A 288,358-nucleotide genomic window follows, 5' to 3' on the forward strand; every position below is an offset into this window, starting at 1 on the left:
CCTTGGGCTCTGGTTCCACACCCACTGCCCCAACACTCAGAGGAAGCCTATTAACCAGGTGCTCTAACATGCCCAGTATCACAGAATCACAGGATCACAGAGGAAGCATGATTGCCAGATCAGACACACCCAGGAGCTCAGGAGCTCTGTCTGACACAATTAGGAACATCAGGAGCCTGGTCACATAAGGACTTCAGTATCTCAGAGGCAGTTTGACTCCCAGGAGCTCTGACACATTCAGGATCCCAGGATCCCAAAAACACCTAGACTCTAAGCAGTTCTGACACAACCATGATCATAAAAAGGACAGGCTCCAGTCAGAGACAGCAAGAACAGTTAGCACTAGAGATAACCAGATGACAAGAGGCAAGCACAAGGACATAAGTGTCTTAGTCAGGGTTTCTATTCTTGCACAAAACATCATGACCATTCTGCAAGTTGGGGAGGAAAATATTTATTCAGTTTACACTTTCACATTGCTGTTCATCACTGAAGGAAGTCAGGACTGGACCTCAAGAAGGTCAGGAAGCAGGAGCTGATGCAGAGGCTGTGGAGGGATATTACTTGGCTTGCTCAGCCTGCTTTCTTATAGAACCCAGGTCTACCAGCCCAGTGATGGTGCCACCCACAATGGGCTGGGCCCTCCCCCCTTGATCACTAGTTGAGAAAATGCCTTACAGCTGGATCTCATGGAGGCATTTCCTCAACAGGCATTTCTCTGTGATAACTCCAGCTTGTGTCAAGCTGACACAAAACCAGCCAGTACGATTGACCCCTTGTCAAATTGACACAAACACACCATTATTAAGCCTCAATTCTTACTTTTTTATTCATCCCCAAGATCTAAACAACCTTAAGAGTCCCACAGTCTTTACAAAATCTTACATATTAAAATTTCAATCCCTTTAAAATATCCAATCTCTTAAAATTCAAAGACTTTTTTCAATTCAAAGTCTCTTAACTGTGGGCTCCACTAAAATGCTTTCTTCCTTCAAGATCGAAAAATATCAGGGCACAGTCACGATCAAAAACAAAATCAAACTCTAACCATCCAATGTCTGGGATCCACTCACAAACTTCTGGGCTCCTCCAAGGACTTGGGTCACTTCTCCAGCTGTGCCCTTTGTAGCATGCACATTGTCATCTAGGCTCCAGCTGCCTGTTCTCCACTGCTGCTGCTGTTCTTGGTGGTCATCTCATGACACTGGCATCTCCAAAACACTGCTGTCTTCCGCTGCAACTAAGATTCACCAATAGCCTCTCATAGGTTCTCTTCATGGTGCCAAGACTCAACTCCTTTGCATGACCCCTTCAGTCCTGGGGCATTCAGTGCAACTGAGACTGCACCTTCACCAATGGTCTTCTATGGACTCTCACAGTGCTGAGCCTCAGCTGTTCTTCATGTCTCCATCATTTCTTTAAAACCAGTACCACCTGGGCAACTTACATTACCAAGCCCAGCCACAGCATGAGGTACAACCTTGGCTATCTCTAGAACACAGCCTTTTTGTGCTCTCATAAGACACTTCCCAGAAGATTTCACCTCAGTGATGCTGGTCTCTTCTTAATCACCACTAATGTTTTAGCTCCAGCTGACCAGCATCAATAATCCCAGGAATGCAAAGGTTTTGCTTTAGTAGTTCTGGTATCTTGTTAATCACAGCTGATTCTTAAGCTCCAGCTAACCAAAACCACAGAATCTTCACAATCAAAACAGCAACAACCCTGATAAGAGTCTTTAATCTTCCCTCTGAAGTTTCACAAGCCAGGCCTCCATCTTCTGCACTGTTCTCAACATTATCCTCCAAGCTCCTACAAACATCCCACAGAGCTCTTTACATCCCAATAGCTCCTCTAGCTCAAAGTTCCAAAGTCCTTCCACAGTTCTCCTAAACACATGGTCAGGTTGTCACAGGAATACCCCCACTATGCTGTTACAAATTTGTCTTAGTCAGGGTTTCTATTCCTGCACAAAACATCATAACCAAGAAGCAAGTTGTAGAGAAAAGGGTTTACACTTCCACATTGCTGTTCATTACCAAAGGAAGTCAGGACTGGAACTCAAGCAGGTCAGGAAGCAATAGCTGATGCAGAGGCTATGGAGAGATGTCACTCCTAGAATAACATGGAGTACATAGAGGCTTGCTTCTCCTGGCTTGCTCAGCTTGTTTTCTTATCAAACCCAAGACTACCAGCCTTGATCACTAGTTGACAAAATACCTTTCAGCTGGATCTCATGGAGGCATTTCCTTAACTGAGGCTTCTTTCTCACACCTGAAAAGCAAGAGTTAGATTTAAAATTGTATCTCATGGTGATAGATGGCTTTATGACAGACATGAATAACTCCCTTAAAGAAACACAGAAGAATACAAACAAACAGGCGAAGGAATTGAACAAAACCATCCAGGATTTAAAAATGGAAATAGAAACAATAAAGAAGTCAGAAAGGGAGACAGCCCTAGAGATAGAAAACCTAGGAAAGAGCTCAGAAATCATATATGCGAGCATCACCAACAGAATACAAGAGAAAAAAGAGAGAATAACAGGGGCAAAAGGTACCATAGAAAACACTGACACAATAGTCAAAGAAAATGCAAATTGCAAAAAGGTCCAGACACAAAACATCAAAGAAATCCAGGACACAATGAGAAGACTACATGGAGTTAGGGAGTGGCCGAGTCATTGAGCTGCTTCAGTAGGGCATATTAAAAATAAGGCTGAGCATGTGTGTCTTTCTCTTGGGAATCCAGAACATGGGGACCGGTATTGATGAGTGCTCATGCACCACCAGGGAGATTTGAGTTGTTTAATGTTTGACTACATCATAATATAGTATCATTAATAGTGTCAAGGATTGGTGCTTGCTCATGGGATTGGTCACTAGGTGAGATGGTTAGTGCTCTGTCCCCATCCCTACAAGAATGTAGACAAGAATAATTTTTTATTAAATGTTTTATTTAAGTAACTTCCATATGTTGCCCCCCCATCCTCCCTACCATAGTTCCTCACTATAAGAGAATGTTCCCCTTACCCCACACCCCACATTCCCCTTCTCTGGGACCTCAAATCTCTCAAGGATTATGTGTATCTACTCCCACCTAGGTCAGACCAGACATTCCTCTGCTATATATGTGCTGGAGGGGCCTAGAACCTGCCTGTGTCCTGCCTGTGTGTGCTGCCTGGTTGGTGGCTCAGTATTTGGAGCTCCCAGGGGTTCAGTTAGTTGAGACTGCTGCTCTTCCTATGGGATCACCCTCTCCTTCACTTCCTTTAATCTTTCCCCTAATTCAGTCCAACTGGATGTAAGTATCTGCCTCTATCACAGTCAGCTGCTGGTAGGGTCTCTCTGAGTACAGCCTTACTAGGTTCCTGTCTATAAGCACATCATAACATCAGTAATAGTGTCAGGCCTTGGTGTCCCCCAACCCACCATGAGATGAATCCAAAGATGGAACAGTCACTGTACAGCCTTTCCTTCAGTCTCTTCTCCATTTCGCCCATGCAGTTCTTTTACATAGAAATAATTTTGGATCAGAAATTTTTACTGTGGGTTGGTAAAGACATCCCTCTATTTGGAGCCCTATCTACTAGAGATGGACTCTTCAAGTTCCCCCACTGTTAGACATTTTGGCTAAGGTCACCCCAGTGAATCCTGGGAGTCTCTCACATTCCAGGGACATGTCTCTGGGACATGCTAGAGAGTCCCCCCACATTGCACCCCCCAAAGCTGAATATTATCATTCATTCTCCTAGCCCTCTGGGCTTCTTTCCCGACTCCCATACCTGATCCTGTTTCCCCTTTCTCCTCCCCATTCTCTCTCCCACTCTGGTCCCCCCCTTCTGCCTTCTGTGATTATTTTGTTCCTCTTTTAGGTGGAATTAAAACATCCTCACTTGGGCCTTACTTCTTGTTCAACTTTTTACAGTCTGTGTTGTATCCTGGGTATTCTGTACTTTTTGGCTACTTTGTTTATTTTAGATACAAGGGACAAAGGAAGAGTTCAGACTGAACATGGCTGGTAGAGTAATCCAGACCATGAGACAAGAGATGGAAGAGGTGGGAGTGGGGAGCAAGAGAAGAGCTGCTGACTGAGAGGAGGCCAAAACCAAGCCATCAAAAGAACAAAATGGCTGGATTATATAGGATAAGGCTAGGGGTAAAGAAGCCCAGCCACTGGGAGGAAAAGTTTTAGGATAGGCACTGAGGTGAAAAGTGCTAGGAGGAGCCACAAGTAGAGAGGGATGCTGGGAGAGGTGGCCAGCATCCACTATGATACTTTAATCCATACCTGTTAGCCAGTCCCAGGTTTCGAGATCTAACATTCCGGCCTTTTGTTGGTGATAAAGGGTGGTATAATTTCTTTTATGCTACTTCCTGCTAAAACTGAGATATTGTTTCCATGGCCCAGGAATTCTGGAATGTTGGACCAAACAGGAAAAGAAGATTGTGCAGGTTCTGTGGGACCACCTGTGAAGTATAGGCTGCTTTGGAGCCATCTGGGAAGTAGGTTCTAAGGAATATTGTATCTGGCCTATTGCAGGCAGTTTTAGAACAGTCTACATTTAGGTTAAAGAAAATTTTTTATCTTGAATATACATTTGAAACTTCCAGGCCCATGGTTCTGGTAGTTGAGAAAAGGGAAAGAGTCCAAAAATCAGAGGAAGGGGGATCACTCTGAGAGTTAAGCAGCAGGAGAAAAGCTTAGGTTGTTGTTTTACAGGAGAACATATCTAGAGTCCCCTTGACTTGTGACAGATGGATCAAAATATCATGACTTCCTGAAACTTACTACAATGTTTTAAGTTACAGAAAAGATAATTTTAGATATTTTAGCGTTACCACTGTATTACATTAAACTGTATTGAAATCCATATTGCAGAGACCAATGCTTGTTAACTGATTTTCTGCAATAAGAGTTTCATTGTAGTTTAATAACAGTAGTAATTCTAATATGACTAAAACTTTTATCATTTTATACACTTAAAATTTCCATTTGATTTCCATAACAAGATCCAGGTCAGAATCCTGAGTCTTCCAGCCTCAAGATTTAGATCACAGATGTCAGTGGGCCCTGGATGAGAGGCTGAGCTTCTTCCAACCTCTACACTGGGATCACACTAACCATGAGCAGGGAAGAGCCAAGCAACAAAACAACTCTGGAAGAGTTCCCCAGTAGCAGAAAATTAGAAGGAAAGACTAACAAGAAGCTGTGGCTCTTTCCTAACTGTGACAGGTTCTTAAGAAGTTGCTCAAGTGAAGTGCTTTCCCACCTGAGTCCATGAAGACAGAGCCAGGCTGCCACCATCAGGACTAAGGGCCTGCCCCCCAGACAGCTGAAGAGCCTCAGAAGTGCTCTCCCACCTGAACCCACAGGTGAGTTCTCACTTACTATCAGGGAGAGACCACCAGGAACTCTCAGGGCACAAGCAGCCTGGTCCTGATGAGAACAGCCTGTTCCAGCCAGCAGAGAGCAAAACACCCAGGAGCAATCAATCTCCCTCCTGAGCCCACAGGTCCAAAGACCCATAGGAGAGACAAGCTTCAGTCAGAGACAACAAGATCACTGAACATCACAGATAACAAGATAGCAAGCGGCAAGCATAAGAACCTAAGCAATGGAAGTCAAGACAACCTGGTAACATTAGAACGCAGTTCTCCCACCACAGCAAGTAGTGGATAGCCCAACACACCAGAAACAATATGGACTTAAAATCATACTTCATGATGAAGATAAAAGTCCTCAAGAAGCAAATAAATGTATCCCTTAAAGAATTACAGAAAACCAGGTGAACAAACAGATTTAAACAGGAAGCCCTTAAAAAGGAAACACAAAAAACATTTAAAGAGCTACAGGAAAATACAACCAAACAGGTGAAAGAATTGAAAACAGAAATAGAAACAATAAAGAAATCACAAAAGGAGACAACCCTAGAGAGAGAAAACCTAGAAAATAGATCAGAAGTCATAGATGCAAGCATCACCAACAGAATACAAGAGATAGAAGAGAGCATCTCAGGGGCAGAAGATAACATAGAAAACATTGACACATCAGTCAGAGAAAATGCCAAAGTCAAAAAGCTCCTAACTCAACATATCCCTGATATCCAGAACTGAATGAAAAGAAAAAACTGAAGAATTATTGGTGTGAAAGAGAGCAAAGACACCCACCTAAAAGGCCCACTACATATCTTCAACAAAATCATAGAATAAAATTTACTAAAGAAAGAAATGACCATGAACATATAAAAAGCCTACAGAACTGTAAATAGATTGTACTAGGAAAACAAAAAACAAAAAACCTCCTTCTGACACATACTAGCCAAAATGCTCAATTCAAAGAAAGAATACTGAAAGCAGTAAGGGAAAAAGGACAAGTAGCAGATAAAGGCAAACCAATTAGAAATACACAAGACTTCTCAACTATGAAAGCTAGAATATCCTGGTCAAATGTCATACAAACACTAAGAGAACACAAACGCCAGTTCAGGTTATTATATACAGCAAAACTCTCAATTACCATGGATGAATAAACCAAAATATTCCAGGATAAAACCAAATTTACACAATATCTATCCAAAAATTCAGCCCTACAAAGGCTAACAGATGAAAAACTGCAACACAAACAGGGAAACTACACCATAGAAAATGCAAGAAAATAATCTACTTGTAACAAAACCAAAAAGAAAAAAGAAAAAAAGAAAAACACAAACATAATTCTATCTCTAACAACAAAAATAACAGGAAACAACAATCACTATTCCTTGATATCTCTTAACATCAATAGACTCAATTCCCCAATAAAGAGACATAGGCTATCAGACTGAATATGTAAACAGGATCCAGCATGTTGCTGCATTCAGGAAACTCATCTCAGCAACAAAGACAGGCACTACCTCAGAGTAAAAGATTGAGGAAAAACTTTGCAAGCAAATGGTCCCAAGAAACAAGCTGAAGTAGCCATCATATCTATTAAAATAGATTTTCAACCAAAAGTCATCAAAAAAGATAAGGAAAAACACTTTTTACTCATCAAAGGAAAAATCTATAGATGAATTTTCAATCCTGAACATCTATGCTTGAAATACAAGAGCACCCACATTCATAAAAGAGACTCTGCTAAACTCAGAGCATGTACCACACACAATAATAGTGGGAGACTTCAACACCCCACTTTCATCAATGGATAGACCATGGATGCAGAAACTGAACAGAGACACAGTAACTAACAGAAGTTATGAAGCAAAAGGATATAACAAACATCTATAGAATATTTTATCCTAAAACAATAGAATATACCTTCTTCTCAGCACCTCATGGCACCTTCTTCAAAATTGACCATATAGTCGGTCACAAAACAGGCTTCAACAGATACAAGAAGATCAAAATAATCCTATGAAATCTATTAGATCACAATAGACTAAGGCTGATATTCAATAACAACAAAACAACAACAACAACAACAAAAAGCCCACATACACATAGAAGGTACTCAATGATAGCTTGGTCAAGGAAGAAATAAAGAAAAAAATAAAATTTTTTTAGAATTTAACGAAAATGAAAAGACATTATAACCAAACTTATGGGATACAACAAAAGCAGTGCTAAGAGGAAACCTCATAGGTCTCAGCACCTCCACAAAGAAACTGGAGAGAGCATACACTAACAACCTGACAGCACAGCCTAAAGCTCTAGAACAAAAAGAAGCAGATACACAGAAGAGGAGTAGAAGGCAGGAAATAATCAAACTCAGAGCTGAAGTCAACCAAATAGAAACAAAAAGAACTATACAAAGAATCAACAAAAACAAGAGCTGGTTCTTTGAGAATATCAACAAGATTGATCAACACTTAGCCAGACTAACCAGAGGGAACACACATAGAGAGTATCCAAATTGACAAAATAAGAAATGAAAGAGGAGACATAACAACAGAAATTGATGAAATTCAGGAAATCTTCAAATTCTACTACAAAAGCCTGTACTCAACAAAACTAGAAAATCTGGAGGAAATGGACAACTTTCTAGACAGATACCAGGTACCAAAGTTAAATCAGGATCAGATAAACCATCTAAACAGTTCCATAACCCCTAAATAAATGGAAGTAATCATCAAAAGCCTCCCAACCAAAAAAAGCTCAGGACCAGGTGGTTTCATGCAGAATTTTATTATATTTTCATAGAATACTAATACCAATACTCTCCAAACTATTCCACAAAATAGAAACAGAAAGAACCCTACCAAAATCATTCTTCAGAAGCCACAATTACTCTCATACTCAAACCACTCAAAGACCCTACAAAGAAAGAGAACTTCAGATCAATTTCCCTCACGAACATCGATGAAAAAATACTGAATAAATTTTGCAATAAATTGCAAACCAAATCCAAGAATACATCAAAGTGATCATTCATCATGATCAAGTAGACTCCATCCCACTGATACAGGGATGGTTCAATATACAAAAATTCATCAATGTGATTTACTGTATAAACAAATTTAAAGAACAAAATTATACGATCCTCTCACTAGATGCTGAGAAAGCTTTTGACATAATTTAACACCTCTTCATATTAAAAGTCTTGGAATAATCATAAATTCAGTGTCCATACAAAAACATAGTAAAAGCAATATACAGCAAATCAGTAGCCAATATCAACTATACTGTGAGAAAATTGAAACAACCCAAATAAAATCAGGGACTAGACAAGGCTGCCTACTCTCCTGCTACATATAGTACTGAAATTCACAGCCAGAGCAATTAAACAGTAAAAGTAATCCAAAGAGATACAAATTGGAAAGGAAGAACTCAAAATATCACTATTTTCAGATGATATGATAGTATATTTAAGTGATCCCCCAAAAATCCACCTGAGAACTCCTACAGCTGATAAACAACTTCAGCAAAGTGGCTGGATATAAAATTAACTCAATCAAATCAGTAGCTTTCCTGTACTCAAAGGATAAACAGGCTGAGAAGGAAATTAGGGAAATGACACCCTTCACAGTAGTCAAAAATAATATGAAATACTTTGGTGTGACACTTACCAAGCAAGTGAAAAATATGTATGTCAAGAACATCAAGTTTCGGAAGAAGGAAAAACAGGTACACCGAAATTAATAGAAGAGAAATTGGGGAAGAGCTTAGAATACATAGGCACAGTGGAAAATTTCCTGAACAGAACACCAATGGCTTAAGCTCCAAGACCAAGAATTGACAAATGGAGTGCTTGCTTCGGCAGCACATATACTAAAATTGGAATGATACAGAGAAGATTAGCATGGCCCCTGTGCAAGGATGACATGCAAATTCGTGAAGCATTCCATATTTTTGAAATGGGCTGTGGAGCAAACCTGGACCATCCAAGGACTCATTGACTTCATCAAAAAGTTTCTTAAACTGGTGGCCTCAGAACAGTTGTTTATTTATGTGAATCAATCCTTTGCCCCTTGTGAATCAATCCTTGCCCACACTGTGTCTCACTGTGTAGATCTGCCTAGCCTGGAACTCACAGAGATCGGTGTGCCCGTCTACCTCTTGAGTGCTGAGACTGTAGAGATAGGCCACCTTAGCTCTACTTCCAGAGTCAGAAAGGAGACTGGAATTCTATGTGTACCTCAGGGTCTCGGGATGACTGAAGTTACTTACTTGTGGGATTGGCAGTGTGTTGATTCCATGATAAAAACCAATTTACTGAAGGGTTTGTATTTTGAAGTAATTTAGTTTAATTTAATTTATTCAGTGGACCTTCTCTGTTTGGGATGTAGAATGTTTACACTTATCTGTAACAAAGGGCACTGTCTGAAGTTGTCCAGTAGAGGGCAGCCAACTGGCAAGAAGGCTTAACAGTTTTGACATCTTTGCCAGGTGGTTGAATTTCTAGTTAATGTGTGATCCGGAAGGCAGCTGTGCCGACAGACACACTGGCTGGGTTAGGGATGGGCAGTTTAACATTAATCATGCAGGGAAACCGTTTTACAAACGTGAGCAATGTCAGCTCTTTCCAGTCCTGTCATTTAAGGTTCTTGAGCTTCGTCCTGGGCATTGTGATCCACACCTGTAACCTCAGTGCTCAGGAGACCTGAGCGTGAGCACTGGACCGGGAGTCCAAACTAGACGGGACTGCAGAAGAACTTATCCCAGAGAGCTTCTAGAGCCGCTGCTGTGTCAGAGGAGCAGACTTGGGAGACCAAGCAACACCAAGTTTCCCATTTTATCCCAGTCCTCACTTCTCATCTCTGTATTTTTAGTTTGTAGTTTGGCAGGCCTAGGGATCATTTCCTAGGCTCTGCTGGGCTGCATCTCCAAACTTCATAATGTTTTCTAAGTGGAAAGCATTCAGAGCTAATGGTTGGAAAATAGTGTCCAGCCTTATGTGTATTTTATGCCATCATGAAAAAGTGCATCTGTCACTGGTGACGTTAGCCTGGTCATTGCTTAAGCTGACATTTAACCTTTTTTTTTTTTTTTTTTTTTTTTTTTTTTAACTATAGAAAGCACTTTCTTTATTGGTCATAGTAAACGGGTTGATAGCTTTATTTCTAAAACCCGGATTCCATTGAATTCATGAGAACATAACCTTTTTCTTACATATTTCATGTCAAGCTTGTTTGTGAGACTGTGTCTCACTGTGTAGATCTGCCTAGCCTGGAACTCACAGAGATCGGTGTGCCCGTCTACCTCTTGAGTGCAGAGACTGTAGAGATAGGCCACCTTAGCTTGCTCCATGGGAGCCTTAAAGATTTCCATCCAGAAGCACACGTGGCAGTGCACCCTTACCTAGCATTGGGGAAGTGTGGCCTAGAGAGTAAGACTGTCTCAAAAACGTGAAATTAACTCTTCTTCCGTTCTCTGAAAAAAGGCATTCCAATAAATGGCATGTCTAAAGAAGATTACAGGGTTTGAAGCATGTAAGGATTCCAAGTGTTTATTTTCAAAGGTGATGATAGAAATGTATTTTTTTATCAAAAGAATAACCTTAGAGACCTTAACTACCCTTGTTTTTGTTCTGCTTTTGAGATTGGCTGTGTCACTCAGGCTGACCTGCCTCAGGCTCCTGTGTGCCAGACTCAGGTTGTGCACCACTGCACCTGGCTCGTTTTAACTCTTAAAAGCCCTAGAGTGTGCTTTAGAGTAGTCCTCAGCCACGTGGGCCATGGGAGAAGCTGTGGAACCACACAGTACAGTGCTGGTCACGTCTTCTGCCCAGGAATGTGAATTTTGGCCATCCCCTCTCCCAGCACCCCTTGCAGTGAGTTCATACAGGTAAAAGTTAACAGAGTACTGTGGACAGTGAGTTATGCACAGTACAGACGTAGGAAAACACCTTACATCTTGAAAGCTGGGACGTATTGATTTATGAACAATGTCAGTTGGAAAGGGAAAGATCTGTTCGAGCTTTGCCTAGTAAGAGGTACCTGGAAGAACATAATGGTAGATATTTAACAGGAGAAATCTGTTGGATTTATTGTTGGCTGGTATTCATTCAAGATGATGGGATGCTTATTACCTCTATGAATTAAAAATAAACTTGAATGTAAATTTGTAACATTTTTATCAGAACAATGTATTACCACATAAAGTCAAAAGTTAATTAAACAAACAAATAAAAAAAAAAGAATTGACAAATGGAACCTTATAAAATTTCAAAGCTTTTGCAAGGCTAAAGACACTGTCAAAAAGACAAAATGGCAGCCAAAAGACTGAAAAAAAAAATCTTACTAATCCTACATCTAAAATAGGGCTAATATCCAATATATACAAAGAACTAAAGAAGTTAGACTCTAGAGAACTAAATAATCCTATTAAAAACTGGGTACAGAGCTAAACAATTCTCAACTGAGAAATACTGAATGGCTGAGAAGCACCTAAAGAAATGCTCAACATCTCTAGTCATCAGGGAAATACAAATCAAAAAAAAAAAAAAAAACCCTGAGATTCCACCTCATGCCAGTAGGAATGTCTAAGATCAAAAACTCAGATGACAACAGATGCTGGCAAGGATGTGGATAAAGAGGAACACTCCACTGTTGGTGGGATTGCCAGTTGGTACAACTACTCTGAAAATCAGTCTAGTGGTTCCTCAGTAAATTAGACTTATTATTACCTGAGGACCCAGCTATACCACTCCTTGGAATATACCCAAACAACACTTCATAAGCTCCACCATGCTCATAATAGCCTTATTTATAATATCCAGAATCTGGAAAGAACCCAGATGTCCTTCAGCAGAGGAATGGATACAGAAATTGCAGTATATTTACATAGTGGAATACCACTCTGCTATTAGAAACAATGACTTTACAAAATTCCTAGGCAAATGGGAGGAACTAGAAGCTATCATCCTGAGTGAGGTAACCAAGTCACAAAAGAACACACATGGTAGGCACTCACTGATAAGCCGATACTAGCATCAAAAAGCTCTGAATACCCAAGAAACTATTCACAGATCTTATGAAACTCAAAAAGAAGGAAGGGCAGAATGTGGATGCCTCAGTCCTTCTTAGAAGTGTGAACAAAACACTCACAGGAGAAAATACAGTAACAAATGAAGGAGCATGGATTGAAGAAAAGATTTCACCTGGGGATTCACCCATATGCAGCCACCAAACCCAAGCACTATTTATTGCTGATGCCAAGAAGTACTTACATACAGGAGCCAGATATGGATGCCTCCTCAGAGGCTCTGCCAGAGTCATACAGATACATTTGAGGATGCTTGCAGCTAACCATCTGACTGAACACATTGGTCCCCAATAATGGAGCTAGGAAGGACTGAAGGAGCTGAAAGGGTTTGCAGTCCCTTGGGAAGAACAACATTATCAACCCACCAAACCTTCCACAACTCCCAGGGACTAAAACACCAATGAATGAGCACACATGAAGAGACCCATGGCCCCAACTGCATGTGTTGCAGAGGATAGCCTTGTCTCATATTAATGGGAGTAGAGACCTTTAGTCCAATGAAGGTATGTTTCCCCAGTGTAAGGGAATGTCAAGGTGATGAGGTAGAGAGGATGTTTGGGAGGGGTGAACTTCATGGAAACAAATAGAGGGGAAAGAGGGCCTCAAATGATACAAGAAGATTGAAATACTTTCTTGCATCCTATCAGATCACCATGTACTAAGGCTGCTCTTCAATAACAACAAAATCAACAAAAATCCCACATACATATGGAAGCTGAATAATCCTCTACTCAAGGATAACTTGGTCAAAAAGAAAGAAAGAAAGAAAAGAAAGAAAGAAAGAAAGAAAGAAAGAAAGAAAGAAAGAAAGAAAGAAAGAAATTGAGGATTTTTTTTAGAAGTTGATTTATGCCCTAAAGTTTGGGGGAAACAGTGGTCCATACGTCACTCAGAAACATTTAAACAAAACTGTTTGAGGGTATATCTGTTACAAATAATGGATTTGTGGAAACAAAAATATGAAATGAAGTGCAAGAGAGCAACAGAAAGATGATGCCTGGAATAAGCTACATCTGCACCTAGGCGAGTTAAGTGCGAGGGATCTTTGAGCCAAGCAAATACTAAAGAAAAAAAGACCATCTCAAGAGAGACAGTATCTTGCTGAAGCACAAATTTATAAGCCACTTTTCCAAAACAAACAAAACAAGACAAAACTCAAATCTTGGCTTCTCACTTGGGTGTCTAGGTGAATAGAAACAGAAGGGAAGTCTGACTTTCTGCATTTCTTTGGTTTGTGTGTCTCAACCCAGAATTTGCTCTTTTCCAAAATGAACAAAACAACACAGGGGTTACTGAAGATTTATCTCAGTTTTTAGAGTGTCTTCCTAGCATGAGCAAAGCCTTGAGTGTTTTCTCCAATACATGCCTGTATTCTCCACAGGAGGGAAATGGAGACTGATGAAACAGAAGGTCAAGATCACTTTAAGATTACCCTGGAATACACAAGACCCTGTCTTTAAAAAAAAAAGCAAATTCATAAACAAAAAAGGATTGAAACAAAATAAAAATATCTTTACAGGCCGAACAACATCCAGATGAGGACAATTGCCCATCATGGTGAGGCTGCAAGTTCGAAGACAGCCATTGGAGAGAGAAACAGAAACAAAGACAGACAGACAGACAGACAGACACACACACACACACACACACACACACACACACACACACACACACAGCAAGAGAGAGAGAAAGACAGAGAGACAGAGACAAAGAGAGAGACTGAGACAGAAAGACAGAGATAGATTAAAATATTCTTTTCTCTGATTCACCAGAAAGTGGTAGAAAGCAGCCAGTGCCAGGGAAGTGGCCAGACAAGAAAGCACCCCTAGAGTAAGAGTGGGATCCCATGGGACCATTCCATCTGTTCTCACTATCTAGGGTTAATTTGTTGGGACCCTGACCAGCATGGCTTTAAGTATGCACTTCCCCTTACCGCTGGCCGCAATATTTTATATACTTAAAGCTAAGTCTAATGTCAGTGACCTGAAGATGACCTGGGCAAGGAGAAGTATCACAGACCTCTTTATCAATTTTTTGGGTTTTGTTTTGTTTTCTGCCAAGTATGGCCACATGAAATAAAGGTCCCTTCTCTGTTTCTTATTTCTTTTTTTTTTTAAAGATTTTATTTTACTTATACGAGTACATTGTAGCTGTCCTCAGACACACCAGAAGAGGGGATCATATTTTATTATAGATGTTGTGAGCCACCATGTGGTTGCTGGGAATTGAACTCAGGACCTCTGGAAGAGCAGTCAGTGCTCTTAACCACTGAGCAATCTCTCCAGCCCCCTCTGTTTCTTATTTCATTGCATGTCTCTTAATAGATATGTTAGGAATTTTTTTTTTTTTGGGAGGTCTTCTGGAGCCCAGGTTTTTGCGTCCACCCATATCTCTCATTCTGCCAATAACTTTTACAGTGATACACTGAAAGTATAGTCTGTCTACAAATTGCTGGTAAAGTAAATTGTGGACTGACATTTTTAGCCTTTGGTCATGAGCTGTCATGACTGCTTAAGGCAATGTTTCCCAAACTGGTCTCCTGGGTGCTTGTTGAAATTGATGGTTCCTAAACAGGTGTGATGGTATATAACCTCAGATTTTGTATACTAAGACAGATGGATCATTTTAAGTTAGAGGACATTCTGATGTACGTAATGAATTCCAGGATATCCAAGGCTACAGAGTGAGGCACTGTCCCACACACACTAAGATTACTGGTTCTTATGACCTATCCCTATAATTCAGTAATATGGGAATACAGCTCAAGGATCTTTACCATTACCACTACCACTGTTACTTTGAGTTAGGAGTTTGTTGTCCTTTGGTTTACACACCCCCACACAGACAAATAAGTAAATAAAATAATCACATGGTTAACAATAAACATTAACTATTACATAGTATCTAAATCTAGCACAGGCTTCTATGGAACTTATTGTGTACCAGGTTGTTCTCAAAGTCAAGGTAGTTCTTCTGCTGTAGTCTTTCAAATGCTAGGATTACAAGCATGTAGAGCTTAAAGCAAGATTGCTTATTCATAAGAGGAACACTCCTCCACTGTTGATGGAGTTGTAAGCTGGTACAAGCACTCTGGAAATCAGTCTGGTGGTTCCTCAGAAAATTGGACATAGTCCTACCTGAATGAAGACCCAGTTATTCCACTTCTGGGCTTATACCCCAGAGATGCTCCAACATACAATAAGGATACATGCACCACATTGTTCTTAGCAACCCTATTTATAATAGCCAGAAGCTGGAAAGAACCCAGATGTCCTTCAGTAGATGAATGGATACATAAATTGTGGTATATTTACACAATGGAGTACTACTCAGATATTAGAAACAATGACATTATGAAATTCCTAGGAAAATGGATGTATCTAGGGAATATCATCCTGAGTGAGGTAAAACAGTCACAAAAGAACAGACATAATATGCAGTCACTGATAATTGTATACTAGCTCCAGAAAGCTCTGAATACCCCAGAAACAACTCACTGGCCACATGAAGCTTTAAAAAAAAAAGGCCAAAAAGTGAAAGCCTCGGACCTTCTTAGAAAAAAATAAGTGTATAGCACCCTCCCAGAGTGTGGCACACCTGGACCTTAAGCCATTAATAATTCAAGAGCTAAGAATATAGCCGTGTAGCAATTTTTGGTATTCAAAAATCATTATGTTTAATCTATACACACCAAGAAAACTCTATTTCCATGTTGCATTCTGTTCTACATATACTTTATGCTTATGATAACTAGTAAGATTTTAATGCATACTATCAAACCTCTAAAAGATTCAAATACTGACAAAAATATATTCATATAGTTTTATGCCAAAATTCTTTAAAAAATTTGTACATGTAGCTCTCTTTTTAAAATAAAGTTGTAAGAAAAAAGAAAAAAAAGATTGCTTCTTCAAGCCCCTTTGCTGTTTGAAGGCTATACGGCATGTTCTAAACAAGGGGATGTGACTAGAAGAGATTTGTTTTATTTCTGGGTATACATTTTAAATGCTAGGATGCAACTTGTCATGTTTCTTTGTTCTTGCTAGTATAGTTATTGAAACCTCTGTTCAGATCCAATTACTAGTTTTTTCAGGGAATACATTGTGATTAGAACTCCTTGGGCTCAGCATACATGTATGCGAGTAAAGAACATTACCATTTCAAGTAAAATATTTTGGAAATGTTTTGGCATAATCCAATTTATCCTGATTGATAAAATCTTTAACTTCTGCATGTTTCTAGGTTTCAAAGGAATACAGCAGTATTACAAATACCATTCTGTAAGTGAACATGATAAGAACAAAAAGAGTTTTTCCTAAGAAATTGAAAGTTTAAAGTACCAAACTTAATTTGGAATGGTAGTATACACCTATAATCTCCATGTAGGAGAATTGGTGTATATTTGAGGCCAGCTTAGGATATTAAGCAGGACAGCTCAGACCCTCAAAGGGTCTCAAGGGAGGGAGTGAGGATTGAAAATAAAAAGACAATTTAGACAACACTATAACATGACTCCAGCCAGTTCTGAGGCTGAAGCAAGTTTATTTTTTTCAGTCTGATTTTTTGTCATTCTAGGTTCATACAAAGAAATAGTCAGTCCTAAGGTATAAACAAAGTAGCTAAGGAATAAACAAAGCATAAGCAAAAATAGTCAAGGGTGAAGCAAGGCAATAAACAAAGTCCTATGATATTCAGGGACTTGACAAAATGATTAAGATCTTGAACCTACTTTCTTATCCTAGCCCAGCGTCAAATTCTTGCCAATATCCTTAAAGAGGCACCAAGGACTCTCCACATCTCCCTTTTTTATTTCATAAACAAGACTGCACCTGTCTTAGGTTGTTCTGAGAAGTATGCTTTCCTTACCCATCATCAAATATGCATTATCAAAACCAATGAATTTCTATCTTAGGTTGTAAGACTCTGTGTAGAACTCACTTGTTATTGACTGCCAGCCTCTTAAATTAATGACTCTGTCTGAAGATCTATTTTTAGTTTCAAGCCATGCTCTTGTTTACACAGTGCAGCCTATACCACAGGGAGATGGCAAAATGTGTGGAGTTTTCCCGAAGATCACAGTTGTAGGATAAGCCATTTCAGGTTCTCTCAAACTTGGCACAGAGATGCTGAGTTTGGAGTTGGCCCAGCTGAATTTTGGTCTTGTTTTTGTCCACTATTTCCTCACTGTGATGTTTGGAAATAGTAATATATATCCTGTGATGTTTAAGACATGTGATTTGCTTTTTGATTTTGACTTTATAGGGGATTACAATTAAATGATTGAATGAATCTCAGAAAAGACTTTAAATTCTGAACTTTTAACACTGTTTTGACTGTTACAGACTATGGGGACTCTTGAAGTTGAACTAAATGTATTTTGCATTATGTTATGTTTAACTTTGACCCCCACAGACTCATGTGTTTTAATAAGCCTATGAGGGCCAAGGAGTAGCAGATAGTGGTTTGAATATGCTTGTCCCATAGGGAGTAGCACTGTTAGGAGGTGTGACCTTGTTGGAGGAAGTGTTTCACTGTTAAGGTGGGCTTTGAGACCCTCCTATTGGCCACATTGAAGCCAGTCTTCTCTTGTTTGCTTTCAGAACAAAATGTAGAACTCTCGAATCCTCCAGCAATATGCCTGCATAGATTCTCCTGTGCTTCTCGCCATGAAGATAATAGACTAAACCTCAGATCCAGTAAGCCAACCCCAATTAAATGCTGCCCTTTATAAAAGTTGCCTTGGTCATAGGGTCTCTTCACAGCAATCAAAACCCTAATGGAGATTTTGTTTTGGTTTTGTTTATTTTATGAATAATAGATATGTTGTCATTTAGGAGATGATTTACAAGTAATTATGGTCTTGGCTAGGGAGGAAACAAAACGGAGTGTAGACTCAGGTATTTCTCCTTTCTTTACTTTTCTCTATCATTCTCTCTATCTTATATAAAGGCAAGGGGGTTATGAATGGGGAGAATATAGAAATATAATAAGAATAGTAGACAAATGGGGTGGATTACTTAATCTACTCTTAAACCAAAAATATTTTATAGCCATAACTTTACATTGTTAAAAATCTTTATAGTTTGATTCAAAACTGAGATTATATTTTATTACACTGATACAGAATTTTATATATTGACATACTGAGAAGGTTATTTTTGACACATTGGTATAGGTTATTGTATATTTATACAAATTTAAGGTTATTTGATACAGGTATTATATATATTAATGTTTATCTGAAGTTTTGTACTTATACAACTCTGAAAGAAGCAATATCAAGTTCTAGTCCTCTTAAAAGCTTCTATTACAAATTAATAGGGATGATAAAAATACAAGTTATAAACAAATTAATACTCAGATAGTCAAACTAATAGTCATATTAGATACTGGTTTAGTTAGTTACAATAAAATGTTTTCAAGATTTTTCGGATAGAAAATAGCTAAGAATAAAGAATTTTGACAATTTGCATATACTGTAGATAGATATTTGGTCTTTGAAAACCTCAAAGATCCATAAGAAATAGTGTTTAAAATTATTACATCATTAAAGAATCTTTCAAATAAGACACAGTTCTATTCCTGATAGTACTCCCCTATCTCCTTTAAAATAAGATGGTAAGTATCAATAACCTCCATATGAAGTTGCTTCAGTTGTGTCAAAGAAAATGCCTATGCTTCAACTACAGAAAAATTTGTCCAAACAGATACATGGTAGTCAGCTGGCAAGATCTGCCAAGACAGGGTAAGCAAGTAATTTATAATTTGTTTCACAAAAAGTTCACCATCTGACCAGAAGGCTCATGATGGGTCAACTAATATTATAGAAACAATTATGGAGTCTGTCTAGGCATTCAGCTGTCTCTATCATTTCTATAATTTTGGAATCTATATTTCTGTACTTCCTGCATATTCAGGTAATATTTTTTCCCTTTTCAGGTCTATGTTGGGGTTGAAAACTAGATAAATATAGTCTCACAATTAAGTTGAAGTTGTTTAATATTTAGAGAGCTGTTTTAGGACTAAAGAAAAAAAGTTAATAATAAAAGTTGGAATAAGAGAATAGATGGTAGAATACTTTATCTAAATTGCCAAAAATCAATTTACTGGGCATGAATATAATAACTCTTACCTAACAATTTTCACAATTTTTTAATAATTATTATTATTGTGTTTAAGTTATTTTTAAAATAAAAAGAGCCATCTATTGGGCTTATAAGGGTAATGCACAAATCATTATGACCAAGAAGAATATTGGGGAGAAAAGGGTTTATTCAGCTTACACCGTTCATATTGCTGTTCATTGCCAAAGGAAGTCAGGACTGGAACTCAAGCAGGTCAGGAAGCAGGAGTTAATGCAAAGGCTATGGAGGGATGTTACTTACTGGCTTGCTTCTCCTGGCTTGCTCAGCCTGCTTTTTCATAGAACCCAAATCTACCAGCTCAGGGATGGCACCACACACAGTGGGCTGGGCCCTCCCCACCCCCCTTTGATCTAGTTGAAAAAAATGCCTTACGTCTGGATCTTATGGAGACATTATCTCAATTGAAGGTCCTTTCTCTGTGATAACTCAACCTGTGTAAAGTTGACACAAAACCAGCCAGGACAAAATATATTTTGAATCTGAATATCATCTCAGGGAGCATGGGACTGGGAGGTCGAAGCAGGCCTAACTTCAACAGATATGTCCTTTTGGTAGAAATCTCCTTTGATGGCTATAAAGTGTCGTTTCTCATCTCTTTTGATTAATTTTGGTTGAAAGTCTATTTTATTAGATATTAGAATGGCAACTCTAGCTTGCTTCTTCGGTCCATTTGCTTGGAAAACTTTTTTTTCTAGCCCTTTATTTGAGGTAGTGTTTGTCTTTATTGCTGAGCTGTGCTTCTGGTATACAGTAGGACAATGAATCCTCTTTACATATCCGTTCTGTTCATCTATGTTTTTTATTGAAGGATTTAGTCCATTGATGTTGAAAGATATTAATGATCAGTGATTTTTAATTCCTGTTATTTTAATATTGGTTTTGTTAGTGTGTGTTTCTCTATTTTGTTTTATTTATATCACATAGAGTTATTCATTTCCTGTGTTATCTTGGGTGTAGTTATCTTCCTTGGCTTGAAGTTTTCTTTCTAGTATTTTCTGTAGAGTTGGATTTGTGGATAGATATTGTTTACATTTAGTTTTGTCTTAAGCTATCTTGCCGTCTCCATCTACTGTGATTGAGAGTTTGCTGGATATATTACTCTAGATTGGGATCTGTGGTTTCTTTAATGGGTGCAAGATATCTGTAGATATCATTTAGAATCTATGTTTAAAAGTTGGGTATAATTCTGATTGGTCTGCCTTTATTTGTTACCTTGCCTTTTCCCCTTGCAGCTTTTAATATTATCTGTCATGTAGATTTAGTGTTTTGTATTGTGTTTGAGTATTGTGTGGCAGGAGAGTTTTCTTTTCTGGTACAGTCTAACTGGTGTTCAATAAGCTTGTGTAGTTTTGAGAGCATCTCTTTCTTTAGGATGGGACATGCTATTCTATGATTTTGTTGAAAACATTTTCTGGTTCTTGGAGCTGTGTTTCTTCAATTTTTTCTATTCTAATTTTTTAGGTTAAGTCTTTTCATGCTATCCCAGATTTCCTGGATATATTGTGTCAGGAATTTTTTAGATTTAACATTTTCTTTGACTGATGCATTCATTTCTTCTACACCTAAGATTCTTTTTTTTCTCTTGTATTCTGTTGGTGATAAAAAGCAGGAACAACAACATCTGTTGTTCCTGTTTTCTTCTCTAGGTTTTTCATCTCCAAGATTTCCTCAGTTTGTGTTTTCTATATTCCTTCTAATTTCATTTTCAGGTCTTGAACAGTTTTATTTCTTTCTTTCACTTGTTTGAATTTTCCTGTATTTCTTTAAGGAATTTATTCATTTCATTTTTAAGGTACTTTTTCATCTTTATAAGACTGAATTTAAGGTCATTTGCTTGTGATTCTCTGTTTTAGGATATCCAGGGCTTGCAGTAATAGGACGGCTGTTCCTGTTTTAGCTGGTATTGGGAGAGGGAGGGGCTAACCTTGATGATCTGGTGTTTTGTAGCCTCTGGTGGGTATTCTTGGGTTTTACAATGAGTGTTAGGGTACTGTGCAAGTTTCCTAGCAGTTGGATGTGCCTGTGGTGAAACAGCAGCACAAGGTTTGGGGGCAGGGCTTGGTGGATACATAGGCAGAGAGGTGGCCAGAGAATAAAGGTCTGGGGATATTATGACAATCAGGCCAACTGGACACATTCTTATGGGCACTTCTAGCTCTTGTACTTTGGCTTCTGTTAAATTATTCCCCCCACCCTACTCCTACCATAGGATTTAACTAGGTGATCATGGATGGCTATGTAGACCAGGCTGGCCTAATGCAGAGGCAGAGAAACTTCCTGTCTCTGCCTCTGTCTCCTGAGAACGGGAGGTATGCACTACCATGCTCAGGCCTGCCAAACTAGTCTTTTTAATGATTATTTTATTATTTTTATTTTTCAAGACTGTGTTTCTCTGTGTAGCCCTGGCTGTCCTGGAACTTGCTCTGTAGATCAGGCTGGCCTTGAACTCAAAATTCTGCCTGTCTCTACCTTTCAAGTGCTGGGATTAAAGGGTTGTACCACCACCACCTGGCGGCCAAGTGATTATTTTACCATGGAGTTTCTAGAGTCACTGTTCCTGTCCATTTCAACATTAACAGAAAACTTAGTTTCCCCCTTTAATTTCAAGTAAATAAAGCAATGATCATATGTACAGGTGATTTCAGAAGATATGAGGGCATCAGATATCTTGGAACTGGAGTTATATAGATTTTGAGAAGCCTGTTGTAGGCACTAAGACTTGAACTCAAGTCTTTTACAAGATTAACTACTAAGTCATTTCTCCAGCCGCTTTAAAGCTGTATACATATATTAAAATGTATATGTATAATATTAAATATAACATTTCTGTATAATTATTTATTTATGGAGTTCACTGACTAGTGGCACAGGCAGAAACATCCCATTTTGTTGTTATTGTTACATAATCTGTTAAATATTTTAAAATAGGAAAATGAATGCTCTAGTTAAGTAAAAGGGAAGAACTGGCCTATACTGTTTTCGTGAATGATGACTTCAGAAGAGAAATGACTAGAAATACCTAGCTAGAAAACTATCATATAACCCATCCATATCACTTTGGGCCATATATTAAAGTGATAATCAGAAAGATATTTGCACATCCATGTCTATTGCTGTTATATTCACAGTTTCAAGGAATTAAAATCAGCCTAGATATCCATCAACAGATGAATAGATAACAAAGTACATATATATCATTTTTATATGACATACATATGTATGTATGTGATTTTATCCAACCATAAAGAAAGATAAATTTATGAAATTTAGAAATTTTGAAAATGGATGGATCTGGACAATATTTTTAAAGACAAACATTATAGATTCAGACTTAGTCAAAGACTACATATTCCTTTTCACAGGTAGGATAGGGCCTAGCTTTTGATGTGTGTGTATATGTATGTATGTACATGTGTGTTCATATGTTCATGCAAGGTTATGAGTATAATTTTATGTCACAAACTAGAAAGGAAACCATGACATGGAGAAAAGATTTTAAAGAGTCAGGGAAGGACAATAGAGCACATGTGACATGAAAGCAGAAAGAGTGATGGGTCTTAAGGGGTGGGGGTTGGGTCCTAGAAAGGCAAAGATATTGAAAAAAGAGTAGAATAGTAACATATATTTTGTTTGAAAATGCATCAATGAAACATAATATTTTGTGTGCATTAAATGTCTTTGATGTGCAAGTCTGTAAACCTAAGCTGGATCTCTGGAATCCATGTAAAGGATAGAACCAGCTCCCCAAAAGTTGTTTTCTCACTTCTAAATGAATACCATGTCATGAACACTAGAACATACACACAGCATTTGTGTAAGAAAGTAAGAAAAAGGAAACAAAATCTACTTAGGCCACAGAGTGTGTTCACGTCCAGCCTGGCCAACTTGGTGAGGCTGCTTTCTAGACAGTAGAGTGTGGAGATATACACTGGAAGTAGTTGGGTGGTGGAGCACTGACTGTACCTCACTCAGCCCTCAGTATCACACACACACACAAGTAAACAACAAAGCACCGACTGTCAGAACACAGTCCAAGAATGGTGTTATAGAGAATTCTGAGTGCTTGTGAGAGAATTCCAAGAAATCGAGACTTGTGATCTGTTTCTTATAAATGAAATTGTTCTTAAAATGTGTTCTCATGCTCCTCTGAGGTGTAGTGGATAGGAGTGAGTTTAATAGAACATTTTAACGTGAAATTTTGTCAGGTATAGTACATGCCAGAAATTGTGGGGTTGCCTGAGGTTCAAGACCAGTTTGATTTACATAGTATTATAGTCCAGGAGCCACCTCACAAACTACACAAATAAAGATTTCAGTCAGACAGGAATAGTTTATTGAGCCTTCACCCCAGGACTGATTGATCAGGGTCATAAACCAGACTCGGAAGCTGGCTGCAATCATGAGCCAGGAACCTACAGAGCTTTTAAGCTTTTAATCCACAAATATCTGTGCCAAGTTATTTTACCAATAAGTATTTAGGAATAGGGCACTTCTTTAGCAACATGTCTTTGTTGTACATTTATCCGGATCCCATTGGTTGGAGTATTCAGCTGTGGCAGAGGCTTTCCTTGTTTCACACTCATGTCTTAGCTTGCCAACCAGGATGCCAGTTACCCACACACATGTCTCTTTCTGCCAAGTAGGATGTCAGTTCCCTGGGAGGTATTGGGAACTTAAACTTTATTCAATCTGTACAGGTTCCATTTTGAGTAGTCAAAATGAAGTCTTATTCCAAATAGCTTTTTATATTGGTGTAAGCCTCTCTCTTATGTAGGGGGTCTATCCCAGGGACAGCTTATAAGAGCAGAAACCATAAAAGGTCATACACAGGTGCAAGAAGTGGTGTCTGGTGATTGGTTCCAGTCCAAGCTTACTATGGCCAACTATACAGAGCAGTTCTAACCTACTTATACTGTGGCTGGTTTCCAAGAACACCAAAGTAAAGAATATGCAATCAACTCAGGCATGAGAAAATTTCCTTATATTAGTAACAGCATAAAATGGGTGGCTAGACACAGGCCTTAACACATAGCAGCTTCAGAATCGCAGTGGCTACACAGTAAAACCCAGTCTCAAAACAATAAAAGAAACAAAAATAAATTTCACTATACAGCTCTTAGGCTTATGTTTTAGACATTCTCTTTTGAGATGCTGACTCTTTTTGTGAAATATTTTTTGGAGTTCTGGGAATGGAACTCAGTTTAGGAAAGTGTACTACTACTAGTGGAACTCATCAACCAGCATTTACTTCTTAGTCTCTATAAATATATTTACTCCCTTTTGGCAAGCAATCTCAAACTAGCCTGAACCTTGAATTACCAGAAAACAGCTTCCAGTCTCAGTCTTATCTGTCAGCTGGCAGCTATATCTTCTTCCTTTATCGAAATAACATTGCACTCAACCTTACAGATTAATTTAAAAATAACTTCTAGGGAAGTGATAAGCTTTCATTTACCCAGATGTCTCGGTACTTATCCAGTACTTACCAATGCATTGTCTTGTAATTTATTAGTTTGTAGCTTAGCAGGCCTCTAAGACCTTAAGGGCAGAACTAGGCGCTCCTAAACTTTCTACGGGGACCTAAAATTAGAGGATGACACACAAAGTATAATATTTGTTGAGTAACATTTTTGGAGTGAGGGTGGCCAGGGGGAAATCTCTGAAAGGTGGGAGCTAAAAGGGACAGAGGGTCACAGGGTAATATAGTGATGCAGATTCTTCCATACGTGATTTTTTAAAAATAGTGCCTCGGACTTTCTGAAACTCACTGTGAAGTGGAGGTTGGCCTAGAACTCTTACTCACACTGCCTTGTTGTCCACATCCCGCCCCTCAACTGGGATACAAGCTTCTCTTCCATAAACTGGCCCAGAAAAGAGGCTACTGAGCGTTGAGAGGAAGTCGGATTCCGTGCCCCAGGATCCTGCAAGAGCAGCGTGCGGTCTCTTGTTTCTCGCGGGCAGCCTCGCGTTGCAACTTCAGCCACAGACACCAATTCTACCTTCTAGCCTCCTCCGTGGCCCCGCCCCGCCCAGCCCCGCCCCGGAAGTGACTTGAAACTCGTCCGGAACCTCCGGGCCCAGCGGCTGCAGCGTCACCAGACGAGTCGAAGCGGTCCCGGCAGAGCAGCCGCTGCCACCGCCAACGAACCGGGTGCCGCGCGGGGTCCAGCAGCGCCGGGCAGCCGGGGCGGGGGTGGGGGGCCCAGCGGTCGGGCCGAGGGCGAGGCGACGCGGACAAGGCTGAGCTCGCATCGGGCCGGGGGCCGGGGGGCGGGCCGGGGGCGGCCCCGGGCTAATGGAGGCTCCGGAGCGGACTGGCGGCGGGGAGCCCCCCGAGCCTGGCGGGCGGCCGGTACTGGGCCCGCGGGCCTTCGTCCCGCAGAAGGAGATCGTGTACAACAAGCTTCTGCCCTACGCCGAGCGGCTGGACGCCGAGTCTGACTTGCAGCTGGCGCAGATCAAGAGCAACCTGGGCCGGGCTGTGCAGCTCCAGGAGCTGTGGCCCGGCGGCCTCTTCTGGTCACGGAAACTCTCCACGTAAGTGGGCTGAAGCTGTCGGTGGGCCGAGCTCTTTGTCTGCGCTGCCGCTGCTCAACTTGTCCTGTCCTGGCGGTGCTGGCCTGGTGCAGGGTTCCAGGGGCGCGGCCGAGCCACCCACCCCCGGGGGCACCCAGTTTCCTCTTTGCTTTCTGTGGGACCTCTGGGCCCTGCAGGTCGTCTCTCACGATCAGCGTTCAGGTCCTTTATCTTCACCTGCCAGGCTCTGTGGGAGCCACAGGCTTCCCTACGCATAGGGACAAGAGGCTCTCATTGGTTCTCCCTGGGTTCTGCGCTTGGAACTGCGGGATTGAGAGGTCTGGTCTTTGGGGAAGCAAGTCCTGTCCTCACTTCTGTGCTTCCTCTGTTTTTTTTTTTTTCTTCCTCGTGGATCCACGCCTTTTCACTTCTCTCTGTAGGAAGGAGAACGTAGGGACAGTAAGAGGTTGTATGTTTTGTGTTTTTCTATGTTACTATGAGTTTTGGGGAACTGGAGTGCTGTTCTGGCTACCTGGATTTAATTGAAATGATTCATTTCAAATAGGCAGTCAGCGCATTCTCGGATTGAGTAGACGTTGATGTTGAGAATGTTGTCTTAGAATTCTAGGCCAGTGTATGTTCCTGTTGTGACATTTCCTCGGTCAAGACTTCGCTGATTCTAAGGCAAATAGTGAAGAGCGCTGTTAGGTTGTCCCTGGGCTTTGTTGGCCGGACTGTGTGGTTTTGAGTTGGTTAGATGAATATTAATGACATTAACATCAACTTTAGGAATTCTTTTGCTTTCTGTACACACTACCCGCAAATTACCGTGTCAGTGGAATTAGGACTGGGAAAAAGTAATGCTGGAGCAAAACGTTTGAAGCGGTCATTTGCTCTATGTGCACCTTTACTTTGGCAAAACTTTTTATATAAGATTTTTGCAATTTTGTTTGGTACGTTACATATAATTTGGTTAGACTGTTTCTGCATATAGTTACCAATGCCTGATTGCACAGGGCATGTCATTGTGTTTACCAGAATCTGCCGAGTGAATTGGGTGATGACTCAGGGTTTTATAATGCAATAGTCAGCTGTATCTCTCTACGGGATAATTCTTATGTGCTAATTGTTGGGGACCCTCTGACAAGTTTTTTGTACTTTCCAATACAAAGGGTGAAAAATAGCTCTTTTAGTTACGAGGTACAAAACTAAAGCGCTTAATTTGTCTTTCTTAGAGTGACCATAAAATGTCAAGATTATCAGCTCTTTTGACTGGATTATAAAGAAAATTTTGGTAGTAAGGATCCATAAACGTAGAGATCAATGCAATCAAAGAAAATCCACGTTTAAAAGGGTTAAAATTGAGATGCTTCTTTGTGTGTTCTCCTTAGGAGTTTGTGTAACTGGGCACAGTAAAAATAAAGTTTGTTAGTCACTTTGATAGACTTGCCAAAGAATATTGTTTTCAGGGACTATTTCAGGGAATTTCTTTGGTGTACAGTATGTGTGTGTCAATGTGTAAAGACACCCAGCTTGGATTTATGAGCATAGTTAAATGTTTGTTTTTCTGTTTCTGGTTAATGAGTTTGGTTAAGTTAGCACTAGGCTCTGTTGTTTTGGCTAAAGTAAAAAGTATTACCAAGAAATATAGTGGAGATACCATGCTTGGTTTGTAGAGCAGTATTGCTGTTTACATAGCTTAATGGTGGTGACTTCCATTTTATGTAAATAAACTCTATTTTTGCTCTGATATTATATTATTTTAACGTTTGTTAAATATTAAAAAGTGGGCTTCATATAAAGGAGTTATGGACACCCCCCATAAGGTTTTAGATAGGCAATGCTGGTCTGGAACTATATGTAGAATGACCCCACCCATTTGCCCCTCCAGATGATGGAATTACCAGCATGAAACACCATGGCTTGTTTACTTTTATTTTTGAGACAAGAGCTCTAGTAGCCCCAGACCTATTTCAGACTTGCTGGTATTAACTCCTGACCTCTCCCTTCACTTCCCAGATGCCAGCCAGCAATTAATCATTCAAAAATAGCAAGTTTTCCTTTTATTTGTTTACTGGTTCTTTGTGCCAGAACCTCATTTTTGGTTCTCAGTTTTTTTAAATGCAAACCTTTTTGCCTTGCACATTTTCAGTAAATTGTTTTTCACTTTATTATTATTGTGTATGTGTAGAGGTAGTCAGAGGACAACGCAAAGGAATAGTTCTCTCCTTCTGCTCTTTCACTGTGGCTTCCAAGGATCAAAGTCAGGTCTTTAGGGTTGCTTGCCAAATGGCTTTTGCCTGAGGAGCCAGCTTGCTGACTCCGAGCATTTTCATTATGGAAGATATGAAACTTAGAGAGGAGAACAGTAACATAATGAACATCACTTATCAGCAGTTATCAACCCGTACTGAGTTGTAAAATTGATTGATTTTACTTCTGAGTTCTTCCTCTGACTGCATTACTTTGTCTAAGGTTTTCTGTAGTCAGACCTCATGGACAGAACACTTTTAAAGACTGATCTAGTGTGTGTGTTGCTACATGTGCATTTGTGCCATTACATGCTCGAATAAGTAGGATAAGTAAAGATTTACCAATAGATTTTAGTGCTTGATGTCAGGTTATCAGACTGGGTAGCAAATATCTCACCAGTCTGAAAAAGGTTTATTAATGCTTTTAGAGATTAGACTCAGTTCAGGGGTAATATGCATGGCATGGAATAATTTCTGTTTTAAAAATGAAGACACTGAGACAGATAGGTCAGCACAATATAGTAGAAGTAGCATCTGATCTTTTCCCAATACTTTTCTTTTTTTGTTCTTTTAAAGGCTTAGGAAGTATCTTTGGTTTGTGAGACATCAGTGAAAGACTTCTGCATGTTTCAACATGCTGTTTCTCTCTCTCTCTCTCTCTCTCTCTCTCTCTCTCTCTCTCTCTCTCTCTCTCTTTTAGTATAGAATAGAGTTTATTCAGGTCATGGGAGAGTTAAGAGGGAGGCAGAGAGAGAGAGTGAGAGAGAGAGAGAGAGAGAGAGAGAGAGAGAGAGAGAGAGAGAGAGAGAGAGAGAGAGAGAGGCCGGCCATGAGCACGTGGGAGAGAGGGGGGAAGGGAAAGGGAAGAGGAGGGGTAGAGGTGGGAGAGCAAGGCTGCAAGAGCACAAGGGCAAGAGAGGCCAAGAGCGCTGTTTCTCTTAATGTCCCTTTTATTGTTGTTGTTCAGGACACACTAGTAAAGGAGTACCTATCAAAATACTTGATGACAAACTATTATTTCTAAATGTAGCCATATATATATATATGTATGTATGTATTTAACACCTGTATTGAGGCATCAAGAACGGCAGTCAGTCAACCATAGACATAAACAGTGCCATTGGATGGCCTGAAGCCTAGATGTCACTTGTGACAGACATAACTGTTTTGCTGCAGGATTGTAGAATATCATTGTATCTGAAATGTACACCCACTTCTGGGTGCCCCCCCCATAGTGCTAGTTCTGAGACTCTGGGGCTCACACACACTAAGTAAGTACCTCCACCCTGAGGTACATGCTGAGTAGTAGTCTTTCTTCCACAGTCTGAGGCACACTACCCAATTGTGAATAAATAAACAAATGATGAATAACTATTGATAGGTACTTTGCAATGAACTCAACTTAAGAAACCATTTTCCTAATTGTCAACTTTCTGTTAAGTGAGATTCATTTGTAGTGACTTTCCTTCTCTTTTTAATAAAAAAAAATTTACTATGTTTTCTTCACTGAAACTTATAGAAAGCCAGTTAATGCCTTATTTTGCACAAACAGCAGTAGCAACCAAAGCCCCTTTATGGTTTAGCACTCACTGGAATGTTAAAGAAGCACATAGCAAGTGAATTCCCTTTTGGAGACTTGGCTTGGCTATTTCCATGTTTGGTCTATATCCAGCCCTTTTCTTTATGTCCCCTTCTTACGCTTTTCTGTGCATATCTTTTCCTCTTCTACTTTGAGGTTTATTTTTACCCCTGCAGCCCTCTACTCCCAACATTCAGGAGAGGTACTCAATACTAGAATAAGTGTTTGCTCTTCGTAACCTAAAGCATTAGTAAAGCTAAGAGATTCTTAGTGTTGTGTTCAAAATTTAAAAAGTGAATGATAGTTTAGATCCGTTTAATACTGTGTTCAAAAGAAAGTATATCTTTAGCCAAAGAATTTGAAGGAATGAACAGTCTAGTCACCAAAAGGGTTATTGTCTCATAACCCCAGAGGTATTGAGGAGCATTAGTCAGCAGAGTATGTTGGTGGCATGAAGGAGTTAACCCTTTTTACTGTAAACAAGATTTGTCCTAACTGCTTCATGGTCTCCCCTTGTTGACCATCCAAAGGAATGAATATGTTAGCAATCTGGGCTGCTTTCAATAGGTGTTAAGTGGTTTTTGTTTTGTCAAGAATGAAGTGTAGAGGTTTTCTACAGCAAGACATTTTAGAAACATAAATATAAGTACATATTTTCCTTATTTCTCCACTTGAATGGACTTGATGTTTTTTGGAAGATCTTTTTTAAAAAAATAATTTATTTTTATTTTATATGCATTGGTGATTTTTCCTACATATTTGTCTGTATGAGGATGTCAAATGTCCTTGAACTGGAGTTACAAACATTTGTGAGCTGCAATGTGGTTCTGGGAATTGAGCTGAAAAAGTAGCCAGTGGTCTTAACTTCTGAGCTACCTCTCTAGCCCTATCTTGGAAGATTCTTAAAGAGTGAATGGATTGATTTACTTTTGCAGTGAGTAAATGGGGCCTAACCTTGAGCATGGTAGGCAAGTATTACTGAGTTGCACCTCCAAACCTCTGAAAGAGCTTTGTATAGTTTGTGTTCTGAAGGCAAGTTGAATACTTGCAGAGGTGCCAGCAAACAGAATGACAGCTTGTTGTTAGCATGTAGCAGATGAAGTTCCCAGTCTATGTAAGCAAGGAAAAGTTGCCATGTGAAAGAAGCTGGGTAGGTACTTTTTTTGATACAGAATCTCAAGTTTTATTCCTTTATTAGCCATCCTCCTGCCTCAGTCTCCTGAGGGTTTTGTGTGCCTTTGGCTCTGTTATTAATCCATATCTTCAACCAAAGAACTATTTTAAGGCTTTTTACTTAAAGGTAATCTTTTATATTTATTTTTTTACATTTCTCTATTCCCGACCCCCTTGCGTATTTTGAGATGAAGGTAACCCCCCCTCCCCAGAAGCTGGAGGTCAGAGGTCTATTTTCAGCTCCTGTTTGTGAGCTTCAGGCTTGGTATCCCAGCTCCTTTATCTACTGAGCTATCTATCTCCCTGGCCTACTCTTTTTTTTTTTTTTTTGAAATGGGGGCTAGTTGGAACCTTTATTTACATATTCATTACATCTAATTTCCAAATAATAGGATGAAAAGACGAGAAAATAATCATTAAGACACATTCATTAGTGATTATAGATGGAGTGTTCATGACTTAATTTTGTATAGGTGTTTACTGGATTATGGTACATTTGGTGGCAGCTAATGGGTTTTTGGTGGTGGTCCTGTTTAAGATAGGGTCTATGTAGCTCAGGCTCTCCTTGAACTTGCTATGTGCTCAGGCTAAATCTCTCCTTTAGCCTGATCTCTGGGAACTCCCACTGGCCTGTATAGTAGAGGCAGTCCTTAACTTTTGATCCTTTTGGTCTGTTTCCCTATGGTGGACCCCACTGTGTTCCTTTGCTATCCTACTGCTTTATTTTCCCTCTGTGGGTTTAAACCTAGAACCTCATGCATGTTAGGCAAGTGTCCTTCCCCAGCCTTTCTTAAACTTCCTAAAAAGATTCATTTTATGTATATGAATGTTTACCTGTAGGAATGAGTTCCTGGTAACCACAAAAAGTGTTAGCTCTCCTAGAACTGTAGTTATTGGCAGCTGTGAATCACCATGTGGGTGCTGGGAACTGAACCTGGGTCCTTTGCAAAAGCAGCTAGTGCACTGGGCCATCTCTCCAGACTTCTTTTTACTTGCATTTTGAGCCAACATCTCACAGAACTGCTAGACTTTCTTTGTACTTATTCTATAGTTCTGCCTAGCCTTGAATTTGAATTCTTCCTCAGCTCTCAGGTTTACAGGTCTATAAAGGCCCTGCTTCAGAAATCTGTTTCATATGACTCAGTTTAGTGTTCATTGCTCATCACCTCCCAGTGAGTTTGGGAGTTGTGGTTTGAATATGTTTGGCCCATAGGGAGTGGTATTATTAGGAGGTATGTCCTTGTTGGAGGAAGTATGTCACTTTGGGGGTGGGCTTTGAAGCTCTGCCCTGTGTGGAAGAGTAAGTCTTCTCCTGTTTGTCTTTGGAACAAGATGTAGAACTCTCAGTTCAGCTCCTCAAATGCCATGCCTTCCTGCATACTGCCATACTTCCTGGTATGAAGATAATGGACCCACCCTCAGAATCAGTAAGCTCCAAATAAATGTTGTCCTTTGTAAGAGTTGGCTTGGTCATGGTGTCATTTATAAACAGGAGTTAATCCTTTATTTAGATGTGACTTAAATTTGATCAGATCCATCAGTTATTTGATAAACCTGAAATTAAACCAAGTTCTTGTGGTTTTTCTCCTGGTATTGTTGCCTATCATGGCTGCTCTGGTTGGAGGTTTGTTTGAGCACAGCCTAGGCTAACATCTATAAATAAGTAAGGAAATAAATACAAATAAAAAAATAAGAGACAGGTGTGTTGGCATTAAAGCCTAGCACTTGAAGGCAGAGGCAAGTAGATCTCTCTAAGTTTGAAGCTAGTCTGTTCTACCTGAGTTTTAGGCCAGCCAAGGCTCTATAAGATCCTGTCTCAAAAACCAGCAACAACAAAAAACACACACACACAAAAGAAAACACAAAATATCCAGACAGTGAAACAAGAGACTGAGGAAGTGGTTCAGTAGTCGAGAGTGGTTCCCAGCACCCCCATCAGATGGATCACAACCATCTCACAACCATCTGTAACTCTGGTTCCAAGGGATTCCATGTCCTCTTCTGAATCCCCTTCTCCCTTCTCTCCCTCTCCCAATTTGTGTCTTTTGTTGTTGAATGAATGTCCTCCCTACCCCCAACTTTTAGTGAACAGCAGCATTGGACTTTGGAGCTAAAAGGAATCTTAGAGACTCTAGGGTTTATAAACTCATTTTAAATGAAAATATTGTGATACTGTGCTGGCCTATATGTGGGACTTTCTCTACCCACTTAGGAAACGAGGCACAGTACTCTTCTGTGAGGTGGTCTTGGGGGGTTGCGGGATGATTTCCCCATGCAGTTGGGAGAGCTGACTTTAGGGTCATGAGATTAAGAGAGGTAGTTCTGCCCCCTCATTGACTGTAACACACAGGAGAGTGGGCCCTATACCTCATCTGAGCAGCATAGTAGAGGGTGTGAGCATGGGAGAGCTCTCTGAAGCCCTCCTAGGCTGCATCACTTGGGAGAGTGGGCCCCATTTCTTGACTAGGCAGCCCAGTAGAGCTGGCTCTGGAAATGTGGGTGCAGGTGACCTGGCTCTAAGGGCATGAGAACAGGAGAGCTGTCCCTGCCTCCTGCTGATGTCCTGGCCTGGGTTGCCTAGCCAGAGCAGTGCTAGTGTATTTGCCCTGGTGGTACAGATAAGGGAGATCCAGCAGTCTTGAGTAGCTCAGCTACCACCCAGGCCCACATCCAGTACTCTGAATTGGCCCACCCAGAAATCTTTATCATCTTCGAATGGTTGAGGTGTAGAAAGGGCAGAATCTTCATGGCGCAGGATAATAATAGGATAACTGAGAGGAGTCTTGATTAGGATCCAGTATTGATGGTGTCACAGAAGCCAGTCTCTAACTAGACCAATGACTCATAGCAATGAACATTTGCTAGTGAAGATATGTGGACACACTGACACACTACAGCGTCCATGATGAGATGTTTTCTGTGCTTTGTGTTTGTTGTAGTTGTGTGCATGTTTTATTTTCATGGGGAGGTTGCAGGGGGGAAGGGTGGCCATAAGGAGACAGGATTATTGGGGGAAGGGTGGCTATAAGGGGACAGGGATGATTGGGACTGAGGTGCATGATTTGAAACACCCAAAGAATCAATTAAGACGGTTAAAAAAAAAAAAGGAAAGGAAAGGAAAGAAAGTAAGAAATTAGGCATGGTGGCACATACCTTTAATCTCAGCACTTGGGAAACAAAGGGAGGAGAATCTTTGAGTTCAGGGTTCAGTCAGATCTGCACAGAGAAACCATATTTCCAAAGGAAGGAAGAGAAAAAGAGAAAGAAATTAAGTAGAAAGAAGTTCTCTGGGTATGGTGGTTTAGGTAGTTTGAGAACTTGGAGGCCAGCCATGGCTATTGAATTGAGGAATTATGTTAATTAGGAATTCACCAAACAAGCAAACATTGGCTATAAGGTTTGGCTCTGGGGCCAGGACTGCTACAGTACATGGAACATGAAGGATTTCTTCCGGGATGCTGCTGTGCATATCAGCCTACAGTGTCTGCTGAATCCTCTTAGTGGTGAGGGAGCCTCAAATCTTTCCCTTCAGCATGGGTGTGGTGTTTTTCTGTGGTGGGGCGAGTGCTGTCTTGGAATCCTGTAGACAGTGATAACTGACAGGCACTCATCAGTCCCCAGCTGACAGCCTCTTGCTACTGGCATGACACTATGACTTTTTCTATTCTCAGCTCATATCGTCAGCAATTACTGATCGAGCTGCAAGAACACAAGAGTCTTAGAATATGGTATTAGTGGTTAAGTGAGTGGCACAGACGTTGTGTTGCACACTATAAAGGTCTTACTGTGCCAGCAGCCAGCAAAGTGCTCTTTAGTCTCTATTTCCCTTAATTCTCCTAAACATCCTTAGGACTATGGGTGAATTTTTTTGTTTCATTTTGCTCCTGAAAGAATGAGGTTTACTCTGGTTGTTTGGGATGCTGCTGTAAATTCCATAAATGAGGTGACTTTAGAGCAAATATTTCTTTCTTCCTGTTCTGGAGGTTGAAGTCCAAGGTCTTGGTGATGTCATGGAGTCCTTGCCTCATCACCCAGCTACCTGCTGCCTATGTCTTCACCAGTTGGGAAGAACAGAAACCAGCTCGAATTCTAATAAGGACACTGATTTCATTATGAAGGCTTTATCGTTAAGAAAAATAACTTCCCCAAAGTCTTACCTCAGAGTACATTGGTGTTTAGGATTAGGATTTCAGTGCATGTGTTGAGAGTGAGGGTACAAGCAAACATTACTTTAGGTGTAGGGGATTTTGTGTTGTTGCTGTGTATGTGAGAACGTATATGAAGGTATATTGACCTCTGTTTATGCGTGTGGAGGCCGTAGGTTGATTTTGGTATCTTCTGTTGTTTGTCCACTTTATTTTCTAAGTGCATCTTGAGCTCACCTAGACTGTCTGATGAGTGAGTGGATTCCCAAAGTTCTGTGTCTACCTCTTCCTAGTAACAAGGAATAGCTGAGTCTGCCAAGCCTAGTGCACACAAAAAGGTGTGTGTGTGTGTGTGTGTGTGTGTGTGTGTGAATTCGTGTATAGGTGCACAGAGGTCAGAGGAGGATGCCTACGAGTTTTATTACTTATTACTGTCGTCTTTTCTCTTTGTTTGCTTGTTTATTTACACTCCAGATTTTATTCCCCTCCCAGTCCATCCTCCGACTGTTCCACATCTGCTTTCTTAAAGGTCTCTCACTGACCCTGGAGCTAGGCTGGCAGCCAGTGAGCCACAGAGACCCTCTAGTTGTCCTCCTTTAACTGTGTCCCCACTCTTCAGTGGCAACTTAATATTTGGTCATGCCCTATTTTTTGTTTTGTTTTGTTGTGTGTGTTTTGTTTTGTTTTAATGTGGATGCTAGAGATTTGAATTCGGCCCAAACTTGCTTTATTTTATTTTGGGGGCAGGATCTCATGATATAATCCAGGCTGAAGTTACAGAAACTGCCTCAGCCTCCTAAGGGCTAAGATTATAGGTGCATAGCACCATGTCTGGCTAGTTACAGAAACTCTGACAGCCAAATTTCCTGAAGACCACAGAGATCCTTTTATTATTAACTATATGTCTATGGAAAAGAAAGAAGGCTTCCTGACTGCAAGTGTATCTCAGAAGGCTCATGGCTAGTCTTAAGGTAGGATTTAATTAAGTAAAGAGGATTCCAGAAAATGTCTTTTAATTTGGGGGATTTTAATGTGGGGAAATAGAGATGCATGGGTAAATGGGCCATATAAATTTTAAAATTTATACTCCGGAGCATCAAACTGAAATGGTTAACTTTTGATGCAGTATGCCTCAAGGCTGTTTGTTATTTATTCTTAAGTTTCCATCGCCTGGTGCATTCCTAGCACATAAATAACATCCAATAAAACATTTCAAGAAGTTTTTTCCTGTAGTTTTTTTAGAGTGCTTAGAACGCACAAAAGTTTTAGTTCTTGCTCCAGAACAAAGTAAAACAGGCCATCACAGTACACGTCTACAGTCCCAGCACTCAGGAAGATGCTTCCTTTATCCATAGTTCAAGAGAGAAATAACGAGAAAAGAATAGTAGCATTAAGGCCAGTTTTGCTGCGTATTATTTTGGAAGCTGTCTTATTTTGGAACCAGTTTGTTTAATGTGACCAAATTTTATTGTTAGTTTGAGGACTTTTTTTTTGGGTGGGGGGTTCCAGTCTTACTATGTAGCCCAGGCTAGCTTTGATCTCAAATGCTCTTGTCTCATATTTCCAAGTGCTAGGACCGCTGAGTTTATAAGCTTATGCTACCATGCCCGGTCTCTGTATTATTTAGGAGCTATTGCTAGATTTGCTTGTTTTTGAGGCAGTCTTAATTTTATCCCAGATTGGGCTCAGAAGTCACTATGCAGTCAAGTAGAACTCAATTGCATGGCAGTTCTTTTGCCCTAAGCTCTGAATTGCTGGAATTGCAGATGTAAACTATCACCTGGTAAGATTTCACATATAAAAATCAAAAAGTTCAGTGTGTGTGTCTCAAAGAGCAAGTTGGGAGAAGGTGAAAGATCAAAAGGACAAGTTAGAAAGAATTTTCCCTTCTTCCATTTGGGTCTTAGAGGACTTCAGATCTCCAGGCTTAGTAGCAAGTGACCTTACCTGATGACCCATCTCGATAGCCTGGTTATAAATAGTTTTATGTTTTGAAATAACATTGTCCTTCCCCCTTCAAATTAATTCATGGTTTAATGATTGTATAAACTGTAAGCCTGGACATTTTCAGGAGCAAATCAGGGAATAATATGATTTAGAGGAGTCCTTGGAGTCAGAATGTGTCCAACATTTCTTTATAGGTGATAATAATTAAAACGTTATAGCCCTAGTAGTTGGGTTTGGGAATATAGTTTATTTGGAGAATTGCTTGCCTGATACATTGGAAACCTTGACTCAGTCCCTAACCCCCATATGGTCATGGTGAACTTATCTGTAATTCTGGCATTGGATGTAGGAGGATCAGAAGTGCAACCTTATCCTTGGCTTCTTAATGAATTGGAAGCCTCTCTGGGCTATAGCTTCTCTGATTCGTGGTTTTATTTTACACGTGTTGTATACTTTTTTTTTAACTTTAAATTTCCATGTAATGTAAGTGACCTTTGATGACGTCGTTGTTTTATTAACTAATTACTGTTCTTGGTGTACTAGTTTTTTTCTGAGATTAAAAATCTAAAAGTATTTAGCATACTGTGAGGCTGTGAGGAGCAATTGTCTTGCCTTTTTTACTGTGGGAGGATGGAACATGACGCCTTGTCATTTGTATGTTCTGTTCAAAAGTTTAATCGTGACTAAGATTTTCAAGTATTTTGAGATATCTGATAATTATTTTTAGTCCTACTGAAAACTCAATGTGAAGGAGGATGGATGATCCTTAAGGAAAATTTCAAGTCAAATTTTTGAGCTTAAATATACAGAAATCAAATTGATTATTTTTTTAAGAAAATGATGGTTGTTAGTCTTTACTTCCATTTTTAGAATCCAATTTCTTGTTTTTTTTTTTTTTTAAGATTTATTTATTTTATACTTATGAGTACACTGTAGCTGTTGTCAGAAATACCAGAAGAGGGCATAAGATCTCATTACATATGGTTGTGAGCAACCATGTGGGTACTTGAAATTGAATCAGGACCTTTGGAAGAACAGTCAGTGCTCTTAACCGCTGAGCCATCTTTCCAGCCCTCCTGTTTGTTTTTTAAAGATTTATTTTTAATTAAGTGTGTTCATGTCATTTATGCATGCCTACCTATGTGCACATGCACACAGGTACTGCTTACAAAGAGGGCACAGGACTCCCTTGGAGCCAGAGTAAGAGGTGGTTGTGAGCTGCTGACATGCGTGCAGTGCTCTGCCAAATTACTTTGACTGCTGAGTCACTTCTCCAGCCCCAACAGGCTTTATTAAGATTTAGTACTCCCAATATTTTTGATAAACTTGAATGTAAAATGCTGCTTAAAAATAAACATTGTGAACAGTTTCATGATCCTTTCACTACTTTTCTTCCCTAAAGATTAACCTGTACTACGGAGTTTCTTTTCTCATTTCATCCGTGTCTCGTTTTGTTGCTCAGTTTATTTTAGCTTTTGAGATTTGGGATGGTTTCATGTGGACCAGTTTGGCCTCAAAATCCCTATTTAGACCAGAATGGCATTGAATTTTTATTCTTCTAGCCTCCACCTCCATGTGCTGGATTTTTGGTAAGTGCTGTCACATCCAGCTTTATCTTATGCTGGGGTGTAACCCAAGCCTCAAGTATGCTATGCAAGCCCTCCACCAACTGAGCCCTACTATAGCACTTTGAACACCATAGATTAAAGTCATTTATTCTTTAAAATGAAATCATAATAGGCATTCTTGGCTGTTTGGTGATTCTTTGTATTTTGGACAAGGTTTTCTACAGCTCATAAATGAAAAGAAGAAAGAAAAGGACATGACTGTTTCTAGGTATGGTCGAGGAGAATAGATATAAGAAAGACATAGCCAGAGGCAGGGACATCTGGGAGAGTCCAGGGTAGTCATGACCCTGAACCTGAACCAAATATTGTAGTTTGGAGGTTACAGGTACAAAAAGGAGCAGGTAACCAAAATGTGTGGATTATATTGGGAAGAGCCTATGGGAGAATGGCAGGCCAGAACTCTCCCTGTGTTGGAGTTCAGAGTAGAGGCTGGGGTGTGCCAGCCACTCTGTAACAGGTAGGGGGCTAAGGGATGTTGAAAGAACCTGGAAGCCAGATCCATTTTGATTATGATAAGTGGACTTCTCAGCTGCTTGTCTGGGTTTGAACTTAACATCTCACAGGCTGGCCTCCAACTTGCTGTGTACCTGAGGATGACTTTAAATTCCTGATCATTTTTACTCTACTTCTTAAGTGCTAGAGCTACACAGTGTGTTCCCACACCTAGTGTGCTTTAACTACTTTTGCTTAACATAATGTGCGATGCATGTACATTTTGGTACTTGTGTTTGTTGGTACATGTATTCATTGTATGCACACTTGTGGAATTTCTGGGTCTGTGCTTAATTTGCTGGATAGGGATAAGCAAGTTTTCCTAGTGTGTTTGTGTAATAGTGTTTTCTGTTACTCGAACAGGTAAATGAGCTGAATCAACATATAAGGAACATTTATTTGAGTTCATAGTTTTCTGGGTTCCAGTCCCTGGCTAGGTAGACCCATTGCTTCTAGGCCATTGCTGGTAATAGGTAGAACGGGGAAACCTGAGGCCTAGCAAACTATCTACCAGCAAATGCAGCTGACAGTTTACTGGGTAGGGAAGGAATATATCGCCTCCTATGATGTTGCTTAATGGCTAAAACTTGACTTAGCACATCCTTCAGCTTGAAAGTCTTCACTATATCCCAGTAGTGCCAAGCTGGAGACTTGAACCTTTGAAACATGCAGGCCTTTAGGAGACACTGCATCTTCATCAGCATCATGTGAAAAGTCTGATCTAGGTTGTTACCCAAATTTTATGTTCTTTATGTTTTCCTTCTTTTTCTTAAGTTGGATATATTTTACTTACATTTCCCTTTCCCACATTCTCCTCCATATCCTCTATCCTATCACCCCTCCCCCTGCTTCTATGAGGGTGTTCACTCACTAACCCATACACTCCTGCTTCCCTACCCTGACACTCCCCTACACTGCAGCATCAAGCCTTGGCAAGACTAAGGACTTCTCCCATTGATGTCCAACAAGGCCAGCCTCTGCTACATATGCAGCTGGAGCCATGGGTCCATCCATGTGTACTCTTTGGATAGTGGTTTAATCACTGGGAACTCTGGTTGGTGGGTATTGTTGTTCTTATGGGGTTGCAAACCCCTTCCACTCCTTCAATTCTTCCTCTAACTCCTCCATTAAGGGCCCTGTTCTTAATTCTATGGTAGGTTGTAAGCATCTGCATTTGTATTTATTATATTCTGGCAGAGCCTTTCAGGAGACAGCTATATCAGGCTCCTGTCAGCATCTACTTGGTAGTCATCTGAATGGTCTCTTTTGAAAGGTGCCCGTAGTGGTGAGTTTAGCTACACTGCTTTGTACTACTAACTGGTCGCACCTTCCAGCCACCTGCCCAGGAACTCTTTAGATCCATGAATGAAAGACACACACACTTTAGCTAATTTTTGAAATGCCTTAGCTAGCTCAAACAAAGACTGGGCAGTTCTAATCCTCTGCCTGACTATATAGATTTCCCTCCGGTACTCCTGACTCAACATTCTACAAATCCATGATCTATCTTTGCTGCCCTGTTCCTTCTGGGTGGCCCCCTAAATTTTATTGCTCAAGATGCTTCTGTGTAGCCTTTTTGGGAGCCACCATTCTTCCCACCTACATTTCAGATGATTGTCCTCCTGCAGCTCTAAATCTGATCTGTCTCCCTAAGAATCATGGGGATTCTTTCTCTCCTTTCCTCCTCTCTTTTGAGTCTTGGCCCGAGCAAATCCCCCACCAAGTCTCCCTTTGCCCATTGGCCCATTGGCCCATTGGCCACTGGTACCTTGATCAAAAACCAATTGGGGAAAGGGACCTTCAGCGGTTGGACATGCAGATTTTAGAATCAGTTCCCAACAGGTACCTGCCCTTTGAACTTTTAAAGAGTGTCTTTATCTTAACAATTTGCAGTGTTTGGGGGTGGGGGAGGGAAGGAGAGAGGGAGAATGAGAATTGAATATTTTTTCTTTGTCAAATATGTATTCCAAGTATTAAGTTTGACTTTTTATTTTTAGTGATACTATAATATTAATGGTAGGATTTCTTAAGCACCATGTACTTTTTTGTTTGTTTCCTTTAGATAGGGCCTTTTAGTCTGGAACAGAGAGCCAGGCTGACTGCCAGCTGTCTGCCTCCAGTGCTGGGATTACAGGGGTCATTATTGTACCTATTTTATATATTGGTCATTATATACCAAGTTTAGAATCCAAACGAATTCTGGGATTGAATTCTCTCCTTTTCCTAAACAAGCACTTTACTAACTTACATTTACCTTATCTAAAAACCAATTCAGTTTTTTTTTTTTTTTTTTCTTTTTGATGGTCAGTGCCTTTTATATTCTTCAGTTTTACCTACCACTCTAATGATGGCATGGTCCTGGGAGAATAGAGCCTGAAAATGAGGCACACTAAAGTCTGATGCAGTAGTCAGCTATTCAGAGCATCAGACAGTTTATATTCTGAGGCTATTTTGAAGGTTGAACAAGGTCATATGAGCAAAGGTCACATGTTTAGGCTACATAAAGTCAAGGACAACTTGTACTTTGAAACATCATTTAAATAATAATGATGAAGTAAATCCACTCTACTTGGGAGGGGCTTAGAAGCACATCCCAAGAACTACTTATATTATGGAGAGACTGAAGTTTCAAGTCTCTCATTTTGTTTTCTTGGAGTTTTCTGACAAGTTCTCAGAATTTTCTCCAAATATAGGTTGTTTTTTTTTCATGTAGTATTAAAACTTAAATTTCATGTCTTTATTCTGTGTGTGCTGCTGTAAAAGTAGTGGGCTTTTTTTTTTTTTTTTTTTTTTTAAGGATAATGTGCTTTCGTTTTTAGTAGTGTGAGGATGACTATAGGTTTCACTCCTAAGAGGAAGAGTCTTCAGGAATCTGGAGACTTGTTTAGCACATTGTTGGCTTTTCAGGTCTTTCACATTTTCTTGTTGAAATAAAGTCCAACAAACCTAGAACTTGGGCTTCTCCTTATGTGTGTCATCATGCCTGATCTCAAAGTCTTTATTGTCATGTATCCACTTGCCTGACCAAACTATATGATTAAGAAACATTTACAGTAATTACAGGCAATGTCAAAAAAAAAGAAAGAAAGAAAAGAAAGAAATCTCAGTTCCAACCATACATTCTGACTGAACAAAGGTGGGGAAAACAATGGCATTGTACCTAGAAATATAAAGAATACATTTAAGATAGCTTAAACAAAATAAAAGGGATATGCTCATTCTTTTTATTTTTATTTTTTATTTTATTTCATTTTTTGAGATAGGGTCTTACTACGTACATTTTCTTGGCTATTCTGGAACTCACTATGTAAAACAGCTTGGCCAAAAGGAAATGTATGATAATTAGGCTTAAGTTTAATTTTATTTTAGACAATGGGAGTAATAATCCCTTCCCCCTCCAAGACAAGGACTTCTCAGTGCCTCTTTGGCTGTCCTGAAACTCATTCTGTAGACCATGCTGGTCTTGAACTTGGAGATCTGCCTGCCTCTGGCTTCTAAGTACTGAGATTAAAGGTGGCTTACCAGTGTTTTGCCTTCTCTCTTTTTTAAAATGTATTAAGTCTACCAATGATCCTCATCGTGGTTTACATATCTAGTAATTTGTTGTAAATAAATTTTGAGTTAGTTACTTCTTACTCCTTAAATATACACTTTTAATCTGGGCCCTGGGGCAGAGGTAGGTTGTGTTAATCTTACCAGGTGAGAATCAGACCACTACTCCAATTTTGATCTAAATTTGAAGCAAGTTTTAATTAAATACTAGCCAGGATGATGAACTCTGTCTATTCTGGGGTTCTCAGAAAATGACCATGAGAGTGGTCCAGGGCAAGAAGTTAGACGTCACCAACTTGCATGGTTCTGGCTCTAGAGTTGGATTATGGTTCTCACTTCTCTAGACACAAGCATATTTTATTAAAATTTTTCTCTATCTCTGGTGTCAGTCAGGCTACCTTACTCTGTAACAGGGAAAGGGGAGCAAAGCAGAACAGCTTTTTAAAAAGTCTGTTAAAAAAAGTTAATTTAAAAATCACAACATGGGATAACGTGGGATGATATGCATGCCTATGCATAGATAATCTTGAAGGAATCATTTGCAGTGACTCCATCTTTTGATATAAGCAGCCTATGGTTTGCTGCCATCTTACTGTTGCCCCCTCCCCCATCAGGATGGAGGCAGCCATCTTTACTAAGGTTGGAGAGAATGAATATCATGTGACTTCACCACCTGCTTGGTTAGACCACATGTTATAGCCTGATTTAGCTATTTTGTGGGTTCTTCTTTTTTTCCCACCCTTTATCCTTCATGTTCTACACCTGTCACTAGATAAGAGAGAAAGGATAGAAGGCAGAGAGAGAAAGACGTCCTTGAATCTGTTTTTTTTTTTTTTTTTTTTTTTCTTCCTTGCTTCTTCTTTGTGCCTGACTACTAACAAATGACAACCACTCTTTCCCACCTCTCTGGGCCCTAGCATTTATACAGCCTCTGAAAAGTTCCCGGAATTCCAAATGTCACATAATCACAGACACTGTTTGCAGCTGGCAAAACCATGTCCTCTAGTCAGCTGCTGTGGTCAGTCTATAGCAGCCCCCAAAATGAAAACATATTCTTATAATATTGTTGTGTTTTTAAAGAAACCAAAATTTCAAAATTCTCACTATAACCTGGTATAAACCAATGAAAGAGACAACAACATGTCTACAGGATAATTTTGGACTAAGGTGGATTTTTGTATGTATGATAATTCTTGTCCTGAAAAGGCTTATGAAAGAGAATTTAAAAACAATGCCTGATTAATAATGTACTAAAATTGCACCTTTATGTGTTCATTTATAAGAATATACCTTGTACCGGCAACCAAACTTTGTAATTTAAGAGTCACCCAGGTTACTATTGGCTTTAAAAATATGAAGAAGTCATGGAGAACAACTGAAGTATGCCACTGTGTGGCAGGGCTGGAGTTCTCGATAAGAGAATCCAGTTTCAATGGTCATGAGCCATGCTGGCCAGGAGCTTATAAAGGCAAACCCTCAAAGCTTTGTGTCTTCTGCCTTCATCCTGTTGGGACAAGCACATATCCTGTTGTTCTTTCTGCTTGTTTACATGTACGTTGGGTCAACCAAACTTGTTTGGGAAATGGAAATGTGGTTTGTTAATCCCAGAGCTAGGAGGAGAAAGAAGACCACCGATCCAAATCATTATGGCCAAATTAATTAAAGCAATCAATTAATTAAAATAGGTTTATTATTTGTGTACATGGGCTGCCTTCCAACCCCAAGGTGGGGTTTGGGAGGTAAACATTGGATGTGAGTGGGTTTCCAAATGGGGGAATTGGTGGGGTGGGATATGGAGGGATAGGTAGAGTTACAGGAATAGAATATAAGCAAAACAAGCACTTGAAACAAACTCATAGTTGTAAGGTGGTCATAATAAGGTAGCATAACAATCCCTTAGAAACAAGACTAAGGTTGCCAGATGGTTATAAACAAATTTTTTTAAAACAATGACACGATTGCCATTTCTGGAATAGATAGTACCAGAACCATTTGTAGTTAAGGTTTCAGCTGGGGTATAGCCCAATCCTTGAGAAACAGAGACTTGATCAGAAGTAGGAATGAACCTCAATTGTTTTTGCTGTAAGATGGCTTTGAAGCCTAAGATGAAGGCAGTTTGGTTCCTTAGTTATCTTACATGAACAGGAACAGGAACAGCAGCTACCAGCATTTCAGGGAGTATCTGTTCTTGATCAAGGGGCTTTTAGGTGAGACCCTGCCTAAAGAGAGAGCAAGAGACAAGAACATTCTTTATTACTCTCAAGCTTGGTTATTGCCAAAGCTTTTTCTAAGTCAAAAATTGACTATGTATACTTTTGAGATAAACTCTGTCCGCTTATTTTTATTTAGTTTTTTGGAGAGTGAGTGTCACTATGCAGCCTTGACTGCTCTGGAACTCACTGTGCAAATCATACTGGCTATGAACTCTTGATATTACCTGTCCTTTTACTGCTGGGATTATGGGGGCAACACAAACGGTAGGTATTGGAGGTACAGCTTAGTGGTAGAATGCATCAGGGATGCGGTTACTTCCAATGCTGGGGATGTGGTTTGATGAGACAACAGTGTTCTAATTTGGCTTTATTATTAAATACTTGATAATATGTTGATTAAAGTACAGAATAATTATTTTGTATAAATATAAAATACTTAGTAGTATTTAAAATTAAGGTCCATCACATTCATGCTTGGCTTCTTTTTCTTTTCTTTTTTCTTTCTTTTTAAAGATGTGCATTATAAATTTACTTTCTTAACATTTCACAGACCGGAGTTCTTTTTGAAGGCTCTCATGTAATCCAAACTGGCCTTGAATTCTTGATCCTCCTTTATCACTTCCCAGTGCTGGTATTGTCAACATTCACTACCATGCCCAGCTGGTTGCCCCTGTTATAATATGTTACAGGAGTTCCTTTATAAATTTTTACACTTATTTGATTTCCTTTTTTAATAGGTTAAGCAATGGATTTTATCGTGTGTGTGTGTGTGTGTGTGTGTGTGTGTGTGTGTGTAAAATGTCTTTTTCCATTTATTATACCATGGAACATCAGCTTAGTATGACATCGTAGTAAGGAAGGAACATGAGTGACTAGATTAATTTTTAACAACATTGGTTTCTTTTTGCAGTTATATCCGACTTTATGGGAGAAAATTTAGCAAAGAAGATCATGTTCTTTTTATTAAGTTATTGTATGAGCTGGTATCAATTCCAAAACTAGAAATCAGCATGATGCAGGGATTTGCCCGTCTCTTGATCACCTTATTAAAGTAAGTCTATTTTCTGTTATTCCTGGAAAGATTTTGTGTTTTAAGCTTTAATGAATGAGAATCAGTTTTGAGAAAAGAGAACAGTTTTTCAAAGTTTAAGTGTATGTTTTGATTTAAAACTTTTATTTTCTCTGTGAAGCTTTTAGTTGTACACGCTCAACTATAGGTGGTTAGGTTTTTAATATATGCTAATTGTTTGCCCCGTGGGATATAAACTATTCTTGTACCCAGCAAAGGTGCATGTGGTGTACCAAAACAGGAAACTTCAGAGACAGAGAGATAAACGTATTCACTGCTCTAGCAAAGGACCCAGAATCTACATGCCAACTCACAATTACCCGTAATTCCATTTCTAGAATATTTCTTGCTTTCTTCTATCTTTGAGAGTACTAGTTGTGCATATTTTGCACACACACAGGCAAAACACTCACACAGAAAATAAATCTTCAAAAACAGTGTCAAAGTATGAGATTCCTCTACAGTAATGGTGGCACAAGTTTAAATGCTCTCTTTAATAGGCACTGCTTGATGTTGAGGAGCACCAAGTTCTTCCTCATTCTACCAGTGAGTGGCTTTGGGCAGAGACAGGCAAAACAGACCCCGATTACCTGTCCTCTTTGTATAGTATACTCAATAATCATGTGCCTGTATACATGATTGCATGTATTTCTTTTCTTTTTTTAATTAGGAAAAAGGAACTTCTTTCAAGAGATGATTTAGAGTTACCTTGGAGACCACTTTATGACATAGTAGAAAGAATTTTATATTCCAAGACAGAGCACCTGAGATTAAACTCATTTCCTAAGTAAGTATTAAAGTACTTCTTTGAGGTCTGGTCACCTGTGCTTTTAGGGGATTGAATGCAATGGGGAAAAATGGGCTAAAATAAGGAAATGTTTTTTTCTTGTTTTGTTTTTTATTTTTTATTTTTTTTCTGAGACATGTTATCTTTGCACAACCCTGGCTATTCTGGAACCCACTATGTGTATAGACCAGGTTGCTCTTAAACTCACTACCTTTGCCTCCCTACCATTAAAGGTGTGCACTGCGGTGCCCAGTACAAATTCATAGTTTAATGTGCTTATTTCTATGTAACTTGACTTTGCCCTTTTGAAGCTATTTGAATCTGTATTTTTTTTCTCAAAAGCATTTTTACTGACACATCTCTGATAGTCACTCTCACCATCCTCCGATGATTCTTTTGTTATTAGATGCAGTGGTTATCTGCCAATCTTCTTTTTTCCTTCTTAAAAAGTTACTTATTTTCATGTGTGCATGTTTGTATGTGATTGTGTAAGTTCATTTGCACTACATGTGTTTAGCAGACTTAGGAGGCCAGAAAAGGACATTGAGTCTTGGAATTAGAGATGCAGGTGATTGTAAGCCACCATGTGGGCTCTAGGAATTGAACCTGGCTCATCTGTAAGAGGTGCAAGTGCTCTTAACCACTGAGCCATCTTTCCACAAACCAATCCCCACACTCCAATTTGCCATTTTATGTATTTTAATTCATTAAGTAAAGTAAATGTGTTAAGTAAGGAGCCTTACATCTTTCACAGGGCACTCACTATACACAATTAGAGAAATGGTGGGTCCTTCCACCCCCACTACAGAACAAACAACATTTGTGAATGGTCCTCTTCTGGGTTTTCACATGCCTGGACAAAGTTTCAGCATTACTAATTAACTACATTTAAGATATAAACTATTCAAATACCAGTCCTTGGTTTTTAGTCATTTCCTAGTAACTTTTAAAACTACAGCTGTCTTGCTGATTATTAGCTCCTCCCATGTACATCATGATTATTGAAGACCTACTTTTTTAAAACTTATATATTTATTTTGAATGTGCAAAGTATAACGTGATCATTTGTCCCTGTGTTGTTAGGCAGTCGTTGCAGACTTGATTGTTAAGTATCATCTTCATGGACAGGGTTTTGTCTACTGTGATCATTTTTCCTCCAACCTTTTAGTATCCTTGCTCTTTGCAAATTTGGCTTAAGATGTTTTAAAATATGTAATTAAAGTTTACCTTTTATAAATTAAATTTTTGTTGTTGTTTTTTAAGATAGGGTTCCTTTTTGTAGCCTTGGCTATCCTGGAACTACTTCTGTAGACTGGGCTGGTCTTCAACTCAGAGATCTGCCTGCCTCTGCCTGTCTGCTGGGATCAGAGGTGTACAGCACAACCTGGCTGAAAAGTTAATGCTTAAAGGCAAGCTTTTATTAGGTAGCTAAATTTCAGATTCTTGATAGCCCAGACTAGCCTTAGTATTGTAATTATGGTGCCTCTGCTTCCAAGTACCGGGATTGTTGGCATAAACAACTCACTAATTCTTTAAGTTTTATTAACTGTTTTCAGTTACAACTCAGAGTATTGTACTTTTTTACTGGTTTCCTGAAGAACATTGTTTTTTATGTGTTGGCATTAACTTTTCTCTTTCATAAGTTAAAATTTAAACATTGGTATGTTTCCTTTCACTGTCTTAGACATGTTGATACTGCCTAAGTCCAAGGCCTAGGTCAACAGTCTGAACTTCTTGCGTGTGCCTGCAAATAGCAGATTTGTTTAAGCTTTTTAGATTGTGAATTTAGTGGTGAAGAATAAAATTATGTAAATGGAAGAGTGAGAAGTGATTACAGGCAGCTGTGAACTTAGGCCTTAGTTGGATTTTGGGCAAGTGGCATGTGTAGTAATGAAGCATTTTTTCCTTGAGGTTTCTTACAGTAAAGAAAATTCCAGCCTTAGACAAACTAAATGAAATGCATGAAAGTGAGTGGTGCTGTGTAAAATAGACTTTTTAAGAATTCTTGCTAAGGGCTGGAAATTTGGCTCAGTGGTTAAGAGCACTGTCTGTTCTTCTAGAGGACCTGGGTTCAATTCCAAGCACCCACTTAGCAGTTAACAAATGTCTATAGCTCCAGCTCCAGGGAATTTGACACCCTCACACAGACATATATGCAGGTAAAACACCAATGCACATTAAAAAAAAATCTTGTAAAACAAAACTAACTGACACATAAAAACAAGCGGTATGGGTACCAACACAGTACCTGGATAGCTAAGGAGCTATCCAAACCAAAAAAAGGATGAGAGTGTAATTTCTTGTTGAATGTGTGCTTAGCACTTGCAAGGCCCCTGGCTCAGTCTCTAGCACTAAACACCATATTCATTCTCTATAGTCAATGACAAAAATAAATACAAACAGTACTTCCGGGCAGACCACCTGGTCAGCAGGTAAAGGTGCTTGGTCCGCGGCCATATATATGTCTGAATGACTGAACGGACGACACAGAAAACAGAATTACTATAAAATAGTTTCAAACAGGCAGATGTTATTACAACAAAATTACCTTAAGCGAGGCATGGGGGTACACACCTTTAATCCCAGTATTCTAGACACAGAGTCTGGCAGGTCTCTGTAAATTCAAGGCCAGTCTGGACTACAAAAGTGAGATCAGGACAGCCAAGGCTACACAGAGAAATCCTGTGTCAAAAACCCAACAAAACAAAATCAGACCTACTTAAAATAAGTTTCTTCAGATTGTAAAAAGAAAAGATCAAATATTTTATGCAAAAAAATATAAAGGCAGGGAAGATGGCACAGTACTTAAGATTGATCACTGGCTGCTCCAAAGACCTGAATGTGCTTCCACATGGCAGCTGCAATGTCTTGGAACTGGCTCTGGGGATCTGACACCCTCTGCTGGCCTCTTTGGGTACTGTGCACACATGTACTGCAGACCAAACACTCATCAAATAAATATATAAAACCAAGCATAATGGTGCACTCTTAATCACAGTACTCAAGAGGCTGAGGCTGGTGGATCTCTGTGCATTAGTGGCTAGCCTGGTCAACATAATGAGTTAGTTTCACGAAAGTTGAACTATATAGTGAGAATCTCTCTCAAGAAACAAAAATAGAATAAAAATAAAGAAATAAAGACACAAGAAAAGGAAACTTGGCATTGAAATATGTACTGGGGCTTAGGATAAACAATAGCACGACAGATGTATCACATGGAGGCAAGAGAGGGACTGCTGAGAAGAAACGATGTGAAGCCACAGGGAATGTGTACAGTGGGCTTTTGGGAAGAGTATCTGTAAAAGTGAGATCTAGAATTCAGTGCTCAAAGAATAATACATAGCTATGTGTGGTAGGTATATAATACATAGCAACTCTCTGTTAAATGAAGGCCAGTCTGGTTTACATGAGTTCTAGGCAGCTAAGGCTACCTATAAAGCCTGCCTCAACAACAGCAAAAAAGAAAAGTTATCCTTGTCTAGTGTTGTCTTTTCAAGATAAGGTTTCAGATTCACTCCAGAACCAAGACTAGCCTTGAGCTCTAGATAATTTGCCCCCATTTCTCTAGTGCTGGTCTGTGTTGCTGTGTTTCATGCCATGTTGTAGAAGAATGGCAGCAACATGAAATTGTGTGCCCAGGTGTCTGAGAATTGCTGAAGGCTGAACCTAGGCCTTGTGCCTGCTGCATCCTCAGCCTGGCATGGTTCTGTGTCTTTACTAACTGCCAGTTTAATGCTTTGGTTGTAAAACTATTGATCTGAGCAAGATTGTTCATGCATCTAACTCCAACATCAAGAGGCTTTAGCAAAAGGTTTGCTTTGAGTTTGAGACCAGCTTGGGTTACATAGTAAGTAGAAAGCTATCCAGGGATACAAAACAAAAACCTGTCTTTACAAACAACAACACATTGTTTTAAGACTTTCAGATGTTCCACTGGATATTCAGATTCAAGAAGAAACCAGTTGCTTTAAATATATTTCTCAGTGCGGGAATTATAGAAGTGTGCCACCGTACCTAGCTTCATACTTTTGTTGTTGTTGTTGTTGCTGCTGCTGTTTTGGGATAGTTCACAAATTATAGGATATTTTATGTACCTAGGTTTTGGCCACTAAAGGTTGTTTACATTCTCCTCAGTCACCCTTTAAAAGTGCCCCATGGTGTACTAGAGGGATGCCTTAGCATCATGCTCTTTGCAGAGAACCTAAGTTTGGTTCACCAGTTCCCAGCATCCTCTTGGGCTACTCACAGTGACCTACTTACTGTAACTCCATCTCCAGGAAGATTAGATGTGTCTGCCCTCTATAGGCACTCGCCCTTAAATGTATGTGCCCATCTCCATACCCACATATGCACATAATTTAAAGCTAATAAAAATAAATCTTTTTTAAAATTCATTTAAAATACCCTTTGAGATTGGGGTTTATTCTGGTAGAGCACATGCTTAGCATATGTGAAATAATTTGCCCTGCCAACACTTAAACACACATATACCCAACTATACCTACCTTCCAGCCCATTCTATTTTCCATATGTGCCTCAAACTCACAGTATTTTACCTGCCTCTGTTTCGAACCAAAATTGAAGGCATATGCCACCACTCCAGAAGTCTTTTGCTTTGATTAGTCAAGCCTTATTTCCTCTTTTTTTTTTTTTTTTTTTAATTCTGTAAGAACAGGTCTTTCTAGTGCATGAGGCTTTCCCTGTGTCAGGTGTTCTTTTCACTTAATGAAACCTTCCATTTTCCCCAATAAAGTAATTTGAGTTATTTTTGTGGACGTTTATAAGGTGTTTTGTTTTGTTTTACATATTTCTATTTGTACTAGGTTTTTCTCTTCTAAAATTTTTCTAACTGAAATTGGTGTTCTTAGAAAATCTAACTATGGTGATCTGATATAATGCATAATCCCATGAATTCTATCAGATCACCATGAACTAAGGCTGGTCTTCAATAATAACAAAGACAACAAAAGCCCCACATATACATGGAAGCTAACCAGTGCTCTACTCAATGATAGCTTAATCAAGGAAGAAATAAAGAAAGAAATCAAAAACTTTTTAGAATTTAATGAAAATGAAGACACAACATACCCAAACTTAGTTGATACAGTGAAATTCAGTGCTAACAGAAAAACTCATAGCACTGAGCGCTTCCAAAAAAAAACTGGAGAGAGCATACACTAGCAGCATGACAGCACACCTGAAAGCTCTAGAACAAAAAGCAGCAGCTACACCCAAGAGGAGTAAACGGCAGGAAATAATCAAACTCAGAGCTGAAATCAACCAAATAGAAACAAAAAGAACTATACAAAGAATCATCAAAATCAAGAGCTGGGTTTTTTTGTTTGTTTGTTTGTTTTGTTTTTTTTGAGAAAAATCAACAAGATTGATAAACCCTTAGCCAGACTAATGAGAGAACTCACAGAGTATCCAAATTGACAAAATCAGAAATAAAAGGGGAGATATAACAACAGAAACTTAGGAAATTCAGGAAATCATTAGATCCTACTACAAAAGCCTATACTCAATAAAACTAGAAAATCTAGAGGAAATGGACAACTTTCTAAACAGATACCAGGTACCAGAGTTAAATCAAAATCAGATAAACCGTCTAACCAACTCCATAACCCCTAAAGAAATAGAAACAGTCATCAAAAACCTCCCAACCAAAGAAAGCCCAGAATTCTATCAGATATTCATAGAAGACCTAATACCAATACTCTCCAAACTATTTCAAAAAATAGAAAAAGGGGGAATACTACCCAACTCATTCTTCAAAGCCAATTTTACCCTCATTCCTAAATCACAAAAAATAAAATAAAATAAAACTCTACAAAGAAAGAGAACTTTAGACCAATTACCCTCATGAACACTGATGCAAAAATACTCAATAAAATCTTACAAACCGAATCCAAGAACACATCAAAATGATCATTCACCATGATCAAGTAGGCTTCATCCCAGGGATGCAAAGATGGTTCAGTATACAAAAATCCATCAGTGTCATCCACTATATAAACAAACTCAACAAAAAAATCAAATGATTATCTCTCTAAATTCTGAGAAAGCATTTGACAAAATTCAACACCCATTCAAGTTAAAAGTCTAGGAAAGGACAGCAATTCAAAGCCCATATTTAAAGATAGTAAAAGCAGTATACAGCAAACCAGTAGCCAACATCAAACTAAATTGTGAGAAACTTGAAGCAATCCCACTAAAAGCAGGGTCTAGAGAAGGCTGCCCACTCTCTCTTTGCCTATTCAATATAGTACTTGAAGTACTAGCCAGAGCAGTTAAGACAACAAAAAGAGGTCAAAGGGATACAAACTGGGAAGGAAGAAGTCAAAATGTCACTATCTGTAGATGATATGATAGCATATTTAAGTGACCCATAACATTTCATCAGGGAACTTTTGCAGCTGATAAACAACTTCAGCAAAGTGGCTGGATATAAAATTAACTCAAATAAATCATTAGCCTTCCTCTACTCAAAGGACAAACAGGCTGAGAAAGAAATTAGAGAATCTACACCCTTCACAATAGTCACAAATAATATACAGTACCTTGGTGTGACCCTAACCAAGCAAGTGAAGAATCTGTACAACCAGAACTTCAAGTCTCTGAAGAAGGAAATGGAAGAAGACCTCAGAAGATGGAAAGATCTGCCATGCTCATGGATTGGAAAGGTCAACATTGTAAAAATGGCCATCATGCCTAAGGCAATCTATAAATTCAGTACAATCCCCATCAAAATTCTAACCATTTCTTCATTAGTTAGAAAGAGAAAATTGCAACTTCATTTTAAATAATAAAAAACCCAGGATAGCAAAAATCATTCTCAACAATAAAAAAACATCCAGGGGAATCACCATCCCTGACCTCAAGCTGTATTACAGATCAATTGTGATTAAAAACTGCCTATTATAGGTAGAGAGACAGGCAGGTAGACCAATGGAATAGAATCCAAGACCCAGAAATAAACCCAGACACCTATGTTCTCTTGATCTTTGACAAAGGAGCTAAAAACTTTCAATGGTAAAATGACAGCCTCTTCAACAAGTGGTGCTGGTTCAGCTGGCAGTCAGCATGCAGAAGAATGCAATTTGATCCTTTCTTAACTCCTTGTACAAAGCTCAAGTCCAAGTGGATCAAAGATCTGCACATAAAACCAGGTATACTGAAACTATTAAAATAGTAAGTGGGGAAGAGCTTAGAACACATCGGCACAGGGGAAATTTTTCTGAACAGAACAGGCTTGTGCTCTAAGATCAAGAATCAAGAAATGGGACTCATAAAACTGCAGAGCTTCTGTAAGGCCAAGGACACTGACAAAAGGACAAAACGGCAACCAACAGATTGGACAAGGATCTTTACCAATCTTAAGTCTGATAGAGATCTAGTATCAAATATATACAAAGAACTCAAGGAGTTAGACTCTAGAGAATCAAATAATCCTATTTAAAAATGGGGTACAGAGCTAAACAAAGATTTTTCAACTGAGGAATATCCAATGGCTAAGAAACACTTGAAGAAATGCTCGACATCCCTAGTCATCAGGGAAATGAAAATCAAAACAACCCTGATATTTCACCTCACACTAGTCAGAATGCCTAGAACAAAAGCTCAGGTGACAGGAGATGCTGGCGAAGATGTGGAGAAAGAGGAACACTTCTCCACTGTTGGTGGGGTGTTAAGCTGGTACAACCACTCTGGAAATCAGTCTGGAAGTTTCTCAGAAAATTGGACATTGTACTACCTAAGGACCCAGCTATACCACTCCTGGGCATATACGCAAAAGTAGCTCCAACATGTAACAAAGACACATGCTGAACCATGTTCACAGCAACCTTATTTATAATAGCCAGAAGCTAGAAAGACCCCAGATGTCCTTCAACAGAGGAATGGATACAGAAATTGTGGTACATTTACACATTGAACTACTACTCAGCTATTAAATACGAGTTCCTGAAATTCCTAGGCAAATGGATGGAACTTGACATTATTAACCTGAGTGATGTATCCCAGTCATAAAAGAACACTCATGGTATGTATTCACTTATAAGCGGATACTAGCCCCAAAAGCTTGGAATACCCAAGAAACATCCACAGAACTTATGAAGCACAAAAGGAAGAAAGACCAGAATGTGGATGCCTCAATCTTTCTTTTTGATGGGGAGGGACTAGGGCTTGCTGTGTAGCCTAGGCGCCTCTAGCTCCCAACAGTCCTGCCACCACACCTAGCGTGTTACTTAGTTTTTGATTACCTGTATATTTCTATCCCTTTCCCATTTGTGTTTGTTACCAATTGAGTCCAGGGCCTTGACTTGCTAGGCAAGTGTTGTACCATTGAGATCTATCGTAGCCTGGCCTTCTCTATTGATTCAACAAACGGTCATTTGGGTTTTTTGTTTTGTTTTGTTTTGTTTTGTTTTTTGAAACAGGTCTTATTGCAAACATTTAAAAACAAACAGAAACAAAAACAAAAATCATGCTTCCGTCTTTCCAGGAGCTTTTCCTAGGCTCCGAGATCAATCGCCACTAGTCTCACTCAACTCCAGCAAGGGCCAACTGGCCGTTTTTCTCAGAAGCTGCATTGTCGTCTCGCTTCGCTAAGCTGTCAACAACTGCCCAGCGGATGGAAACACTAGACAGTTTTAATATTTTAAAACTAGCAAGCTAACTCAATGGCTAGTTGAAGAATTTCCTTCCTTAATCTTATCAACTAGCTCCCTTCATCCTCCTTGGCCCCCACTCACAGCAGAGACAACAAACTCTAGTGGCCCCAAAACCCTATGTCTGTAGCTTCCTCCTTGCTCCAAAGCCTGGTCTGAATCCTTTTTCTTTGTTCCCCTTCTCTTCCTCCTGGAACCCAGATGTCCCACCTTTTTTTCTTTGCCCAGTAATTGGCTTCTGCCTCCTTTATTGACACAATCAAGAACCTGTGGCACGCTCCTCGACCAGCGAGGAAAGACGACCACCACCAGAGGATTCTTCTCAGATCACGCTTTATTGTAGGAGCCTCTTGGTTGAAGGGGAGAGCAGGAAGCGAGTGGCCCCAAACTACCCTAGCTGTCCGCTTATATAGGGAGAAGCGCATACGGGCTTGCCATGATTGGTTGTCACCATCTGCTGACACCAGAGGCCTCGGGATTGGCCGGAGATAGGTTATGTACTGCCCATGAGCAGGATGCAGCGCCTTAGCTGACAAGAGCATTACTATATATGGAGTTGTTTACCTCAAACCTTGAGGGAGCCAGCACCATCTTGTAAGGGCATCCGCATTCGGCTCCCCACAAGAACCAATTAGTAAATCAACATCTCCCCTACAGATCCTGTTATATATAGCCCAGTCTGGCCTCAAATAGTTCACCTAAGCCTCAAAACTGCTTCCCTGGGGCTGGAATTGCATGTGTCACAGGTTTACAAAGGGCAATTTAAGATCACATAATACTTTTATTCTTACCTTTACCCCTTTACTACATAGAAATAACATATTTGGCACTCTGGGGTTTTTTGTTACTCATTAATGATCTGGACCCAAAATTTAAGATAATAAATACAATGAAGAAAATAATTTCCCCAATGACCTGTCACTAAGTCATTTTCACCAGTTGTTTTATCTGTAAACACCAATTTGCAGTGATTTCTAAAATAGCATTTGAGTAACATTGTGAGGAACAACAGTTCATAAGCTGGAGAGATGGCCCAGCAGGTAAAAGAACATGTTTGTTCAGAGGATACAAGTTAGGCTTTTAGCACCTGTGTCAGGCAACTGACAAGCCTGCAAATCCAGCTCTAGGGTGTCTGCTGCCCTCTTCAGGCCTCCATTAGTATCCCCTCCCCTGCCCCACACACACGGAGTTAGAATAATTAAATTTGTTCAAGTTTTGAAGTAATCATGCTAAATTTACATGAGAGGAAGGATGATTAGAATAATATTTATTTTAGAAAAATGCTTTAATTTTAATGAAGAATTAGTACTAACGTTGCCTCCATGATAATGATGCTGTCCTTTATTTATAATTGATAAAATAATCTTAATGGCTATAAAAATAACTTTTAACAGAACAGTTTTAGATTTTGCAAAATGGGTGATGGAAAATTTGATGAGTTTGTTTAGACTTAGCAAGAGATAAAAATGATTTCTACATGAAGAAATTGGTACCTCTTTAGGGGTAAAAAGAATACTATTTAGGAGTTTAAGGCAGGGAAAGAAGTAATATATTATTATTATTGTTTCCCAATTCATATATAAAAAAATCAAATAGAATTAGTCTGGCAGATAGTTGACTCTATGAATACTTCTGGGCTTATTTTTATCTTGAATATGTCATGTGTTTTGGGGATTTATAAGTAAATCTTGGGCATGACTCAGTGGTTAAGTGTCTTCTTCCAAAGGACATGGATTTGATTCCTAGGGCCTACATGGTGACTCTAAACCATCTATTTGTAACTTCAGCCTTTGACTTCCATGGTCACCAGGCATGCAGTGATGTACATGCAGATAAAAAACTCATACACATAAGATAAATGATTCTTTAAATTTTATTTAAAAATGAGAGAAAAGCTAATCTTATCTTTAAAAAGAACTAGGAGAGTCAGGCCTGTTACAACCTCGTGACTTTGAAGTTCACATTTTAGTAACTGGGAGCAGAAATGGTTGACTCTTCTTGTCCTGTCTTGGGAAAATCAGAGAACATTTGTGCCATCATGAGAAAATTGAAGTGTAGAGAAAAATTCACATGAGGCTCAAACTGGAACAAGAGCTTAAGAATTCACTTTTTGAACAGAATAGTAAGGTGATGAAAAGAAATTTTTCATCTGAGTGTTATATCCTGAATTAAGTATGAATTAAGAGTTGTTAATATTTGCTGTGATGCCTAATAAATAATTCTGAGCTACCCAACAGCTTTCAATATATTAGCTCAGTTAATTTTAAAATAGCTTTATGAGAGGGTGGACATTATTTGTAATATTATGCTCCTAGGAACAGTGTACTTGGGTTTCAAATTCAGATTTGTCTGACTCTGGTTCAAACTGAAGCACTGTGTACTCCTTCTTTTGTAAATGAACTACCATTTCTGAGAGAAAATGGGATGTGAGAAACTTCATCTAAAGCTTAGTTACTTTGCAGATAGATCACTTTTAAAACATTAGCAGTCTGAGTTACCAGTTTAGTACTATAAATTTCCAACAGTTGGAACTTAAGTAGTGACTATTCACTCCCTCTAAAAATTAATAGCATCTAGTCTTAACCTTTTATTTTATTTTTAAACAGAAGCATTGTTCCCTTCATCTTGAGAGATTACAAGAATCACAAAAGGTCACTAAAGAGATATCACAGGTTAGAGAGATTGTACCCTTTTCTGAATAAAGAACATAATTCATGGTGCAGGCCTTATGTGGAAGATCCATTAGAATTGACTTTTATGTGAATGAAATCACACTCTAAAACCCTTGAGTTGTTAACAAGTTGCAGGAATATCATTAACTCCCTGTGCTTACTTCCAGAATAAAGACAACACTTAGCTGTGCAGTCTTTAATGACTTACTTTTTGGAACAGTTTCTAATGTTAGAATGGGTTCTTTCTTGGTGTAGTGCCATTACTTAGGAGAAATAGCAGGATCTCTGCAACATTTAAATCTGAAATCAAATTTTGCTACCAAACTAGTAAAAATAGAAAGTTAATGTGAGCACAGACATTAGGAAGTCAAGGGATTATGTATCTTTTCTTTTCCTTAGAAAGACAGTTCATGTTTCAGAATTCATCTTTAAAGTCTGAAGTTAAATTAACCAGATGGCTTTCTACAAGTTGATTCTATAATTTGTTATTAGCTGGCTCTTCAATTCAAACTGAAAGAAGATCCAAGATCTGTGCTATTTGTTCCTCTGATAAAAGTATTTATTGAATGTTGTAAGCACACAGAAATAATTTAACTGTCCCTGCAGATTTGAGTAGCCTTATTAGAAGCACATTAGATATCCTGACTAATAAATACAGCCATGGGCTTCAGGAAGTTTCAAATGTAGAGAAAAGTTTATGCCCAGTAAACTTAGTTGTCTTCCCTCCCCACTTTGGTGTGTGTGAAAATCACCTCGTGAGTTACTTGTTGACCCTCACCCTCCAGTTTGAAAATGAAAGATAATGTCTAAGGTAGTTAGTAATGAGGCTGCAGTTTCCTTTCTAGGTTGATATTACATAATATATTATGTGTTTGTCTGAGTTTATTTCTTGGAATTTCCTTATAGTTTAGTTCTTAAGCTATTAGAGAAATTGTACAGATCTCTGGACTTGAAGAATTTTAAAAGGTTTAATGATAAAATTTATGAGACCTTAATATCCCTGTCCTGCCCTTGAATTTTGAACATTTTTGTGTTTCTGTTTGAATTTTCATACAGTAAGTAGTCACAGACTCATTTTAAGCTTCACTTCACGATACCCCTTTGTTTTGCTGCATCTGACCAGTTTTGACTCTGTTGATATCTTAAATATTCTATTTTGGTCATGTATTTAAACCTGTAGAGAGCCGTTTGTGCTGCACCCAAACATGGCGCCGGCTTCCCTCAAATCCTGTTGTTGCACGCCTATTTCTGCCGGCGGGACATGGGGCGCGCGACATAAACCAGTATCCATAGCCTTTTTATTAAAGTTCATCTGAGTTCTTATTTTGTTCAACTAACTTTTTGAGTAGCTGTTTAAACCCAACTGCTGTTGGTTTTGGAATTGTTACTAGCAGTCAGGTACCTTGGAGTGTTAACGATAAGTTAAAGATAACCACCTTGATTAGTTGATTATTAAGACTTCTGCCACTGCTGGTAGAAAGACGCGCACCGTATTTCATTATATCACAAGTTCAGATTTTGATTCAAAAGCACTATAATAAAAATTATTCTTTAGAATTTTCAGCCATTGGCCTTACTTTGCATATGTTTAATATGGCATTGTTACCTACTTTATAAAAATTGAAAGGGGTTTATCTTTTTTACAGTATAGTGTTTTATTTTGTCTTATTTATCATCCACATACAAAGAACAAAATGAGGTTTCGGGGAAAAAAGCAGACTAAGAAGTCTAGGTAGATAATCCTTGTAATTCTGTATATAGCATAGAAGACTTAGTGATTACATGTAAACAGATAATATGAACCTGGGTGTTTATCTTTGAGGTACAGGTTGCAGAAATAACTATGTTCTTTAAGTACCCCAATGTAATTTATCAAATGGCTTTTTCTCCTCTAGTTCTATAGAAAATGTTCTCAAAACACTGGTGAAAAGCTGCAGACCGTAAGTAGCACTCAATTTATAAAGCCTCTTATTTTACCTGTAGGTCTTCCCCCATCATTTAGTGTACTTTGAAGAGGAAATTAAAGGTATAAATAGTTTCTGATATTGTAGTGTTAGTCACTGAGCACAACAGCAAAAATTCCCAGTAGTGAATTTTTACTTCAGTAAAAAATTTACTTAAAAAAATGTTAATTCATTAGTATTGTCTGTATGTGTGGGTGCCTGTATATGTGTGGGAGGGGACATCTACACCAGGGTACATGTGTAGAAGGCAGAGGATGGAGTTTTAATTGGTTTTACTTTGCTAAGAACTGACTCAGAAATATTGGGAAGAAGAATTTGATATATAAGGTTCTTGAAGGTAGAACATAATTCACTGGTGGTAGTTCTGTTTTAATTTGCAATTTGCTACATTAGTACCTGACAGAAAATGTATGGTGAACTTAATAGAAGTATTTTTAGCTATGTAATTTTTTTTCATTTAAATTAATAAAGTGTGCTTTTAAGTTAACAAAAGTTTTTGAAAGTATGATAAGTTAATAATATTCTGTATAGGTCAAACCTGTAAGTTGATTCCTTTGGGAAGCAACCGGAATTTTCAGATACAGTACTTTCTACCTCATATTGACTGATTGAGGTTGAAACAGGGTCTCAAGTTGCCATGTTGACTTTGAACTCCTGCCTCCACCTTGCAGTGCTAGAATTATAGGTATGCAAACCCCTAGCTTTATACCTTTCCAGATGCATTTAGCAGTTTTTACATGTGGTGTCTTTAAATCATTTACCTTCATTGTGTGTGTGTGTGTGTGTGTGTGTGTGTGTGTGTGTTAAGTCACAGGGATGCTCCTGGCTTTTTTACAGAATTGTAGAATATCATAGCCTTAGAACAGGTCTTCTTATTCCCTTCAGGTATAAAGAAGTACCTGTGGTCCCATGAGGACCCATGGACTCATCCCGGAAATTCCTGAGCTGATGCTTCTTTCTTATTTTTACTTATTATTTATTATTATTTTATAATTTTATATGATTATATGATCAAAAATATAAATATGTTACTTATTTATTATTATATTATTTATTCTCTTACTTGAGTTTAATTAAGAATTTTTCAGTTGCTCAATTTTGTAGGCAACTTTAATTACTGTTTTCTCAACCTGAAAGCATGTTCTGAATGTCTGGTAGATTTAAAAAAAGTTTACTTTCTTCTAAGTGTGTGTGGGAGGTTATTTATTGTATCTTTGTAAAAGTATGCTATTATTATGGAAATCTTGACATTTCTAGTGTGATATCTTATGAAATATATTTTCTTCTCTCATGAAGCTCATTATCTTTTGTTGTTGGGGAACAAACCCAGGTTGTAGGTGTACTGGGCAAGTGGTGCTAATTATCTAGGCCTTTTCACTTTTGTCAATCATATATAAGTATTATAGGACTTTTAATTCAATAGTCAGATACATGGAAATCTTTTTTTTTTATTAGATATTTTCCAACAGATGCAACAGGAGAAATGTTAGAAGAATGGCGACCTTTAATGTGTCCTTTTGATGTAACAATGCAAAAGGCTATCAGTTATTTTGAAATATTTCTTCCTACCTCCCTTCCTCCAGAACTGCATCATAAAGGTTTTAAGTAAGTGTGCATATTTGATGCTCTAAGATACAGTAAGACATATAGCAATACCAATAACTAGCAAGAAGCTAAAATGTGCCACTCGTTGATTCTTTTTTATTATGATTCAAGTGTGAAGGCTGAAAGTGCTGAGCAGATTATTGTAAAGAGAGCAATGCTTATATGACAAGTCCAATAAAGTGAAGGTTTTAAGATATCAGAAGAGAAAAGAAATAGAACAACTATAATGGGAAAATGTCAGAAAAGGAGAAAGGCAAACAATATAAGGGAGAAAGTTGTTACAGTTGTTAAGAGTGGACAGTGTAACAATGTAACCATGTAACAATTCAGTAAATGAGATAACATCTAATAGCACAAATGAATAAGAAAGGGAACACTCAGACAAAAAAGTATTTCTTTGTTCCAATAAGTTTGAAACTTTCAGTATTATTTTTTCTAGGCTGTATAGTTACCAGTAAGAATAGTAGATTTAGAAGCACAAAGACTACTTGGCTTTGAACCAAGTAATTCTGTAAGCACTTGCTATTTATAACAACATCTTTCTTCTTCAGACTTTGGTTTGATGAATTAATTGGCCTCTGGGTTTCAGTGCAAAATCTCCCACAATGGGAGGGGGTAAGTATCTGTTTTTTCCCCCTCTTTAATTTTAAATTTGGAGATGAATGTATAGATCGCTTAATAACTAACTCCTGTTTTTTTAGAATTTCTAATAGTAACATTACAGTTAATTCCTTTTTAAAAAAGGTTTTTATAAGTGTTTATGCATGCATAGGTGTGCACACCTGTGGGTCTGTCTGTTGGTGGGCACTGGTGCCTAAAGAGGCCAGAAGCATCACATCCCCTAGAGCTGGAGCAATGCATGTGTTTTGTTTTTGAAGTGCTTGTGTATTGAGGGTGGGGTGCAGGTGTCAGGTGCTTATTTCAAACTCTGCCCAACCACCAAAGACCATGTTCTTTTGGTTTAGCACCAGACTGGGTAGGGCCTGGCTTTCCCAGCTCCACAAAGTACTTACCCTGAGCCTTGGAAATGATGATCTCTAAAACACCTCCACCTAGGGGCACTTCCTGGTGGCTACATGTGTCCAGCCTTTCTTGCTCAATCTATAGGAAAACCGTGATGGTTTCAGAAACATCAGGAGGCATAAAAGAATTGAACTGGGCACTTGAAGCTTTGAGGATACTCAAAGGATATTCTAGCCCTTGTCACAGGTAGAGCAGCAGTGGGGCTTTTTGGTACAGGTATTTTTTTAGTCCTCTACTAGCACATTGTGGGCTCCTAACCATGAAGCCATCTCTCTAGGTCCAGTTAATTTATTTTATGTTACTATTTTCTAACAAGTAGACAAGCATGCATTATAAAGTATATGATTGCTGTTTGTTTTAGTTCTATTCATTATAGTTGTTATTGGACATTTAATGGAGATATATAAATATTCCTTTCAACTTTCATTGTGCATAATGCTTTGTGATTTTCCCCCCTTTAAGGAGTATTTTGGTTACAATTGATTTTGATGGATGGCGTGAACCAGATTTTAAATTTTCAAGTCTTAACAGTCATAAACTATATTTATATATATATATAACTATATTTATATATATATATATAAGGAACTGGGTATGATTGCACTCAAGCATAATCCCAGCATTTGGGAGTCTGAGGCAGGAATATCATTAAGTTCAGGACCATTTTAGCATATAGAATCATCTCAAGAAAATAAAAATAAGGACATAACTAACATTTTAAAACAACAACATCAGCTTAACATTATTTTGTTTTTTGTTTACTTTCAGCAATTAGTAAATCTCTTTGCTCGATTGGCCACAGATAATATAGGATACATAGATTGGGACCCATATGTACCAAAGGTAATTAGAACATTTGAATATGTGTGTATCATAGTCCTGATAACTAACATTATTTGGAAAAGGGGATTTTTTTTTTTAACTCTAATGTCAAATGTTATGCATTGGAGGACATGAAGTATAATTTTGAGAGTAATTAATTTAGAAAGTAGTAAGTGAATTATTAGGACTGTCATGAGTTCATTCCCTCCAAAGAGTTTTCTGTATTAAATTTGATTGCGTTCTAGACTGTTACCCATTCCCCCGTCCCTTAGTAATTAAAGCTAGAATATCTCAAGAGGTGTTTCATTTCAACTGTATCAGAAATCTCTTGGAAAGTCTTCCAGGAGGTGGAAATTGGCATTAGAACAACAAAGGCCCTTGACTGTCTTTGCTTTTGTTCTTCTCCACTGAAGGAACAGAAGTAGCCCCTCCCCCTCATTTGGGACTCTGTCAATAATGATAGCTTTAAAGTATAAATTTCATTTCATTAAAATACGGTTATTACATGCTGCCTGATGTTCAAAGACTCAGGGAGGACTTCAAGTCAGCCTTAAGGTTTGAAAGGTCTGCCAGCTGCTTGTTAGAGCTGCTGCTGTCCAGCATCTTTGTTATAGAATGAGAACACAAGAAAGTTCTGTGTGTATTCAGAAAGTAAAAGAAGGGAAAGGCTCATGCTTAGTTGCACAAGCTTCATTTTTTTCCTTTATGTTTAACTATATCATTGTTTGAGTATATGGACTTAGCTGCTTCATACATGTTGCCTCTGACCTCATATAATAAATCAGTTATATCTACTTTCTAAAGAATAAGGCAAATTACTAGACGCTGATACTTTTGCTTAGAATTACATGGGGGGGCGGTAATGAAGGTGTGTTTAAAGAGTAATACTTAACACTCACTTAGCTATTTAAGGACTTACTGTGATACTGGTGAACCTTTTTATTCCTGTATTTATTTTGTTTTGCTTTAAAAGATATTTACAAGAATTCTGAGAAGCCTGAACCTCCCAGTGGGAAGCAGTCAAGTGTTAGTTCCAAAATTTTTAACAAATGCTTACGATATAGGACATGCTGTAATATGGATCACCGCAATGATGGTTTGTAGTTTATTATGCGTTTTATAAAATACACTTAAATTTTCTTTAACCTTTAGATCCAAGCCCACGTTAATAGCTTGGTTGGTCACTTGATTTTTAAATAGTTTTTCTTCTTCTCTTCTTTACTCTCTCTACCCTTCCCTCAGTTTACCTCTCTCCTTTCTTTCTTTGCTCCTTTCCTCCGTCCCTTTCTCTCCCTTGTCCTTCCCTCTTATTTCCTGTCTTCCCTTCCCTTTTACCTACGTTTTTGCTGGGGATTGAACCTAGGGCCTTGTATATGACAAAATTCAGCTATTTTCTGATGTTCTGTATCCATATCTCAGATCTGTAACAATCCATTACTTGTTAATTTCCATATGGCTTTCAGTGTCATTTTTGAAATATAAATACACTATCAGAGCAGCTTTCTATTAAAATTATAGGATTTATTTTAATATTTCTTACCTCTTTGAATTATCAGTCTATATTTGATGTTTTTGTGGAAAAGACAGTGTTCATACAGAATTAGAGTGAGGTTTGGAACTCCCACTGTTAAATAGAACTTTAGTCTTGTATTCAAGGAGAAAAAAGAATTTTAATGTATATTGTGGAGGTTTCACTGAATTGGGCAATGTCAAACTTGAGTTAATTTTTTCCCACACACATCTTAGCAGCCGCTTCTTTTTGTAATATGAAAGTATAATTTTTTTAAAAAAAAGACAATTATGCTAATTATTCTATCAGAAGTTTGAAAATCATGATACTGAGTTGTTGTGGAATCATTTTGGTTTCTTGAGTAGTTTGGCCTCTTCTGGTTTCTATATTGAGAAACATAGACATAGGCTTCATGTATGCCTACATTTGAGTGGGAAGACGCGTTAATAATACCAGCTTTTTTCTTTATTTTAGATTTGAGGGGAAGGTTAAGCAAGGGTCTAGGTATATAGCCTTGATTAACATATGACTTAATATGTAGATCAGCCTGGCCTCTTAACTTGCAGAGATTTTTTTTGCCTCTGCCTGGGATTGTTAAGTATGAGCCAGTATACCCTTTCTTAATATAATTTGACATTTTGTCTTCCTCGCTGTTGCTAAAAGATCATTTTGAGTTAAACTGAAGGGTATGAGCCCATGTTATATATATAGCCCTTTAGATGAATGCTAATTTTTCCCTTTATCTTTTTTCTTTAATTGTTTTAATAATAGATTAATAAATAAAAATTTTTGAATGTTTTTTGAATTAAAAATGTACCTCATGAACTGTATGTGTGTTGTGTAAATCTTTTTGTTTCATACAGTTGAGCAACTTACCTAATGATTCATTTTAAGGAATGCTTTGTATGGCTTGTGTTGTCATCCTTGTTTTTCTGCCTGTGTTTGTTTTTTTTTAATTGTGTGTTTGTACATGGATCTTCTCTACCCCATGGGCCGGTCAGAGAACAGCATGGGGGAGTCTGTTCTCTCCTAGCACTGGTCCAGGGTCAAACACTGTCAGGCTTGAGGCTGTTGTTTTCCCCAGCTCCTATTTACTGTTCTTGATTACACCAAGATAGCAGTCTTTATGTTAAATTATAGTATCCTTGTTTTTACTTAAGAACAATGAAGTCTACTGTTTTTTTCAACTTTATTTAGAATTAATTATTTTTGTGTTTATTGGAATGTTTTTAAACTGATTTGTGCAAAGATAACTAGGGAGATACATTTTGACTGTGGTTTTACAGGTACAACTGTTACTAAAAAGGGGCTCCACATTAGACCTTTCTATCTAGGATTTGACTTATTGATCAGTTTATATATAGTACTTTATATATATATACATACTAATTTTTTTCTCTTTCTCTTCTCTTTTTGGGGGGTGTTCTCTGGACAGGGTGGACCAAGTAAATTAGTACAAAAACATTTAGCTGGATTGTTTAACAGCATCACATCTTTTTATCATCCTTCAAATAATGGGCGTTGGCTGGTAAGTATGCTCAGTTTGTGTTGTAGTATTTAAAGACTTAAAGATGGCATTATATTTAACAGTTGTTTATCTTAGAACTGTAATATTTCTTGTCTGTCATAAAAGCTTTAGCTGTGTGTAAGTGGTTAGACTCAGATTTTTGTTTTTGACAGATATATATACATACATTGACCTCATCATCAAAGAGCCTTGTGTCTTTGCCTCCTGAACACTGTTGTTAGTGTGTGCTACCACACCTGGCTAGAATCTACTTTAAAATGTGAATTTAAGGCAGGGCAGGGAGGCATATGACTGTAGTCTTAGCTCCCATGAGACTGGCAGGAAGATCACAGAGCCAGGCTATGCTACATAGTGTGACTGTCTAAAGGAAAACAAAATTTAAATCCTTGAATTTAGAAGTCACTCTTTGTTAGTTGGTATAGTATGCTGCTCTGTGTCGTAAGAATATAAAGTTCGGTGTTTCTTTTTTCTTGTGTAAGAGAAACTGTAAATGTCTGTGTAGGAAAGTTGAATCTGAATAGAACCTATAGGAAAGTTGAACCTGTTGTTTCTGTGTTCCCAGAACAAGTTAATGAAACTCCTTCAGCGGTTGCCAAACAGTGTTGTTAGGAGACTACATCGTGAAAGATTCAAGAAGCCCTCCTGGTTAACTCCTGTGCCTGAAAGCCATAAGCTTACAGATGAAGATGTTACAGACTTTGTACAATGCATTATTCAGCCTGTCCTCTTGGCTATGTTTAGCAAAACTGGTAGCCTAGAAGCAGCCCAGGCTCTGCAGAACCTTGCACTCATGAGACCGGAGTTAGTAATACCCCCAGTGCTTGAAAGGTAAGCTCAGCTTTGTAACTCCATGTCCAGGGGATTTGATGCTCTTTTCTGGCACCGTGGTTACCAGGCACACAGGTGCTACACAAGGATAACATTTGAACAAAACACCTGTACACATAAAATTAAAATAATTAAATCTAAAATAATTAAATGACACTGCTGTTATTTTTTACCTTTCTGTGTAAATCAGTGATTACATATTTCTTCCGTACTAAGTTGATTTTCAGAGGGAAATAATTGAAATTCTGAGTATGGATCCTAGGTGTCTACTTTAAAAGCTAGGTGCTTGTAAACACAGCTCTGGAAAGGTAAGGACAGGAAGATCCCAGGTACTTGTTGGCTGGCTAGTACAGCCTATCAGTGACTTCAAGTTTCATTGAGATCCCGTCTCAGAAAAATAAGGTAGGGAGATGTGACTGAGTTGGTAGAGTCCAAAGCTGTGTGGGTTCACCGCATATAAAACCTAGCATGGCAGAGTGGTGTTCCAGGCTTGTAATTCCAATACTTGAAGACAAGATGATGAAAGGATCAGAAACTCGAAGGTTATCCTTAGCCAGTGCTACGGGAGACCCTATCTCCAAAAAGAAAAGACTCAACGATATTTGTTTGTAACAGGACTGAGTAGAATATTTTGTACCTTGTCTTCCTTCGTTCAGTGTGCTGTGGATTAAGTTGGCTGAAACAGTGAAAGTCTAAGTTTATGCTTTTTCACTGAAGTTTGTTTGGAGACAAAATCAGATAGAGATGCAATTATATCTATATTGGTTTTTTGTGTGTATAAATCTATTCATGTTAGTAGGAAATCTCCACTCAGCATTCTGCTCTCTATAGTTCTGCAGGTCAAAATGCAGTTTATGAACTTAGTATGTTTAACATTGAAACTGTACTCTGTTTTAAACTATAGAACATACCCTGCTTTAGAGACATTGACAGAACCTCACCAGCTCACAGCTACTTTAAATTGTGTAATTGGAGTAGCCCGAAGTTTGGTATCAGGCAGCAAATGGTTTCCTGAAGGCCCAACACACATGCTACCTCTGTTGATGAGAGCATTACCTGGGGTAGATCCAAACGACTTTAGTAAATGCATGGTAAGTATATTGATGATTATGTTTTGTAGCTGTTACTGTTTTAGTAAATATCTGTTTAGTTAGATATCTTTAGATAGCATAGTATTACATTTGGAAATGCTTCAGCTGAGATTTGTACACAATTGATTTATATAATAACTTTCTTTGTAATTTTCCTTGATGTTTTAAAACTCATTATATATTTGCAGGTTTTCTTAGACATAGTAAAAGTTTCAGGGGGCTGGAAAGATGGCTCAGAGGTTAAGAGTTAAGATTGCTCTTCCAGAGGTCCTGAGTTCAATTCCCAGCAACCATCTGTAATGGTATCTGAAACCCTCCTCTGGTCTGTCTGAAGATAGCTAAAGTGTAGTCATATATATAAAATAAATAAATCTTTTTTTAAAAAGTTTTAGGATGTCATCTCTTGCCCTTTTCTTTATCTGTATGAGTAACCAAGGAAGTGTGGTAAAAAGTTATACATTATAGAAGCTGGATGTAGTGTCAGAAGCCCATAGTCCAAGCACTTGGGAGACTGAGTAAGCTTTGAGACTAGTTTGGACTACATAGTGAGACTGTGTCTCAGAATAACAAAATCTCCTTCCCCCGTGAATAACAATGGAGAAATTGCAGGATATAAAATTCCAGCCTCTACTTCTACAATTTTTTTCTAACTTGCTGCTTTTTTTTTTTTACCCCCTTTTTTCCTGTTCTCTGACAGGTTACCATTTTCCTTAATGTTATATTTTCAGGTGGAAGGAAAAGTAAATTTTTAATGACAGAAGATTGGAGAACTATGTATTTACACTTAATATATAATGGGAATACATTTTACTATAACAGTTATTAAAGGGACATCTAGCTAATTGTTAGGAACCCTAAATGTTTAATTTTAGAGTCAGGTGTAGTAGCTAATTCCCATGATCACAGCAATTTGGGGGCTGAGCTAGGAAGGCCACTGTGAGTTCGAGTTCATACTTGGCTGCATATGAGTTTCAGGTTTGTGTGAGTTAGTTTTGCCTCCACCCCCCCACCCCCCCACCCCCCCGCCGCCGCCAAGTTATTCTGAATGAAAAATATCCAGAAAGATCACTGGGTGTCTTAATCAGGGTTTCTATTCCTGCACCAACATCATAACCAAGAAGCAAGTTGGGGAGGAAAGGGTTTATTCAGCTTACACTTCCACATCACCGTTTATCACCAAAGGAAGTCAGGACTGGAACTCAAGCAGCTCAGGAAGCAGGAGCTGATGCAGAGGCCATGGAGGGATGTCACTTCCTGGCTTGCTCAACCTGCTTTCTTATAGAACCCAGGTCTACCAGCCCAGGGATGGCACCACCCACAATGGGCTGGGCCCTCCTCCCTTGATCACTAGTTGAGAAAATGCCTTACAGCTGGATTTCATGGAGGCATTTCCTCAACTGAGACTCCTTTCTCTGTGATAACTCCAGCTTGTGTCAAATTGACACAAAACCAGCCAGTACACTGGGATTTCTTTTAAGGTAATTTGAATATTTGTACTTAGCTTTTGGAATAACTTGTGTTGAAATAGAATTACATAATTAAAGTTAAAAATCCTTTGTCTCTTCCCATAGATCACATTCCAATTTATAGGAACGTTTTCTACTCTGGTGCCTTTAGTGGACTGTTCATCTGTACTGCAAGAAAGAAATGACCTCACAGAAGTAAGGATGCTTTCTGGCTATAGAAGGCTTAACTGAAATGTAATATCTCCTTGTATGCACAGTAATCTTTCACTCTTTTAAAAAACAAAACAACACACAGTTTAGGATAGGTTCCATTAAGTACAATTACTAAAAGGACAGGGACGCTGCTGCCGTATATACACTGTCAGTCACAGTGCCTGGACAGCTGAGAATGGAGGTCATGAGTTAGTTCAAGGCAAGCTTGTATCACTTATCAGGGCTCAAAAATTGAATAATAAAAATCATAAAAGTGTTTGCATATTATGCATAAGGATCTAGGGTCAGTCCCCATCACAATTAAGCAACTTGGTTTTTATAAAAACTGCAATTGTTATTCTGTGGCTGGAGCTACCTGTGTGCCTAGGAGCCATGTCATCTCTGGTGGTGAGACAGCCATAGCATCCAGCCTAGGAAGTACAGGAAGCACAGACCTTTTCTCTGAATAGCTGCGAGTATACTTCAGTTTGTTGTCATTGTTTGCAAAATTTGTTCAGCATTGGTGCTACTGCCTTGTGTTTCCATTCATCATTGCCTGCCTAAATAACCTTTTCCAGGAGCAGTGGAATTTAATACAGAGGGTTTTCTTTGTTTCTGTGGTTCTTATGGAACTCTTAAGAAAGATAGAGTAGGGAAGTTTTACCAAAAGGGAACCATTTAAATCTCTTGCTACAAATCAGAAATGTCTAGTAATCTTAGAAATTACAGACATAGACGATGTACTGGGAACAATGAGATACCTCAGCCAGAAAAGGTACTTACTGAGCAAGCCTAGTGATGTAAAATAGATCCCTAGAATTCATGTGAAGATGGAAGGGAAGAAGTGACTCTATAAAGTTGTCCTCTGATTCCACATGTATGTCAAATGTACATGCATGTTCACTTGTGCACACACACACACTCGTTGAATACTACTGAAACTAAAGTTAGAGACTGTAACTACACAAAACCAACATACCAAGTAAATATGGGAGGGTAAAGAAGGGCCTAATTTCTAGATGTTTCAAGCTGGAGGCTTGTAAGCCTAAGATTTACATAGTGTCTCAACAGTGATACCTTTAAACCAAGTAATTCTTTGTTATGGAAGGTTTTCCTTCCATTGGGCAATATTTAATGGTGGACTTTTTCTGCTGTCCTAGACACTAGTAGCAAAAGTCTTTCTCTACCCTCCATTGTGAAAGCAGTATTTTGAGGTTGTCAAATGTTTTCTTTTTTGTGGCATGTGTTACTTGTATCATCTGGATATGAAGTAGTACAATGTGTTCTTTACAGCTTTAGAAGCATTTTGAAAACTGGAGTTGAAAACAAAGTTGTTTGCCTTGATTCAAATAAAGTAAAGGCTCTGACTTGATATGTGGCTCTGGTGTTTATGACAGTATCCAAGGCAAAAAACTTGCATCAGACTTGCTTATTAGGTTATAATTTAATTATATTACTTCGGAGGGGGGATTAATCATATTTGTGATTTTTTTTTCCTACATTACAATATTACAGATTGAAAAAGAACTTTGTTCTGCAACAGCTGAGTTTGAGGATTTTGTGTTACAGTTTATGGACAGGTAAGTTGATAACCCAGATAGATCTGGGGTGGGAGCTTGAAATAGTTTCTTTCAGGGCTGTAACCTTTTATTTAGATTTTACCCAAAGCTGAAGTTGGTACTGTGAAGTAAAAATGACAGTCTATTTATAAGTTATGAAAAGATTGAATAGATGTATCTTTGAGTAGTAATAACAATATTATTTACCTGACTGTTACCAGGTTTTTGTTCCTAAACTTTACTTTGTTTGGATTATTCAGATGCTTCGGACTAATAGAAAGTAGCACATTGGAGCAAACAAGGGAAGAGACAGAAACAGAGAAAATGACTCATTTGGAGAGTTTGGTTGAATTAGGCTTGTCTTCTACATTTAGTACAATCCTCACACAGTGTTCCAAAGACATATTTATGGTAAGAGAGCACTACTACAAAAAGGAACTCCAGTCTTTTTATTTAACTGATGCTTTTGCATTGAGTACCAGCCGTTTCATCCTTCATCCTCAACTGAAGGTTTAAAAAAACCTGTTGGTCCTCATTGCAGAGTGTCTGCAGATAATATTTGCAGAAATCATTGTATGTGTAAAGGTATAAAAAGAGTCTATTAATTGTCATGCATCCCTTTTCTACAGATTATGTTTAAAGTAAGCTTCTTAATGATACATACTTGGCATTTTCAAGCTTTGCTTTGGCAATTTTTCAATTTAAAACTGAAGTGTAATGCATTAGCTCTAATGTTTCTAGGCGTAAGGGAATTGTGCTAGCTGAATAATAATTGCATTAGATAAGCTTCAACAGGTGTTAGTTATTGTTGACTTAACTTAAGGGTCAAAGCTGAAGGAAGATTCCCACCTCCCCTTTAAGTACTCAATTTATACAGGAGTATCACCTCACCTGATATTGCCCATATTTTTAAAATTTGAAATTTAATTAAGAAAATTTTTAGAAAAATTTGCATCACATAATAGAAATTAAATTCTTAGCAGGATAATTTTATGAATTAGGAGTGATATCCTAAGGCATAAGCATCCATTCACCTGACAGATTCTCATTCTTCTAGGTATATGGTCTTTTTTCTTTAAAATCATTTTTATTGGGTATTCTTTGTATTTACATTTTAAATGTTAACCCCTTTCCCCGACTCTCCTCTCACCCCTCCTCCTCCCCTTACTTCTATGCTCCCACTCCCAACCACCCACTCCTACCTCAGTATGTTGGCATTCCCTACACTGGGAAAATGAGCCTTCACTGGACCAAAGGCCTCTCCTCCCGTTGATGCCGGACAATGCCATCCTTTCCTACATATGCAACTGGAACCATGGGTCTCTCCATTTGTACTCATTGTTTGGTGTTTTAGTTCCTGGTAGCTCTGAGGGGGTGGGTTGGTTGGTTGATGTTGTTCTTCCCGTGGGGTTGCAAACCCTGTCATCTTCTTCAATCCTTTCTCTAGCTCATCCTTAGGGGTCCCTGTGCTAAGTCTGAAGGTTAACTGCAAGCATCCTTATCTGTATCAGTATGGCTCTGGCAGAGCCTCTGAGGAAGTATCCATACCAAGCTTCTGCCAGTTAGCACGTCTTGACATCAGCAATAGTAACTAGATTTTGTGGCTGCATATCAGATGGATGCCCAGGTGAGGCAGTCTCTGGATCTTCAATCCCTGCTTCTCTCTTTGTCCCTGTATTTCCATCTGTGAGTATTTTGTTCTCCCTTCTAAGAAGGACTGAGGCATCTACATTCTGATCTTCCTTCTTTTTGAGCTTTATAAGATCTGTGAATGTTTCTTGGGTATTCAGAGTTTTTTGGGCTAGTATCCACTTATCAGTGAGTGCATACCATGTTGTGTTCTTTTGTGACTCAACGGGATGATAGCTTCAAGTTCCATCCACTTGCCTAGGAATTTCATAAAATCATTGTTTTTAGTAGCTGAGTAGTACTCCATAATGTAAATGTGCTGCATTTTCTGTATCTATTCCTCTGTTGAAAGACATCTGCGTTCTTTCCAGCTTCTGACTATTATAAATAAAGCTGCTAGGAACATGGTGAAGAATGGGGACTATCTTTTGGATATATTCCTAGGAGTGGTATAGCTGGGTCCTTAGATAGTACTCTGTCCAATTTTCTGAGGAACCTCCAGACTGATTTCCATTTTTCACTTCTACCAACAGTGGAGGAGTGTTCCTATTTCTCTACATCCTCATCTGATTTTTGACCTTAGCTAATTTGACTGGTGTGAGGAGGAATCTCAGGGTTGTTTTGATTTGAATTTACCTGATAACTAGTGATGTTGAACATTTCCCTAGGTGCTTCTCGGCTATTTGATAGTCCACAGTTAAGAATTCTTTGTTTAGCTTTGTATCCCATATTTTAATAGGATTATTTGATTCTCTAGAGTCTAACTTCTTGAGCTCTTTGTATATATTGGATACTAGCCCTTTACCAGATGTAAGATTGTTAAAGATCCTTTTCCAATCTGTTGGCTGCCATTTTGTGTTCTTGACAGTGTCCTTAGCCTTACAGAAAAATTGCAATTTCATGAGGTCCCATTTGTTGATTCTTGATCTTAGACCATAAGCCTATATTCTGTTAAGGAATGTTCCCCTGTGCCTATGTGTTCTGAGCTCTTCCACATTTTCTTTTCTCTTAGTTTCAGTGTACCTGGTTTTATGTGGAGATCTTTGATCCACTTGGACTTGAATTTTGTACAAGGAGATAAGAAAGGATCGATTTGCATTCTTCTACATGCTTACTGCCAGTTGAACCAACACTATCGAAGATGCTGTCTTTTTTTTTTTTTTTTTCATTGAATGTTTTTAGCTCCTTTGTCAAAGATCAAGTGACCATAAGTGTGTGAGTTCATTTCTGGGTCTTCAATTCTATTCCATTGATTTACCTGCCTGTCTCTATACCAATACCATGCAGTTTTTATCATGATTGATCTATAACACAGCTTGAGGTGAGGGATGGTGATTTCCCTTAGAAGTTCTTTTATTGTTGAGAATAGATTTTGCTATTCTGGATTTTTTGCTATTCCAAATGAACTTGAGAATTGTTTTTTCTAACTCTATGAAGAATAGAGTTGAAATTTTTATAAGGATTGCATTGAATCTGTAGATTGCTTTTAGCAAGATGGCCATTTTTACTATATTAGTGCTGCCAATCCATGAGCATGAGAGATCTTTCCATCTTCTGAGGTCTTCTTCAGTTTGTTTCTTCAGAGACTTGGAGTTCTTGTCATACAGATCTTTCCTTGCTTGGTTAGGGTCATACCAAGATATTTTATATTATTTGTGACTGTTGTGAAGGGTGTTGATTCTCTAATTTTTTTTTCTCAGCCTGTTTATTCTTTATGTAGAGGGAAGCTACTGATTTTTTTGAGTTACTTTTATATCTAGCCATTTTCCTAAAGTTGTTATTAGATTATTCTTTGAGTCACTCAGATTTATGAGTTTTCCTATTAGCACTGCCTTCATTGTATCCCATAAGTTTGCATATGTTGTGTCCTTATTTTAGTTAAATTCTAAAGTCTTTAATTTCTTCTCTGTTTCTTTCTTGACCAAGTTATCATTGAATAGAGCATTGTTCAGCTTTCATGTGTTGTGGGCTTTTTGGTTTTTTGTTGTTATTGAAAACCAGCCCTAGTCTATGGTGATCTGATAGGATTTATTGGATTATTTCACTCTCCTTGTATTTATTGAGGCCTGTTTCATGATTATATGGTCAGTTTTGGAGAAGGTACTGTGAGGCGCTGAGAAGAAGGTATATTCTTTTGTTTTAGGATGAAATATTCTATAAATGTCTGTTAAATCCATATGGTTCATAACTTCTGTTAGTTTCACTGTATCTCTATTCAGTTTCTGCTTCCATGATCTGTCCATTAATGAGAGTAGGGTGTTGAAGACTCCCACTATTATTGTGTGTGGTGCATTATATGCTTTGAGCTTTAATAAAGTTTCTTTTCTGAATGAAAAAAGGTGCCTTTGCATATTGATCATAGATGTTCAGGGTTGAGAGTTCATCTTGGTAGATTTTTCCTTTGACAAGTAAAAAGTGCCCTTATCTTTTCTGATAACTTTTGGTTGAAAATCTACTTTAGTCGATATTAGGATGGCTACTCCAGCTTGTTTCTTGGGACTATTTCATTGGGAAAAAAAAATTCCCATCCTTTTATTATGAGGTAGTGTCTGTCTTTGTAACTGAAGTGTGTTTCCTGTAAACAAACAAAATGCTAGGTCCTGTATCATATCCTATGTCTTTTTATTGGGAAATTGAGTCCATTGATGTTAAGAGTTATTAAGGAATAGTGATTGTTGTTTCCTGTTATTTTTGTTGTTAGAGGTAGAATTATGTTTGTGTAGGTATCTTCAGGGTTTGTTGCAAGAAAATTACTTTCTTGCTTTTACTAGGATGCAGTTCCCTTCCTTGAGTTACAGTTTTTCATCTATTATCCTTTGTAGGGCTGGATTTGTAGACAGATATTGTGTAATTTGGTTTTTGTCCTGGAATATCTTGGTTTCTCCATCTATGGTAATTGAGAGTTTTGCCGGGTATAATACCTGGGTTGGCATTTGTGTTTTCTTAGGGTTTGTATGACGTCTGTCCAGGATCTCCTAGCTTTCATAATTTCTGTTGAGAAGTCTGTTGTAATTTTGATAGGTCTGCCTTTTTATGTTACTTGACCTTTTTTTCTTACTACTTTTAATAATCTTGGTTTGTTTTGAACATTTGGTGTTTTGACTATTATGTGTTGGTAGGAATTTTTCTGGTCCAATTTATTTAGAATTCTCTAGGCTTCTTGTATATTCATGGGCATCTTTTTCTTTAGGTTAGGGAAGTTTTCTTCTATAATTTTGTTGAAGATATTTACTGGACCTTTAATTGGGAGTCTTTGCTCTATTCTACACCTGTTATCCTTAGGTTTGGTCTTCTCATTGTGTTCTGGATTTCTTGGATGCTTTGTGTTAGGAGCTTTTTGATATTTGCATTTTCTGTGACTATTATGTCAATGTTTTCTGATCTCTTTCGGGTTGTGTCTTTTTATGATTTCCTTTTTGTTTCTATTTCCATTTTGATCCTGGATGGTTTTGTTCATTTCCTTTACCTGTTTGCTTGTGTTTTCCTGTAGCTCTTTGAGTTTTGTGTTTCCTCTTTTAAGGGCTTGTACTTGTTTACTTGTGTTTTCCTGTATTTCTTTAAGGGATTTATTCATATATTTCTAGACACTCTCTATCATCATCATGAAGTATGATTTTAAGTCTAAATCTTGTTTTTCTGGTGTATTGGGGTATCCAGTAAGTGCTATGATGGGAAAGTTGGGTTTGAATGATGCCAAGCTGTCTTGGTTTTGTCGCTTAGGTTCTTGGTCTTGACTCCTGCCAACTTGTTATCTTTGATGATATTGTCTCTGATTGGAGTTTGTCCTGCCTGTGAGCCTGTGGTCTTAGGATTGAGTGTGCTCTCTGAGGGCAAGCAGTGGGATGTCCCTAGCTCTGGGCACCAATTATATATGATCTTTAAAATTACTGTTTCTATTTGTTTCCTTCCTTTTTTCAAGTTTAATCAACACATAATATGTTCACCCTATTAAAATCTCAGCTGTACTACACCCATGTGTAATAGTTACTAAGAATATATGAGCATAGTCAGATATAGTAATACATACCGATTGTCCCAGCATTTGTTTTGCTTTTCGAGACCTGGTCTCACTATGTAGCTCTGGCTATCTTGGAGCCCACTGTGTAGACCAGGCTGCCCCTAGAACTTAACCTACCTACCTCTGCATCTCCGATCCTGGGATTAAAGGAAGGAGCTTCTACCCCGGCTCTTAATTTATCATTTGAGAGGAGGGGGCAGGAAATACATGAATTCATGTTCATCCTTGAGCCAACCAGGCTGCATGAGGCTGTCTCATACACACAAAAACAAAAAACAAATCAAAGCACAAAACCTCAGGAACAAAAAAGACTACAAAGAATCCAAAGAAGTGAACATAACCCATTTCTTAGCAGACAAGCCTTGTTTCTAACTTTTGGTGTTTGTTAATTCATGCCTTCATGTAGATTAAGATTTTGTGACATTGTTGTAAAATTCAGTAGACTGATTCAAGTCTCTTTAGGTTTTTTTGGTTTGGTTTGGTTTGGTTTTGTGATAAGGTCTTGGATCTGTAACCAGGCTGGCCATAAACTTGCTTTGTATCCCCAGGATGCAGTGATCCTCTTGGCTCAGTTTCCCACTCCCTGGGATTATAGATGTAAACTGCCATACTTAGCATACTTCAGTTCTTTAAAGTAGATACAGCAATTTATTGTTGATACTTGTCAGAATGACAAAGTTTAAGAAATATCCAAATATTTTTCTGTTCTCTTGTATTAGTCATTAAAGGTGATTAAATTGCATTTGGCTTCCATTTACTGTAATAGTAGATAGCATTTGTATTTCAAATCAACTCCTGTTCTCCAAATGGATTTTGTTTTTGTTTTTTTGTTTTTTTTTTTTTTACATATTACTTTTTTATTTTTTTTTAATAGTCAAAGTCTTCTTGTTTTGTGAATATATGTATATTTTTTGTTTTCTTTATTTCTTGGACTTCATACAGTCTGTGAGTTGTTTCTGGGGGAGTGCAAGCCTCTGGGGTTAGCATCCCACTAATCAGTGACTGCATATTATGTCTGTTCTTTTGTGACTGGGTTATCTCACTCAGGATGATCTTCTCTAGATGCAGCCATTTTCTTAAGAATTTGGTTAAGTCATTGTTTCTGGTGGCTGAGTAGTATTCCTTTGTGTATATGTACCACAATTTTTGTATCCATTCGTCTTCTGAAGGACATCTGGGTTCCTTCCAGCTTCTGGCTATTATAAATAGAGCCGCTATGAACATTGTGGTGCATATATCTTTGTTGTGTATTAAAGTATCTCTGGGGTATATGCCCAGAAGTGGAATAGCTGGGTCTTCAGGTAGTACTATATCCAATTTTCTGAGGTATCGCCAGACAGATTTCCAGAGTAGTTGTATTAGCTTGCAACCCCACCAACAGTGGAGAAGTGTTCCTATTTCTCCGCAGCCTCGCCAGCATCTGCTGTCATCTGAGTTTTGGATCTTGGCCAATCTGACTGGTGTGAGGTGGAATCTTAGGGTTGTTTTGATTTGCATTTCCCTGATGGCTAAGGATGTCGAGCACTTCCTCAGATGTTTTTCGGCCATTCGGTGTTCCTCAACTGAAAATGATTTGTTTAGCTCTGTACCCCATTTTTTAATAGGGTTATTTGATTCTCTGGTGTCTAGCTTTTTGAGTTCCTTGTACACCTTGGATATTAGGCCTCTATCTGATGTGGTGTTGGTAAAGATCTTTTCCCATTCTGTTGGTTGCCGTTTTGTTTTCTTGACGATGTCCTTAGCGTTACAGAAACTTTGCAATCTCATTAAGTCCCATTTGTTAATCTTTGACCTTAGAGCTTGAGCCATTGGTGTTTTGTTCAGGAAATTTTCTCCTGTGCCTGTGTTCTAAGGTTTTCACTACTTTCTCATCTAATAGTTCCAGTGTATCTGATTTAATGTGGAGATCTTTAATCCACTTACACTTGAGCTTTGTACAAGGAGATAAGAATGGGTCTATTTTCATTCTTTTGCATGTTGAGTGCCAGTTGGACCAGCACCATTTGTTGAATAGGCTGTCCTTTTTCCATTGAATGTTTACTGCTCCTTTGTCAAAAATCAGGTGACCATATACATGAGGGCTCATTTCTGGATCTTCTATTCTATTCCATTGATCCACTTGCCTATTTCTGTACCAGTACCATGCAGTTTTCACCACAATTGCCTTGTAATATAGCTTGAGGTCAGGGATAGTGATTCCCGCAGATGTTTTTTTGTTGTTGAGGATGGATTTCGCTATTCTAGGTCTTTTGTTATTCCATATGAAATTGCACATTGATCTTTCCAATTCAATGAAGAACTGGGTTGGAATTTTCATGGGGATTGCATTGAATCTGTAGATTGCTTTTGGTAGGATGGCCATTTTTAAGATGTTGATCTTTCCAATCCATGAGCATGGGAGATCTTTCCATTTTCTGAGATCCTCCTCAATTTCTTTCTTTAGAGGTTTGAAGTTCTTGTCATACAGGTCCTTCACTTCCTTAGTTAGAGTCACACCAAGGTATTTCATAGTTTTTGTAACTATTGTGAAGGGTACCTTTTCCCTAATTTCTTTCTCCACATGTTTGTCCTTTTTAGTATAGGAAGGCTACTGATTTGTTTGAGTTAATTTTGTATCCGGCCACTTTGCTGAACTTGTTTATCAGCTGTAGGAGTTCTCTGGTGGAATTTTTGGGGTCACTCAAGTACACTATCATGTCATCGGCAAAGAGTGATGTTTTTATCTCTTCCTTTCCGATTTGTATCCCCTTGATCTCCTTTTGCTGTCTAATTGCTCCAGCCAAGACTTCCAGTACTATGTTGAGTAGGTAGGGGAAGAGTGGGCAGCCTTGTCGAGTCCCTGATTTTAGTGGGATTGCTTCAAGTTTCTCGCCATTAAGTTTGATGTTGGCTGTTGGTTTGCTGTATATTGCTTTTATTATGTTTAAATATGGGCCTTGGATTCCTGTTCTTTCCAGGACTTTTAACATGAAGGGGTGTTGGATTTTGTCGAATGCTTTCTCAGCGTCTAGTGAGATGACCATGTGATTTTGGTCTTTAAGTTTGTTTATATGGTGGATTACATTGATGGATTTCCTTATGTTAAACCATCCCTGCATCCCAGGGATGAAGCCTACTTGGTCATGATGAATGATGGTTTTGATGTGTTCTTGGGTTCGGTTTGCAAGGATTTTGTTGAGTATTTTTGCATCAATGTTCATAAGTGAGATTGGTCTGAAGTTCTCTTTCCTTGTAGGGTCTTTGTGTGGCTTAGGTACGAGGGTTATTATAGCCTCAAAAAATGAGTTGGGTAATATTCCATCTGATTCTATCTTTTGGAATAGTTTGGCGAATATTGGTGTTATATCCCCAATAAATGTCTGATAAAATTCTGCACTGAACCCATCTGGACCTGGGCTTTTTTTGGTTGGGAGGCTTTTGATGACTTCTTCTATTTCTTTAGGTGTTATAGGGTTATTTAGATGGTTTACTTGGTCCTGGTTAAACTTTGGGACCTTGTATCTGTCTAGGAATTTGTCCATTTCCTCCAGATTTTCCAATTTTGTGGAGTATAAGTTTTTGTAGTAGGATCTGATGATTTCTTGAATTTCCTTAGTTTCAGTTGTTATGTCACCACTTTCCTTTCTGATTTTGTTAATTTGGATACTCTCTCTTTGCCCTTTAGTTAGTCTGGCTAGGGGTTTATCAATCTTGTTGATTTTCTCAAAGAACCAACTCTTTGTTTTGTTGATTTTTTCAATGGTTTTTTTTTGTTTCTATTTGGTCTATTTCTGCCCTAATTTTGATTATTTCTTGCCGTCTACTCTTTTTGGGTATATCTGCTTCCTTTTATTCTAGGGCTTTTAGCTGTGCTGTCAGGTTGCTGATGTGAGCTCTCTCCAGTTTCTTCTTGGAAGCACTTAGGGCAATGAGTTTTCCTCTCAATACTGCTTTCATTGCATCCCATAGGTTAGGGTATGTTGTGTTATCATTTTCGTTGAATTCTAGAAAGTCCTTAATTTCTTTCTTTATTTCTTCTTTGACCCTGCTATCCTTTAACAGAGCGTTGTTTAGTTTCCATGTGTATGTGGGCATTTTGTTGTCTTTGTTGTTGTTAAAGACCAGCCGTAGACCATGGTGATCTGAGAGGATGCATGGGAGTATTTCAATCTTCTTATATCGATGAAGGCTCGTTTTGTGTCCAATTATGTGGTCAATTTTCGAGAAGGTGCCATGGCGTGAGAAGAAGGTGTATTCTTTTACTTTAGGATAGTATGTTCTGTATATATCTATTAATTCTAGTTGGTTCAAAGTCTCTGCTAGTTTTGCAGTGTCCTTGTTCAGTTTCTGTTTCCCTGATCTGTCCATTGGTGAGAGTGGGGTGTTAAAGTCTCCCACTATTATTGTGTGGGGTGAAATGTATTTTTTGAGCTTTAGTAGAGTTTCTTTTATGAATGTGGGTGATTTTTTATTTGGAGCATATATGTTAAGGATTGAGAGTTCCTCCTGACAGATTTCCCCGGTAATGAGTAAAAAGTGTCCTTCTTTATCTTTTTTGATAACTTTTGGTTGGAAATTTACTTTATTCGATATTAGAATAGCCACTCCAGCTTGCTTCTTGGAGCTGTTTGCTTGGAAGTTTTTTTCCCACCCTTTTACTCTGAGATAGTGTCTGTCTCTGTCTCTGAGATGAGTTTTCTGTATGCAGCAAAAGGCTGGATTTTGTTTATGTATCCAGTCTGATAGTCTATGTCTCTTTATTGGGGAGTTGAGACCATTTATGTTAATAGATATCAAGGAATAATTGTTTCTGTTTCCTGCCATTTTTGCTTTTTTGGGTTGAGTTGTGTCTGTGTTTTTTTCTTCTTTTAGTTTTCTTGTTTAGGAGTTTTCTTGTTTTTACTAGGCTGTATTTTCCTTCCTTGTATTGGGTTTTCCACCTATAATTCGTTGTAGTGCTGGGTTTGTGGTCAGATATTGTGTGAATTTTGATTTGTCTTGAAATATCTTTGTCTCTCCATCGATGGTGATTGATAGTTTTGCTGGGTATAGCAGCTTGGGCTGGCACTTGTGCTCTCTTAAGGAGTGCATGATGTCTGTCCAGGCTCTTCTAGCTTTCATAGTCTCTGTTGAGAAATCGGGTGTGAGTCTGATTGGTCTGCCTTTATATGTTACCTGACCTTTTTCCCTTACTGCTTTTAGTATTCTTTCTTTACTTTGGGCACTTGATGTTTTTACTATTATGTGTCGGGAGGTATTTCTTTTCAGGTCCAACCTATTTGGAGTTCTGAAGGCTTCTTTTATGCTCGTGGTCATCTCATTCTTGAGGGTAGGGAAGTTTTCTTCTATGATTTTGTTGAAGATATTTACTGTGCCTCTTAGTTGATACTCTTCTCCCTCTTCTATTCCTATTATCCTTAGGTTCGGTCTTCTCATTGTGTCTTGTATTTCCTGGACATTTTGGGTTAGGAGCTTTTTGTTTTTTGCATCTTGTCTGGCTGTTTTGTCTATGTTTGCAATGTTGTCTTCTGCCCCCGAGATTCTCTCCTCGATCTCTTGTAATCTGTTGGAAATGCTTGCTTCTGTGACTCCTGATTTCTTTTTTTGGTGTTCTGACTCTAGGGTTATCTCTTTTAGCGCTTTCTTTATTGTGTCAATTTCTGTTTTAATTTCCCTCTTCCATTCCTTTATTTCTTTGGTTCTGTTTTCGTCTCGTTCTTTGAGTTCTTTGAGTGTTTTTCTTGTTTCTTCTTTAAAAGCTTCTGAATCTTTTTGCTTTTCCTCCCTTTCTTGTTTAAGTAACTCTATCAGCGTCTTGAGGCATGATTTCAGGTCTGTGTCTTCTTTCTCTGGAGTGTTTGGAATTCCGATGTTTGCTACTATCGGAGAGCTGGGTTCTGGTGTTGCTAGATTGTCTTGGTTTCCTTGGGATATACTCTTTCTCTTTCCTCTTGCCATTTTGTTGTCAGTGATATGTTCTTGCCTTTCCCTTGTATCTGGTCTGTGTCCCTGGTACACTTTCCGTGTGCCCTCCGCAGAGATCTGTCTACTCCCCGGCAGCCCAGGTTCCGGGTGGCAGCTGGGCCAGGCTCCGCTCTGCGTCCTGAAGTCGTCTCCGGGTGGGAACAGAAGTTCCTAAGATCTGTTCCCGGTCACAGTTGCTCAGCCTGTACAAGCCGCCTTTCCGGCTGGCTGTTGGGCCAGGCTCTGCTCTGTGTCCTGAAGTCGTCTCTGGGTGGGAACAGAAGTTCCTAAGATCTGTTCCCGGTCACTGTATCGGGGAGGACAGGGCAGGTCAGGGCAGGGGGTGCCCTTTCCGTGTGCACTCCGCAGAGATCCCTCTGCTCCCCCGCAGCCTAGGTCTCCCACTCACCAGTTGCTCAGCCTGTTCGAGCCGCCTTTCCGGCTGGCTGTTGGGCCAGGCTCTGCTCTGTGTCCTGAAGTCGTCTCCGGGTGGGAACAGAAGTTCCTAAGATCTGTTCCAGGTCACAGTTGCTCAGCCTGTACGAGCCGCCTTTCCGGCTGGCAGTTGGGCCAGGCTCTGCTCCATGGATTTTGTTTTTAACCTTTCCTCCCTTACCTCCTTACCTCCCTCCTTCTCTCCCACTCTTCTGTGTATATGGCTGATGTGCATGTGGAGACCGTATTTGGCAGTCTGTTTTTTTCTTTCTACTATGCAAGTTTTGAGGCTCAAACTCAAGTAAAGGTGACAGTTAACTCTACCTGTTCAGCTCTTTTGTCAGCCCCTCAAGTGTTTTAAGTTATCATCCACAGAAACTGTGTTTTAGACCTAAATGTAACCAGTGGTTAAAATTTTACTTCTTAGTTACTGTTGGAATAGTATTATTTTCTTTAATGTTCCACAAGATGGTTAATTTCTAAAGAATTATACTGATTGAGTGCTTTATTTCTCTGTATCAACAGGTGGCCCTTCAGAAGGTCTTTAACTTTTCTGTTTCACATATATTTGAAACAAGAGTTGCAGGTCGCATGGTGGCAGACATGTGCCGAGCTGCTGTAAAGGTAAGTTTTGTTGTATTTTGCTTTTTGTTTAGATACTGTATCTTGCTTTAGCCTAGGTTGGCCTCAAATATTTTTCCTTTCCAACCTCCTTCGGTTATGGGTGTGTGGGTATTTCATAAGTACTTGTTACTAAGACACATTGCTCTTGCCATTGGAAATAGTGCTGCTTCATGTTTTATGACTGTTAAGTATTTACATTAAATAAATGACACCTTATTAATAATAATGCATTTTCAGTGTTGCCCAGAAGAATCCCTGAAGCTCTTTGTTCCCCACTGCTATGGTGTTATAACTCAGCTTACAATGAGTAAGTCATGAGAAGTAAAACCTCATTATGTCTGTGTAATTTTCAAGTAATTTTTTTTTTGTTCCTAGAGCACTAATAATATCAGTAGATCCTTTAGTCTACATAGCATTTATATTTATCTTGTTTGTTTGTTTGTTTGTTTATCTTTTGTGAGAGGATCTCCATGTGGCCTTAGCTATCCTGGAACTCACAGAGATCCACCTGCCTCTGTCTCTCAAGTACTGACATTAAAGTTGTACCCATCCCTATGTCCCCCTTCTACATGCACACAAACTATGTCATCCAGGTTAGTAAGTAACTTTGTTATGCCATATTGAATTAATATTTTCATGAAACAGTAGCTATCAGGAGCTACTTTAAAATGTGAGTCTTTTTATGAGATGTCAGTTGGCAGAAGTCTTGGTTAGTTTGTTGATTTTCTTTTTCTTTCTCTCCTTCCTTTTTTCTTCCTTTCCTTTCTCTTCTTTCTTTCTTCCTCCTACCCCCCTCCCGCAACAGGGATTCTCTGTGTAGCCCTGACTAGTCTATAATATTCTTTGTAGACTAGTCTGACCTTGAACTCAGAGATCTGCCTGTCTGTGTCTCCTAAATGCTGGTGTTAAAAGTGTGTGCCATCACAGCCTAGTGACTTGCTGAAAAATAAGTTTTTCACTTCTTCACCTTTATAAAGATTTAAGTCTCCCTGAAAGATTTTCTGAACTATTAGGAATATAAAATAGAAATACTTTGCTATAATGTATCCGTTGGGCTCCTGAATCGTCCCTGATGCTACTTTACCGTTGTAGATGATGATGTACTGAATGAAGAAGAGCTGGACAAGGAGTTGCTGTGGAACCTTCAGCTTCTGTCTGAGGTATTGGAAGAAAGCACTTGCTTGTCTCTAGAGTTTAGTCTTTTTTTTTTCATTTGTTTGTTTTGTCAGACTGATATAAAGCATATGAAAAGTAAGACATTGGGGATTTAATATTGTTGTTTTGATGGGACAAGGTCCCATTATATTTAAATATGTAGGAGCTCATGGTAATCTTTCTTTCTTGCCCTCCTGAGTGTTGGGTTTGCAGGTACACACCATCAAGCCAGGCTTTAGCTTCAGGAACATGGAATATTTAAAAGTCTGTCAAAAAAGATGGAGATGTTTCCAGTCCACTTTTCTGTTAAAGATTAATAACTTATCATTTGGGAGTTTACCAGATTTGGAATTTTACATTTTATGTTTTGCTTTTTGTGGAGGAAGGATTGTCACTTTGTGGCCCAGGCTAGCCTCCTACTCACCAAGATGTACCTGATTCTGCCTCTAGAGTGCTGAGTCTGAAGGTATGCACCACCACGCCCAACGCTTGAGAAGTCTTTTACAGAATTTTACCATTCAAACTTGAATTTTCCTTATGAGATAGTTTAGAAATTTAAATACATATATTTTTGTTCCTTTAAAGAAATGCTGATTTCTTTTGAAAGGGATGTTACTTTGGCATATGAAAGCATAAAATTAGAAAATGTATTTTGATTTTTAAAAAAATAATTGCTAAAGTATAGTTTAAAATTACACTTCTAACATGATCTTAAAATGAGTTAAAGCCTTTTACAGAAACATTGTTTATAAGCTACTATAGTGTCAAGTATTGAATGAACCTTGAACTGATTATTAATTCTAGGCTTAAAACCAAATGCCTTCAAGTCTTTTTCCTGTCCTTTCAGATTACTCGTGTGGATGGGAAGAAGTTACTTCTGTATAGGGAGCAGCTTGTAAAAATTCTCGAGCGAACCTTACACCTGACCTGTAAGCAGGGCTACACACTGTCTTGCACGCTTCTGCATCATCTCCTTCGTTCTACTACACTGATCTACCCCACAGAGTACTGCAGTGTTCCGGGTGGCTTTAACAAGCCGCCTTCTGAATACTTCCCTATCAAGGCAAGAATTTTCAATTATTTAGGATTAAAGAATATATTGTGTTCTTAAGTGATTGAGAGATGTTTTTCATTGATGTGTCTAGAAATGTTCAGTCTTTAAAAAAATTTTTTTTGTTTATTACTTGTGGGTGTTTATGTCTGAACCATTGAGGTGCGTGGTGCCCACAAAGGCTATAAAAGGGCATTGGATCTGAAACTGGAGTTCGAGAAGGTCTGAGGCACTACATAGGTGATGGAATACAAACCCCTATACCCTAGGAAAGCATTCAGTTCTCTTAACTGATGAACTATCTCTCTAGCCCCAATTCTTTGTTTTAAAGTACATTGGTTAAAGCTGTTACTGGGATGTTGTGACCTTGTGGTTTTTAACTTGTCATAGAGCTAAAACTTTACCCTTCCTTCCTGCTATATAGCTTAGGTTGGCCTTGAAGTTGTGACCTTCCTTTGTCTGCTACTCCTGAGCTGTGACAGCTAGTGCCCGGTAGTTTCCTACCTTTCTGCAGTAGCTGTGCAGTATCTAACTTCAAGAGTTACACATAGTTTTAGTCCTGAACTAGCTGGCTTCATATCAACTTGCTTTCTCTCCTACAGTAAATGCTTATTAAGTGGCTTTTAGGGAGACATTTAGGAGTGATAAAAATGAATTTTTATGAGTCTCTTTTACACATATTGGCTCATTATTTCTATGTCTGCCTTTAAACTTTAGAAGTATTGTATATACATGTTTTTCTCCAACCTAACAACTTAACAAAAAGCTTCTCTTTTCTAGGACTGGGGTAAGCCTGGAGATTTGTGGAATCTGGGAATCCAGTGGCATGTTCCTTCTTCAGAGGAAGTCTCTTTTGCCTTCTATTTGTTAGACTCCTTTCTTCAGCCTGAGCTTATCAAACTCCAGTGTTGTGGAGATGGAGAACTTGAAATGTCTAGGTTAGTTTTCTTCTTTTATCAGTTAGTATCTTTCAAACCTCAGTGCCTGCACCAACCTTTGTTATGTAATGCATGTATTTCCTTTTTACCCCCTAAATCTCCTGCATGTTTATACCATGTGCATGTCTACTGGCTGCAGAAATCACTGAAGACTTTAGATTTCCTGGAACTTGGAGTTGCTGGTTGTGAGTCACCGTGTGGTTGCTGGGATCTGAACCCAGGTCTTCTGCAAGAGAGAGAAATACACTTAACCTCTAAGCCCTGTGTAGCCCCATGATACATAAACATATCCAGTGTTTGTTTTAAAAATGTGCATTAAACATATTGAGGAAAACATAGAATACTATATAACAAAAACCTGTTGTTTTGGGTGTGTGGTTTAGTTTGGGTTTTTGAAGACCTTGCACTTCTGATTCTTTTGCCTCCACTTTTCAAGTGCCAGCATAAACATGTCCTGTCATGCCTAGGTTGTGCAAGGTTGGGGGTCAAACCCAGGAACTCATGCATGCTAGACAGACATTGTGCTAATAATTCTGGCCCTATCTAAACATGTTAGGCTTTTGGTATTGTTTGTTTAAATTTTCTCTTACTGTTTTTATTTTATTTTGAGACAGGTTCTCAACATATAGACCAGGAACTCAAGAGATCTGTCTCTGTTTCCTAAGTGCTAGGGGTTAACCTATACCCACCACACTGAGTACACCTAAATAGAAAAGCTAACCCCACATTACCCTCCCAGTTTTTTTGACAGAAATACTTTTCTAGTTAGCAGTTTCTCTTGCTTGTATTAGAAAGTGTAGGTAAGGTGTATCCCTTTCAAAGGAAATACCTTTATCATTGATAAATTCATTGACTCTTTTTAGTAGTTCTCATCATTAACATTGAGGTTTTTTTAACTGAGATTTTCTTTATTTTTCAAAGGAATTTAACAAGAAATAGTTTATTTTTAATTCTTTGGGCCTTTATACTTTAAATTTTTAAAGGTCCCAGAAATAATAATAAGAAATTTAGTGTTTGATTAAATGTCAGAAATCTTTTTTTTTTTTATTGGATAGTCTCTGCATTTACATTTCAGATGTTATCTCTTTCCTGTAATGGCATCCCCCCTCCCCCTCTCATTGCCTCATGAAGGTGCTCCGTCTCCCAACCACCCTCTCCAACTTCAGCACCTTGACATTTCCCTACACTGGGAAAACGAGCCTTCACTGGACCAATGCCTCTCCTCCCATTGATGCCAAACAATGTTATCCTCTGCTGCATGTGCACCTGTTGCCGTGGGTCTCCATGCAGACTCATTGGCTGGTGTTTTAGTCCCTGGGAGCTGTGGTGGGTTTGGTTAGTTGATCATTTTGTTCTTCCCATGGGGTTGCAGACTTTCAGCTTCTTCAGTCCTTTCTCTTGCGCCTTCATTGGCGTTCCCATGTTCAGTCTGATGGTTACCTGCAAGCATCCTTCTCTGTATCAGTATGGCTCTGACAGAGCCGCCAGAAATCTTTAATAGACAAAATTTGGAGGAAGAAGTTTCATTGACTAACACTGACTTATACAATATACTAAACTGCTTTTTGGAAGCACATATGTAACTAGATTTTTTTTTCTTTTTTCTTTTTTTCTAATTCCATTATAGCTAGACACCTCCCACCCCTTTTTTTTTCTTTTTTCTCTAATTCCATGTTTAAGAGTTGAAATAAAGTAGACATTTTCTATTGTTACTTCTTGTTAGTGGTAGATATTTTTGTATTTAGTTAATTAAACTATCCTCAAAGTGCAGTTATTATTTGGGATTATTTCTTTAAAGCCTGACTAAGTATAAGTAGGCCTAGTATTAGCAATAAATATGTTTGTGTTGTAATAGTAAGTGATAAACTTGATAAAATGCACTAGGTATCTTCTAAAATATGACTATTTTTTGTATTGTCTAGAGATGATATTCTACAGAGTCTGACTATAGTGCACAACTGCTTGATTGGTTCAGGGAACCTTCTCCCTCCATTGAAAGGAGAGCCAGTTACTAACTTGTAAGTAAAAACAAAACAAAACCCAAAAAACTACATGTCTTACTCTTTTGACATTTGACTGTATTTGAAGTTTACCTACTTCATGGGCTACTGCTTTTATTCTTGATGTTGTTTCTGAATTATTTAATCTTTCATATTCATAGTTTTAGGGCAGAAAAAATACCTAAGGTATAAATAATATAGGTCTGCGACATTGTTATAGGTTTTTAATCCAGATTTTTCATATGTTTGCAAGATAGAATATATTTATATGTTAGTAAGTTTTAAAACAACAGTTAGGAAGTATTAATTTAAGATAAATACTCTTCTTCTTAAAAAAGCAAGCAAACAAACAAAACAAACCCTATTCTGTCAGCAGTCAGCATCGAGTAAGAATCCTGCAGCCCAAACTACTCCTATAGAAGAATGTTTTACTAACAGTTCCTTCAGTGTTGCTCTTTGGTACATCATGTAGAATATTTAACCCATTGCTGGTGCTGCCTTCTGGGCTGTGCGAAGTGGAGGAGCCATGAAGTGAGCACCACTTAGCATGAAGGTTGTTGTGAAATTTCTCCCAGCATCTATTTTATTGCTGAGAAAGCTAATGAAAATCACATTAAAAAAAAAGTAGATAGTATAAAAAATTGGGGGTTGGAGAGATTATTTGCTGTTTTTTTCTTTTGTTTTTTAATAAAACCATAAAAAGCTTTGCTGGAAGAGTGTGTTGGGGCATGATCATACTTTGAATGCTCATTTGGGGTTATACTTTCCAAACCTATTGCCTATTAATTTAATTTAAGATCATTTTTTATCATAGAACTTTAGAATATTAAGTTTAGAAGTAGTAGTGTAATTTTAGGAGGCAAAATCTGCTTTAAGCTTGTTTAAGATCTTGGTGAGTCTTTGAAAATAGATTTTTCACTCATCTATTTTATAGTTGGATACAAGAACAATTTTACCAATGTTCATTTTTGTTAAGAAAGACTAATTTTCAAATATATTTAAATGAGAGCCCTTTGAATGTTTTTTCTCCAGTGATTTTAACCCTGTGCCATCTTGTAAAAACAGTCCTTGTATATAGCACATGCTCACCAAATTGGGTGAGTCAGTAGAGCTCTACCGAAAGTGACAAGGAAGCACTGTGGCCATTTGATGTAGTAATCTGTCTGAGAGCTCCACCATGTGTCAGGATGGTTGGGATGCAGTGGCGGGTGGCCCGGTGAGGAGGTGCCTTGCAGCTCTGCCGTGTGTGCTGTCGTAGTGAACTGAGAAGTCTTCATCTTTCTGGGCTTTTCTGTTTGATTTATTGGTTGGGGTTTTATTTGTTTGTTGTTTGTTGTTTGTTTGAGGTTAAGGTCCCTCTGTAGACTTGGCTAAGCCCGAAACGCACACATCAGGGCTTCTACCCAAGCCTTCAACATACTGAGATCACAGGTGTGAGCCACCAGGCCTTGGCTGTATCTTCTCTTTTGAAGTAGACTTTCATCGTGACTAAAGTTTCTTATAAACCAGATTAGGTGGCTCACATATGTACTGGAGTGGGTGAGGTAGGAGAATTGTAAGTTTGAGGCCAGCTGGGCTGCAAAGGAAGATTTTGTTTCAACCTTTCACCTCTCAAGAAAAAATTCTGTATCTGTTTATTAGCATGCCAATTTGACTTTTATATGAGATGCCTTTTCCTTAAAAAATGAGTATATTAATAAATGCCATATAATACAGCACTGTTTAAGCTCTAAAATCTACTCATGAGGTTTTTCATTAGAAATATAATTTAGACTGAAAAGTTTTATGCTTTAGATTTTCTTACATTTAGCCGACCTTGGCAGCTCATGCTTGTAATTGTAGGAGGCTGAGGCAGAAGGTTGGAAAATTTGAGACTGGCGATAGTGAGACTGTCTCAAAAAGAACAGTGGGGGTGGGTGGAGGCAGAAACCTTCATTTTTGGATAAAAATTTAATACAAAATGTAGTGAAGACATATAAAACACATTAAATATAAGTAAATTTTAAAATCAAAGAACAATTTATGTGTTAAAACACAGGTTCTGTATCTCTGTAGAATAATAACTACATTATCTAGAGTTGAAACAAGTCATCATCTCTTTGATTTAAATTGCCAAGAAGGAACTTTTTTTTTTTTTACTTTGTTTCATTATTTTATATGTATAGGCAACACATCTCCATGGAACTGGAGTTATAGATTCCCTATAACTTTGAGCCATCAAGTATGTGGATGCTGGGAATCAAACCCAGGTTCTCTGGAAAAGCAACCAGTGCTCTTATCTATTAAGTGGAAATTTAAAAGAGACAGAGAGAGAGGAAACAAACAAAAACTTTCCATTGGCTTTTAAGTAATTAACAAAATATTTTCAGCAATAATTTGTTTTGTCTTTATGCAGAAGTGTGGAGTACATCTTTGTGCTTTTATTTCCTATTTGCCCTATTTTCACTTTTATTGCAGAAACAAATGAATCTGAAACTAATAAAATAGCATTTAAAATATCTAAAATGCTTATTCTCAGTAAAATAGTTGTTTAAAAAATCATCTAAATTGAGCTAAAAAAAAAAACATTAAATAGTGGCTACCTCCTGTGACACCCCAAGTGTGAAGAATGAATAGAGTGTAGTTCACAAAGACTGTCAGCAGACTGAAGCTGAGAGAGGAAAAGAATACTGAATCAGGCTCTTAGTCTGAAGGCAGTGAAGGGAAACCTAGACATGGAGAGAACAGGGTGGCATTATAGTGGTGTGTGTATTAGTGTAAAGCCTCAGGTGTTAAAGTACCACATCAATTTGGGGAACTATTAGCAACTCAAAAAATATTTTTCAGTGTATATTTAAATTCTTCATCTAAGTTTTGTATATAAAAATGACTCAGTGTCAGATCCAGTCTGGTTTCTGTATTTGTTGGTGATATGGTATTTGTCCTCTGGAAAACTGTGATGAAAAACAGAAGCCCACTTTACTTCTAAGTAGCTTTGTTTCTTCTAATGGCGTTTATGTGATGATTTAATTTCCCTATTAGGGAAATGGCTACTAAATGCAAAACCTTTTTTTCTATGCTATACGATGAGTGGCAGACAAATACAAAAAGCTAAACCCAAAGTTTAAAAGTACATGATGGAGCAGTGTTTGTTGGGGGTCAGGGGGTCACTAAATACCTGTAATTACCATAAACTTTTGAGTGTCAAAGTGTGCATGTAAGGTCCTCGAGGGTAATTAAGAATAAAAAAGTTTTCAGCTTAATACAACTTAAAATAGTTCGAAGGTTTAGCAGTTATACTCGATGCCATACGTTGCTGAGAGAGTCTTAGAATAGGATTCCTCCCTTTGCTCCTGGGACTTTAAGAGAGGCACTGCTGCTGCAGTAGGTAGGATGTACAGCTCCACCTGTATAGATGTGAACATTGGATCATGTCTTTCCATTGTCACACAGGAACTTTGGACATTGCCTTTAGTCCTGAAATCCTCAGTTTTCTCCTTTTTAAGTCCACTTTCTGTTGTAATCTTTTAGGTCTAACCAGATATTACAGGATGCAGAAACTAACATCTAACAAACAGGGTTACTCAAAGTAGAGGGGTCACTATTCTTATCTCCAAACACTTCTTCTACTTTGTTCGTCTTTCCTCTGATCTGTTTCATCGTAGTCAAATCATTCTTCAGGATCTCAGCTTTTACTAACTGTCCACTCAAAAGTGCTTACCGACTAAGCTTGACAGCATTTCGTTGATGTGAAAGGTTGTGTTGTGTATACAATGAGGGGCAGGGCTAGCTAACCTCTCTTGGCACCTCCAGGGAACTACCCAGCACTGCTGGGGAAGCTGCACACAGGAAAGGAATCAGTTACTACTCCACGGTGAGTAACCCTGTTTTCTCCTTATTTTGCCTTCTGATTGTTTTCATTGATTTTTAAAGCTTTGTGTGTCAGACATAAAAATCTATTCTCATACTTACTTTTAAATTTCCAGTGTGTAAAGTTCCTCTCAGCAGTTCTCTGTTCACATAGTAGCTCTTCAGTTGTGTTAGTTTCATCTGTTGTGGATGCAGAGAGCTGGGTACACAGAGATGGCCAACTGTCTCTTGTGAAGCACTTGTGCATTATGGGAGGAGGCACACCTGCCAGTGGCTTGATTACCAATCTTTTTATTTTATTCAGGATGGGGAAGAGTTCTTGTGAAAGCAAGGTAGAAGACATGAATAATATTGTTTGTGCCTGTCTGATGACAATTGATCCAGTCTTTGTACACATCTGACTTGTACTTTTTGCCTTCATGTTTTTGTCATTTCTTCATTTTTTAGCATCCTGTTTGCCACTAGTGATCATTGTTCTAATTCTAAGTGTCAGACAGTTGCTATCTAATGGGCAGATGATGAGTAGTGTAAGATGTCTTGTTATAAAGTGGGTGGCCTGTCCAGAAACAGTGGGACTGGTTTACTCCATTATTATTATAGTGTGTCATATTGGAATTGTTTTTCAGAATTGTGTTTAGTTTTCAAGACAAATGATAATGGCTGCTAAGATGAATGAACTAATGAGTGAGCAGAATGGACTTCGTACCAGGGGAATATGGAACGTGAATTGCAGTTTGCTCCTCGTTTGTTTTCTCTGTGTGACACAGGCTGGCCTCGAGTATACAGCATATACTACCACCTAGGATATGTATACTCATTCAGAAACATTTGCTGTAAAATAAGGCAAAACAATTAGAGTTAATTTGTTATAGGTGGAAAGACATCAAATTAAAGTTGATTCTTAGATAAGTGACTACAAAGGGAATTCTTGGTAACAAGATTAAAGTTTAAGTATAATTTAGTACCTTATATATGAATGATACGGAAGTTGTATTTAATTTGTGTTCCAAAAGTAGGGAAAGAATAAATTATTTTTAAGTTTCAATACTTTAAAATCTTTAAAAGGTAGATTCCTTTTTTTCCCCTATTTGATATTAACCAACTGACCAGGAAATAAAATGCAGAGTATTTTTTGCCTAATGTATTTAAGAAATTAGATTCAGACTTTTCAGGTAATACTTGTGAAATCCATATAATGAAATACTCTCTCTACTCTATAGACTAAGTGACAGTGTTTGTGTAGTACATGTGTGCTGAGTGTGTCTGTGACGGGAGCACGTATGTAGAGGCCCCCCATCATTCTCCACCTCAGTCTTCGAGCTAGAGTTTCTCCCACACTCAGGCTTGCTGCTTTGTCTAGAATGGCTGGCCAGTAAGCCCCCAGGGTTCTCCTTTACACTGTGCACCACATTCAGCTTTTTACCTGGGCACTGGAGTAAAACCTCAGCCTGGAGCAGCAGACATTGTATTGACTGTGATGCCTCTGCACACCTTTGATAGGTTTGGGTTTGTTGTTGGTTTTTTTTTTTTTTTTTTTTGAAGTAAGAATTATGGAAAATAACTATAGAAATTAGTTTTTAATCTTATTAAGGTAGTATGACTGATTAAATAATTAGCATTACCTGGTACTGAGTATGAACCAAGTAGAGTTATAGTTTTACTTGAGACAACTAGTAGTTTTGTATCCTCAGTGAAGGTCTCTGGTCTCGAACACCAGAAATGACAAACCCTCTCCCTTGTTCCACCAAGAAAGTGGTGACGGCTCCCCTGCACCATGTCATTGTTCTTTTCTATTTAGTGCACTAGAAACTTGAAGCTCATTGGGAAGGCTTTCTTATGTTTTTCTGACTTAAATTTTTTGGATACATTTATTTTTAGTCATAAAAAATTAACAAAATGCTGAAATTTGTGCTTGTTGCTACAGATTGAAACTCTATAGAAAGAAAACCTACTTTTAGAAAAGCTCATAAAAGCAGAGTAGCATTTTATGCTGTAAATGTTAAGGAATCTTAAAATACATTAGTGAAAAAGAACCACTCCTTGTTTGTATTCTGTGGGTTTGGAAGGAGCCTGCACTTCAGCACTCTGAAGTCATTAGCTACCTACAATTAGGACTTTTAAGTCAGATATAATGCTTTGAGCTTAGCTGCTTTGGGGGGTATCTTTGAGTATGTTGATTTAAAAGTGGGTGCTTCCTTCCTATTATACATGTTGCAAGCTTATAGTATTAGGTGAAAACAGTTTTTATGTACTATTTTACATTGCCCTGTGTTGGATTTGTTCATTCTGTTCTTCCCACTTGTACCTGTGTGCTACATCTTAGAAAGTATCTTCTCTTCACATTAAAGGAGTTTGAGCCAAGTCTTATATTTTGAAATTGTAAAAATTGAAATAAATAAACACACATACATTGTTTTCAGATGTATAAATTTCTATTCTCCCATAAAATTGGGTCTCATAAATCTAAAGGTAACTCTCAGCTATCTGTTCAGCTTAGCTGGGTCTGGTTGTACTGGTGTGTTTCTTTTGGGCAGACTTTTGGTATTTTCAAGAGTTTTACATTTTAGTCCAGGCTGGCCTGAAGCTCACTATGTATGTGCAGCCTGGCCTTGAAACCACACTGATCTTTATGCCTCAGGCTCCAGAGTGCTGGGGTTACAGACCACCAAGCCCGGCTTGTGGCTGATCTTCAGCTCAGATTAAGCATTTCTAATACCCATTTAGAAACCACATTTCACTACTATGTTAGGAAACATCCATTTTGGTGGTATAAAGAGAAAGAGTATTAATTATTTAGAGAGCCATGTATGCTGTGTTGGTAACTTAAGTAATAAAAGTTGACTGAGTTTTAAAATAAAATTATATAAAGCTAAGTTTTCTTTTTGCAGATGTTTAATGGCTTATCAGTGAATTTGCGCTTTTCCATTTGAATATTCAATTATCAATATAATGTCTATTGAGAGATGATTTTTTTTTCCTTGAAGGTACTAAATTAACATTTTCTTTAAGTCAGTTAATATGTTCTTACTGATACAGCAGCATTAATCTTCAGAAGTATAAGGAACTGAACTACTAGAGAATAGAAATTTGCTACAGGAAATTATCTTTGTTTTAATTTTAACATTGTAACAGTGAGATTTTTTTTCCTATGGCCTTTTGTATTGCTATTATTAATAAATGCAAACTCTCTTGTTTTTATACAGGGTACCAAGTATGGTGTCCTTAGAGGAAACAAAATTGTATACCGGACTGGAACATGGTATGTGAATACTAACTGAAGTAGACCTGTGGAGGTTCTGTTAGCTTTTTTGTAAGGATTAGAATGGAGCCGTTTTGTAGTTATAAATCTTAGATTCTTTGTAGTAAGTAAAATATACTCACCATACAACATTTGTTTTCTTTTTCTCTGAAGACATGTTCATGTTTGTTTCTGAGACAGAATCTCACTATGTAACTGAGGCCAAGCTCATAGAGATCTTCCTGTCTCTGCCTCTGGCTTTAGAAATTATAAAATAAAGAATTGACAATGACTAACAGAAATTGGGTCCATAAATTTCATTGCTTTCTGTGTTCAGAGGTAAGCTAAGTGCAGTTACTTGTGTATGTACAGGTACATGGTCAAAGGACAACTTGCTGGAGTTGTTCTCTTTCTATTGTGTTGGCTCTGGGGTTCAAACTCGGGCTGTCATCAGAAAGACCTTTTCCAGCTAAGCCATCTCACCAGTCATGTTTGATTATTTTAGGATGATACATTAAAGTGAATGAGAACATGGTAGCCTTTATATTCTTGTGATTTTTGTAGCTGTTCATCAACTGAGTTTTAATTCAATTAAATTTTTGATGTGGTGCTGGGGATCACACCTAGAGATATGAGGGGGATAGACCAAGTGTTCTACCACTGAAGAGGACATATCAACTCTTAGATTTGATATTAGTATTTTGTGAAACAACTTGGGATATTGCTCAGTGATAATAAAGCACATACCATGTGCAAGACCCTGGGTTAACTTCCAGCAGTACCTACCAACTTTGTTTTATTATATTAATTTAAAGTTCAGACTATAACTTTAATAGAAAGACAGTAAATATTCTTACTGATGGGTTAATAATAGAATTAGTTACATACATTATTTCTAAGGCATAACTGTTGTATTTGGGTCATCCAATAGTATTTTCGCTCTCCCCTCGCCTACTTTAAAAAGGTATATATTTTTTAATTTTTATATGTATGCATGCTTTCTGCATGTATGTATATGTACCACATTCCAGTGGAGGTCAGAAGAAGGTGTCAGATCCTCTGGAACTGAAGTTAGAGCTGGTCATAAAAAGCCATATAGGTACTGAGAACTGAACCTCCATCCAGTGTAAAAACAGCAAGTACTTTTAACCCCTGAGCCATCTCTTCCCTACCTTTTTGACAAAATATATCACAAATAATTATTTCATTTTGGTGGTTTGAGACCAGTCTCTTGTGGCTCATCTTGACTTCAGCTCCTGATCTTCCTTCCTCTTCTCCCCAAGTGCCGAGATTACAGATATGAATCACCATGCTCAAATATGGTTATTTATTCATTTATGGATTGATTGAAGACAGGGTCTTGCTTTGTTGACCAGTCTAGCCTTGAACCATCTGCTGTTTTACCCTCTGAGGTATTGAAGTTACAGGTGTGTTCTGCGATGCTCTGCTTAAGCTTTAAACATGGAGGTTCTGAGTGTTAGTCTGTGTCATACTCAGCCACTAACTTAGCTATGTTAAAGGCAAAGCCATTTGTCCTCCCCTTTTCCTTTCAGAAGGGTCTTCTGATAATCTGTTGTTAAAAACAAATAAAATTAGGAACTTTCCACATCTAAAATTTCTTCTTATTATTATTTTTTTAAATAGACCTATCCAGAGAAAACCACCGAGAAGTAATTGCTAGTGTCATAAGGAAACTTCTTAGTAAGTATATATGCCTGTAACTTTCCTATATTCCTGCTCTTTAAAATTGTACGCTGTGGCAAGTGTGCTTTTTTTACTTAAAGTTTTTTTTTTTTAATTGAAATAGGGTGAATATATCACACATGCGCACACACGCACGCACACACGCGCACACACACACACACACACACACACACACACATACATACCCTTAAACAGCAGATTGGGGTTTGTATAATAATTTAAGATATTAGCTAAAAGTTTTTTTTCTTCTCCTATTTTAGGCCACATACTTGATAATTCAGAAGATGATACCAAATCATTGTTTCTCATCATAAAGGTAGAAGTGGCTCCATAGTTGTTAATGTGCTTTGGCTTATCTGGTGACTTCTGAATAAATGTTAAACTTCTTTAACACAGATCATCGGAGACCTTCTGCAATTCCAAGGATCTCATAAGCATGAATTTGACTCTCGATGGAAAAGCTTTAACTTAGTAAAGAAATCAATGGAAAATCGGGTCAGTTTTTTCACTTGAAATTCTGAGTTACTATTTTTGAAAAATGTATAATAGTCCTTATTTGAGGATTATTGTTTATAAAGGAAATTTGCCCTCTAAGTAGTAGCTTTTTAGAGTATTGCATGAAACCAACCTCTTCCTTCTCTTCCATTTTGCTGTAGGATTCTTGCTACATAATAATAAAATATATGACTTAAAAATGATTTTTAAAAAAGAGAGAGTAGTGTATGAGGATTATAAGCATAAAACGTATCAAATGAATCTATTTCTTAGGCCCATTGTTTACTTTTAGAATGCTGTCTAGCATGTGTGAGGCCCTAAATTTAAAATAATCTATCAAGTGATAACATCTGTTACTCATGATTATTTATGTATCCATGTAGGGATTTGCTTAGTAGCATTCAGACTATTTAAAAAAAGGAAAAGGATGATTGCCCACAGGTATGAACTGTACGTGAATCTGAGGAAAAACACTTCCTGATTTCGTGATCCAATATGAGAATCAGTATAAGATTCTTTAGACACCTGGAAGGAAAAATACCCCAAAGTTGTTCTGAACATTGTTCTCTAGTGGATGGTGATCAATTAAATCTCTAGATGCCTAGATAGTATCTGTGCTGGACACTGGAGATAGAAGACTATGTGAGCAGGAGTGGGAGCTATGGCAGGCTGTAGAAGAATGCTAGAATGTAAATTAGGTCAGTAGTTTGGTTGTAAAAAATCCTTTGGTTTTGTATCTAGCAGTAGAAAACCAGTAAAAGGAATATGCATTGTAAACATGAGCCACCACACCTAAATTAAAGCTAGGATGTATTTGATTTGAATATAGGAACGAGTATTTACTGAGTATTAGAATGTTCTGTCACATTTAGAATCTAGGCAGAAAAAAGCCTGAATCAAGGTTTTTTAAGATGCAGATAGAAGGGTTTGGAATAAAGATAAAATTGAAGGGCTTTAATGACTAATATAATAAAAGATAACAATTACAAATAATTTTATATTATATGTACTTGTGAGTAGAGGCGTGCCTCTGTGAGAGTGGAGTTCAGAGGACAACTTGCAAAAGTCAGTTGTCACTCCCAGTGTAGGCCCCAGGAACTGTTTGTCAGGTGTGTATGTAGCAGTTAGTTTTGCTCTTCGGTCACTGTTTTTTCCCTGTGTCCATTTTCATGATCTGGGTTGGCTCTTTTGTTGTTGTTATTGGCTTTTTTGTTTGTTTGGTTGGTTAGTTGGTTTTGTTTTGAGACATGGTCAATCTATATAGCCCTGGGTGGCCTGGAACTCAAAGTGTCCACCTCCACCTGAGACTCAAGGTATGTGCTACCATGTCTGGCTCTACCCTATGTTTTGAAGTGATATTCGTTAGAGGATTCAGGAATCCACTGTTGAAGTCACCTAGTGAAAATGTTGAGGTGTTTGCTCTTTGTTTTCCAGCTGCATGGGAAAAAGCAGCACATCAGAGCACTGCTGATTGACAGAGTGATGCTGCAGCATGAGGCAAGTACCTGTGCCCACCTCTCAGGGGCCGCTCTGAGGGTGGTTACTGTCGTATCTCTTACAGTTCAGTGGACTTTATGATTTATGTTCTTTCTTTTTAAAGTTACGAACACTAACTGTTGAGGGTTGTGAGTACAAAAAAATACATCAAGATATGATCAGAGATCTTCTTCGATTATCAACAAGTTCATACAGTCAGGTGAGGTTCTACATTCTCCCATATTTTTATTTTGTTATATGCAAATCTAAATATCCTTGTTTTAACGTATAGCCTAAGTAATCCCTCATATAGGGTCCCCCAGAAGGGAAACAAGAGAACCAACACTAAAATCTAGCACTCCCGCCCCAGTGACATTAGAAATACCTTTCAAGTTTCAAATAGATTGAAATCTTGCTCTAGTGGGCAAAACCATTTATATTTGTAGTGTAATTTCTCCCCCTGTCTTGCATTTTCTGAGACAAGGTTTCTCTCTGTAGCCCTAGCTGTTCTAGAACTCTCTGTAGATCAGCAGGCCTTGTGCAGCTCTGTCTGGCTAATTATTTCCTTTTAGATCCCTGTGTTTTCTTCCAATAGAGTCTTGCTATTTAGCCAGACTAGCCTTGAACAGTGCTGGGATTAGTGACATACATGCCAGTATGTCCAGCTTAGAATGCTTATGTTTTAAGTTTTAGAGATTGTGCTAGTAGAATGTCATTCTCATTCAATTCTATGAACTTTTGGAGGTTAATCTGGAATGGCTGTATAATCTCTTCTGTGTATAATCCTCAGATTTCAGGGAGTTGCTAGCATGTAACGTGTACTCAATTTCTTTATATAGTACAGGATCAAAAGATTATGTCATAGCACATATAACAGAGAAATTACAAGATTGTGTATACCAGTTCCTTCCAATTCGATAATTTCCTATGTGTGCACACTTGATCTTCTTACCAACAGTCACTTAGAGTGTTTGCTGTTTGCTTTCAGATATGATAATAAGTTGTTGCTTATGAATGCCATCCAACTTTCCTCTATCAAAAGGAAATATGTGGTATTTTTATTAGAGTGTGTGTGCTTTCTGTTACTTAGGAAAACATATAAATTATCATCACTTTTGTTTTTATACTTCATTAGACAACTTTTTAAATCCTTGTCAATTTTCCCCAGGTCAGAAACAAAGCTCAGCAAACATTTTTTGCTGCTTTGGGGGCATATAACTTCTGTTGCAGAGATATTATCCCCTTGGTTCTGGAGTTCTTACGGCCTGACAGAAAGGATGTCACACAACAGCAGTTCAAGGTATAAGTTCTGTTTTAACTTTTGCAGTAAACATCCATAGAGCTGTCATTGAAGGTCTTCAGTTAAATTTTTGTTATAGTTGCTTATCATATCTTTTAAAATGTATGTAAGTTGGCAGTATCAAAACATTTCATTTGACTTGTGCTATGGAGAAAATACAGGGTGGGTCCTCTGTGGAAAGCAGCTAAGTTGAAGCAGCATAAGCAATGTAAAAGGAGGACTAGAAACAGGAAGAAATAAGATTATTTTGAGCAACAGATAAAAGTAGGAAAAGAAAGTTGAGAGATTTCAGAGGCGACAGATAAATACAGATTGAGATATTAAGGACAGGTTAGAGTAAGTGCTTGAAGGCTAAATATGAGGGAACTAATGCTGGGCATTTCCATCTCTACACTTCCGGGTAGTATGAGTGGTCACGGGGAGGTGGGCAGGTGGGAGATTCCTCATACCCAAGAGTTTTCTTTCAGATTAGAGGTCAAACAACAAAACTGACTGAGATACCACTAAAGAGAGCTTTCAGGGAGGAAAAAAAGACATCAGTGCCAGCTTTCTGGGGAGAATTAAGATGAGCATTAAGCATGTTCCTTGAAGTTAGTTTGTCAGAAAAAATCAGTAGGCTGTAAGCCAGGCTTTTAATTACTTTTAAAGTAAAGTTTTGTTAGAACAAGCCATTCTTTTATGTAATTTGCACGTCTTCAATCATAGTATTGGAGACAAGTAGATGAGACTTATGCCAAGGGACCAACTATTTCCTTTCTTCCTTCATTTCTGGTAGCCTACTTCCTACCCTAGTGGATATTCTTTCTGGGAGGTCTGTCTCATTTGATTATATATTGGCCAGTTCTGTTAAGAATGCCTTATATGGACAACATTAGAGAGGTTAAGGTTAACAGTGCCTACATGTAGAGCCTGAAGGAGACTGGAATATATTAGGAGGTAACAGTCTGACTTAGGATCTGCTTAGACTGAGTGTTCTGGAAATTTTAAAAAATGTTTTGATACCAATAGAAAATGTATTCGCTTCATCAGAATTATCTTATTACTTTGTCAGTAAAAACTTATAGTTAAGCAGCTGGATTCTTTTAAAGATATTTTTAATTTATTGTTTGACAATTTCACACATGTATACAATGTATCTCTTTATATCCACCCTTCTCCTGAGTATCCAAACTTTTATATATTTAGTAACATGACTTAGCAACTTGGCCTCAGCTGGTATTTGATAAATCATTTCAAACTTTAGGCCCTAAAAATATTCAGTGGTGTATTTCAAAGCCATTGTCATCTCTACAAAAAATAAGAGTAGAGTTTGTGTTTTCACAAATATGCTTACCTTTTTAAATTACTAAATAGTCATTCTTTAAACAAACCCTCTATTAAAATCATTAGAAAAAATAATTAATGGATGCAACTTGATTATACCTCAAATTCATGGTTTTAAAAATAACACATAAAATGTGCGAACCTATTGACAAGTTGTAAGTATAGAAATAATTGCTATAGAAATTTAACTACCATGTTAAACTCAACCATGACTCTTACTTTCTTTGTAAATGGGTTTGTTCTTATAGGGCGCCTTATATTGTCTACTTGGAAATCACAGTGGAGTGTGCCTGGCAAACCTTCATGATTGGGACTGTATCGTGCAGACCTGGCCAGCACTTGTTTCTTCGGGGCTTAGCCAAGCAATGTCCCTGGAAAAGCCATCAATAGTGAGACTGTTTGATGACCTTGCTGAAAAGATTCATAGACAATATGAGACGATCGGCTTGGACTTCACAGTAAGCAAACAGTTCATTTGTTTACTAATAATGTCTTAGTGGAAATTCTGGCTTTTATTTTCCATGTTTTTTTCTTTTTTTTTTTTCCTGTGATAATAGTCTGGCTTGTTGTTATAATTTTTAAAAGGTATTTGCTTTCTCTTTCCATCTAGTGCTCTTTAGTGATCACTATTGTAGATAAAAGTGTGACACCAAGTGGAATGTGTCTGGGAATGAATCAGGTCATGTTTACCAAGAGGCTACTCCAGTTAACATTACTGCATTTACCATTGTCCCATAGATGCCACCATTACTTTATCCTCCTTCTTCTCCTCTCACTTTCCCTTCTCTCAGGTTCCTTCTCCTCTGGTTGGTCTAAAACTTTCTTTGTTTACCAGGCTGGTCTCAAACTCACTCTGCTTCTTGAATGATGGGATTACAGATACGACCTGTCATGGCAAGGTTTTTAAAGAGTTGATTGTATTTTAGGAGGTTAGCTATACTAGCCAAAGTCACAGAAGATTTACCACTAGCTAGATTCATAACTTACAGGGCAGAATATTAAAAAAATTTTTGTATGGATGAGAAAGAAATTTCACGGGTTTTCAAATAAGAGATGGGACATTTAAGCACTTTCTGGAAAGTCAGTGACTAATTCTGTAGTCCATTGTAGCCTCAGACAATCCTCCTGTCTTAGCCTTCGATGTGCTGAAATTATAGCATGAACCACTTTTCTTGAGCATGTAAGATGCTAAATACACACATTCATACTTCCTCAGTGTATTAGGATGGACAGAAGGTGAGGATAGTTGAGTTCTTTCCTCAGGTCATTCTAATGACCAGAATTATAGCTATGGCTCTAAATTTATCCATTGCTCTTTGAAACTGTCCTTATATTAGTATTGGTTTCCCCTGCTTTACCCACATATGGTCTTCTGTAGCCCAGGGCGGCCTTGGGTTCTTAATCCTCCTGCCTTCATCTCCTGCGTTCTCTGATTACAGGCATATACCACCATGTCCAGGTAGATTAATTTTTCAAAAATTAATAATAGTTACTTGAAATGAAATTCCCAAATTATTGGTCATCTGGAAAAAATGGCACAAGGGGAAATGTTCTTGTCACCAAATGTGATGACGTGAGTTTACTCCCTGACCTTAAAGCACAACCATTACATTTGTTAACAGAGCATACAAACATGAGTCCATGTTTGCACATTCCATGGTACATATTGTAGGACTCACTTCTTTCTCCCTACCCATGTCGATATGCTCCTAAGAATTGAACTCAGGTCATCAGGCTTGAGAGCAAGCTTCCCTCTTTCTTTTCATTAAATAGTACACATTGTATTATGTGCCATGACTCTTTTTTCTTTTTAATAAGATTCCAAAGTCATGTGCTGCAATAGCAGAATTACTTCAACAATCAAAGAATCCTTCTATTAGCCAGACACTACTGAGCCCTGAAAAGATTAAAGAAGGACAGAAGCGTCAACAGGATAAGAATGCTGACGCCCTAAGGTAATTGATACATTTTCTAAGACAAAATATTACAGTTAATACATTTTTTTTCTAGCTCTAAAATAAAGATGTAACTTACCACTTACACATTGATTTCTGGGGAAATGCAAAATGTTGGGCTATGATTGTTGTAAAGGGCGTGAATTTGCACTTTGAGGTACAGAGTTTTTTTGTTTTGTTTTTTTTTAAGGCTAACACAGTTTTTGTTGTATCTTTTCCACTCTGAATTCCCTTTTTATTTTTTTTTTAATTTTTTTTAAGTTATTAAGTCCTAAATTCAAGATTAATACATTACTTTATAGCTTTTAAGTAATCTCTTTTTGATTAGATTTGGTATTAGGATATTAGTAAACTTTTCTCTCTCTCTCTCTCTCTCTCTCTCTCTCTCTCTCTCTCTCTCTCTCTCTCTCTCTCTCTCTCTCTCTTTGATTTGGGGAGCCAGAACAAGTCCATGGGGACAAAGTAATACCTTGCTCACTCAGCTTTGGGTTTACAGTGTGACTAGTGCATGATTATGCCTACCTACTGTTTTCGGGAATGCCTTATTTTTTTTTTAATCAGAATATTACCTAGTCTGGTCTTAACTCATGGGCTTAAGAGCTCTTCCTACCTTCGTATCCCAATGAATCAGTTATGAATATGGGAGCTAGCTACAACCTCTAAGCTTGTTTTCTAAAGTATCTTTGTAAATACGAAATTCCCATAGCTGGTTTAATTGATTTCTGATAGCAGCATACTATACAGACAGTGTACTGCTAGCTTTTGATTACAATTTTAATGTTTACTTTGGAACACTCAGAAATAGTTTGCTGGGAATACTTATAATGCTGGTATTTTTGTGCCGAGGCAGAAATATCAGTTGTTCAAGGCTAGCCTGTAGTATGAGACCTTGTCTCAAGAAAAAAAAAAAAATACAACACAAAACCCCTAAGAATATTAAGGGAAAAGAAACAATTAGTAGTTTGTGTTCTTTTCTCAGAGTCTCTTCACTTACTTTTAGTCTGGTCAAATGGGGAGATGTAAGAGGAGAGTGAATTATTTATTATGTTATGTGATGTTTGTCTTAATAGTAAGATCATATTTTATCTGATTTCTTTAAAGGAACTATGAATGTTTGGTAAATACTTTACTAGATGGTGTGGAGCAAAGAAATCTGTAAGTATAGTTTTTTTTTTCCTTTAAAACATGTTTTATAACCATCAAAACATTTGTCTTAACTGCTCTAGTGATTCTGTGCATGGGAAAAGACATGACTATATTAATGGAATAATTTGTGTTAGAAGATAGGGGTGGGGCGTGGATAATTATAGGGGCAGTTTGCTTCAGTAGGCTTGTCTTAATTCTTGAGAGTCTTAAAATTATGTCAAACAGAGTTGTGCAGGGTTTCACACACCTGTGATCCCAGTTCTCAGGAGGCTGAGGCTACAAAGCAAATAAAATGCTTCAGAACAGATTATTGTTTTAAGAGGGTTTTAAGAGGAATCTGATTTGTAAGTACCTTCTCTCATTCTCCCAACCACCAGGCCTTGGAAATTTGAGCATATAGGAATCGGGCTTCTGTCTCTACTCCTAAGGGATGACAGAGTGTTGCCTCTTCGTGCCATACGTTTTTTTGTTGAAAATCTCAACCATGATGCAATCGTTGTCCGGAAGGTACATACTTGATTTATTTTGGTTACTGTGTTGGGTTTGAGAATATTTACCTCAGCAGACTCTTCATAGACAACATATATCCTAATCAGTACCTTGAAAGAAATGATTTGGCATCTTCTTCTGTTTGCTCAGAAACAATAAGAATATTTATTTGTTCAACAAATATTGGGATGCGTAATCAAGCATTTTATATATTTAATGCTATAACTATAACAGAATAAACTTACAGACTAATAGGAAAGTTTGATTTTTAAAAATTCAGAAATCTATTTTGCAAGCAAAGGGGCAAATCTAAGGGTTCAATTTTTTGTCTTTGCTCTAAAAATGTTACAAACAATCTTGAAAAAGGATTCTGACTTTGTCCACTTCTGGAAGAAGACCAATCAAAGGCCCAAAGGCCAACACAAATTGAATGAGCTGCTGTTGACCTAACAGAGGAAGGCAGTTGTTTCAGGGAAAAGAGCACAAAGGTGGACTTGGTAGCAGATTCCTGGTCGGATGTTTATGCTCTTCCCACCAGTGCCACACACACACACACACACACACACACACACACACCAGCAGATTCCTGGTCGGATGTTTATGCTCTTCCCACCAGTGCCACACACACACACACACACACACACACACACACACACACACCTGCAGCATACATGTGGAGGTCAAAGGATAATTCTTGTACATAGGTCTCCACGTCCACTGATGGATTGGAGGTTCAGATGGAACTCAGTTCACTGAGCTTTTGAAGCAAGTATTTGTACTTGCTGAGCCATCACACAGAGCCTAAACCTTTCACGCGTAATTTTTTGGTTAATTTTTCCAGTTTCTCCAATAACCTCTCACCTGGTATTCCCCTTTCCACTTTCAGATCTTCTGTTTTTCCACTCTCTCTTTCCCATTTCCTTAGATCCTTTTCCTCTCTTCTGTCCCCTTTCTAGCAGCATTACTTCTATATACTCACGCTCACTATACATTAATAACTTGTATATAAATTAGAAGCTGGGATCTGTATAAAAGACAACATGTGTTGCTTGTCTTTCTAAGTTTGGGATACTTTTCTTAATATGATTTTCATTTCCATTTGTGAATGTCATTTTTCCATTTATGATTGAGTAAAATTTTACTTACATGCATAGCACATTCTTATCTGTTTTTATCATATTTGTCTGTGGGTGGACATCTAGGCTGATTCCATTTCCTTGCTCTTTTCAGTAGTGCACCAGTGAACATAAGTGTACAGTCTTTGATAGACTGCAGAGTCCTTTGGGGGGGCCTCATCTTTGAGAAACTGCTATACTGGTTTCCATAGAGACTGCATGAACCTACACTCCTACCAAGAGTGATTATGGGCTCTTTTTGGAAGGAAGTTTTTTTGTTTGTTTGTTTGTTTGTTTGTTTGTTTGTTTGTTTGTGGGTTTTTTGTTATTGTTGTTTTTCTTTTTCTTTCTTTTTTTTTGAAAGAAATAGAATCAGTTTCTACTATGGTATAGTTTTTATCAAAATGTTGATATATATATACCTGTTAACCTGTTTGTAGATGGCTATCTCAGCTGTTGCTGGTATTCTCAAGCAGCTAAAGAGAACTCACAAAAAGCTGACCATCAACCCTTATGAAATCAGTAAGTAATACCGAAAGTATCTAGCAATGCATTTACATAACATTTGGAACATGCCCTGTATTCATAGAGGTTAGGAGTGGTACACAGGTAAGAAAAGGTCCAGATTGGGAAGTCAGCTTGAGCTGTGTTAACATAATCCATTGAGTAGGAAGATTAGAAAGGATCTTCTACTTTTCTTACTGTGTTCTTGGGATTTCCCTCCTTTATATTTATTTACTTAATTTTTGTTGTTTTGTTTTTTTGAGACAGGGTTTCTGTGTTTAGCCTGGCTGTCCTGGAACTTACTCTGTAGAACAGGATGGCTCAAACTCAGAGATCCATCCTCCTTTGCCTCCCAAGTGCTGGGATTAAAGGCATGCACTACCTCCCTGAGAGTGTAATATTTTAAGTGTAGATTAGACTGTAGTCCACAGAAAAATGTCTCTTAACAATTTTTCTTTTGATATAAAGGACATGCCTGTGGATAAATGACTAAAGGTCATTTATAACGTAAGGTATGTTGATAAAATTAATGACACAGAATCAATGTTAATTTTAAAAAAATTATTTTGAGAACTGTGTTTTGATATATAAAAGAACATTCTTAGGAAATACTTTTGTATTCTATACTGTGGGGTATAGAAACATTATGAGAGCAATTTTCCATAAAATGATTCCAATAAGTGTGTGTGTAGGAAGAGAGAATGTGTTAAAATATATATAGGGTAATATGTAAAAATATGGGGACTGTAAGTGAAGAAGAATGTAAAAAAATTTATTGGTGTAAGCTTGAAATTAATTCAGAACCAAATGTTTTAACAAATCCTTTTTATTTAGTACATCATATTCTCCTAACAGTTCTCAATCCCAAATCCATCCATCCCATCTTCCCTCAATAGTTCAGTGTAAACTCCATGCCCCTCCTCAAACTGCCCCCTCCCACTCCACCCTTTCTCAGGGCTGAGGTCCAGGGCCTTACTCAAGCCAATTTGTGTGTGTGTGTGTGTGTGTGTGTTTATACCATTACATTCATGTGGAGGTCAAAGTGCAATACTGGGAGTCAGTTTTTTCTCTTAACTGTGTGGGTCAGGGGGTTGAAATCAGGCCACTGGGCTTGTTAACAGGTACCTTTACCTGGTGAGCCATCTAGACAGTAATATGTGGTCTTTTTTAAAGACAATATTAATAAGTGATTTCTTGTTAAGTGTTGCAGGTAGAGCTTGAGAAATAGCTCCGCATTTACCAACATGTGTTATTTTTGTGCCATAACCAAGTTCTATTTCCAACACCCACATCAGGCAGTGCACAATTGCTTGTGAACTAGCTCCAAGGGAATGCTTGTAACTAACCTCAGGCACATGCACATATACAAACATATACACAAATACATATAAATATACCATTTATACAAACACTTTTCAGGGAGTTATAGTCAGAGCATGGTGGTACATATCTTTTACCCCAATACTTGGGAGGCAGAGGCAGGTGGATCTTTGAGTTCTGAGCCATAGGGCTATAAAGTGACACTCCCTTTAAAAAAAAAAAAAAAAAAAATGGGTAGTAGGATTGTGTATTGAATGTTTTGAAAGCTACTAAGTTATTGTTTTCAAATTATTAAATCTGAATACCTTTTCTTTAGGTGGATGCCCTAAACCTACCAAAATTCTTGCTGGTGACAGGCCTGATAACCATTGGTTGCATTATGATAGCAAAAATATACCAAGAACAAAGAAAGAATGGGAGTCAAGTTGCTTTGTTGAAAAAACTCATTGGGGATACTATAACTGGCCAAAGTAAGTCACAGCTCACTCCCACCTTATCATTAGACATTGTTTTTTTCTTTTTTGGTGAACTTTATTTTGTTAGATCCAATTTCTAGGTTCAGGATCACTTTTAAAGGCCTTTTCCTTCTTTCTTCCTACTTGTCCTGTGCTCCTGCCAGTGCTGTGCTTCATTTCTTCGCAGTTGTTACACTACAGCTCGGAGCTTCTGTTAATGCTGTGCTATATGGCTAGGGGAGGCTCTTAACTGCTACAAACTGTGTTTCTATGTGTTAGTAATAACACACTTGTCTATACCAGAAGCTTTTCTCTTGCCTTTGAGTCCTTTAATTTCTTACCAAGGCGTGGAGATCTGTAGACTTTAAAGCAGAGGCTGTTGTCTCATATCCCTATACTTTATTCTAATAAGAAGTTGTTAAAAATACCTCCTAACATTTACTGTTGAAGCTGTATCATTTTCTTCTGTTCATGTTATAAATGAAACTCTTATTGTGTAGGAATATGGTTGTTTATGCTGGTGTGGAAGAGCAGCCTAAACTTGGCAGAAGCAGGGACGATATGACAGAGGTAAGCATTCATTCCATTGTGGTTTTAATTGGATCTTGACTGCTGATTTAGCTTTATCTTAGTCAAGTCTTTTTTAAATGTATACTACTGTTTCATCACTAGGTGCTAATTGACACCACTATTAACATTTCCAGGGTTGCCCTTACATTACTAGTGAATTCAACATTCCACTGAGTACTGCTAGCTACTTGTGTTATTTCTGGATGATTCCAAGCTCTTGAGCAAACATAATGGCCAATTTAGGTTTCCATGGCTTCTTAGGAAACAGGTGTTAATTTTTTTTAAGTTTTTTTAAATGTTTTTTAATCATGTGTATCTGTATATGGGTGTGTGCATGTGGGTGTAGATGGTCACGAGCTATCTGCATTGGGTGATGGGAACAAATTCAGGCCTTCGGGAAGAACAGTGCCATTCTTACCACTGAGCCATCTCCCCAGTGCAGATAACTAGATTTTAAAGACAAATATTTTTAGTTAAGTCAGGTATGGTAGAGAATGAGTGTAACTTCTGCACTCAAGGCTTTTAAGGGAAGACTGGCATGAGTTCAAGGCCAGTCTGAACTGTAGAACAAGACTGTCCCTAATCATTTAAACAAAAGGAAAGGAAAAAAAGTCCACAAAAAATGATACAAAAATTTCTTCTTCATTGAATATACTTCATCATCATTTGTCAAAGTTAATTAGCTTTAAAAAGCCAAGTTGGGTTGGGACTCTACAAGAAGACCTACAAGTCAACCAACCTGGACCCTTGGAGCTCCCAGAGACTTAACCACCAACGAGAGAACATACACTGGATAGACCTGCACGTATGTAACAGACGTGCAGCCTGGTCTTCATGCAGGTCCCCCAACAACTGGAACAGGGCTGTCTCTGACTGTTGCCTACCTGTTTCCCTAACTGGGCTGCCTTGTCCAGCCTCAGTGGGAGATGATGTGCCTAGTCCTGCAATGACTTGATGTTCCAGGGTGGGTTGGTACCCAGAAGAGGCTGGGGGCCTAGAGGAGGGAGGGCTTTGATTGGGAATGTAAGGTGAATAAATTAATTAATGAGTGGGGGACTAAGTTTTTTTCAAGTTCATGTTTAAATGTCTTGATTCTCACCAACCTTTCTTTGAAGGTTGGTGTTATACAGAGATGGAAATGGTTTGCTAGAATTTGGTTTACTGTTAGAAGGTTTTTACAAATTGCACACAGCTAGCAAAAGTGTTATCCCTCACTACTAAACAGAACATTTTTTTGGTTTTAATTCATGTTATGAAAAATGACATCTGAATCTGGGGACGTAAAGGGAAAAACTTAAAGATTTTTAGGATGGCATTTTAGTTTTGTGTCTAGTTGCATTTACTAGTTTGGTTACAGAAAGTACTTGTGGTTTCTGTGGGTATTAAATCCTCTAGAACAAAACTGTACTTATGAGTGTTGTACTCTTAAGTAGGTTTTCAAACCTTGATTATTGTTTTTTTTTTCAACTTTATAGGCAGAACAGATTATATATGATCGTTTTTCTGACCCTACGTTTGTTGAACAGTTAATCACATTTCTATCTTTAGAAGACAGAAAAGGAAGAGATAAGTTTAGTCCCCGGCGTTTCTGCCTCTTTAAGGTAATTATGCTTTTTTTTTTTTTTTTTTTAATTTTATAAAAAAGGTGTACCCTTTTCTTAAAATTTAGTGATTACCAGTTTATGGGCTTATAAGTAAACTTGAATTTACCTATTGTCTGCCTTAATCTAAAGTGGTACTGAAATTACATAGTTCATATTGCTGTGGCTTTTTTTTTAAGGCAACCTTTTAAATTATTGATGGTATTATCACTAGAAACAAAAAAAATGTATTTTTATATCAATTTGTGAGCTGAAGAGATGACTCAGTGGTTAAGAGCACTGGCTACTCTTCTAGAAGTTCTGAGCTCAGTTCCCAGCAACCATGGTGGCTCACAACCATCTGTAATGGGATCTGATGCCCCCTTCTGGTGGGTCTAAAGACAGTTACATTGTTCTCCATACATAAAATAAATAAATCTTTAAAAAAAAAAAAAAAACAAAGATAATACTGAATTAACTTTGTCTTTTTTTTTATAGGGTATATTTAGAAATTTTGATGATGCTTTTCTGCCTGTTCTGAAGCCCCATTTAGAACGTTTGGTTGCAGATTCTCATGAAAGTACGCAGAGATGTGTTGCAGAAATTATAGCTGGTTTAATCAGAGGTTCTAAGCATTGGACATTTGAGAAGGTGATGTGATCAATAATTGGAGGGTTTTGTTTGTTTGTCTTGGGGTTTTGTTGGTCATTTATCCAGGACTCATGTAATAACAGGACTTTAAAGGCAGTGGCAGGGCCAGCCTGTGCTATATGAGATCTTGTCTGAAGGAAAGAAAACAAGGTAGCAATCCACATCACATTTGATATTGCTTCCTGAAAAATGACAGGCTCAACTCCGTAAGATGTGCCAAAAATGGAGCTTGGTGATACGGTTTAATTGATAGGCTGTTTATGCAAAAGCCCTCTGTTAGGTCTTCAGACTTATTGACATGGGCTTAAATTCCCAGCATTCTGGAGGTGTAGAGCAAGAAGACTAGAAGGTGAAAGTCACCTTTTATATATAGCAAGTGTGAGGTTAGCGAGGGATACAGGAGATACTGTTTGTTTGTTTTTTGTTTCTGGTTTTGGGTTTGGTTTTTGTTTGTTTGTTTGTTTTTTGTTTCATTTTTGTTTCGTTTTTAAGGAGAAAAGAAATGAAAACCATTGATGTCTGGGAATTGCCACACAAACCATATGTACATCAATGTCATTTAACCAAAAATAGTATTGAACGCATACCATAATACTAAACGTCCAAGACCACAGGAAGGAAAATCCTAATTGTGTCACCAGGCTTTTTATAGGGTAAACCAGGTGTTAAAGTTCAAAGGCAAGCCGTGAAGTGGTAGAACATTTTTGTCTAACTAGACAAAGTATCATCAGCTAACCTGTAATCTGATTGGTCCTGAGTGAGGTAAGGCGGGTGGAGGACAGGTGGGGAACGGGACTTCAGAACGTTGAGACAACAGGGTACACGTGATTCAGCCATAACTTTGGCTTATAATAACATTCTATAGTATAGTGTCAGCTCTGGATAATTACTTCTAGGAAGTAGAGTCTGAGAACCTGAACTTAATTTTACCTTATGAGCAAAATGGAGACTGAATACAAAAATGGCTACAGGTGTGTTAAGAGGAGCAGGTCTTAACACAAACAATAATTTTTCGTGGTCTATAGGTAACATTCAGTTCAGGGAAAAGAGTTAAGGTATATCAGATTTAAATTAAAAAGGAGAAGAAGAAGCTGGAAATATGGCAGAGTAGTTAAGAATGAATACCGTTCAAGTACCCAGTTCAGTACTTAACACCCACATTGGGCAGCTCACATTTGCCTGCTCTAGGGGATCCAGTGCCCTCTTCTGGGATCTGTATACAATTTAATTCCATGTGCCTGTAGATAGTGTTAAAAAAATAAAATCTTTTTGCTGTTGTTTTGTTATTGTTTGTTTTAAAACAAGGCCTTACTATGTAGCTCTTGGTCTGGTATACCAAGCTGTGTTCAAACTCATAGAGATCTGCTGGACTCTGCCTCCTGAGTGCTAGAACTAAAGATGTGTATACTATGACACCCAGGTTTAAAATAAATAAAAACTTAAGAAAAACAAAACCTAGAAACCATGTTTCTCTCAAAATGGAGGTTTATACACAATGACATCCTTGTCATTCCTGTTAGTGGCCTGCTATTGAATTAGCTCTTTACAAAAACACGTTTAAAAAAAAAAATCTATATCTGCTACTTCGTAGCCCAAATACTACCTTCTTATTTGTCCTTTTAAAGCCAAAGTACATGGCTGTGAAGTGTGGTTATTAAGTTTGAAGTTGTTAGAGAAGGATTGTCTCAGTTTTCCCTTGAGATTAATTAAAGTTTGTCTTTTCAAGATCACAGGGTGATTTGTGTGCTTATTGAAGTTTTGAAGCCACAAATATGTTCAGTTCTTGATTATCACAATTGAAGATTTCACCTAAAGTGAATTCCTGTTTCCTTTTGGAGCACCCATGCGTCCAACTTGGTTTCAATGGTGACCTCAATATGCATGAAAATTTTTAAGTTTCCCTTTTGCCCAGTGTGATAGCTTTAGTTTTTGTTTTGTTTTTTTTTTTAAAGAACTCTCTGTAGGAAATATTTTATAAGGAACCATACAAAGTTTCTCCTCTTTTGAATGATATTCTGAGAAAGAAGTTGTATTCTATATACTTTGTATACTACATTCTTTGAATTATAACATAGTAAGATTTTTCACACTTGGGTGGTCTAAGATGTCCTGTCCTATTTGTGTATATTTATAGGAGGAGCTGTTTTCAGAATGAAGTATGCCACTAACTTTCCTGTGTTTTACTTTGAAAAGGTAGAGAAGCTTTGGGAGCTCCTGTGCCCGCTGCTGAGAACAGCACTATCTAACATGACAGTGGAGACATACAGTGACTGGGGAACCTGTATAGCTACATCCTGTGTAAGCACTCTTTCTGCTTGTTTCCCCTGGTGACATTGCTTTCAAAATGTATCAAGTCCTGTGTCCCCTTTGATCTTGACAGTTGGTTCCTGCCTTGCATTTTTGTACATGATTGAAGGTGGTGCTTTTGAGCTTTCATAGCAGCCTTTGAGTGTTTACACATAGTAAAGGCCATGTCATAGCTATACGTGTTGTTAATACCCAGAATGTTCATTGCTCATGTGCTTTTGTTTAAGTTGTTCATTTTGTTAACAGTTTTCTTCCTTTTAATATAAGTAATGATAACTAAATTTGTATTTGACTCCTCAGTTTAGTTTGGCTTACCTTTTGCATACTTACTTGTAATATAACTGGGTCTGATAGAGGTACAGAGTTATGTCTTTTGCCTAATTTATTCCTTTATATTTTCTTTTTTTTTTAAACGACTTTATTTTACAAAGCAAAGATAAATGTACAGATTTTAAACATTTTTTGCTTAAAATTATACATTTTTGTCAGTACTATTTTTTCAGATATTAAAATAATTTTTACATAAAACTATGTGAATATATTTTTTAGTCAGTACTTGATTTTTTCAAGGGCTTGACAGTATGCATTGAAAACCTAATAGTTACAATGAGCGTAAAGTACATGCAAAACAAAATGCAACATGGAAATAGTCAAAGTCTTCTTGTTTTGTAAATATATTATTTTTGTTGTTTTGTTTTCTTTATATCTTGGACTTCATACAGTCTGTGAGTTGTTTCTGGGGGAGTGCAAGCCTCTGGGGTTAGCATCCCAATATCAGTGACTGCATATTATGTCTGTTCTTTTGTGACTGGGTTATCTCACTCAGGATGATATTCTCTAGATGCAGCCATTTTCTTATACTTTATATTTTCAACACAGGAAAGCAGAGATCCCCGGAAGCTACATTGGCTTTTTGAGCTGCTCTTGGAGTCACCATTGAGTGGTGAAGGGGGGTCCTTTGTAGATGCATGGTAAGCAAAAAGAAAACCTGTATAGTCACATCAAAGGTTTTATATTAACTAATGAATAAATGGAAATGACTTAACTAGACATGGTGGTACACACTTGTAGTTTCTGCAGTAGGGGGCTTAGAGAGGAAGATTATGAGTTTTAGGTCAGCCTGGGCTATGTACCGAATTCCAGGCAAACCAGGATTATCCAGCATGCACAAGTTCCAAAATTAACCAAACCAAAGCAAAAGAAAGACAGGAAGTGAATAATGCAAGTGCTAAATTAAAGGATGAATTTCTTTTGGAGGCTGTGGTGCCTTCATTTTGCAAGCAGTGTACCAGTTCCACATAACTCACCCAGCCTTCTGTGCTGCCACAACTTTTGAGGGGATATACTGACTTCTTTGTCATAATTTTATTGTTCATATTTTCTTTTACCAAAACCCCAAAGAAGAGGGCTTAGGATATAGTTTAGTGGTCAAGTATGCTCTGTATCACCACAGAAACAAGTCAGATGTAAAGGAGAGTGTATTTGGCAGTTTGTGACGGTGGAGAAAAGCAGGAGCTATTAAAAATTATAGTAAAGGAATGTTCATTAGTGAGAACACTTAAATTAGTATTCTCAAAACATTAAGTCAGCTACCACTGCAGTGGCTCAGCAATACAGATTTTTGCCTATAAGCGTGACAACTGGAGTGTAATCCCTGGAACCCACATGGTGGCCACATGGTAGAAGGAGACATACATAGACTGGCACACATACAAAAGAAGGCCTACAGTGGGGCTAGTGAGATGGCTGAGCTGGTAAAGGTACTTGTACCAAGCTTGATAAGCTAAGTTTGGTTTTTGGAACTCTCAAGGTTGAAAAGAAAACAGACTTGTTATCTGACCTTCTCCCTCATACTACAGCTTCCATGTGCCCCCAGTCCTACTCCACATGCACACATACTAAATAAATAAATGTTTAAAAGACAGGTCAGTGGATATTCTTTTCAAAAACTTACTAGTAGTAAATATAGTACCACTAAAAATAGATTTAAACATCTTTAATGTAGTAAATGTAAAAAGTGGATAAAATTATAAAAAAGATAGAAAAAGGGATGTGGAAGGCACTCTTCAAGATGTTAGTATTTTGAATTGTAGATGGTATATTTAGTAAGAAGAAGCTATTTGTGGTGATCTAAGAGAAAGCAGGAAAACATTGAAATGGAATACAGGCATTATTTATACTCTCGGCATAGAAAAGCAGTGTGTAACACAATGTCTCTGTCCTTTATTTGTAGCCGACTCTATGTGCTACAAGGCGGCCTTGCCCAGCAAGAATGGAGAGTTCCTGAACTACTGCACAGACTTCTGAAGTACCTGGAACCGAAACTCACCCAGGTTTACAAAAATGTCAGAGAAAGAATAGGGAGGTATGTGTAGTTTTTCTTTTTGGTTTGGAGTCTTGAGTCTTTGTAGTAAGTTTTAATACAAACGGCACATGCTGGTCATATTCCCACTAAGTGTGGTGTTGTCTTTCTCATGTGTTGTTCATTATGTTCTGAAAAATAAGACATTGAATATAAATTAGAGCCACTGTACTCAGAAGCCACAAATGAGCAGCCATCACACTACAGGGTTGCCCCTCAGAATGATATGGCATGTCTTGCACTGGGAGCAATCAGAGACCCTCTCTGGGGGTTATCTTTTGAAAATTTGGTTTGGCTGAGCTGTAACTTTTGAACCTCAGTTTTAATTTTCATGTCAGACTCCCTATTCTTTATTTTATTTAACAGTGTGCTGACCTACATATTCATGATAGATGTTTCTTTGCCAAATACTGCTCCAACAACATCTCCTTGTATCCCTGAGTTTACTGCTCGAGTCCTAGAAAAACTGAAACCTCTCACAGATGTGGATGAAGAAATTCAGAACCATGTTATGGAAGAAAATGGCATTGGTGAAGAAGATGAACGAACTCAGGGCATTAAACTCTTAAAAACCAGTGAGTCTTTAAAAATTGGTAGAAATTCACTTGAAAACAGAGCTCTTTTTAGTTCATTTGGGTGGTTTTCCCAACACACATACAATTTTTCTTATGATGTGTTTTCTGATTTTAATTTTTCCTGTTAGTTTGGGTTTAGGTTTTTTTGTGTGTTTGGTTGGTTGGGTTTTGAGATATTGTCTCACCAAATAGCCATGGGTTTGAAAAGTAATTGACTTTTTTTTTTTTGACTTGTGTTTAACTGTTGACAAATGATGTTTACCATCTTCTTGTGTACTTAATTGATCATTTGTCTACTTTCTCTGGAGATTTTTTTCCCCCTTTGAGACAATGTTTCTCTATGTGGTCCTGGCTATCTTGGAGCCAGGTATGGTTTTGTACTCATAGAAATTCTCTCCCTCTGTTTCCTCAGTGTGCCGTCATACTTGATTTCTCTCCATTTTTTAAAAGATGTATTTATTTATTTAATGTATAATAGTACACTGTAGCTGTCTTCAGACACACCAGAAGGCATCATTGGTTCCCATTACATATGGTTGTGAGCCACCATGAGGTGGCTAGGAGGTGAACTCAGTCTTAACATCTGAATCATCTCTCCAGCCCCTCAGTTTTTTTAAGTCATGTATCTTGTTGATTGTGATTATAGCTGTTTATGTGTTCTGGCTATTATTGCATTATTGAGTAAATAACTTATAAATATTTTCTGCTGTGAATATATGTTCTCTCCTCTCTTTCCTATTCCCTTCCCTATTTTCCAAATATTGGTTTTGTTATTATTGTTTCTTGGTTTTGTTTTGTTTTGATTTTTTTTTTTTTCCAGACAGGATCTTTCTCTGTTGGGCCTCTGCCTCATTGGTGCCATATTTGCTGTTATTTCTGTCTGACTTGAGTTTTTGTTTTTGTTTTTTTCTTTTAATCTTCCTAAAATACACTTGGGCTCATATTTAAGTCCTTAGTCCACCTTGGGTTACTTTGAATATGACTATAAAGTTAGAATCTAGCTTTATTGCTTAGAATGTGGACAGTGACTTTACCCAGCACTGCTTGTTGGAAACTGTTTCCCATTACATTGCTTGGGTGCTCCTGATCAGCACACATTGTGGGGGTTTATTTCTGCATTTTACTGTATTCTATTGGTTTGTGTGCATGCCTTCATATCAGTGCTGCACTGCTGATTTCTTTGGATTTGTAGTAAGTTTTTAAAATCACCAAGTGATAGCTTTTATAACTCTAAGCTACTCTGTGATTAATTTAGCTGTCTCAGAATTCTTGGCTAGTTTGAAATATATTAAAAGTTTTTGGTGGGCTATTCATAATTCATAGGGTTTTTTCCCCCTTCCCTTAGTACCCTCAATTACTTGATTGCTGTGGGTGCTATTAAACTGCTAATGAATTAGTCTGACTTGAGAGACTGTAGCTGTTGGGGACATTGGAATTGCATCATTCTCCATGCTCCCTAACTTAATAGCTTGCCTGATTCTGTGTGTTTATTTCCAAATAGTATTGAAATGGCTTATGGCAAGTGCGGGAAGATCTTTTTCTACAGCAGTCAAAGAGCAGCTTCAGCTTCTGCCTTTGTTCTTTAAGGTAAGTCTGTAAGTTGAAATAAAAAAAATATTTTCCCTCTGGCCATCATTCAGAACCATCATTCAGAACCATCATTCAGCGGTTGATGTGTTGGAACTACAGAGTGAGTTCCTATCTCAAAATCTAAAAGTTTGCATATTTTTTTGATCCTGATATTTTCCTAAGTCACTCTTAAAGCAATCCATATCATTCAAGATAGGGAAACATATTTTCTATATTTTTATGCATTGGTGGAATTTTGATTTCATCTCAAGATAGGTTGTCACAGAAAATTCTTTGGTGATAGTACTTAATGTTGAAAATATGTATGCAGATTTACATATAGTATATAATTACTGTTAACATTTATATATACATATATAAAAAACAATTGTCTTAATGATATATTGCTGTGAAGAGACACCGTGATCATGGCAGCTCTTATAAAAGAAAGCATTGGGGTTTACCTATAGTTTCAGAAGTTTAGTCTGTTATTCTCATGGTAGGGAGCATGACAGCATAGTGGCATACACAATAGCTGAGAGTTCTACTTCTGGGTCTGCAGGAAGGAGAGAGAGCCACTGGGCCTGGCTTGGGCTTCTGAGACCTCAAAACCTATCCTTAGTAATATGTTTCCGCCATAAGCCCGTACCACCTAACCCTAAGTAGTACCACTCTCTGAGAACCAAGCATTCAAATATATGAGTCTAGGTGGGGCATTTTATTCAGACCACCACAGTGTGAGAGCACAAGAGATAAACAAAAGGTCTTTTTTTCTTCTCTTTTTTATATAGGATCCTATGTAGCCCAGGCTAGCTTCAGACTTGTGTAGCAGAAGGTGACCTTGAACTGCTAAACCTGTCTTCAACTCCTAAATGTTGAGATTACTGGCTTGTAGACCAAGCATTTTTTGACCATTAGCTAGTTTTACTTTAGAGAACATATGAATGATTAAAAGGGACAATGAGAATTTAATATAACAATTTCTCTTGTTGTAGTATTCTTTATGTAGCTATTATAATTTAATAAACTATTTACTGTATAGTAGCTTTGACTTATTATTATTATTATTATCATTATTATTACAAATGTTTACTAGGTAGACAGTAAGAGGCAGGAATAGGGGCTGGAGAGATGGCTCAGAGGTTAAGAGCACTGACTATTCTTCCAGAGGTCCTGAGTTCAAATCCCAGCAACCACATGGTGGCTCACAACCATCTGTAATGACATCTGATGCCCCTCTTCTGGTGTGTCTGAAGACAGCTACAGTGTACTTATATATATAAAATAAATAAATCTTTAAAATAAATAAATAAATTACCAGATATGGTACATTAACATTTTTATTTGAACTGTTAACCCTTGAGCTACCACAGTGGCTCAGTGGTAAAGGTACCTGCTTTTAATCTTGAAAACCTGAAATTAATTAATATAATGGAAGGAGAGAATAGATATCTGTAAGTTGTTGTCCTCTGACCTGCACATGCACACACACACAATTTTAACATAAGTGAACCCTTATAAAGCAGTTTCATACCCATCAAAATCAAGAAGTTCTTAAGGTTAGGTATGTTGGTATATGCCTTGAATCCTCAGCATTTGAGAGACTGAGGGAAGGATCTAGTTCAAAGCCAGATTGTGCTGCAGAGTGAATTCTTGTCTCAAAAATTAGCATACTTTTTCTATTTATCTGCTCTTACAGCAATTAATACCATCCTGATACTAGAACATAGAGTCTTCCACTTTTTAATTTTTAAAAAGTGTTTATGGGTATGAGTGTTTTGTGTGCATATATGTAAGCGCACATTGCGTTTAAAGTTCAAAAAAGGGTGTAAGATCCCTTGGAACTGGAGCTGCAGACAGTTGTGGGCTGCTTGCTGCATGGGTGATGGGAACCTAATCCAGATTCTCTAGGAGAGCTACCAGTGCTCTTAGCCACCTTCTACCTGTCCACCATAGTTTTCCATTTGATTACAGTTCTTTAATTTCAATCACTAGAAATCTACTGATTGGTAAAACAAAACTAGTAAATTAATATTGCCAGAAAATATCCAGGTGGTTTACACAACAAAGTAAAAATTGAAGAGCTGAGTAGGAACTATAACTTCAAGGTTCTAGATTACAGAAAAGAATAGGATTATACTCCTGGGCATTGCTCCCTTGGATCTCTTCATGATCCACATGCCCAAAACCAAGGTTACACTGAGCAAGCACTGATCTTTACCTCTCTTGAAACTAGGATCTCTTGATTGACAGGCCTCCAAAATGTAAGAGAAGGTGATGCTCAAAAAGGAATTTGGTGTATTTACAGTAGCAGGAATGGATATTGGCATTGATGAGCACATATTTATATGCATTAATTTATGTCTTTTACATGTTAGGTGAAAAAAATCAAATCATCACCTGATTTTTATGAATTTTTTTCATTTTTATTCTCAAAACCTTATTAAGGTTAATCATTTATTATTAATTAAGGATTCACAGGAAGTTACAAAGTAAATTAATAAAATTTTATAGTACTTTTCACTCCATTTTATCTAACACTAAACATATTATACAACTATAGTATAATATCAAAATTAGGAACCTGACAGTGATCTGTATACATACTACATAATTCTGTGTCATTGTATCACCTGTACAGATTCATGTTTTATACACTGAAAGAAAAACAGAACTGTTTCATTAGTATAGCAGTCTTTACTTATTTTATGTATGAGTACACTGTTTCTGTTCTCAGACACACCAGAAGAGGACATCAGATCCCATTACAAATCATTGTGAGCCACCACGTGGTTGCTGGAAATTGAACTCAGGACCTCTGGAAGAACAGCTGGTGCTCTTAACCAGTGAGCCATCTCTCCAGCCCTATCTATGATAATCTCTTAATTACACCTATTTCACACACTTCCCCCACACCTCCAAAACAAGGGGTTTTTTGTAATTGTGGTTCTGGCAGTCACAGAACTCACACTGTAAACCAAGCTGGCTTTGAACTCACAGATATTTACTTTTGTTCTTGAGTACTGGGATTAAAGGTATATATATATATACCACCATTGTCTGGCTGAATAAGTCTATTTTTTAATGTATATTTTTGTCTGCATGTATATATGTATGACTTGTGCCCATAAAGGCCAGGAAAAGAAGGATGTTGAATGCCCTGGACCTGGAGTTACAAACAACTGCATTGTGGATGCTGGGAATCAAACCTGGGTCTTCTGTAAGAGCAGCAAGTCCTCTTAACCACTGAGCAATATCTTCAGCCCCTCTTTATAAATTTTACCATTAAAGATTTTAAGTAGTGAGGCTGGTAAGATGGCTTAGCACCCAGCCTAATGACCTGAGTTTAAAACTTACATGGTGGGGCTGGAGAGATTGCTCAGTGGTTCAGAGCAACTAACTGCCCTTCCAGAGGTCCTGAGTTCAATTCCCAGCAACCACATGGTAGCTCACAACCATCTGAAATGGGATCCAATGCCCTCTTCTGATGTATCTGAAGACAGCTACAGTGGACTCATAAATAAAATAAATATATATTAAAAAAAAACTCATATAGTGGAATAGAAAGTTAATTCCTGCAAAAATTTGTCCTCTGACCTCCACAGCCTGCACGCATGCATACACACATACTCAGTCAGCCAAATAATGTAACTTTAAAACAACTATAAATTTGTAAAGTGGAATAGCAAGGAATTTTCAGAGATTTAGAAACACAGCATCTTATGGTTATTATGATGTTGGGCAAGCCCAGAATATCTGCTGTGATGCTGTGCCAGTGCTGCCGTGGGGGAAGTCTAAGCACGATAGTTTTTTTGTGGTTATTTTGCTGTTTTTTACTTGAGACAGAGTCTCACCATGTATCACTGGTTGGCCTGGAATTTACTGAGTAGACCAGGCTCTCTTCAGACTCAGAGACCTGAGTACTGGGGTTGAGTACTAGCTACTGTCAAGTATTTTTTATTGTGACTGTAACGATGTTTCATGTATAGTGGTATCATTCTAGATTACATATTTTTAAGATGGCATAACGGAATATAATATCTATGGGGCTTGTACAGATATTTTAGTTGATAAAAGGGGACAGCAGGAAGCAAAAATGAAACAGGATTATCCATGAGTTTGTCATTGTTTAAGAAGTGATTGGCTTATAAGGTGTTCATTGTATGTGTGTGTGTGTGTGTGTGTGTGTGTGTGTGTGTGTGTGTATTCACGATTTTCCATAGAAGTTGTTAAAAGTAAAAATGTGATTTTTGTTTTAAGTTTTCATTTTGAGACAGTTTAGATGCTGAGATCCTAGGTGTTGGGATTTCTGTCACATAGGATGTGGTAACTATTTATTTCTGCTCTCTTTTGTAGATTGCTCCAGTGGAAAATGACAACAGTTATGATGAACTGAAAAGAGATGCAAAGCTCTGTCTGTCACTAATGTCTCAGGGGTTGCTCTACCCTCAGCAAGTGCCTTTGATACTTCAGGTGCTAAGCCAGGTCAGTGCATGGCCACAGTATTTACAGCCTCTGTCTTGCTTGCTGTGTCACTGAGTATTTCACAACCAACTGTAGACATCTTTTTAAATATTTACCACAACATACAACACCTGACTTTTGTGCCTTTTTTTTTTCTTTTGAGATAGGGTCAGTATGTATCCCTAACTGGCCCAGAATTTACCAGGTAGAGCAGGCTAGCTTGTAACTCACAAAAATCCACCTGCATTCGGTTTCAAACTCGTGGTATTGTGATGGTTTGCATATGCTTGGCCCAGGGAGTGGCACTATTAGAAGGCGTGGCCTTGTTAGAGGAAGTATGTCACTCCAGGGCTGGGCTTGGAGACACTCCTCCCAGTTGCCTGAGGATTCTCAGTCTGTTCCTGGCTTCCTTTAGATGAAGAAGTAGATCTCTTGGCTCTGCCTGCCTGGATGCTGCCATGCTCTCACCTTGATGATAATGGACTGAACTTCTGAACCAATTAAATGTTGTCATTTATAAGACTTGCCTTGGTCATGATGTCTGTTCACAGCAATAAAATGCTAACTAAGACAGAAATCATACCAAGCCTCTGAAGTTTGTTCAAGTTTTCATTTAATATATATGCTAAACAAAAACAACAACTGAGAAACAACAGCAACCAAAACCAGGCCTTGGTTTATACATGGTTCAGTTGCCAAATTCTGGAAAAGTAGCTTTTATTCACCTGATATAATAGTCATCTCAGAGGTTTACTACATCTGTTAACTTAGACCTTGTCTTGGAAACTTCTAGCCACTGTGCAATCTAGGCCTAGAATGTTTTCAGCCTCTGAGACTTAATACTGAATAAGTTCGCGCCTTCCTCATTCTGATCTCTGCATGGCTGATTCAGCTCAGCTGTTCTGGCTCAAAACTCCTCTCCAACCTGACTAATTAAATCTGGCTTCTCCTGTATTTCTGTGTTTGGCCTCATAATAAGTTGAGCAATCTGTCCTAATCTTGCTTCTCATTTTTCTGTCTCATTCTTTCTTCATCTGTGTCTAGCTTGTTTTCTCTCTCTACAAACTGTCTCTGTAAAAACTGTCCCAATAAAGCTGCCTCTTTGTGCTGCTATCTATTTCGTCACTTCTTTTTCCTGTGTGTTTTTATGAAAGTTGGGCATATCCTATTCTGTCAAATCTTTCTCTGATTTGTTACTTTGTCTGCCACTCAGTTAAACATCGATTACCAAAAAAAAAAAAAAAAAAAAAAGCTTCCTTCTACAAACTAACTTTACCTTCATTGTTTGGAATTAAAGGTGTGTGCTAAGGGTGTGTATGTATTCCAGCCAGCCAGATGGATTAAAGATGTGTGCAAAAAAAAAAAAAAAAAAGAAACAAGTTTTCCCATTGAACAACACAATCCCAGGGTTTAGAGTATGATCAAATATCCTGCAACAAACTTTTTGGAATTTTGGCAAGTTCAAGAGAATAAGTGTTAAACTGTATTAATACTGAGTGTTAATGAAGAAAGAGCTCTCATTCTGGTCTGTCATTTTCCTTCCTGGTCTGTGACAGAGACTTACAGTGGTCCAGACGCTCAGACTGCAGCTCAGTACAGTCACAACAGAGCCAGGCACACACTACAGAAAAAGTAGGGCTGTTCTTGCACTTTTCACTGAAAAATATTTCCCAGCAATCTAAAATTAGGCATGGGATTTAATCATTCTATTTTTAATTGTTGAGTAGAATGTGTTAGAAAACAATAATGACTCACCACAGCTTCTTATTTCTACCTTGTTTCCAAGTGAGAGACTAGCAGTTGTATTGACTAGAGACTGAATCAGATGAGGAAGAATACTTCTTCCTGGTTGGGAGGGGTGCTGAGAACTGTGAGGCTGTCAGTAGAGAAGTAATGTCTGCTTGTACAGACTGCATTGGCACCTCCTTTTGTACCCATTTGCTCTTGAGCTGATTCTGCAGATCTTGGGTTTGAAGGCAGACAGACATGAATTCAAATTTTATTGCATTATTAACTTGTATTTTACTCAGTTGTATGACATCTGGAGACTCATTTAATCAGTTTTCTCAAGAAGTTGGAACTGTTTTTCCACCTGATGACAGGCAGTAAAGCAATAAATACAGTTCCAGTTGTCATGAAAGTCTAGTATAGATCCTTACTGCCTAGAATGCCATTGTATTTAAAAAAAAAAAAAAGGTGTTGTCTCTTTACTTAATTTTTTAATTCCGGGGCTGGAGAAATGGCTCAGAGGTTAAGAGCACTGACTGCTCTTCCAGAGGTCCTGAGTTCAAATCCCAGCAACCACATGGTGGCTCACAACCATCAATAATGGGGATCCGATGGCCTCCCCTGGTGTGTCTGAAGATAGCTACAGTGTACTTACATACATAAAATAAATAAATAAATCTTTTTTAAAATTATATTTCACCCCGTGTTATATAAATATTAAAGTTAACTAGCATTTTTTTGGGGGGGGGAGCAAGAGGTTTATTAATCAGCTTACACTTCCATATCATATCGATGTTTATCACCAGAGGAAGTCAGGACTGGAACTCAAGCAGGTCAGGAAGCAGGAGCTTATGCAGAGTCCATGGAGGGATGTTGCTTACTGGCTTGCTCCCCATGGCTTGCTCAGCCTGCTTTCTTATAGAACCCAGGTCTACCAGCTCAGGGATAGCACCACCCACAATAGGTTGGGCCCTCCCCTCTTGATCACTAGTTGAGAAAATGCCTTACAGCTAGATCTCATGGAGGCATTTCCTCAAATGAGGCTCCTTTCTCTGTGATGACTCCAGCTTGTGTCAAGTTGAAAGAAAACCAGCCAGTACAATTGACACCTTGTCAACTTGACCTACAAACAAATCAATATTAAGCTTCAACTCTTACTTTCTTGTTCATCCTCAAGATCTAGATAACCTTAAGAGTCCCAAAGCCTTTACCAATTCTTACATTTTAAAATTGCAATACCTTAAAAATATTCAGTCTCTTTTAAAAATCAAGGTCTTTTTACAATTCAGTCTCTAAACTGTGGGCTCCTCTTCTCCCTTCAAGAGGGAAAGATATCAGGGCAGAGTCACAGTCAAAGCAAAATCAATCTCTAACCATCCAGTGTCTGGGAATCCACTTACAAACTTCTGGGCCCCTCCAAGGACTTGGGTCACTTCTCCAACTCTGCCCTTTGTAGCACACACTTTGACTTCTAGGCTCCAGCTGCCTGTTCTCCACTGCTGCTGCTGTTCTTGGGGGTCATCTCATGGTCCTGGCATCTCCAAAACACTACTGTCAGTCCTGGAGCACTAATTGTCACTGAGGATGTACCTTCACCAATGGCCTTCCATGGCCTCTCACATGCAGAACCTCAGCTGCTCTCCATGACCCCTTCATGCCTTCAAAACCAGTATCACCTGAGTGACTCTTATACATTACCAAGTCCAGTCACAGCACGAGGTACAATCTTAGCTATCTCTGGAATACATCCTCTTTGTGCTCTCTGAAAAGAGTTCCTAGAAGGCTTCACCTCAATGATGCTGGTCTTTTCTTAATAACCACCAATCTCCCAGTTCCAGCTGACCAGCACCAATAGTCCCACCAATGCAAAGGTTTTGCTTTAGTAGTTTTGGTATCTTATTAATCACAACTGATTCTTCAGCCTCAGCTAACCAAAACCACAGAATCTTCACAACCAAAACAGCAATAGCCCTTATCAAAGAGTCTTTCTTTATTCTTCCCTCTGAAATTTCACAAGCCAGGCCTCCATCTTCTGCACCGTTCTCAACATTATCTTCCAAACTCCAACTGAACATCCCACAGAGCTCTTAATATTCCAGTGGCTCTTCTAGCTCAAAGTTCCAATGTCCTTCCACAGTCCTCCCCAAAACATGGTCAGGTTGTCACAGGAACACCCCACTCCTTGTACTAATTTGTCTTAGTCAGGGTTTCTATTCCTGCACAAAATATCATGGCCAAGAAGCAAGTTGGGGAGGAAAGGGTTTATTCAGCTTACACTTCCATATCGATGTTCATCACCAGAGGAAGTCAGGACTGGAACTCAAGCAGGTCAGGAAGCAGGAGCTGATGCAGAGGCCATGGAGGGATGTTGCTTACTGGCTTGCTTCCCATGGCTTGTTCAGCCTGCTTTCTTATAGAACCCAGGTCTACCAGCCCAGGAATGGCACCATCAACAATGGGCTGGGCCCACCCCCTTGATAACTAGTTGAGAAAATGCCTTACAGCTAGATCTCATAGAGGCATTTTCTCAACTGAGGCTCCTTTCTCTGTGATAACTACAGCTTATGTCAAGTTGACACAAAACCAGCCAGTACACCCTTTAAGAGGTATTTAAGCATCCTCATTTGGGCTGTCCTTGGCCTTCTTGTTTAACTTATGGGCTATATCATAGGTATTCTATACTCTTTGGCTGATATCTACTTATCTGTGAGTATATGTAATGCATGTCCTTTTGAGTACAGGTTACCTCACTCAGGATTATATTTTCTAGTTTCATCTATTTGCCTGAAAAATTCATGATGCCTTGGTTTTTAATAGCTGAATAGTATTTCATTGTATAAACCACATTTTCTGAATCAATTCTTCAGTTGAGGGACATCTGTTTCCATTCTCTGACTATTACTAATAAGGTTGTCCTGAGCATAGTAGAGCATGTATCTTTGGGATATGGTGGAACACCTTTTGGGCATATGCCTTTGAGCACTATAGCTGAGTCTTCAGGCAAAACTATTTTCAATTTTCTAAGAAATCACCAGATTGACTTCCAGAGTGGTTTACCAGTTTGCAATCTCACCAGAAATGGAGGAGTGATCCCCTTTTTAAAATATCTTTTCATTTTTGAAATTACAGTTAAACTATTTTTCTCTTCCCTTCCTTTTATCCCAGCAAACTTGACCATATAACAACCCTCCTTGATCTCTTTCAAATTAATGACCTTTTTTTGTGTGTGCTTGTGTGTGTGTGTGTGTGTGTGTGTGTGTGTGTGTGTGTGTGTGTGTGTGTGTGTTCATCCTTTCAAATACATGTGAACAGGCTCTGGGCTAGCCACTTGTTTTTATATGCTTTGTTGGTTTTTTTCTTTTTCATTCCTTTCCCCCAACTCCTCCCATATCTTTCCCACCCAATTTCACATCCCTCTCTCCCACAAAACAAAAACCAAAAATTATTACAGACACAACACTTACCAAACTAAGATTGAAACAAATACCTTCCTACCCCCAAAAGTTCTCCATTTTGTGTTAGCCAATTTCTCTTGACACTCTATTAGGGAAAACTGTTTTTCTTTTTCCCAGCTAACTGTCAATAGCATCTTGGTTAGGGGTGAGTCCGTGGGACTTGGTCTGGTGTTAGCATCTGCGTGTCCTGTGCATGCTGTCACAGCATTCTTTCTGAGTTCATATGTGCATCAACTCTAGTGTCTAGAAGACTCCATTTCATTGGAACCATTTTCCACCTCTCTCTCTTAAAATCTTTCCACCTCTTCTGTATAAATTCCTGAGCCCTGGGGACAAAAGTTTGATGTTTAAAATAAAAACATAATAATAATTTTTAAAAAAACTCAGTTAGGACTTGGTGCTCCAAAGACTCACTTTCTGCACATTGTCCGGTTGTGGGTCCATGATCCCCTGCAAGAAGAAGCTGTTCTGATAAGGACTGAGCAGTGCACAGTGCACTGATCCATGGGTATAGCTGTGCCATTAAGGTTCATCTTATTCCTGTTCCTTTAACAGAATATAGTAGGTTTTTCCTTAGGGCCTGTGCCCGTCTTCTCTGTTTCCTGAAGTTAGGTAAATGACTAGGCAGGGAAGAGTAAATATGATGTAGTACTATAAAGAGATAAAGGGAAAGCTAGACTAGGAGGATTACATTGGCAGGGGGATGTGGGGGTCAAGTAAAAGAGGGACTATGCGAAGAGGCAACTAAACGCCTTTTGAAAATCCATATGAAAACCTATCATTGTAGAAGCTTTCTAAAATATTTGCACTTATGTAAATTATTTAAATGGATTCCCCTATATATGATAGAGGATTGATAGACAGTCCCTCAGCTAAATGTGCAACCAGTTAAAACCTGCAGTGCCAGGAATGGGTTACAACTTATTAAGTTGTTGGTCAAAAAGATGAATAGACACCTCACCATAAGTTATGATGGGTTGTTGCCAAAGCTCTTGGCTCATATCCACAATCTCATGGCAAGGGACTCTTGCCAAAGACCCACTTCTGTCAGCAGACATCGAGAAATAGATCCATTTTTTAACTAAAAGCTTCAAACCTACTGACTATGTTCATGGTCACTACCAAAGGAGGAAAGTAATCATCAGTACCACCCACTCAAACCCTGAAACCTATAACAGTGGTCTGCCTGCAAGAGGCTCTGCTGCAGTAGTGGTGCAGGTGTGATGGGAGGAACCAATCCTTACTCGACATTAATAGTTCATATTCTTTGTTTTTCATGCCCTACCTACTATTATCGGAAGTAAGATAAAATAACGTGTGATACTTGGAGGATTCAGTTGTCTTAATTATGACTACTTCTCTTCCAAGAGAATATTTTGACTTTTACCAGTATCTTTCATTCCCACTAGAATACTGAGGCATTCTGGTGCCTTGGGAACTTGACCATGCTTTTCATTGCTTAGAAGGAAATCGAAGGTAAAGCTTATTTCAGCTATTCCTGTGAGAATAGAGTTAAGTTTAAATATTGTTTTGCTTGTATGTAGTGTCATTGTCATCTCACTTTCTTGTCAGTTTTGTCATCATATATACTCATTTCTCTTTCCAGACAGCAAGAAGCAGTTCTTGGCATGCAAGATACACAGTGCTGACCTACCTCCAGACCATGGTATTTTATAACCTCTTTATTTTCCTAAACGATGAAGATGCAGTTAAAGACATCAGATGGCTGATTATATGTCTTTTGGAGGATGAACAGTTAGAGGTAAAATTTAAGTTAGAACAAGTGGAAATTCAATTACCTTTAAAAATGTGTGATTATAAGGTTGAGGCAGGAGCATTTCCATAAGTTCATGTCTAGCCTTTACTACAGAGTACAATTTATGAGATGTGTTTTATTTAAACATTGTTTAATTTACTTTTAGTATTTAAACATTATTTAATTTAATTTTAGTATACCTATCTGTGTGAATAATCATGATTTGCTGTAGTACAGATAAAAACTATTGGATGTGTTCTTGATGTGTCTTTCACAGCTGCTTAGCACATCACTTGTAAACCTGGGTTTTCTTTCCTATAAAATAGAAAGTTGTAATTACTCTTTTTCTTTTCTTTTTTTTTTTTTTTTTTTTTTTTTTTACTTTTAATTGAAAATAGATTATTTTCTCAGATTAATTATGGTTTTCCTGCCCTTTACTCTTCCCATTTCCTCCTCACTTCTTCTCCCCTCTGGATCAATTCCCTTTCTGTCCCATTAGGAAAGAACGGGCTGCTAAGAGATAACAGTCAAACATAATAAGACAAAACAAAACCATCACATGAAGTCTGAACAAGAAAAACCACAAAAGAAAGAGTTGCAAGAGCAGGCACAAAAAATCAGAGACCAACTAGTTCACATATTCAAGAGTTACATAAAAATCCTAAGCTAATAACTATAACATAAATGTACAGGACCTGTTGGTGACTCTCGTATATTTTGTGCTTACTGCTTCAGTGTCTGTGAGCTCATATGAGCCTTGATTAGTTGCTTCAGAGGTCTTTTCTCTTGAGGTCCTCCATCTCTTCTGACTCTTACACTCTTGCCACCTCCTCTTCAGTGGAATTTTCTAAGTTCTGAAGGGAGGGATTTGATGAAGACATCCCATTTAGGGCTGTGTGTTATAAGATCTGTCTCACCACCCCCTAACCTCCCTCTCTCCTTGTCTCTGTCTTTGTCTCTCCCCACCCCCTCTCTCCCTCTCTCCCTCTCTCCCTCTCTCTGAGTACTGGCTAGCTGTGGGTCTCTACATCTGTAGGATGCATCTGCTGTAAGAGGCTTCTCTGGTGATGACTTAGTAATGATCTATGAGCATAGCAGAACATAATTAGGAGTCATTTTGTTGATTGTTTATTTGTTTGTTTTGACCAATAGTGTTTGTTTGGTTTTACCCTAGGTCTCTGAGTTATCTACTCTCTGGTTCTTGGTCACCCAAACAGTGTTGAGTATGGGTTCCATCTCATAGAGTGGGCCTTAAGTCAAATCAGACATTGGTTGTTTACACCCACTTTTGTGCTACCATTGCCCTACCATGTCTTGCAGGTAGGACAGATTGTAGGTCAAAGGTTTTTTGGCTGGGTTGGTGTTTCTCCTTTGGTAGCTTATAGAGTACCTTCCCACACTTAAGACAGAATGTAAGGTGCTTAAGAGACTAGTTGGAATGTACATGAAGGTATATACAAGAGCACAGAATACACTCTTATCCAGTAAATTCAAAATATGACCCTTACCCTTACCTCTACTAATATAAAGGTTTTAGTTATATTTCACACCAAAAGATAATCTTTAACTCGGTTAACCCAATATAAGAAAAGCAGACTGAAATAAATAAATAAGAATATACAATTGACCTGGGCAAGTGAGATTGGGCACATTTAGAATGGTACATCCATAGACTATAATTGACCTTGGGCAAAAAAAATATACAAATTTTTATTGAAATATTACTTACTTTACAGACTTTAAAACTTGTTTGTAGTAGATAACTTTCTGTATTTATGTATCTGTTTCTAAGTACTAAAAACTTAAAAGTGGAATGGTGGTTTCTCCTCTTCCCTAATAAGCCTGGTAAGCTTTTCTATGTTCACCAAGCAACTTTTATCCAGACCCAAGGGTACTGACAGACTGCTTATAACAAATTTAGTGAAAATACTTTTATTTCTTATGCTTCTTAGAAACTAAAGGAATAAAAATGGAAAGGTGGAAATTCAAAAATAACATTTCCAAGCCCCAGTTTTAGAGTATTAATCATCTTTCTTTGACTATAACAATACCTGAAGATAGCAAGAGAAAAGATTACCCTGGTTTCTTGTAGACATTTGGTAAAGCAGCATATGCTGGTAAGAATATGTGGTAGTACAAAACCATTCATCTTCTGTCCAAAAAAATGGAGGAGACAGAAAAGAAACTTTCTCTACTGCTTCATCTGAGGTCATGTGTTCAACCTCTTCAGCTCTACCACTTCCAGGCAACACCAATATGGAGGATAAGCCTCTAACATTTGAACTTTGAAGGGACATCTAACATCCAATCTGTAACAATAATGCATGACAAAAATTTGCTATCATAGAGCTGGGCCTGGTGGTGTATGCCTTTAGTCTTAGCACTTTACTCTGGAAACAAGCAATTTCTGTAAGCTCAAGGCTACATAGTGAGACCCTATCTCAAAAACAAACAACAACAAAAACAGAAGGAAAGAAGAAAGAAAATTGCTGTCCTGGACCAGGAAATGGCTTAGCAAATAAAGGAACTTACTGCTAAGCCTGACATCCTAAGTTTAGTCCTAAAACCCACATCTATGAGAGAACTGACTACAATACCCACATATAGAAGTGTTTTATTTTTGACTACACTTACTATCTTCATTCCCATAGATCATAAATAGACTATTTAGGGCTGAGAATATAACTCAGTGGAAAAAGTCCATTTACTGGGCAAGCATGAAGGCTTGAGTTCAAATCTCTAGCACCCACATAAGCCAGGCAGGTAAAGACAGGAAAATCACTTGTATTTGATGGTCACCAGCCTACTCCCAGGTTAGACTGATAGTTTCAAAGGAGTGAAGGAGCAGAAGACTTGACCTTAATCAGTAGTCTCCAAATCACATACCTTCCCCCCACCCATCTCTCTCATTCATTCACAGACAGGCAGATAGACAGAGTAAGTTTTAGAACATGTAGTAAACAGACCATGGCATTTATTTAAACTGTCATATTTTGTTTAGGTTCAAGTGTCTTGAACTAAGAATGAAGAAACAGGGATGGTAGCACATACCTGTAATCTCAGCAAGAGGCAAAGGCAGCAGGTCATCTTGCGCTATATGAAGCCCTGCCTTAAACAAACAAAAGAAGGGGGAAAAAACAAACAGAAAACCCAGTAGAGTCCAGCTTGTATATGCATTAATTTTGTATCTTAAATCCAGAGACAAGAGATGAGTATGTGTAGGGATCTCTCATACAGAGTTAAAGAATATTGCATGCATTAGCCTCTTTGGATTCCCCCGTTACCATGAGTATGAATGACCTAGTTTCAGGCCTCAGGAGAGTTTGCTGTGCAATTTGAGAACATAAATGCACGTGTTTTCTCTCTCTCTCTCTCTCCCTCTCCCCCTCCCTCCCTCCCTCCCTCCTTCCCTCCCTGTCTCGCGCCCCACTTCCCGCCGGCAGGAAACGGCGTGCAACAACCAGATTCTTCTGCGAACAACCTTTATTGTACAGCACTCTGAGCAGGGGACTCCCACGTGGAAGAAAAATGCACTGCTTATATATGCCTAAGAGACTTGTGTTGCTACCTGATTGGTGCATCCTCCAGTAGCTCATTAGCATGCCCCTAGAGCGGGCTGTGACTGTGATATATGAGCACTATGATGGGCAAAGGCTTTGTTGGCTAAATTATAGGTGGGAAGCTGGCGCCATCTATTGGCACCAATGGCTCCTAACATCTCCCCCTTTACTCTTAAACAAAAACATGGCCGATCAACCATCAGGCTCTTGTTGGACCTTTAGGGTTCAAGACCATGATCAGCAATAATTTTGGGTAAGGCACCTTCCTGCGTGCAATGGGAACAAGCCCTGCAGGGTGCAAAGGCTGCCTACATGTAGGATACCCATTCCTGGTGCAATGCCTCAAAGGCTCAGGGTACAAGGGCTATCCAGACACAGACCCAACACTTTTCCTAAAGCATATCTTATAATTTTGGGTAAGGCACCTTCCTGCGTGCGATGTAAACAAGCCCTGCAGGGTGCAAAGGCTGCCTATGTGTAGGATACCCGTTCCTGGTGCAATGCCTTCGAAGGCTCAGGGTGCAGGAGCTATCCATACACAGACCCATCACTTTTTTTAAAGCATACTATGCCAAACAGAAGGAGAGGTGCCCATTTTGAGTGCAGCAAGAGCTTGTGCTATGACCACTTTGTCACGTTATTGTTGAGTACGGAGTTTGCATACCATCTAGAGCAGAAACAGTCTCTCTGCACAAAAGCATGTCAAAAATTACTTGATAAGGCAAGAGTTCTATAATCCCCTAACCCTGCTATCTCTGTGTCTAAGGGCAAGTATAGTACATCAAAAGTTTTAATGGTGTCAAACAAACAAGAAAATAGTTTTGTATTAAGGCAAATGGGCATCGGTTTTGGAAACACCGACAGAATCTCCCATTTCAGTTCTGCTTGAATCGTCATGCAGGACAGGCTCATCAGAAGCAGGTGGAACAGCTTCTTGTTCTGGTAGCACTCGACGTGTTAGACGTTCTGGGATCTAAATCGGGCTTTCTTCTCCCTGTGGAAAAACACAAATAGCTCCCCTGGATCGTATTAAGATAGGATCTGGGCCTTTCCAATTACCAGTGAGGACATCTTTTCATTTCACTAACTCTTTAGGTGGCACAGGCCATTGTCCATGGCGCTTGGCAGCTGAATGGCCATGAGCATCCAAATTTTAAAAATTTAAGGTAAGAAGTATAGTAGAAATGGCCAATTTGGGTGTAGGGGGTACCTCTTCAATTCCCCCTTTTTGTTTGTTTAAATAAACCTTTAGGGTGTGATGAGCATGTTCAATGATGCCTTGACCTTGAGGATTATAAGGCAATCTTGTCAGGAGTGAAACTCCCATGTGATGGCAAAATTGCTTGAATTTTGCTGAGGTATAGGCAGGACCATTATCTGTTTTTAACACTTCAGGTATGCCCCATGCACTCTATGCTTCAAGACAATGAGTAATAACATGAGAAGCCTTTTCTCCTGATAAAGGAGAAGCAAAAATGACTCTTGAACAGGTATCAATGGACACATGTAAAAAATACTGAGATAATTGTTTAGAATAATTTGCAGCTTTAGTAAAATTTTTATACTGAATGAATACTGGTCACACATAATCTTGAGAACTTCCATTGGCAGCCCAGCTGGGCAACCTGCCACAATATTATCTATCTGTTTTTGAACCAGATTAATTCTCTAAGGTATTATAAACAGTTCTTATATTAGGAGAAAAATTAAAGAGGCCCTTAACTGCCCAACGTACACCCCGAGATTGACAGCCAATCTAAGGAGGCAGAGCTGAATCTCTTCTTCCTGTACAGAAGGGTGACCACTTAGGTTGGGCTGGAATAGACAAATTACCCTTTGGCTGGGAAATAGGCCAGCGACCGGCAATCCAGGTGGCATCGGCCTATCCAGGTTTTTTGTATAATTAGCAGTAACTCTATAAGTTTGGACTGACTCTGCCAACTCTTTAACTTGCTTATGCTCAAGGCAATGATCATCCTCGAATGAGGGAAACATGAGGGCATGGCGTGTCTCCGGTGAACAAAAGAACTCGCACTTCCTCTCTGGATGAGGCGGAAAAGCAGAGACTGCTTTCAGTTTTGATATAGTTCTCTGTCTCGGCTGAAACCGCTCCGCCCAAATTCTTTTGCCTCCTCTTCTTCTAAATCTTCCTCCTCAGATTTAAATAATTTAGCCTCTGACTCTTCTTCTGCCAGCTCTAAAGCTTTTTGCTCTTTTAGCGGATACAAAGTATCCTCTCCAGGAAACTTGTACTTCGTTTCCCCTGGCACAATCGCCTCTTCTCCCAGCAAATTTGCTCCATTTCTGACTTGTTTTGAACATGCCTCTCGGAGCCTACCTCTTTTACTTTTTTCTTGCGCGCTCCCTATTTTATTCCGCTCCATTTCTGACCCTCCCTCTTGGTGCTGCGTGATAACTTTCTGTCTAGATAACTTCTACAACAGTATTGTTACAACAGTTACCACAAATGCAAGCAATAATCCTTCTACTGCCGGAGAAAGAGACATGCCTCCGTTTTTGGCATGCTCTTTTGGCGCCCCATAAAATCCAAAGAGGGACATGTCTCTCGGAGCTTACCTTTTTGCCTTTTTGCAGTTCTGAATTCACTTCAGCGCTTCCCAGGTTTTCGGCACCACTTGTCGCACGCCCCACTTCCCGCCGGCAGGAAAAGGCGTGCAACAACCAGATTCTTCTGCGAACAACCTTTATTGTACAGCACTCTGAGCAGGGGACTCCCCGGAAGGAAAATGCACTGCTTATATATGCCTAAGAGACTTGTGTTGCTACCTGATTGGTGCATCCTCCAGTAGCTCATTAGCGTGCCCCAAGAGCGGGCTGTGACTCTGTGATATATGAGCACTATGATGGGCAAAGGCTTTGTTGGCTAAATTATAGATGGGAAGCTGGCGCCATCTATTGGCACCAACACCTAACACCTCCCTCCCTCTCTCTGTCTTGTGTTGCATTCCCAAAGTTCTATCTGCTGGTGAGCTTTCATTGTTCTTCATAGTTTTACCAAGATGGGTCTGTATGGGGTTGGGGGTGGACTTGGCAGATTAAGAATACAGGGTACATAAGTATGGCTGGTGGAAGGAGGCAGGCAAGATCTGTAGTGAAAATGCACCGTATCACTGAAGTGGGTGAAAATGGTGGAATGAGAACTAACTCCTTGAAACTTTGAAAACTGTAGCTGAAATGGGTGTAGTAGTACATACTTGGAATGCTAGCTCTTGGGAGGCTAGCCAAGTGGAACATGAATTAAAGACCAAACTTGACTACATGGTAAGACCTCATCTCGAGAAACAGAGGGAAGGTGAGATGGGTGTGATAAAGAGGGAGAAAGCAGAGTACTGTTTGCCTTGCCAGAGGGTCTGACTTCTAGACCTGATGTTCCTTTGCAGTGCTTACAGCCTTATTTTCCCTAAGATAAAGTTCAGTGAGTAGAACAGTACAGGATCTATACATATACAGACACACACACACAGATATATATATATATATATATATTCCTGTGAGTTGGCAGCTTCTCAGAACACTATGCAATATTATAGATTTAGGTCACATCTTGTACTAGTTAAGTAAGTTAAAGAAGGTGAAATACGAAGTTGGTCTGGGTTTAATCTCTAGTACTACAAGGCCAGCTTGGGCAATTTAGTGAGACCTTGTTTCAAAATACAAAGATAAAAGAAAGGCTCAGTGATAGAGTACCTGATTAGCTTATAAGAATCCCTGAATTCAGTCCCAGGACCACAGTATATTTATAGAAAACAGGGCAACCAAATAACAGTACAAGAAACCTCTCAGGGAATACAGAAGAGAAATGGTGGCGGGGGCTATTTATATTTTTAGCATTTGTTTTTATTATTTTGCTTATGTATTAATTTGGAGAAATTTTATTTTCTTCATTGTAGTCCTATGATCCGTATATAGCTTTTATCTACTCTGAGGCCATAGATACCTAAGGAATCTGGTGATATATTTGTCATGAAAAAGAAAGAAAATGTAATTTTTACATACATTTCTAGGGAAGGTTCCCACTCAGCTTTCCATATCTCTCTGAAGTCCTTTATCACCTCAGACTTAGGTTCTCAGTTCTAATAGAAATGATTATTCCTCCAGGTTCGAGAAATGGCTGCTACCACTTTAAGTGGTCTGTTACAGTGTAACTTTCTTACCATGGACAGTGCTATGCAGATTCATTTTGAGCAACTTTGCAAAACAAAACTACCCAAGAAAAGAAAACGAGACCCTGGTTCTGTGGGAGATACCATTCCTTCTGCAGGTAATGTTTAAAATCCCCATTCTTTTGCTTGTTTAAACATTTGAAGTACTTGTTTGTGTTCAGGTCTTTGCTAGATGCCAAGATAATTGTCCCTATTTGTTAGGAGTTAGCTTGAGAAAGACAGGCCCTGAAATTAAAGGCTAAAATTGTATGTACAAAGAAATCTGTCTCCTACAATAACTTTTTTTATTAGATACTCTGTGTTTACATTTGAAATGTTATCCCTTCCCCCACCCTGCTCCCATCCCCCCTCCCTCCCCCATCCCTCTTTCCTCCCACAAAGGTGCACTCATTCCTAATCACCCTCTCCACCTCAGTGCCTTGGCATTCCCCTCCATTGGGAAATATGCCCACACTGGACCATGGCTCTCTCAGTGTGTGCTCACATTGGTTGTTGTTTTAGTTCATGGGCGTTGTGGAGGGTTAGTTGGTTGATGATGTTGATAATGTTGTTCTTCCCATGAGGTTGCAACCCCTTTCTGCTCCTTCAGTCCTTTCTTTTAACACCTTCATTGGGGTCCCAGTCTTCAGTCCAGTGGTTATCAGCAAGCATGCTTAGCTGTATATGTTTAAAGAGAAATTAAGTGGACAGCAGATGAACATCTGACTATAACCCCAGAGAAATAAAAATGATGTAGAAAAATTAGTAAGTATGAAAATTGTTGAATTTGCACAAAGTTCCTAGAATATGCGGTTTTTATACTTTAGAGCCATAATTATATCATAATTACTTAATAGCAAGTAGTATTTATATATTAAATATTAGTACCAATTAATACACTGCAACAACATTCTAATTTTCTTTGATAATAGTGTTTTAAGTCTTTATTATACCAAATGGCATTATTTATAATTTTTAATACTCGGAAATCTCATTTTCTTCCCTTCTCCTTCTGTTCATGGACACTTCTAGAATATATTTACCAAAGAATGTGCATCGTGCTTTATTAAGAAACTCTAAGAGGAGCTAGAAATGTGGCTCGGTGTAGTAAGGTTTTGGTTTGTATGCATCGTGTCCTGCGCGCAATCCCAATTACTACCAAAAAGGAGATGGAAAGTGAGGTTTACTTGAGGCAGATACAATGAGGATGTTGCTTAGCTCATGTGAGGTCCAGTGTTTGATCAGTCCCAGCACCAGTAGAAGGGGTGAGGGGCAGAGCAAGAAAGGAAGCAGGGAATGTGGGCATTTGGCAACACTTGGAGCAGACCCTGTAAGGTAGACATGTGTCATTCTGTTCCCAGAAATGCCTTTGTGGTGTGTCATGCATTTTGTGTGGGGACAGTTGCCTAGGGAAAATATTACCTAAACCGTTACATTGTTTCAGGATCAGGAATTATACTTAGAATATGAATGAGCTGATCAAGAAAATTGTATCTATGTTGGTTTTTAACAGTGACTCATTCTTGGCTAGAAACAATTATACAGTCACCAAGAGACAGCTATAGAATATCTTCAGAATTTGCAGTTTCTAGTTCAGCTCCAGAAATGCTGCTTTTAAGTATCCACTTGTAAATTTATATTAAATGGGGAAATATGCAAACTGAAAGTACATCTAGCTTGAATGAAAATGTATTTCACTGTAAGTGTTATTTTTGTTGCAGAGTTGGTCAAACGTCATGCTGGTGTGCTTGGACTTGGTGCATGTGTTCTTTCTAGCCCTTATGATGTTCCTACCTGGATGCCCCAGCTCCTTATGAATCTCAGTGCACATTTGAATGATCCTCAGCCTATTGAGGTATGTTCTATATGCTCCCAAGAATGGTCTATAATAGCCCTATTTTTAGTTTTGTATGAGTGAATTTAAGTACACAACATGCCAAAGTAAAAGGATAAATAACAAGTAATAGGCACATATCAGATAGACAACAAAATACCATCAAATTGGAGGCTAAGCACATCTAACAGAGAAACCCCTTTAAAGCTGGAATACCCAATAAGAATGAATTTCTGATAAGAGTAGAGTCTGCCCTTCCAAATAAAAGAACAAATAGCACATAGAGAGAAAACTGTCAGATCAGGTGCTTCTAACAACATAGTGTTATTGGGCAAGTAGCTTGAGTTCACAGTTGAGCTGAACTTCCCATGGCTTCTTTTCAGTTTTCCTACTGCAGGTGGTTTACATCATTGGACAAACAGTAGCAGCCTCTGCTGAAGATCATTTGCCTTCCAGCTGTCCTGAGACATGGTTTTACTCTTGAGCTGATTTGTCATTCTCTCCCTCCTGCCATAGAGTTGAAGAGGCTAAACTGTTCCCAGACAAGGGACCTTAGGGGGACACAATATTCACATGCTTGTGGACAATTCCACTTCCAGTTTCTTAGTGAACTCAAACAGCACATGAAAATTTACCAAAATTATGTACATTCCAAAGCATATAATTCTTCCCTGATAATAGTTTACTTGTGTCACTTGATACTTTCCTATGTACTTTTTATCTCAGCACTCTGGCAAATGGATCTCTTGAGTTCAAAGACAGCTAAAGCAATACAGAAAGCTCCTGTCTCAAAAAAGAAATATATATATATATATATATATATATATTTTTTTTTTTAAGCTACCACCTCTGATATAGTCGTTTACTCTGTAATTATTAAAGCCAGAGACATTTTTTCCCATGTACAACAAAGTAAAATTCTGTAGCTTTTATTCTTTCAAGCCCAGCATAAAGAGGACTGATAGCATCAGCTAGAAAGTTGGGTTTCTTGCTAATATTATTCTTGCATTTTGTATCTGGAAAGTCATCTCACTGAAAGCTGGTATTAAAGTAGAAATAGTGGTTGTATTATCTAGTAGTAAGCACCCATGCTCCTAAGCTAAACAGGTCATCTTTGTAGATGTATAGAAATGCATACTGAGCCAGTATACAATGTGACAGTACCTTCCAGTTTGTCCTGAAGTGCAGCTAGTAATTTTATAGAATATTGGTGGTTTGGTGACAGGAGATTGACTTGGTTTTCTAACATTGTGAGAACTGAGGTCTAGGTAGATACTAGTGTATCTGAAGATAACCCACGTGTAACCCTGGTTGTTAGAGGTTAAAGTGGATGTGGGTTGATTACAGATGACTGTAAAGAAGACCTTATCCAATTTCCGAAGGACACATCATGACAACTGGCAGGAACACAAGCAGCAGTTCACTGATGACCAGCTGCTTGTCCTCACTGACCTCCTTGTGTCACCGTGCTATTATGCATAGAGGGTGAGTTGTGTCCCCAGCATGTGTCATCCCACCAATAGCCAAGGAAAGAAACTACAAGGTTTTAAGGTTTGCTGACATTCTAGGTGTAACTGCTCAGATAAACTGAAAAGAGTCCTTTGTTTTGACTTTTGGAGACAGGGATAGCTTTGTAGACCAGGCTAGCTTTGCAGTTGGATGGTTCCCCTACCTTAGCCTCATGAATACTAGGATTGCAGCTATGTGTCGCCACACTTGAATGCTTCTAAACCTGACTTTTGAGGTTGGAGGTATATAGTTTAGAGGTAGAGCCTAAATTTAGCAATGATGAGATGCTTATTCAATTTCCATGCTGTGGTAAACAAACATGATAGCCTGTGCCTGTACCTCAGAAGATTTTGTTGGGTTGGTTGTGGATATAGCTTTTTCTATGGTCAGTAGAAATAACTCATAAAATTTCTCATGATTTTGTTTCCATTGTTAGGCACGTAATTTATGTGACTGCACTGGAACAGTTAGTTAATAAATAACGTACATTAGTAGCCTGGGACACTCAGGCGAAAGAAAAGAAATCATAGGCCAGTTTGCTTCCTGAGTGGAACATTTGGGGCTATACTAGGAACTCTGGGTTCTACAATCATGAGAACACTTCATCTGAACTTTTATACTGTGTGATAATTTGACTTGTATGTATGTATGTGCACATGAGTGGAGGCCAGAAGAGGGAAGTGGGGAACAGATGCATATGCTCTTAACTGCTGTGCCATCTCTCTATTTCATCATCCGGATTCTTTCTTCACTTGTTTGTTTTTTGTTTTATTAATCTTCAGATAGAATTTTCTTTTATGTAGCCCTGGGCATCCTAGAAGTCACTGTGTTGAACAGGTGTCCTCAGACACTAGGACCTCTTTATGCCTCCGCCCCTCCCCTTTCTCAACTGCTAGTATTAAAGGCGTTCCCTACCATGCACAGCTTATCTAAGTTTCTAAGTGCTTATTACCTTTCTGTAAAAGGTGAGGACCAGGAAGCCTTTGTATAGACAAGGGTAAGGAGAATAAACAAAATCTTTTTGATGGTATTTTAGAACTGAGTGTCTTGTTAACCTAACATAATTTTTTTATTTTACTTTTCTTGATGCAGATGACTAGTCTTCATTCTGGGCTCATTTCATCAAAAATTCCAGATCCTCAGGTATCATCTGTGGTGGCTCTGCAAGTTTCACGACTCAGCTTCTGTTGAGCTTTCATCATCTTGGTAGCTTCTGTGTTTGGCTTCATTAGTCTGCGTTCACAGGTTCTCAGCTGCCATTTGACTTCCTAACTTGTCCTGAAGTGTTCCCAAATTATTGATAACTTTTTATTTTATTTATTTTTTTTTTTTTTTGGAGACATATGACAGAGTCACAAAGTCTCAGGCTAGAAATAATCCAGTAGGATCATGGCATTATGACCAAACAGTCTAGGAACTTGTTAGAAACAGCAATGCCCTTGGGACGCAGAGTGATCATCAGTCGTGAGGTTCTGAGTCCTTCCCCAGGGGCTGCTGGGTGTAGTGGTAGTAGAGCCTTGGGTCATGAACATGAAGCCTTGACAGCCTGTGTCTAGAGAGCCATGAAGAGAAAAGGATCAAAGGGGGCAAGTCTCGGAAGTCACCTAGGACCTGACAGTGCTCAACCAAACTGCAGAAGTCTGTCTGTGTCTCCACAGACTGGAGTTTTTGGTGCTGAGTAAGAACCAATTGCTGAAAAACTGGGGGTTTGATGAAAAAATTTTAGACTGATTTGTATGTGTATACAGTGTGTGATTTTAAAAATAAAAAAGAACATCAATAAACACCCTGGCTGATTGTTTTTTACCCTATAGCCCTCACAAATATTGTTTTACACTTCATATAAATGGAAGATTGCAAGTTTTGATCTCTCTGTCTCCCTCCCTCCCTCCCTCTGTCCCTCTTTCTGTCTTTCTCCCTTTCCCTCTTCCCTTCTCACTCTTTTCCCCTCCTGCCTGTATGCCTGCCTACACAATCATTAAGATGAATAAGACTTGATATTTGACTTGTCTATTATGTTATGTAGATGTAAAAGATTGTATAAACTGTAGAGATAACACTGAGAAGACTTTGTACAGATACAGCTCTGAACACAGACCATTGCGACTGGTTATAAAGATTGACACACAGCTCTTTACTTAGGGCTTTTGTACCTACAGAATTCCTTTTTTTTTTTTTTAATGTGTGTTTTTAAATTATATTCTTTACCTTCTCATGTTACAAAGCTGAAACATAGGTGTTTTCTTTTAATGCATTTATCATTAGAATATCTGGATTTTTATGTACCTTTTGTGTGCATTTTTAACTGATAACATGTTTGTCTGTCACAACTTTATAGAGTCTAAGGTATCTTCTAGTTGGAATAATTTACAAGTTGATGAATGTCATCTTGTAACACACCCTTTACAATTTTCCTTAAAGGAATACTACAATATATTTTTTAGTATCTATATGCTGAGTGTCTCAATCACACACACAGCAGTGGACTTGGTACAATATTGAGGTGTCAGCATACCCAGGTATAATCCCTGTACAGAGTAGTAACTAATTGACTCTTTCAATTGTGTAACTGGTTAAAACCTAATAAAATGGCTTTTTAAAAAAAGATTTATTATTGTATTTATATGAGTACACTGTAGCTATCTTCAGACACACCAGAAGAGGGCATCATATTCCATTATAGATGGTTGTGAGCCACCACATGGTGGCTGGGAATTGAACTCAGAACCTCTGGAAGAGCAGTCAGTGTTCTTAACCACAGAGCCATCTCCAAAAGGCTTATTTTTAATACCTGACTTCCATCTTCATTAAGGAAAGACAGTTCAGTTGGCAGCAACTCTTGTGGGTTCTTTTTGCCTTCTTAGGTTTAGATCTGTTACTTTTTTCCCACTTAGCCAGAATGAATTTTGGCCAGAATGAATTATCTAACTCTGCTTTGTCGAATGCAGTAGCCAAGCTCACTAGGCATGCTAGTAGTGGTTATTAATCATATATGTCTAGTGGTTAGTACATTTAATAGTACAGGGAACGTCTCTGTCATCACACAAAGTTCAAACAAAACCATAAGGAGACAAATGATGGTGTACACCTTTAGTCACAGCACATGGGAGGCAGAGGCAGTTGGATCTCTGTGTTCAAGGACAGCCTGGTCTACAGAGTGAGTTCCGGGACAACCAGGACTACACAGAGAAGCTCTGTCTCAGGAGGGGGAAAGTTTTGGTAGCACAAACCCACATAACTGATTTCTCAAGATCACTGCTTGAGTAGTAAGACTATTGATTGCTTCATCTTTTTCTTTTTCTTTTTTTTTTTTTTTTTTTCTCACCCCGCTCCTGCTTCACCATTTTTTTTTAATTGACAAGGAGGTACATACCAGTAATCAAAACCATTCTGGATTCTGAACCAGAAGAAATCTCAAAAAGTCACTGATTCAGTCTGTCAGTTATTGAGAACCCCTCATGAAAACAAGCTCAGGATTCTACTCTTAGACCTAAAATCAGATTCCCTTATTTGAGAACCCAGAACTCTAATACCAAGTTTGTTGCTTACTAGCTTGACATTTCCCCCCAAGATTATACTGTGAATTTTGAAATTAAATGTTCTGTCGTTGCACGATTAAATTTCCACAAGTGGTCCCAAGTTTGCAAGCTCAGAATATGTGGTATGTTAACAAAGATGGAGGTAGAGAAGCCTGAGCTGTGTCAAGACAGTTAAATTGGTCAGGAGCAGAGACAAAAAGCCATTGTTGACTGGACTTCAGTATAGGGTTCTGTGAGCTTTGATGAGTAAGGAAAGGAGAAAACAAATTTGTAAGATCCAATCTTCAGTTTCTGAATAGACTTCGAAGTCTTTGCAGATCATATTTAGGAGGACATTTTCTTCACTTTTGATGTGAGTGAGGTGGAGGGACTACGGTGTAGCTCAGCAGTCGAGGGTTCACCTGGCATAGTAGCATCCCTGAGTTCAGCCCCGGAACTGGGACAGCGTGTGGAATACCCACTTGAAAGCTTTAAGCCTGGAGCTCCTAATTATGGTTGTTTGCCATCATGCCCACTGAATGTGGACATTTTATTGGCTTTGATGTGCACTTTCCGAAAATCCTCATTATTTTACATGTCATAAGATTGTGCTGGAAAGTCGGTTTTATTGCCGATTGACAGCCTGTTCACGTGGTAGCATATTGTCAGCCCTGACGAACTTCATACTGATCTGCCTTTTGCATTATTGGTATGCCACTGTTTTTACCCAGCAGATTACCCTTGCTGCTGGATTTTGTGCATGTTGTTATTTTGTATTGCTTAATAACCCCACATATAATGTTGGAGTTTTTGTCTTTCAGTATGAGGTCGATTTCTCTCAGGTGTCCGTACTACTGATGGCTACTAGTAGCCCAACCTGAACATTTTGATAACACTTATGCCCAAATGGAAATTATACAAGTAGTGTTTAATTTGGAGAGACATACAATTTGGATCAGAATTTCTACTCTAACTGCTAATTAGTCCTTTTTTTTCTTCAAATGTTTTTAAGGCCCAGTGTTACCCTTCCCAACAACATATTTTAGAGCCAATATGTTGTCCGTGTCTGGGGAGTGGAACAGGATTTATGTGTAAACTAGTTGGTTTTTTTTTTTTTTTTTCTAAACAATTCTGATTTCACAAAGCCCTCTAGCATGTTTCTTAGCAAAAAAAGTATGGGGGAATTTAATTTCTTTGAAACTCATTAGTAGTTTGTATTTATAAAGGAAAACTTATCAGGAAATGGAGGTTGTAGTGGCAATGATGCCATGAAATATTTCACCTGAATAGAATCGAAGTCTCGGATTTCTAGTACCAGTCAAAAGAAGGAACATTTGGATAGCATTCTCTATTTCTTAAGTATTGGATGAAATTAGAAAAGTAGAGCATAACCAGATTAAAATCCTGAAGGAGTTAACAAGGTATGTTTGCCCATAATAACATACTTAGGAATGTTTGTTATATAATGACCTCAACTAAAATTAAAACTAAAGTGAGTTTGTTATTTTAGACATGTTGACTTTAGGAGATGAGGAGCTACTTGGTCTAGTGTTTTATGTTGGCGTGTACTAAAATAGGCCTAGCTGGATTACACTATCACTTCTAAGATGTTTACAGTTAACACGGTATTTAATAGTATGTGGTTTGTTTGTTCGTTTGTTTTTTACTTTGCACCAAACTCGCACATAAGTGTGTTGAAGTTTGTTTGATTCAGTTTGTCATAATGACTTTAATTATTAAACTCGAAGTTAAGAAAGCCAAGGAGGCCAGCTTGGAGGCTCTCCGCAGGCACTCTATCTTAGCTGTCTCTAGAGGCCTGCAGAGAAACCTACTCAAACTGCCTGGCATCTCCAACTTTCATATTTTTCTTGCTGTGTATCAGCGGCCAGTTCACAGGCAGCCCTGGCAGCCCTGGCAGGTCCGAGCGCACACCCACGAGGCTGAGGCCGGCAGGCAGGGAGGGTGACGGCAGGCGGGGCGGCCACGGTCAGAGGGAGGGGCCGCGCCCCGGGTTCTGTGACTGCACCGCCCGCCCAGCTCGCCTAGGCTCCCGGGATGCGCGGAGGCGGCTGCAATGGCGATGACTCTAGCCCGGCTGCATCCAGGCCACCGGGCACAGATAGGGTCGCTGCTGCGACATGGAGAAGGAAGGGCGGCGCTGCGGCCAGCTGGCAGGTGAGAGGCCGCGAGCCCAGATCGGGAGGATCCCACCAGGGCTATGAGGCAAGCGGGGCGGGGAGAAGGCTGAGCTTGGCCTGGCCTGGTGGGATGGGCACCTGTGTTCCTGTGCAGCCTGCTGTAAGCTCCACAGCCCATTGCCTGAATCCAGGCTGAGTCCAAGCATTCCTGGACTAGCCTAGGCCTGTGTTTCCTCCAGTTCTAGGGAGGAATTCTACCCACTACCAATCACAGTTGGGGATAAACCTGCACTCTCCCACTCCTCCATCACCTCCTCATCCCTCCACCAGAGACCCAGATCTTCCCTACCCCATCAGTAACTGGGAGCTTTGAAATATCTCACTGACCTTGGACAAGTTATTTAGCCTCCCTGAGGTTTTCTAGATCCATTCAAATCAGCGGGAATGGGACAGAACTTAGTTCTGTGCGAGGGCTACGCTCAAAAAAAATGCCTTCCATGAAGAAACGGCATTTATTTGGGGGTGGAATACAATGAAATAATCTAGGTCATGAGTTAACTTGTAAATGTCCTAAAGTTTGCTTCAAAAATTAATTCAGTTGAGTCTCTGGGAGCCCCCAGGTTAGTTGATTCTGTTGGTCTTTCCTTTCAGTTCCCTCGATCCTTCAACATTCGGAATGAAAATAAATAAAACCATTCTTTAAAAAAGACAGCACAGTATTGGGGACCCATAGCCCCTCCCCCCTCTCTTTGTGTCTCTCTTTCTGTCTATGTGTCTCTTTCTGTCTCTCCCTCCCTCCTTCCCTCCCTCCCTCCCCACTCCCTTCTGCCCCTACACCTACTCCTGACCCCCTCCTTCCTTCCCGCAGGCTGACTTTCTAGTGATACTACTTCATACTCTTGAGAGGCTGGAATTACAGGCTTGTGCCACCACATCCACTTCCTCACACATTTTTTATTTGTTTACTTGTTTTACAATAGAGTGTCACTTTGTAGCCTTGGCTGGCCTGGAGTTTGCTGTGTCCATCAGGCTGGCCTCCAACTCAGAAATCTGCCTCCTTCAGCCTCCTGAGCACTGAGATTAAAGGCCTGTGCCACATCCATATTTTAATAGTGTTGACAGCAAGCAATTTGTTTGGAGTTCCTGATTCTTGCTTTCAGTTACCTCAGCATCCTTCCTCAACTGTAATCAGATGTATATTAGTTCATTCTGAGATAAAGTCTCACTATGTGAATGTTGTCCAGACTAGTCCTGCCTGGTTTTGAAATCATGATTCTCTTGGCTCGGCTTATAATAAACATACTTACAGCTGGTGTTCTGAGCTGGTGAGATGGCTCCACAGAAAACCAGTTTCCACAAGTTATCCTCAGAACTCCACATGTCTGCCTGTCTTAGGGTTTCTATTGCTGTAACAAAGCACTGTGGCCAAAGCCACTTGGAGAGAAAAGGGTTATTTCATCTTAAAGTACATCATACAAGAAAGTCAGGTGTCCGGGACCAGCTCGGTCAAACAGGTTCCCCAGGGCAGGAGCAAGGATTAAAAGAAAGAAGAGACAGTCAAAATTGTAACATGACTTCGGCCAGTTCTGAGGCTGAAGCGAAGCTTTCTTTCTTTAGTCCTCTTTTTAAACCACTTCAATTACATGCAGAAAGATAACCTCAGTTCTGAGTCTGGGAACAAGCAAGTTAATGATCAAAGATCTTGTAAACATCCTTCTGGAGGGCAGATGGGATGATCAGGGGCAAGGGGGGTTCCCCGAGAGACAAAGAGACTGCCAGACCTACATCCGCTGAGCCTGCCCTGAGCTACAAATGTAAATATTCTGCCCTGAGCTTTAAAGTTAAAGTATTGCCTGTGCTTCAATAGTAAATATTCTTAATCTGGCCTCTGAGTAAAGGGCCAGAGTCAGATTCCTGCCTTGACCAGCTTCTAATTGTCCTTGGTGAATGTAAAAAAATCCCTGCTGCCAACTGTCCAGTGGCGCCAAAATGTTCTCAGGGAAGGAGTTCAAGGCAGGAACTGATGCAGATGCCATGGAGGTCTGCTTCTAACCGCCTTGCTTTTTGTGGTTTGCCCATCCTGTTTTCTTATAGTACTCAGAACCACTGATCCAGGAGTAGAACCATGCACATGAGCTGGGCCATCTCATATCTTCATCAATCAGGAAAATGTACTCGGGCTTGCCCACGGGTCAGTCTGGTGGGGGCATTATCTCAATTGAGGTTCCTTCCTCTAAAATGACCTTAGCCTGTGTCTAGTTGATAGAACTAGAAAGCACAGTATAACAGTATATACACACACCAAATAAATGCAATACAATATGAGTATGTTTAAGGCTGGCATTGTGATTTAAATCATCTTGATATGACTTTTTACATCTTCCAGGACCTGTCTATAGCACCAGAAATAAAAAAAAAAAAAAAAAAAAAAAAATGTATGTATGTGTTAGAAATAACACTTAATGTTTAAGAATAGTTAACCACTACTGACTTTGCTCCGAAGGACTGAATATGTGTACACACATACAGGTACACACATGTATACAAACACACAATTTCTTTTTTGTGGTCATGTTCATTTGTTTTCTGAGACAGAGTTTCTCTGTGTCATAGCCCTTTCTGTCCCAGAACTCACTTTGTAGACCAGGCTGGCCTTGAATTCATGGACATCGCCTGCCTATGCTTCCCAAGTTTTGGGATTAAAGGTGTGTGCCACCATGCCCAGTTTACAGCTTTTTTTTATTATTAATTTTCTCTTAAAATCCCATGAATTGAGCCCTGGATTGAATATTTTTCTAGTTTCTTTATTGGTTTTGAAGTTTTGTTTTCCAGGAACTTTTACTGGAGAACAGCAACTTAATAATTCATAGGACTGTTTTGATGGTGAAGCAAAGTTTGATACCTTATATAAAGTTTGGGTTTGAGATCATAGCATATAACAACAATGAAATAAACAAGAGCTGTTGTAATTTAGTTTTGACCTAAGGATTCCTCTCTTGAGTGTGACCATGTAAGTGTGTGTGTGCATGTGTGTGGGGAATGAAGTGTTTGGGAATGTGTGGAGAACTGCTTAGTTCATGTGGAAGCTTTTGGGGAGATATGGTAATGTTTCTGGAAACAGTCCCCAGTACATCATAAATATTCTCTATATAGACACTAACAGTAGTGCTGAGAGGTTATAATGCTCTTATTTCTTAATGCGCACTTTATTTCTATATTTAAAATTAAAAAATATTGATTATACAACTTTGCCCCCATAGTAATTCAAAAATCATCTTTACCACCCCACGATTGAACCTAAGACCTTGTGAATGCCAGAAAAGTACACTACCACTCACTTTAACACCCAGCCTTTCTTTCACTTTTTCTTTTGCTACAAGTTCACACAAAATTGACCAGGCTGGTTTTGAACTAACAGTCCTACTGCCTCAGTGTCCTGAGTAGCTCTGAGTAGCTGGGATTACAGCCTGTGTCACCACTCCAGACTCAACCCCCCCAGCCTGTGTCACCACTCCAGACTCAACCCCCCCAGCCTGTGTCACCACTCCAGACTCAACCCCCCCAGCCTGTGTCACCACTCCAGACTCAACCCCCCCAGCCTGTGTCACCACTCCAGACTCAACCCCCCCCCAGCCTGTGTCACCACTCCAGACTCAACCCCCCTACACACACTTCCTTCCCGCCTTCCTTTTCCGGGATTTGTGTTTCTGCCTCATCATCTCATCTTTGGTATCTATAGCTTAGGGTGTTGTAACTTCCATGGTTTCATTTCATTATCCTCTGCTTTATTTCTTTAAGCACCTTGATTCCAGGCTCTTACCATTTCCCTGGACCAAATTCCTGCTACTCTGGTTTGTCTTTTTCCCTTTTCATAAATTAACTCCAAGAAACTATTTTTAACCAACAGTAAAATGCTGTAACAATATCAAAAAGGTTCACAAACAGGCATGCAGTCTTTTTTAAATCATTTTATTGGATATTCTCTGTATTTACATTTCAAATATTATCCCCTTTCCCCCAATTCCCATCTCCCTTTCCCCTCCACCTGCTTCCATGAAGGTGCTCTCTCTCCCAACCACCCTGTCCACCTCAGTGCCTTGGCATTACCCTACACTGGGAAAAATGCGCCTTCACTGGACCAAAGGCCTCTCCTCCCATTGATGCCAGACACTGCCATCCTCTGCTGCATATGCAGCTGGAGCCATGGGTCTCTCCATGTGTGCTCAATGGTTGGTGTTTTAGTCAATGGGAGTTCTGGAGGGTTTGGTTTGTTGATGATGTTGTTCTTCCCATCAGATTGCAACCTTTTTCAGCTCCTCAGTCCTTTCTCTAGCTCTTTTATTGGGGTCCTCGTGTTCAGTTCAATAGTTAGCTGCAAGCATGCTCAATTGTTTTTGTATGGCTCTGGCAGAGCCTCTGAGGAGACATCCATATCTTGTTCCTGCCAGTAAGTACTCCTTGGCATCAGCAATAGTGGCTGGGTTTGGTGGCTGCATATAGGTTAGATCCCCAGGTGAGGCAGTCTCTGAAGGATCTTTTCTTCAGTCCCTGCTACAGGCATGCAGTCCTAAATAGTGGAGACACTATGACTTAACTCTAACCCTCGATAAGCAAATGTTCTGAATTTATATTTTTATCTCCCATATAACTTAGTTTAAAAATGTATTTTACCTAAAAGCGAATGTCACTTTGCAGTGAAGAAATTGCCATGGTGTGTGTTCCGTAGTCCACAGCCAATGCAACAGTAGCCAAGGCTGCTTCTGTCTTAATGAGGGACAGTGTGGTCACATGACTCTCCAAGAACTGATCTGACTGATCCTCACTGCCAAGCCTGTACTTGTGTTTAAATGCTGAGAGACTTCTGTTCTGGGTATTCCATAGTTGTTGCTTGGAGCCACAGTAATCACTTATTGACTGGGTCCAATCTGCAACCCCTGATCCAACAACTAAAAGGTTGGTACATGAAGGCTACTGAGATCCAGCGCCAACTAGTGGTTAAATATTCTGAGCATAGACCTCCTGAGTGCCATTGGTTGTCCCTGCAATGTTAGATAAAAGCAAATCTTTTCCAATTGTTAAGACAGAACACTAAATGTTATCTATCCTGCTGGATTCTTCTTTGGGAGAGGACAGACAGCAGGCCACACACATCTTTGAAGTTGGGGACAGTGAAGATTTGTGGGAGAATATATTAGATTTCCTTGCATAAGAGAGAAAAATGATTATAGATGGAAAGAAAGAGTAGAAAGGTTACTCTTTTAAGGTACCAGGTATTTCTTATGTACATTCAGCAGCTAGAGCAAGACACACCTGTAGTTAACTGTAAGTTGGATGAATAAATGCAGAATATATACCTCCAATTTGATGTTGAGAAAGAGCAGTACCTCTAACCACTAAGCCATGTCTCTAAACCTCACCTCATAGTGGTGTGTGTGTGTGTGTGTGTGAGAGAGAGAGAGAGAGAGAGAGAGAGAGAGAGAGAGAGAGAGAGAGAGAGAGACAGACAGACAGAGAGACAGAGAGAGACAAATAGAGACAGAGAGACACACACACACACACACACACACACAGAGAGAGAGAGAGAGAGAGAGAGAGAGAGAGAGAGAGAGAGAGAGAGAGAAAGAGAGATCAACACAAAAACATTCTCCAAGCTAGACAGGAGCAGTACCATCCTGCTACCTCCTCAGACACCAAAGTGTTGCTTTGCACCTCGGAAATTACAAATATAATCTCAGACACTTTTTCTTACTTGATTCTTCTTCTTTCAAATGTGCTACATGAAATTTTCTTTTCCGAAGGAGGGTTTTCAGTTGCCCAAGAACCTAACTCTCAAACTATTGACAGAAATAAGTGCTGGGAAATAAAGATTTCTCCCTAGAGAAAAATGGGATTTGTCAGTGGTTTCTGAGCCATTGCTGAAGGAACCACATCATGTATCAACACCTCCTGTTTAAATCTGAAGCACACTGTGCTGCTTGCCTGCCTTCTGTTGTAGAGACCTACTGTCCATTTCCCAAGCTGCTCGATCTGCCCCTGCCCCTCTTCTTACACACAGCTGGCTTCTCCACACCAAAGCTCCCTTCACCATTGCTCAGCTTCTGCCCCAGATGGATTCAATTCCCCCTGTCTCTGGCTGTAGTCTCCGAAGCCACACAGATGTAACTTCTTCCAGGAAGAGACTGTCGACTTCTGATGGAGAGGTCATGCTCCTATGTGTCTCCAGAGCTGGGTTTCAATGCCTTTTCTGTGTTAGACCTTGTAACATGGTTTTCAAAGCAATAGAGATGAAAAATTTGAATTTTGTTAAACAGAATGCACTTGCTACCTCACTAATCAGTCTCTGTCTCTGGGTATACTCTTTATCTGTGTATTTGTGTGTGCACAGGCTTATCTTCCTTGACCAGCTTTGGCACATGCCCGTCGTCTGTGAGCTGAGATCCTGACTCTCCTCCAGCTGATTTTTTTTTTTTTTTTTTTTTTTTTTTTTTTTTTGAGAACCACAAGAAAGAGACACCTCTCTCTGAAGATGAACTCAAGTGCCCCACTTCAGAATGTTCCCAATGCCACTTTGCTATCGCAGGGAGGCAATGGCACTTCTCTCCAGGAGGGTCTTCGAGATTTTATCCACACAGCCACCTTGGTGACCTGCACATTTCTGCTTGCCATCATCTTCTGTCTAGGGTCTTATGGAAATTTTATTGTCTTCTTGTCTTTCTTTGACCCAGCCTTCAGGAAATTCAGAACCAACTTTGATTTTATGATCTTGAACCTGTCTTTTTGTGATCTGTTTATCTGTGGGGTCACAGCCCCCATGTTCACCTTCGTGCTATTCTTCAGCTCAGCCAGTAGCATCCCAGATAGTTTCTGCTTCACCTTCCACCTTACCAGCTCAGGATTCATCATCATGTCCCTCAAGATGGTGGCTGTGATTGCCCTGCACCGTCTCCGGATGGTGATGGGGAAGCAACCTAATTGTACAGCCTCCTTTTCCTGCATCTTGCTCCTTACCCTTCTTCTCTGGGCCACCAGCTTTACACTTGCCACCTTGGCTACACTGAGAACCAGTAAGTCCCACCTGTGTCTTCCTATGTCCAGTCTTATGGATGGGGAAGGGAAAGCTATTCTGTCTCTGTATGTTGTTGACTTCACCTTCTGTGTTGCTGTGGTGTCTGTCTCTTATATCATGATTGCTCAAACCCTTCGGAAGAATGCTCAAGTTAAAAAGTGCCCCCCCGTGATCACAGTTGATGCTTCCAGACCACAGCCTTTCACGGGGGCCTCTATGAAGGGAAATGGAGATCCCACCCAGTGCACCATGCCAGCTCTGTATAGGAACCAGAATTACAACAAACTGCAGCACAATCAAACTCATGTATACACTAAGAATACCAACCAGATGCCAATCCCCTCAGCCAGCCGACTCCAGCTGGTTTCAGCCATCAACCTCTCCACTGCCAAGGATTCCAAAGCTGTGGTCACCTGTGTGGTCATCGTGTTGTCGGTCCTGGTGTGCTGTCTTCCCCTGGGGATCTCCCTGGTGCAAGTGGTTCTGTCTGACAATGGCAGCTTCATTCTTTACCAGTTCGAAATGTTTGGATTTACTCTGATATTTTTCAAGTCAGGGTTAAATCCTTTCATATATTCTCGGAACAGTGCTGGGCTGAGAAGGAAAGTGCTCTGGTGCCTGCGATATACTGGCCTGGGCTTTCTCTGCTGCAAACAGAAAACTCGACTTCGAGCCGTGGGAAAAGGGAACCTTGAAATCAATAGAAACAAGTCATCCCACCATGAGACAAACTCTGCCTACATGCTGTCTCCAAAACCACAGAAGAAATTTGTGGATCGGGCTTGTGGCCCAAGTCATTCAAAGGAAAGTGTAGCAAGTCCTAAAGTCTCTGCTGGGCATCAACCCTGTGGTCAGAGCAGCTCCACACCCATCAACACTCGGATTGAACCTTACTACAGCATCTATAACAGCAGCCCCTCCCTGCAGGAGAGCAGTCCCGCACACGTGCAGCCCGTGACGTCCTTTGGCTTTGCCAGTTCCTACACTGCCATACACTATTACACCACCAATGACTTGATGCAGGAATATGACAGCACGTCGGCAAAACAGATTCCTGTCCCCTCTGTTTAACATGGCCAGAGGGCCCGGAGGGAATGGTGTTCTCTTCTGACTAAGCAGACCTTTGAGAGAGTTCGAGGTACATGGCAAAGCAAACCCTGGAGTCGACTGAAGACTTGACAATTAGATTTTCTTCTGTCTGAAATACTAGTATCCTGGTTGGCTTCATGGTTTCCTGACATTTTAAGATTTGGTGTAAAAGCTTATTTCAATTTCTACTCTGATCTGCGTCCCAATAATTTATACTAAACTGTTAAGAAGATGCCAGGAACTGTCCTACTGATGACAAACTTTTAAGTCAGTATTATGGGACTTTAGATATGTATTGGCTACATTTTCTTTCTTTCCACTAATTTATTTATTTATTCACTTTATATCCTGATTGAAGCCCCTCCTCTCCTCCCAGTACCCCCTCACATGGCCCCTCTCCAATCCTCCTCCCCTTCGTTTCTAAGAAGGGAGAGGTTCCTCCTGTGGCACCAACCCACCCTGGCATCTCAAATCACTGCAAGACTAGGTACATCCTCTGCTACTGAGACCAGACATTGCGGCCCAATTATGGGAGCAGGACACACAGACAGGAAACAGAGTCAGGGACAGCCACCACTCTACTTGTTGGGGGACCCATATGAAGACCAAGGTGCACATCTGTTACAAATGGGCCTAAGTCCAGCCCATGTGGTTGGTTGTCTGTGGTTGGTAGTTCCACCTCTGGGAGCCTTCAAGGACCCAGGTTAGTGGTGTCTGTTGGTCTTCTGAAGGAGTACCTATTCCCTCCAGGCTCCTCAGTCCTCCCTCCAGTTCTTCCACAAGACTTTTCAAGCTCTTCTAACGTTTAGCTGTGGGACTCTGCATCTGATTCTGTCAACTGCTATAATTTGGCTACATTTTTTAAAAGGTGTTTGAAAAAAAGATCTTTCTGAAGTGTTATTTTTATAAAAATATGGAATTTGTGTCTTTGAAGTATTGAAACAGCAAACAGTGTTCTTTTTTTTTTTTTTTTTTTTTTTTTTTTTGGTGACAAGTGATTTAAATAAAAAACTTACCATTAAAGCAGAAAATAGAAATGTGTTGCCTGTACCACTGACCTCCTTAAAGTCCTCACCCATCGTAAAGCACTCCCCTTATAAGAAAGTAGCCTGACACTACAAACTATGGCTCTTGTCACTCTTACTATATAACATTGTTCTCTGTGAGGTGAGTAGCTAGCTTTACAAAGTGTTTTGGTAGTTACCAGTTAATTGTTGTTTCAGAAGAACCTTGCGGACTCCAGAATCCAACACTAATAGAGGATTGTACTACAACTGTGGGCACCGATCTGAGGGAGGAGAGGTGGCATGTCAGCTTCAGCAGTTTGTCTGTGGAATTTTCATCATACGTTCAACACTAGCTTCTTAGCAATGCAATTGGGAGGTTTGGCTTGGGCTTTCCTTGTTTGTCAGGACATTTTAGTAGCTAGTCACCTGACAGCATTCACTGATATTCAGAAATAGCATTTTATTTAAATATTGCAATGGAAAATCATTTCTGAAATATTAATAGATATATTAATATTTTCACATCGAGGTTTTTAAGTTTTGGCTTTTTTTCTCATTCTCTTTTTTATGGGGCCGGAGCTTGAACCCAGGCTCATGCGTGTTAGGCAATCAGTTTACTACTGAACTGCATCCCGAGCCCCAAAACCGATTGTTTTATATTCTCTCATCAACCTTAAACTGCAACTGAGCAACTATATTATTCTTACTCCCAAAACTGATTTTATTAGGTACTCTGGCACCTAATATAAAAACATTTTGTCATGCAGTTAGGATGTGAACTCACTAGAATTTTGGAACACCATGAGACTCAAAATAGGGTATCTTTACAAACCGTTGCATCCAACTATTGTTCTCAAAGCTCAGAAGGTGAAGGAATAGAAGGTGCTCAGCTCAGAGCACCCTCTCCCAAGCTGCACTAGGTGCCAGGATTACAGGAGATGCTGAGAGATGGAGCTACTCCTTAGCCAGAACTGGTCTAGCCTCCTGTAGCCACAATGCCTTCTAATGCACCCCAGTCAGGTCTGTTTCAGAGATTTAAGTGTGAGGACAAGGTTTTTAAATTCACTTATACGACTTGGCCTGCCAACTTCTCTTCTCTTTCTCTTTTCTCTTCCTTTATTTATTCTTGCTATAAAGTTTGATAGCATACCCATTCTCCTTTATTTTGGTAGCTGAATACTCTTTTTGGAAGTCACTCTTACCTATTTCAACTGTGTTTTTATAGATTCAACACAATATGTTTCTCACTAGTACTCCACAAGACTGATAAAGTACAGAGCTCTTTTCAACAAATAATTAAGACTTTTAAAGATTTCCTCTCCCAAAATTATTTAAAGAATCTTGGCAAATTACCATTAAACTTTGTCTTAATTGTAAACTAGTATTTAGTTCAGCAAAGCAAATAAGTTTGTATTCAAGAACAAGGTCATTTATACTTTAAGAGTATACATCTCTGTGTCTTGGAAAATGGCTAAGAGGTTAAGAGCACTTGTTCTTCCAAAGGACCAGGTAAATGCCCCCTGTTACCCAACATGATACACAGAGATGCACAGACATCCATACAGGCGAAACACCCTTACACAAAAAATAAAATTAAATCTTTAAGATATTTGAAAGTATGCGTCATATAAAGGTATGCATCTCTTTTGAGAGAGAATTACTACCTACAATTTTTTAATAGTAGCTTTCTTGTGTGACCTGTGAGTATGAAACTATTTGACTAGCATGGGGCCCATCTTTGATTAAGTAAAATAAAAACTATAGCATAAAAAGGACAAAGCATATACATAGAAAATGTTCAGTTTCTTTGTCTTCATCACAGAAATTATTGATTTGATTTTCATGAAACACATAGTGGACTGGATTCTTGGCTCCCCTCCCATCTGTATATAGAGATGTAACTTGTTTCTTCATAAGCTATATATGTCTGTCTATAACAGTATACTCACAATATTGATATAGATAAACATATAAAACTTTTATCCTCATAAGGGCTAAAATTTATTACTCAAAGGTAAGAGAATTCAATTGAATATGATTAATGTGCAGGAAACATTAATTTTTTTCCCTGTATGCAAAGTATGTGTCTCTAAAACATTTTATAATAAGTGTTCTTATGTTAACCCTTAAGCCAAATTTTTATTTCTGATGTTTTAATGTACTTTAAAGATAAGTTTGGAAAATAAAAATATTGAAAATCTGAACTTTGGGTTTTTTTGTTTTTTTGTTTTTGTTTTCTTAGCCTCAAACTCACTCTACTGCTGATTTCACACTGTGCTGAAAAATCAAGTTACAATACCATGCCTTGTCCAGTTTTTCACGTACGTAGGCCTCAAATGTAGACATCCTGTTTCAACCTGCCAAGTGCTGGGATTTCTGGGGTGATATGTGGTGGTTTGAATAAAACTGGTCCCCCTAGGCTCATAGGGAGTGGCACTATTAGGAGGTGTGGCCTTGTTGGTGTGGGCGTGGCCTTGTTGGAGAAAGTGTGTCCCTAGGGGTGGGCTTTGAGGTTTCAGAAGCTCAAGCCAGGTTTAGTGGCACACTGTCTCTTCCTGTGGCCTGAGGAGCTGGGTGTAGAACACTCCGCTTTTTCTCTAGCACCATGTCTGCCTATGTGACACCATGCTTTCCACTTGATGAAAATGGACCAAACCTTCAAATCTGAAAGGTAGCCTTAACTAAATGCTTTCCTTTGGAGGAGTGCCATGGTCATGGTGTCACTCTCCCTATGCATGTGTGGTCATAATAAGAACAATGAGCCAACAATCCTATTTACTGGACTGTTTCTCAGGGGGATGCTTAAACCTAGGTCTTCATGCTGGACAGATGCTACCACTGACCTATCTCAGCTCTGTGTGTGTGTGTGTGTGTGTGTGTGTGTGTGTGTGTGTGTGTGTGTGTGTACCTGCTACAAAGTATTTTACAGGTCTGAGGACAACCTCAGAAGTTGTCTCTCCTCTCACAAGTATGGGTCTCAGGGATCAAACTTAGGTTGTCATATTTGGAAACAAGTAGCTTAATCGTCCCCCTTTTTAATTTTTTGAGCTGGTCTCACGTCAAGGCTGGCCTTGAATTTACTCCATGCCTTGATCTGATCCTCCTACCATGGCCTTCTGATTTATCTGTGACATACACCTTCATGACTAAGCTTGGCTTAACCTGTTTAAAATAGAAAAATATAAAATATTTCTTAAATATGAGAGCCTTTAGCTTATCAATCAACTTTTGTGAGAACTCTTAGTTTATTAATCAAGGTTCTATGTAATGTTAATATAACAGGAGAAAGTGTAGTAAGAAAATAGTAGGTATCTACAAACTCATCTGTAGTCAGGGCTGTCTGGCAAGTGTACACGAATGTGCTTTAGTTCGTTTCTCCTCTTCATGCAATAGAGGGTCCAACTGATGGGATCATGCTGCCCACATTTAATGTCGGCCTTTCCACCTCAGTACAATCTAGACACATTCACACAGACCTGCTCAGAGGTTTTTTTTCACCTTGGTGATTTTAGATTGGTCAAGTTAACCAATATTCAGCTGGGTCATCAAGCTGCTGTTACTGTTATGTACACAAGCCCTCTTGACACCTGCACAGAAAATGACTGGATGCAAAAACACTGCGGCAGAAAAATCTAGAAGCTGCATTTCACCAATGGAATACAATATACATCCTCTTGATGTTTAGGTTGGGGCCTAGGCTTTAATGGTTGAACCCTCTCTCCAGACCCCAAATTGCATCTTTTTATAACCTTGTCGTTAGAGGAAGTTAGGGAATGTAACAACACTAAAAATGTATGTGAAAGGAATTTCAGAGTAGACTACAACTTCTAATCTACTGTCCACAGCAATACTTATTGGTTGCCCACATTTGTGTGCTCACTTTGAGCTATACATTTAAATAACAGCAATACTACCACCATTATTCTCCCTTTGAGATAATACAACCTCTTACTTAAAGACATATTTTCTAGGGTTGGGGATTTAGCAGTGGAACAGCCACTGATTAGCATATACAGGGTCCTAGATTTGATGTCCAGTACACACACACACACACACACACACACACACACACATATACACACTCACACACACACATACACACACACACACATACACACACATACACACACACACACATACACACACACACATACACACACATACACACACACACATACACACACACACACATACACACACACACATACACACACACACATACACACACATACACACACACACACACACACATACACATACACACACACACACACACACATACATTCTTGAGGGATGATGCCTCAAGCAGTATTCTCAGTGATGTTTGTTACTCTATTAGTTTAAACCCTAATTTATATACCATGACCTAAGAGCTAAGTTGTAAAATACACCCAAAAAAATACTTTATAAAAGTAGCAAGAAAAATAGGGAGGGAAAACATACCTTATTAAAAAGATAAATTTTAAAAAACATGGGCACAATTATAGAGATTATTTGCTTCTATATTTTGTCAGGAAGCTATGGCTGGTACTTTATAACTTTTTATTTGTATATCTAGTAGCCTAGCTAGTCTGAAAGGTTAGAGTTCCCCTTCAATCTAATACACCTATTGAAGAGACAGGAAAGATTAGTAACAACAACAACAACAAAAAAAAAAAAAAAAAAAAAAAAAAAAACAAGCAGAAAAAAGAGAAGGGAATTTAATGATTATACACATTACATTAGGAAGAAGAACAGATTTTAGATCCAGTGAATGGGGAGAGGGTTGCTTGAGGGTGGGTTTCAATTTAGTCCCATTGTTGGGATTCTGTAAACCCCACCTCTCAGTTACCTAGCAACAGCCAGGTATACCCCACCCCTCAATTACCCAGCAGTGGCCAGGTATGCTCCGCCCCAGTGACCTGACACTATAAAAGGAGCTGCTTGACCCCTCCTCTCTCTCTTGGCCTCTCCTGCCCTTGTGCTCTTGCAGCCTCCCTCTTCCCTTCCCTTCCCCCCTCTCTCCCACGTGCTCATGGCCGGCCTCTACTCCTCTACTTCTCTCTCTCTGCCTCTACCACCCTCTTAACTCTCCCATGACCTGAATAAACTCCATTCCGTACTATACTGTTGTGTGGCTGGTCCCTCAGGGAAGGGATTCCCAACATGGACCCCTCAGAGGCATCTCCCTTGCCCTCAGGCCTCGCCGCACCTCCATGGGCCATATGCCCCCCACTCTCTTCATCCTTCCCCTAACATTGGTGCCGTGACTCGGATCGTTATCCTTTCACAACATTGGTGCCCTGTGACTTTTCCTTTCATTGGTGCCCCGTCATCTTTTCCTTACACCCATGCTGACCAGAAACTCACTCTGTAGCTCAGGCTGATCTTAGATACACAGCATCTTTCCGAATTACAGGATTACATGCTTGTGTCACTGTGTCCAACAAACTTGATGTTTAGAGGATGAACTGAGGCATGAAGTAAAGAAGTGTACAGGATCATTTGACATATCTAGGTGGGCAAATTATATCATACCAATTGGATCAGGATATTTTGGTGTGTTCTTTGATGTGGAAACGTAATTGAAATCAAAAGTGGTGGGATGCACAAAGTCTGCCATGGAGTTGGGATGTATGTGTGCATGGTGTGGCAACAAGCCGCCAAAGGAAAGTTAGTGAAAACAACATGCTGGTTGTGGACCACCAGATCAAAAGCATCCAGGGCAGGCAGAGGGGACTGTGTGGGTCAAAGGAAACTGGGGTCTGTAAGTACTTGGGGGAGGCATGGAGCCACTAAGATAAAGACACCTGCAGTGCCATGTGGCCCTACGGGTGCCAGCACTAGCTTGGGATAAAAGGTTACCACTTTTTATTTTCACCACAACAGGAAATCAACTCAAAATTTCCATGGAGCCCACATTAAGTGATTATGAGCCTCCTGTTGTGGTAATTTCAAAATTAATCACAAACTCTCTGTAGCCAGGGTCAATGAGCCACATAGCCTTAGCAGGGTAATTCATAAAACAAATTAAACACCTTCTATCAATTCAATATCAATACGAAGTAAGCAACTTGTCAAAACAGGACGTTAGCCCAAAATAGATCAATCTGTCAAGCTCTCAATCTGGAGCGTCAGACCTTCACTCACCTCTATAATGTACATCTGCTATCCACTCTGCCTGGTGCTATAGACTTCCACTTACTAATAACTTATTTAACATAGACCTGTTATGCACTCTGCTTGATGCTACAAACTTCTATTTTTAATAACCTTCCTAACTGGCAAATATCACCACTCTACTTGGAGTCAGTGGCTAATTTTCCCTATCTTAATTCCGAACCCCAGGTGAAAATCTCCATGAGGTTCAGATAAATTCTGTACTCTTTTCTTCTAACTATAAAAACAGACTTAGTCACATTTTCTTTAATAACGGTCATTAAGAAGTAGGCAGCTTGCCTAACCTGAATTTAAACACAAAATTCCAATGGAGCCCATGTTAGACACAATAAAGGTGATCCTGTAGGACTTGAGCATTAAAACTTTATACCATCTTAAAACAAATAAAACAGCTTTTTAATACATTTTCTAAACAAATTTTTAAAAGAATCAAGCAGCTTCTAACTCTCTGTGTTCAGGGTAGCCTTCTTTCTCACAGCAGGGGACCTACAGCCTGCGAGCCTAGGCCAGGTCTGTGTTTCTTTTGTTTAAGGTTCCTGTGCTTGAGACATCACATGACTCAACATAACATTGGCCTCCTCTTACTTAGAAAATAAAAATTTCTCTGTGTAAAATTAAGTCGTTCTGGTCAAGGTGTCCTTGGGTTAGTCACTATATTACTGGCACTGAAAAGTGGCTTGAGATCAATCTGGTTCCCATGAGGTGATTATTTCTGCCTCAAACGGTAGCCAAAGTTATGGGTAATCTCTATCTTCTTCCCAATCTTTTGTTTTTCCTACAATACAGGGAACTGCCAGCTTGGGACTGATTGATTGCCTTTAGCAAAGAGGATGAGACAAGTTAGGTAGACATGAATCACTTTTTTTTTAAGTGGATACTCTCTGTATCTACAATTCAGGTGTTATCCCCGTTCCACCAATCCCTCCCTCTTCCCCACCCATTGCCTTCATGAAGGTGCTCCCTCTCCCAACCTCCATCCCCAACCTCAGCACCTTGGCATTCCCTTATAATACTGGGAAAACAAGCATTCTCTGGATCAAAGTTCTCTCCTCTCATTTATGTCAGACAATGCTATCCTCTGCTGCATATGCACCTGGAGCCATGGGTCTCTCCATAATAACTCACTAGTTGATATTTTAGACCCTGGGAACTGTGGTGGGTTTGGTTAGTTGATAAATTTTGTTCTTCCTATGGGGTTGCAGACCCATTCAGACTCTTTCAGCTCCTTCAGTCCTTTCTCTAGCTCCTTCATTGGGGGACCCCCTGTTCAGTCTAATGGTTAGCTGCAAGCATCCTACTCTGTATCAGTATGGCTCTGGCAGAGCCTCTGAGGACATCCATATCAGGTTCCTGATAGTAAGCACTATTTGGCATCAGCAATAGTGCTTAGGTTTAGTGGCTGAATATGGGATGGATCCACAGGTAGGAAGGCTTTGGAAGATCTTTTCTCCAATGTCTAACCCTCTATTTGTCCTATTATTTCCTCCTGTGAGTGTTTTTTCTCCACTCTAAGAAGAACTGAGGCATCCACATTATGGCCTATCTTCACTTTGAGGTTCATAATTCTGTGAATTTTTTTCTGAGGTGTTCTGAGATTTTTGGGCTAGTATCCACTTATCAGTGAGTACATACCAGTGCTCTTTTTTGTGACCAGATTACCTCACTCAAGAGGATCACTTCAAGCTCCATCCATTTGCCTAGGAGTTTCATGAAGTCATTGTTTTTAGTAGCTGAATAGTACTCCGTTGTGTAAATGTACCACACTTTCTATATCCATTCCTCTGCTGAAAGACATCTGGGTAGATTTTCAACCAAAAGTTATCAGAAAAGATAAGAAAGGACATTTTTTACTCATTACAGGGAAAATTTATCAGGAGGAACTCTCAATCCTTAACATATATGCTCCAAATACAAGAGCACCCATATTCATAAAAGAAACCCTACTAAAGTTCAAAAAAAAATACATTGCACCCCACACAATAATAGTGGGAGACCTCAACACCCCACTCTTATCAATGGACAGACAGATCATGGAAACAGAAACTGAACAAGGACGCAGTGAAACTAGCAGAGGTTATGAACCAATTGGAATTAATAAACATCTACAGAACATTTCACCCTAAAACAAAAGAATACACCTTCTCAGCACCTCATGGCACCTTCTCCAAAATTGACCATATAGTCAGTCACAAAACAAGCCTCAATAGATACAAGAGCACCCATATTCATAAAAGAAACCCTACTAAAGTTCAAAACATACATTGCACCACACACAGTAATAGTGGCAGAACTTCCACACCCCACTCTCATCAATGGACAGATCATGGAAAAAGAAACTGAACAAGGACGCAGTGAAACCAGATGTTATGAACCAATTGGAATTAATTATCTACAGAACATTTCACCCTAAAACAAAAAACTACTGCTTCTTCTCAACACTTCACAGCACCTTTTCCAAAATTGATCATATAGTCAATCACAAAACAAGCCTCAATAGATATAAGAAGACTGAAATACTCCCATGCATCCTATCATATCTCCGTGAACTAAGGCTGGTCTTTAATAACAACAAAAACAACAAAAAGCCCACATACACATGGAAGCTGAACAATGCTCTACTCAACAATAGCATGGTCAAAGAAGAAATAAAAAAAATTCAGGATTGTCTAGAATTTAATGAAAACTAAAGCACAACATACCCAAACCTATAAGATGCAATGAAAGCAGTACTAAGAGGAAAACTCATAGCTTTGAGTGCCTCAAAGAAGACACTAGAGAGAGCATACACTAGCAACTTAGCAGCACAGTTGAAAGCTCTAGAACAAAAAGAAGCAGATACACCCAAGAGGAGTAGATGGCAAGAAATAATCAAACTCAGAGTAGAAATTAACCAAATAGAAACAAAAGGAACCATTCAAAGAATCAACAAAACCAAGAGCTGGTTCTTTGAGAAAATTAACAAGATTGATAAACCCTTAGCCAGGCTAACTAGAGGGCAAAGAGAGAGTATCCAAGTTAACAAAATCAGAGATGAAGGTGGAGACATAACAACAGAAACTGAGGAAATTCAAGAAATCATCACAGCCTACTACAAAAGCCTATACTCAAGAAAACTGGAAAATCTGGAGGAAATGGATAAATTCCTAGACAGATACCAGATACCAAAGTTAAACTAGGACTAGGTAAACCATCTAAATAATCCCATAACACCTAAAGAAATAGAAGCAGTCATCAAAAGCCTCCCAGCCAAAAAAGCCCAGGACCAGATTCGTTCAGTACAGAATTTTATTAGACATTTATTGATGATCTAATACCAAGACTCTCCAACCTATTCCACAAAATAGAGTCAGATGGAACACTACCCAATTCATTTCGGAGGCCACAATAACCCTCATTTCCTAAACCACACAAAGACCCTAAAAGGAAGGAAACCAATCGCCCTTATGAACACTGATACAAAAATACTCAACAAAATTCTTGCAAACCGAATCCAAGAACTCATCAAAACGATCATTCACAATGATCAAGTAGGCTTCATCTCTGGGATGCAGGGATGGTTTAATATATGGAAATCCATCAATGTAATTCACCATATAAACAAACTCAAAGGAAAAAACCACATGGTCATCTTACTAGATGCTGAGAAATCATTTGACGAAATTCAACACCCCTTCATGTTAAAAGTCTTGGAAAGAACAGGAATCCAAGGGCCATACCTAAACATAATAAAAGCAATATACAGCAAACCAATAGCCAACATCAAACTTGAAGCAATCCCACTAACATCAGGGACTAGACAGGGCTGTCCATCCTCCCTTGACCTATTCAACATAGTATTGGAAGTCCTGGCCAGAGCAATTAGACTGTAAAAGGAAATAGAAGCAATACAAATTGTAAAGGAAGAAGTAAAAATATCACTATTTGCAGATGACATGACACTATACTTAAGTGACCCCAAAAATTCCACCAGAGAACTTTTATAGCTGATAAACAACTTCAGCAAAGTGGTTGGATATAAAATTAACTTAAACAAATCAGTAGCCTTCCTCTACTCAAAGGACAAACATGTTGAGAAAGAAATTAGGGAAAAGATACCCTTCACAATAGTCACAAAAACTATGAAATACCTTGATGTGACTCTAACTAAGCAAGTGAAGGACCTGTATGACAAGAACTTCAAATCTCTGAAGAAGGAAATTGAAGATCTCTGAAGATAGAAAGATCTCCATGCACATGGATTTGAAGGATCAACATTGTAAAAATGGCCATCTTACCAAAATCAATCTACAGATTCAATGCAATCCCCATCAAAATTCCCACTGAATTCTTCATAGAGCTGGTAAGAGCAATTTGCAAATTTGTCTGGAATAACATCAAACCTAGAATATAGAAATCCACCCTCAACAAGAAAACATCTGTGGGAATCATCATCCCTGACCTCAAGCTATATTACAAGGCAATTGTGTTAAAAACCACATGGTACTGATACAGAGCTAGGTAGGTTGATCAATGGAATAGAATAGAAGATCCAGAAAAGAACCCTCACAGGTACGGTCACTTGATTTTTGACAAAGGAGTTGTAAACATTCAATGGAAAAAAAGATAGCCTCTTCAACAAATGGTGTTGGTCCAACTGGCATTCAGCATGGAGAAGAATGAATATAGACCCTTTCTTATTTCCTTGTACAAAGCTCAAGTGTAAGTGGATCAAAGATCTCCACATTAAACCAGGTACACTGAAACTATTAGAAGATAAAGTGGAGAAAACCTTAGAACACATAGGCACAGGGGAAAATTTCCTGAACAGAACACCAATGGCTTGTGCTCTAAGACCAAGGATCAAGAAATGGGACTTAATGAGATTGCAAAGTTTCTGTAAGGCTAAAGACACTGTCAAGAAAACAAAACGGCAGCCAACAGATTGGGAAAAGATCTTTACCAACCCCACATCTGATAGAGGTCTAATATCCAATATAAACAAAGAACTCAAGAAGTTAGACTCCAGACAATCAAACAATCCTATTAAAAAATGTGGTACAGAGTTAAACAAAAAATTCTCAGCTGAGGAATACTGAATGGCTGAGAAGCATTTAAGAAAGTGCTCAATATCCCCAGTCATTAGGGAAATGCAAATCAAACAACCCTGAGATTCCACCTCATACCAGTCAGAATGGCTAAAATCAAAAACTCAGATGACAGTAGATGCTGGCGAGGATGTGGAGAAAGAGGAACACTCCTCCACTTTTGGTGGGTTATAAACTGGTACAACCACTCTGGAAATCAGTCCTGTGGTTCCTCAGAAAATTGGGCATAGTCCTACCTGAAGACCCAGTTATCCCACTTCTGGGCATATACCCCAGAGATGCTCTAACATACAATAAGGACACATGCACCACAATGTTCATAGCAGCCCTATTTATAATAGCCGGAAGCTGGAAAGCACCACAATGTCCTTCAGTAGATGAATGGATACAGAAATTGTGGTACATTTACGCAATGGAGTAATTGTGTAAATTACTATTTATTAGAAACAACTTTATGAAATTCCTAGGAAAATGGATGCATCTAGAGAAAATCATCCTGAGTGACGTAACACAGTCACAAAAAAAAAAAAGCAGGCATATCATGCTGTCACTGTTAATTGAATACTAGCCCCAGAAAACTCTGAATACCCCCAGAAACAACTTCCAGGCCATATGAGGCTCAAGAATAACAAATAGTGAAAGCTTCAATCCTTCTTAGGAAAAAAATAAGTGTATAGCACCCTCTCAGAGTGTGGTACACCTGGACCTTAAATTATTAATAATCCAAGAGCTAGGATTATAGCCTTGTGGCATTTTTTTGTATTCAAAGATCATTATGTTTAATCTATACACACCAAGAAAACTGTTTCCATGTTACATTCTGTTTTTCATGTACTTTATGCTTAAGGTAACTAGTGGGATTTCAATGCATGATATCAAACTTCTAAAAGAATTTCCAAAATGCTTTAAAAAATCTGTACATGTATCTCTTTTTTTCTTTTAATAAAGTTGTAAGAAAAAAAGAGAAAGAGATTCATATCAGGCTCCTGTCAGCAAGCACTTCCTGGCATCAGCAATAGTGACTGGGTTTGGTGGCTGCATGTGGGATGGATCCCCAGGTGGGTCAGTCTCTGGATGGCCTTTCCTTCAGGCTCTGCTCCACTCTGTCCCTGTATTGCCTTTAGACAGGAGCAATTCTGGGTTACAATTTGGAGAAGGGATATGGTCTCTACAGGTTCTCTCTCCCCCTTTTTTGGGCATTTCATCTAATGTCATACCTGTTGGGTCCTGGGAGCTTCTTGCTTTCCTGGCATCTGGGACTTTATATTGGCTACTCCCAGTTCTGAAATCCATATTGCTACACACCTTTGTTCAATTTCCTGACCCCTGGTACATCTCCTCCCATACCTAATCTTTCTCCCCCCTTTTCCTTCTCCCTTGCTGCTCTTCCTCCTGAGTCCCTCTGACTCGAGTGATTATTTTTCCCCTTCTAATTAGGCCTGAAGTATCTACATACACTTTGATCTTCCTTCTTTTTGAGCTTCATATGGTCTGTAAGTTGTATCATGGGTATTCAAAGCCTTTTTCCTAATATCCACTTATCACTAATAAGTGCATACCATGGGTGTTCTTTTGTGACTGTGATACCTCACCTATGATGATATTTTCTAGTTCCATCCATTTGCCTAAGAATTTCTTGAAGTCACTGTTTTTAACAGCTGAGTAGTTCTCCATTGTATCACATTTTCAGTATCCATTCCTCTGTTGGGTGACTTCTGGTTTGTTTTCAGCTTCTGGCTATTATAAATACGGTTGCTATAAACATAGTGGAACATGTGTCCTTGTTATATGTTGGAGAATCTTTTGGGTATATGGCCAGGGGTGGCATAGTTGGGTTCTCAGGTCTATGTCCAGTTTCCTGAGGAACAACCAGATTGATTTCATATTGTGCCAGCTTGCAATCCCACCAGCAACGAAGGAGTGTTCCTCTTTCTCCACATTCTATCCAGCATCTGCTGTCATCTGAGTTTTTGATCTTAGTCATTCTGACTGCTGTGAGGTGGTATCTCAGGGGACAGACTAAAATTTAAACGTCTTTGGATTTTAAAAGAGATTGGCTATTTTAAAGGGACTGAAGTTATAATGCATTTGAATTTGTAAAGACTATGGGACTTTAAAAGTTATTTATGTTTTTAATGTGAGATCTTGAAGATGAATGAGAAAGAAAGGGTTGTTGCTTAATACTGTTGTTTTATTTAGGGTTTGCTGTGAAGAAATATCATGACCAAGGCAACTCTTAAAAAGAAAACATTTAATTGGGGCTGACTTACAGTTTCAAAGGTTTAGTCCATTATCACCATGGGGGATGGGCAGGGAAGCATGGCAGCATGCAGGTAGATATGGTGTTAGAGGAGCTGAGTGTTTTATATTTTGATCCAAACACAGCACAAAGAGGTTGTATGCCATACTGAACATAGCTGGAGCAAAACTGAGACCTGATATTCACATCCACAGTGACACTTCCTCCAAAAAAAGCCACACCTACTCCGTTATAGCTCCTAATGTCACTACCTATGGGGCAAGCATTCAAATACATGAGTTTATGGGTGCCATATCTATTCAAACTGCAAGAGTGATGTGTTTTTGTGCTGATAAGGGGTCAGTTGCACTGTCTAGTTTTGTGTCAACTTGACTCAAGTTAGAGTCAACAGAGAGAAAGGAGCCTCAGTTGAGGAAATATCTCTGACATTCAGCTGCAAGACATTTTTTTAATCAATGATCAATGGGGGAGCACCCAGCACATGGTGGGTGGTGCTGTTGACATTATATAATATTAATTAATCCTGGTACTGGGTTTCAGTACTTGGATCATTGGTTTATGTTCCTGAATAACACACACACACACACACACACACACACACACACACACACACCACTGTCTACTCTCCATGAAGTTAATGCACCTTTTGCCAATAATTCTGAGTTATTACTTAGTAAAATCAATACTCTATGTAGGCTGCTCTGGGCCCAGAGGGCTACCCAACTGGGCCATGCTCTGGGCCTCACTCTTCCTGCCTCTTCACATGGAGGCCATGGCTGTCTATTCTGCACTCTTCTCAGGAATGGTGTCTCTCTTCTCTATACTCTCCCAACATGGTGGAAATCTTTCTTTCTCTTTTATCCCAGTTCCAAGCCCAGGAAATTCCAAAAACCAACTTCTTTCTGTCTGTCCTTCCCAGCTATTGGTGGGCTGGGCTGGTGGTCCTGTATTCCTAAGGCAGGCTTAGGAAGCACTGGGAAGCAATTCAGTAAACAATATCCCTCCATGGCCTCTGCATCACTCCTATGCCCATAATCCTGCCCTGTTTGAGTTCCTATGCTGACGTCTTTCAGTGGAGAACAGCAATGTAGAAGTGTAAGCCAAATAAATCCTCTCTTCCACAACTCGCTTTTTGGTCACAATAGAAACCCTAAGACACCATGGTTCAGCAGTTAAAAGCACTTGCTATTTTTCAGAGGATTTGCGTTTAATTCCTACCACCCACATGGCAGCTCACAAAACCATTTATAATTCCAGTTCCGGAGGATTTGATGACCTCTTCTGACTTCTGCAGGCATCATGCAAGATAAAATCTAAAATAAAAATGTAAAAATATGTGTATGGGTGCTTTGCTTGCATATATGTATACTGAATACATAAAGTTCCTCACAGAAGCCAAAGGATTTCCTGACTGGCATTGTGAACAGTTGTGAGCCATCATGTGGATGCTGGAAATGGAACCTGTGTCCTTTCTAGAGCAGCCAATGCTCTTTGCTGCTGAGCTATTTCTCCAGCTCCTACTGTGCTATTACTAGTATCTCAGTTTGAGAAAGAGTCTCATTATGTAGCCAAGGCTGGCATTGAACTTGCCATCCTCCTGCTCTTGTATTGGTATTACAGGTATCAGAGACTGAAAGGGAGAGATCCCAGGGCAGTATACAGGGTCTATTCAGTTTGTTCTTAGCATCTCTTTAATCAAGGATGGGTTAGAGTTAGTCTACAAGCCCAGTGGTATCTAGAAATACGGATTAAGACAAAGAAATTTTACATGCAAAGCTTTCTGAAGACCAGCTATTAATTTCTGACACTCTAACTTGGAGGGTTTAGCATATGTTAAATCACCACTGGAAGTGAAGTTCTTAAGTCAATGATTCTCAACCACTGACTCACTGGACAATTTTTAATATTTGCATTTATTAATTTAGTGTATATGTGTATTTAAAACACCAAGAATTAGTTGGTATCAAAATCAGATCAAATCAGTTGGTACCCAAAACAAAATCAAAGTTCATTTGAAATACAGGTTCTTAAACTCTGTTCTAACCAATCCCATTTGGTAGGTATGGAATAGCACCCAATTCACCAGAAGCTACCCTTGGAGAAAGCCTTCTAAAAACACATTAGGTATGTTGTACCTGAATCATCCTGCCATCTTAATAATTCAGCTGCTTATCAAGTCAGGAGCTAAACATTTAGAGATCACATAAGTCTTCCGGGACTAGTTAGGGAAACAATCTAGAAGGGAGATAAGCATATCTAGACCAGCCCTCACCCTCAGAGAAGTTGGAAAGGAACTGGATACACAAGGCTCTTAAGCCCCTCCCCCACCTCTATCTCTGTTTGGTCTTTATAGTCTTCTGACTAAAGCTCTTGAGACCTTGGGAATTTTTTTTCAAGTGACAGAATGGCCTTTTGTTGTTCACGTGAGACCATTGGAGTACATACTTTCTCATGACTGTATGTCAGAGACAGATAAACACGCTTATCTTCCTACAGGTCAGAATTAATTGGATAGTAATGAGTTCACAAGTCCTTTAGTTCCCAGGTAAGCAGATGACAGGCTGATGGGGCTATCACTCTCAGGGCCATTAAAGGTGTCCTTTAACTGGGACCAAATTAGGTTGCCACACCTCTTCCTCAGTTTAGCAAGTTCACTAAGTTCTTGCTGAATTTCTTGATACAATTTTAACACACATACTTGTGTGTGATATTAATTTGACAAAAGTATAGGTGATATTCTTTTTACTTTGTTATCAGTTATGCCTCGTGGGTGGTGGCAGATGGATTGTGTTTGCATGCCTACATGTCATCCTCTTTGTTTCTACTCAAGTGCTGATTGGAGTCTCTCAGGGCAAGGCACAACCTGAAAAATCAGAAGTAACTTAGAAAATAGCTTGCTTTCAGCAGCTATGCTGAAAAATCACAACCCAGAGACAGTCTCCAAATGTGGCCATTCACCATATTTTGCATGGCTGGAACTTCAATCCCATCCAGTGACAGTGTGTGTTGTGTCCCTGTGTCTACATTACTAGACTGAAGAAGTATAGGGTGTGAAAACTGAACTCTATCCCAACCTTCTTGCCTTATTTACCTCTTTCAATTGACTGTATCAGGGCTTGCCTACTTTATAACTGGTAAACTAAGTATTTACCAGAGTTCTGTGAGCCATTCTAGCAAACTTTTGAGACCAAGTAGTAGGTCTGGAGACTTTGATTTATAGCTGTCTGGTTGAAGGCACTAGAATCCAGGGACTTGAGAGATGGCTCAATGTCTAAGAACGATTGCTATTCTTGCAGAGGACCTTAGACCCCAGCACCCACTTTAAGAAACTCCCAACTGCTGTAACTGTATGTGGCACACATATAGGCAAATAGGTGCATACACACACACACATACATATTATAAAATTATAACTTGGTATTTGTAACTGACATATGATGTGGTATAGCCTTGTAAGGTTGAATATTTTTACTTGTGACATCTGATACTAAATTCAAGTAGGTAAGCATGAGAACTAAAATCAATTGTAGGATACCCAAAGGTGCTGAATTTGGTTGGTGTAGAATTAAAAAATCCACATATTTTTGGTTACATAGGGTATTCTATGCTATGTAAGAATAACTAATTTTCCACCCCAATCTCATTCATAATAACCTTGTGTTATTATAGTTTAGACCTAGGTTTGAACTTAAAGTCCCTGTTTTTCCTATGTATTGCTTCTTACTAAAATCTACAAATAAGTTAGTACTTACCTTAGTTTGTAAACCAGGCTGGCCTCAAACTCACAGTAACCTAAAAGGTATGCCCAGCCTGTACTTTTTTTGCCCCCAGCCATAAATTCTTTTTCCTCCTAAACCAGTGGTTCTCAACCTTACTGCTGTGATCCTTAAATGTTGTGGTAACCCTCAACCATGAAACTGTTTTTGTTGCTACTTCATAACTGTAGTTTTTTGACTACTATGACTCATGATGTAATATGTTTTGATGGTCTTAGGTGACACCCTTCCCCCATGAAAAGGTCATCTATTACCCACAGGTTGTGAACTACTGTCCAAGACTGAATGGACTAAGGGTCTTATATACAGTAGGCAAATGCTTTACCATTAAACTCCCTGCTCCAGATATAAAGGCATCCATCTATCTTTTTCTTTCTTCCTTCCTTGGCATAGACCAGGCTATCTTTGAAATTTTTGATCCCCTGCAACTGTCTACTTAGTGCTGGGAAAAAAAGCATGAACCCCAATACCCAACTCTTTACTTTTGTTGCTGGAGATTGAACTGAGGGCCTCACACACACTCTGCCTCTGAGGTACCCCCTCACTCCCAATGCCCACTGTTTTTGTCCTTGTTCAGATAGATATGTATAAAATATATGCAAAAAAGATAAAGGAAAAAGTTACATAACTGAATAATCTGCCACTAATTACATGAAAAAAGCTACTGCTTACTAACATTTCATTCTCCTTAAAATATTGTGCTGTAAAGCTGTTAAGAACTAAGATTTATAATACACAGCAAGCAGGTGTGTGAGCCAGCACAGCGAGTTTTAGAATGAATCATTCTAATTTAGAGATGAATTACCAACTGTCTGAACTACACATGTGCTCTGTAGTAAACTCACTCATGATAAAAACCACAAAAGTTCAAGAAAAGTTCAAGAAACCTGTCATTAAAAAAAGAAGGGTTTCTTGAGTGGTCTTGGGTTAGCTGCGAAACTCTTCTTTGTTCCCACTTCTAGTTTAGTGCCTGACAGAGAACAGTTGCAGCAGAAAAATGTGCGGAAAGGATTTCAGGCACTAGAATTTTATACATTTTACTTGGCCCCTCATTTACACAATCTCCTAGCAATTTCTTTCTTCATTATCTGTACTTCATTAGCTTGTCATATACGCTGTAATTTATTCAGTAACTATATTATTTAAGATACTTTAACAAGTACAAGGTTTATGACATCTGACAGGCTGGACTAAACTGTTTTGAAATTACATTACCCAAGCAAAAGTCAAATACAATCAGTTCATAAAAGACCGAAATGAATGAAGTGAGACAAAACTCTGCCTGACAAGTTTATCCGTAATCTCTTATACACAGGAGTTTCACAGTGTGGTTGCAAGTCCTTGTGATGCTATAGACAAGGTCCAATGATGAGACTCTACAATGAGATGTGCTCAGGAGGAAGTGATGGTTTTCACTCATAGTTCTTTCCTTCAATTTTAATATCCTTTAACTGGGGAGAGAAAGAAGTCCATTTTCATCAGCTGTATCTAGAATTTTACAGATTACTGGAGATTCAACCTGAAGAATAATAATGACACAAGAAAGTTAGTGAGGTGAACATTTCCTTAGTATTTTCTCAATGAATATATTTGCTAAATATGCAAGGTCTGGATTTGGATAAACCACCTAACATTTTCCCCTACAAATTAGACTCTTCTCTCTCTCCCCAGCCCCTTTTTTCTTTTCTTTTTTCTTTGGAGGTCATGCCATGCCATATATCTCTGTCTAGCCTTGACCTTTTCCTTTGGCAATCCTGAGTGCTGGGTTACAGACAAGTTTCATGATGCCTAGCATAAAAAATAGAGCTTTCTGAAAAACAAGTTTAGTCATCCATATGAAAGCAACATAGGCGAAAATATTTTTATCTCTCAGTAAATATGGCAAAAGAGACAAGACAGAAAGAATAGGAACATGGGAGGAGTTTGTAGCCAGAGTTACATCCCTAAAACAGTAAAACTATCCGTTCTACTTACAAGGCAAAGTAAACACTAACTTAAAGATGAGCCATTTGTCATAATAATTGTGAGCAAACAAAACAACAAAAGAAAAAACAAACATACATCAGAGAAAACAGTGGAGAACATTGACCAAAGAGACTTTAAGTAGAGGAAGAGAAATAATAAGAGTCCAATGGAAATATTAAGAGATGAAAAGTGTGTCACAGATGATCAATGGCAAATGAAGTAATGAGGCTGGTGAAGGTTAACAGAAATGACTTGCCTATAAACATGGGATAGGGCAGGAGTGGAGTGAAAAAAAAAGGGAAGTTTTTGAGATTTTGAAACAGTTTCACATATGTATGTTAAAGTAGTTTCAGAAACAGGGAAAAAGGAGTAGGGCAAAAAAAAATCTTTGAGAAGATAATGGCAAATTTTTTTCTACAATTTGTACAAACCCATAAGTCCTAGAAGCTATGCATAGTTCACAGGGGATAAAAACAGAAAAAGGCAGACTTAGAGCAAATCAGTCAGTATTATAGAGTCTCTAGAAGAAAATGTTAAGAGAGTGTGTTCATGACTGAGGCAACAAAAAGTCCTTGGAATACAAAGCATAGTAACCACAAAAGAAAAAAGAGAGAGAGAGAAAAAGGCTGGATAGAATAGAATATAGGGTTTTTTTTTAAATCAGAAGACAATAAACAAGAGAAAGCCAGAGTATGAAAAAGGTGTGTATAATACTAAGTTTATATACAGAATATTTCTGACCTCCTAGAATCAATCAATCAGAAGATAAGTACCAACAGCAAAAATACTTGGGTAAGATACATACACTAACTCTGTTCTTTAACCAGTAGTCTCCCTTGAACCTCTGTCAAATTATGCCTTGGGCCATGTCTCTGGCCTGACTAGTCCACTTATACCAAGAGAGAGAACCTCCGTACTAAATATCTGATAACTCTGGCTTGCTTTAGTAAGAAGCCTAGATCCTTAATGCCAGTTCTTTGTGATTTTCTATTTTCTAAATCATCTCATGCAGCCTAGTGGCTATTGATTCTGAGCTACTGTCCTTTCTGTATTCAGAGTTGAGTTTTGCTTGTTTCTTCTATTGTAATAGTATTATTTTATCTGTCTGTCTGTCTATCTATCCATCCATCCATCCATCCATCCATCCATCCATCCATCCATCCATCCATCCATCCATCCATTTGGAATTTGATACACGTATACAATGTATTTCAATCAAATGTCCTCCCTGTATGTCTTGGTTCTAATGAAAACAGCACTGAATAAAGGTTTCCTAACCATTTTAGGAAGTAGCAGGATAACCTTTTATTTAGTAAAGTCTGGCTAGATATAAATTTTCACAAACATAAATGAATACCAAAATGACATGAAAGGGTACTCTGTATCATTAATTGTATGAGGAATGCAAACTAAACCTACTAAAATGACTAAGAAAAACTGAAGAAAAAAAAAGCTAGTGAGGAGACTGAGTAAGTTCATTCTCATGTACTGCTGGTAGTTGATTATATAACAGTAGCATTTTAGTGAGTCATTTGGTAGGAGGTATATTTACTCATGACTTAAAAATTCCACACACAGGTATGTAACCATAATGAATGGAAACACAGAGGCCTTATTCATCATAAAAAAACAAACAAAAAAAAGTGAAAATGAATTAAATGTTCATCTGTAGAAGAGAATACTTACACCAAAGAATAGGATGTGGCAATGCAAAGAGAATGAAGTACTAATCTATTCAATATTTCTGAGTATGAGAAACCAGGCACACAATGCAACTCCATTCATGTGGCATCCCAAATGAAGCAAACCTAATCTATCATATGAGAAACTAGAAAGAAGTATCTTTTGGATACCTACCTGATCAGGGGTATGAGAGAACTTTCTTCTGTGGCAAACCTTATTTTGGATGATATTTACAATGCTCTTTAAAATTGTGAAATTATCAAACTCACATTTAAGATCTGTGCTTTGAGATAGGATCTCATATATGCCAGGCTGGCTTTGACCTTGAACAAATTATTCTTCTGCCTCTACCTCTTAAGCACTGGGATTACAGGTGCAGCTCCATATCTGGTTGGCTTTATGTAGTGCTAAGAATTAAACCCAGGGCTTCCTGCATGTTAGGCATGAAGAATGCCCTTTATAGATTTAACACAAAAAAATTCAAATATGTCCAACATTTAATTCTTTTCATTTGGTGGTACTGGGATTGAATTTAGTACCTCCCACACTCAAGGTAAGTATACTGCCACTTATCCCCTAAATAAACTCTTGGTTATTTTAATTTTACTTACCCCAAGAATATACTGGCAGGAGTGAGGCTCGAGCATGTACACAGTAACGGCATGCGGAGAATCTGATTCTTTACACCTAAAATACAGAGTACTTTAAGGTACTGCCTATGTCATAAAAAACAGGTACTTTCGTTATCCTATTAATCTATAAAAACTTTAAGTGGACTCAGCATAATTTAACTTAGATTTAATAATTTAATAACTATTTAGCTATGTTAATTTAAAACACAATTTAATAATTTATTTAGTTATTATATCTTATGTAAAACCTTAGTCAATGAAAAGTAGGTAAAAGAAAAGGATCCGACTTACTTTAGTTTTACAGTCACCTGTCTGGGTTTGTCAGTTATATCACAAATATCCCCATTTCCATAAAAATGTGACACCATCCTGAGTTGGAGAAACATACAAGCTTTATTACAGTTTCAGTAATTAGAATAACTGTAATGGGTAGGTGAGAAGGTTACATCACAGAGTCAGAGTCTATAAGGAAAATACAAATCAGAGAAACTTTGTACTATCTTTCTTAATAGTATCCATATCACATATAGGTCAGATTCAAAGTTTTTTGAGCTTGGTATGGTAACTCAATACTTCTAACAGCAGTCCTTAGGAGGATAAAGGGGCAGGATTGCTGTGAGCTTGAGGACTCTCTCAAATACCAACCAACCAACCAACCAACCAACCAAAACAAAGTAATAAAAGTTACTGTTTTAAAGATACCCGTTTGCCCAGATCAGCATGTTGTTTGGTGAAACAATTCTTTCTTTATGTTTTCCATCAAGCTGATCCCATTACATACTCTTCTGTATATGGCACAAAAAAATTCAATGCTCTGCCAAGGCATAACTCTCAGAGTGAGCAATATCTAAAGGAAAATTTTTTATTTTCTAGTCACACTCTGTTATGCTTCAATGTTGAGTGCATGAAGCCATAAACACTATTTTTGCAGGAAACATCCATCTAAAATAATTTGTCTGGCACATTGAACATTTAAGTATTTTTACTTTTATTTTCCTAACTTGGACTCTGGTCAGCCTGAAAAGTCAGCATATTTTTTTTAAAAACAATTCCTCACTACTTTCTGTTTCAGAAAGAAACAAAAACTATCATTTGAGAGGGAACAAGAATTAATCTTTTAAATGCACTGGATATGGGATTATAAGAAGAGCTTAAGCAGTTATTCTTGAGAAGTAAGATTACTTCACTTCTGGTACAATAAAATATACTTATATAGCACAAAAGGTAAGTAAGCACTACCTAACAAAAACTAAGTAAGAAGAGGAAATGACAAAGTATATTTAACAAGTTAGAAACTTATAAACACAAATGTTAGCTCCCAGTTCTAACCAAATCAAACTGTTGGAAGTGGGGAGTTAGCTCAGTGTTAGAGCACTTATCTAACATGGATGGAGGCTTAAATCTCCCTCACTATACAAGGAATAAAACTGAGACGGCTCAGTGGTTAAAAGCATTCACTGCTCTCTCAGAGGACCTGGGTTCAATTTCCAGTATCCCTGTGGAAGCTCACAACAGTATCCCTGTGGAAGCTCATAACTCTACTTCCAAGGAATCCAACACCCTCTATTAGCCACTGTGGGCAAGAGATGCACATATGGTGCGCATGCGCACACACACACACACACACATACACATTCAGGCAAACACTTAAATACACACAATAAAAATAAATAAACCTACAAGAGAAAATAGAACAATAAAACTAAAGAATAGAGTCATTGTCATGAACATCACAGCCAGTCTTAGATCACCATCACTATAAAGGATAGCATGTAGTTTAGTGCATGCTATGGCTAAACTAGGTTATTTTATTTAAGTGTCCTCATTACCTTATAAGGATATAAGTTGATACTTGAGACTTACAGATAATTTAATTTTCCTAAGTTACTACTACAAAAGAGCCAGCCAGCATTTGAACCTAGGCAGCCTATTTTCTATGACTTCTTTTTTTTTTTTAAAGACAGTTTGTCTAGCCCTAATTTATATTAAAGACATGCATCGGCATGTGCAGTTGATGACTGTATTCTTGACACTGGGTTGCTTCTTTCTGCAAAGGAAAGGAATCTAAAGGCTGTTCCCTAAATAGCACTGACCTAAAATTTTACCCATGTTTAAATTTAACTTTTTTTTTTTTTTTGATAAAGGCAGGGTCTTTCTACATAACCCTGGCTGCCCTGGAACTCACTAAGTAGACCAGGCTGGCCTCAAATTCAGCTCTGTCTCCCAAATGCTGGGATTAAAGGCATGTAGCATCATGTCTTACTCTGTATAGCTAAAATTTTCATCTGTCAATATTTTGAGTTTTTCAAGCCCAAGTGGATCAAATACCTTCACATAAAACCAGATACACTGAACTTGATATAAGAGAAAATGTAGAAAAGCCTTGAATGGAACAGTACAGGAGACACCTCCAGAATAAAACACTAATAGCACAGGCACTAAGATCAATAATTAATAAATGGGATCTCATGAAACTGAAAAGCTTCTGTAAGGCCAAAAAAAAAAAAAAAAAAAAAAAAATACTGTCAATAGGACAAAACAGCAGCCTATAGAATGGGAAATGATTTTTTACCAGCTCTATATCTGACAGTTAATTAATATCCAATATATATAAAGAACTCAAGAAACTAGACACCATCAAACCAAATAACCCATTTAAAAATGGGGTACAGATCTATCTAATCAGAAATTTCTCCACAGAGGCAGCACTTAAAGAAATGTTCAACATCCTTAGCTATAAGGGAAATGCAAATCAAAACAACTCTGAGATTCCATCTTACACTTGTCAGAATGGTTAAGATCAAAAACACTAGTGACAGTTCATGCTGGCAAGAGAAACACGCCTCCACTGCTGGTGGGAGTGCAAACTTGTATAGCCACTATAGAAATCAATATGGCAGTTTCTCAGAAAATTGGGAATGGATCTACATACCACTCCTGGGCATATACCTGGGTATATATCCTACCACAAAGACATGTGCTCAACTATTTCATAGCAGCTTTTTGGATAATAGTCAGAAAGTGGGAACAACCCAGATGTCCCTCAACCAAAGAATGGATAAAGGAAATATGCCATACTTTCACAATGGAGTATTACTAAGCTGTTAAAAACAATGACATCTGAAATTTGCAGGTGAATAGCTGAAACTAGAAAAGATCATTTTGACTGAGGTTACCAGAATGACAAACATGGTATGTATTCACTTATAAATGAATATTAATAGTAGAGAATAACTGTGCTACAATCCGCAGACCCAGAGGGGCTAAGTAGCATGGACGGATAAAGATGGGAGATCCATGGATGTCCCTGGGAACAGGAAACAATACATGTTGCAGGGGGTCTGAAGGCAGGAATAGGAGGGATCAGGTGGGGAGAGGATGGAGGGAGAGAGTACTGGGAGAGACAACTGGAACTGGGAAGCAATTTGGGGGCAAGGTGGAAACCTAATGCAATCCAAACTTCTAGGAATCTATTAGGGTGACCCTACCTAAGACTTCTACTAATGGGGGATAGGAAGCTTGAACCAGCCACATCCTTTAATCAGGCAAGGTTTCTAGTGGTGGGGCTGGGACAGCAATATGGGCACACAAACCTTTGACCTATAAATTGTTCTGCCAGGTTCTGGCACAGGTCTTGTAAGAATGGCTAATCAATGACTGGTCCAGTTTGAGACCCATGCCATGAGATGGAGGTAATCCCTGATACTGCCTAGAAGACACAGATACCTAGGATAGAATCAAAAAGGTCAGTGAACTGATGCCTAATGATACTCTGCTGCAGTGTAGATTGATGTCTGGGTAAAGTCTGACAAGTGAGATAGGCGGAGCTCATGGAATCCATCCTGCTGAAAACCCACGGAATCCACAATCCTGATCTCAGGGGCTGAGAGCGAACATACAATCAGGGAGCACGCACATGTGTTAAGAGTCGTGCAGCTTGGTGTTTTCGTGAGACTCCTCAAAGTGGGAGTGGGATTTGTTTGATGCATTTGCCTACTTTTGGGACCCTTGTCCTTCTACCAGATTGCTTCAGATGGCCTTAATATGAGGGGAGGTGACTAGTCTTACTGTTCCTTGATATGCCATGTTTGGTCGATATCCCTGAAGGGAGGTCTTTTCCCTGGTGGGCTGGGAAGTTAGGAGAGCTGGGAGGAGAAACTGGCCACCATGATGTAATATATGAGAGAATAAATAAATTTTAAAAATTGCCCTCAAAAATATGAGTCTTTTAAAATTATTTTTTGCATATTTTTTATTCACTTTATCTGATCGCTGCCCACTTTCCTCATCTCCCAGCTCACACAGTCCCTTCCCCCATTTCTTTCCCCTTCTCCTGAGAGGGTAGAGGTCCCCTACTGTGTATCCCCCCCACCTTGGCACATCCAGTTTCTACAGGGCTATGCACATCTTCTACCACTGAAGCCAGACAGGGCAGCTAGTTAGGAGAACATATTCCACAGAGAGGCAACAGCTTTAGGGACAGCCCCCATTCTATTTGTTGGAGGACCCACAAAAAGACCAAGCTGCACATAAACTGTTATAGGTCCAGCCTGTGATTGCTCTGTGGTTGGTATTCAGTCACTTGAGAGCACCAAGGGTCCAGGTTAATTGATACTGTTGGTTTTCCTGTGCAGTTCCCCTTCGGGCCTGCAGTCCTTCCCCAATCTTCCATAACAGTCAGTTTTAAAGGCAAATAGTCTTTACCTGACTGTCTGGGTGCCATCGTCTTGAAGATGATAAGCTCTAGCAGTATTTTTCTTAGCCCACTCAACATGCTCTTCTTGGTTCCATGTCCCCACAACTACAGAAGTTTTCCCATTATCTTTGTCCTAGTATATAGAAAAATACTAAATTTTAAAATTACATTTACCTTTTTTTGTATATGCTCAGTTGTCAGTCTTGGCATCTGGTACCTTCACCAATGAGCCATAGGGTGCCCGTGACAGTGTTTGTAGTTAGTAATGCATGTTGGACATGAGTAAATAGACCCCCCTATAATCCCCCGTCCTCATCTTCGTCCATTTACTGGATAACGATGTGATGATGTCAGTCAGAGTGAGGAAGAAGAATTTAAGTGATCTTTATTCTGTTTCTCTGAATAATGTAATTTAGCCTAATTCCAGATGAAGTAGCTTGTACCTCAATATCTTTTCCCATTTTTCTTTTTGTTGTATCAATTTCTTCCTGGAGATGTTTTTTTCTTTAGTTTCTTATATATGTGTGAAGGCATATGTACTCGAAGTGCTGTGAAGGTAGGTCAGAAGACAACTCTTTGGAACTGTCTTTTCTTTTCACCACTGCAGGATTTGAGTTCAAATTCAGGTTGTAAGACTTACACAGCACATTCTTTCATTTGCTGAGGCATTTTGCCAGAACCTTACTTTTTTTGAGTCAATGCCAACACCTCAAGCTCCTAAACCACACATTTAATTGCTAATATGTATTTTACTCAATCATAGACATACTACTATAATTTTTTTGAGAGAGGGGCATCAAATCCATGATATAAACTTTTGATTATATCAAGTACACATACAATGATAATAAATAAATATTTAAAAAAAATAAAGAAAAAACATACTGGGGAAGTACTTTACCACTCAGTCAAGGCCCTACAACCACTACTGTGATACTGTTATGAGTTGAATGTATCCCTCCCAAAACATTCCTAAATTTACAGCATGGGGAAGTAGAAAGTGATAGGTGATATTTAAGTCTTGAGTGCTGTATCCTTATGATAGGATGCTCTGAGTTTAAAATCCTACCCTTTTTACACTAAGAAATTAATTTAGGTATATGGTTATCTTGTCTGAATGTATGTCTGTGCAGTGTAAGGACACCTGCTGCCCATGTGACCAGAACAAAATGCTGGATTTCCTAGGACTAGGGTTACAGATGCTTATAAGTGACCATGTAATGCTGGAAATGGAAGCCTGGTCCTTTGGAAGAGCAGTTAGTTCTATGAATCACTAAACCATCTCTACACAGCTGAAAGCATTCTTACCCCTGTCTCCTTTTGCTTTGTTTCATGAGATGAAACAAGAAGGACCTCAAGAGATGGCAGACGCTTTGATAACCTCTCGAAATGTAAAATCTAGTTTCTTTTATATTAAGTTACCCAGTTTGTAGTATGCTGTTATAGCAGTACAAGAATGGACTCAGCCGCCTTACCTTACAGTTAATCTTTACTTCACCTCTCTACTTTTAAATAGGAACTTTGGAGTTTTACAGTCTCCACAGCTAATTTGATGGCACACTTATTTCTGTATCAAAACCATACAGAATCATTTCCTGATTCTGCCTTTACTGTTCTTTTTAAAGAAAACAAAAACACTATACGTTGTCTTACAAAAGTAAGCTCTTGTCCTCTTTCTCTCCTTATTCCTTGTTGTCCTTCATATTTTGTGCCAGGTAATCATGCTAAGCAATGATGTACTTCTGATTAATAGTACAGAAAACTTGTTAAGCAGCAAGTACAATGTGCAGTCACTTCCCTCATAGACTTTGTTGCCTAAAGGAAAAGAGCAATTGTGTTTCTTTCCTTCATTTTTTTTGGCCCCAGCAACTAGCCTTGTTAATTTCCAGACAGGGATCAGAATACGAAATGACTAGAAAGCTGCATAGGGAGCAAGGCTGTGGGGGTTTGAATTCCAGTCTTTTTATTTATTGCCTATGTAAAACCCTTGTTTATGTTCCTGAACCTTTGACTTTCTGAAAGGTGTTTTGAGGATTAAATGAGTAAATGTATAAAGTACTTAGTAACTGGCAAACTATTTTCTAATATATATACTAATTCCTTATATTTTATTATCATTCTCTATATATTTATATAGAATTAGGATATTTTAATACTAATAACCTAGTAGATCCATCAGAAATATATAGGTCACATGACCTAGGACAGATTAAATTTGGTAAATTATATGGGAATGTGTTAAGTATATGGGAAAGAGTCATTAAAATAACTGTATCAACTTTCTGGAAGGTGTTTTTTGTTTGTTTGTTTTCCTTTTTTTTCCAGTGTGCATATCTGTAACTCCAGCACTTATGGGGATTGACATTCTGAGTTAGTAAGACCTAGTCTCAACTAACCAATCAATCAACCAACCAACCAACCATACAAACAAACAAAAAATCCCGAAAACCCAAACCAACCAAAGCCCCCAAACTAAACAAACCTGAAACAATCAAAATAAATAAATAAAACCTTCAACTTAACCCAATCCAAATCAAGTAATAACAACAAAACTCTGAAAAACTAGACTAATGTAACTATCTAAAATGCTCATTAAAATACTTTCATAGTGGACTGGGGATGAGGCTCAGTTCATAGAATGCTTGCCTATCATGTAGAACAACCCAAGTTTGACACTTAGCACCATTTTAAACAGGTAGTATATTAGGGTATGCATGTAAGCCTAATACTCAGTAGAGGTAGGAGGATCAGATGTTCAAAGTCTTTCCTAGCTATAGAGGGAGTTTGTAGGTAGTTTGAGCTAAAGACTCAAAAATAAAACAACAACAAAAAAAACCAAAAAAAAAAAAAAAAAAAAAAAAAAAAAAAAAAAAAAAGCCAGAAGATGAATGAAATAGTACTTTCTTTTAGCTGAGAAAGGTGGTACATTTACCAAGTTTGATTAATTCTATAATCAATGTACTATCCTACTATCTCTTCATTTCTTAAGGATGAATTATAAGAATAACTCTAAATTAGGACAGCCCAATAGCCTATTAGTCTACTAGGCTCAGGGAAGTTTAAGAACACAGACAGTTAACAAGCTATATTCTTTTAAGATGACTGAAATCAGTTAATACTAAGTTTTCCAGTCTAAAAATCTTGGAATACTCTGGTTAATATTTCCATATTAAAATCACCTCACAATTGAAAGTAGTATTAAAGCCTTTCTTTTTTCCACAGGAGATTTAAAAAAACTATTCATTTTTTAATTATGTGTCTATGTGCATGTTGCACACTTGAGTACAGGTAACTGTAGAGGTACAGGAGGCACTGGGTTTCCTAGAGCTGGAGTTAACAGGCAGTTGTGAGTTGCCTCATATGGGTGCCAGGAATCAAACTTAGGTCATCTACAAGAACAGTACACATGCTAAACTGCTGAGCCAAATCTCTAGCCATCACAGACTTTAAAAACTTTAATCCAGGTATGGTGATGTAGTTCAATGTTCAGAACACTTAACATTATCTAGGAGGGCCCTAAAAAACAAATAAACAACCTGGTTTGTTGTTATTCTATACCTCATGATATTGATGTACATGTTTGCCATAGCAGAATTCATATTTCCACCAACCAACACCCTAAAGGAAAGAAACAGAGAAAGTTATACACAGAAAGGGAGACTGACGTAATAATGCCACTTTATAGCAGGAAGTATATATAATTTTTATGATTTATAAGATCAATAGTATGGTTTAGAATTAAAACAACAAAACCAAATATGACAGCCTGGTCTATACAGTGAGTTCCAGGACAGTCAGGGCTATATGTGAGTCCCTGTCTCAAAAACAGAAACAAAAAACCTTTGAGTGTATTTACACTGGTCTTAAGAGTCAGAGCAAATGTTACCTTTAAAACATAGCTCAGGTTTGAACTCTTGATTGCTGCATAACCAAAATGTAAGAAATAAATCACTGATGCCCATTCTAACCATCAACCAAAATCATACACGCTGCCATAGGAAAAATGTCAAACTTTTATGAGTAGGAAGAATATAATTAATAGGCATGAATGAGACTGTAGAGATGTGTGTGGTGTGTGACTACACAAAAGAAATGTTCATTGGTGATGGCATGAGCTGTGATTTCTCTCTGGACCCTTTTGTTCAGTGCTCCCAATAGACATGGGTTAGGTACTACATGTAAGGTTGTAAGATAAAATTTAAATGACAGTTTCACTTCCTTACCCCATGAAAGCAATAAGAGCCACTAAGGAATTCCTTTATGAGCTGGTCATCTGTCAGCTTGGAAATGTGGGTTGTTCCAACAGTGAGCACTGGCTGAGAGCCAACAGCAATAGGTTTGTGGATGGCTGGAAATCTTTCTTCTTTAGCAGATGGCAAATCTTCCTAAAATTAAGCAGACCGACATGTTTATAAGTTTCATCACATGTTCTTCCATTACAGCTTGTTATTTTAAAATCAGACAGAAATTTGGAAAAGTTTTCTTCCCCACTTAATTTTAATGTTTTAATAAAGGGGAATTTTGTGACTAGTGAAAAGTCTAGAAAAATGTTAGCTTTACCTCCAAGTGCCAGGAATGATAATGCCATGGCACACATTGGGAAAATGTCCCTTTTGTGTACTTTTGTCTTCCTTTTGTCAAGGACTTCAGGACTATGATTTGCATCTTTACACTTATTTTTGTAGAAGCCCTAAAGGGTAAAGCTCAGGTAACAAGTAGGATGAAAAGGAGTTGGCAGGGAGAAAATAGTATCATCAGTTGTAATTACTTAAATGTAGCTGAACTGGTTGTTGCTTTGGAGGAACCTGAAATTTACTCAAGTAGATCCAAAGTAATAAGGGAATTAACAACTGCAGACCTGTAAAGGAAGGGTAGATGGAAAAGACTTTTGATGCAGAATTGAAATATGAAGACTTTATCAAGAGAAATCATGATCAACAACCCCTGAAAGGTGAATGATCTGTGACATTTGTACATATAACTGTCTTAGGTAAATTGTGTTTGTTGTATATATTCATGATTTGAAGGAAAGACCCATTAGGGAAACTAGCTAAGTAAGAGATCTGGATGTTGGCTTGCAGGTATTAAGCAAAGGTACAGGTGTGTGTGTGTGTGTGTGTGTGTGTGTGTGTGTGTGTTTGTGTGTGTGTGTGTGTGTGTGTCAGAGAGAGAGAGAGAGAGAGAGAGAGAGACAGACAGACAGACAGACAGACAGACAGACAGACAGACAGAGAGAATAAGAATGTATGCAACTAGGTCCTTACAATACGCACCCAGGTATACTCTTAGTTCCAAGTGAACACAGTTTTAAGTAAATTACTTTAGAAGTCTCAAGTAATGAGTAATTTTTGGGACAAACCTAAAGGTAAAGTGTTAAATAAGGAATTGTTGTAACCCAGGTCAGGTTGACAGGAACCTAAAGTGACAAAGTTAGTGTGGAAAGAAATGTTATTTGTCAACAATGTTAATAAACTAGGATCTGATGGTTACCTGAATATTAACTCTCAATGAAGAAGAAATAAATTTAAACCAGTATTGAATAAATGAGTGTATTGATCAAACTGGGTAATTTACAAATCTTGAGAAGTTTTCTGATAATTTTCAATGAATATGCTGTCTCCTTTTTCAGTTGATATGGTGGTTGTCACTTAACAGAATGTGACTTTTAAATCCATTGCAACTTACAGGAGTCCTTGAATAGTTATTCACTTAGAAACCAATGACTACTCTTTTTCACACAATCAAAACAAAAAATGTGCTTTTTTTTTTTTTGTTTTGTTTTTAATGGATGCTAGGCAGGTATGATGGTTCAGGCTTCTAATTCCAGTACTCAGGAACCAGAAGTAGGAAGTTTAGGAATTCAAGGTCACCCTTGGCTGCTTGGTTCATTAGAATGAGGCCAGTTTGGGCTATGAGAACTCCTGTTCAAAACACAAACAAAAGAGAAAAAACAAGGCTCATAAAATTTTATTATATAATCCTATTCACACCCAAAGCCTATTGACAAAGTATCTCGTGACACTATCTTAAAGGTAAACATTAAATGTAAAGGAGACAGTATTAAGTTCTAAGTGGTTTAGGTCCAATAGGTAAAACTAATGACCTAAAGTACACAAGGTCCATAGCAGGAAAACCACAGGGCTGCTGAGTGAGACCCGCAGCTGAACTATGTAGTAACAATGGCAAAAATGCAAGCCTGACTTACTGCTTCCTTGATAGGCAGTCACTGTTATTTTAGGGTAAATTACTCAAGTTAGAACAAAACATCCAGGTATGGTGTGGCACATACCTTTAATCTTAAGACTTGACAGGCAGATTTTTGTGTGTTTGAGGATGGCCTCAAACTGGTCTACAGAGTAAGTTCTAAAAAAAAAAAAAAAAACAAGAAAAACAAAACAAAACAAAAATCCCAAAACAAACAAAACCAGAATAATAGATGGCTCGGTTTGTTTTTTTTTTTTTTTTTTTAAGATTTATTTACTTAATGTATATGAGTACACTGTAGCTGTGGACATCAACTTTAAGGGAGGAATTTAAATTTTCAATGAAGGAAAATACTCAGGTACAGACAGAAGATAAAATTAGAGAAAGCCAACTGAAGGTTATTAGAATACAATCTTTAGTCTATCTAGTTAATATACAACAAAGACCTCCAGACGATGATCATCTACAGGGTTGTGGAATTTGAATGGCAACCCATGGATGTGCTAGAACTGAGGAAATTTAAAGAAAGTGTCACCAAGTTTGGAATGAATTCACCTGTAGTAAAACAAATCCTGATTTCTTAGGCTATTAAAAATAGAATAATCCCCCAAGACAGGAGAGATATGGCAATAGCAATACTAGAGCCTGCCGCAAATTTACAGTGGTTCTCAAGTGGAGAGAAGAGACGAGGGAGATAGCATGAAGAGACGAGGGAGATAGCACGACAAAATAGACCCAGGGGTAGAGAGATTTCCACAGATCAGCTGCTTGGTGAAGGTCGCTTTGCTGAGGTAGAAGTGCAGGCTGTATATGATGAAGAAACTCTGGCACTGTGTTGACTATTAGCCTCAAAGGCCTTGGACCAAGTCACAGAATCAGGGAAAAAACTCGAACCATTCAATCAAGTCATACAAGGGCCTAAAGAAACTTTCCCTGACTTTTTACAAAGGCTAACCTCAGTTGTAGAAAGGAGTGTTATCAGACTCAACTGCAAGAAAGGCAATAACTGAGTTTTTAGCCTTTGAAAATTTGAATGTGGAATTCAAGGAAGTAATCAGACCACTGAGGGCAAGGTCAGCATCAGTAGATGAATGGATTAGATATACAGCTGATGTTGGATCTTGCTCACCTGATATAACTAATAGAAGCTGCCACTAGGTAGCTAGAGATGACCCGAGATTTCAAGTGTTTTAATTGTGGTGAGCAGGGTCATTTCAGAAATAACTGCAAGAAAAACCAAAGTAATACCAAAAGGGGGCCTATGCCTCCTGGAATATGTTAAATTTGACTAGGGAATGTAGAACAATAACAGACAAATGGGGCAACACTTTGCCAAAAAACTCCTAGGGGGGCCTCTAGCAGGCCCAAATGGTAGGCAGGGAGAGTTCTCTTCCTCAGAACAAATAAATGTTACTGCTTCAAAAACAGGTGTTCTGAGACCAGACAAGGCTGAGGCAAGTTCTATAGACAATTCCAAAAGCATCAAAGTGAGCCAAAAATGAATATTTCGGCAAACTTCTATAGAGGATCAAAGGTCAAAACTAAAAATACTAGTAAGCAATACTGAACTTGAAGGAATGGGTGACACTGGAGCAGATGTCATCATCAGCTCTCCAAGTCTTGGCCTGCTACTTGGCCACTTCAAAAAGTGGATATCTAATTTCAAGGTGTTGGCACTTTATTACAAATAAAGCAAAGTACCAGGTGGCTTAAATGTATAGGACCAGAAGGTCAAGTAGGACAATTGAGACCATATGTGGCTGATATAGCCATTAACTTATGGGGAAGAGATCTGTTACAGCAGTGGAAAACCCAAATTAATATCCCCTCGGTTTCAGTGTCTGGCTATGAAACCCATCAGGCTCCTAATAAAAATTTTAAATTAGTCAGGAAACACTATCAAAGGCAGTTACAGACTGTCCAAGCTGTCCATAAACAAGATACAGCAGAGGCTGACTTTAGTTTTACCCCACGGAGCCACTGCTGTTAAGACTCCAACAGCCTTGCCACTAAGGTGGTTGACCAACCCATTTGGTCTATGACAAAAGAAAAACTACAGGCATTAGAACAGCCAGTCCCGGAGAAGCTGGAGGCTCAGCATATAGAGGAGTCTAACAGCCCTTGGAATTCTCCAGTATTTATCATTTAAAAAAAAAAAAAAAATCTGGCAAATGGAAGATGTTGACAGATCTCAGAGCGTTTAAGAAGATTATTCAACTGATGGATTCACACTGCCTTCCTTGTTGCCTAAGGAATGGCCTATCATAGTGATTGACCTGAAAGATTTTTTTTCCACAATTTTTCTACATGAATTCGATAAGGAAAGGTTTGCTTTCTCAATACCTACCTTCAATAAAGATCACCCAGTAAAAAGATATCATTGGAAAGTCCTGCCACGAGGAATGTTAAATAGCCCTATCTTGTGCCAATATTTTGTACAACAGCTATTGGAGATGGTTCACAAACAATTTCCCCAATCTATTATTTATCATTATATAGATGACATCCTATTGGCTGATCCAAATATAAATATCCTGGAAAGAATGTTTAATGAGGTAAAACAAAACAAAACAACAAAAACCTTTGCCTTGCTGGGGATTGCAAATTGCCCCTGAAAAAATACAAAGAGGAAATTTTATTTATTATCTAGGGTATAAAATAAATCTGCAAAGGGTTAGGCCACAAAAGGTACAAATTAGAAGAAACCAATTAAGGACCCTTGATGATTTTCAGAAACTACTAGGAGATATTAACTGGCTGAGACCTGTGATTGGCTTGGCCACTCAAGAGCTAAGCAATTTATTTCAAATCATACAAGGTGTTAAAGATTTAAATAGCCCAAGAATACTATCAGCTGAGGCTGAGAAAGAGTTAGCTTTGGTAGAAAGGAAATTGCAGGACACACACCTAAATCATATTGATACAAAGATGGCCTGCATCTTAGTCATGTTACCTTCTACTAATTCTCTCTTATGCAGAGGGAAGATTATATCTTAGGATAAATATTTTTAGCACATAAACAGAGTAAGAAACTGAAAACCTACATGGAGAAGGTCTCAGAATTGATACTAAAAGGAAAAATGAGACCTTGTCAAGTATAATCTTCCTTTTGCATAAGAATTCCTGTAGGAGAATGAGGAGAGGGGGTGGCTGCTGGAAGAGGAAGAGGAAGAGGAAGATCAAGCTGAAGCATGTGTCCTGAAGAAACAAGTTATAAGGGATCTCCTAGCTGGGGAACGGATAGTATAGTGGTAGATCTGCCCAATCTAGGCACGCTGCTTGTATTCATATTGAGTTCTGTTTTCTTTGCATGGGCATATTTGGGTTAGAATGGTTAAAGCTAAACTAGGATTTTTGTTTTTGCAACTAAAGTTGAGAATTGCTCTTTTAAGGTCAATAAAGAATTCTGTTTGGATTTTGATGAGAACTGCATTGAATCTGTTTATCGCTTTTGGTAAGATGGCCATTTTTTCTATGTTAATCTATGAGCATGGGAAATCTTTATATCTTCTGATATCTTCTTCAATTTCTTTCTTTAAAGAGTTGAAGTTCTTGTCATGTAGGGTTATGGGGGGGGGGGTCCCAGGTCTGCTCCACCACAGAGTACAGCTGCTCAGGGAGGATCAAGCCCTGGGCAGAGGGTAAAAAAGGGGAGCTCTGGCTGGTCCCTCATGCGAAGTAACTGTGGTGGGCTTGAGCTTGCTTGTGGCTGGAAGCACAGAGAGGCCTTCTAAGGGAGATTAGATGGCTGCTTGTTGGCGAAGGCCTTCTCCATGGCTCCCCACAGCAGATCCAGATGAAAAGAGGCAGTCCATGGTTTTAAGGCATTTATTGTCATGGCAGAAAGTGGACGAGTAAAACTGCACCCCACTTCTCAGGGTGGGCCTAAGATTAAATACCTTTTGCAGGAAGGAGTGTCTAGGAAGGAAAGTTTATTGGCTAAGATTCCAGGCCTTTTGGTACCTCATCATAACAAAGATCTGTCTTGAGCCTATGTGACCTGTTGTCATTTCTTCTACCTATGGAGGGGCTTGGGACACTGCCTTAAAGTGACTGATGGCCACAAATTTATGGAGGGTTGTGGCTAGTGACAGGAGCCTGGTTCCCCAGAAGTCAGGTGAAGTGCCTACCATCCCTTCAAGGTCACTGGGGTTTATAGCCTCAGCTTAAACAGGAACCAGGCTGCCTTTCAGGGCCCCACATCGACATATAAGTCTTTCACTTGTAAAATATCTTGCACCAAGATATTTTATATTATTTGTGGCTACTGTGAAGGGTATTGTTTCCTTAATCTCTCTTAGCCTGTTTATCATTATATATAGAAAAGCTACGTACTTTTTTTGTATCCAGCAACTTTGCTGAAGGTGTTATCAGCTGTAGAGTTCCCTGGCAGAATTTTCAGGCCACTTATGTATATTATCTTATCATCTGTGAACAGCAATACTTTAACTTCTTTCTTTCCAATTTATATCCATTTAATCAGTTTAGCAGATTTTCAGAAAACTGGAAATGGATCACCTCAAGATCCAGCTATTCTACTCCTAGGCATATAACCAAAGGATACTCTACCATATCACAAGGACACTTGCTCAAATACATTTAGAGTAGTTTTATCATAATAGCCAGAAACTAGAAACAACCTAGATGTCCCTCAACTGAAGAATGGATTAGAAAAAAATGTGGTACACTTACACAGTGTAGTATTACTCAGCTATTAAAACCAATGGCATCATGAAATTTGTAGGCAAATAGATAGAAGTAGTAAAGATCATCCTGAGTGAGGTAACTCAGACCCAGAAAGGCAAACATGTGCTCACTTATAAGTAGGTATTAGCAGTAAAGCAATGCTATATTCAAGAGACTCAACAATGCTAAGTAACAAGGAAGTCTCAAGGGGGAATACTTGAATCTCATTGAAAAGGGAAAAAAGAATAGACATCATGAGTGGACAAGCAGGGGGTAGGTGTGCATGTGAGTGAGGGGACTGGGTAGGAGTGGGTGTGGGAATGGAAACAGGATGAATCAGGTAGGGGGAGAATGGATGAAGATAGTACTGGGAGAGACAAACAGAACAGCTGGAGGGCATTTCTGGGATCAACCAGAAACCAAGAGCAATGGAAACTCCCAGGCGTCTATGAGGGTAGCCCTAGCTAAGACTTCTTTCAATGAGGAATATGGATCCTGGATCACCCAGCTCCTCCGATCATCTCTATAACAGGCAAAACTTCCAATGAGGGGATTGGGACACCAACCTAGCCATAAAAATCTCTGATCTACAGTTTGTTCTGCCTAGAAGATGTGCAAGGGTAAAGATGGAGCAAGAGTGGCCAACCAATAATTGGTCTAGCTTGAGACTTATGAGAGACCCACCCCTGATACTGTTAATATTCTGCTATACCTAATGTGGTAGTTTGAATAGGCCTGGCCCAGGGAGTGGCACTATTAGGTGTGACCTTATTGGAGGAAATGTGTCACTATAGGGATGGATGAGCTTGAAGAGACCTTCCTCCTAGTTGCCTGGAAGTCAATATACTCCTGGCTTCCTTTGGATGAAGATATAGAATTCTCACCTCCTCCAGCACCATGCTTGTCTTGATGATAATGGACTGAACCTCTGAACCTGTAAGCCAGCCCCAATTAAATGTTGTCTTTTTTAAGAGTTGCCTTAGTCATGGTATCTCTTCACGGGGATGAAATCCCTGCAGACAGGAGCCTAGCATAACCATCATCAGAGAGGCTTCACCCAGCAATTTATTGAAACAGATGCAGAGACCAACAGTTAAACATTAGGTAATGCTTAAAAAGAAGGGGAGGAAGGACTCTAGGAGCCAGAAGTGTCAAGAAAACCATAAGGAACTCTAAAGAATCAACTAACCTGGGCCCATAGTGGCCCACAGAACTGAACCACCAACTAAGGTGCATGCATGAGACTGACCCTATGCACATACATAACTACTGCGCAGTGTGGCCTTCATGTGGAAGCAGGGGCTATCTACAACTCTGCTGCCTGTCATTGGGACCCTTTCCCCTACCAGGCTGCCTTGTTTAACCTCAATATAAGGTTGGCCAAGTTTTACTGCAATTTGTTATGTGAAGGCTGACTGATATTCATGGGAGGTTTCCCCTTTTCTGAAGAGAAAAGGAGGAGAAGTAGATGGGGTCAGAGGGAGGTAGGAGGGAAGGACTGGGAGGACAAAAGGGAGAGCAAATGGTGGCGGGGATGTAAAGTAAGCAAATTAATTTTTAAAAAATGATAAAAAAATTCTGGAAAGTATTAAGATAAAGAATTGATATTCAAATAGCTAGAATTTAAATTTTGAAGTTAATAAATTACCACTATAATTGCTACAGAAATATTTAACATATCTGTGGTACAGGTTCTAAAACACGGAAAATGAAACACTGAAGAAGTATAATTAGTTAAATCTCATACCTCTTTATTTCTTCTAAATGGCACCCTCAGTATCTCTTCCTGCTGTTCCAACTGTCTCAGTGTGAGGGGTTTAAAAGGCGATCCCGGCAGTGATTGACAGAATATGTCATTCACAGGAGAGGCTCTGAACCTAGTCAGTAGGAAAAAGCATTAAAGCTAAATATGAATGCTTTAAAGCACATGTGTACTATATGTTTAGAATTGAATGAACATCTTACTTGTACTTAGGATGACTGCACAAGAGTGGTGTCAAAATGACAACTTCATATTCACAAGTTGTAACTTCAGCTACTGAAAGGATTTCATGTTTAGATTCAGGATGGCATATGTACATCACAGTACTTGATCGGGGTCGATTTTGTTTCAGACTACAAGGTGTGCCATTTCCCATTCCCACAGGATAGTAGGGTGTCATCTGACCTTCAATGTTTTTAGTGGGAATCTTAAAAAAACGTGTAAGACAGACCTTTTATTAGAAATTTGAGGTGTGTTTGAGGATGGGAAAACATTTATTTTAAAAGAAATTTACATTTTCTTTGTAAGCAAAAGAGAAAAATTTCTGTACTTTTAGTCAACCTTAATGTTCTGATTCTTAGGTTCTTAGCTGAGCAAATATGTACTTAGGAATATGATACAGAACTAAAATTAAAATGTTAAGTTAGTGTTCATTTAAGTGAAGAGTACAAAGACATGGTTAATCTGAGTTATTCTCAATAGTTCTGAAGATACAAACTAAGCTAATGAAAAAAATATACTATACTGGGTTGCTTAGTTCCTTCACTAAACTGTAGTGAGCATTGTTTATATTTTATATTTTACACTTTACAAGTTTCAAGGCTGATTTCCAAGTAGGGCTGATAGTGAAAGATAAGAAAGAAAAGAAAGAAGAAAAAAGAAAGGAAGAAAGAAAGCAGCATCCTTTGAACTACATGAACACAATACTAATCTGAGCCATCATTTTATAGACATATATGAAGTACCTACAATATGCATATGCATAGCAGCTTTGCACTGGGCAGAGGTAAAAGACAGTTCTATCCTTAGCCTCTTTTATAGCCTGTGTAGGTGGGTAGCTTGCTATGTACATGTGCAGTTTATCTGATAGTCATAAGAGATGAGGAACAAGCAATTAAAAAATGCTTTTATTACCACTGTTTCCAATGCTACACAGAAAGCAAAACCATAATGCACTGAAATGATGGACTGGTACTTCGCAGACACATAAGTGATATTATTTTCCTTTATGTGGAGATTGAGCTTAGGGTGTTCATATGCTAGACACTGTTCTATTCCTGGGCGATACAGTCACTTTTCCTTGTTTTAACTGTTTTGGCATCATATTTATGTATTTGCATATATGTGCACATGCAGCTCTATGTTTATGTGAAGGTCAGAGGACAACTCTCAGGAGTCGGTTCTCTCCTTCTGCTATATGGAAGGTAAGAGTCTAGGAAGTCCTTGAACTTGTGACTCTCCTGCCTCAGTCTTCCAAGAAGCTGGGATGACAACCCTTTATTACTAGTGTCAGCTGAGAATTTACTTAGGTACTATTTAAAAAGTAAATAGTAGAATTACAACATAATTTATTTGTTTTTTAGACAGGGTCTCACTTATGTGAGATGGCCTGGATCATGAAATGGGTTGGGCTCACAGAAATTTGCTCACCTCTGTTTCCAGAATGCTGGAATTAAATGTGTGAGCCATCATGCCCAGTTGGTGATGTATCTTTCCATAGAAAACCCAGATGTCATAAATTTGTGAAATTTATCTGTCCTACTTCCTTACGGCATTATACAAGGAACATATATGTAGTTTTTGTCACTAAGGTCATACCTAACAATGAAGTGTGAAAACTTAACACATCACTTGCCTCATTTGACTTTTCTTTTTCTTTTGCTTCTCGTTCTGTAGAAACAATGCAAGAAAAAGGTAATCACTCAGCATGAACAATCACATCTTTACAATAAAAGTATCTATATTTTAAAATCAGTTTTAGGATACTAAACTTATTTTTAAAGAAGGTGCAAATATTACAGGAGTTTTGCTTTGGGGTGGGTTGTTGGGTATTGAAGCCAGGGCCTCACATGTGCTGGGTGTTTATACACCTGCTCTGTATGTCTGTCCTGTTTGTCCTTCTATCATTTCTATGAAAGACCTGAGTTTGGTTCCTGGGAATGACATGGTGGAGAGAACTGATTCCCACAGGTTTTCCTCTGACTCCTTTATGCACATACATAAAAAACTGTAACAATAATAAAGTTTAAAAAAGAAAATCACACAATATCCAGAACCATTCTCGTTTTTCTTTTCTCTCCTTTCCTCTCCCTCCCTCTGCTTTCTTCCTTCCTTCCTTCCTGAGTCAGTCTCATGTTGCCTAAGCATATAGGCCTTGCTATGTAAAGCAAATGGCCTTGAATTCCCTTTTCTTCTACCTTCCAAATCCTAGAACTGCAGTCATGCCCCACCATGCCTGGCCTTAAATTTTAGTTTGAACTTAAATGTTAAACCAAAACCCAGGAGTATTATCATCATTGTAGCAAGACTAACCTTTTTCATACTGAAGATTCTTAGCCAACATATTCCCAAGGTAGTATTCATGAATATTTACTTTCTACATTAAAAAAAAAAAAAAGTACAGCATTTTACAAACATATTTCATTTGCTACAACTTAAAAACTATCAATATCATTATGAAAATTTTCATTTTATGTTTTATATTTAAAGAAAAACATACTTGGCCAGTTTCTTTTTCTTCATGGTACTGTCGAATATGTTTCCCATGACATACTTCATAAGTCCAGTAAGATTCAATCTAAAAAGACAGATATGTTTTTAAATACACAAAAGCCATATAAGTCAACTGAATTTTACCTAAAATTTTAAGCATCTGGGCAGATTCTTCCTGAAATCTGGAATAAATTTTTATGAAGTGACACATAATTATGCCACACAAAATGCAAAACTTGTAAAGTGTAGGTGGTTTCTACTAACAGGCTCTGTATGAAGATTAAGTCAGAAATAGAGCTAGAATGTATTTGGGTCTGTAATAATTATCAGGCTAATTTTCTGTATAGCTTAAAAATAGTGATGCATTTTATAATTCTATCATGAAAGAAAGCTTTCCTTTGAACCCCAAAACATTCAAAGTAGTTCAGTAAATGATACTTTGATATTATACTATATAAGGTATACTATATAAGATTTTAAATGAACAACATACTATTAAGCAATAAGATTTGTGCCTAACTTAAAATGTGATATACCGTAATAAAGGAAGAAAAGCCATTTTAAGGATCTACTCACTGCTAGATACTTACTTTCAAATGCACATAAAATACTTACTCTGTAGGAACAACTGCTCTGTTTAAATAGTGGTTCCAAAAGCTCTCTTGGATTGGGGCCTTTGTAATCCTTTTCTTCTTCCTAGAAAAAAAAATAAGCTTAACAAACAGTTTTCCTAGAACTTCATCCAACTGTGCTGTCTGGGTATTAATTCAATGGTTAAATCACAAATGCTTGGAAATAAAAGAAAAAGAGTCAACAACTTTAACAAGAACCTATGGGATGGCACTTCTTTCAAATAAATCAAATATAACGTATAAAGCCACACACACACACACACACACACACACACACACACACACACACACACAAAACCAAACAAACCTTCTATAGCATTTCATTCTCTTTTTAAAAAGGTTCTTAAGTATCAGTTTTCTGAACAATTCTTGTAGTCTTATTTCAGAATTTGTAATTACCTATATTCCCAAATTCTAGCTATGGAAGTTTTAGAATGGTTCTATTATGGAAAGGTTCTTTCTAGCTTCCTTCATACTCTTCTACTTCAGATTGAGACACATGTGTGGCTATGTGGGTGGATTTTGTTTTAAAAGGGTTTAAAACAGCATGGAATAGCTGCCTTGGACAGACTTCAAATATGAACAGAACTTAAGAAAAGTCCTGAGTTTAATATTTCTACTTTACAGACCATGAAAATGTAAACTGGCTTAACCAATTCATTGAGTAGAGGAACTGATTTTCTAATTGATGAAGCCTAACTGTAGGCTAGACCTCAGCCTCTTGGCTCTAGGCTGCTGTCCTTTATACCTTTCTATACAGCCTCTCCTGTCTCATCTTGAAAGAAGTCATTGCCTTGAAGGATGGATGAGAGGAGTTAGGTCATTTTAGGAGAACGAAAAGGGCACGAGCTAAGGTAGTAAGAAAGTATAAGGAACCTAGAGAATTATTTATTATAAAAATTCTTTATGAAAGCACTATGTTTATATTGAAAAGCTATACTATGTTTAACAACCACCATTTCTATAAAGAAAAACAAGAAGTTAGCTTTTTATTAAAAACATTAATAACTAATTCCTCTTTCCCTTTTGTAATTTCAGACAAGGTCTCACAATGTAGTCCAGGCTGGTCTTAAACTCATGATAATCCTTCTGCCTCAACCTCTTAGTGTTGAGATTACAGGTGTGAACACCACACTTTCCTGGTTGCTAATTTTGCCAAAATAAATCCTCAAATCAAAGAAAACAATAAGAGGTTATATTTTTATGCTACAAGATTGTTGAGAATCTTTTCATTTATTTTTAAGGTATATGATCCTAAGGTTGTAAAATACATCTTTAGTGAGAGAGATCAACAATATATACATAAAAATGTACCTCATCCCCACTTGTCACAAGAGGAAGTATACATTTGTATTTTTCTTTATGTGCAGTTGTCATGATGATGTAATTATCTTCTTTATATAAAACTCCAGTTGTAGGCTAGAAATAAAATACAAAACATACATTATTTTTTTCAGTTAAAGTGCTTAAGCCTGAATGAATACATTCAGTGCTAGTTAGAACAAAGGATCCACAAGTAAATTTACCATTTTGACTTAAGATTTTTAAAGCATATTTTCAGAGCTATGCAAAATAGTGTAAATATCTTTAAATGATTAGGTGGAAATAACAAACTGTATATTGTTGTCCAATCTAACAGAAAAAAGTAACGTTTGGAATGTAAAAGAAAACCAATAAGGCAACAGGTTGAAATTTACCTATTAATAAGCACATTGAGGTTGTACATGTGGCATGCACCTCTAAGCCCAGCCTTTGGGAGGCAATGGCAGGTGGATCTGTTTAAATTCTAGTCTCCCATGGTCTACTTTTTTGGTGGTGCTGAAAACAGAATCTAGATCTAGGTGTGTGCTAAGTATATGCCACTGAGCTATACTCCTAGCTTAAGAGACAAGAATGATCACAAGAATGCTGTCACAGAATACCCATAGCTTCTATCAGCAATCATCTATATTTGACAATCTTTAGGACTTTACAAATATATTATGAATTTGGTTGGATGAGACACTAGAATATAATTTAAAGCAGTTATTTTTCATACTTAAGGAATATATGAATTTATTTATAAATAAGTTCTTATAAAAAGAATAGTTATCATGGACCCTCTGTGCTGAAATGTCTTTTCTGAATAGATATCAGGAGTCAGCATACTTTACTGCAATGAGCCAGAGTAAATGTTTTAGGCTTTATGGGCATTATTGACTGTTGCCACTTTATCACTTTAGCAACAAAGTACAATATGTAAACAAACAGACATGACTATTAACAAAACTATAAAAACATGTAGTTGACTAGCATAATGGCTACAGTTCATTCCTATCATGTCAACAAAACTACCCTTAAGTTTCCTATACTATAAAAACTAACGTACGTTGTTCATATGAACCTTTATATTCTAAGCAAATACTTCACTTAATGTAACATAACATTTTACTAAAAATTTTTGATACATATTTTATTTTCAAATTTAAAATTTATAATTTGAATTTATAATTCAAGTCTCTTTTCACTTTTGTTGGCTATAAATCTATTGCCTATTTGGCTCTTACTGTTAAATATGTCTGTTCTTTTCTCATCTTAACAATAAAACTTTATTGTATTTAAACTAATACTACTTGGAACCAATGAAATCTTAAATATAAATAAAAATAGGGTAATGTTTTCCCAAGACAATGATAGAAACAGAAAGGCAGTATTAACTCTTAGAAGCCTCAGAAATAAGTTCCAGGCTTTCTGCCCTTTACACCCAAATTTGAAAAATACCCAAATCCTTTTGGAAATGGCATTGATTTGAATGTAACCTATGCAGTAGCCTTCCTTATATTTTAAATCTTATGTAGATAATTTACAATAATAATGCAATGCAAATGTTTAAATATATGTTAATACTGTTTTACTTTTTATTTTCATTTTTGGGAATGGGAAAAAAAGGTCTATATACATTCTGTTTAGACCCAATTGTTTTCCTCTGACTTTTGTTGGTATGACAATTAAAAAAAAAAATCTCTCTGCCTGTATCCATCCATCTATCCGTCTGTCTGTCTGTCTGTCTATCTATCTATCTTAGAATAGCGTCTATGTAGTACTAGTTGTTCTGGAACTTGTGTAGACTAGGCTGGCCATCAACTCGGAGATCTGCTGGTCTTTGTTTCCGAATTTTTTTTCTAGATACTGCAGATTGGTCTTAAATGAAGTCACGAAGGATGACAGGATGGCATTTAATCCACAATTAATCAATCCTGCTTCAGTGTCCTAAGTCTTGGATTATAGGAATATGTCCCCTTCTCTTGAGAATTTTGATAATAGGCTAGATAAATCTACACATACAGAACCTGCAAATGTGAACATGTAAAGCCAACTATCTTCTTTTAACTACTTTGTATTTATTAATTTATTCACCGTCAAATAAAACATTATACTAATTTTTACAGCATTATAAAGCAGAGAAAAGTACTCTGAGGCCAGAGCTTAAATAACTTGTCTAATGTTAATCTAAATGTTAATCTACCAAGATGAAACAGAGCTCAGAGAAGCCAAGCAGGCTAGCTCCATAGGAGTGTGCTGAACTGTTTTAACATATTTGAGCCAGCTTTTATTATATATTCTAAAGATTACTGTGTATACTTATTTTATGACCAACAGTCCTTGTTTAAAAGACCATTTTAGGTGATGAGGGAATCAAAGTATTTGAAACTTTAGAGCCGTAGGGTCAAACTGTATTTACTTTCTGGTGACAGTCTCATGTAACACAAGCTAGCTTCAAACTTGCTATATAGACAATGAACTAAGAAGCTAAGCTAGCCTTGAATGTCTGATCTTTTTGTCTCTACTTAGCAAGTGTTGGGATTAGAGAAATGTGCTACCATATCTTGCCTAGAAGACAATTCTTTTAGTTTATCAAAAGACTATTTATTCATTTATTTTTGAGGTAGGATCTCACTGTATAGCCCTGGTTGGCCTACAACTTGCTATGTAGTGCAGGCTGGCCTTGAACTCAGAGATCAGCCTGCCTGTGCCTCCTGAGTGCTGGTATCAGCAGTATGCACACCACTTCCTGTCTGGTTTTCAAAAACGGGGATGCAACAGTGAAAACTTTGTTGGATCAGTGAGTTGTGTACAACTAGGATCACAAGGTATACTCTTGGTTATCTTTACCTATATATATTTTGGGAGTATAAATTACTAGAAGAGTAAGGTGTGGTAGTGTGTGTTTATAATCCCTAATTCCAGGTTTTGGGGGACACTGAAGCAGATGGATATCCTCAAGATAGACGCCAGTAAGACTTTACCTCAACAACAGCAAAACAAATAAGTACAACAACAGGCTTAGGAAAAAATGTTAAATATTTTAATTCAGTATCTGTTTATTTTGGAATGTAGACTAAAGACTTTATCCTAGTTCACACAGCTGCTGAATTACTTTAAATGTCTAATAACTTATTCATAAAAATAACCAGCAACCACACACAAAGCAATTATTTCAATTAAATATTATTATTTAATTGGAAGGGAAGTATTAAGACTATAGAAGTATTTGAAACTTTCAAAAGACCAACTATTAAAAGCTTACTTTTGTGCAAGGATATGTCTCTTTCCCCAATTTATAAAAATCATCTAGATTATTCTCAAAATAAGTCAAACAAAAAGAAACAAAAAAATACTCCCAAGTCTTTGGTATGTTGATTTTGTTGCCATTTCCTTAGATCTGTAATATTTTGCACAGGTGTTTTAACACTGGAGACTAATGGAAATAAAAAATAAAATTAAAATATCAGTAGATCACTAATACAAAGATAGACCTGACTTTCCAGAGAAACATCTACTACTCAAATTCAGGAATATGGTCAGAATGTAACAGAAAGGTAAAAAAACAACCGGAGTATGAAAACACATCATAAACAAAAACCAAGGCAAACAGAACGAATGATAATGTGGTGATGTGAAATTCAAAGTCTGCCCTAGACTATGCTCTGTCACTGAGTTAGATTCTAGGAGCCTAATTTGATACATACTGTTTTGGCATTATGTTAATACCTAGTAATATCTCAATGGAATAGTAAATAAAAAGTATAGTAAAATTGCCCCAACTTGAATGATAGATAACATGTAATTTGAATACAAAAAGTACCTTTTGCTTTTCCTGAGAAGGCAATCCGAAATAAATGAGTATATGGTACAGCTAAGAGGGCAGTCTTTAAAAATATTTTATTTTTCTCTTTAATTATGTGCACAGATGTGTAGTTATATACATGAGTGCAGTGGGAAGATGACTGACAGCACTTGATCCCCTGGAGCTGGAGTTACCTGGTTTTGTGAGCCACCGGATGTGGGTGCTAGCAATCAGACTTGAATCCCATGGAAGAACCGTAAGTGTTCTTAACAACTAAGCTATATATTCAGGTCACAAGATCACCTTTTAAAATAAATTGGTCTGTAGTAGTTATACATGGATGGACTTTTCAGCAGTACACTCTCGAAAAACAGATTTTTCTTTCTTGTCGGATTATACACCAAAATCTCATATTCTAGGACTGGAGATGGCGCAGAAATTAAAAACACATTATTATTATTCTCAGAGGAGTGAGCACAGTTCCCAGAACTCACGTGGGGAGGGGGGGATCTCATAACCACCTGCCCTTTCACACAATACACATTAATTAACGGTTATAAAATCCTTTTTATCTCAGGCTCTAGAGTTCTAAATAACAGTGGTAATACATTCAAGCCTCTAGTTTATTCTGCGTGGTCAATAATATTCAGCATACAAGTTCACTAATGTCTTCCAAACCAAACAGCCCTTTCAAATGCCTTAAAGGAAAAGATTCCCAGAAGCTGAACGTCTGTGTAAGTCGTTTTAAAATGTGAGTTGGAGAGGAATAATGAATAGAGTTGGGGCTCCTGTCTGCTGGACGGTTGTGTGGGTAGTAGTGATGTGCTAGTAATTCTGACTTCCTCAGAATAGAGTGGGACTGTGGAGAAGTCTAACGCAAAGAGACTTAAAGGAGGGAGATGAAGTGACCGCTGGATCTCCTAGTTAGGAAGGAGGGTGCATCCACTTAATGTGCTAAATTAATCAATGGATGAACAAAAATTGGGGGGGGGCTTAGGAACGATAAATGCTTGGGGGGAAAAGGTTCTGGAAGGAAAAGCTAGGAAAACTGAGGGCTGGCTCGAAAGCTTCGTGCCAGAAAGAGGGGAGAAAGAAGAAGGCTGCGGCTCGTGAGGGCACTGACCAGAGAGAACTCGGTGCCGGGCCAGTTGACTCGGAAGGGGATGTCGTCGCTGAGCTGGGGCAGCGCTTGGCAGCCGCCGGCCGCCTCCAGGAGACCGTACAGAACCAGCAACAGCGGCCCTCCAGGGACCAGGTTTCTCAAGCCGCCGCCTCCTTCCTCCATCGCCGCGTCCTCCAGCCGCCGACACAACCTCCTCTACCCGAGGAGAACAGGTGGAGGAGGAGGAGAAGGAGGAGAAGGAGGCGGCGGCCAGACTACAAAGCGTCCTTGGTGCCGGAGACCCAACCGCCGCCACGTCTCCTTCCGGGCGGCTAGGCAAAGCCACCTCCGCCCTTACAAGGGCTTCGGGCCACCGCTTCCGGGGCAGGCAGCACATCAACATCCGGGGTCGTGTGGTTGGTGGCCAACCGAAGCCCGCGCTTGGGTCACGTTACACTGCGTTGCTGCCACAGCATCCTAGCGGTTGGACTCAAACGTGGAGGCCCGGGATAGACGCCGGTTGAACGGGTCTGGGGACGGCTCTTTGGCGAAACGGCCGGGAGAGGTGAGTCCTGGACCCCAGGCGCTCAGTCCAGCCGCAAGGGACTCTCGGGGGTTTGGGGGTGAATGGACAGCGGCTTGCTCACAGAAAGCGACTAGAGAACAGCAGTGCGGACTGGAAGTAGAACTTACAGTTCCGACTGAGCTGGCTACCCTCCACTCTTTTGCTATTTGCACTCTTCATCTTTCCAGAAGCTTCTCTTAGTTTCTTTTGCTGGCGACTGTTGTCACGTCGTTCTCAGCTACTGTGTGTTTGGGGACACCAGATTTCGACTTTGGCATAGATTTGTTAGGTGTCTAGGCTTTTACAGTCCTGCATTTTTACCTCAGGAGGGGTCTTCTCTCCCTTGACTCAAGTGTTGGGCTGCTGTTATTTTACTTAGGAGTCCAGAAAGCTTCTTTCCATCAAGGCCAGAGCCAGGTGAATGTGAAGTTATGAACCAAGTTACAGCCGACTTCATATAGACAGAAATTTTTGGTTTCTTCTCCCCTTCTTGAAAAAAAGTAATGTCAGAATTTTTTTCATCTGCAGTATAATAATTTTACAGGGTTTGCTATAGAACATTTGGCAAGGACTGCCCATGTTGTGGTCTTCTCCCATGTTCCACTGGGAGAAGATGATCTGATAGGATTTCTGATAGTCCATGATGATCTGATAGGATTCATGGGAGTATTTCAATCTTCTTATATCTATTGAGGCTTGTTTTGTGACTGACTATATGGTCAATTTTGGAGAAGGTGCCATGAGGTGCTGAGAAGAAGGTGTGTTCTTTTGTTTTAGGGTGAAATGTTGTGTAGATGTTTATTAATTCCAATTGGTTCATAACCTCTGCTAGTTTCACTGCGTCCTTGTTCAGTTTCTGTTTCCATTATCTGTCTGTCCATTGATGAGAGTGGGGTGTTGAGGTCTCCCACTATTATTGTGTGGGGTGCAATGTATTTTTTGAACTTTAGTAGGGTTTCTTTTATGAATATGGGTGCTCTTGTATTTGGAGCATATATGTTAAGGATTGAGAGTTCCTCCTGATAAGTTTTCCCTGTAATGAATAAAAAGTGTCCTTCCTTATCTTTTCTGATAACTTTTGGTTGAAACTCTACTTTATTTGATATTAGAATGGCTAATCCAGCTTGTTTCTTGATGCCGTTTGCTTGGAAGGTTTTTTTTTTTCCAACCTTTTACTCTGAGATAATATCTCGCGCCCCACGTCCCGCCAGCAGGAAAAGGCGTGCAACAACAGGATTCTTCTGCGAACAACCTTTATTATACAACACTCTGAGCAGGGGACCCCGTGGAAGGAAAATGCACTGCTTATATATGCCCAGGAGACGTGTCGCTACCTGATTGGTGCGCCCTCCAGTAACTCATTAGCATGCCCCGAGAGCGGGCTGTGACCTATGTGGCACATGCGCACTAAGTCTCTTGGCTGGGCAACAGCTCTGTTTGCTGAGTCCTCGGCGGGAAGCTGGCGCCATGTTTGGGTGCGGCACAAACGGCTTTCCACAAGATAATGTCTGTCTTTGTCTCTAAGATGAGTTTCCTGTATGCAGCAAAGTGCTGGATTCTGTTTATGTATCCAGTCTGATGGTCTATGTCTCTTTATTGGGGAATTGAGTCCATTTATGTTATATTAAGGAATAGTGGTTGGTGTTTCCTGCTATTTTTGCTTTTAGAGGTAGAATTATGTCTGTGTGTCTTTCTTCTTTTGGTTTTCTTGCTTAGGTATTTTCTTGTTTTTACTAGGATGTAGTTTCCCTCCTTATATTGGATTTTCCACCTATTATTCTTTGTAGGGTTGGATTTGTGGTCAGATATTGTGTAAATTTAGTTTTGTCCTGGAATATATTGGTCTCTCCATCTATGGCGATTGATAGTTTTGCTGGGTATTGCAGTCTGGGCTGACACTTGTGTTCTTTTAGGGTCTATATGATGTGTGTCCAGCTTCTAGCTTACATAGTCTCTGATGAGAAGCTCGGTGTAATTCTGATTGGTTTGCGTTTGTATGTTACGTGAACTTTTTCCCTTACTGCTTTTAGTATTCTTCTTTTGTTTTGAATACTTGGTGTTTTGACTATTATGTGTTGGGAAGGATTTTTTTTTTTTTTTTTTTTTTGGTCCACTCTATTTGGAGTTCTGTAGGCTTCTTTTATGCTCATGGTCATCTCATTCTTAAGGGTAGGGAAGTTTTCTTCTACAATTTTGTTGAAGATATTTACTGTGCCTCTTAGTTGATATTCTTTTCCCTCTTCTATTCCTATTATCCTTAAGTTTGGTCTTCTCCTTGTGTCCTTCATCTTCTGGACATTTTGGGTTAGGAGCTTCTTGGCTTTTGCATCTTCTCTGACTGTTTTGTCTATGTTTTCAATGTTTTCTTCAGCCCCTGAGATTCTCTCTTCTATCTCTTGTGGTCTGTTGGAGATGCTTGCATCTGTGACTCCTGATTTCTTTTTTTGGTTTTCCACCTCCAGGGTTATCTCTTGTAGTGTCTTCTTTTATTGTTTATATTTCCGTTTTCAATTCCTTCATCTCTTTGGTTCTGTTTTCCTCTAGTTCTTTGAGTGTTTTCCGTGTTTCCTCTTTAAAAGCTTCTATTTGTTTATGGTTTCCTCCTGTTCTTGTTCAAGTGAGTTATCCATATTCTTCTCGAAGATCTCCATCATCATCTTGAGGTATTTCAGGTCTGAGTCTTCCTTTTCTGGAGTGTTTGGCATTCCATTGCTTGTTGTGATAGGAGAGCTGGGTTCTGATGTTGCCAGGTTGTCTTGGTTTCCCTTGCTTAAGTTCTTTCGTTTTCCTCCTGCCATCTTGTTGTCTGTGATTATACGTGGTCTTGTTGTCAGTGATTGGTACTTGTCTCTCACGTGTACCTGAGGGCCTGAGGTTTCAGGAAGAAAACTGATTCTGAGTGTTTGGCTTTTGGTTGGCAAGCAGTGGGTTCTGTTAACAGTGACTCAGCTCTTTCTGTGGGAGCTCTTGTGAGGCTGTTCTGGTAGCTCAGCCCTGTGCCCACAGGTCCTGAGTACTACTGGCAGGGACCTGGCTCTTTCTCTAGGCCACCACAGACCCTTTTCCCAATAGTACAGTACTTTCTTCTCTCTGAGGACTCCCGATGTGCTCTCCCTGGGTCTATGTGTCAGACTCCTCTCTAGTCTAGGTATAAGAGGGTTTGTAGAGTTGAACTTCAAGCACTGCTTTTCCCAGGCAAACCCTGGCTCCCACTGACAAGGGCTTGTGCCTTACTGTGGGCCTGCGTGTCTAGACTTTGAGCCAGGGCTTTTCGGGCAGATCCCGAGTCTGTATGCCAGAGTTCCGGCTCCACTGACCTGGAGGGCCATGTTTTTCGCGTGTGCTCGCCCTAGACCTTTCTGCGCTTTGGCTACTCACAGCGCAGTCTCGCCAGGCCTGTGTTCCTGGATCTCCACTGTTCCAGGTGGCAAATGGCCTGAGAGTTTGGTTTGTGTGCAGTGGCTTTCTGGGAAGATATTGAGTCCCTATGGCAGAGTTCCTGCTCCCCTGAACCAACTGGAGGGCCGCATTTTCTGCATGCTCAGCCTAGACCTCTCTGCGCTTTGGCCACTCACAGTGTAGTCTCACCAGGCCTGTCACTTTATTTTTTTTCAAACCTTATCTTTAAGATGGTTCTTAAATGCTTTAACCTTCCATGTAGCCCACCACCCACCAGAGTTAGTGGAAAAGAAAGGATATGGGGAAAGTGGACCTGTTTAGAAAGGTTATTTGGAGCAACTTCCCTCTGTGTTGTTTGGAAATTGGCAGTTCAGTTCACAGGCTAGCAGGCAGTGGCAGCTTGATCCACTCACAAACACTTCACAGAAATATCAGCAGTCCTGTTTGCAGAGTCAAGATAGCAAACAGGAATCAGCAGCCAGTGATGGCACAACCTAGCTGAGACAGGAGGGTCCAGGAGGTGACACCAAGGCTTTGCCTCTCTCAGAGAAGCAAAGATGCAAGACCTACAAGCACTGCACAGCTAACTGTACCAGCAAGCTAAGCTTGTCTCTGTCATTCCATGAAGTCTTATGCAGCTCAACTATGCATTGTAAGGTGGATCAATATATGTGTGTTGTTAGAAAGAATCCCTCATCATGTTTCCTTTCATGTGCTTGCTTTAGCAGAGCATCCTCTTTCCTATGTCTGCTTCAGTGCAATGTTCCTTCACAATTTGCCTTAACCTTTCACACCTGTGCCTCCTTACATGCAATGTTCCTTTGTGTGTTTGCTCCAGCCAAACACCACCCAACTGATTTTCCAAAGAACCCTTAAGTTTCCACTTAAGGTAATAATGGTAATTAATGGTAATTCCTGGACATATACCTAAAAGAAGTTCCACTATCCCACAAAGACACTTGCTTAACTATGTTCAAAACAGCTTCATTCATAATAGCCAGAAACTGGAAAGAAACCTTGATGTCCCTCAACTGAAGAATGGACACATGGAGCGATCAGTGGTTCCAGCAACATGATGGCCTTTTTGGGCGTCAATGAGAGGAGAGGTCCTTGGCCCTGTTCAATACCCCAGTGTAGGGGAATCCCAGGGTGGGAGGGATGGAAGGGAGTGGGTGAGGTAGGGAGAACACTTTGATAGAGGCATGGGGCGGGGATAGGATAGGAGGGTTCCAGAGGGGAAAATGGGAAAGGGGATAATATTTGAAATGTAAGTAAAGAAAATATCCAATTAAAAAAAAAAAGAAATGTAAAACTAAAAAAAAAAAAAAAATGAAAGAAAATGGATGAATATAGAAAAGTTTATCCTGAGGGAGATAACCCAGATCCAGAAAGACAAATGTGGTATGTACTCACAAGTAGATTTTAGTCATAAGGTATGGGATAGATATGCTACAAAGCACAGACCCAAAGAAGCTAAGTAAAAAGGAGGGCCTGAGGGGGGATGCTTGAATCTCACTGAGAAGGGAGAGACAATCTGAAATCTGGGGTAGATGGAAGGATGGGACTAGGTGGGAGAGGGGATGGGGAATGGGAACAGGAGGGACAAATTTGGGAGAGGTGAGAGGGAGAGTACTGGAAGAGAGAACTGGATTGGGAGGGAGGCATCTGTTATGAGATAGGACAAGGGAAACTCTCAGGAATCTATGAGGGTGACTCTTAGCAGTGGGGGATATGGATCCTGAACTGGCCATCTGTTGTACCCAGGCCAGACTCTAATGGAAAGACTGGAACACCAGCCCAGCCACAAAACCACAGACCCTCAATTTTTTTGCCAACAAGATGTCCAGGGGTAAAGGATGGTGCAGAATTTGAGGGAATGGCTGAACAATGACTCAGCTTGAGGGAGCCCTCTCCTAACACTATTTTTGATATTCTGCTATACTTGCAGACATGAGCCTAGCATAAATGTTGTAAGAGAAGTTTTATCCAGCAGCTGATGGAATCTGATGCAGAGAGCCACAGCCAAACATTAAGTGGAGCTTTGGGAATCCTGTTGCAAAAGGAGAGAAGGGATTGAAAGAGCAAGAGGTGTCATGGACACCACGGGAAAACCTACAAAATCAACTAACCTGGGCACAATAGGGGCTCATAGGGATTGAACTGCCAACCCTAGAGCATGTTGGGGACTGACCTAGGCCCTCTGTACATATGTAACAGTTGTGCAACTGGTTCTTCATGTGGGACTCCAAAAATAGGAGCAGGGGCTGTCTTTGACTACACTGCATCCCTACCTGCAATAGAAGATGTGCCTAATCTTACTACAACTTTATGCCAAGGCCAAGTGATATCCATGGGAGGCCTCTCCTTTTAATGAGGAGTAGGGGGAGGGGAGGTGAAAGGGAAGTTCTGATTGGGAGGAGAGGAAATGGAAGCCTCAATGGGGATGTAAAGTAAATAAATAACCAATTTAAAAAAAAAAAGAAATCAAGGCTAATTTTATGAAGTTAATAATTTAAAAATTAGCTTCCTGATTACATAGCCACATAGTTGATGCTTTTATTTACATGACAATATATAAAAAGAAAAAATATAGAATATAATCAGGAAATGACACTACTTAGAGAAATTATAATTGTAAAATCTGTTGTAAACACAATTTTTATTATGTGTCCACCAGAAAACCTATCTTTTATTTTAAAGCTTCATTATGAGATAAATACAAAGTAAATATCATTATTACTAGTGGATTGATATATGTATAGCTATATAGTTTTTCTTTGTAATAAAATACATTTTTACCCCAAAGGAGAAGAAAGCACATTATAATTCCAAAGGAACAATTTATATTTAAAAAATCTAATTTCTTTTGGCCTAAATTTAATGTTCATTTAATTCCAAACAAGAAGGAAATTAACAACAGTCAGTGCTAGAACCTTACCTCTTACTATATATTTCAAATGACATTATGTTAAAGGTATATACAACAAACCATGGTTACTCGAATAGAAACAGGAAATTAATCAAGACCTGTATTTCTAAAGAACAAATGTTGAAATGTTATATAATTAGGAAATTACTTGTACAACGTGAACCCTTTTTTTTCCCTTTATGAAACCCTTTTAAATGTTTTAGGAGACTTTCAAATAAATCGTAAATTTAGATGATATTCCAATTATAATACTATATAGTAAGATATTCAAGTAAGAATGTCTAAAATATACTGTTGTTCTGTACTAATATTATTCTCTGAAGACCAAAACTCTTGCCTCTTTGGTTGAGTTGGTGACTGTGTTTGCAAATCAGGTTCTATTTTCCTTCTAAGCGTTCCTTTACTAATTTTTCCAAAGAGAAGAGATGCTCATCTACATCTTCTGGCACAAGTTTCCTAATAGAATCTGCAAGTTCAAAAAGGTATTCTGTATTTCTTCCACTTGGACCAGCTGCATTAAAAATTTGTTCAGCAATGTCTTCCAGAGGTGCAGGTCCAAGATAGTTAGGATTGTCACATGTTCCAATGTAGAGCAAAACACTGAATGGTTTTGTTGTGGAATCTTTTGGATAAAAAATAACTGACGTAGTTCTGTAGCCTCCTTTCTCTCTGAAGTCAAGGTATGTTTTTACTTCCTCTTCTTTTCCTACTGGTAGTTTGTAAGCAACACCCCATACACTGCCCTGTTGAAAAATGAAAAGAATACACTGTTTTGTACTTATAAGGTTATCAAAGTAGGTGAAGATAATTTATAAGCTTTAGTCTTAGAAGTCAATGAAGTTTTATTTCCACGTGCCTCAGAGGGGTAGATGCTGCTTTTTAATAAGTAAATAAAATGCTTTATTTTGAATATGTAATTGATTTGGATCAAGCACAGCAAGTGTCTTCCATCAAAAGTTTATATTAGGACTTACTTTTAAACTAATATCAAGTGTCCACTGGCATTAAATTCTGTGGAAGAAAGGTACCATTTGCTCACTAGGAGTTACAATCATTGGTTTGAGGATAAAGTACTTTTAGATGGCTTTCCCACTATAAACTGTTGAAATCATTTTGTAATCAAGACTATAATTAATGGTACTAATGGTTCCCCGATTCCTTTTTTTTTTTTTCCCAGATAAGGACTAGCATTTTGAACAAGGCCCGTCTTGAACTTTTCATTCTTCTGCCTTAACTTGCTGATTAAAGGCAGGTGGTAGTACTGCTGCTTTTGTTTTTTGTTTTGTATCATTTTCCCCCTTCTTTAAAGAAACTGGGTCCTGTCCATGAAGTTTTGAGTGCTTTCAAACTCGTTTCAAAATCACAAGTGCTATTTATAAAACCAGTTAGAATTTTTTTGTTTTTTTACTGAAAAATACCTGAGTCTAGGCAAATTTCAAGAGTGCTTTAAGGAGTATATTTGATTCCTAGTCATAATCTGGCTGTATGGAGCCTGTTCCTATTACTATTAAAGAGGATCACAAAATTCTCAGTTCAGTCACCAAACTAAGAAAAGTCGTCAAGTGAAGATTACATATAGTTTGGTTGTATTTTGTTAGTTTTTGCGTTCTGTTTGTAACTTTCCAACTGGCACAGAAAAGAAGCTGGACAGTGGGTGGTGATGGTGATGCCCTTAATTCAAGGCAATCAGGGCTACACAGAGAACCCCCCTGTCTTGAAAATCCCAAACCACCAAACTGGAACAACCAAACAAACCCTAAAACTTAGGCAAACTCGAGTTTTATCTGTTATAGTTGGTACCTTGATCTTCTTGTGCAACTCCTAACAGTGCCAGTGGGGCTATTTCTGACTCTTTTGCCTGCTTTTGGGAACCCTTTTCTCCTACTGGGTTGCTTTGTCTTGCCTAGGGAGGATGCCTAGTCTGACATGCCCTGTTTGGTTGATATCCTTGGGATGCCTGTCCTTTTCTGAAGGTGAATTGGGGGAGAGAGGATGTAGGAGGAAGAGAGAGAGGGGAAATTGGTCTCTGTGTGTGTGTGTGTGTGTGTGTGTGTATAGAGAGAGAGAGAATAAATAAGCAAATCCCCAAAACCAACACAGAAAAGCATTCCAAACTTAGTTTTAATCAAGTTTCTGTGATGACTAATAAAATTTCACTTACTATTAAAACAGAGCTAACATTTTATTTAATTAGAGCTATGTAAAATAAAAATATATCATACCCCAGGATCTTCAACAAGGGTCACAACTCTTCCAGGCTGTTTTGAAAAAGATAGAAAAAAGTTGTTGTTGGTTTTTTGTTTTTGTTTTTTTTCAGAATTAAAGTTCATTAAATAACTAAACATTAGCAACTTGCCATAGAATAAAGCTCTACTACATCTAAGAAGCACTTTACTTAGGGAGTGAGCTAAAGCATTGTTAAGCCACACCTCTAACACATCTGATTCTGTAGGTTTGGACCCTGATAATGGGTGTTTATAATAGCATGCCAGCTGGCTTAGTGAAAATCTTGGGTTCATGCTTTCAGAACCACTAGTAGGCTATATTTAGGTCTCAGGTATGAATGAATTTACCTGTAGCTATGAGGTACATTTACTTTTGTATTTATGCCACAGGGTGCTTCAAGGTAGCTGTTTTTATACCCTCATAAATAAATGTCATATTGACTTATTTAGAGGCTAATACTAGATTGATCATTGTATCTACCTGTCATCTATTTGCTATTTTTGAGTATGTCTCATGTGGCCTAGAGTGGACTCAAACTTGCTATGTAGCTAAGCTTGGTTTGAACTCTTGCTTCTCCTGCTTCTATTCTAGCTCTGAAGTGCTAGGATTATAGGCATGTTCACCAAGCCTAGCTTAGAATTTTCTTCTTCTTTCTCCTCCTCCTCCTCTTCTTCCTACTTCTCTTCCTCTTCTTCCTCCTCTTCCCCCTCCTCCTGCCCCCCACCTCCTCATCCTCCTTCCTCCTCCTCCTTCTTCTGTTCACTGTTTTAATACAAGACAGACCACCTAGCAGGACCTAAGTACATTTTAATTAATTACATTTTAATTAATCAATTGTTCCTTTCAGATAGTTTTCAGTGTATAGCCGGTGCTGGCCTAGAACTCACTATGTTGACAGGCTTGACTTGAATTCTTGGTGAACTTTCTGTCTCAGCTTCCCGAGACTGCTGTTTGTAGCAGATGGTCCCCCCATGTAAGAAAGACAGTTCAGAAAGATGACTAGGATTTACATAGAGCCCGATTTGGGAGGGCAGAGTGAGGGGTTGGAGGTGCAGTTAATAGCAGAAGTAGATCCTTACAAAGGCAGACGAGTGGAACAATGGAAACAAGAAGCCATCAAAACGTGAGAGAAATTAAAAAATAAAACATGGCACTTGGGTAGCAGATGACTGATATGATAGAAGTATTTTGGGATTATCAGATTGGTAAAATGTATAGTGATTACAATGGAAGGAGGAAGAAATACCTGCAGTGAGAGCGACACGTTTTGTATTTCAGCTTATTTCCCCTTCTGTCTACCTGATCCAGTTCTTGATAGTTTTGGTTTGTTTTTAAATTGTTATATACACCTACTCTCCCCATAAACAAGTAAATATTTTAAAAACCATGTGTCTATGTGGGGGCATGTGCACGTGAGGTCGGAAGAGGGCAAAAGACCCCCGGGAGCTGGAGTTCCAGGTAGTTGTGTGCTTGCTGACCATTTTGTTGTTTCTATTTTGAAATGGAAGATGTAAAACTATCAGCCAATGCAGCTCCCTTTCTTAAGTCTTAGTAAGCTGAAGCACAAAGAAACACTGGCTTCTATAGATATCTTATTAATTTTTTTATACTTATTTACTTTATATGTGCACACCTGTGCCATGGCTTGTGCGTTGAGGTCAGTGGATACCTTGTAGGAGTCAGTTTTTTCCTTTACTCGATGAGCCACATCACTGGCCTTATTTATCAAAAATGTCATTTAAAGAAAAGATTATCTTTTCATTTGAAAGGATCCTATCTTGCCAAAGATAGGATCTTACTATGTAACTCTGGCCTCATCTCATAGAGACCGGCCTGCCTCTGCCTCCCAAGTGCTGGCATTATGCTGGGTTTCTGGACCTATTTTTAAAAAAAGATACACACACAAACACCACCACCACCAACAACAACGACAACAACAAAACTTGAAAACAAATCATGGACTTTTAAAGAAATATTGTATTGATTAGATAATTTCTTTTACCAGCAGTCTGCTTGACAGTACACATATCTTAATGTACTATGTAAGAAATACACCCTTTGAGCCTAGGTAGTAAAATATGCAGTCCTAAACACATACCTGCCTGCTTAATGTTTGGTCATTAAAATGAAAGCCTAGTTTAAGGATATACCTACAGGCAATTTATTTGCTTTAATTCTTTAATGTCTTAAATATTGTTTTATAATAGGCCTGATAATTTTTTGGTTATGATGTTTCTGTTGGTGTAAATAAACATTTGCCCTCTGTCTGAGTTCCACTAGGCCAGGAAAGTCTACCTTAATTCTTAACTGATAAACTGTAGTTAGAATGGATCTATCTCAGGTGCTTTTCCTGATTTAAAACCTGTGTCTTTTGAGCAGGTACAAACTGTTTTAGAACCGTGATCCCCTTCCTAAAATCTCTGCTGATATCCGGCTTCCAGTATTTCAAGATATTATGCTTTACAGTATTTTTTAAAATGGTGCTGGGTAAGAACTCTACTGCTTAGCAATATCCCCAACTCCTTTTTCATTTCTGATTTTGAGGTCCAGGCAGGTACTGAACTTGTGATATTCTTTTGGATTACAAACTTGTACCAGTAGACTAGGCTCATTTTAAGAGTATTTTAGAGAACACATAAACATTCAAAATGTAGTAGTCCAAAGGTTAGATGTAACCAAACAAGTTACTAGTTACTTCATACTTGTTTTATTTATTTTTTCACATATTACGTGTTTTGCAGCCAAGGCAAAGCTGGTTTGATAAACAGTGAGCTGCTTCTAACACTCTAAACCCCTAGTGAGCTGAATGCCTTATATGACTGACTGAAAAACAGATCAAATGATTTGTATTTACATTACAAATTCAAGAGTCCTATGGAGAAGGAACCACTAAAGTAATGGAGATTTTCACTGTATTACTCAGAATGAACTGCAAACTTCACATAACTTAGCTTATACCTCCCAATCAAAATAATCACCATGGGCATAAAAATGGAAACTGGCTTTGGAAACTAGTTCTTTAGTGATCTGAGGCATTTTAAAACTAAAACATTGGAAATTTACAGGTATATGTAAATTCAAACCAAGAACCTGGCATAATGTAGACATGTCAACAAATTTACACACTGACCATGTGGTGACATGAAAATTCAACTTTATCAATTTTGTGCGGTGGCAGAGGTTGCTAAGACAAGGGTGCTGCCCTGGCCACTTCAGCATTGGGCGATCTCGTGTGCCTGTGCCTTCTGGTTTAGAAACTAATTACTGACTTCTGAAGCGGCCTAAGGTGGCCAGTTCTGGAGAGAGGTAAGGGCAGGTGGCCAACGAAGTCGTGGAAAACTTTATCCGTTCCAGTGCTCTGCTGGGTAGGTTGGCATGCGGCGCTAGCTCCTTACCTTGCCGGGGACCCCACGGTGGTCAGTGCTGCCTTGCCAGAAGCGCCTGCTGTAGTTTGTGATGTAACCAACCAGCTTGTCCTGGTAGGGGAAGTCTACCTTCCAGATGAGGGACCCATAACCAAACACCCACATGTTTCTGGGCCTTGAAAGCACCCGGACCTAAGAAAGAGACAGCAGTGGTGGGGAGTAACTGGCTGCTTGGGAGAGTACCTGGTGCACTGACCACGCCTGATTTGCGGCGCAAAGCACACTGGGTTTTCAGAGCTTCTACGTGAGGGAGTGGTGGGGGAAGGGAATGGAAGGCAGGGGACTACATTACCCATAATTCTTTAGAGATTTCTGACTAGTGTTGGAGCACCAAGCACCCTCCCACCCTTTTTCCTAGTGAGACTAGAAAGAGGAGAAAAGGTAGGACTCCTGTCTTCTACGGCACATGTATGGGCACCACAGTTAGCACATAGGCATTTTGTTGTGTTTTGAAAGTCGGCTAGCTGCCCACATGTAACAGCAGCCGGAGTAGCAGATCCCGGAAGTATATCTGTTTTGTCCTTTGCCTTTCACATAGAAGTAGAATTTTACAACAGTAGTTTTATGTCTGTGAAAAAATAACTGAATTCTAGTGGAAGTTGCTTACCGGCTTGGGGGAAAAAGGCAAAGAACATGACTGCGCCTAGATATGGTGGAGGATAGAGGTTTTTATATAGAGACATCTGGAAGAGCCCACAGTGGACAAGACTAAACTGAGCTGTGGCACATGGGGGGGGGGGGGGACGAGAGGGGAACCAGGTGCTGCAACCAGGAGTCCCAAAGGAGATTTGGTTGGATTATATAAGGAAGGGGCTGCTGGTAGAAAGGCAGCTCAGCCCTTGGTCTGGAAGAATTTAGAGTAGGGGGTGGGGTATGCCAGCAGGAGGGTCCTGAAACAGGTTGGGACTGAGGAATGCAGGAATAACTTGGCAGCCAGTTATTTTGATGTTAAATAGGCACCTCAGCCATTTTCCTGACTTTTGAAACCTACTACCTGTTTAAACTTCCAAGAACAATACTGTTCTTTATTAATCTCTGTGGCTCAGAGAAGAGCAGGTACACTCTCCCTTTACATATACTTCACCAAAGGTTTTTACAATGCTGTACATACAATCTTTTTCTCAGATGAATGGGTAGTGAAAAACTTTGAGGATAATGAAAATTCTTTACTGAACACTCAATTTGGATGGTTGAGGAGGATTCATATATTTAGTTTCAAATGTATTGTTTTTCCTGGATTTCCTTCTTAACTTAAGATTTTTCATTACCTCCTCATCAGGCAGTTCTATTCTTGCAGAACTATGGCAGATCATCTTAAATTTTAGATAAACACTAGTGGGAAAATCTGTAGAACCACTGGTGACTATTGGGAGACATGTTTTCTTAGTCTTCCTTTGGGCTGTGTTCTTTGTATTCCTAAAATTATTTATTTGAATTTCTCCAAAATTGAAAATTAAGTGATTTATACACACTCCCCACCCCAAAAAGACCAGAGTTTTGTTTTATGTCTTTGATTGGCACCCAACTGAAAAGTAAGTTAATTTCCTAAATGCTGCTATAGTGAAATACATAGTAAGGAAGCAAAACAATCCCCTTAAGATGTAGGGATTTTAAAAATACACATTCTAGGTAACAGTTCCTAACACTGAAATCACATACAGTCGTTTGAAAGAGCTGAAGACGTAACTACTGAACCTAGAAAATTTGTCTTGGATGTCCATTTTTCTGGGGAGAAACTTGTTTCATGAATCTCTCCAAGAAGGCCAAACATTCTAAGAAACATTAGTATCTTTTGAGTTAATGCTATTTCTCACTTCAACGATCGTGGTTCTTTCTAGAAGTATAAGACTAAAAATGTTGGGCTCATTTGCAAGGATTTTTGCTTTCATATTTAGCATTCTTAGAGGAGAATGCACACACAGACACAGGTTAAGAGACTATTTCTTGAAAAGCAGTCAACAGAAGTTGTTACAAAGAAAAGCTTAGCCTAAAAATAAGCACTCCCAACTTAACCTTGTTTTCCTCCAACACCATTCCCTCCTTTCTTTTTATTTTAAAAGGCATTTTGGGGGGTTAACTGTTTCCTACAAAGAGTAGTGAGATGGGATTCACAAGTGACCATCTGCTCTTAGCAGTAGACTCTGCTTTGCTGTGGTGTGTATAGGTAGCTTGCTGGAAAGATCTGATATTTTACTGACTTTCTTTCTGCCTTGCTTTATAGGTTGATCAAAAGGATGGATTTTACAGAGGCTTACTCAGACACATGCTCTACAGTTGGACTTGCTGCCAGAGAAGGCAATGTTAAAATTTTAAGGAAACTGCTCGAAAAAGGTCGAAGTGTGGATGTTGCTGATAATAGGGGATGGATGCCAATTCATGAAGCAGCTTATCATAATGCTGTAGAATGCTTGCAGATGTTAATTCAAACAGGTAAAGTAAATGCAACGTATGGGAGGCCGTATATATAAACTAAAGTAGGAAAATAGGAAGATGGTAATAAGTGATTTGTTTTATTTTTTGTAATCCTAAAATATATACCTCTCCTATTAAGGATGCTAAGATTTCTGCCTTGGATGGCATTCCATCTAGACATCTATAAATATGTCCCTTTATACTGGAAGTATTTATACTTTGTTTACTTATTCCACATCTATTTATTATATATATACTTATTTGTGTGTGAGAGACATGCATATACTCTCATGCCTGTGGAGTTCAGAGGGAGGGAGCCAGTTCTCCCCTTTCATCATGTACCGGGCTCAGCAGCAAGCATCCTTACCCACTAAGCTATCTCACTGGCCTATTATTCATTCATTCATTCATTCACTCATTTATTTATTTTGAGGCAGAGTCTTACTGTAGCTTTGTAAAGTCTGAATCTGCAGGATTTACTTGCCTGTTTCACCTGAGTGCTAGGATTAAAGGCATGCACCACCATGCTTAGCCTTTTTGTTTATTTTTATTAATTATACAAGTTGATATGTCAGAGTATCCTGCTGTCTTTAACTGTAATTGGAAATTACTGATGATATATATTCCCTCTTCCTCTCCCTCTTTTGGCCTTGAAAAGGAAATAAACAATAGGGACAGTGGTACTGTGGTTTGTATGGATTAGTCTTGTTAAAACTTAAACTTTTTATTCATGTATGTGAGTGCTTTGATTGCCTGTATGTATGCATTCCATGTGCATGCCTGGTGTTCTCAGTGGTCAGAAGAGAATGTTGTATCCCATGGAATTAGAGACATGGAGGGTTACAAGCCATTGTGTTGATGGTGGAAACCAAACCTGGGTTGTCTTCAAGGGCAACAACTTCTCTTTCCACTGAGCCATCTCTTCTCGAGCCCTTAAGTTTAAAAAAAACTAAACAAAACAATACTCTTCTCAATATCCTCATTTTTAAGAAGTGTCCTTATTACTTGGACTTTATATTTGCAGTACAGCATGGATCAGAGTATCTCTCTTTACAGTACCTGGATGTTTTGAGGAAAGGCAGATAATAAATATGTGAATAACATTAAGCAGGATTACTTCATTTTTGAGGAAATAAAGCCCATGTGGTAATATACATATTTTCATCATGTTGGGTACGGAATGCTCAAAGCTTGAATTATGCTTGGCAGTGGTATTTATACTGCAGTGCTACCAACCTGGCTGGCTTCTTTCTCCAGGGACAACAGCTCATGAAGTGTAACCAGTATTTCACTGAGTTAAAGGTCTGTGTTGCACTGTGTTCTGGTTCATGTACCAGATGCTTAATTTACATTATTAATCTGCTGTTACAGATCATGTTACATCTGATTATCTCATCAGGTGAAAATAAGACTACTATGACTTTTTTTTTTTTGAGCCAAGTTTAAAGCAAACTTTATTAAATACTGGCCAGGACTGTCAACACTGGCCAGGACTATTCCAGAGAATGGCTGTGAATTACTTTAGTCAGGTGCTTATAAAGGCAAAACTCACAAGGCCACATACTTCCTGCCTCTGTCCCATGGAGACTAGCAGACATCCTAATGTACTTCTTGTCTAAGTACCTCTTGCCTCTATGTGATCAAGCACATCCTGTAGGGTTGGGGCAACCAACCTGGTTTACAGAAATGGAAATATCTTACGTGAGCAACACCCTCCAACATTCCAGGAAATTATCTGTCCTTGGGGCTTACAGATTAGAAACTTTTTTGTTTTATAGATCTCTTAAGCATAGGAATTAAAATTCAAAACGTAACAAAAGAACTCTGTGTGTGTGTGTGTGTGTGTGATCATTGAATGGCATTATTTATAAATAATCTACCTTATTTGGAACTTATAGAGACATTTTTTTGTGTAACATATTTCTTAAGAAACTAATTAAAACTTAAAGTATAACTTTAGCTTCCACGTTATACTGGAAAGTTTTTGTTTTGATTGAGAAGACCAAAACTCAGCAAAGTTAAAGCACACTGACAGGTCAGGGAAGTTGACCTGTTGGTTACATAGGAACGAAGGCATTTGGCTCGAACCCATTTCTGTCTGACTTTAAAGCCCTTGTTTTCTTTTTCTACCACACCATTCCTGCAGCACTTAAAGGAAGTGAGGCATTTCATTAGGACCTCACATTCTCACTCATTCAGTCCATTTCCCAGGAACTGGAATTATAGGCATGTGCCACTGTTGCTGTAAATATTTAAAAACAAACAAACCAGCAGTTGGTTCCAGTGCGTCACCTCTCCATGCTGCCTCCAGGTACACTCCTACCTGGGCGGTCTCAACCACACTGGCTCCGGCACCAGAGGGCCATATAGAACTAACATTAATTTATCTCAGCAGCAGCCTTTCCCGCACTAGTTCCAGCATGGCAGGTCATATAGAACTAACATATATTTATCTCAACGGCCGGCCACCCTTTGGTTAGACTTTCTGCTAACCGAGAACTCTGCTCACATTCTCTGTAGCCACCCCTGGTCCCAGCTACCACATCAGGCCCACACATCCCGATTCCATGGTGGGCTTGGCGTGTTACACCACTGTACCTTCTCTTGAACTCAGTTGAGTCGCTTCGTGAAGGAATGCACCACACAATAAATTCTAATCCACTTGATATAATTTGCCCACCTACACAAGACAAATCATCCTATACAAATCCATTCCTTAGAAAATAACAACGTGTAGCTATGCAGAGATACAAAGCAGGTCATCTTGTCCCTGCCCTCTTAATTTCAGCCACATGCCATCATACCAGCTGTCCTCAGCTGACGTGAGTGAGAGTGAGTATAACTGCCCACGCTGTAACATGTCTCCTATTTCACTAATCATAGCGCATTTGTCACAAGGCACAACTGCGGAACCCCATTATGTTGATTGCTTTAAACACTGTGTCAGGATTATTATCCGCTTTGAGGCCCCTTATTTCTTAACTGATGTATATAAAATTATTCCTTATTATATAGTTTCTACTTCCATGACCAACTTGCTTTTGCATTTTTAAACACGTTTTATGCATGTGAGTGTTTTGCTTGCAGGTATGTTTGGGTACCACATGTGTGCCAGGTGCCTGTAAACAGTGGAAGTGTGTATTAGATCCTCTGGACTAGAGTTTTCAACTGCTGTGAGCTTCATATGGTTGCTGGGAATTGAACTTTGGCCCTCTGTAAAAGTAGCCAGTGCTCTCAACTGCTGAGCCAACTAACTCTCCAGCCTCTTTTTGTCTTTTAAAAATTAACCGAGGCATGCTAGTGCATGGCCTTAATCCCACATTTAGGAGTCAGAGGCATGGATCTTGTAAGTTTGAGGCCACCAGAGTTACATATTGAAACCTGGTCTCAAACCAACCAACAACAACAACAAGCATATAATTCCAAAACAACGACCACCACAATCAAAATAGAATCATCTAAAGTACAATATAATGCATAATCTATCTGTGCATCTGTCCATTTGTCTATCACCTCACAGTTTATGTGGAAAATCCTAAACTTTTTTAGATATATGCATAAGAAAAAGTAGGTATTTTCGCATTGAACTTGGAGGTTGCTGATTGAACTAGACTGATGGCCAGTGAGCCCAGGGATCTTCCTGTCTGCCTCCCAGTGCTGGGATTATATATTTAGGTTGTAGCACTCAGCTTTTTTTTTTTAACAACTTTATTTAAAAAAACAGAGATACGTGTACAGATTTTTAAAAGCATTTTGGCATAAAACTATATGAATATATTTTTGTCAGTACTTGATTTTTTTTAAAGGTTTGATAGTATGCATTGAAATCTTACTAGTTACAATGAGCATAAAATACATGTAAAACAAAACATAACATGGAAATAGTCAAAGTTTTCTTGGTGTATAAAGATTAAACATAATGATTTTTAAATACCAAGAATTGCCACGAGGCTATCTTCTTAGCTCTTAAGTTATTAATGATTTAAGGTCTACCTTAAATACCCACTCTGAAAGGGTGCTATACACTTATTGTTTATTTATTTATTTATTTTTAGAGAATATCATCCTGAGTGAGATAACCCAGTTACAAAAGAACAGACATAATGTGCAGTCATTGATAATTGGATACTAGCCCCAGAAAACTCTGAGTACCCAAAAAACAACTCACAGAAAAGAGAAAGAAAGTCCAAAAAGTGAAAGCCTCAGTCCTTTTTAGAAAAAAAAAAAAAGCAGTCAGCTTTTATATTGGTACCAAGGATCAAATTTATGTCCTCATGCTTGAGTGGCAAGCACTTTATTGAATGAGTCACCTCTTCAACCTCCTTACTCTCTCTCTGCTTCATGAATGCTAGACAAGCATCTTATCATTGAACTATATTCTTAGTGTCCACCTTTTTCTCTCAGTTGTTATTGGTTTGTTTTGTTTATTTGTTTGTTTTTACACAGTCTCTTAAAGTCCTCCTGGCTATTTTGGAACTTACTATGTAGTTCTGGCTTGCTTTGAACTCACAGAGATCTGCCTGTCTTTGCCTCCTCTGTACTGTAATTAAAGGAGTGCACCACCAGGCCCAGCCTCTAGCCTCTAGCCCTGCTTTTTAAAGTGATACATAGAACAAAAATTACATGGGTCCTATGTTTTGTTTCAAAGTATGTATATATTATGTAGTATTTAAACCAGATTAAACATACTTCCCACTTGTGGTAGTTTGAGTAGGTATGGTCCCTATAGGTTCATGTGTTTGAATGATTGGCCATAGTAAGGGGCACTATCAGGAGGTGTGGTCTTATTTGAGTAGGTATGGCCTGATTAGAGGAAGTGTATCATTGTGGAGGCAGAGCTTTGTGATCTTAACTTCTCAAGCTACACCTAGTGTGAAACACCAACAGTCTCGTGGAACTCTCAGCTCCTCTAGTACCATGCCTACCTGCATGCTGCCATGCTTCCTGACATGAGGATAATGGACTAAACCTCTGAAACAGTAAGTCGGGCCCAAAACAATGTTTGCCTTTATAAGAGTTGCCTTGGTAATGATGTCCCTTCACAGCAATGAAATCCTAAGATATGGCCTTAACATTTCATTATGGTGAAAGCATTCAGAATTTTTAAAAATATTTTTTTCTTATTTGTTTGTAAATATGTGTGTCTATATGTGGGATATCACATGTATGTAGATGTTAATCAGTCCAGGGAAGGGTGTAGTTTCATGTAATTGTGAGCTGCCTGATGCATGTGTCTTTGTGTAGGTAACTGCACATGAATGCCTATGCTCACAGAGGCCAGAAGAAAGCATTGGGTATCTTGGACCTTAAATTACAGGTAGTTGTATGTTGCTTGATGTGGATACTAGGAGCTAAACTTAGGTCCTGAGCTATCTATTCAGACTCTGCACCTTAGTTTTTGAGGTAGAGCTTCTCAGTGAGTTTGTAGCTTATTGGTTAGGCTAGACTATTTGGCCAGCGAGTTTTAAAGTTCATGCTGTGGTGGACAGGGAGATATCAGTGCTGGCATTTTAAACTTGGTCCTCTTGCTGTAGCAAACACTTTCACTCACTGAGCTTTGTCCCAGTGCTAAGATAGCCTATTGTAAGATTAGTTTGGGTGACTGAGGACCAGGGATGGTATGGATTCAAGTTGTACTCAGTAACATGTTTCTGTGTGAAAGTGATTTTATGTTAAGATTATAGATTTTATGAGGTTGATGGACTGATTAAACCTTGTGATTGTGGCATGCTGGAATGTTGCAGATAGAGAGACAAAATTATCTAGAATTATATTTAGATTTTTAGAATAATATCCATTTATCAATCCACACATCTATATCTGAGCTAACATTCTTTTAGCTATTGGGTAAAAGTTTCAGAGTCTACTAATGTGATAGGCTTCCCGCAACCCAAAGCTAAGAATGTCATCACTTAATATATAAAACCTGTAGTGAGCATTTTCTGTTTTTTATAATCCAAATACCTAATATTTTCACCAGTGTGTTTGGAAAATATCTTCAGGTATGATATGCTTTTGGTCTATGAATATAAAAGTTCATATGACTGTTTCCATACTTGAATGAAGTAACCTGAAGCCATGTTTTCAGAACATGGTCATTTTTATTTGGCTCAAAATAACCTCTTATTCCTATTGACATAGGGGCTGTGTTTTGCACTGATAAAGCTTGATAATGTAATCTGCTTGACACAGGCTTTTCTGACCTTTATGATCTGCTCTTTTGAGATTTTTGCCTCACCAAACTTAGCTCAATTTACTGAGAAATGGTCTTGTTCTTAATTTTTAAAGTCTTCAACTAAGAACTATGTAGTTTTGCTTTTCCTCTTAGTGGTCAGTAAAACTCAAAATAACAGTTTGCTACCTATCACTGTAATAAGTGATGATAATAAGCTAAGTTGTTATTCATAAGTGAAACTACACTTTGTGTCAACAGATGTAGGGTGTGGTGTCATTGGAGAGTGTTTGGCTCTACTCTTGTCACTGCTGCACAGATGGCTGACCCAAGTCCAGTTCACACGGTCCCAGCTCTCAGGTGTATTCAAGAACTCACAAGGTTTATGTGATCACAGTGTTTGCCATTAGGGAGTCTTTCATGCCTCCATTGTTCAAAGTTTAGTAAGTATATGAGGTGCAGAAGCTACTCTGCCTTCAATAGAAGAATGAGCAGAGGCTAAGTCATAGGGAGCTGAGGCATTTTCAAGTAGCTCTCTTAACAGGAAAGGATAAAAGTCCAGGATCTTCTAGCTTTCATACACTGTTGAAAAGTCTGGTGTAATTTTGATAGATCTGCCTTTATATGTTACTTGACCTTTTTCCTTTAGTGCTTTTAATATTCTTTCTTTGTTTTGTGCATTTGGTGTTTTGACTATTATGTGATGGGAAGAATTTTTTTTATTGATCCAGTCTATTTGAAGTTCTGTAGGATCTTGTATATTCTGGGCATCTCTTTCTTGAAGTTATAGAAGTTTTCTTCTATAATTTTCTTGAAGATATTTACCATCCCTTTAAGTTGGGAATCTTCACTCTCTTCTATACTTATTATCCTTAGGTTTGATTTTCTCATTGTGTCCTTTATTTCCTGGATGTTTTGGGTTAGGGGCTTTTGCTTTTTATACTTTCTTTGACTGTTGTGTCAATGTTTTCTATGGTATCTTCTGCCCCTGAGATTGTATCTTCTGTATCTTCTAACCTGTTTGTGATGCTTGTGTCTATGACTCCTGATCTCTTTTCTACGTTTTCTATCTTCAGGGTTGTCCCACTTTGTGATTTCTTTATTGTTTACCTCTCCATTTTTAGATCCTGGATAGGTTTTGTTCAATTCCCTCACCTGTTTGGTTGTATTCTCCTGTAATTCTTTAAGGGATTTCTGTGTTTCTTTTTTAAGGGCTTTTACTTGTTTACCTGTGTTGTCCTATATTTCTTTAAGGGAGTTATTCATGTGCTTCCTAAGTCTTCTATCATCATCATGAGATGTAATTTTAAATCCAAATCTTGCTTTTCTAGTGTTTTGGGGTATCCAGTACATGCTGTGCTGGGAGAACTGGGTTCTGATGATACCAAGTTATCTTGGTTTCTCTTGCTTAGGTTCTTGCGCTTGCCTCTTGGCATCTGGTATCGCTGATGTTTGTTGGTCTTGTTGTCTCTGACTGGAACTTGTCTCTCCTGAAGGCCTGTAAGCATGTGATTTTAGGAGTGAGACAGCTCCTGGGAGACCAGATCTCTCTGGGCAGGTTTTGGGTCTGGAGGGCTGTGGGCCTTACCTGTCCCAAGCTACCCAGTGGCTTAAATGCCCAGTGCACTCCCTGCAGGTTTCTCCTTGGACAGTCAGTGGAGCAAATGTGGGGTCCCACCTGTGTGCTTAGGAGTGAGAGCACTCCTGTGAGACCAGCTCTCTGCGGGCAGGTTTTGGGTCCGGAGGACAGTGGACAACCCTAGCTCTGGGTGCAGGTGGAGACTGGAAGCACCAGTGAATACTTCAAATGTTTATATTCAGGATGGTGTTTCCTCATAACTTTCTGCAGCATTAGTGATTTACACACAGAGTTCATAGAAACTGTACCCACTGCAGCAGAGATGCTTTGTTCATGTCTGCAGTGAGAGACAGCTTAGTTTTATATAAGTAAGATTCTGCATGCATACAGCATTTTAAGCATAAAAGACTACTGGGTTTGTATTTTGTGGTATATACATTAAATAGATTAACACTGTTGGAAGTGAGGATGACAGGGCCTCAGTGATGTTTCTCCTGGAAGCTGACCAGGTGAATATCACTCTCTGTCCAGATGTGCCAATCAAGACACACCTTAAATATAATAATGTCTATAGTAGTACTTTGATTCACCTTTACTTTTATATACAGTCTTAAGATACCTTCCAAGTCTGTTTCCAGACATGAAATAGATAAGAAGCCTATTGCATATCTGTTTAATCCATATAAACAGAAAAATTTTCAAACAAATGAAATAAAGTCTATATTGGATTGTGGTAAAAAGGCAATCTCTGCCAGTGAATCAATTTCCAGATTTGAGCCAGTTTGCAGATCCAGAACCCCTTGAACGAAGGGGTGACCAGGTTCCCCTGAGGAAGTATCTTCATAAGATATCTGAAAGTTTTGCTGTTAGCCTTTCTTGAGTTTTTCCCCCTGAGGGACCTAAGGCCTTTTACAAGGGTAACTATACACTGAGGGAAAAGAAATAATCAGACTTTTTGGGATCCCTTAGGTACTGGTTCTGAATTGACACTGATCCCAGGAGATCACGAATAGCATTGAGGTCCTCGAGTTAAAGTAGGGGCTTATGGAGGACAGGTGATTAATGGAGTTTTGACTGATGTCTGACTCACAGTAGGTCCAGAAGGTCTCCTAACACATTCTGTGGTCATTTCCCCAGTTCTAGAGTGTATAATTGGAATAGATAGACTTAGAATTTTTCAGAATTTTCACATTGGTTCCCTGACCTGTGGAGTGAGGGCTGTCATAGTTTGAAAGGCTAAATGGAAGCCTTTAAAGTTGCCTCTGCCAAAGATAATAGTGAATCAAAAACCATATATTTCTGGAGGAACTGCAGAAATCACTGCCACCATCGAGGACTTGAAAGATGCAGGGGTAGTGGCTTCCACCACATCTCCCTTTAACTCTCTTATCTGGCCAGTGTAGAAGACAAATGGGTCTTGGAGAATGACAGTTGACTATCAAAAACTAAATCAGGTAGTAACCCTGATTACAGCTGCTGTACCAGATGTAGTTTTGTTACTTGAGCATGTTAACACATCTCTTGGTACCTGGTATGCAGCTATTTATCTAGCAAATGCCTTCTCAGCATCTGTCCATAAGGACTACCAGAAGCAACTGGCTTTCAGTTGGCAAGGCCAGCAGTATACCTTTACAGCTTTGTCTCATATATATATTAACTATCCTTCCCTGTGTCATTAGTTAGAAGGGATCTTGTTCCTTTGTCTCTTTCACATTATGCTAACTGGACCAAGTGAGCAGGAAGTAGCAACCACTTTGGACTTATTGGTAACACGTATCAGAGGATGGGAAATAAATCCACCCAAAATTCAAGGACCATCTAGGAGTCCAGTGGGCATGCAGAGATATTTCTACTAAGGTGAAAGATAATTTATTTTACCTGGTGCTTCTTACTACCAAGAAAGAAGCACAATGTTTATTGGGTCTATTTGGATTCTGAAGACAGCACATTTCTTACTTGGGTGTTTGCCAAGTGACTTGGAAAGCTGCTAACTTTGTGTGGGGCCTGGAACAGGACAAGGCTCTTCAATGGGTCGAGGCTGATATACAGGCTGCTCTACCACTTGGACCATATGATCTAGTAGACATGATGGTATTTGAGGTGTCATTGGCAGATAGGGTGTTGCTATTTGGAACCAGTGGCAGGCCTCTGTAGGTGAATCACAGAAGAGACCTTTGGGATTTTGGAACAAAGCTCTATCATCATCTGCAGACAACTATTCTCCCTTTGCAAAACAGGTCTTGGCCTGCTGTTGGGCCTTAGTGGAAACTGAAAGTTTGACAATAGGACACTAAGTTACCATCTGAACTGCCCGTCTTGAGCTGGGTGCTATCCGACCCTCCAAGTCATAAAGTAGGACGTGCACAGCAGCAGTCTACTATCAAATGGAAGTTGTACATACATGATCAGGCCCGGGCAGGTCCTGAAGGCACAAGAAAGTTACATGAAGAAGTTTGTCAAATGCCTATGATTTCTACTCCTATTACAATGCCATCGATTGGCTGACTGAAGAAGAGAAGACTAGGACGTGGTTTGCTGATGGCTCTGCACATTATGCAGGCACCACCCAGAAGTGGACAGCTGCAGCATTACAACCCTTTCTGGGACAACCCTGAAAGATACAGGTGAAGGAAAATCTTCACACTGGGTAGAACAGTGGGCATTATCTATTGTAGTACACTTTCTGTTTTGGAAGAAGAAATGGCCATATTTATGATTGTTCACTAACTCATGGACTGTAGCCAATGGATTGGCTGGATGGTCAGAGACTTGGAAAAATCATGATTGGAAAATTGGTGAGAAAGACATCTGGGGAAGAAGTATGTGGATAAATGTCTCCCAAGTGGGCAAGGGATGTTATGATATTTGTGTCCCATGTAAATGATCACCAAAAGGTGACTTCAGCTGAGGAAGAGTTCAATAATCAAGTAGACAGAGATGGCCCTGTTCTGTGGAGAGTCAGCCTCTTTCCCCAGGCATCCCTTTCATTGCTCAATGGGCACATGAACAAAGTGCGAAGATGGGGGTTATGCTTGGGCTCAACAACAGGAACTTCCATTCACCAAGGATGACCTGGATACAGCTGCTGCTGAATGTCAGATTTGCGAACAGCAGAGACCAACACTGAGCCCCAGATATGGCACCATTTTTTCACGTGACCAGCCAGCAACCTGGTGGCAAGTTGATCACATTGGCCTACTTCCTTCGTGGAAAGGATAACATTTTGTTTTTCCTGAAGTAGATACTTATTCTGGTTATGGATTTGCCTTTCCTGCATCTAATGCTTCTGCCAAAATTACCATCTGTGGACTTACAGAATGTTTTATCCATTGTCTTGGTATTCCACACACTATTGCTTCTGACCAAGGAACTCATTTCACATCCAGAGAAGTGGAACAGTGGGCCCACAATCATGGAATCCACTGGTCTTACCATGTTCCTCACAATCCTGAAGCAATTGGTCTGATAGAAAGATGGAATGGCTTCTTGAAGACCCAGTTACAGTGCTAACTAGGTGGCAGCAGCATGGAGGGCTGGGGCAGAGTTCTTCAGAAAGCAGTATATGGTTTGAATTCGGTATATGGTACAGTTTCTCCCATAGCCAAGGTCCACGGATTCAGGAATCTAGGGGTAGAAAGGGGAATAGTTTTATTATTGATCTTAGTTACCGTCTAGGAAAATTTTTGCTTCCTATCTCCACAATTCTTAGTTCTGCTGGCCTAGGAGTTTTGGTTCCAGAGTGAGGAGTGCTTCTACCAGGAGCCACAACAAACATTCCATTGAACTAGAAGCTCAGACTTCCCCTGGTCATTTTGGGCTTCTAGTACCCTTAAACCAAACAGGCCAAGAAAGGAGTAACTGTGTTAGAAGGGGTGATAGATCCAGATTACCATGAGGAAATTGAATTGCCTCTCCACAATGGAGGTAAGAAAGATTATGTCAGAAATGCAGGAGATCCCTTAAGGCACATCACATCTCTTAGTACTACCACATCCTGTGATTAAAGTGAATGGGAAACTACAACAGCCTAATTCAAGCAAGATGACACAGGACATAGACCCATCAGGGATGGGTCACTACTCCAGGAAAAGAGCCAGGACCTGCTGAGGTGCTTGGAGAGGATAGAGGAAATACAGAATGGGTAGTAGAGGAAGGTAATTATAAATACCATCTAAGGCCATGACCAGTTGCAGAAAAAATAATATGAATGCTCTGTTTTATTTTGTGCTTTCTTCCAATTTATTTAACGTCAATCTATATTTGAGATATTCCTTTGACTTCCTTTTGTTGTCTAATTGCTCTGGCCAGGATTTCCAGTACTATATTGAATAGGTATGGAGAGAGTTGGCAGCCTTGTCTAGTTCTTGATTTTAGTGGATTTGCTTCAAGTTTCTCATCATTTAGTTTGATGTTGGCTACTGGTTTGCTGTATATTGCTTTTACTATGTTTAGGTACGGGACTTGAATTCTTGATCTTTCCAAGACTTTTAACATGAATGGGTGTTGAATTTTGTCAAATGCTTTCTCAGCATCTACTGAGATGATCATGTAATTTTTTTCTTTGAGTTTGTTTACATAGTGGATCATGTTGATTGATTTTTTTATATTGAACTATCCCTGCATCCCTGGGATATGAGCCCTACTTGATCACAGTGAATGATCATTTTGATGTGTTCTTAGATTCAGTTTGCAAGAATTTCATTGAGTATTTTTGCATTGATATTCATGAGGGAAATTGGTGTGATTAGTGTAATTGTGGCTTAGAAGAATGAGTTGGGTAGTATTTCTTCTGTTTCTATTTTGTGGAATAGTTTGGAGAGTATTGTATTAAGTCTTCTGTGAAAGTCTGATAGAATTCTGCACTGAAGCCAACTGGTCCTGGGAATTTTTGAGGGCATTGGGAGGCTTTTGATGACTGCTTCTATTTCTTTAGGGGCTATGGGACTGTTTAGATAGTTTATCTGATCCTGATTTAATTTTGCTACCTGCCATCTGTCTAGAAAATTGTCCATTTTCCCTAGATTTTCCAATTTTGTTGAATATAGGCTTTTGTAGTAGGATGTAATGGTTTCTTGAAGTTCTTTAGTTTCTGTTGTTGTGTGTGCCATTTTATTTCTGACTTTGTTCACTTGAATACTCTCTCTGTGCCCTGTACTTAGACTGGGAGAAGGTTTATCAATCTTGTTGATTTTCTCAAAGAACCAGCTCCTGGTTTTGTTGATTCTTTTTATAGTTCTTTTTGTTCCTACTTCATTAATTTTAGCTCTGAGTTTGATTATTTCCTGTCTTCTCCTCTTGGGTATATTTGCTTCTTTTTGTTCTAGAACTTTCAGGTGTGCTGTCTTACTGCTAGTGCATGTTCTCAACAGTTTCTTTTTGGAGGCACTCAGAGCTATGAGTTTTTCTCTTAGTACTTTCATTGTATCCCATAAGTTTGGGTATGTTGTGTCTTCTTTTTTATTAAATTCTAAAAAAATCCTTAATTTCTTTCTTTATTTTTTCCTTGGCAGTGTTATCATTGAGTACAGCACTGTTTAATTTCCATGTGTATGTTGGCTTTTTGTTCTGTTTGTTATTATTAAAAGCCAGCCTTAGTCTATGGTGTTCTGATAGGATGTATGGGAGTATTTTTATCTTCTTATATCTGTTGAGGCCTGTTTTTTGACTGACTTCATGGTCAGTTTTGGAGAAGGTACCACGAGGTACTGAGAAGAAGGTATATTCTTTTGTTTTAGGATGAAATATTCTTAGATGTCTGTTAAATCCATTTGGCTCATAATCTCTATTAGTTGCATTGTATCTCTGTTTAGTTTCTGCTTCCATGATCTGTCCATTGAAGAGAGTGGGATGTTGAAGTCTCCCACTATTATTGTGTATGGTCCAATATATGCTTTGAGCTTTAGTAGAGTTTCTTTTATGAATGTGGGTGCTTTTGTATTTTGGAGCATTGCTATTTAGCATTGAGAGTTCATCTTAATAGATTTTTCCTGTAATGAGTAAAAAGTATTCTTCCTTATCCTTTTTGATAACTTTTGGCTGAAAATCCATTTTATTCGATATTAGAATGGCTATTCCAGCTTGTTTCTTGGGACCATTTGCTAGAAAGTTTTTTCCCAGACTTTTACTCTGAGGTAGTGTCTGTCTTTGTCTCTGAGATGAGTTTTCTGTATGCAACAAAATGCTAGATCCTGTTTACATATCCAGTTTGATAATGTATGTCTTTTTATTGGGGAATTGAGTCCATTGATGTTAAGAGATATTAAGGAATAGTGATTGTTGTTTCCTGTTATTTTTGTTGTTAGAGGTAGAATTATGTTTGTATGCTTTACTTCTTTTTGTTTTGTTGCAAGATTACTTTCTTGCTTTTCCTGAGGTGTAGTTTCCCTCCTTATGTTGGAGCTTTCCATCTATTATTCTTTGTATGGCTGGGTTTGTGGACAGATATTGTGTAAACTTGGTTTTGTCCTGGAATATTTTGGTTTATTCATCTATGGTAATTGAGAGTTTTGCTGGATATAGTAACCTGAGCTGGCATTTGTGTTCTCTTAGGGTCTGTATGACGTCTGTCCAGGATCTTCTAGCTTTCATAGTCTCTGTTGAGAAGTCTGATATAGCCCCGGACATTGCAGGCAAGGACATGACCAATTCCACAGTCCTCCTGCTTAGTGTTGTGATGATGCTAGGCCACATGGGACTTTTGACCACTCAGCAAAAATTGAGGCTGCAACTTTTGCTACAATTAAGGATGGAAAGAGCTTAACAAAAGATCTGGGAGGCAACTCAAAGTGCTCTGACTTCACAGAAGAGATCTGCTGTAGAGTAAAAGACTTAGATTAGCACGTCTGCTTGCCAGAAGGACACCCTGTAATCCTTTTGGAGTGTGCCCACCATTGGTTTGCTTGCTTCTTGACAGAGTACATTTTTAAGTCTGACCTTTTCTTAACAAAACCCTTGCAATGGATGCACATGATGGCAGCAGGCCTTCATTCGCAGGATTTTCCCAAGTGCTTGTTGTGTTTATCACCTGTCTGACAAACCTTTTTCTGTAAACTGTAAGTGAACTGTATCATTTATCATTATTAACCCATTTTACACTTCAGGAAAAATAATTTTTCCTCAACTGTAAATATTCTGATACAGAATTAATAAGAGAATATATTTAACTTTTTAACAAAAGCCCTGGATTTTTGGTTTATGCAAAACAAACTGGGAGTAAAGCATGGTTTTAACAATTGAACAAGATAACATTATTCTAAGACTAGTGGATACAAAATAAATTTTCTAGCAAAGTTCACAGCAAAACTGGTATATTTCTTAAAAATATAGAAATAAAGATATTTGTCCTATACATGGACTACTATTAATAAAAATGTAAGCTCCAAGAAATTTATAATGAATGATGTAATTTTATTAATATATAGGTAATCTTTGTCAAAGCCTCAGATGCTCTTGCGTATTTGATTATTTTGTTACCTTAATATTTACTGTTTTGGGGGAAGAGCTCTCAGATAAGGGAGATCATGCCTCTTCACTAGACAAATTGTCAGCACTATGAGCTATCTATCATGAGGTGTCAGTCAGGGGAGCCAACCACTGCAGACACCCATCTGGCCACACTACAGCCAGGGCTGCAGGCGATACTGGAAAGACCTGGCTGCTCCTTCACTTTCCCTAATGCAGCCAGTCCCTGCCCTCTGTCCCAATAGCACCCACTAAAGACTTAATTGCAGAGGTGGAGCTGACTAGGCCCAAACTGACACTAATCAGGCCAAGCTGTGGCCCTGTAACCAGCTTCTATCAGTTTCTGCCCCCCATCCTGTCTCACAGCCTCTGCACCACAGCATGAAATATACTTTGGCCCCCACCAAAGCCAAGCTGTCTTCCCTTAGCCCTTGTACTAGTTTGCAAACCTGTGGCTTTGCATAATGTACCCTGGTCACAGGATTTCTTAACAACAAATACCCATGTCTGGATCATTTTTATAAAGCTTTTATTTGGACTTACAATCTGTAAGTAAAATAAAACTGTATTTACTTTGAAACTGCTGCTTTCCCTATCTTACTGGGTTGTTCTAGTTACCAGTGGCTTTGGGTTCACAGTAATAAAGAACTTAAGAACTGGAAAAAAAAAAAAGTCTGATATAATTCTGATCAGTCTGCCTTTATATGTTACTTGTCCTTTTTTCCTTACTGCTTTTAGTATTCTTGCATTGTTTTGACCATTTGGTGTTTTTACTATTACATGTTGGGAGGAATTTCTTTTCTGTAATGAGTAAAAAGAATTGTAGTTCTGTAGGCTTCTTGTATGTTCATGGGCATCTCTTTTGTTCGGGAAGTTTTCTTCTATGAATTTCTTGAAGATATTTTAGTGGGCCTTGTAGAAGTGAGTCTTCGATCACTTCTACACCTATTATCTTTAGATTTGGTCTTCACATTTTGTCCTGAATATCCTGGATGTTTTGGGTTAGGAACTTTTTGATTTTTTGCATTTTTTCTGACTGATGTGTCAATGTTTTCTATTTTATCTTCTCTTTCTGAGATTCTCTCTTCCATCTCATGTATTCTTTTGGTGATTCTTGCATCTATGACTCTTGATTTCTTTCCTAGGTTTTCTATCTCCAGAGTTGTCTCCTTTTGTGATTTCTTTATTGTTTCTATTTCCATTTTCAATTTCTTCACATGTTTGATTGTGTTTTCCTGTATGTCTTTAAGTGATTTTTGTGTTTCCTGTTTAAGGGCTTCTACTTTTTTACGTGTGTTCTCATGAAATTCCTTAAGTGAGTTGTTCATGCGCTTCTCAAGGACCTCCATCATCAATATCATCATGAAGTATGATTTTAAGACCAAATTTTGTTTTTCTTTTTGGTGTGTTGGGCTATCCACTACCTGCTGTGGTAGGAGAACTGGGTTTAGATGTTCTCTGGTTTTTTTAGTTTTCATTGCTTACATTCTTGAGCTTGCCCCTTGCCATCTTGTTATCTGTGATGCTAAGTGATCTTGTTATCTCTGTCTGGAGTTTGTCTCTCCTGTGGGTCTGATGGTCTGTGGGCCAGTGTAATCAGTAGCAAGATTGCTTCTGGGTGTTCAACTCTCTGTGGGTAGGCTCTGAGTTCCCATGGCAGTGGACTGGCTCTGCCTCTGGGCCCTGATGAGTGTCGAAACAGTCCATTCCCAGGTAGCACAGTGCTACCTAAACCCAGAGAGTTCCTGGTGGTCTCTCCCTGCATAGTCAGTGCAGAGGAAGTGGGGACTCACCAGTGGGCTTGGGATGGAGAGCCTCCTGAATCTCTTCTGGGTACTCAGCAATCTGCAGGCAGGCCGTGAGTTCTGATGGCAGTACCCCAGTCATTTTTTATTGTCTCAAATACTTTTGGCTAGATAGGCTTCAGTGTCCTTTCCAAATACTTGATTTTTTTCCGGCCCAGAGTAAGGGCCAGGCCTCTGTCAGAGGAAATCAGGATCTGCCCGGAAAGGCGGTACTCGAAGATCAGCTCCACAGGCACTTTTGCACCTGGACCAGAGGTGAGCCTGACACATAGTACCAGGGAGGGCACACCGAGAATTCTCAGAGAGCAAAGAGTGCTGTACTCTCTGGAAAAGGGGTCTGTTTTGGCCTAGAGAAAGAGCCAGGTCCCCACCAGTAGTACTCAGGACCTATGGATAGAGGGCTGAGTTCCCAGAACAGCCTCACAAGACACTATACAGACTAAGAGAACACAAATGTCAGCCCAGGTTACTATATCTAGCAAAACTCTCAATTACCATAGATGGAGAGACCAAGATATTCCAGGACAAAACTAAATTTACACAATATCTGACCACAAATCCAGCCCTACAAAGAATAATACATGGAAAGCCCAACACAAGGATTGAAACTACAACCTAAAAAAAGCAAGAAAATACCTAAGCAAGAAAACCAAAAGAAGAAAGACACACAGACATAATTCTACCTCTAACAGCAAAACTAGCAGGAAACAACAATCACTATACCTTAATATCTGTTAATATAAATAGACTTAATTACCTAATAAAGAGACATAGACTATCAGACTGGATACATAAACAGGATCTAGCATTTTGCTGCATACAGGAAACTCATCTCAAAGACAGACACTATCTCAGAGTAAAGGCTGAGAAAAAAACCTTCCAAGCAAATCGACCCAAGAAACAAGCTGGAGTAGTCATTCTAATATTGAATAAAGTACATTTTCAACCAAAAGTTAGCAAAAAAAAAAAATACAGAAGGACATTTTTTAACTCATTACAAGAAAATTTTATCAGGATGAATTCTCAACCCTGAACATTTATGGTCCAAGTACAAGAGCACCCACATTCATAAAAGAAACTGTACTAAAGCTCAAAGCATATATTGCACCACACACAATAATAATGGGAGACTTCAACACCCCACTCTCATGAATGGACAGATCATGGAAGCAGTAACTGAACAAGGACACAGTGAAACTAGCAGAGGTTATGAACCAATTGGAATTAACAGACATCTACAGAATATTTCATCCTAAAACAAATGAATACACCTTCTTCTCAGCATCTCACAGCACCTCTTCCAAAATTGACCACATAGTCAGTCACATAACAAGCCTCAATAGATATAAGAAGATTGAAATACTCCCATGCATCCTATCAGATCACCACGGACTAAGGCTGGTCTTTAATAACAACAACGACAATAAAAAGCCTACATACACATGGAACCTGAACAATGCTCTACTAAATGATAGCATGGTCAAAGAAAAAATAAAGAAATTTAGGATTTTCTAGAATTTAATGAAAATGAAAGTACAACATACCCAAACCTATGGGATGCAGTGAAAGCAGTACTAAGAGGAAAACTCATAGCTCAGAGTGCCTCCAAAAAGAAACTGGAGTGAGCATACACTAGCAACTTGACAGCACAGTTGAAAACTCAAGAACAAAAAGAAGCAGATACACCCAAGAGGAGTAGAGGGCAGGAAATAATCAAACTCAGAGCAGAAATCAACTAAGTAGAAACAAAAAGAACCATACAAAGAAACAACAAAGCCAGGAGCTGGTTCTTTGAGACAGTTAACAAGATTGATGATAAACCCTTAGCCAAACTAACTAGAGGGCAAAAAGAAAGTATTCAAATTAACAAAATCCGAAATGCAAGGGGAGATATAACAACAAAAACTAAGGAAATTGAAGAAATCATCAGATCCTACTACAAAAGCCTATACTCAACAAAACTGGAAATCTGGAGGAAATGGATAAATTTTAGGTAGATACCAGATACCAAAATTAAATCAGGACCAGATAAACCATCTAAACAATCCCATAACACCCAAAGAAATAGAAGCAGTCATCAAAAGCCTCCCAACCAAAAAAGCCCAGGACCAGATGGGTTCAGTGCAGAATTCTATCAGACATTTATCGATGACCTAATACCAATACTCTCCAAACTATTCCACAACAAAATAGAGTCAGATGGAACCCAGCTCGTTCTTTAAAGCCACAATAACTCTCATTCCTAAACCACACAATGATCCTACAAGGAAAGAGAACTTCAAATCAATCTTTCTTATGAACATTGATGCAAAGATACTCAATAAAATTCTTGCAAACTGAATCCAAGAACACATCAAAACTATCATTCACCATGATCAAGTAGGCTTCATCCCTTCGATTCAGAGATGGTTTAATATATTGAAATCCATCAATGTAATCTACCATATAAACAAACTCAAAGGAAAAAAACCGCATGGTCATCTCACTAGATGCTGAGAAAGGATTTGACAAAATTCAACACATCTTCATGTTAAAAGTCTTGGGAAGATCAGGAATCCAAGGCCCATACCTTAACATAGTAAGAGTAATATACAGCAAACCAATAGCCAACATCAAACTTAAAAGTGAGAAACTTGAAGCAATCCCACAAAAATCAGGGACTAGACAAGACTGCCCACTCTTCCCCTGCCTATTCAACATAGTACTGGAAGTCCTGGCTGGAGCAATTAGACAACAAAAGGAAATCAAAGGGATACAAATCAGAAAGGAAAAAGTAAAAATATCACTATTTGCAGATGACATGATAGTATACTTAAGTGACCCCAAAAATGATGTTGGCTCAACTGCCAGTCAGCACGCAGAAGAATGAAAACGGACCTCTTCTTATTTCCTTGTACAAAGATCAACCGCAAGTGGATCAAAGATTTCCACATAAAACCAGGTACACTATTAGAAGAGAAAATGGGGAAACCCTTAGAACACATAGGCACAGGGGGAAATTTCCTGAACAGAACACCAATGGATTGTGCTCTAAGATCAAGGATTGATAAATGGGACTTAATGAGATTGCAAAGTTTCTGTAAGGCATAGAATACTACTTAGCTAGAAGAAACAATGTCTTTATGGAATTCCAGGAAAATGGATGCATCTAGAGAATATCATCCTGAGTGAAGTAATCCAGTCACAAAAGAACAGATACAATATGCAGTCACTGATAACTGGATACTAGCCCCAGAATGCTCTGAATACCTAAGAAACAACTCACAGATCATATGAAGCTCAAAAAAAGAAAGACCATAAAGTGGAAGCCTTAGTCCTTCTTAGGGAAAATAAAAATAAATGTATAGCACCCTCTCAGAGTGGGGTACACCTTTACCTTAAATCATCAATAACTCAAGAGCTAAGAAGATAGGCTTGTGGCGATTTTTGGTATTTAAAAATCATTATGTTTAATCTTTACACACCAAAAAAAAAAAAAAAAAAACTTTGACTATTTCTGTATTACGATTTGTCTTACATGTATTTTATGTTCGTTGTAACTAGTAAGATTTCAATGCATACTATTAAACCTTTTAAAAATCATGTACTGACAAAAATATATTTATATAGTTTTATGCCAAAATGCTTTTAAAAATCTGTACATTTATCTCTTTTTTTAAAAAAATAAAATTGTAAGGGGAAAATAGCTAACAAGTAGTTCTAGCTACAATATTTGTTGAAATCATATTCAATTTTTGAATTATTTGGGGAAGAATTGTTTGTTTAATGTTGAAATATTAAACTTTCCAATTGTGTATAGACTTTCTAGTTTCTCGTGTCTTTTATATCTGTAAAACTATAAGGTTAATACCTGATATATTCTCAGTATTTTATACATGAAGTTCTCAGTAAACTTATCCGATTAAGTGTCCAATTCTGATCACTTCGTCAACATGGTCTTTGATAAGGTACTTTGGTGAGTACCCAACCAAGTGGTACACAACACCCTACTAAGTGGACCGTGACAACTGATAGAACCTAGACCTCTCCATGCTAAGAAGGTATCTAGATAGGCCCTGAGTGTTTAACCAATGAGCTTTCCTTTCTGGGTATCCCTTCCTACAAAAGGTATTTAATCTCTAGCCTGCCTTGAGTAAGATGTATTCACCTTCATCTACCATGAATAAAACAGTTGGGATATACAAGGGCTGTCTCCTTTATCAAGGATGACCATGGGGAGGCCTTCCTCATTTAGGAACCATGCCTAAGTCTCTTAGCATTCACATGGAGTTAAGCCAGATTCAGCCCTGTCCTGCAGACTCTTCTAGGTCCTTAGTGGGGACACCCTGAAGGATGGTAACCACTGTTCTCAACTTTATGAGGTTACCAGTGGTGCCTGGGTGTCCAGGAGTTTGAGAACCACAGCATGAGTCTCAGTCCCTGCTGTTTCTCACCTAGAGAAATACCCTATCTTAACTGTGTTTGCCTTCCCTAAGTGGCATGTACACCCCAGCAGCGAGGAAAAAACACAATGTCCCTGCAGTTTGCCTCTCCTGAGCTGCACATCGCCGGGGTTCCGACACTGCAGCAGCAAGGTGGAAATGCAAACCCACAAATATGTATCACTGTAGAGAAGGCTGTCTGGACTCCATACAGTCTTGTTGGTTTGTCAACATAAAAATGATTATATATTCAATGATAATGGTGATATTGTATGTACTCTTTGAAAAAAGTCAAAATGGAGTATAAAAGCCTCTATTACTAACAGAATAAAGATTTAAATTCTCACTTGGGGTTCACATGGGAACAAACCACAAAATCCCACATAGATTTTTAGGATCAAGCAAGTCCTGCTTCAAATTCATCCCACCACTGAATCCACGGTTTGATAGATGGGCATTGTAATTCCTCAATTTGTTTTATCAGCTATTAAACTGAGAACACTTTAATCTTACACCCAGAACCCAAAGGAGGCTATGCACCTATTCGCACCTCATGGATGAGCTCTTTTCTGTGAGCTCCCTTTCTCAGAGAAGATAATGGTGTTCTTGAGGACAGTATTTGAGGTTGTCATCTGGCCTTTGAACGGTTTAACATATGTGTATTCACTCCCTCTTTCCTTACACATGTGCACATGTGAAGTTGAATAAAAGCATTAAAAACTGAATAAAAGGAAGTAATACTCACTGGAAATTGTATACATTTGGAAATAAAATTACATTCATTAATTTTTCACCAAGTCTTGCTAGAGCAAATCTTTGACAGTGTATCCATATCAAATCTTGCTTTCAGCTCTTGCCACTCCCCTCTCTGCTTCACAACAAGTTAGAGTTGTAAAACCTGAAGTTGTGTGAGATTTCTGAGCGTTAGTGAGAAAACCCTAAAAAAACAAGAGTCCTGTGATACAGTTTCTTTAGAACATGGAATTATGTTTTCCTGCTCCTCCCAAGTTTAATGAATAGGAGTGAATTTCTCATATAATCTTTGTTTTTCATGCCTAAGAGGTAGGACTGATAATCTTTTGGCTAATGGGTTTTCCTTTCTCCACAGATTCATCTGAAAACTACATCAAGACAAAGACTTTTGAGGGTTTCTGTGCATTACATCTTGCTGTGAGTCAAGGACATTGGAAAATCACACAGATTCTTTTGGAAGCTGGAGCAGATCCTAATGCAACCACTTTAGAAGAAACCACACCATTGTTTTTAGGTGATGTATACAATTTTTAGTATAGATGTACTTTTAAAAACTGTTTTTGTTAGAGAAACTGTTACAGGATGTTTCTTCTTCCTTTAATTTTTTTAAACCAAAAAGCTATTTTTTATAGATTTTTCTCTTGTTTTTCTATCTTTAGGTGGTAGTAGTATTTGGGACCTGAAAATGTTTATTTAGCATTTGTTGTCCATAGCAGTGCTAAGGACCAATGATGTTTTATTGGAGCAGTCATTGCAAGGTTATCTGCTAAGGTCCTGTGTGCTTTTTTTTTTTTCCTTAGAATTAAAAGATTAAGGTCCCATGGGAAGAATCATTATTTGTTGCCTGCGGATCACAAGTCAGACTTCTACAGTGAGGAACTTTTAATTTCTTAAAGATCACAGCCAAATCCTAAGTTGTCCTTTTCTAATAACAATATTATTTCTTTTTATTCTGTCCTTATATATGGTTCTCTTCATATTTTAGGAACGTATTTTTCCCGTAAGAGTGACTGATACACGAGGAAATTTAAAGGACTCCTTTAAAGTAGAATTAGTATATCTGTTCTCCAGTTTGGGTTCTACCACATATACTTTACATGATCACTCATTTACTATATGTATGTTGTTTCATTTATAACATGAAAGTATTTTAGCTAGACTTTGTCATTCACATGAGAATAAAATATCTGTAGAAATACTTTTTGTGAATATAAAATATTTGTTTAAAAATCTCATGTATGGTAAAGTTGAGTTTAAAGGGTGTGTGTGTGTGTGTGTGTCTGTGTGTGTCTGTGTATCTGTGTGTCTGTGTGTCTTACACCTGCATGCAAGAGCCTGTGCATATACAGAGAGGAAGACATTGGGCATCCTGCTCTATTATTTTCTACATTATTTACTTGATACAGATTTATCTTACTGAGCCTTAGTCATTCTGCCATCATACCCCTGATGTCACTGGTGCACAGCCATACCTGGGGTTTTATGTATGTGCTGGAAATCTGCACTCGGGGCCTGACACTTGTGCAGCAAGCACTCTTAGCTGCTGAGCCGTCTCCTCACCTCCAGTTTCTAAGACTTTTGTGAGTCAATGAGGTTACAATATCATTTTACCACCTACAAATTCCATCTTCCTGATTTTTGTTTTTGTTCTGTGACAGGGTCTTCCTATGTGGTTCATGGTATGGCCTTGAACTAGAGGTGGTCATCCTGTGTCTGCCTACCAAGGGCTAGGGTCACAGGCATGTGGCTACTTTACTAGTCTTTGTGCCAGTTTTAATTTTTTTTATCCCTGGGAGCTACTGATCTGTTGTCATTCCCCTAGTTAACTTTTCACAGAATGTCATGTATATGTGGAACAATGAATGAGATTCCTTTTATTATAAAACAAAACAGCATAATGCTTTTAGAATTAATCTATATTGTTGCATGTATTGATGTTCTATCTCTATTGATGGGTCCTTAGGTAGTACTATGTTCAATTTTCTGAGGAACTGCCTGACTGATTTTCAGAGTGGTCGTACCAGCTCGCAACCCCCCAACAGTGGAGTAGTGTTTCCCTTTCTCTGCATCCTCACCAGCATAGTCACCTAAGTTTTTGATCTTAGTCATTTTGACTGGTGTGAGGTGGAATCTCAAGGTTGTTTTGATTTGCATATCTCTGATGACTAAGGATGTTGAACATTTTTGTAGGTGCTTCTCAGCCATTCAGTATTCCTCAGTTGAGAATCTTTGTTTCACTCTGTCACCCATTTTTAAAATAACATTATTTGATTCTCTGGAGCTCAATTCCTTGAGTTCTTTATATATATTGGATATTAGCCCTCTGTCAGATGTAGGATTAGTAAAAATCCTTTCCCAATCTGTTGGCTGCCATTTTGTCTTCTTGACAGTGTCCTTAGCCTTACAGAAGCTTCCTTACAGAAGCTTTGCAATTAATTTCATGAAGTCCCATTTGTCCTTTCTTGATCTTAGAGCATAAGCCATCGATGTTCTGTTCAGGAAAATTTTCCCTGTGCCTATGTGTTCAAGGTTCTTTCCCACTTTCTCTTCTATTATTTTCAGTGTATCTGGTTTTTTTTTTTTTTTTTTTGTGGAGGTCTTTGGTCTACTTGGACTTGAGCATTTACAAGAAGATAAGAATGGATGGATTTGCATTCTTCTACATGCTGACTGCCAGTTGAATCAACACCATTTGTTGAAAATGCTCTCTTTTTTTCAACTGGATGTTTATAGCTTCTTTGTCAATGATCAAGTGACCAGAGGTGTGTGGGTTTATTTCTGGGTCTTCAATTCTATTCTACTGACCTACCTGCCTATCTCTTTACCAATATCATACTAGTTTTTATCACTAATCCTCTATAATATAGTTTGAGGTCAGGGATGGTGATTATCCCGGAATTTCTTTTTATTTTTGAGAATAGTTTTTGCTATCCTGGGCTTTTTATTATTCCAAATGAATTTGAAAATTGCTCTTTCTAACTCTATGAAGAATTGAGTTGGAATTTTGTTGGGCATTGCATTGAATCTGTAGATTGCTTTTGGCAGGATGGCTATTTTTACTGTATTAATCCTCCCAATCCATGAATATGAGAGATCTTTTCATCTTCTGAGATCTTGATGTCTTCAGAGATTTGAAGTTCTTGTCATATAGATCTTTTACTTGCTTAGTTAGGGTCACTCCAAGGTATTTTATATTATTTGTGACTATTTTGAATGGTGTCATTTCCCCAATTATTTTTTTCTCAGACTGTTTATCCTTTGAGTAAAGGAAGGCTACTGATTTGTTTCAGTTAATTTTATATCCAGCCACTTTGATGAAGTTATTTATTAGCTGTAGGAATTTTCTGGTAGATTTTGGTTCCCTTATGTTTACTGTCTTATAATCTGCAAATAGTAATATTTTGACTTCTTTCTTTCCAATGTTTATCTCTTAGACCTCCTTTTGTTGTCTAAATCCTCTGGTTAGGACTTCCAGTACTATATTGAATAGGTAGGAATATAGTCAGGATCCTTGTCTAGTCTCTGATTTTAGTGAGATTGCTTCAAGTTTCTCTCCATTTAGTTTGATAGTGGTGATTTGCTGTATATTGCTTTTACATTGTTTAGGTATGGCCCTTGAATTCTTGATCTTTTCAAGACTTTTCCATGAAGGTGTAGTGCATTTTGTCAAATGCTTTCTCAGCATCTAAGAAGATGATCATGTGGGGTTTTTTTTTTTTTTTTTTTTTTTTGAGTTTGTTTAGGTAGTACATTACATTGACAGATTTGAATATATTGAACCATCTCTGCACCCCTGGGATGAAGCCTAATGATCATGGCAAATAATTGTTTTGATGTATTTCTATATTCAGTTTGCAAGAATTTTATTGAGTATTTTTGCATTGATATTCCTATGGAGAATTTGTCTGAAGTTTTCTTTCTTTGTTGGGTCTTTGTGTGGCTTATCTATAAGTGAAATTGTAACTTCATCAAAGGAAATCGGTAGTGTTCCTTATGTTTCCATTTTGTGATGTAGTTTGGAGAGTATTAGAATTAGGTCTTCTATGAAGGTCTGACAGAATGCTGCAATAAACCCATCTGGCCCTTGGTGTTGTTGGGAGACTTTTAATGGCTACCTTATTTTCTTTAGGGGTTATGGTAGTTTTTAGATCATTTATTTGATACTGATTTAACTTTGGTACCTGTTATGTATCTAGAAAATTGTGCATTTCATCTAGATTTTCTAGTTTTGTTCAGTATGGGTTTTTGTAGTAGAATCTGATATATTTTTTTAATTTCCTCTGTTTCTGTTTTTATGTCTCCCTTTTCATTTCTAACTTGGATACTCTCTCTGTCTCTCTGTGTTCTCTGTTTAGTCTGGATAAGTGTTTAGCTGTCTTGTTGATTTTTCTCAAAAAAACAGCTCTGGTTTTGTTGATACTTTGTATAGTTGTTTTTGTTTCTACTTGGTTGATTTCAGCCTTGAGTTTGATTTTCTGCCATCTACTGCTCTTAGGTTTTTTTTTTTTTTTTTTTTTTTTTGTTCCAGAGCTTTCAGGTGTGCTGTCAAGATGCTAGTGTATGCTCTCTCCAGATTATTTTTGGAGGCACTCAGTGCTGTGAATTTTCCTCTTGGCACTGCCTACCTACATTGTGTCCCATAAATTTGGGTATCCTGTGCCTTTATTTTCCTTAAATCCTAAAAAGTCTTTAACTTATTTCTGTATTTCTTCCTTGACCAAATTATCATTGAAAAGAGCATTGCTCAGCTTCCATGTGTATGTTGGCTTTCTGTCATTTTCGTTGTTATTGAAGACTAGCCTAAGTCCATGGTGATCTGATAGGACGCATGGGATTATTTCAATTTTCTTTTATCTGTTGAGCCCTGTTTTATGACTAATTACATGGTCAATTTTGGAGAAGGTACCATGAGGTTCTGTGAAGAAGATATATTCTTTTGTTTTAGGATGAAATGTTCTATAGATGTCTGTTAAATCCATTTGGTTCATAAATACTGTTAGTTTCTCTTGGTCTCTGTTTTCATGATCTGTCCATTGATGAGAATCAGGTGTTGAAGTCTCCCACTATTATTGTATGAGGTGCAATGTGCCCTTTGAGCTTTAGTTAGATTCCTTTTATGAATGATATTCTGAATAGATATTCAGAATCAAGAGTTTATCTTGGTGGAATTTTTCTTTGAGTATGAAGTGTCCTTATCATTTTTGATAACTTTTGGTTGAAAGTGTATTTTATTGAATATTAGTCATTTGCCTGAAAATTGTTTTCCAGCCTTTTAATTTGAGGTAGTGTCTGTCTTTGCCACTTCAGTGTGTTTCCTGTATGAAGCAAAACATGGGGTCCTCTTTAGGTACCCAGTCTGTTAGTCTATGTCTTATTATTGGGAAGTTGGCTCCGTTGATGTTGAGAGATATTAAGGACCAGTGATTGTTGTTTCCTGTTATTTTTGTTGTTAGAGGTGGAATTATCTGTCTGGCTATCTTTTTTTTTTTTTCTTACAACTTTATTTAAAGAAGAGAGATACATGTACAGAATTTTAAAAGCATTTTGGCATAACACTATATGAATATATTTTTGTCAGTACTTAATTCTTTTAGAGGTTTGATAGCATGCATTGAAATCCCACTAGTTACCATAAGCATAAAGTACATGTAGAACAGAACATAACATTAAAATGATCAGAGTTTTCTTGGTGTATATAGATTAAACATAATGATCTTTGAATACCAAAAATTGCCACAAGGTTATGTTCCTAGCTCTTGGATTATTAATGATTTAAGATCTAGGTGTACCACACTCTGAGAGGGTGCTATACAGTTATTTTTTTTCCTAAGAAGGACTGAGGCTTTCACTGTTTGGCCTTTGTTATTCTTGAGCTTCATATGGCCTGCGAGTTGTTTCTGGGATATTCAGAGCTTTCTGGGGCTAGTATTCAATTAACAGTCACTGCATATTGTCTGGCTATCTTCTTTTGGGTTAGTTGAAAAAAGATTACTTTCTTGCTTTTTATATGGTGTAGTTTCCCTCCTTGTATTAGAGTTTTTCATCTATTATCATCTGTAGTGCTAGATTTGTGGAAAGATATTGTGTAAATTTGGTTTTGTTGTGGAATACCTTGGTTTCTCCATCTATGTTTATTGACAGTTTTACTGGATATCGTAGCTGGGATAGCATTGGTGTTCTCATAGGGTCTGTATGACATCTTCTCAGGATCTTTTAGCTGTAATAGTATCTGTTGAGAAGTCTGTTGTGATTCTTCTAGGTCTGCCTTTATATGTTACTTGACCTTTTTCCCCTTTCTGCTTTTTTCTTTCTTTCTGCTTCTTCTTCTTCTTCCTCCTGCTCCTCCTGCTCCTGCTCCTCCTCCTCCTGCTCTTCCTCCTCTTCTTCTTCTTCCTCTTTTTCTTCCTCTTCTTCCTCCTCGTCCTCCTCCTGTTTTTTTGTGCATTTGGTGTTTTAACTATTATATGATGGGAGGAAATTTTTTTTTTCTTGTCCAATCTATTGGAAGTTTTTGCAGGCTTCCTGTATGTTTATGGGTATTTTTTTCTTTAGGTTAGGGAAGTTTTCTTCTATAATTTTGTTGAAGATAAGTACCTGACCTTTAAGCTGAGAATATTTGCTCTCTTCTATGCCTGTTATCCTTGGGTTTGGTCTTCTCATTGTGTCCTGGATTTCCTGGATGTTTTGGGTTAGGAGTTTTTGCATTTTGCATTTTCTTTGTCTATTGTGTCAATGTTATCTTCTGCTCCTGAGAGTCTCTGTTCTATCTTTCTCTATTTTTGATGTTTGTGTCTATGACTCATGATCTCTTTCCTAGGTTTTCTATATCTAGGTTTGTCTTTGTGATTTCTTTATTGTTTCTACTTCCATTTTTTAGATCCTGGATGGTTTTGTTCAGTTCCTACACTTGTTTGTTTGTGTTTTCTTGTAATTCTTTAAGGGACTTTGTTTTTCCTCTTTAAGTGTTTCTACTTGTTTACCTGTGTGTTGCCCTCTAACATCATCATGAGTTGTGATTTTAAATCAGAATCTTGCTTTTCTGGTGTGTTGGGGTCTCCAGGGCTTGCTGAGGTGGGAGAACTGGGTTCTGATGATGCCAAGTAGCCTTGGTTTCTGTTGCTTAGGTCCTTGCACTTGCCTCTAGCCATCTGGTTATCTCTGGTTTTAACTGGTCTTACTGTCTGTGACAGTGACTTGACCCTCCTATAGGCCTGTGTGTCAGCTGTCTCCCAGGGAGATCTACGTACAGCAGCCTGTGGCAAAGCTTTTGCTCAAGGCGCAGATAGAAACTGTAAGCATCCTATACCAGACAGTTCCTTAGTTCCTGTGTCCTGAGGGTTTCTGGTGTGTTCTTCTTAGGCCAGGAATATGAGCAGAAGTGATGGTCTCACTTGGTGCTCTGAAATGTGTCACTACTTCTGGGAGACCAGATCTCTCCCAGCTGTAGCACAGGGTCAGCACAGGGCACAGACACAAATCGAAAGTATCCTGTCCAGACTTCTCCTAAATTCCTGTGTCCTGAGGGATCTGGGTAGATCCACTGGAGCAGAAGTAATGGTCTCACCCATGCCCTCAGGTGTGCCTACACTTCTGGGAGACTATCTCTTCCCCTTGGGATCTGGGTACACAGAGCTGTGGCACAGGGCTAGCTCTGGGGGCAGGCAGAAACTGGAAGGATCCTGTCTGTTGATGGTTTTTTAATGAAAGATCTAATGACTTTCTTATTTTTATTAATCAATTATTTACACACCAAATATTCTCCCTCCTTGTCCCAGTCCCCATCACACACAGAGATTTTTTCCCCCCATTCCCTCTTCCCTTTACCTCTGATAGGGTACTGAGGCATCAAGTTACTATAGGATTAGGCATATCTTCTCCCACTGTGGTCAGACAGGGCAGTCTTCTGCTACATATGTGCCAGGAGGCCTAGGATCAGTCCAAGTATGCTCTTCGGTTGGTGGCTTAGTCTCACAGTTTTCTGAGTTAGTTGACACTGATGGTCTTCCTATGGGGTCGCCTCCTTCAGTTCCTTTAATTCTTCCCCTAACTCTTCCACAGGGGTCTCTGACCTTTGTCTAATACTTTGCTGTGAGTATCTGCATCTGTCTCAGTCAGCTGCTGGTAGTATCTCTCAGAGGACAGCCTTGTTCGGCTTGTGTCTTTGAGCACAACATGGTGTCAGTAATAATGTCTGGGTTTGGTCTCCACCCTTGGGATTGATCCCAAGCTGGGCAGGCCACTGGTCAACCATTTCTTCAGTCTCAATTTTTGTCCCTGCATTCCTTTAAGGTGGAACAATTTTGGGCGGAAGCATTTAAAGGAAAATTTAAATCCTCCACTGGGGGACCTGTCGAACTACTGGAGGTGGTCTTCTCAGATGCCATCTCCTCACTGTTGGACACTTTGGTTCAGGTTACCCACAAGTAGTCATCGGAAGGAACCTCCTCCATCCTAGTTCTCCACTCACTGGTTGAGGGATATCTGTGTTGCTTCTAGTTATTACAAATAAAGCTGCTGTGAACATAATGGAGCATGTGTCCTTGCGGTATGGTGGAGTATCTTTTGGATGTATGCCCAGGAGTGGTATAGCTTCAGGTATAGGTTCTTCAGGTATAGGATCTGGTTTTATGTTAAGGTTCTTGATACACTTGAACTTGAGCTTAGTGCAGGGTTATAAATATGGATCAATTTGCATTCTTCTACATGCAGACCATCAGTTAGACTAGCACCATTTGTTAAAGATGCTTTCTTTGTTCCACTGTATTGTTTCGGGTTTTTTGTCAAAGGTCAAGTGTATATAGGTATGTGGGTTTATTTCTTTTTCCGTTTTTTAAAAAAAAAATTTATTAGCTACTCTCTATATTTACATTTGAAGTGTTATCCCCTTCTCCCTCCCTGCTCCCATCCCCTCTCCCCCTCTACTTGTCTTCACAAAGGTGCACTAGTTCCCAATCACCCTCTCCACCTAAGTGCCTTGGCATTCCTCTGCATTGGGAAAACGTCCCCTGGACCAAAGGCCTCTTCTCACATTGATGCCAGACACTGCGTTTCTCCACTGCGTCTTCAGTTGTATTCCCTCTGACAAAGGCCTGTGTCTTACTGTGGGCTGGAAAGGAACCTTTTCCACAAGCACCACCAAGCACTCTCTCCACTCTGAGTACTCACAGCACAACCTCACCAGGCCTGTGCCCCAGGTTTTCTGCTGGTCCAGGTGGAAACAGAAGTTATGTCTCTTGATGATCACATAATCTATGGAATTATTCTTCATTCCTCATGGTTATTATTACAGTCAGTTTAACTGTATGTAAATATATGATTATTACTAGCTCTTTGGCTAAAAGAGAAATTATGCTCTTTCACCATCAAGAGTCTTTGGATTAAAGATATTTCTGTGTGGTATAATTTTCCTGATAAGGAATCTCAGACTAATAATTTATTTCTTTTCATGTTTCATTTGGAATAATTTTTATGCACATGGAGCCTAGATATATGTAAGTGAAAATGGATTAAGATCGTTGATATATGTTTAGAAATAAACATAAATGTGTTTTACAAGGTATATAAAATGATGAGAATATCACAGAAGTATCCAGCTCTACAAATATCTTTTTGGTGATAGTAAATTCTCTGACTACTGTATTGCAGCTGTTGAAAGTGGACATATAGATGTTTTGAAGCTATTGCTTCAACATGGAGCGAATGTCAATGGATCCCATTCTATGAGTGGATGGAATTCCTTGCACCAGGCTTCTTTCCAGGTAGACTCTGAATTTATTATTCCATTTCTGTGTAAATTGTATTTCTTACCCTTTTCTGTATGTTTTTTGATTTCTGTTTATCTGTGATTTATAATGCAAGTGTAGTGTAGAAAGGGCAGGTGAAATGCTAGTGATCACTCTAAATAAGCCAGCTGTTATAGTGGCTTGAGCAGCTTTGGATTATAAGGATGGTATAAGTAACTATCAGAATATGTGGGGTACAGACTGATAAGGTGAAATGATATGTTTTATTGTAACTATATGTTTAGAAAACATGATGGTTTCCTACTGTTTGAGGTAGCAAACTAACTTTGTAGAACTAATTATTATAATTGCTAGAAGCCAGTGTTTAATTTGTCTACATTTAATGGGCTGTGTAGAAGTATAGAGTAATCTGATGTCACTTTTTTATATTCAATGTAACATTTTGCACTCTTTTGAAGTTTTTCTTTAATGAGAAACTAAAAGTAAAACACAATGAAAAAGTTTTTACCAACTTTAAAATATGCCTGTGCTTTAGGGAAACGCTGAGACTATAGAACTGCTTCTTAATCAAGGAGCAGACAGAGAATGCAAAGATGACTTTGGAATCACACCTCTGTTTGTGGCTGCTCAGTATGGGAAGCTAGAGAGCTTGAGGACACTTATTTCATCTGGTAAGAAGCATAGCCTTTGTGCGCAGAAGATCATGGTTTTGGCTGTGTTCTTAGGGAAGAAAGATTCTTGAATCAGGTGATGAAATTTATATAAGTAGCAACTAAAAGTGTACATAATTGATGTCAGTCCTAGTTATTACTAAGTATGTGACCTGGCAAAGGTTTCTCTGTGCAGATATAGCATTTCCAAAAAAGATTGTGTGACTATGGCATTCTTTTTATAACATTGTCTGACCTGAAGGGTTACCAGAAAAGGGCTTTTATAGTCTTAGGGTTTGTGCTCTGACAGAGCTGAGAAACCAGGGATCGTTAAAGGGCAATACGTATCAACAGATTTGCTGAGTGGTCTACATAGTGAATTCTAGAACAGCCGGGACTTCATAGAGAGACCCTGTTTCAAAACAAACAAGCACCCCTCCCCACCCCGCAAAACGAACCCAAACCAAAAAATATCCCAAATCTCTACATATTTAAGTCAAGGTAGAAAGTGAGAGAGAGAGAGAGAGAGAGAGAGAGAGAGAGAGAGAGAGAGAAAGGAAAGAAAGAAAAAACCCTTCATGATGTTCAAGGTGAAGGTATCTGAGAAATTATGAGCCTGTATTTTAAAGATGGGAACTCCCAAATAACTTCCTTAAAATTATTATTTTTACGTTAAGACACCCAGAATCTGGGTGTTAAGTCCTAGTATAGTCAGGGTGTAGTGATTCCCGTATTTTTTTTTTAATTTTTTTTCTCTAAACTTGTTAAATATTGTTATTTAGAAGGTATGAAGATCTGTTTCTAATGTAGTCATGTAAGATGACTGTTTACTTTCATGTCTTTTTAAACGCTTCAGTTGTAGTTTTAGAGGAACTGATTTTTTTTTTCGTTTCTGATACTTAGAAGTAAGTCAAACTAAAAGTTTGGCTTTTTTTTTTTTTTTTTTTTTTTTAAGCAGGTTCCACTGTTAACTTCAGCTTTTCTCATTGATTATATTTTTTCTCCCTGAAGCTGACAGCAAGGTGAGGCACCCAAGTCATGAAGATTCTAGTTGCCTAGCATTTTCCCAATTCAGGAAGGTTCCATGCAGTCTTTCATTTACCCTGTGTAGCTTGTTCAAGGTGTTCTGAATAAAAGGTATTCAGTCTTTCCCAGTTTTGATGTTGTTTTTCTAATAAGATATTTTGAGAAATTTAAAACTTGGCATAATCACATGATAGTATGAATTCTAACATTTAACAATTTGCAGGTGAGGTGATTGGGGAAATACGCTATTTACAGTTTCAAAGGTTTCTCAACAATTAAGGCCATTTTCAGCCCTTTTAAATCTTTTTGCTTGTTTTCTTTGTGGAAATAGGATCTCAGTATGTAGTTTTTGCTGTCCTGGAACTCACTGTGTTGGCCAGGCTGACCTCAAACTCACAGAGAACTGCTTTACTCTGTCTCAAACACCACCATGCCTGGATGTCTTTTCAAATCATATATAGTAGAATTAAAATAACAGGTTTTAAAATCTATTCAGCTTCATTAAAAAATATTGTTCTTATTTATTGTTGCCTTTACTATGCAATACTCATAAAGGAAGAAATGTAATTGTAAGACTAAACAATATGGTTTTTAATAGTAGATCCATGTATACCAGTCATTTATTGGTAATGTTTTTCTCATAAATCTTAGTCTAAATTTAGTCAAATCAATAAAATCTTAAGTTCTAATAATACATTAATAAAATATATAAGTCTCAGGAGTTATTTCTTAGGAGTTTCTTAGGAGTTATCAATGATTTTTCATCATATTTTTTCCTTTTTTTTTTTAAAGACAGGTTAACCTCAAACTTGTAATATTCTTTTCTCAGAATTCCCTGGACTAGAATTATAGGCCTTTACCACATCTTTTCTTTCTAAAATATATTTTGGGGCTTGAGAGATGGCTCAGTGGCCAAGAGTTTTTGCAGAAAGATGGAGTTCAGATCTAGCACCCGTGTTAGATAGGCTCACTACTCATGGACTTCAGCTCCAGGGGAATCTGATGCCCCACTTCTAGCCTTCATGGATACTTGGATTCACATGCACAGATATGTGTGCACATACACATAAAACTCACATATATACATTAAAATAAATGTTTAAAAAATATTTGTACTTTGAAACCACAGTGCTTGCTTGACTAGGGAAAGGAATAAGGTGCTTCCATTTATAGGATTTTTTTTTTAAAGGTAAATTCTAAAATATCCTTTATGTTCTTAACTAATGCAGAACAAAAACTAAACAATTCTCAACAAATTAGTAAAATAAGTGTATTTTTCAATAGCATATGTTAGGGTGAAAGCTGTTATACTATGAACACCTTTAATGGCAGCTTGAAATTTATGTTTGATTTTATGAAATTCAGCTTTCTTTTTTCTTTTTAAAATCATCTATGTCCATTATTGCTTAAGTATTTGTTTTGCATTAGGTGCAAATGTCAATTGCCGAGCCTTGGATAAAGCTACTCCCTTGTTTATTGCTGCACAAGAGGGTCATACAAAATGTGTGGAACTTTTGCTGTCTAATGGGGCAGATCCTGATCTGTATTGTAATGAAGACAATTGGCAATTACCTATTCATGCTGCTGCACAAATGGGACATATAAAGTAAGTGCTCAAAACAGAATAAAAATGGTCTCAGAATTAAAAGCTAATAAGTAGATGAGTTAGACCCTTTACCTCCAGGTAAAATGCTTGGTCATTCCTTTCTGAAACAAGTTTTTGGGATGCTTAAATTTACTCCTCATTTTCCCCATACTTTTCTTTCTCCCTTCTGCTCAGCTCATTTTTCACTTTCCCACTCTGAAGAAGAATGAGTGTAGATGTTGTCGATATTGGAGCAGAGGTGTTTCTTTAGCTGATGGCCGTTCTTTCCCTTTCTTGTTAGTTTTATTTCAAACAACCTTTAACTAGCAATCTGACGGCCTTATTCACTAATTTGCACTATCTTGTTTGTGATCCTTTTGGAATGGAGTCTTCCTTTTGTGTGGGTTGAGTCCTCTACCCTATCTTAAACCCTTTGACTAAACTTTTAACCTAATCTCCTATCTAGTCTGGTATTTTCCCTGCTTCTGTTACTCTTCCTTTGCTAGAATCCCTAGGAAATTATTAGTATATTTTGGACAAAGTATTGACGAGCAGGGAAGTTTTAGAGTTAGTAACCATGTCATGTCAATAAGAATAAGGCTCCCTCTCATAAATCAGTATGGACAGATTTAAAAATTATGTTTTCAGTCTTTAGGGTCATGGTTCTACAGTAGTGCTTCCAATACATACCATTAATGTTTGATTAAAAGTAATAAAATGATCATCATGTTTAGACAGTAGGAAAACAAAGTCTACAAGCTGACTATTTTGTCACTAGGTAGCATGTGTTCTCAAAGGTCTTTGTAAGCATGTTTGCCTTGTGATGGTATACTTTTCTATACTTTTCTAGCCCATCTTTAGAACTAGACATGTTTATTTAAAAGGTGTCAAGCAGATTCTTAGTCTTAATAAAATACTTGTTTTCAATATTTGGTATTTCCTCTAAATGCTTTTTAAAATGTATTATTCTTTGAGACTTTCATCCATGTTTTGAACATTTTCACCTTTCACCAGCCTTTTCCTGGTTCATACTCCTTGTCACTCAATTTATGTCCTTAACCAAAAGAAAAAAATCCATTTCTTTTAATTGTTAATAAACTTATTCAGAAAAAAAAAATCTTTAAACAGAGTTGTACTTAGTTTTAAATTAATAACCAAAACTCTCATAGGAATTTGTCACACACACCCCCACACACACTCCAGGATTTCAAATATTTTATTTTTACACTCAGGATTGTATTCCCCTCTCTGGCCTCCCTCCTACTGTTCCACATCCCAAATCTCCTCCCTTCCCCCTCCATCCCCACCCCTCCCTCCATTCCCCCACTCCACCCTCCCCCAACCCCGGGTCTTCAATAGGATGTTCCCACCCACCTATCCAGCAGACCTCTAAACTGAATCTTTTCCAACTGAAACCAGACCTGAGAGTCCTCTGCTGTATATGTGTGGGGGCCTCATATCTGCTGGTGTGTGCTGATGGTTGGTGATCCAGTGTGTGAGAGATCTCAGGAGTCCAGGTTAGTTGAGACTGCTGGTCCTCTTACAGGTTCGCCCTCCTCCTCAGCTTCCTCCAGCTTTACCCTAATTCAACCACAGGGCTCAGCAGCTTCTGTTGGTTATTTGGGTGCAAATAGCTACATCTGACTCTTTCAACTGCTTGTTTTTTGGAGGGCAGTCATGATAGGTCTCTTTTGGTGAGTGCTCCACAGCCTCAGTAAGGGGGCCTCACCTTGAGATGGATCCCCTTTGGGCCTCTCCCTGGATCTTTTTTCCTCAGGTTCTTCTCCATTTCCATCTCTGCAGTTTTGTTTTGTTTTTTGTTTTTTGTTTTTTGTTTTTTTGTTTTTTTAGACAGAAACAATTATGGGTCAGAGAATTTTTTTTTGAAAGGTAAACCTGGTTTTTTATTATGACATTTTCTGTCATCTGTTCTGCATAAAATTATATACAAAGAAATATATACAAAAGTATTCAAGTATTAAATTTCAATTCAAGGCTTCTGTCTAAAAAGTTACATTTAACATACTTCAGAAGAGCACAAGTCAGTTATTTGAAATAAATTTCCAACTACTTTCGGTTTTCAGTAGACACTAAAATCCATGCAGCTGCATTGTGGGTGCTTGTTCCTACCCTTGAAAAAGCAGGTCTGTTACTCCAAGTTGTGGGTTTGGCTACTACCCATTCATGTTCAAATGCAGTAGATAATTTTATAAAATGTGATATACTGAAAAACCAGAGACCAATTTAGGTCTCAAAATCATATTATCTAGCAACAAAACATTTACAGTTAGTTGTGTTAGAACAAGATTCAATTTCCATAGCCATATAACAAAATAAAACATCTTACATGTAAGATAGACTTATATCTCTATGGGTCAGAGTTTTTGACTTAGGGATGGCAGCCCCATCCCTCACGTGATGCCTGGTCTTTCTGCTGGAGGTGAGCTCTACACGTTCCCTCTCCCCACTGTAGGGCATTACATCGAGGGTCCTCCCCCTCTTTGAGTCCTGAGGGTCAATTACCTGCCCCATCTCTGGTGCATTCATTCTAAGGGTCCTCCCAACATTCTACCCCCCCCCCCCAGGTTGCCTGTTTCTGTTCTTTCTGTTGGCCCTCAGGGCCTCATTCCTTTCCTGCACCCAATTCCAGATCATGTCCCCCACCCCCAACCCCGGTCCCTTTCCCTCCCAAGTCCCTCCCCCCCCCTCCCCTTGTGGTTGCTTTCTTCTCCCTCACAAGTGAGACTGAGGCATCCTCACTTGGGTCTTTGACCTTTTTGAGTTCTGTCGACTGTGTCTCAGGAATACTATACTTTTTTTTTGGCTAATATCCACATATTAGTGAGTACATATCATTCATGTCCTTTTGGGTCTGAGTTTTCTCACTCAGGATGATATCTTCTAGTTCCACCGTTTGCCTGCAAAGCTCAGGATGTCTTTGTTCTTAATATCTGAATAGTATTCCATTGTGTAAATGAACCACATTTTCTTTATTCATTCTTCTGTTGTGGGACATATGGGTTCTTTCCACCTTCTTCTGGCTATCACAAATAAGGCCACTATGAGCATAGTGGAACATGTGCACCTGTTGCATGGTGGAGCATCTTTTGGGTATATATATTCTCAAGAGTGGAATTGCTGGGTCTTTAGGTAGATTTAGGAATTTGTTTTTAATTATGGTCAATTTTGAGAATTCTGTTGTATTGATTTCATCTCTAGTCTACTTCAAAGGTAATGCATCTCTGATTTTAGTTCTTCTTCAGTGTTAGTTTAGGTCTATTTTATAGAAGAAAAGGAGCGAAGAGAAACAGTCCTAGAAAGTAGGGGAATTTCCCTGCTGCTTAGTTTTGTCTTCAAAGCTGAATAGTCTTCTCTACAGCTAATTCCTGAGGCAAGGTTACAGACAGTCTTAGAACTACATTTTAGCCATCTTTACTTGAGCATTCTCTGCTTAGTAATTGCTTCTTTATAAATATATCTCAGATGTTAATGGTTATATTTTTTCTGAGATTGTAATATTTTACTCTAGGTTATAATTTCTTCTGATAAAAATGGTAATTTCTCATTTCATGTCACTTGCCATATTTAAAAATTCTTATTAATGGAAACCAAACCGATTACTTCATTTTATTTTCTGTTATTTTTTGTTTGTATGTGAAACAGAGCCTTGCTGAGTAGCCTTGGATCCTGGAATTTATTATTCAGCTGTGGTAGGCCTTGAAGTCATGACTATTCTGCTTCAGTCTCTGACAGCTAATTTATAGGGATGTGTCACCACATCTGTCCATTATACAATTCCCAGTGCTGAACCCAGACCCCCCAGCATAATAGACAAACACTCTACCTCTGGGCAATATCCCTAGCCCCTCATTTTCTCAACTAGTTTATATTTAGTGTACTAAATAGTTAATTTATTAGGTCCTGAAATACCAAACATAAAATTAGTATAGGTCATGCTGTGGTAAGGCAAATCACAGTTAACAAGAAAAACAGGTATATTTACTATACTACTCAGTTCTTTTTCAGGTTTATTTAAGCTTTGCATTAAGCAATAGTACGGGTAACATTTAGTAGTAGCTATGAAGCCTGTAGACGTTTACTGGAGTTAAAATGTAGGAAAGACAGAAAGATGCTTTTAAATCATCTAGTCAGTGGGTGATTTTTAAGATATGAAAGATGTTTCCTAATCTTATGCACCTGAAAATATTAAATATTCTTCCATTTGTGTATTTGAAGGATCTTGGATTTGTTAATACCACTTACTAACCGAGCTTGTGACACTGGACCAGACCAAGTGAGCCCTGTTTACTCTGCAGTGTTTGGAGGAAAGGAAGAATGCCTGGAAATGTTACTGCGGAATGGCTATAGCGCAGATGCACAGATGTGCTTGGTGTTTGGATTCAGTTCCCCTCTGTGCATGGCTCTCGAAAAGGAGTATGTACATTTGTTACGTTTTACTTGTTTTTAATTCCCTAGCAACTTTTCTTCATAGTGGAAACTTGGTATCTCTGTTAGTACTAAGTTGCTAACCTAGAAGAGGTCTGTTGTTCAGTTTAGCAGAAGTGAAGCTGTAATGCCAGATGGTTTCCCTTTGCACCTAGATTACACTTTTAGTGTAACAGTTTTAGGTAATACTTTAAATGTATTAGTGTAAATGCAGGCTTACTCTGATGTATTTAAAATGATTCAAGAATCAGAAATGAAACTTCTGTCAAGTAAGGTACTGACTACTACAGGTTATTTAACTTAACTCTCCCCCCCCTTTTAACTTTACAAGCCTTAGAATAAACTTTTTTTTTTCAGATACTGTTACATTTAACATATTTGATATGTAGAATTTCCTAATATAGATCAAAAGTCAAATATAATTTTCATACTCTGCTATAGTTCTTTGAAGTAAAATAATGAAGAATTAATGCTATGTAAGTGTTTGGCCAGTAATTTGACTTTGGAACTCCTAAAGTTTTAAAATAGACAACATTAGCTAGATATAGTAGCTCATACTTTTAGTCTTTGTAGGCAGAAGAAAAGGTCAACCTTATCTACATAGTGAGTGCCAGGACAGTCAGAGCCATGCAGAAAGACCTTGTTTGTAAAAAGTCAAAACAATAACAACAACAAGACATTGGGAATATGGGGAATGGAGAAATAGCTCAGTCAACAAACGTGAGGGCTTGAGTTTGTTCATTCTACAGAAACTACATCAAATACTGGTGTAATAGTATGTACTTTTAATTCCAGTGCTAGGGAGCAGACAGTTAACTGAAGGATCCTTGAGGGAGCTGGCCAGCTAGTCTAGCCAGAAAGGTGATTTCCAGACCAGTGAAAGACTCTTACCTCAAAGTAAATAAATGGTCTTCCTGAGAATGATATCCAGGGTTGTCATGTAGCTTCTATATGGGCACACATGCATGCACACACACTCACACCAATAATAAAGACTGTAAGAAAAACCATATAAAATTATGCCTGTGCTCCATTGAGATGCTAATCAGTTGTGTGGATAGATGTTGTCTTTTAAAGGTCTGATATTTTATGTGCAAGGGTGTTTTGCCTGCACGTATGTTCATGCACTATGTTACGTGCATCCTTTACAGCTCTTTTTTGTGCTGTGTCAGATTCTTTGTTAGCTCCTTAGGCAGCAGTATCCTTTGCACATTTTTCCTCCAGCTCTTCAGTCCCTTTTCTCAAAAGCTGTTTATTACCTGCAGCACTGGGTTTCATATCCTTCCCTGTCTTTTAAGGTCTGCATAACCTCTGTCCAGGCTCTTCAGGCTTTTAGTTTCTCTGTTGAGAAGTGTGGTGTAATTCTGATATGTCTGCCTTTATATGTTACTTGGCCTTTCCCTCCTATAGCTTTTGATATTTCTTTCTTCTGTGCGTACAGTTTTTTGATTATTGTGTGACAATAGAGTTTTCTTTTCTGGACTAATCTATTTGGTGTTCTGTAGGTTTCTTGTACATTTATGGCCAACTCTCTCTTTAGGTTATGAAGTTTTGTTCTGTGATTTTATCATTTTTTAATTACATTTTCCAGTCCTTTGAGCTGGGAATCTTTACTGTCTTCTATTCCTATTATTCTTAGATTTGGTCTTTTCATTGTGTCCTGATTATCTGGATGTTTTGGAATGACCATTGTGTCTATATCATCTAAAATATCTTCTACATCTGAGATTCTCCTTCTATCTCTTTTATTCTGTTGTTGATGCTTACACTTGAATTTCCTGACCTCTTTCTTAGGTCTTCCATTTTCAAGTTTGCTTCCATTTGTGGGTTTTGGGGGGTTTTCTTGTTTGTTTGTTTTGTATCTAGTTCCATCTTTAGTATTGGACTGTTTTGTTCAATTCCTTCACCTCTTTGATTGTGTTTCCCAGTATTTCTTTAAGGGTTTTTTTTGTTTCTCCCTGCTTACCTGTGTTTTCCTGAGCTATTTATATGCTCCTTAAAGGACTCTATTATCTAGTTCATTCATTCATTTTTAAAAACTTTATGTACTTTACATCTCAATCACAGCCCCCCTCTACCTAATTTTCCCTCACACAGCCCCTTACCCCATCCCCACTTCCCTTAGGTATCAATTTACCTTGGTACATCAAGTCATTGCAGGATTGGGCACATCCTCTTGTACTGAGGCTATACCAGGAAGCTCAGTTAGGGAAACAAGATCCACAATTAGGTAACAGAGTCAGGGACAAGGCCACTATACTCGTTGGGGGACTCACATGAAGACCAAGCTTATACATCTGTTATATATGTGTAAGGGGCTAGCCCGGGGATGGTTTTTGGCTGGTGATTCAGTGTCTGGGAGACCTCAGTGGTCCAGGTTAATTGATTCTGTTGGTCTTCTTGTGAAATACCTATCCCCTTAAGGTCCCTTAGTTCATCCTCTAACTCTTGAAAAAGGCTCTCTGAGTTGTGTCCATTGCTTGGCTGTGAGTGTCTGCATCTCTGTAGGTTAACCGCTGGATGGAGCTTCTCAGGGCAGTTAGGCTAGGCTCCTGTTTTTATGCATAAAAGGTTCTGGTTAATAGTGTCAGGGATAGGTCTCAAGTTGGCCATTCCCTTAGTCTCTGTTCCATCTTTGTCCCTTACCTCCTGTATGCAGGGCAAATTTTGGGTAGAAGCTTTGTGGGTGTGTTGGTGTCCTATCACTCCACTGGGAGTCCTCCCTGGCTACAGGAAGTGGCCACTTCAGGCTGCATATTCCCACTTTTAGAAGTCTCAGGAACAATCACTCTAAAAGACATCCTGAAGCCTCTCCCATCCCAGGTCTCTGGAACATCCTAGACACACCCACTTTTCTGCCAGCCACTAGTTTCTGTTCACTCTCTAGGCCTTCTCTCCCCACACCTGATCCTCTCCCTCCCCATTCCCTTATCTGAGCACCTCTCCCACCCAGTTCCCTTCCTCCATCTGTGTCCTGTACTACTTTATTTCCTTTACTGAATGGGATTCAAGCATCCTCCCTTGGGCCCTCCTTGTTATTTAGCCTCTTTTGTTTGTGGATTGTAACATAGTATCATGTACTTTATGGCTAATATCTACTTATAAGTGGGTACATGCCATGCATGTCCTTTTGGGTCTGGGTTACCTCACCCAAGATTGTATTTTCTAGTTCCATCCATTTGCCTACAAATTTTATAATGTCCTTTTTAAAAAAAATAGCTGAGTAATATTCCATTGTGTAAAAGCACATTTTCTTTATCTATTCTTCATTTGAGGGACATCTGAGCTGTTTCTAGTTTCTGGCTATGACAAAGTAAGCTGCTATGAATACAAAGGAGTAGTGTCCTTGTGATATGGTAGGGTATCTTTTAGTTATATGCCCAGGAGCTGTATAACTGGATCATGAGTAGAAATATTAACCATTTTTTTGAGAAACCTCCAGATATATTTCCAGAGTGGTTGTACAAGTTTAGACTTCCATCAGCGATGGAGGAGGGTCTCTTTGCTCCTCATCTTTGCCAGCATATGCTGTTGCTTGACTTTTTGATCTTCACTCTTCTGATATGTGTAAGGTGGAATCTCAGAGTCCTCTGATTCGCATTTCCCTGATGACTAAGGACATTGAACACTTTTTTTTAAACTTTATTTTAAAAAACAAAGACAAAAGAAAAAAATTTAAACATTTTTGCATAAATGTATACAAATACAATTGTGTCAGTGCTTGGCTTTTTTTTTCTTTTTTTTTTAAGGTTTGATACTCTGCATTAAGGTCTTACTAGTTACAGTGAGCAAAAACTACATGTAAAACAGGATGTAACCCGGAATTAGCATTTTCTTGGTGTGTAAGGATTGAGCATGGCGTTTTTTTTGTTTGGTTTTCTTTTCTTTTCTTTTCTTTTTTTCTTGAACTTCACACCGTCTATGGGTTGTTTCTGGAGCAGTCCAAGCCTCTGGGGTTAGCATCCCACTATCAGTGACTGCATCTGTTCTTTTGTGACTGGGTTATCTCACTCAGGATGATATTCTCTAGATGCAACCATTTTCTTAAGAATTTGGTTAAGTCATTGTTTCTGATGGATGAGTAGTATTCCATTGTGTAAATATACCACAATTTTTGTATCCATTCATCTACTGAAGGACATCTGGGTTCTTTCCAGTTTCTGGCTATTATAAATAGAGCTGCTATGAACATTGTGGTGCATGTATCTTTGTTGTATGTTGGAGCATCTCTGGGGTAAATGCCCAGAAGTAGAATCTTCAGGTAGTACTATGTCCAATTTTCTGAGGAATGCCCAGACTGATTTCCAAAGTGGTTGTATCAGTTTACAACCCCACCAACAGTGGAGAAGTGTTCCTCTTTCTCCACAACCTCGCCAGCATCTGCTGTCATCTGAGTTTTGGATCTTGGCCAATCTGACTGATGTGAGGTGGAATCTCAGGGTTGTTTTGATTTGCATTTCCCTGATGGCTAAGGATGTTGAGCACTTCCTTAGATGTTTCTCAGCCATTCCACATTCCGCAATTGAGAACGTTTTGTTTAGCTCTGTACCCCATTTTTTAATAGGGTTGTTTGATTCTCTGGTGTCTAGCTTTTTGAGTTCTTTGTATACCTTGGATATTAGGCCTCTATCTGATGTGGAGTTGGTAAAGATCTTTTCCCATTCTGTTGGCTGCCGTTTTGTTTTCTTGACAATGTCCTTAGCCTTACAGAAACTTTGCAATCTCATTAAGTCCCATTTGTTAATCTTTGACCTTAGAGCTTGAGCCATTGGTGTTTTGTTCAGGAAATTTTCTCCTGTGCCTATGTGTTCTAAGGTTTTCCCTACTTTCTCATTTAATAGTTTCAGTATATCTGGTTTAATGTGGAGATCTTTGATCCACTTACACTTGAGCTTTGTACAAGGAGAGAAGAAAGGGTCTATTTTCATTCTTTTGCTTGCTGAGTGCCAGTTGGACCAGGACCATTTGTTGAATAGGCTGTCCTTTTTCCATTGAATGTTTACAGCTCCTTTGTCAAAAACCAGGTGACCATATACGTGAGGGCTCATTTCTGGATCTTCTATTCTATTCCATTGATCCACGTGCCTATTTCGGTACCAGTACCATGCAGTTTTCAGCACAATTGCCTTGTAATATAGCTTGAGGTCAGGGATGGTGATTCCCGCAGATGTTTTCTTGTTGTTGAGGATGGATTTCGCTGTTCTAGTTCTTTTGTTATTCCAGATGAAATTGCACATTGATCTTTCCAACTCAATGAAGAACTGGGTAGGAATTTTGATGGGGATTGCATTGAATCTATAGATTGCTTTTGGTAAGATGGCCATTTTTAAAATGTTGATCCTTCCAATCCATGAGCATGGGAGATCTTTCCATTTTCTAAGATCTTCCTCGATTTCCTTCTTTAGAGGTTTGAAGTTCTTGTCATACAGGTCCTTCACTTGCTTAGTTAGAGTCACACCAAGGTATTTCATAGTTTTTCTGACTATTGTGAAGGGTATCTTTTCCCTAATTTCTTTCTCCACATGTTTGTCCTTTGAATATAGAAAGGCTACTGATTTGTTTGAGTTAATTTTGTATCCAGCCACTTTGCTGAACTTGTTTATCAGCTGTAGGAGTTCTCTGGTGGAATTTCTGGGTTCACTTAAGTACACTATCATGTCATCTGCAAAGAGTGATGTTTTTCCTTCTCCCTTTCTGATTTGTATCCCCTTGATCTCCTTTTGCTGTCTAATTGCTCCAGCCAGGACTTCCAGTACTATGTTGAATAGGTAGGGGGAGAGTGGGCAGCCTTGTTGAGTCCTGATTTTAGTGGGATTGCTTCAAGTTTCCCACCGTTAAGTTTGATGTTGGCTTTTGGTTTGCTGTATATTGCTTTTATTATGTTTAGGTATGGACCATGGATTCCTGTTCTTTCAAAGGAATTTTAACATGAAGGGGTGTTGAACTTTGTCAAATGCTTTCTCAGCATCTAGTGAGATGACCGTGTGATTTTGTTCTTTGAGTTTGTTTATATGATAGATTACATTGATGGATTTCCTTATATTAAACCATCCCTGCATCCCAGGGATGAAGCCTACTTGGTCATGTTGAATGATAGTTTTGATGTGTTCTTGGATTCGGTTTGAAAGGATTTTGTTGAGTATTTTTGCATCAGTGTTCATAAGTGAGATTGGTCTGAAGTTCCCTTTCCTTGTAGGGTCTTTGTGTGGTTAAGGAATGAGGGTTATTGTAGCCTCAAAAAATGAGTTAGGTAGTATTCCATCTGATTCTATCTTGTGGAATAGTTTGGTGAGTATTTGTGTTATGTCCAGAATAAATGTCTGATAAAATTCTGCACTGAACCTGTCTGGACCTGGGCTTTTTTTGGTTGGGAGACTTTTGATGACTTCTTCTTTTTCTTTAGGTATTATGGGATTATTTAGATGGTTTACTTGGTCCTGGTTTAACTTTAGGATCTTGTATCTGTCTTGGAATTCATCCATTTCCTCCAGATTTTCCAACTTTGTGGAGCATAGGCTTTTGTAATAGGATCTGATGATTTCTTGAATTTCCTCAGTTTCAGTTGTTATGTCTCCACTTTCCTTTCTGATTTTGTTAATTTGTATACTGTCTCTTTGCCCTCTAGTTAGTCTGGCTAGGGGTTTATCAATCTTGTTGATTTTCTCAAAGAACCAGCTCTTGGTTTTGTTGATTCTTTCGATGGTTCTTTTTGTTTCTATTTGGTCTATTTCTGCCCTAATTTTGATAATTTCTTGCAGTCTACTCCTCTTGGGTCTATCTGCTTCCTTTGTTCTGGAGCTTTTAGCTGTGCTGTCAAGTTGCTGATGTATGTGCTCTCCAGTTTCTTATTGGAAGCACTCAGGGCTATGAGTTTTCCTCTCAGTACTGCTTTCATTGCATCCCATAGGTTTGGGTATGTTGTGTTTTCGTTTTCATTGAATTCTAGAAAACCCTTAATTTTTTTCATTATTTCTTCTTTGACCCTGCTATCTTTTAACAGAGTGTTATTTAGTTTCCATGTGTATGTGGGCTTTTTGTTGTCTTTGTTGTTGTTAAAGACCAGCCTTAGACCATGGTGATCTGAGAGGATGCATGGGACTTTCAATCTTCTTGTAACAATTGAGGCTTGTTCTGTGTCCAATTATGTGGTCAATTTTCGAGAAGGTGCCATGGGGTGCTGAGAAGAAGGTATATTCTTTTACTTTAGGATGATATGTTCTGTAGATATCTATTAATTCCAGTTGGTTCATAGTCTCTGCTAGTTTTACAGTGTCCTTGTTCAGTTTCTATTTCTATGATCTGTCCATTGGTGAGAGTGGGGTATTAAAGTCTCCCACTATTATTGTGTGGGGTGCAATGTATTTTTTGAACTTTAGTAGGGTTTCTTTTATGAATGTCGGTGCTTTTGTATTTGGAGCATATATGTTAAGGATTGAGAGTTCCTCCTGACAGATTTCCTCTGTAATGAGTAAAAAGTGTCCTTCCTTATCTTTTTTGATAACTTTTGGTTAGAAATTTACTTTATTCGATATTAGAATAGTCACTCCAGCTTGCTTCTTGGGGCTGTTTGCTTGGAAGTTTTTTTTCCCACCCTTTTACTCTGAGATAGTGTCTGTCTTTGTCTCTGAGATGAGTTTCCTGTATGCAGCAAAATGCTGGATTTTGTTTATGTATCCAGTCTGATAGCGTATGCCTCTTTATTGAGGAGTTGAGTCCATTTATGTTCATAGATATCAAGGAATAGTGTTTTCTGTTTCCTGCTATTTTTTCTTTTGTAGGTTGAGTTGTGTCTGTGTCTCTTTCTTCTTTTGGTTTTCTTGCTTAGGAGTTTTCTTGTTTTTACTAGGATGTAGTTACCCTCATTGTATTCGGTTTTCTACCTATAATTCGTTGTAGTGCTGGGTTTGTGGTCAGATATTGTGTAAATTTAGATTTGTCTTGAAATATCTTCATCTCTCCATCTATGGTGATTGATAGTTTTGCTGGGTATAGCAGCTTGGGCTGGCACTTGTGTGCTTTTAGGGTGTGCATGATGTCTGTCCAGGCTCTTCTAGCTTTCATAGTCTCTGTTGAGAAATCGGGTGTGATTCTGATTGGTCTGCCTTTATATGTTACCTGACCTTTTTCCCTTACTGCTTTCAGTATTCTTTCTTTGCTTTGGGCACTTGGTGTTTGACTATTATGTGTCGGGAGGTATTTCTTTTCTGGTCCAACCTATTTGGAGTTCTGAAGGCTTCTTTTATGCTCGTGGTCATCTCATTCTTAAGGGTAGGGAAGTTTTCTTCTACAATTTTGTTGAAGACATTTACTGTGCCTCTTAGTTGATATTCTTCTCCCTCTTCTATTCCTATTATCCTTAGGTTTGGTCTTCTCATTGTGTCCTGGATCTCCTGGACATTTTGGGTTAGGAGCTTTATGGTTTGTGCATTTTCTCTGGCTGTTTTGTCTATGTTTACAATGTTGTCTTCGGCCCCTGAGATTCTCTCTTCCATCTCTTGTAGTCTATTGGAAATGCTTGCTTCTGTGACTACTGATTTCTTTTTTAGGTGTTCTACCTCTAGGGTTATCTCTTTTAGTGTTTTCTTTATTGTGTCAATTTCCGTTTTAAATTCCTTCTTCCATTCCTTCATCTCTTTGGTTCTGTTTTCCTCTAGTTCTTTGAGTTTTTTGAGTGTTTTTCTTGTTTCCTCTTTAAAAGCTTCTTTTTGCTTTTCCTCCCGTTCTTGTTTAAGGATCTCTATCATCGTCTTGAGGTATGATTTTAGGTTTGTGTCTTCTTTTTCTGGAGTGTTTGGCATTCTGCTGTTTGCTGTGATGGGAGAGCTGGGTACTGGTGTTGCCAGGTTGTCTTGGTTTTCTTGGGATATGCTCTTTCGCTTTCCTCTTGCCATCTTGTTGTCAGTGATATGCTCTTGCCTTTCCCTTGTACCTGGTCTGTGTCCCTGGATCTCCACTGGTCCAGGTGGCGGATGGTCCAAGCCCTGTTCTGCGCCCCAAAGCTGCTGGGTGGGAACAGAGGTTACAATGCTGGCTTCCTGGACCCTGGATCAGGCAGGGCAGGGGCCTGCTTTCCGTGCGCACTGGGCAGAGATCTCTCTGCCCCATGGCTGCTCAGATCTCCTTGTCACCAGGCCTTAACCTTTGGGAACTGCTGGTCCAGGTGGCAGATGGACCGAGCCCTGTTCTGTGCCCCAAAGCCGCCGGGTGGGAACCGGACATTGAACACTTTAAGTGTTTCTCAGCCATTAGAGATTCTTCTGTTGAGAATTCTTTTTTTAACTCTGTACCCCATTTTTTAATTGGTTATTTGGTTTGTTGGTGTCTAACGTCTTGAGTTCTTTGTATATTTTTAATATTAGTTCTATCAGACGTAGGGTTGGTGAAGATTTTTCCCCATTATGTAAGCTGCCATTTTGTCCTATTTACAGTGTCCATTGCTTTACAGAAAATGTTCAGTTTTATGAGGTACCACTTATTATTTGTTGATCTTGGTGGTCAAGTTCTTGGTGTTTTGTTAGGAAGTTGTCTCCTATGCCAATATCAAGATTATTCCCCATTTTCTCTTCTATTGGATTTACTGTATCTGGTTTTATGTTGTCTTTGATCTACTTGAAATTGAATTTTGTACAGGGCGATGAATCTGGATTTATTTGCATTCTTCTACATTAAGAAATCCAACTAGTACCATTTGTTGAGAATGGTTTTGGCTTTGTCAAAAATCAACTGTCCATAGGTATGTGGGCTTATTTCTGGATCTTTGATTATATTCCACCAACAATCCTATCTGTTCCTATACTAATACCATGGGGTTTTTATTACTAATGCTCTCTAGTACAGCTTGAAATCAGGGAGGGTGATACCTCCATGTTCTTTTGTTGCACAGGATTGTTTTGACTATCCTGGATTTTTTGTTTTTTTAATATGCAGTTGAGAATTTTTCTTTCAATGTATATAATGCTAGAAGTTTGGGAATTTAATTGATCATGTAGTTTGCTTTTGGCATGATGGCCATATTTACTGTGTTAGTTCTACCAATCTGTGAGCATCTGAGATCTCTGCACCTTCTAATATCTTCAGTTTTTCTCAAGAGACTTGAAGTCTTATCATACAGATCTTTCACTTGGCTCATTTTAGTAACACCAAGATGTTTTATATTATTTGTGGCTATTGTGTAGGGTACTGTTTTCATGATCTCTTTTTCCGCCCATTGTCATTTATATATATGAAGGCTACTGATTTTTTACAGTTAATTTTGTATCTAGCCACTTTGTAAAAGGTGTTTCTCCACTGTAGGCATTCTCTGGTACAATTTTACAGGTCACTTATTTATATATATTACCATATCATGTGTGAAAAGCAATCCTTTGACTCCTTTTCCCAATTGTGTCCCTCTGATCTCCTTTAATTATCTTACTGCTCTAGCTAAAACTTCAGTACCATATTGAAGAGGTGCTGAGACAGGAGACAGCCTTGCCTTTTCCATGATTTTACTGTAATTGCTTTAAGTTTCTCTCCATTTAATTTGATGCTGGGAATTACCTTGCTGTATATCGTTTCTATTGTGATTAGATATGTGCCTTGTATCCCTGATTACTCCATAACTTTTAACATGAAGCAGTATTAGATTTTGTCAAAAGATTTTCAGAGTCTAATGGGATGGTCATGTGGTCTTTATTTGTTTGTTTTCTTTCATTTTGTTTGTATGGTGAATTACATTGATAAATTTTTGTATATTGAAACACCCCTGCATCTTTGGTGAACTCCATTTGATTATAGTAGATGATATTTCTCATCTCTTACTCTCGGTTTGGAAGCATTTTCTTGAGTATTTTTGCATCAGTATTCATAAAGAAAATTGGTCTGAAATTGTCTTTCTTTAATGACTCTTTATGTGGTTTGGGTATTGGGGTGATGCCTAAATTTCCAGGTTCCACCCACAGAACACTAACTGCCCAAACAGCTGGACCCAGCCCCAGATCTACAGTGTAAAAGGCTGAGACTCGGGATTTGAAATTCCATGAATCTTTACCCTGGAATGCTCCAGTCTCCTCCAAAAAAATCCTATAAAAACTGTCTTCTGCTCAGTTCTCTGCTGCTTCTTGCCTGAGCAAAGGAACCATCCTCCTAGGTTCTTTCCTCCCAGTAAATCTTTTGTGTGAGGTTTGTTATGTGATGTGATTTTATTGTGTTTCTTGGCTCTCAAATGTTGGAATACCTTTCCATCCAAGCTGTAACATGCTGTCCCCATATGGAAATGGAGGCAGCCACATGGCTGACAGTTATTCTTGCTAGGGTTAGGAAGGATGGATTTTACCATGTGACTTCACTCTCATCTTGATTAAAATGACCACATAGCATACACAAGCCATGTAAGGGAAAAAAAATTAAGTCCTCCTAGCTATGAAGTTCAAAACAAAACAAAAGCTTTGTTTTACAATGTTTGCTCAGTTATAGCTAGCTACTCATGTCTCTTGTAAATGATTAGGTGGAGAATTGTAAAACCTAAAGTTCTGAGGTGTTGAGAAAGTGGTGGAAGGTCAGAGACTGTGAAAACTTAAGTTCTAAGGGTTTAAGAAAGTATTATGAAGGTCTGAGAATTTGCAAGCTAACATAAGTTCTAAAGGTCCAAGAAAATGTTATAAAAGATCTGAGGATATGACAGAGAGAATGCTGTTGGTCATGTCTGAGGGGACAAAATTGTTTTAATATTTTGGTATTTATTTAATATTTAATATTTTTCAATAAAATTAATAATAAAAATATTTATTTCTTTCAATTGGGGCTTTGAGCAATTACACACCTAACATATCTAGTAAATTTATGAGAATTACCATTTATAAAGTATTCATAATTGAGTATAACTTAATTTAAATATACATTGCTACTGCAAAAAATTTTACTAGTGTTTTTCTGAAATCTATCTATTCACTTCTTGTGATCTTATTACTAAACCTCATCTGCTCTTAGAGTATCGAAAGATGATAAAAATAAGACATACAAATAGTGGGTCTACATTTTTTTCTCTTTCAGTGTTCAATTTAAATTTTTAGCTTAGAATTAATGTTTTGAAACATTTTTGGTGGACATTTGAGAGGATGTATTTCCTTTCATATCAGTGGCTCTTAGCTTGTCTCTCCAGTTCATGGCATGGTAGGAAAAATGTCTCCAAGGCTACTGAACAGATCCTATAGAAAAGGAAGCTTTCTTCCTTGAGGTTCAGTTGTTAAGAGCTACAGTGGTTTGAAGCCATTCTCTCAAGGACACAGAAGAGTAAGTAACTCAATCTATATAGAAACTCAGTCTATATGAGAAAATATCAAGTAAGAATCTCCTCAAATGGGGAAGGAACAGGGGAACTGAGAGATCGCGAGAACAATCATTCTCTTGTTCCTACCCGCAGGACAACATGGCTGGCCTTATTTTGTCTCTGTATCTCACTGGTACCCGTTGCTCTTGGGTTCATAGAAGTCATAGTATCAGTTGTAGCTTTCTTAAGTGGGTACATTGAACAAAGCTGAATGCTGCCATGTTATAGTCAATGACTAAAACACTATAGTTAAATATTCTGTTCACTGAACATGAAATGCCACAGATATTTGCCCTGTTTTATTTGTTTGAAGCAAACCTTGTTTCTTTTTGTTGTTTTAAATCTTTTAATGCAATACAACAATGAAGTAAACAGTAATTAGACACCTACCAATTCCACCCCCCAAACAAAGAATGTAAACAGGAAAATATTTCTGCCTATATGTGTATAGCTTCTCAGATCATGTTACAGGACCTCACATTCAATAATCAAGAAAAAAACTTTTAAAAGAGAAAGGGAGTTTTTTATTTATTTTAGATGCACATGATGCAGTGCCCACAGATGCTAGAAGAGGATTACAGATGCTCTGGAGCTGGAATTACAGGAAACTGTGAGCTTTTCCAAAGTGGATGTTGGGAAGTGAACTCGGATCCTCTGGAAGATCAGTGGGTGCATTTAACTGTTGAGTCATCTCTCCAGCCTGGGATTTTTTTTTTTTTCTTCTCATTTTTTTTTATTATTGAGATTATTGAGATGTTATCCCTTCCCCCGCCCTGCTCCCATCCCTCCTCCCCCTCCATTTGCCTTCATAAAGGTGCACTCCCTCCTAATCACTTTCTCCACCTCATTTGCCTTGGCATTCAGTTACACTGGGAAAAACATGCCCTCTCTGGACCAAAAGTTTCTTCTCACATTGATGCTTCATCTACACTGATATTTTCATCTACATATGCAACTGGATCAATAGGTCTCTCAATGTGTGCACAAAGGTTGGTGTTTTAGTCCATGGGAGTTTTGGAGGGTTTGGTTCGTTGATAATGTTGTTCTTCCCATGAGGTTGCAACCCCTTTCAGCTCCTTAGGTCCTTTCTTTAGCACCCTCATTGGGGTCCCCGTGTTCAGTCTCATGGTTAGCTGCAGGCATGCTCAGCTGTCTCTATATGACACTAACATTGTCCCTGAGGAGGCATCTTTATTTGCTTCCTGCCAGTAAGTACTTTTTGGCATCAGCCATAGTGCTTAGATTTGGTGGCTGCATATGTGATCCCTGGGTGAGGCAGCTTCTGAGTGATCTTTTCTTCAGTACCTGTTCCTCTATTTGACCTTGCATTTCCTCCCATGAGAGTTTTGTTCTCCCTTCTAAGAAGGACTAAGGCATCCCCTTTTTGGCCTTCTGTCTTTTTGAGCTTCATAATGTCTGTGAATTTTTTCTTGGGTATTGGATATTCAGAACTCTCAGGGGCTAGTACCTGCTTATCAGAGAGTGCATACCATGTGTGTTCTTTTGTGACTGGGTTACCTCACTCAGGATGATAGTCTCTAGTTCCATCCATTTGCCTATGAATTTCATCAAGTCATTATTTCTAATAGCTGAGTAGTATTCCATTGTGTAAATGTACCACATTTTCTGTATCTATTCATCTGTTGATAGACATCTAGGTTCTTTCCAGCTTCTGGCTATTATAAACAAGGCTACTATAAACATGGTGGAGCATGTGTCCTTGTTAGATGTTGGAGCATCTTTGGGGGTATATGCCCAGGAGTAGAATACCTGGGTTTTCAGTTCGTACTATGTCCAACTTTCTGAGGAACCTCCAGACTGATTTCCATACTGGTTATACTAGTTTACAATCCCACCAACAGTGGAGGAGTGTTCCTCTTTCTCCACATCCTTACTAGCATCTGTTGTCACCTGAGTTTTTTTATCTTAGCCATTCTAACTGGTGTGAGGTGGAATCTCAGGGTCAAGTTGATTTGCATTTCCGTGATGACTAGGCATGTTAAGCATTTCTTTAGGTGCTTCTCAGCCATTTGATATTCCTCAGCTGAGAACTCTTTGTTTAGCTCTGTACCCCATTTTTTATAGGACTATTTGATTCTCTACAGTATAGCTTCCTGAGTTCTTTGTATATATTGGATACTAGTCCTCTATCAGATGTAGGATTGGTAAAGATCCTTTCCCAATCTGATGGCTACTGTTTTGTCTTCTTAACAGTGTCCTTAGCCTTACAGAAGCTTTGCAATTTTATGAGGTCCCATTTGTTGATTCTTGATCTTAGAACATAAGTCATTGGTGTTCTGTTCAGGAAAATTTCCCCTGTGCCTGTGTGTTCTAAGTTCTCCCCAGGGGAGGTGGTGAGAGTGGGGTCTTGTCACATTTTCCAGGAGTCGCGCTCACCCTGGGCTCTGCTGCTCCTGAGGCTTTCCCTGCCAGCTCAACCCAAGGTGATTCCTCAAGGGCCAGCCACAGGCCCACAGGATGGGAGAGGGACTCACTGAGAGATGCAGAGAATCAGCTACCTCACCACAGGATGATGGCCACCATCACCATGACTTGCTGAGACTTATGTCCTTCCCCACCAGGGGGGGAAAAAAACCAAAAACCAAAAAAAAAAAAAAAAAAAAAAAAAACAAAAACCAAACTTTGTTTCATGTAGAATGTTCTGTTATGGCGCTTCTGTTGTTTAAATACTGCATTTCAATTTCTAAATCATTATCATCATCATGAGATGTGATTTTAAATCAGAATCTTGCTTTTCCGGTGTATTGGAGTATCCAGGGCTTGTTAAGGTAGGAGAACTGGGTTCTGATGATACCAAGTGGACTTGGTTTCTGTTGCTTGGGTTCTTGCACTTGCCTCTGGCCATCTGGTTATCTCTGCTGTTAACTAGTCTTACTGTCTGTAACAGTGGCTTGACCCTCCTATAGGCCTATGTCCAGCTCTCTTCCAGGGGGATCTGGGTACAGAGAACTGTGGCATAGGACCAGCTCTGGGCACAGAAGGAAATCAGAAGAATCTTGTCCCTGTGACTTTTTCAAATGGAAATTACACCTGCTTTTTTCCATGTAGCTATCAGTATTTGATGATCTGTTTTTAAACAATTAATTTAATAGATAAAAATTGTAAATGTTTATTTCACAGAAGTGCTTAAAACAGAAGATTAAAATTGGTTCATTAGAAAAACTTTTCTGTATGATAAGTGATATCAATCTGTACCTACCTACATATTTGCTGAATATAAAAGAGTGGAAATTGGCTAAGGATACATAACATGGAGGTTTCTAGAATGAATCAATCATTTGGGACTTACCATGTTCTTCATTAGCTTTTTTTTAATGTAGATGAAATGCTGAATTCTAAAAAACATTATAGCTTGAAAAAGTGTTTCTTTGTGAAAGATATTTTAAAAATCTTAGCGCTGAAAGCACAATGCAGAGGGATTGATATATACAGTTTTCTTTCTCATTATTACATCTAAACTTAGTGCATGTAAAAGCTATTGGTTATACCAACTGCCACTTTCATTCCCAGTTGTAACTACTATTAAACATTTGTTAATAAGTATTTGTTGTATAGAAGTGCAACTTTTAAGCTTCTTTGTATTTCCTTTTTTTTTTTTAAAGCTCTGGGGTCTCTGGAATTGTGAAAATTCTTGTGAAGTATGGACTCCAGTTAAATGAACTTCACTTGGCATACTGCCTCCAGTATGAGAAGTTTTCATTGTTTTGCTGTTTTTTGAAGAAAGGTTGTCTGATGGTACCTTGGACTCATACATCTCAGTTTGTAAGCTGTGCAGTTAAAGCACAAGCAAAATATAAGGCGTGGTTGCCACATCTCCTGCTTGCTGGATTTGACCCACTGATTCTGCTGTGCAGCAGCTCCTGGTAAGAAGTCTTTCTAGTGAGCCATTCCAATTGGAGTTGAAACTACCTCAGAATCAATTGTTGAGATGTCTGGTCAGAGAGGGAGAGGGAGAGGGGGAGGGGGAGAGGGAGAGGGAAAGAGAGGTGGAATGTGTGTGTGTGTGTGTACTGACCACCACAGCTGCTTTGTGTGAGAGTGTTGACCACTTTAGCTGTGCCAGTTTGAAAGAGGTAGGGCCTGCAAATGGTGAAGAGGATCTTAAAGCAGAGTTGTATACGAAGTGTCTGCATGGAAGTGGTTTGGAAAGCTATCTGAGGTATCAGGGTATCTGAGGAGGTAACTTACTTAGTTCTGGTTGTTTATTGTGTCAGCCCTTTATAAGAGATTATATGAATGTTGAATCGGCATTCTGTGTTGACAAGATTGTTTCTACACACTTCCAGATTTAGCAAGAGTTGTTATCTCAGATAGGTACCTGTAGTATGGCATGTGAACAACAGGTTTGATTAGTCAAATGAAAAAATAGAACCAAAGTCTCCAGTCTAATAGAGAGTGTTACTTTACATAATGTTAGTGAATTATCTATTTGCCTTGCAAGAGTCAGTTTCAGGGATTAAATGAACTGAGGTCATCAGGTTTAGCAGCAAGCATTTTTACCTGCTGAGCATCTCTGAGCAGCATCTCCCTACTTCTTAAAATTGAGTTTTATTTCTGTGGAATCTACTTTTCCTCCCACTTTCCTAATAACATACTGAATTCCTGATTGTACTCTCAACAGATGATTTAAAATTTTATAGCTGCCTATCAAATGTTCAGTTACTATTTTTTATTCTTCTATATTAATTTGTGCAAAACTCTATTTTAAGGTAATTGAATGAAACAGGGAGGTTACTGACAATTCATTGTGACATCTCTAATTTAGAAACTTGCATGTGTTTATCATGACAGCTTTCCCTCCCCATATGTATTCTATTTAGATAAAGTATACTTGCAAGTGCCAGTTATATCTAATAATTAACAGTTATGTAAGGTGATGCTAGTGTCTTAGTGAATTCCGTGATTGGCTCTTCTCTGGGGCTAACAAAAGATAATCCTTCACTGTTCTAGGAATCACCTCCTGACTGTGCTTTAAATTTGACCTAACACGTCAAGTAGCTATAGACAGCTCTGACAGTCTGCTCCCCTTTGTCCTGAACCCCAGTGATGCCCATCTCTAGAGCATCCACTTCTTCAGCCACATTTTTAATTCTTCTTCATCTGAATCCATAAACTGATTCCATTGCTTTCAACTTTCATGTCCTGGAATTTCCTGACCGTCTTGTGTGGCTCTCAGATCTATGTTCTTAACCACTTTGCTTTAACTTCATGCGTGCAGAGGAATGAAGTAGTTCTGATATTTAAGGTCAGACACTTCCATCCATTGTGAAATCTGGGAATTTGTGCTATCTTTTTTTGTTCCTATTTTTAAATTAGGAAAATTTGTGGATGGAAAAAGGAATTAAATATCACCAGTTTTCCTTTGTTCTGTAAAAACCTATGAAAGAAAAATAATTAAATTTTGAAGAGAGAGGAACCAGGGACCAAGATCCCAGGAGACCAAAAGACCAGAGACTGACAGAGCAAAAATGGTGGGTGATGTATGGAGGAGAGGCTGGAAGAGGCCTACGGTAGGTGGTAGGGTATGCACACTAGGGTGTCTCCTGAATTGGTCCTGACAAGTACACACCTTATCCATTGGTCTGGGTTCTGAGACTGACAGCTAATGTGAGGCTGGGTGAGTAGTTTCTAGGATTTTTAGTTTTCTTTAAGTTGTGACTGTATCTTTACAAAAACAAAAGATTGTCACTGAGTACTGGAAGCAAATACACACACACTTATCTATTTTCTGATGACCTGTTAATATGTTGTTGATACAGGGTTGATTCAGTCAGTGACGAGATCCTTATCTTTACTTTGGAATTTTCTAATTGGAAGAGACTTCCTACAGCTGTTGAGAAGATGCTCTCTGTTCGTGCAAACTCCTCTTGGGCTCTTCAGAAACATATGGGTAAGAAAGAACAGCTTTAAATACACTGCTACTATTTCTTCTCTTGATTCTCTAGTTATGTTGGAAATTTTGTGGATTTTTCAGGGAACATAGTAAAGTAGATATAATATGGATTTCCTCATATGTGGAAAGCATGGGGAAAGAGCAGTTATTGCCTCTGAATTATATCTGTTTATAAGTTTTGCCTACAGATCTTATAGAGGGCAGCACTTGGCTTTTTTACTCAGTGATAATATGTTCTTTTTGTAAAGATACATAAGCAAAGTATTTAGTTTATATTCAAAAGAATACTAAACTTTTAATATTTCTTTAGAAACTTTTATACATTTATGTTCTATCTGTAAAGCTATCATCTCGGAAAGGAAATATTAACATATTTTATTTGTACCTGTCTCTACTGATAATATATTATACTGTTTTTATACCCTGTGAACTGGGTGGAAATTCTGTGAATTGATGACTTTGTTGTTCTTGGTCTTTCTCTGTAGTCCAGGCTGGTCTAAAATTCTTGGTACTCCTGCCTCTGCTTGTTGTGTGCTGAGGTTACAAGTGTATGTTACCTGGTAATTTTTTACTTAAATGACTGTTGTAAAGTAGATTTTTCAAATTTTACTATGCTTACTAAAATTCTATTAGCCAAAAAATTAAAGAATACTCAGTGATATATTTTTAATTTATTTTTTTAAATTTACTTCACATTCCGTTCACTGCCCCCTCCACATCACCCTTCCCATAATCCTTTCCCCATACTCCTCCCCTTCTTCTTTCAGAGGATATTAATCTCCAACCTTAATACTTCATGTCTGCAAGACTAGGTCCTTCCTCTTCCACTGAGGCCAGAAAAGACAACCCAGCTATAAGAACACATCCCACATGCAGACAACAGCTTCTGGGACAGTTCCCATTCCAGTTGTTCAGACCCCACATGGAGGTCCAGCTGCACATCTGCTACATTTCAGTAGGGAGGTCTAGGTCCAGCCCCTGTATGTTCTTTGGTTGGTGGTTCAATCTCGTGAAGTTAGTTGATTCTGTTGGTCTTCCTGTGGAGTTTTATCCCCCTCTGGGCCCTCAGTCCTTCCTCCTAGTCTTCCATAAGAGACCCCAGGATCTGTTTGATTGTGCTTGGTGTCTGTTACTGTCTGAGTCGGCTGCTGGGTGGAACCTCTGAGAGGACAACATGGTCCTGTCTGCAAGCATAACAGAGTGTCATTAATGGTGCTTGTGTATGGGATGGATTTCAACATGGGAGAGTGAATCTGAGAACAAAACATCAAAAAGGGCACATATGCCAAATGGGAAAATTATTGAAGCACATCAAGGCCTTAGCACATGGCAGGTGTGTCTAGATCAGTGATCTCTCTCTCTCTCTCTCTCTCTCTTCAAATTATATTTTATTGGGAATTTTCTACATTTACATTTCAGATGTTATCCCTTTCCCACAATCACTTTCCCCGCTCCCCCTCCCATGCTCCCTCTCCCAACCACCCCCTCCCATCTCAGCACATTGGCTTTCCCCTACACTGGGCAAACGAGCCTTCATTGGAACAAAGGCCTCTCCATTGATGTCAGAAAATGCTATCCTCTGCGGCATATGCACCTGGGACCATGGGTCTCTCCATACGAACTTGTTGGTTGGTGTTTTAGTCCCTGGGAGCTGTGGTGGGTTTGGTTAGTTGATAATTTTGTTCTTCCCATGGGGTTGCAGACTCTTTCAGCTACTTCAGTCCTTTCTCTAGCTCCTTCATCATGGTCCTCATGTTCAGTCTGATGGTTAGCTGCAAGCATCCTCCTCTATATCAGTATGGCTCTGGCAGAGTCTCTGAGGAGGCATCCATATCAGGTTCTTGCCAGGAAGCACTACTTGGCATCAACAATAGTGCTTGTGTTTATTGGGTGAATATGGGATGCCCAGGTAAGGCAGTCTCTGGATGATCTTTTCTCCAATTCCTGCTCCTCTATTTGTCCTCTTATTTCCTCCCATGAATGTTTTGTTCTTTCTTCTAAGAAAGCCTGAGGCATCCACTTTCTGGCCTTTCTTTTCTTTGAGCTTCATAAGTTCTGTGGATAGTTCCTTGAGTATTCCAAGCTTTTTGGGCTAGTATCCACTTATAGGTAAGTACATACTATGAGTGTTCTTTTGTGACTGAGCAACCTCACTCAGGATGATAGCTTCAGGTTACATCCATTTGCCTAGGAATTCGATGAAGTCATTGTTTTTGATAGCTGAGTAGTACTCCATTGTGTACATGTACCACAATTGCTGTATCCATTCCTCTGTTGAAGGACATCTGGGTTCTTTCCATCTTCTGGCTTTATACATAAGGGTACTATGAACATGGTTGTGCATGTGTCCTTGTTAGATGTTGGAGCTTCTTTTGAATATATGCCCAAGAGTGGTATAGCTGGGTCCTCAGGTAGTATTATGTTCAATTTTCTGAGGAACCACCAGACTGATTTCCAGAGTAGTTGTACCAGTTTACAGTCCCACCAGAAGTAGAGGAGTGTTTCTCTTTCTCCACATTCTTGACAGCATCTGCTGTCACCTGTGTTTTTTATCTTAGCCATTCTGTGGTGTGAAGTGGAATCTTAGGGTTGTTTTGATTTTCATTTCCCTGATGATAGGGGATGTTGAGCATTTCTTCAAGTGTTTCTCTGCTATTCAGTATTTCTCAGCTGAGAATTCTTTGTTTAGCTCTGTACCGCATTTTTAATAGGATTATTTGATTCTCTAAAGTCTTAACCTTTTGAGTTTTTTGTATATATTGGACACTAGCCCTTTATTAGATGTAGGATTGGTAAAGATTCTTTCTCAATCTGTTGGTTGCCATTTTGTCCTTTTGACAATGTCCTTTGCCTTACAGAAGCTTTGCAATTTCATGAGGTCCCATTTGTCGATTCTTGATCTTAGAGCATAAGTCATTGATGTTCTGTTCAGGAAATATTTCCTTGTGCCTATGTGTTCTAAGCTCTTCCCCATGTTCTGTTCTATTAGTTTCTGTGTACCTGGTTTTATGTGGAGGTCTTTGACCCACTTGGACTTGAGATTTGTACAAGGAGATAAGAAGGGATCAATTTGCATTCTTCTGCATGCTGACTGCTAGTTGAACCAGCACCATTTGTTGAAGAGGTTCTCATTTTCCCATTGAATGTTTTTAGCTCCTTTGTCAAAGATATAATGACCATAGGTGTGTGGGTTTATTTCTGGGTCTTCAATTTTATTCCATTTTGAATCTGTTTCTCCAACCAGCAGAACTCACAGAACACACAGAGACACATTCATGCAGAGAAACACATACTAAAAACCTGGGGTGGCTTTCACAAATGAACAGACTAGGGGAATCCAGTGATGTGTCACATAGATCCTAGGTATAGAATTTGCATTGTGTCCAACCTCTTCTCTTGTGTCTTAACCAGACCTCTATATCGACCAGACCTCTAAACTCCCTGGGGCCTACAGGCTCTTGAGGGTTAAGTGCATCTTCTCTGACTGAACCCAGACCAGAGAATCCTCTGCTGTTTATATGTTGGGGACCTTATATCAACTGGTGTAGGCTGCCTGCTTGGCAATCCAGTGTCTGAGAGATCTCGGGTCCAGGTTAATAGAGACTGCTGGTCCTCCTACAGGGTTGCCCTCCCCCTGAGGCCCACTGAGTGGCAAAGAAAAACTTTTAACAACTGCCTTTAGTCTTTCTAAAAACAACCTAGTGAAAAAACATTTTTAAGTCTCCTTGGTCAGTGTTGGACAGAAGGAAAAATCCATTCTAAATAGCTCCTCTAGGAACTGGTGACTTTGTCTACCCCCAGCAATGAGATCCAATAGCCCGGTTTTCATAGCAAAAACCTCTCAAATAATAGCTAAAACTTTAGGCATAGATTGAAAAGTTTATTGTACATTTAGACTTCACAATTCTGGGCCATAATAAAAAGGGTAAACCAGATGTTAAAAAAATAAAAAACAAAACAATAACTAACAAAACTCTGATTCAAGCCCACAGAAAGGTGAGCAGACCCCTTTTCTTTGCTAGTGTAACATGGCCTCATTTCCATCACTCTGCTTCCACCAGAAACTGCAATTATGTAAAAGTTGATTTGTCAGATACTTTGTGACATGAACCCAAAAGAACTCCAACGTTACAGTTCTGCTTATGCTTATTTATTCAAGAAAACATTGTGTCCTTTGCAAGGCAGAGACCCACATTTGCTAACACTTCAGTTTGTTACCTATTTCATGTGTAAACTGTACAGCATGTTTCTTTGGTACCTATCTTGTGTGTGTGTGTGTGTGTGTGTGTGTGTGTGTGTCCGTCTGTCCCTGTTGAACCTGTTGATATATTTTAGTTTTGCATTCTAGCTTTGTTCTTCCATAACTCTCGATTATCTTGTGTGATTTTTCACAACACAATAGTTTTTAGTAAGGCATATGTTAAAACAGAACTGATATTTGTGTATCAATTTAGTCCAGACTGTTAAACTTATTCTAGCCTATTTTATAATGGAACCTATATTGCCACATTCTCTGTAAAGATGAACATCAACTGTCAACATTTTGGCTTCCCACTGTATGAATTCCAATTTACTCTTTAGCAGGCTTTACCAGCTGTCTGAGTGAGGGTTTCTATTCCTGCACAGACATCATGACCAAGAAGCAAGTTGGGGAGGAAAGGGTTTATTCAGCTTACACTTCCACATTGCTGTTCATCTCCAGAGGAAGTCAGGACTGGAACTCAAGCAGGTCAGGAAGCAGGAGCTGATGCAGAGGCCATGGATGGATGTTACTTACTGACTTGCTTCCCCTGGCTTGCTCAGCTTGCTTTCTTATAGAACCCAGGTCTACCAGCCCACGGATGGCACCACCCACAATAGGCTGGGCCCTCCCCCCTTGATCACTAGTTGAGAAAATACCTTCCAGCTGGATCTCATGGAGGCATTTTCTCAACTGAGGCTCCTTTCTCTGTGATAACTCCAACTTGCGTCAAGTTGACACAAAACCAGCCAGTATACCACCCACAGCACCAGTTTGATGACTGTATTCTGCTCTGACTAGTTTGTTGAGTATCTTGTTAAAAGAAGAAATGGAAGGGGAGTGGAATGTAAAACAATTGCAGTTTGGGGCTGATGAACAAAAGTTAGTGATGTTATCATGGAATATTTTCTCTTGGGTTTGCATCATGAACTATATTCTTGTGTCTTTGTTCCCTTCAGTATTGATGTGAAAATTGCCTTAGTTAGAGCAGCTGCAATCACCCATATGTGACTGTCATGAGATCGGGTCTATTAACATCCTCTCCTAGAGGGAGGGACAAGTTCCTGAGGCTCTTTCAGGCAGTAACTCCCCCCAAGACCCAAAAGTTACGTAAGGGGTAAATCATCAACTCCAATAAAACAGCACTAGTATAGACCTGTAATTTGGTGAGAAAACTTCCTGGGGATTTAGCTGCCTATGAGCACCCAAATTCCTACAGGTAACCCAAATAAACTCATTGCTTTTAAGTTTCTTGAAGGGTCAACAGCCTTATCAGATTATACCATTAGAGCCCTATCTTCACTGCATATCTAATCATGTTTATACGCATTTGTATGTGGAAGCTCAAGCATTCATTATTAAAATAAATTGGACTAGTCTACATTTGTTAGGAGAGGCTTAAATGATTTGCCTACCTTACACCACATTGCAGCAATGTAACTGTTGCTAACTAGATCCAAATGATGACTTCCAAATGCACACACACACACACACACACACACACACACACACACACACACACTTTCTTTCTCTCAAACACCCACACATGTTTATTTACTTATTTAATATTACATATTGTTCAGTTATGCAAAATACTATTTAAAAGGTATACTGTCTGAATAGAAAAGTTACACTTAAGTAAATAAGAAAAATAAAATCATGTATTTGAGATGCCATGTTTTATTTGAATTTATTTCTTATAGATTTTTTTAATACCAAATATATTAACAAGGTAATTAATTCTAGTTAGCTACTGACTTTAGGTGTTTTCTTTTATTACATCTTCAATGGTGTTAAATAACTAGTTTTGCCCCAGTATTATCAAATATTGTATATGCTAAATGATAAATATTGTTAGAGAAGCAAAAGCATTTAATCTTTAATTTTGTTTTCAAAACCCTCACCATTCTTATCTAGGTGTTACATTATACTTATGGATGCCAGTTTTTATGGTACCACAAAGTCACATGTATGTCATATACTTCCAGTATAATTTCACAGCTCTACATACACTGTCCTCATACCAAGTTTTAAAATTGTACTCAACTTTATTTCTTTGGCTCTTTTTATTACCCTCACACATTGGTAGCATTCATCTGGGTCTTTACCACCATTTATATTCACAATTTAGTCAACTGTGTTTCGGGTTACTTTCCATTCTTTTGTTCTCACTTTTGTCTAATGGTAGTTGTTTTTAAAACTCTTAGCAAACTAAACAGAAACTGAAATCTAGGGTACTGAGATAACTGATGTTGTTTTGTGAATTTGGAATGTTAGAAAATGAGCTTGCTTTAGCCCCTGAGGGCTGGGAGTGTAGAGAACAAAATGAGTTGGCCTCAGATATGCTCTCCGTGGTATTTGAGTTGATACTCCTGCCCTAGATCCTTTGCCATTGCTACATCTCACAGTGATTTCAAGATTTCTCTACTAACAAAGGTTCGAGTCACATAAAAGCATTAGCTGTTTTGTTTTGTGTGGATATTAGCTTCTTCAGTTAACACTGTCATTTTAGAATTGATGCCGCTGTCTTCTGGTGGTTCGCAGTTATATGTACATAGATTATTCTTTGAGAATTTGCTTTCTCCTGTGACAACAGATACTCATCCACCCTTAGAGTAACTGGAGTCAAATAGGTCTGAATCTGAACCCTGGCTTTGCCTGTTACATTGTTTTGTGATGTTTGAAATGTTGCTGAAACTTCTTTTTTAACCCCTATTTTCCCATCTTATTAAAGCATGGTGATAACCCCAGAATCTGGGGCAGATAGTGGTACAACATAGCCTTGGGAAGCCCAAAAAACAAGCAAAAATTGTGTGTTTATGTATATGTATGTATAGCCTGGAATAAATAATGCAAAACTAGAATATGTGACATGCATGAACATGTAGCACAGCGGACACTCAGTGAATATTCTGTTTCTATGCCAATTTTGAAATTTCATTCTTAAAAAGTTTTATTTTAAATTTTGTGTGGATGTTTTTCATGCATGTACGTCTGCACCACATGCACCCCTGGTGCCCACGAATGTCAGAAGAGGGTGTTGGATCCACTGAGACTGGAGTTACAGGCAGTTGTGGGCCACCATGTAGGTGCTACAAATTGAGCCTGGGTCGGTTGGAAGAACAGCTAGCTTTATTAACTTCTGAGCCATCTTCCCAGACCTCGAAACTCTGTTTTATATCATAGTGCAAAGAGGCTGCAAATCCATTCACTTGAAGTATTCAGAGACTTTTTGTAATAAAACAGACTAAAAGAGAAGTCGCAATTTCTGTTCAGGGTTTTCTTAAGTGTTAGCTTGTGTTGTTAGATTCTTAGAATTTAAACTTTTTTTTTTCTGGCACTGGATACTGACTTGAGTATATGATCAATTGAAGTGAGAACAACCAAGTGGAGAAAGTCAGTACGAGTTTCATGTAGTCATGCTGACCCAGAAGTCTTCTTTTAAAATAAGACCAAGCAACGCAGTGTTTCTCTTTTATTGTAGAGACATGGGTTGGTTGCATGTCTTAAAGTATTGGTTGTGTGTATGTGTATATGTGTGTATGTATGTTTGCATCCATGACAGTGTGTGCATTGTGGCCTCAGGAGGATGTTAGCATATCATTCTGCCTTAATAGCAGTTGTTCTCACTGAATCTGGAGGTAGATTGGTAGCACCAAGCCACACTGATGCTCCTGTTTTGTCTTTACAGTGCTAGGTCAGAGATGCTGCCACTGTGGCTTTTGCATGATTTCTGAAGTTCAAGCTCAAGTCATCAAGCATTCATAGCAAGAGTTCTTGCTTACCCAACCATTTATTCAGTCCACTGTTAGTCAAAATTATGTTTGTTTGTTTGTTTCCCCAGCCTCTTTTCCAAGCCTAGCCCATCTTTGTCGTTTGGAAATTCGGGCCAGTCTAAAAGCAGAGCGCCTTCATTCTGACGTTTTCATCCACCAGTTGCCGCTGCCCAGAAGTCTGCAGAGCTATCTGCTCTATGAAGAGGTTTTGAGAATGAATGAGATTCTAGAACCAGCAACTGGTCTTTGAGGCCACCTGACACGGGTCTTTTAATTGTTTAGTCAAAAAAGATGACTTGTGTGATTGTTTGGATTGGGGGGATAATAGAAGATGTAAATGTTTACAGCTCAGTTTCTCAGTTCGCCTCTTCCCCAATATTGTGAACTTATTTATCTTGCCTTACTCAGCTTTATTTCTAGTGTACTTTGTTGTATATATACTATTTGTTTACCCGACTTTTCTATTTTATTTTGCTAATAAACTGTGATACTGCTATGGTGCTGGATGTGACATTTTTCTACTGAGGATTCGTGTTCACCTGTGCTAGACGCTAAGGATAGAACCCATAAACCTCCCAGGAAGAATTTATAACATCTGTGCTGTTATCTGTGGATTCTGCACTATTGTTCTTTTATTTAGCAGTCAGTGTTCTTAACTGCTGAGCCATTTCTCCAGCCCCAAGTAGCATAAATGATTTTATGCCATCTTTAGAAGTATTTACTACACTTAGAATATTAATAAAGAAACCAGAAAGGGACATTCATACAGCACTGTCTATAAAGAAAGGATGGTGCACATATAATGCTGAATATAATAGCCAGGATTCATTTAGTTCCAGAATAAGAGGGGAACTTTGTTTCTGATAGTCACCAATAGCCAATTATATCACATTAATATAATATTTTTCTTTCTTCATATCCGGATGTGCATTTTTAGAGCATGGGTGAAATAGGGACCTCAGAATTTCGCCTTGTGAATTTTTACAACTGTTTTATCTAAATCTCAAGTCAAGAAAGATCAAACATGATCAAATCAGTTATCTAGGAAACTGGAAACTAGCCTTAAGAAGAAGGCACTAGGGTATTGCTGTCATGGTTTCTACAGGAGGCAGGCCTTCATCTCTTGCCAGCTGCCCGTGATTGGGTGGATCAGCCCTTGAAAGAAGCATATGAAGAAGGACTTTACGATAACTGGTCGGGAAGGGAAGCTCATCTTTACATTCAAGTGTAGTTTTGTGCGGATATAAAGTTAGGTATTGAAAACCAGGCAGAAATGCTGATAGTTTCATTTAATAAAAATATTCCAAAATTTAAGTCTTTTATTTTTAAAATACTGATAGCTCTTGGCTGATGAGTTTTTGACTTTATAGTAGTGAAAAGATGACAAGCAACTCATAGAAACTGCACTTTGAAGCTTGATTTTCTCCTAGGCTAGCCGTGTGTACAGGGTTGGGGAGTGACTGCAGAGGGCATGAGTGATCACAGATAAGTACTGGAGAACGTGTAATTGTGTCAGGAGTTACATGTGAGTAAAGCTGAGACCAGAAGGTCCATTACTTAGGTCTTCTTGTGACCTGAGGTAATTATTTGAAAACTCCTGCATTCTGATAAGAGCCAATGGGGAGGTGACCCCGGCATCTCACAGACACATTCCCTTTGGGAGAAGGCAGTGTTTCTTAGTTAAATATGGTAATATTTTTATTTGACTACTTGCATGCATTATCATGATAGTTTTATAATCATGCCATTTTCATTTTCCTTGCCTTAAAAAAGAAATTCTAAACCAACAAATAACCACAAAGAAAATTTAGTAACTGACATTACAGGGTTTTGTTTTTTGTGTTGGTTTTGATTTTGGTTTTTTTGGTTTGTTTTTTCTCTTTTTCTCTCACCTTCCGGGCCTAATTGCTCAGCTTTTTGTTTTTAAATCTACTTATTGCTACTGCTTTATTAAATGACAAATGATCACTGGCAGATAATGCCTTGCAGCAAATAAACAATTATTTTGTCCAATAAAATCTTTCTATTTTAATTAGATGGAACTGATTGTGCATTTTTATGTGGCATATTGTACAACCTCTATGCATTAACATTAGTAGTTCACAATATG

The 288,358-nt window shown here is 38.6% G+C and overlaps 5 protein-coding genes across 6 annotated transcripts; 3 read left to right on the top strand and 2 right to left on the bottom strand.

The window, feature by feature from the left end:
* Positions 1 to 25,881: 25,881 nt before the first annotated feature.
* On the top strand, positions 25,882 to 144,714 carry PSME4 (proteasome activator subunit 4). Its single transcript, XM_080929766.1, has 47 exons — positions 25,882 to 26,146; positions 46,017 to 46,157; positions 46,846 to 46,962; positions 60,199 to 60,243; positions 61,723 to 61,872; positions 62,424 to 62,487; positions 63,664 to 63,738; positions 64,691 to 64,813; positions 66,663 to 66,755; positions 67,318 to 67,583; positions 68,488 to 68,674; positions 70,246 to 70,335; positions 71,848 to 71,912; positions 72,152 to 72,302; positions 84,442 to 84,540; positions 84,778 to 84,847; positions 85,633 to 85,700; positions 86,543 to 86,758; positions 87,527 to 87,684; positions 89,607 to 89,702; positions 96,737 to 96,792; positions 98,416 to 98,472; positions 98,736 to 98,791; positions 98,872 to 98,970; positions 100,405 to 100,467; positions 100,571 to 100,666; positions 101,615 to 101,746; positions 103,318 to 103,527; positions 104,888 to 105,024; positions 106,126 to 106,179; positions 106,548 to 106,677; positions 108,215 to 108,296; positions 109,915 to 110,068; positions 110,554 to 110,623; positions 112,099 to 112,224; positions 112,702 to 112,854; positions 115,048 to 115,152; positions 116,041 to 116,132; positions 117,395 to 117,526; positions 117,890 to 118,098; positions 119,600 to 119,685; positions 124,024 to 124,152; positions 130,921 to 131,076; positions 138,750 to 138,912; positions 140,515 to 140,648; positions 141,975 to 142,112; positions 143,229 to 144,714. Exons 1-46 carry the CDS (start codon positions 25,905 to 25,907, stop codon positions 142,107 to 142,109), a joined length of 5,532 nt encoding a protein of 1,843 aa, XP_080785892.1. The 5' UTR covers positions 25,882 to 25,904; the 3' UTR covers positions 142,110 to 142,112; positions 143,229 to 144,714.
* A 9,604-nt stretch (positions 144,715 to 154,318) lies between these two features.
* Positions 154,319 to 155,929, top strand: GPR75 (G protein-coupled receptor 75; the record flags this gene model as incomplete). The annotated part of the gene is made up of 1 exon (XM_080918141.1): positions 154,319 to 155,929. The coding sequence occupies one exon, from the start codon at positions 154,319 to 154,321 to the stop codon at positions 155,927 to 155,929; it is 1,611 nt and encodes a 536-aa protein (XP_080774267.1).
* A 19,581-nt stretch (positions 155,930 to 175,510) lies between these two features.
* Positions 175,511 to 205,755, bottom strand: ERLEC1 (endoplasmic reticulum lectin 1). Its single transcript, XM_080939059.1, has 14 exons — positions 205,436 to 205,755; positions 200,520 to 200,624; positions 199,189 to 199,269; positions 198,581 to 198,658; positions 198,394 to 198,457; positions 197,717 to 197,751; positions 196,065 to 196,288; positions 195,847 to 195,976; positions 187,433 to 187,594; positions 186,768 to 186,827; positions 183,218 to 183,342; positions 178,805 to 178,882; positions 178,493 to 178,568; positions 175,511 to 175,752 (listed from the first exon to the last, which is right to left on the bottom strand). The coding sequence occupies exons 1-14, from the start codon at positions 205,595 to 205,597 to the stop codon at positions 175,681 to 175,683; spliced, it is 1,452 nt and encodes a 483-aa protein (XP_080795185.1). The 5' UTR covers positions 205,598 to 205,755; the 3' UTR covers positions 175,511 to 175,680.
* A 128-nt stretch (positions 205,756 to 205,883) lies between these two features.
* ASB3 (ankyrin repeat and SOCS box containing 3) lies at positions 205,884 to 286,697 on the top strand. Of its 2 annotated transcripts, XM_080927023.1 has the most exons (10): positions 205,884 to 205,979; positions 220,180 to 220,388; positions 242,917 to 243,075; positions 252,207 to 252,319; positions 252,840 to 252,975; positions 255,409 to 255,586; positions 259,802 to 259,999; positions 275,942 to 276,202; positions 278,099 to 278,229; positions 286,317 to 286,697. In XM_080927023.1, exons 2-10 carry the CDS (start codon positions 220,193 to 220,195, stop codon positions 286,496 to 286,498), a joined length of 1,554 nt encoding a protein of 517 aa, XP_080783149.1. In that variant the 5' UTR covers positions 205,884 to 205,979; positions 220,180 to 220,192; the 3' UTR covers positions 286,499 to 286,697. The 2 variants fall into 2 exon arrangements, with proteins under 2 accessions (XP_080783149.1, XP_080783150.1); XM_080927024.1 differs by lacking the exon at positions 259,802 to 259,999.
* On the bottom strand, positions 211,994 to 218,135 carry CHAC2 (ChaC glutathione specific gamma-glutamylcyclotransferase 2). The gene is made up of 3 exons (XM_080915796.1): positions 217,929 to 218,135; positions 214,530 to 214,565; positions 211,994 to 213,050 (listed from the first exon to the last, which is right to left on the bottom strand). The coding sequence occupies exons 1-3, from the start codon at positions 218,061 to 218,063 to the stop codon at positions 212,685 to 212,687; spliced, it is 537 nt and encodes a 178-aa protein (XP_080771922.1). The 5' UTR covers positions 218,064 to 218,135; the 3' UTR covers positions 211,994 to 212,684.
* Positions 286,698 to 288,358: the final 1,661 nt, after the last annotated feature.

Source organism: Micromys minutus (assembly GCF_963924665.1).
Source record: "Micromys minutus genome assembly, chromosome: 1".
Classification (NCBI taxonomy): Eukaryota; Metazoa; Chordata; class Mammalia; order Rodentia; family Muridae; genus Micromys; species Micromys minutus.

Coding starts and splice junctions, on each gene's coding strand:
- PSME4 (XM_080929766.1), top strand. CDS start 25,905: ATGGAGGCTCCGGAGCGGACTGGCGGCGGGGAGCCCCCCGAGCCTGGC. Junction 110,624..112,098: donor GCAGGGACGATATGACAGAG/GTAAGCATTCAT, acceptor TCAACTTTATAG/GCAGAACAGATTATATATGA. Junction 119,686..124,023: donor TTCTGCCTTTGTTCTTTAAG/GTAAGTCTGTAA, acceptor TCTCTTTTGTAG/ATTGCTCCAGTGGAAAATGA.
- ASB3 (XM_080927023.1), top strand. CDS start 220,193: ATGGATTTTACAGAGGCTTACTCAGACACATGCTCTACAGTTGGACTT. Junction 220,389..242,916: donor GCAGATGTTAATTCAAACAG/GTAAAGTAAATG, acceptor CTTTCTCCACAG/ATTCATCTGAAAACTACATC. Junction 260,000..275,941: donor TGCATGGCTCTCGAAAAGGA/GTATGTACATTT, acceptor TTTTTTTTAAAG/CTCTGGGGTCTCTGGAATTG.
- ERLEC1 (XM_080939059.1), bottom strand. CDS start 205,597: ATGGAGGAAGGAGGCGGCGGCTTGAGAAACCTGGTCCCTGGAGGGCCG. Junction 197,752..198,393: donor GAATCTTCAGTATGAAAAAG/GTTAGTCTTGCT, acceptor TTGTTTCTACAG/AACGAGAAGCAAAAGAAAAA. Junction 183,343..186,767: donor ATGTACATCAATATCATGAG/GTATAGAATAAC, acceptor TCTATATACTAG/GACAAAGATAATGGGAAAAC.
- CHAC2 (XM_080915796.1), bottom strand. CDS start 218,063: ATGTGGGTGTTTGGTTATGGGTCCCTCATCTGGAAGGTAGACTTCCCC. Junction 214,566..217,928: donor ACCGTGGGGTCCCCGGCAAG/GTAAGGAGCTAG, acceptor TTTTCAAAACAG/CCTGGAAGAGTTGTGACCCT. Junction 213,051..214,529: donor CCCTTGTTGAAGATCCTGGG/GTATGATATATT, acceptor ATTTTTCAACAG/GGCAGTGTATGGGGTGTTGC.